This window comes from Gigantopelta aegis, chromosome 10 (assembly GCF_016097555.1).
Source record: "Gigantopelta aegis isolate Gae_Host chromosome 10, Gae_host_genome, whole genome shotgun sequence".
Lineage (NCBI taxonomy): Eukaryota > Metazoa > Mollusca > Gastropoda > Neomphalida > Peltospiridae > Gigantopelta > Gigantopelta aegis.
The window spans coordinates 46,771,313-47,059,670 of NC_054708.1; the positions used below are offsets into that span (position 1 = coordinate 46,771,313).

Consider the following 288,358-nt stretch of genomic DNA (forward strand, 5'->3'; position numbering starts at 1 on the left):
CCTCACCAGAAAGTTCTGTCCATGACAGGAAAATTGCATACCGAATCGCGGCGCGATACTGAACAAAATGTTCCCATCTCAGCGGATCTGAACTGTTTAGAATATTTTAAATGTTTAGTCTAATATAATTATAACTTTCGTGACCAACTGAATGTGAAATATTCAGTGCACATGTGTAGCACATTTACAGACATAACAAATGTTTAATCTATATCCTAACTTTCGTGACCAACTGAATGTGAAATATTCAGTGCCCATGTGTAGTACATTTACAGAGATAACAAACATTCCATCTTTACTATATGTCGGAATTGTCAAATGTTTGACATCCAATAGCCGATGATTAATTAATCATTGTTCTCTAGTGGTGTTGTTAAACAAAACAAACTTTTTAAAAATGGGACAGCACATACCACAGCCTTTGATATACCAAGTACTGATTGAGATGGTGAAAAAGAAATGCAAACAATTTGAAAATGTGTGAACCGTGGAGGTTTGATCCAACTACTGAACACCTCGGATGAATGATTTACTGACCGAGAAAATTACTGAATTATACTCTTACATTATGCCATTCTATTAATACAAAATTAAAGTAAAGTAAAAGTAATGTTTGTTCTATTTAATGACGCCACTAGAGCATATTGATTTTTTATTTTATTGGCTATTGGATGTCAAACCCGCTGAGGAAACCCGCTATCGCCACATAGGCTACTCTTTTACAACAGGCAGCAAGGGATCTTTTATTTGCCCTTCCCACAGGCAGGATAGCACAAACCTTGGCCTTTGTTGAACCAGTTATGGATCACTGGTCGGTGCAAGTGGTTTACACCTACCCACTGAGCCTTGCGGAGCACTCACTCAGGGTTTGGAGTCGGTATCTGGATTAAAAATCCCATGCATCGACTGGGATCCAAACCCAGTACCTACCAGCCTGTAGATCGATGGCCTAACCACAATGTCGGTTACATATTTTAAATGTTCTAATGTTATATACTGGCAGCTAATATACACGACGCCACTGAGGCCGGTCTAATACCAAATTAAATGCAGTCAGTTACATTTGCTTTCATCACTAAAGATAATATTATATGTTGGGAAATCAGCATGGCCAGAAATATAATTTCAGGATAAAAAATGCATAGATATCTGCAGTATTCAAAATCATTTATTTTATAATCACAAATATTTTCAATATTCACAATTATTTATAGACACATGAATTTCAAATATTCATACCAATTTTTGTTTTTAATTTTTTGTCACAATAAGTTAAAACATTAAACAAGAATAACCTTCACAAATTAACAAAGTCTCATTCTGTCTTGCTGTGACATCCTGTTCACTATATGACTTATTTCTTTTCCGGTTTCTCTGCTGTTGGGAGAAAAAAAAGAATGTTAAACATTATATTTACAATGAAAGAGAACTACATGTATTATATATGATATAACTTTACTTTCAATGCCTTTATTACATATTATTTTCATACTCTCAAAGACATTTATACTAAGTGAATGGACAGAAGGCACCCTCCCTAATTCAGAAGATGATGCATTGTCCCCTTTCCTCAGTTGAAAGGTGAATTAAAATAACTAGCCCCTCCAGTTGCTGCCATCTTCTCAAGTCTATAAGTGTTTTCCCTAGCTTGTTCATGGTTCATACAGAAATTTCAAGCCTAAATTTTGGGGCTTTTTAGGGTCAATGTAAGTAAAATTTAGGACAAAAACTTTGCTCTCCACCATTTGCAATGACCTTCGAACTCAACAAAATAATGGGAGTGTTCGAGCAGGCCGTCAGAATCGACAGATATTCTACACGTTTTCATGAACATAAATACATAGAATCCACATAGGCATAAATGTCCGATTCATGTCAGATAATTTTTGAATATTCTGTTTTATTTAGTTTGCACTGAGATTAAGACTTGATTAGTATTTTAGAAACGCGTTTCTTTTTAGAATGACCAATCAAGCACTCCTCGAAAGTTACAAACAATACCGAACATTGACGATGCTTTACGAATGAATCGTTGGTATCAATTTGGCATTGTTTACACACCAACGTGTGTGCGAGCACAGAGATCAACAAATGAAAGTATATATCGATGTATTTTTGGTAATTTGTTTAATTTTTCCAGAAGTAGAAAAATGTTGATTTCTGGGCTTATATGGCCCAATTTAGGGTCTTTTGTGAATGTGCCCGTAAACTATAGGGCTTTTTAGGGCTAGATCATCAAAATAGGGATGTTTTAGGGCAACCATTCAAATTTAGGGCCTTTTCAAGCATGTGCGAACCTTGTTGTTTTAGCATGGTGCGGTCCATATACCTCAATAGTCTAGTGCCATCTTACTTTAATCTGTGCCATATTGCCCTGAGATTACAGAAGTCTTTTTCAATAAATTAATTCCAAAATTTCCTTTATAAAACAATCAGAAAATGTATTATTAATTAATAAAATATTCCTGTTATATATTTTGCCATTCATTTATTAAAGCAAGCTCATTGATTACATTTATTTTTATTTTAATAAAAAAACTAATTATATTTAATGAAAAAAAAAAGGTAAAAATGTCCCAAAAGTTGTTTAGTGTACCAAACCTTGCCAAATTTCTAGGGAAAACACCACCAATGGACATTTAATGTTCATGAAGTATACTGCTCCAGTACTAAGTGTAACTAAAAAACTGATACACCCACAAGCACAATTTTAAAGTTGCTTCTATTTTGACAACTACAAAATCTGGGCTTTATCTGGTAAATGACATTTATTCGAATTTTGTTTTCTACAGAAAATGACAGTAGAGACACATTTGAATTGTTATCCTCGCATGTAATTATCATTTTGAAAGTAACAATCAATCAGTTCCAATTCTGAGAAAGGACTTACGTGGATCATTGATTTTCTGCATGATGGGTGCTACAATGATGTCCATGCTCTCTCTCTGTGAGATGAAGTCCTGTGTGGTGGCATCCGTCGTCACCTCCAGCCACTCATTCTTCTCTTTACAGCAGTTAACGGCAATATTCTGACAACACAGACATTAATACACTCAGCAATTTTTTCAGAATTAAACTTTAAAAAATAAATAAAACACACTTGTATTACCATTCTGTCAATCCAATCATTACGACAGTCAGGGATTTTCTCACAATCATAAATAATATTAATACAACACACTGGTATTACCATTCTGTCAATCCAATCATAAAAGATATTCAGGGATTTTCTCACAATCATAAATAATATTAATAAAATACACTGCTATTACCATTCTGTCAATCCAATCATTAAAGACATTCAGGGATTTTCTCACAATCATAAATAATATTAATAAAACACACTCATATTATTCTGTTAATCCAATCATTAAGACGTAACATTCAAGAATTGTCTTACAATAATTCTATATAGAAAAAGTAAATACCGTATTTTAATCTTTCAAAAGTATTTGTAGGACAATACATACAATGGTGATGGTAAGCTTTACTGTTCTCTTTTTTTCTACCATTTTTCAATAGTGATAATTATTGTGAAATGGTTCTGATGTAAAACCAATGCTAAGTAGATTAAGATGAGATAAATATATACGTAAATACAGTTTTTGAAAGGAGAGGAATTTTGCTGCTACCACAGAGGCGACTCCTAATGATAAACAGCAAGGGATCTTTTATATGCACTATCCACTAAGGTGTCCTTTGATGTACCAGTCACGGGGCACTGATTGGGATGGGACAAAACATCAGGTCCATAGAGAAGTCGATCCTGCAACACAATGCACGTCATGAGAGTGCTCTACAACATCCTGCCTCCAAAACAAAAAGAGAGCCACCTCTAACAAGAATCCATGTGATGCAAGGGGGACAGGACATACATGTAGCTCAGGGGTACAGCGCTGGCATGATGCGCGACTGATCTAGGATCGATTCCCGTCGGTGGGCCCATTGGGCTATTTCTCATTCCAGCCAGTGCTCCACAACTGGTGTAACAAAGACTAGTGTAACCGGCCTCGGTGGCGTCGTGGCAGGCCATCGGTCTACAGGCTGGTAGGTACTGGGTTCGGATCCCAGTCGAGGCATGGGATTTTTAATCCAGATACCGACTCCAAACCCTGAGTGAGTGCTCCGCAAGGCTCAATGGGTAGGTGTAAACCACTTGCACCGACCAGTGATCCATAACTGGTTCAACAAAAGCCATGGTTTGTGCTATCCTGCCTGTGGGAAGCGCAAATAAAAAATCCCTTGCTGCTAATCGGAAGAGTAGCCCATGTAGTGGCGACAGCGGGTTTCCTCTCAAAATCTGTGTGGTCCTTAACCATATGTCTGACGCCATATAACCGTAAATAAAATGTGTTGAGTGCGTCGTTAAATTAAAAAAACAACAAAAAAAAAGAAAAAAAGACTAGTGTATGTACTATCCTGTCTATGGGATGGTGCATATAAAATATCCCTTGCTGCTAATCGAAAAAGAGTAACCCATGAAGTGGCGACAGCGGGTTTCCTCTCTCATTATCTGTGTGGTACTTAACCATACATCCAACGCCATATAACCATAAATACAATGTGTTGAGTGCGTCATTAAATAAAATATTTCCTCCTTTAATGTTTATATGTTAATGTTTGCACCATTCAAAAGTATGTCCTACCTTGATCAAGAATCTTATGTGGGGAAACACATGGAATAATATAAATCCCAGACTTATTTTAATAAAAATATGAATCATGTCACCTTTTCTTCTTTGGTAATGACTCCCTGGGTCTTGGTTAGATCTGTTACACTCTCTTGCACTGTCTTGATAAGGTCAATAAGATGAATTTTTGCCTCTGGAAAAAGTAATTTAGTATAATTAAGTAAACAAAACCCTATAAAGTTTGTTTTGTTTGACAACACCACTAGAGCACATTAATTAATTATTCATCGACTATGGAATGTCAAACAACGGATCTTTTATATGCACTTTTCCACAGACCTAACAGCACATACCATGGCCATTGATAAACAAGTCATGGGGAACTGGTTGGAATGTGAAAAAAACTAAACAATCATAACAAGGAGGTTTGATCCTGCAACGAAAGCACCTCAGGCAAGCATGTACATGTAAGTAAGTCAGTCAGTCAGTAAGTAAGTCAGTCAGTCAGTAAGTCAGTCAGTAAATAAGTAAAGAAACAACAACAAAAAAACCTAGTGGTGTTCAGTTGTGTCTGGTAAAGAATGAACATAGGATCAGCTGAGCTACTGGGAATGTTTACATGGACCATTCAGCAATAGAAATATGCCGAATGTTTAATTTGTCCACCGAAACAAGTACATCAAGAAATCTACTTGCCTAGCGATATTTTCACTTGTCCCAATAAATGTTTTGTTTCATTCAAGTACAAGGACCGTATTTTTGATTTCTCAAAACTAAACTGCATTGAACATTTTTTACTTGTCCACTGGACAAACTTTGAGGTACATTTTTCTTGTTCAAGCAGATTTTCACTTGTCAGGACAAACGGACAAGTGCCTATTTCGAACACTACCATTACATTTGTCAGAATGACCTATTACAGCATACGATAAGATATTTAATACATCAACTTCAATTTGGTAAAATTTATACTGATTCACTTTAAACTAGAAGTAGACCTCAACACTTAAGAGGAGCCATCACTCTCCTGAGACTAGTTCAAGGAGAGTACGTGAATTTATGTTATCAATATGGTAATATTATACATGGCTTCCCATAATCTAAATTAGGGGATCGATTAATCACTTCCAACTATTTGTTCACGTCGAGGTCTGACAAATAAACAAAAAAGATACTAGCAACTCAAAGTATTCAAATAAATGTGGTTATTATACAAAATGGAGTATATTTTTGTCTTGGTATGATCTCACGCCACAAAGCTCTCATATATCATATGTCCAGAACCAGACTAAACTGCTTTCTGTCAAAAAACAAAAGGAAAAGGTTTCCTTTCTTTAATGACACCACTAGAGAACATTGATTTATTCATTATCAGCTACTGGATGTCAAACGTGGTAATTTTGACATATAGTATTAGGGAGGATCGAAACATGTTACATTTTTCCATTAGTAGCAAGGAATCTTTTATATGCATCATCCCACAGACATGATAGCACATACCATGGCCTTTGATATACCAGTTGAGGTACACTGGTTGGGACGAGAATTAGCCCAATCAATCTCAGACTGAACGTACCACTGGGCTATGTCCCACTCCACTTTCTGTAGAAAAATTCCTATTAACACACTAAGAGATACAACGTAACTGAAGTGGAAGTCTATGCCAAATTCTATATACATATATGTAGATTGTTTTAAGTGATTACAAAAATGTATAACCAAATATGGTAATTATATCAAATGCAAATATATGTACATTTCAGTCATGTTTTTAATTTCAATCTAATAAAATAATTACACATGGTTTTACTGTTTTAACACAGTTTTTAGACAAAACAATAGTAGAACGATGTGACAAGACTGATGTAGCAAATTAGGATTTGCTTTTAGGATGCATCATGATACATTTATATTTTAATTTTAAAAAATGACACGTTTTATGATTTGCACTGAAGTGAATATAAAATTTCATAATTTCAAAAACTACATTTTGTCCCTTTACCTGCCCAGTCGAGAAAGTCTACACATTCCGTCTTGCTGTATCTTAAAGCAGTCTCTCTCGCTCTTTCACCAAATGCATTTTTTTGTTGAAAGTTGGCACTGAAGTCAAACAAAACCTTTAGAACATCCACACTACCCCAGGCTGCTGCATAATGCCAAGCGCAGTAACCTAGTAAGAAAAAATATATACATGCATATATAATTATTTCACAAGGGACATAAATTTGATAATAAATGGTACCAAGTTTGTTATTCTATTTAGGCCTAAAAATTTTACATATATTTAGCAAAAAGTGATGACGTCATATACAGTACTGACAAAGTCCTGGGTATGCACTTGGGATTTTTTTTGAATGGCCAATCGGGCCACTCACAGCAACACTTTGACTCGCCCGTACAACTCTTGAATGGCCTGTGACCAAATTTCATAAAATAAAAAAAACTTACTTAAATTGCACTTTAAAAACATGTTATCATATCATACAAACAATAATAACAACACAAAAGAAGGAAACAGAACTTGTTTTAGTTTTATTACAAACTGTTGTAATTAAATTATAATTATTATGTTGTCACAGAACCCACACAAACATCTGGATTGTTTTACCAAGGCTCAGTCTTGGAATGAATAAGTTGCTTTAATGGCCGTATGACGAGGAATTGAAAAAATACTAAGCTGACAGCAATCTATACAACAATAATCACATCCACTAGAGAAATAAACACACAACACAAGTTAAAGGCATAATCATTATTTAACAACACTCGCACGTGCACAGGCAATGATAGCTGTTGTTGACATCTTTGCAGTGACGATTGGGTGTTTGGTATAGAAGACTCGGTATATTCCGTAATAAATGAAAACTTTCCAACACAATTAACTTCAGAAAACTTCAGGCTCCTAAACAAAATCTTTCTGTGAAACATAGCGTAGCAGAATGTGACGAGTTGTTCCGATTGTAACTAAACATGGCCGAGGTGTTCTGATTGGGTAAAGGCTAAAACAGAACCGTGCCAAAATGGAACCATTTTTGTTGGCTAAAACGGCACCATATATAAATATATATAACTTATAAAATTAAGAAATGCATACACAGCTCACATTTTGTTCCAACTTCCGGTGGTCTCTTTGTTTTGACTTATTTTATTGAGAAAAATAAAAGTTCACAAGAGCTCTCCTCAGCAAGATTGGCGTCTGGCTCTTGTCAGAGGCGGCTCCCAATGGGAGCGTGCTTGAACAGTTATCTGATGGAAGCACGTAAATAAATTTACCTGACCTGAAGATTGTTTGTGCAACTATCAGAAGTGACACAAAAACATTTATTTTTTCTTTTAATAAATAACTTTTCATTTGAGTTAAGTTGTTTTGTTGTTGTTTTTTGTCTTATTTACTATTCTTCAAATAAAATTCAATTATGGTGCCATTTTAGCCATCGTAGGTTCCGTTTTAGCCATAAATTTCGGTGCCGTTTTAGCCAACGCAGGTTACGTTTTGTCCAATTTGGTTCCGTTTTCGCTTGGTGCCGTTTTGGCACGGTGCCGTTTTGGCACAGTTCCGTTTTAGCTATAACCCTTCTGACTGAACCTATGAATGCATTTACGTGGCCGAGGTTTTCCCAGAGGATGTAATCAAAACCGGCCGAGGAATTCCGACTGTTCGATAATATGTCCTATATGGGTTTAGCTGCGCAAATGCCAATAGGAAACCAGTTGAAAACAATAAATAAAAAATAACTTTCCTATCTCTTACAGACATTAGTTATTTGCATTTTGATACACAATACAATATGCAGAAATTTTCAGTCGCCAGGCAGGCGACACGTGATAAGGTTTTGACTTGCCCGATGCTATTTTGATTATCATGGGCGATCAGGCGACTGTAAACTGCACACCCTGCAAAGTCATGGATTTATAAGCACTAAATCAAGTAATAATATTGTACTGACACCAATGCATAACTTTTCATGAGAAATTATGTGTATTCTCCAAATTATGAGTGCATGTTTGGGTAATAAATTATAATTAATAACCTTTTTCTGAAATATTATCAAGCAAAGCTCCTCTAGTTAACAGTTCTCTCGACAAATCACTTCTTCCTAAGATGGCTGCAATGTCCAAAGGCGATTTCCCATCATCATCACGCTCATTCATCAAATCTTGAACTGTTTCTTTGTACGGGTCTTCTTCATTTTCAAAACATTCAGTAAATCGTATCAAGTCGTTCTTGTAAATACAGTGAGTGACAATAGTCGTGTCTGGAAGTAAAACTTCCTTTGCTGTCTCCTCCTCTTCTACTACTTCACCATCCGGTGTCATAATGATTGTTTTAGCATTCAGAGGTGCATGATCAAAAGTCACAAAATGAAAGTGCACTGGTCTCCGTTGCTCCCAAACAAATGACGTCATGAACATTTTGTAAACGTTCTTTTTATTGGTTGATTTAGCCAATTTTTTTTATATATCGCAATTATTATTAATAATAACATATTGTGAGTATATATCATATCGGAGTCATAGATATATAGTATAAGCAATACAAGTTTAGTATGATATACTGAAATATTAATCAATATATTTTTGAAAAGATAATTTGTCGTAAAAACAAGTATTACAAAACTGGAAAAATCAATTAAACGAACATGGCTATATTTATTTTATAATTTCCACAAACTGATTTTAAGTTAAAAAGTAAAAAATATGAGTCTAATTAGTGAATATTTTTACTTAAATAATCATTTTGTATAGAGACAGGAAAGGAAGACCTATTGTTTGTTGAGACACACTGAGCAACTTTTACTAATGTCATTAAGTCACTTATTTTTGAAAATCAAAAACGTTAAACAGAATATGTTTTTAATGAAAAGTAGTTTAGTTTATCCTACTATACATTAAAAACTTTTATAAACACAAACACAAACACATGCACGCGCGCTAGCGCACACACACCTACCAGAAACAAAGAAACAAACAACCCAGTTCAATTAACAGGGTTAAACCTAAAATTACTTCTGTGACAGGACAACTAAACAAATACTGCACATGACTTCTACAGAGGATTGACCACTACTATTATACATGGATCAGTTTTTTATATACTTTGCGAATCTATTATATGGGCATTTCATGGGCGTAGGATTTTGAAAAGGGGGGTTCCAAAATAGATTGGAGAGATATTGGGCATATATTTCTATGTTGAGTAAATATAATAATGTCAGATATCAATGTCAGATAAATTATTTAAAAAAGCGATTTCGGGGGGGAGGGGTTCGATCGAACCCATCGACCCCCCCCCCCCCCCCCCCATGTACACCCATGCATTTAAATATCTACAAGCTACTGGATACCACTGATTTTTAAAAATTAAATTACATTTTTTGTTCATATGATTTCGTTTGCCTAATTTCGTTTAACAATAAACATTTTAACTTCCCAGGATATTACCTCAAATGAATCTTTCGCTTTGACAGGAAGTGTCCTTTTATGTAACTTTCAGGGAAAATAACGGATTGTTATTGTTTTTCTAAAATATTTGTAGCCAACTATGTAACCGATTTATTTTTTCACTTCGTCTTTGTAAGTCGTTTAATGTCAGCAGCGTAAAATCCATCGTACTGAGAACTTTCCTGTCTTTTCGGAGGGACTGACGGATCCCAATTTTGGTAATCCAATCAAATCGTCTTCATTCTATTTCATTCACAGGGTTTTAATTTTATTTTTCAAGGGGAGGTGGGGGGGGGGGGTGCATGGCAAGTGTTTCTTTCAGTTTAATAGTTTAATATCAAGGGAAGTTGGAGGGGCACCAAGACAAACTTTTCCTTCAAATGAGTGACACCAAGTCAATTTACTTTCTATCAAGTTCTCACACAAAAATGTTTAATCCTCATGCAGGCCCGGGCAAGTCGTCCTTATTTTTCCCCTAACAATTTTAAAGAAATATTTGTTAGAATTATTTTAAGGTTAGGGCTAGCGATAGTTATATACAGTACCTTTTAAAACAGTTTTTTCTATAAAACCAACATAATGTTTATATTTCGCAATCTAGTATCGCTATGTTTTGCCTTTGAAAAATTTGATATTTTGACTATTCTGTGTAAAATTTCCTCTACAAAGGTGCTTTTGATGGTACTTTTGGAAGAAATATAGCACAGAAGACAGAATGAGGCATTATTTTGGCCTAATGCTTCGTTTTATTCTGTAGACGTTCGGTTCATTCCGTCAAAATACACCCTATGAGATTTATAAATATTAAAATGCTGTTTCACTTGTTGATCCACTGCGTGGCCAAGTGGATACAGTACTCGGCTAGTCCCAATGGTCTGGAGTTTGAATTCAGGCCTAGTACTATGTCATTTGTAGTGTTTAATGGGTATCAGGTCGTTTTGCCCTTATTTCCGATCACCCCGTGTCGTTTCGCCCCCATACCGGGTCGTGTCACCCTCTTTACAAGGTCGTTTCGCCCTTATGCTTATGTAGGGAATACCTACATGTCGATTGTGAATGATGAATAAATTTGTTTAAGTGACTCTAGTTGCAAATTAGATATATGTTATCAATTTGTAACCCTTTATCAACCATAAACACCATTTATATGTATATGTTATTATGTGCAATATTTTAAAGAGCCCCTCCCCTTACACCATCTCAGTTTCTACGGGTCTAATGTATTTTATAGTAATAAGTACAAAGACTAGCCTACACAATGACATAGTTATAAAGTGATTGTTAGTATGTGGCAACATTATAATAGTTTCTAACATTTCTGTTTCTGTGCTCGACTGGGAGTTTCGGCAGACTGGTAACACATTTGCTTAATAATTAAAAATACACGATTTAACCAAACACATTAAAATTTGGAGGATAACTAGTTAAGGTAACAAAGAGCAATTTATTGTAGTTGTCAACATTTTGTTTCAGACTTCACGTTTAAGTCTACAACTTTGTTGCCTGTTAGGTGACTATTACGACAAAATTATGGGTAAAATTATTTTGTATATACCTAATTTTGCATACTAGTACCACCCCCAATACAATAGGGGCAAAACTACTCATTCTAAGGGCGAAATGACTCGGGGCGAACGGGAATAAGAGCGAAACGACTCTGGGTCGAATAGGAATAAGGGCGAAACGACCCGGATTTGTTTAATGCAATACCCAGTTGATATGGCTAATTCAATACCCCAATAGGGGGGAAAATATGGAAGTCTTTCCGTGGGTGCGTACATACGCACCCATTGCACCCCCTGTTTTTGGGCCTGTCATGGTTCATGTGCCTTGAGCTCTAGCCTATGTAATTTATTAGATATGGATGCCCTTTATTATATTAGTTACCAATGATAATTTTACTAAAAAAAATTACATATAATATATATACAAATGTTTGGGAAGGGCATTCTGTTGACAATGTCTGATTTTCAGGAAACAATGGCAAGTAAGGTGGGTAACCACAGAACTTGCTGTTATGACTGGTATAACTATACTTCGAACCCTGCATTCATTATATATATACTCATGGAAGGGAGTGGTTATACATTCATTTACTGAAAGTTTTATGACCAGATTTCAAGTAAATTATATTCTATATGCAATTATTTGGTGCACAGGAACTTTTTTAGAACTGCAAGTATATATATATATATATATATCATTGTATGCTGTATAGGTGATTGTTTTTGCATTATCAAATGCCAGTTTCAAAATCATTGAACTGTTCACTATTTAACAAGTACATAACATTTTTTTGCCAAATCAGCTTGTGCTTTAAAAACATTGTGCTCAACTACTATTTAACATTTTAGAATTCTGTTGTGATCTCTGAAATTTGTGTAGTGGATTGTCATGCGATACTGAACAAAGTGTCCCGCGACATTTACTTTCAGCATTACATGTAGTTCACCAAGATAAAATTAAAACCTTGATTGTAGAAATACTCCTCTTGAACTAGAGCATATTATTGGTAGTGGGGAAAGGGATAAAAATTATCATTAATGGGGCTGTTCCTTCAAAATCTTTTTATCAATAAGGATTTGATATAGCCCATGTGGCTATTTCTTGTACATGTATATGGTACATGTATATTAAAGGCTATGTGCTGTCCTGTCTGTGGGATGGTACTACACATATATATATATATATATATATATATATATATGTATATATATAAAGAAAATCCCTTGCTATTAATTACTGGAAAAATGTAGTGGGTTTCCTTTCTAAGACTGTGTCAGAATTACCTTTAATGTTTGACATCCAATAGCCAACGATTAATAAATCAATATGCTCTAGTCCCTAGTAGTGGTAAACAATTTTAACAAACATTATTTTTCTAATACCAATGAAGTAATGTTTGTTTTGTTTATACAGAGGAAATATACACAGTAATATATATTTTAGAGGGAGTGGGGGTGGGTGTTTCAGAACTGCAAAACAAGATCCCTTGATACTAATGACTGTCAAAATGACCATATGTTTGACATCCAATAGCCGATGATTAAAAAATCAATATGCTCTAGTGGTGTCGTTAAACAAAACAAACAAACTTTGTAGTTACAAAAAATAATTTTGCATATTAATGCTACAGTCAAGGTTTATCTTGATTCATAAACTAATTTTGCTCTGAGTCTGTTTGTATACAATAAGGACTTTTGTTGTTTTTTCAGAGGCAAAATGTTTACAATAAATAATCTTACTGATCTACATGAACTGCATTTATTATTATAATTTATAATATAATTTTGATTTTTTCTTGCTTTTTTTTTAGAATTACTTTCAAGATGTCTACTGACCTATTAAAGCAGGCAACACACCAAATTGCCATGAACCGTTTTGAGACTGCAATGGATCGACCTCCTTCTCCAGCTAGACTTGCATACACATCCGACAAACACCCACGACACACCCTGGAAGCCATCAACGTCCTGCGAAAACACCGGGAACTCTGTGACGTCGTTCTCATAGTGGGACAGAAGAAAATATTTGCACACCGCGTGATCCTCTCGGCTTGCAGTCCGTACTTCCACGCCATGTTCACGGGCGAGCTAGCCGAGAGCCGGCAGACTGAAGTGACAATTCGCGATATCGATGAGACGGCCATGGAACTTCTGATTGACTTTTGTTACACGTCCAACATCACGGTGGAGGAAGGCAACGTTCAGACACTGTTGCCAGCCGCGTGTCTCCTGCAGCTGGCGGAAATACAGGACGTGTGCTGCGAGTTTTTAAAGCGCCAGCTCGATCCATCCAATTGTTTAGGTATCCGTGCCTTCGCCGACACACATGCCTGCAGAGACCTGTTGAGAATTGCTGACAAATTTACGCAGCATAACTTTCAGGAGGTAAAGAGTTGGTTATTGATCATGCTAATTTCCATCTTTCCTCCAAATATAAGTTGGTATCTCGGAAAGAAATGTTTTATTTAACGATGCACTCAACACATTGTATTTACGGTTATATGGCGTCAGACATATGGTTAAGAACCACACAGATATTGAGAGAGGAAACCCGCTGTCGCCACTTCATGGGCTACTCTTTTCGATTAGCAGCAAGAGATCTTTTATATGTACCATCCCACAGACAGGGTAGTACATACCATGGCCTTCAATATACCAATCGTGGTGCACTGGAGAAATAGTTGGTATGTCGGATGACGAAATAAATATAAAGAGTACATTAGGCCAAACAAAATACATTTCTGGTCTCTGGTCAGCATGCATCTATTTTGACCCTCGTGCGTCAATGTTTTTTTTTTTTATATTATTATTCTATTTTTGCCAGGCTTTCTTGCTATGACGTAAAACCGCATTTGGAGCCAAAATGTCATCGCACATGAACTAGGACGTGCACTCTTAAATTTCAATTTAAATACGCCCCGTATTTTGGTATCAAATATACCCACCTTGTCTGTGCAATTCATGCTTTTAAAAAAAAGAAGGAAAAAATCACCGCATCAATTCTGGAACTTTCGTCTAACCAGAGACTGACTTTTTGGGGGGGGGGAGGGGGGGTGTCTTATACATGCATTTTTATTAAGTTAAAATATTGTGTCTCTTTCGTCATGCCTGTAGTCATGCCACGTTAAAATTGAAAGTAATATTGCTTCCATGAAATCCCACACTTTCCGACAAACTCCAATTTTTTAATAAAATTTTAAGTGTGTGCTTTGGCTTGATCAGTAATTAATTTTGTGGTGCCTGATTGAGCATGTGAATTTACAAACTATATATATCTTTACTTGTTATATGAAAGATTGCATATACCTGTATAGTTTCAGTAAAAGTATGCTGATAATATTTAATTATTAATAAATTTTTATGAAAACAAACAAGCTGTTTTGTTTATGAGGTTGATCACTGATCCTGCTAAATTATTTATATGTTTGTCATATTTCTCATCACAGCCAATTCACCACGACTGGTATATCAAAGACCGTGGTATGTGCTATCCTGTCTGTGGGATGGTGCATATAAAAGATCCCTTGCTACTAATAGAAAAATGTAGTGGGTTTCATCTCTAGGACTGTATGTCACAATTACCAAATATTTGACATCTAATAGTCAATAATTAATAAATCAATGTGCGCTAGTGGTGTCATTAAAGAAAACAAACTTAGTATGTTTGTCAAATGGGTGTCGGATAGTTTCTATAAATATCTTAAGATGAAAATAGACTTTAAGTTTAATAGCCAGAACTTTAGACACTTGCAGGTTTTTATTAGCCACTTTATTAACTGTATTTGTTTGCATTCTTCCTGTAGGTGATGGAAAGTGAAGAATTTATGTTACTCCCTGTAAACCAGTTGGTGGATATCATCTCGAGTGACGAACTGAACGTGCGCAGTGAGGAACAAGTGTACAGTGCCTGCATGGGATGGGTCAAGTACAACATCCAGGAACGTAGAAACCATCTTCCAACAGTGAGAGCATAATATTTTAATAAATGACTATCATTCCATTTTCAATTTTTGTTAACCTATAATCTTATAAATATAATAGCTCGCCAGTGGCATTAATAGAGATTATTATATGAGCTTGTGTGTCGTACTGGTTTTACGAAACGAGTGTCAGGATTTTTGTATTGCCCGAGCGAGAGCAGAATCCTGATACGAGTTTCATAAAATCAGTACGACTCACATGCGAGTGTAATAATTTCTTTATTATCCATATTATTATTATTGTTTTCTTTATGAATAACAAGATCCAACTCAAAATGTTTCAGCCACAACTAGAAGGAGATGGTGAAATGACGTCATATTTCAAATGCACCGTCTGAGCTAGGACTGGATAAGGAACGTCATGTTATGACATTGCTTCCCAAAATTACGTCATTGCACTTGTTATTACACGTGTGCTTCGTATGATTATTATTAACTCGGTTATGTTGAACCATATGGATAATAATATGGTACATGTCATAACAGGTCCATACACAGGATTTTTAAAGGGGGGGGGGGGGTGCGAATTCCTTGTGATGGTACTAAACTAACAACACTAAAAACAAAACAAAAACGTTTATGTTATCTAAATTTGATAGAAAAAATGTGGACCTTTGGTAATTTGTGTGTGTGTATGCGTACACACGTCTCACCCCCACCTGCGTATGGGCCAGCATAAATTTGAAAAACATTTATGTGTGATATGCCTCTTTAAGATTTTTGTGTGTGTATGTTTGGAAATTTGACTGTGTTGAAAATCATGATTTGTACTTGACATGTTATTCAGGTCATCCAACATGTCAGACTACCTCTGATGAGTCCGAAGTTTCTAGTCGGAACGGTTGGATCAGATCTGCTCATAAAAAGCGACGAAGCCTGCCGAGACCTTGTCGATGAAGCCAAGAATTACCTCCTCCTGCCTCAGGAACGACCCCTCATGCAAGGCCCGAGAACACGACCCAGAAAACCTATCAAATGTGGTGAAGTCTTATTTGCTGGTGTGTAGATCTTTCATTTCATTTTAACTTATCTTTTCTGCTTATATCCAATTACGGTACAAGCACGCTGTCCTGGGCACACACACCTTAGCTATCTGGGCTGTCTATCCAGGACAGTGGGTTAGTTGTTAGTGGTTAGTGAGAGAGAAGAGGGTGTAGTGGTCTCACACCTACCCATTGAGTCGTTAAAACTCGCTTTGGGTGGGAGCCGGTACCGGGCTGCGAACTCTGTACCTACCAGCCTTATATCCGATGGCTTAACCAAGATACCACCGAGGCCGTAGATGTAGGTGTAGATCTGATGTCCTTTCCAACGAAAAATTACGTAAAGATGACTCGGTAATGTCATGAGATTTTCTGACCTCGCCGTGAAAACAATTGAAGGTAGTGATTACTTGCTACCCTAACTTAAATTTGAGAAGTCCTATAAGATATTGCCATTATTGATATCATAGATATAAATTCAGATGGCTCTTCTTGAACTAGTCTCATGATTGATGGACACTGAGCCTAAGGGATTACATTTTGTACAGAACCAAAGCTTCTAACATTGTCTTTTTTGGCTTCTTTTTTTTTTTGCTGAATGAAGATTCTTTAAGATTTTAAAAATGAATAAGAAAAAGATGTGAAAATAGTCTTTACGGTCAGAAGTGTATTCGATGATATTTGTGTATGTATATTTTTCTCTCTCACATATATGTTGTAATTACAACCAGAATTTGTGTGTGTAGTATATGTGTTTAATAACATTGAATGTAAGATCAAATGAAAAAAAGAAAGAGTTTGATATACTGATGGAAAAAAATAAGGGATCACACCAATACTGACATCATGTGTGTCGTTTTGAGATGTTTTTACTGTTCATTGATGTAAAACTGTGCTATGTTTGTTTTGGCAGTTGGTGGTTGGTGTAGCGGTGATGCAATCTCGAGTGTTGAGAAGTATGACCCTCAGACTAACGAATGGCGGCTGGTGTCTCCAATGAGTAAACGACGATGTGGTGTTGGTGTAGCGGTGTTAAACGACCTTCTGTATGCAGTTGGCGGCCATGATGGACAGTCATATTTAAATAGTATTGAAAGGTGAGAGATTCTTCAATAAACATGTTACCCGCTGTCTTGCCATCACAGAGCTTCTCATTCTAGTCCATGCACCACAGCTGGTGTATCAAAGACCATGGTATGTACTACTCTGTTTGTGGGATGGTGCATATAAAAGATACCTTGCTGCTAATCGAAAAGAGTAGCCCATGAAGTGGCAACAGCTGGTTTCCTCTCTTAATGTCTATGTGGTCCTTAACCATATGTCTGATGCCACATAACCGTAAATAAAATGTGTTGAGTGGGACATTAAATAAAGCATTTCTTTCTTTCACAGAGCCAAAATGTGAGATATAGGTATTACTTTTGTTATAGTCAACTTGTACATTTAGATCTAATGTTTTTACATTTATCTAAAAAAAAATTGCAAGTCCAAGTTTAATGAAACTTTGTTAAAGAAATCTTTAATTTTAATTCTTTAGCGTTTCGATCAGTATTAATATTTCACATTTACACAAGCTACACTGATTACGTTTATTGGAGGTGAGAGGTTTAAAGTGAAGACATCAGTATTCCATAAATGCCTTTCTAGTTGAATCTTCAATGTATGTGTTAAAACAAAGATGAATTATCTGATTCTTAAGAATAATGTCGGTATTAAATCTTGTTGTTTCCATTCTTTTTTAAACTTTTACATTTAGATCTACTGTTAAGTGCCCATCTCCCGACCCGTTAAAAGCACAAGAAGGTGGAATTTTTAGTTTAAATTTGTTCTTCTTGTTTACCTAAAGAAGAATCTATATTGATCCTGGTTCTGTGATTTTGAGGAGCAGGAAGGTAAAGCGCCTGCCTGATGCGCGGCCTGTCTAGGATCGATCCTCATTGGTGGGCCCATTGGGTTATTGCTCCAGCCAGTGCATCCCGACCAGTATATCGTAGTATGTGCTATTCTGTCTATGCATATAAAAGATCCCTACTAATAAAAATATAGAGCAGGTTTCTTTTCTAAGACCATATGTTGAAATTACCAAACATTTGACATTCAACAGCTGATGATTAATAAATCAATATGCTCTAGTGGGTTGGTTAAACAAAACAAACTTTAACCTTTCACATGTGTTGATTTGGTTTCAGGTATGACCCTCACACGAACCAGTGGAGCAGTGACGTGGCTCCCACCAGTTCATGTCGGACCAGCGTTGGAGTAGCTGTGCTGGGAGACTACCTGTACGCCGTGGGGGGCCAGGATGGCGTGTCCTGTCTCAATTATGTCGAAAGGTTGGTCACGCGTTTATCGTACCATAATACATTAAATCATGGATGTGGCAGGTTTTTTCACTTGAATAGTTTTTAAAAATAAAATGCTATTGAACTTTTAAAAATGTGAAATATATGTTTCATAATTTTTTGTAACAAAAAAAAAAGAAGGTTTTTCACACTATATTCTACTTTTAGCAATGATATTTATTAATAATATGACCTTTTTATTAAGGGACTTTTCACAGTTATCTTTTTTTTCTTGATTGAACAAAATGTATGCTAGTGGGTGAATGATATGCATAAGGAGGTGGGGAATGGATAGCCAAAAAGCGTAATAATATGCTTTTTAACTCTCATGAAAATATTAATAATTGTGATGACCCTTAAAAGAAAATGGGTAATAGCTGTTACTGCTTTGCTATTAGGATAACTTCTGGTACCCAAATGTAGTTATCATTTGACTAATTGATTATGTTATCAAACAGATACGACCCTCAGACAAACAAGTGGACGAAGGTTGCATCGATGAGTACTCGGAGGCTCGGTGTTGGGGTGGCAGTATTAGGGGGCTTTTTGTATGCAGTCGGTGGCAGTGATGGGACGTGTCCTCTCAACAGTGGTGTGTAAAATAAATACAGAATCCAATACATAGTCAGGGCTCACCCTGCCCATAGCCAAATTAGCCAATTGCTCATTTTTTTACAAAGTGGCTAAAACATTTAGGTTTTATAGAATATTAAACAAGCTTCCATTTCGTATCATGTTTATGTCCCGAGTGAAATAATGTTCAGTTGTCATGAGCTTTTGAGAGTGACAGTGAAAATTATTTCACAAGGGACATAAACATGATATGAAATGGTAGCAAGTTTAATATCCTATTCATTACCCGTAATTGATCTTAATTTATATCACTAAACTCGTTTAGTTGATCTTCCTATGAGGCTGCAGTGCGCCAATCGATGATGTATCACTTTGATATGTACCAAGATAATTTTAACCATATGGGTCATAATTTGCTACATTACATTAGAGATTAAAATTTTGTTTTATAAGGCTTTTTTTTTTTTTGTTGTTGAAGAAAATAGAATGCTTCAAATATAAATTAAATTTGCTAAAACAAAATGTTATCCAGTGTGAGCCCTGCATAAGTATATGTATAAAATGAATACTAGATTGGTATGGCTTTTTGTTAATAGAGAAAAATAGTTGTTTTTATAGATTGAAAGTAATAGCAAACATGTAACTGCTTACTAGCCATTTATATTGTGTTATTGCCTATTATTTTTTAAATTCCATGTCAGATTAAAAAATCGATTGTCAATGTGAAACGGTACTTTTAGAAGAAATATATTTTGAAAAAGCTGAATAGTTTTTTGTTTTGTAAAATATTCTTGCAATTTTTATATAGTTCAAAACAACTTTATTAAAAGGAAATCTAGAACAATTTTCAAATTTTGTAACTTCCGGGCTGGCTGTATTTTGCAGTTTATATTAGAGATTAATTACATTGTTTTTAGTCATTGTACAATTGGTATGACTATTTTGACTGGTTAATCTCTTGTAGTTGAACGATACGACCCTAGAAGCAATCGCTGGGCTCCAGTAGCACCGATGGGAACGCGGCGGAAACACCTCGGTGTGGCCGTGTATAACAACATGATCTACGCTGTCGGTGGGAGGGATGATACAACAGAACTGAGCAGTGCTGAGCGATACAACCCACAGACCAATACATGGCAGCCGGTCGTTGCCATGACATCTCGTAGGAGTGGGGTGCGTGTTTTAGATGATATTTTGTAATTTTGTACAAGCTTGGTTACCAAGTAATGTAGCATCAAAGCAAGCATCCTTTTAAGAAAGAAGATGTTGCTCCTTAATTAGCACAGAAGCAGTAATACACTACATCAAAAAGAATCCCCAAAGATGAAAGTCCTCCAGATTGTCATGCTGCCCAGTGTGTTCCTGTCCTTTTTCTTTGAGGAACGAACACAAGGCATTTTAACAACTTCACTTGGCTTGTGTGTCCATTTTAATCTCTGAACAAACCATTTAAAAAACAAAAAATGGACAGTCGGTCAGTAATACAGAATGCTTTTGGTTCCATAAATCCAAATATTTTTAAAATATTCATCAAACTGGAAATTAGTAAGAAAGGGAATATTTGTTTACAACACCTCAGCACATTTTAAAAATACAGCTATGTCATGTGTAACATGGTTATTTCAACATTTAGTCGAGAGAAAGGTTGACTATTCCTACTGATAAAGCTGCCATGACCTTTGATGTACCAGTCGTGGGGCATTGTTTGGGATGTGGGGAGTAGGGGGGGATCGGTTTGCACTTGAATCTGCACCCCATCACATCTCATGTGAGTACTCCACCACTGAGCTAAATCCCACCCCCAGGAATTTAGAGTTGCATATTAATACATAAAGCGGGACGTAGCTCAGTGGTAAAGCACTTGATGCACGGTTGGTTTGGGATCAATCCCCGTCGGTGAACTCATTGGGCTATTTCTCATCACAGCCAGTGCGCCATGACTGGTATATCAAACGCTGTTGTATGTGATATCCTGTCTGTGGGATGGTGCATATAAAAGATCCCTTGCTACTAATGGAAAAATGTAGCGGGTCAAAAATGGCTATATGTTTGACATCCAATAGCCAATGATTAATAAATCAATGTGCTCTAGTGGTGTCGTTAAACAAAGCAAACTTTCTCTTTTTTTTATTAAGACATCAAAGGTAAACTTTCTAATAAAATTGCTACCTATGAGCTCTACGGTTTCCTTCTATTTTACTGTATATTTTGCATTCCTAATAAGTAAGTGTTATTCGTTCTTTTGCCCAAAAGCATCTTTCAAAATGCCTACATTAAACATTCCAAACTTTATTCGAAAATAAAGATGACATCGTTATTCATATGTGATGTCATACTTGATCATTTTTAGTGTATAGTCTACATAGCTGCAGCTGGGGGAAATTGAACAAATTATCTCACAATTCAAGGGAGTTAACTCAATGTTGTTTTTTCATTTTATCCCAAAATCAGTTTATAATGCAGATTTTTCAATAATTGTTATAAATTTGAAATAACCTTTATTGAAAATGAAAATCTACACAATATCACCTTCTGATATTTGGCTACAACTTGTCAAAAGTATTTTTGGTTTGGTTTTAACATTATTTTAATAATATAAAGTTAAGCATTAAGCGGAGGGAAGCGGATAATTTTGTCATGCTCATATACCATGAAGGTTTCGAGCATGTCCATCCTGGGTCCTGTCTCTGGATAGCCAGGGGCCTGATCCGGGAAGATCATTAAGCGAATAAATATGTTTCACTATATGTTATTATTTTTTGTTTGTATTTTCAGGTTGGCTTGACCGTAGTCAATGGTCAGCTGATGGCGATCGGAGGCTTTGATGGAACCACATATCTGAAGACAGTTGAGATATACGACCCGGAACAGAACTGCTGGAGAATAGTCGGGGGGATGAACTATCGTCGGCTCGGGGGTGGGGTCGGGGTGGTGAAGATGCCTCAAAATGATTCACATCTGTGGTGACAGAGACCGTCATGACAAGTGCTTCCTGCATTTATAAAAACCAATCAACCAAAACATCTTATTGGCCACATTGTGCAAAGTGAAACACGTCTTCTTTTGTTCTCAGACTGGGACATTTTTCGATAGCAAAGCAAGTTGTATTATATACTATTTTTATATAGCTATTGTTGTGGTGTTAACCTAGCCTTCGTTTAGAGATAGCAAGCAATGCTAATGTTTGAATGATTTTACTGGTACGAGATACAGTCAATGTTCAGTTTAACGTGAACAGTGAAAAAAAAACTGGCTAGAGTTTCCCTATTCTCTTTGTCTGAACTTGGCCCAGGTTTGAGCTTTAAAAGTCTTAGTATGAAAATGTACCATGCACATTCTTTCATCCTATATTTCAAACATGTTTTAATTGCAAAGTGAAGGACATTGTTTGGCTTCATTTATTAAGACAATCATTTTACCAGAAAATGCTTTTTTTGTTTTCAGCATGACAACTCGAATAACCTAACTTTTAACACCCCTTGTGGATTATATTCGTAAATAGAGATTTAGATCTGAAATTTCATTTAGGCTGAGTATCACAACTTTCACTACTGTATAGTAATTCATTTCAAGTTCAATTTCTGTTATTAAATAGCAGTATCTTGCAGATTACTGAAAGTTTACATTCAGCTTTAGGAATTACGTGCATTTAAATGAAAAACTTTAACACTGAAATGATGATTATGAAGTATTGAATTAGTAACATTCTGATTGAATGTTACACCACCTGTTATTAAATGAAATTGTCACCAATATCAAGACTGCTATAATTTTTACACGACAAAGAAGACCACCTGTAATACCCCCCAACCCCCCACATCTAATTTTACAGGTGGTCTTCTTTGTCGCGTAAAAATTATTTATTTATTTTAATTGTATCAGAAAGATATATTAATATTTATGGGTTTCGATATTTTGTAAAATATGTATTTAGACCAATCTTTAGATTTTTATTTTTGTAAATATTAAGATGGATGTTTGGAATATGTCTTCAATTCAAGGCAGAAATGTTGTATAAGCCTTTTAATCGCCATTAAAATAGAAAAACCATAATGAACAGATCTATAAAGATCTTTAACTATGTGTCATTCTTTGCAGCCTAGGCACTCTGCTTGTATGGACTGTTGAGGTAAATCTGTGACAAAGATAATCTTGCTAAATCCCTTGTTTATAAAGGAAATTATGGATGTTTAACCTTATGCCACTTATAAAGTCCCAATCAATATTTTTTAAGTTTCTTGAGTACCTTTTGACAATTTAAACTTAAAAGAATATTTTAGAAAATTGGATAAACTGAATTGTTGTTTTTGTAACTATTCTTATTGCATTTTTAATTTGGATGGGGTACTATAGAAATCTAACAAAGATGTGCTTTTAACAGTCGGAGAAAATGCAGTGAAACATATTCCCATTTGCTGCTCAAACTAGTACAGCATTGTTATAAGACTAGAAATTAGTTGTTATGGTGGCTGAATTTAGTAAACTAAGTAAGAAACAACTTCTGTAGCAATTCAAAGGTCAATAATAGAGAAGAATTGGGACTTACTCTAAATAGTTTTTAAAATATCTCTGAGTCAGTAACTCATAATTAGGGTATTAAATTTTTGGTGTGTGTATAAACTTTATTTATCACCGGTATACCAGTATCTAGTACTGTATCTTTGTAAATATTGTCAATACTATTTTATATTCATAGACCCCTTGGGATTTAATGAATCTCCATTAACACAATATGCAATTATTTAATTTGCCAAAACTGTATACTTTAGTAATTTTATCATACATATATGGACACTAATTTATTTATTACTTTTTTCATACCTTTTAACCAACCTAAATCTGATGACACAAGCTTTTCTTGATTTTTAATAACTAGAACTTGGAAAATATTAGCACAAACATTTCTTTTCAACATCACCTGTCCTCATAACTAGTGCATATTCCCTATGGTTAGCAGACTGGTCCGAACAGTTTACTAACCGTAGGGAATATGCACTAGTTGTGAGAACAGGTGATGTATCTATAAAAGAGAAAACACCAAGTTTTCTCCATTTTGGAGCATTTGATGCTGTTAGTTTTACATATAATAGACATTTTAATAATTTAAAAAAATAAAATATTGGATAAATAATATTTATAACACTATGATATTGTTTAATCTGCTGTTATTATTTGGATTGTGACACATTAAGAGTGAATGAGAATTTGTTTAATAACTAATTAAGCTATGCTTTCATTAGATGCAGAATTTTTGCATGCACCCCATAAATATGACTACATACACTGGTTCTTTATAGTAATATTGTAAACAATGTTAGAGTACTGGTAACAGTATATTGAAAAACCATAAAGACATATTTATGCCTTGCATCCGTTTGTAAGTAGCGTGGATAATGGTTGGTTTGGAAATAATTTTAAAACAAAGTATTTTGTGAAGACAACAAAGTTTACAAATGATCTTCGGTTGGTAATGTTGACATTCTGTTTAAAATATTTAATTTATTTGTGGCATACCAGACTAATTACTTAATGTATGGCAAACAAATTAGCTTGCATGTCTCTTTTTCTCGGTTTACATTTTTTCAAGTCTATTTTAGTGTACAGTTTGTAACGGTTTCTTACTTTGTTAATGACTGTGAATAATTATGTGAAGTGAGTAAAGTACAATGATTACCTATCTGTTGTGTTTCTTATCATTTATCCACTAGTCTCATAACTTAAAATTTCTATTATTTAAATTAATTTAATAATTTTAATGTTTCATAACTTGGAATTCCCATGATCATTGTAGTAGTGACATGCATAGCCAGTAAAATATTTTAGGGTCACCAGGTTTTGTGGAGAAAATGGACCGTCAATGACCATGATTAATTTTGTCCTTGAAACTTTTAAGTGGACATAATAAATTGTTTTGTTCCCAACAATTTGTCCCATTAGTAGTTACTGTGGCCTCACCAATTAAACATTAAGATGAGAACTTTTAATGTATTATTGTATATGCTAATCTTAAAAGTATTACAGTAAAAATTTAAATAAATTATTTTGTAATATTTGATTGGATTCAAACTGCAGTGTTGTTTTCAGATTGTGATATAATAATCTCAATTGACCTTGTCACAAGTTGTGGTATGGTAAGTTCATCATGACCTCACAACAATCATGGCCAATTCAAATGAGAGGTCAGTTACCTAACGGTTAATAAAAAAATAGTTGTATTATATAGTCTATATTTTACATTTTGAGAATTTCAAGTTTTTGTGTGGTCCTGTGGTACTGGATCAATCCCTGTTGATGGGTCACATTGGGCTATTTCTCGTTTTAGCCAGTGCTCCAAAATTGAAACAGGTTGTGATGTATACTGTCCTGTCTGTGGAATGGTGCTTATAAAAGATTTTAAATTTAAAAAAAAAAAGTTCATGGGGCCCAATGATAAAATGTTTACCTAATGCACTACTGGTATAGGATCGATCTCTGTTGGTAGGCCCCACTGGGCTATTTCTCATTCCAGCCAGTGCTCCACAACTAGTGTAACAGGTTGTGGTATGTACTGTCCTGTCTGTACGATTGTGCATATAAAAGATATTTAAAAAACTCCATGGCATGTTGGCAGCAGATTTTGTTCACTCATTGTGTATATCTGATGCAATATAACTAATTAAAATGTGTTAAGAACATCGTTAAATAAAACATTTCTTCCGTCCAAGTTCAGCACCTGTAGACTGTTCTTTTTAAGATGGTGATGAACTGGCAATGCCAGGTATTTCCAAACATCCTTACAACTGGCTGTGTTTACTGTACCTCAAGTTAGACAAAACAAGCCATATGATTTCGGTTCCATAAATCATTGCATTGCATTCTCATTCCAACCAATGCATCATGTATATCAAAGGGTGTGGTATGTGGGAGATTTCATCTCTTAGACTATATGTCAGAATTGCCAAAAGTTTGACATCCAATAGCCAATGATTATTAAATCAATGTTAAATATTTTGTGCACCCAAAGAATATGATTAATTGTTTTTTGCACCCAGTGTCACAATATGATTAAATATTTTCTTTCTACCCACAAAATGTATTTAATGTCATAACTAGCAACCATGGGGGAAAAAACCCCTGTCAAAGCATTCAACTGGTCCATCTATGAGACACAAATAAACCCCCAGACATCTATTTGTATTAGAGCTACCCTGGATGTAGAAAATGCACCATTTATGTATTGATGTGTGAATATCTATATATTGTATGTATGTCGAGGTTGCCTGTTACATACATAGATATTAACTCACTGGCGCAGGGTATAATTAAATCCTTTCTGGCCTCATAAATTGTCCCATGCCGTTGCTGGGACTCGAACCTATGGCACTGAATTGCAAGCAACTTTGCACACTTGCCACGATACCTTTTGAGCTATTGAACTATATGCATGGGGCCTACAAGTTACATTTTCGATACCGCTTATGTACATGAAAAAAGTGGGCAGACCAGACACTGGCTAGTATGTTTTAATTAGATTGTGAATATCTATATATTGTATGTATGTCGAGGTTGACTGTTACATACATAGACATTAACGCACTGGCGCTGGGAATAATTAAGTCCTTTCAGGCCTCACAAATTGTCCCATGCTATTGCTGGGACTCGAACCTATTGTACCGAATGTATGTATGATAATGTATATGTATCAATCTAATTAAAATTAGCTCCACTATTAGAACAGCAACCCGTTGTATCTCATGTCCAGTTGACCTTTAATTCGACCAATCAAAACCTTACTTGTAAAATCATGCCAGTAATTTGAAAAGAATTTGAAAACATTCAGGATTATGCCGAGGGTATATGAAATGATTTGGGTGAATTACGAAGTATGCCGGAAACTAATTGCAATATAAAATTTGTTTCAAGACGGAAAAAAAAACGTGATGGTATAGCCATAAAATCTGTTTATACTAGTATACAATCCAGAGTTTATTACTGCGCTTTTCCCCCTGTTTTTTCAATGTTGAAATAGACCAACAAGTTCGCCTATTGCATAAATAGTCTCGCCCAATATTTTTAGAATTTGTATGCTCCTGAATAACGCTCTAAAAGGCGAAGTGTAATTGGTCGATATTTAAATTGTTATTTATAGATGAAATGTCACCTGGACATGGGAGTCCATGCAATGCAGTTGGATCTACTGGTAGACCCAGTTCAGCTAATTTTAATCAGATTGTATAAATGTATGTACATGACACAAAATAAGTACAAGCATTTTGAGAGTACTGCTAAAGCAATACATGTCCCCTACCGGACCTGGCAATTTTTTCGTATCTCCTAAATTCAAATGCCATAACTAATCACCACAAAATTTCAACTTGTTCTGTGAAGCTATATGCAAATGATAAAGCTATATACCAAATTTTATCTTGATTAAAACAGGTAAATCGTCATGAAAGTTAAACTTGATCTGTAAAAGTATGTGATAAATCTATACACAAAATTTCAGCTCAAGATTTAAAGGTCTTATGTATGTATTGATGTGTGAATATCTATATATTGTATGTATGTCGAGGTTGCCTGTTACATACATAGATATTAACTCACTGGCGCAGGGTATAATTAAATCCTTTCTGGCCTCATAAATTGTCCCATGCCGTTGCTGGGACTCGAACCTATGGCACTGAATTGCAAGCAACTTTGCACACTTGCCACGATACCTTTTGAGCTATTGAACTATATGCATGGGGCCTACAAGTTACATTTTCGATACCGCTTATGTACATGAAAAAAGTGGGCAGACCAGACACTGGCTAGTATGTTTTAATTAGATTGTGAATATCTATATATTGTATGTATGTCGAGGTTGACTGTTACATACATAGACATTAACTCTCCTAAATTCAAATGCCATAACTCTAATCACCACAAAATTTCAACTTGTTCTGTGAAGCTATATGCAAATGATAAAGCTATATACCAAATTTTATCTTGATTAAAACAGGTAAATCGTCATGAAAGTTAAACTTGATCTGTAAAAGTATGTGATAAATCTATACACAAAATTTCAGCTCAAGATTTAAAGGTCTTATGAAAAAGTCTGGAAAACAAATTTTCACATCTCCTTAATTCAAGGGCCATAACTGGGTAAATCACCATGAAAATTAAACTTGATCTGTAACTGTACATGATGAAACTATACATTTCAGCTCAGTATCTCAAACTCGAAGCCTTCTGCAAAAAAACCCCCCAAAAATAAACAAAATCCGGAAAACATATGACGGACAGACGGACGGACGGAGATGAAACCTAAAATTAGTATGGTAAATTCAGACTACATTTTAGAACAAATATAATACTTTTAATTTCATTTCTTCTGTATATATTTCTGGTAGATGTGGGTACATCTGTGAATATATGTACATGTATAATATATATGTGTATGCATTTATGTATGTGGATATCTCTGAATATACTGTCATATATGCGCAATTATGCACGAAGTAACTGTTCCTTTTTTCGTTTCTTATTTCTTTTCTTTTTTCTCTATCTTTCTTTTCAATTTAGGTCAGTGCCCTAGAGGAGTTTAGAGAATATTTCTTCATACTCGATATGTCTATGTAATTACCTGTATATGTTACTATATATATATATATATATATATGCTATGTATTGTAGTAGTGATTTAGGGCCCCAGCCCTAACACTACGTATTCTTCTGGGACAACAAAAAATAAAATAAAAAATAAAATAAAAATTAGTATGTGTTTGTTTTGTCGATTATGTTCAATTTATTTATCACTGTAATACATGAGAAAATAACTTGTTTGCAACAATGACATTGCAATTTTACATGCACAGATGACCTTGGTCTGGTCAATTATTATCAGTTTAAAAAATCTACTAAATAATAAAATACAACAAGAAAATATGCTAATAACTTATATATTTAGTTGTCAGTATATTATTTACGGATAATAACTGTCCACGGTCAAATCTTTTTCAATATTTACAGCTTAATCGGTTTGTCAAGTTGAACCATTACCTAATAAATGTTTTACAAACCCTTGTAAAGGGACATAACTCTCAATTGTTTGGTTAAAATTGACATTTCCAAATTTGTTTTTGAGGAAATTGAGTCACTCTTTCATGATTGCCAGAACACGTAGAATCAGATTATTCACCAATTATGTATTTATCTCTTGTTTTAGGTTTTATATTAATAACTAACATTTACGAAGTGTCCTGTCAAAATGGGCAGGATGAGCAAAGTATGTATTGGAGTCTTTTGCAGAACATCAAAAATTTGGCAAACACTGACACAGAAAGAGAACTGGCGATTTCAAACATCGAGGAACTAAAAGATCGTTCATTACAGTTAATGGATATCGCCAACTGGCACAAGTTTTACAACGCAAGGTCGTTTGCAAGTTCACTTGCGTCAAGAAATGTTTCCCAGAAATGTGCAAACCAGACGGGCGAGTTTCTCGTGGAAATACCATTAAATTTCAAGGCTAAATGGGTCCAACAGAGTAAGATTTAGTTGTTATTCCAGTAGATTAATGTGTTTTATTTCGTTCTAAACCCTGTGAATTTTAGTGCCAGATCCAAGAGTGGGGAGGTCGGAGGTTTAACTAGTCCATGCTTTGGCAGTCCTTGACAACCAAATGGTCACAAGCTACTCAGCCTACTGTGTTTAAAATACACCTTTTTTCCTAAATCTGATGCCACAGAGCTTCAGTTTGATTATTCTCGAGTCTAGTCATGACATTAAACTTACATGTTGTTAATCAGTACCAATGCTACATGAAGAAATCTGACACCCCTCTGCGAATTGAAGCCAAAATTTATTTTCTTGTGGTGACGTAGAAGAAAGTGTGCGAACATGTCACTCGATCAACAGGGGTCGTATCATACAAAATTCTTGTATGTGTATGATATGTTTTTTGCACTATGATGTCATGTTAAAGAGTATTAAAAATAGACACCTATTGAAATAAGTAACCATAGATAACTGTCATCAGTGTTAAACATGACTGTATGGCATGTTTATAGAGTGCAAACAAGTCATGTTTTTACAGACAATACTTTTTGAGAGGGCTATTCATCATTGTCTGCCATACAGATGGTTTAATTGTTTGCTTTGATCTATACGTCATTTCAACAAAGATTTTTACTGGGGGGGGGGGGGGGGGGGGGATGGTGAGTAATTCCAGTTTGGCTTGACATAAAAAGAAAATGAAAGTTATTTTGGAAATAACTAAAATATTTTCTATTTGGAATTCTGTATATATGTAGACACACACATAATTACACACATCTTTACCATATTTAGAAATGGTACTAATACAACAATATATGATATTGTAAACTGATGGCGAGTGTTTTCTGTATTGTGATTGGTTAATTACATTCTTTTTCCGGGATCAAATACAAATAACACCCCAAATGCTAATGGCATCATTAGAAAGTGATGTCATTAGCAATTGGAACAGACCAAGTTGACAGTTCAAGGGTCTACAGTTAGATTGTAGCCAGGTATTTTTTTCAAGAAATACCCAATATACAGTTAATTTCGTAGAAAAATTATTCAGTTTACAATGGACATAACCATATGGAGTTTTTAGATTTGAGGGTGTTATTGTCTATTCGATGCCCACAAATGTTTAATTTTTAACCTCAGGCTAATGCCTTCAGTCAAAAATTACATTTGTGGGATTAAATACTGAATAGACAATAACACCTGCAAATTTAAGAACTCCATATGGTTATCTCTTAATTGTATCAAAACATTTTTAATGCCATGTTTAAGAATGTTCAATATCTGCATTTTCAGTGGTGGATGCTGCTGGAAAGCCTGGAAGTGGCTTGTTACTAGGCAACATGATCTGGCCTGGTGCATTTAAAGAGTGTCTAGGGGTGCGAGCTGAAATCTACTACAACAGAAGTCACAGTGCTAGCACCAAACCAGATGACACTTTTAGTGGAAGACACTGTCTTGCCAAGATTCCTCTTAAAAAACCTAATCCGGTAAGTAAAAGTAAACTTTAGGCTTTAATCTAAATGTTTTTGACTGATGATTGGATGAACATATTTTATGAATACACTCATTATTTGAAGTAAAAAAAAAAAAATGAATATTTTAACAGGATTTATCATCCATTTTGCTAGACAGTTGCATAGGTTATTTGTCATTGTACATCGGAAGACTTACTTAGTACTGTTGGGAATCCATTTGAATTTGATTGTCGATCATCAGTTATAATCAGTGTGCACCAACCCAATCAGCTTTCAATGATACAATTGGTTACAATATTTATCCATTAAACTTAAAGGCTTTTTTAGGAGATATCACTGGCACTATAATTTGCAATATCTCCTGCGATATTCTTTGCAGGAAACATCGCTTCTTATAATCTTGATTGGTCAAATTTTAATCACAAGACAATGTTTTGTTACATCACTATGTTTGTTTCAGCGCTAAACCTATCATTACTGACGCCATGCCACTGCAGTTCCGCTAGTTAATGAGTCTACCGCTGCCAAATATAGTGACATTCAACTCACATTACTGACATTGTTTACAACTGTCGCAAATGAAAAGAATGATAATAGATGATAAAAGAATACCCCCCTCGTGTCTTGTGATAAATTATGATATCACAAGACACTCGGAGAGTATCCTCTATATATGAACTTAAATTTGAATTGTTAGGACATCAGGTAATACACCTGTCATTGTGTTCATCTTCAAAATACCTGGGTCTATTGAATATTTGGGTTTTTTTTATTATTAAGTATGTTTGAAAATAACAACAGTTTTTGTATATATTTGCATTTAGATTGTAGAAATGTTGAAAGTTAAAGTATTTTGTTTTAAAACACCACTGGAGCACAGTGATTTATTAATCGTCTGCTGTGGGATGTCAAACATTTGATAATTTTGACATTATTATAGTCTTAATAAAAACCTGCTACATTTTTCCATTAGCTGCAAGAAATATTTTATATATGCAGTCTACCACAAACAGGACTTCACATACCACAGCCTTTGATATAGCAGTCATGCGACACTAGTTGGGATTGGGGAAAACCCCAGGATGGGATCACCAAGGATCACAAGTTTGAGAAAAATGTAAACACAATTTTCAAAGTAACCATTTTATTGTTTACGGACTCATGATTCTTATTTTCCAGGGCATGCAGTTCATGTTCATTGGAATACAATGGGGAGCGTGCTTCCCAGATTCCTGTTCTGCAGATGACGTCACTCAGATTCTAAACAACGGTAAGAATAAGGCCTAGCTGTGCTTATAAAATTTTCAGAAACACTATGTTACTGGCGTAGGAAGGGGGGGGGGGGGGGGGGGGGGGGGGGGGGGGGGGGGGGGGGGGGGGGGGGGGGGGGGGGGGGGGGGGGACATCTGCCCCCCACTTTTTAGATATATTGCTTTATATTTGCTTTATAATAGTGTAAAAGTGTGTTAATATAAAAGTGCGCCCCCCCCCCCCCCCCCCCCCCCCCCCACTTTTTTGCACCTTCCTACGCCAATGTATGTGATACTTTTCATATCACATCCTTTTTGAATTTGATAACTTTGCAAACTAGTTGTAAATTAATGAGGACATGAAACTGCTTTCATTGACTGGTCACATAGATTTGTAGCACCAGAGGAAGTAAGGAAATGTTTTATTTAACGACACACTCAACACATTTTATTTATGGTTATATGGCATCGGACATGTGGTTAAGGACAACACACAAATATTGAGAGAGAAAAACCCACTGTTGCCACTTCATGGGTTACTGTTTTCGATTAGGTCAGGTCAGGTCATAGGGTTTTATTTGCACATTCAGAGCAAGCTGTTTTAGCGCACACCTGCCATGGGCCAAAGTGCCGGCCTCCAGGACAGGAAAAGGGTGGGGTGAGGTGGGTGGGAGAGGGGACATCCTGCGCTGGCAGGTGCAAGAGAGCACCAGCAGCCTGACCTGTGTCGGTAATGGGCAGAGGGTGGGTTTGGTGCTTTGGAATTTTGAATGTCCCATTGGATTAATGCCAAAGAGAAAATGTGTGCAGTTTTAATGAAGGAAGTTAGGCACATTTTTGAACGGTCAGCCAAAAGATAAACGAGGGAGCTACATATGTTTTCGATTAGCAGTTAGGGATCTTTTATATGCACCATCTCACAGACAGGATAGTACATACTACAGCCTTTCTTACACCAATTGTGGAGCACTGGCTGGAACGAGAAATAGCCAAATGGGCACACCGACGGGGATCGATCCTAGTAGCTCCAGAGTGTCACCTCAAAGATTCAGATACTTGACACTTAATTTTCTTTTTATATGTGATAATAAATATTTTAATCTCCAGTTTAGTTTAATTTTGTCAATCAAAACCTGTTTATAAATCACTTATTTTGCCCTAAAATAAGGCTCTCAAATGATCTCAGATAGTGAGTACTGTTTTCATGATACATTGCTAAATGGTTAGATATAAGCTTTTGATATTGTATATTCATTAACAGACAAATGTTATGGTTTTTAATCTGCTATTAGAAATAATTGATTAGAAATATTTAATTTTATAAAACTTAAATGGCTGTTAAATGTAATTATATTTATACTGCCTATATAACAACGAAATGCATTATCAGCAAGGTGGAATTGATATGTTTCACATAAAGATGATGGGAATAAAAGAACATTTTACTATTCAGAATTTTTTTTTTCTTCTAAATGTAATGTTGAACTCATCTTTATTATATTATATTAGTCCAACCGGATGGGACTATGGGTTTTATCTCTGCACTTCTGTCTTGTCTGTCTGTCCATCCCACATATAGTTTTCTGGATGTTGTTTTGACAATGCCTTAAGATATTGAGCTGAAATTTGGTGTATAGTTTTATCAACATACTTAGTACTTATTATTACAGGTCAAGTTTGACTTTCTTTGCAATTTACCTCTTTTTAGACAGAGTTACTACCTTTGAAGTTATAAGTAATACAAATTTGTTTTCTGGACATTTTTGCAATATCTCAAGATATTGATCTGAAAGTTTGTACGTGTACTGTAACAGATCAAGTTTGATTTTCAGGGCAATTTACCCATATTTATATGGCCATATTATATTATATAGGTCGTATTATGGTATGGCATTTTCTGTCCGTCTGTTAACTTTTTCTTGTCCGGACCATATCTTGCATACAGATGCATACAGGACCAAAACCTCACATGTAGGAACAACTTGGGATGGCAGTTTGTCACGTACTATTACTAGGTCACTGTGACCTACTTTTCACGGTCTACTGCACATAACAGTAAATCCTTGTCTGGACCATATCTTACATACAGATGCATCAAACCTCACATGTAGGAACAACTTGGGATGGCAGTTTGTCACGTACTATTACTAGGTCACTGTGACCTACTTTTCACGGTCTACTGCACATAACAGTAAATCCTTGTCTGGACCATATCTTACATACAGATGCATACAGAACCATCAAACCTCACATGTAGGAACAACCTGGGATGGCAGTTTGTCACATACTATTACTAGATCACTGTGACCTACTTTTCACGGTCTACTGCACATAACAGTAAATCCTTGTCTGGACCATATCTTACATACAGATGCATACAGAACCATCAAACCTCACATGTAGGAACAACTTGGGATGGCAGTTTGTCACCTACTATTACTAGGTCACTGTGACCTACTTTTCACGGTCTACTGCACATAACAGTAAATCCTTGTCTGGACCATATCTTACATACAGATGCATATAGAACCATCAAACCTCACATGTAGGAACAACTTGGGATGGCAGTTTGTCACATACTATTACTAGATCACTGTGACCTACTTTTCACGGTCTACTGCACATAACAGTAAATCCTTGTCCGGACCATATCTTGCATATAGATGCATACAGGACCATCAAACTGCTCATGAAGGAACAACTTGGGATGGTGGTGTGTCGCATACTATTACTATGTCACTGTGACCTACTTTTTACATTCTACTGCACATAAGGGTAAATCCTTGTCCGGACCATAATATTATCTTGCATACAGATGCATACGGGTCCATCCAAACTCACATGTAAGAACAACTTGGGATGGTGGTGTGTCGTGTACTATTACTAGGTAACTGTGACCTACTTTTCAGAGTCTACTGCACATAACAGTAAATCCTTGTCCAGATCATATCTTGCATACAGATCTATACATACAGGACCATTAAACTACATGTACATGTAGGAACAACTTGGGATGGTGGTTGGTCCAAAACAAACTGTTCATCCATCCCATTGCAAAAATTTAATATAATTAGATTTAAATCATACCCATAACATATTCCTTAATATAAATATGATTTTCCATCAAACTCCTGATGGGCGTATCATGTACCTCACTGGTTTACAGAGTTATGGCCCTTGAACTTAGGATATACACAAATTTGTTGTGCCCTGTAGGGGACATGTATTGCTTTAGCAGTAATCTTGGATTGCTTGTTTATATGTTTACCAAGTGGGTGGCAGACAAGATTACATAACAGTTTCCTTATTGTTTCTTGTTATATTATTTACTATTTAAAATTTTGTTTTAGTACTTGATGATATTGGAACCAACATCACTAAAGGTCTCCAAGTTTGGCATACTGAATGCAATCTTGATGATCGTCGGTTAGACACAAAGGCAACAGTAGTTCTGTGAGTAATAAAAACATATATAATAATTAACAAAAACAAAACCAATTGAATTCCAAGTTTAATTTTAACTTACATTCAATGGGTCATCATTATTTAGCTTCATATTCAATCAGTTTTAGATATTTTATTGTAATTGCACTTCATATCCCTTTTTTATAGGTACAATTGTTCAGTTGATTTTTATTGGTAATCATCAAAGTTAATTAAACATAAAGAAGTGACATTGGCCTCAGTAACTAAAACAGAATAATTTACAAGGGAGATGATTTAATCAAGAACCTGTTCAAAAAAGTAAATATGATTTCTATATTTTCACTGTATAGTAACTAAAATACAGTGAAAATATTACTTTTCACCAAAGATTACTTTTATGGTTTTTGTGGATCTATATATTTCATTGCTATGTATATAATACACTGTTTTATTTTTCACTTGTATTTTTCCAAAGTGAATTTGAAACATTAGTGTATGGTTTTATAATGCAAGCATTTTTATCACTGATAATTATTATTACTATTACTATCTGTGTTCTGTTCAGGGTTATAGCGATGCTGTTTGTGGCTGTGATGCTAATTGGCACATTCCTAGATGTGGTGTTTGTCCAGATGCCAATGAGGGCTCGACTGTCTGTGGAGACGGAGGGGTTGACTAGTCACCTGGTTAAAGATGGAGATATTATCTCACATATCAATGCAAGCAAAGGAGTCAGTGAAAATGAAAGCTCCCCACTTCTTGGAGAAAAGAAACAACATGCCGGCCCCTGTATGTATATTTGTAAAACGTAAAGGATTTATGTAAAGATGGAATTTTTTCCCCAAATCAAATTGTATGGATAAACATTGAAAAAACCCCACCCCAAAAAACTCAACAAAACAAACAATATGGACTCCTATTTAATTTAAACTTTTGTAATTCGTCTATTAGAAAGCTGTTATTATGTTTATTTAATTTAATACTGTTTTTGATTTATATACAATTTATTTGCTGTTGCATACTGTTGTTTTTGTTTTGTAGCTGTGTGTGTGAAAGTATTCCTGGCATTTTCTGTTTACACCAATGCCAAGAAGCTGTTGAACACGAGCCAACCGAAGGGAACCCTGACAGCCATTCACGGGATTCGCTTCATCAGCATGACGTGGGTCATCCTCGGCCACTGTATGGTTTTTGGCCTGGGAGTTGTGGGTCAGTGAATTAATTCTCTCTGATTTCTGTCTTAGTGAAGGTGTAGAGATGTGGCCCATAAGACTCAAGTGAACACTCTACTTCTGACAAAAATTTGTTATTTGTATTAAAATTCATATTTATTACATACTTATTCAATCTTACTATAGTGATAAAGACATTTTGAAACCAGAACTTTTAAATGGGGAATTCCCTTTTAATGTTTACTGCAGTTAGCGCCTTTTATTTACTGACATCATATATGATTTACAAATTACGCCGAGTATGATTCTTAACATTAAGAAAATTCATGAAAGGAGTTTTGATTATAGATTTAACAAAGTGTTGTTATGACATTATAAAAAAAGGTATGTAATAAATACAGAACTTCACATACGTTGTCTTTGCTTCCTATTTATTGCACTCGTTTATTTTGCGAAAGAACATACCACTCGACCCCTACGTGGTCTCTTGGTATATATTCTTGAGCAAAATAAACTCATACAATAAAAAGGAAGCAAAAACAACGTATGTGAAGTTCTGTATATTTATTCCATAACTACACTGGCTATACACTGAGTATTTACTAATTACTTTTGGTAGATTATTTATAAAGTAGACTCACAATTATCAATGTAAGGACATTTTTTTCAATATATTATATAGTGATTTCCTTAGAAATTTGGCAAGGCATGGTAGACCAAACACTTTTGGGGCATTTTCACAATTTTCAGGGCACTTTTTTTTCATTAAAAATACACAAAAATTAATTGAAATAAACATTAATGTAATTTATGTGCTTGCTTTAATAAATGAATGGCAAAAGATATAAAAGGCATATTTTATTAATTAATAATACCTTTTTGGGTGTTTTATAAAGGCAGTTTTAGAATTAATTAGTGAAAAAGCCTTGTTTAATCTCAGGGCAGCATGGTGCTGATTAAGGCAAGATGGTGCTAGACTACTGAGGCATGGTGCTGCACCATGCTAAAACAAACTAGGGAAAACACTATTATAGAGTCAAGTCAATGAATCATTATAATAGTGTTTACCTAATACGCCCTGGTAATTTTATAGTCTGCTCCTTTAATGTGTACCCACTTCCTCATGTGATGTGACCCTGTTTTACAAATAGTCTTCCTTTGTACAAACCCGTGACATGGCCCTTTAATGTGTACCCACTTCCTCATGTGATGTGACCCTGTTTTACAAATAGTCTTCCTTTGTACAAACCCGTGACATGGCCCTTTAATGTGTACCCACTTCCTCATGTGATGTGACCCTGTTTTACAAATAGTCTTCCTTTGTACAAACCTGTGACATGGCCCTTTAATGTGTACCCACTTCCTCATGTGATGTGACCCTATTTTACAAATAGTCTTCCTTTGTACAAACCCGTGACATGGCCCTTTAATGTGTACCCACTTCCTCATGTGATGTGACCCTGTTTTACAAATAGTCTTCCTTTGTACAAACCCGTGACATGGCCCTTTAATGTGTACCCACTTCCTCATGTGATGTGACCCTGTTTTACAAATAGTCTTCCTTTGTACAAACCCGTGACATGGCCCTTTAATGTGTACCCACTTCCTCATGTGATGTGACCCTGTTTTACAAATAGTCTTCCTTTGTACAAACCCGTGACATGGCCCTTTAATGTGTACCCACTTCCTCATGTGATGAGACCCTGTTTTACAAATAGTCTTCCTTTGTACAAACCCGTGACATGGCCCTTTAATGTGTACCCACTTCCTCATGTGATGTGACCCTGTTTTACAAATAGTCTTCCTTTGTACAAACCCGTGACATGGCCCTTTAATGTGTACCCACTTCCTCATGTGATGTGACCCTATTTTACAAATAGTCTTCCTTTGTACAAACCCGTGACATGGCCCTTTAATGTGTACCCACTTCCTCATGTGATGTGACCCTATTTTACAAATAGTCTTCCTTTGTACAAACCCGTGACATGGCCCTTTAATGTGTACCCACTTCCTCATGTGATGTGACCCTATTTTACAAATAGTCTTCCTTTGTACAAACCCGTGACATGGCCCTTTAATGTGTACCCACTTCCTCATGTGATGTGACCCTGTTTTACAAATAGTCTTCCTTTGTACAAACCTATGACATGGCCCTTTAATGTGTACCCACTTCCTCATGTGATGTGACCCTATTTTACAAATAGTCTTCCTTTGTACAAACCCGTGACATGGCCCTTTAATGTGTACCCACTTCCTCATGTGATGTGACCCTGTTTTACAAATAGTCTTCCTTTGTACAAACCTATGACATGGCCCTTTAATGTGTACCCACTTCCTCATGTGATGTGACCCTGTTTTACAAATAGTCTTCCTTTGTACAAACCTATGACATGGCCCTTTAATGTGTACCCACTTCCTCATGTGATGTGACCCTGTTTTACAAATAGTCTTCCTTTGTACAAACCCGTGACATGGCCCTTTAATGTGTACCCACTTCCTCATGTGATGTGACCCTATTTTACAAATAGTCTTCCTTTGTACAAACCCATGTCATGGCCAATATTATTTATTAAAACCTTTACACAGTTCCACTTCGTGATCAATGTTGTACTATTGAGCTAAATGTTGTAACAGTCTATTTTAGATGTTTATTATGATTTCGTTTATTTTTTTTGTAGGTACAGGGTTTGATTTAAATAGATATTAAACGCATACTGTCACGGATTTAAGGACCTTATTTCTCTGAAAATAAAATAATAAATAAAAATTACATTAATTGTTGGAAACCAAATCTAGCTATCGCATCACCTTAAAGCCGCACACCCTAGTTCCATCCAGCGAAAATAAATTATAATTTGGTTAATCTACAAACCTGTAACACACTTAGATCACGTTTTTATCAAATGGAGTGAAAAAGCAGGTTTTATATCGATAAATACCATGGGAATCCCCATGTCCCAATTGCTTGAAATAATTTTGAAAGTTAGTATTCTGATGTCACCGGTAGAAGCACAACAATGCCTACGTCACGACAAATTTCACAGACTTGGGGTGCGTTCATTTCACCTCTCCTGGACATGTTCCAACTGTTCTGTCCTGGTTGTATCCCCTCTCCAGATATCGTAAGACTTAGCAAAATTATTGGTTTTAAGGGTTTGTAACGTTTTGTATTGAGACACTTACTTGTCTGAACTTTATTGTTACTGAAAATGTTCACGAACTGTGAAGAAAAATCTCACAAATGAACAACAACAAATCGGATGTTGATTGCGCGAACCGTGCACGAGAAAACAAACCGAACCAAAATGATAACGGTCACGTGATATACCAACGTCTGTGACATTAAAAATAGATTGGACCTCGCTTGCTTAACGTTTTTTTCTCGACAACACGTTTTGTGAAAAAATGCAAAAAATACATTTCGTGGTTTTACAAACATCAGGATTACCAAAAAGCACTTCAGGTGAATGGAAATGTGTATTCTAAACAATAAAATGTAAGTAAAGTGCAATTTTATTTGTGAAAAATGGGGTTTAATAGCGAAAAACAACGCCGTAATGGTTAACAAATAAACGTAACTAGGGTGTGTCCCTTTAACTGAACCATGATGGAGTGAAATCCATGTCATCCCTCTCGGCAATTTTAGTTTTTGAATTATGGACCATTGCCATAATTCAGTTATTTTTACAAAATGTCATTAATAAATGGAGTATGGTGGTTATGAAGATGGTTGAATAAAGTACATTTAGGTACAAATCAAATTATTGTTGTTCAGGTAATACTTTGTTAGACCATTAAATAGGTCGGTGGTCTGTGACAGTATGCCTTTAAATGATTAAATGTACAGGCTAATTACTGTACTGTACTGTTTTGTTTCCATTCTACAGATAACATATTAGAGTTTGGTCAAGAATTGAAACGCTTCACTTTCCAGTGTATTATTAATGGAACTGTGTCAGTTGATACATTCTTCACTCTGAGGTAACCATTCCCATATTAAACTGTGGATTTAAAACCAGTTTCCAATTGTTTATTATTAATCTCAAATGAATCTCAATTCTTATATTAAAATGGATTTGGAATCAGTTTCCAATACTTTAATAGTACAGTAAAGTACTCGTATTATAACGAACGTGAAGGGACCATGATAGTTAGTTCATAAAAGCAGTAGTTTGCTGTACACATTTGTGTAAGTTGGTTATTAATGTATACGGAAATAAAACGGGACTTTACAATCAGTTCGTTCTGTGCAGTTGTTCGTTCTAAGCATGTTTGTTGTAAGTATATTTTACTGTACTTTCAAATGAGTTTTAATTCCTATGTGAAACTCTGATGAATTTGACACCAGTTTCCAAATGGTTACTAATAATCTTAAATGAGTTTTAATTCCTATTAAACTGAATTTGGAATCAATTTTCAATAGTGTAATATTCATTTCAAAGGAGTTTCTAATTCAAGTGTTAAACTGTGGATTTGAAATTAGTTTTCAATTAATATTAATCTGAAATTAATTTCAATTCTAAGGTTAAACTATATATGGACTTTCCCATAGACCAGGCAGTACATATCATGGTCTTTGAGGTATCAGTGGTGGGCGACTGGTTGAGATGGGGGAAATCCTGAGTGATTATCCTGCAACCCATAAGACTCAAATGAGCACTCTACCACTGAGCTACATCTGCGCCCCCCCCCCCCCCCCCCCCCCCCCCCCCCCCCCCACAGCAGTCAGTTTATGGCTAAATTATTTCTGTTAGTACAGTAGCTAATATTTTCCATTACAAGCAAGAGGTTTTTTTTATATACAGATGAACATTTTCCAGGTTTATCCAGAATTCTGTATTTTAAATCATGCTGTTAGTCCAAAATGTCCTATATTCTTCATACAAATCTCACCATATGGTTTCGGCTGATTCTTTGTATACATTCTGAATGGAGGCTGCCATTTTAAATATGATTATTCAACCCTAACCATACTGCAAGTGTTAGCACTCTACCACCAGTATTTAAATTTCTGGAGGTTTTTTTTTCTCATAACCCACTTTTATCTCTATGCATATAAAAATTAAAATCAACTATTGGTGAATCAGTGTTTCCATACTAGAACTATTAATTTTTTTGTATTAAAATAGTGGGTTTTTTTGTTGTTGTATTTATTGATGTAGTTTTGGTCAGATACATGTACCTGTTTTTAATAGGTACAGATGTTCTTATTACTGTTTGCAACAATGTAATAATTAACTGTTGGGACCAGTGGTATTTTTGGGAGGTAATAATCTTTTTTTGAGGGCCAGTACCTTTCTGCCAACTGGATAAAAAGATGTATGTCGACTCCTGAGTTGGGGTAACAGTATCATATTTCTAAAAACAATTTCAGTACCAGTTTTATGTTAAACCGTTTTTTTTCTTCAGTGGCCTTCTGGTGGCATATTTGACCTTCAAGGAGATGAAAAGAGTTAAAAAGGGTTTGAAGCTGAACTGGCTCATGTTCTATTTCCACAGGTTTTGGAGGTAAATAATAAAATTACATATTGTTTGTCAGCTCGATATTAGTTTCATAAATTATAAAATTCACATTCTGTATTCAATATCTGAAGTAAATTAAGTACGGTATATATTTGTGTTGAGATGTTTCCATGATGGATGGATGTGTGTGGATGGATGAATGCATGCATACATGCATGTTTACCTGTATGGATAGATCGATGCATGCATGTATGAGCACAGCCTTGCACACACTTAAGAAATTTGCCTGGCTAAACCACTATAAATTATAATAGTACTGTAAATCATGTAATTAATACGTCATGATATTATTGCGTCCGTACATGAGTGAACAAAAATGCGTATTTTTATTAATGCGTCAGGCAAAAGTCCACCACATAAAAACCACAGTTGTGTTGTTATTATATTGTTTGGGCTTCATCGTTCATGTTAAAAGAAGTCAGTAGTTGTTTTCACAGCTACTACATAACCTGAAGCTAATCGCATGGTGGGTCGACCAGGAAGCCCTAATTACTTAAAGTAGTGTAATTAGTATAACTACACCTTATTGTTAAGGGTATGCCTCGCACTTTTGTGTGGTGAATGCTTCTAATTAATTCACCAGTAGGAATAAAAGGTAAACGGGTCGCTATTACAGGGCACAATATTTCACGCGAACGCAGACTTGTTATTCTAGCAAATGTTTTAGACTGATTTTATACACTTGATGCGCAGCACAGGAATAGACGTTAACAAATGCGATATATTGCAACAGTGACAACTTGCGACCAGTCTAAATTAAATGCCATGTATAGAGTAGAGCGAAATGGTTTGAAGAAATACGCACGGATTGTTGGTTACGGTTATATAATTTTCTACTGTTTAATTTTTAAAGGAATATATTTAGTAATAAAATTTGTTGATTATAATTTTACAAATGTTCAAAATAGTTTAAATGTATACAGTAATCCAGAAGTGTAAGAAAATTTGAAAAATACTCAAATCGCAAAATGAGCTTTTTAAAAATAAAACATTTGGAACATCACTATTATATAACCGCTATGATATTCCAGGAAAGTGAAAATAGAATGGCAACATCGAAACGAAAGAAAGATTCTTGAAGTATTCACAAAAAGACGTTTAACAAAAATAGTTTTTGTATTGTGTTTCATCTTTATATTATAAAAGTTTTGTTTTATTTAGAAGTATTATAGTAAAATCCTGCACATTTTTTGTATTGGGAATGAGACTAAACAAAATGCGTCAAGTTATTATTGTGTCGATGTGTTCGCCGCATTTTTCGCATTAATTACTTGCTCACATTAATTTCATGATTTACAGTATTTTAACTCTTGCTAACTCTACCAGTTTAGCTGTCCTTTTCTCTTAGGTGATCTGATTTTCATACAGGCCCTAATCTAGCCTGCGAAATGGCACTTTTCTTTTTACAAAAAAGTTTGTTGAAGCTGCTGAGTTAACTGCATGTATACTACCGGTAGTAGTAGTGAGAAGTTGAAATTGCTGTAATATTTTTGGACCTAATCTGATTTCAAAAACAAAATGACACAACAAATGTCAAGACACTAACTTGTTTTGTGTCATAACTCACTCAACAGTTTGTTGTTTTACTTAGGCGCGAGACTGTACGTACATCAGTGCATGTCATGCCATTTGATGTTGATCAGTCAAACATTGATTGGTTCTCAGTAATGCCAGAAAATGCTAAATATACCGATAATGTTCACTTAGCCCTAAACTTCTCCCCTTTCTCCTGTGAAGGGAGAAGTCGTCACCCATTTTTTTTATCAAACTTCTCCTCTTTCTCCTGAGAAGAAAGAAGTGAATTTCCTCTACTTTTCAGTTCTAGATTAGGACCTGTTGTGACATGACTGACTACTTGTTACTGATTTCAGACTGACTCCACCATACATGCTTCTCATGATGGTGTACGTTCCCCTGATGCCCTACATATCATCAGGACCCATGTGGCCCCAGGCAGGCTTTGAGCTAAACCAGTGCGAGGGGACCTGGTGGACCAACCTCTTGTACATCAATAACATCGTTAAGAAGAATCAAATGGTAACATCTGTGTAGTTTAATATAGTGTAGTGTAGCACAAGGTACTGTACTGAACTGTAGTGTAGTGTAGTGTACTGTATTGCATTATGGTGTAGTGTGGCGAGCTATACTGTTCTGTCATATCCTGTAATGCAGTGTATTATAGTGTAGTGTAGCGTAAGGTACTGTACTGAAGTGTAGTGTATTGCATTGTGATGTAGTGTTGTGTTCTGTACTGTTCTGTCATATCCTGTAGTGCAGTGTGGTGTATTATAGGGTGTAGTGTCATGTACTGTATTGTAGTGTGATGTATTATAGGGTGTAGTGTCGTGTACTGTACTGCAGTGTAGTGTATTATAGGGTGTAGTGTCGTGTACTGTGGTGTGGTGTATTATAGGGTGTTGTGTACTGTGGTGTGGTGTATTATAGGGTGTAGTGTTGTGTACTGCACTGTGGTGTGGTATATTATAGGGTGTAGTGCTGTGTACTGTGGTGTGGTGTATTATAGGGTGTAGTGTTGTGCACTGTACTGTGGTGTGGTGTATTATAGGGTGTAGTGTCGTGCACTGTACTGCAGTGTGGTGTATTATAGGGTGTAGTGTCGTGCAGTGTGGTGTATTATAGGGTGTAGTGTCGTGCACTGTACTGTAGTGTGGCGTATTATAGGGTGTAGTGTCGTGCACTGTACTGCAGTGTGGTGTATTATAGGGTGTAGTGTCATGTACTGTACTGTAGTGTGGTGAGTTGTACTGTTCTGTCATATCCTGTACTGTAGTGTGGTATATTATAGGGTGTAGTGTTGTGTACTGTAGTTTGGTGTATTATAGGGTGTAGTGTCCTGTACTTTACTGTAGTGTGGTGTATTATAGGGTGTAGTGTTGTGTACTGTAGTGTGATGTATTATAGGGTGTACTGTAGTGTGTTCTGTACTGTTCTGTCATATCCTGTAGTGCAGTGTGGTGTATTATAGGGTGTAGTGTCGTGTACTGTACTGTAGTGTGGTGAGTTGTACTGTTCTGTCATATCCTGTACTGTAGTGTGGTGTATAATAGGATGTAGTGTTGTGTACTGTATTGTAGTGTGATGTATTATAGGGTGTAGTGCCGTGTACTGCACTGTAGTGTGGTGTATTGTAGGGTGTAGTGTCGTGTACTGTACTGTAGTGTGTATTATAGGGTGTAGTGTCGTGTACTGTACTGTAGTGGTGTATTATAGGGTGTAGTGTCGTGTACTGTACTGTAGTGTGGTGTATTATAGGGTATAGTGTCGTGCACTGTAGTGTGGTGTATTATAGGGTGTACTGTAGTGTGGTGTATTATAGGGTGTAGTATCGTGTACTGTACTGTAGTGTGGTGTATTATAGGGTGTAGTGCCGTGTACTGTACTGTAGTGTGGTGTATTGTAGGGTGTAGTGTCGTGTACTGTACTGTAATGTGGTGTAATATAGGGTGTAGTGCTGTGTACTGTACTGTAGTGTGGTGTAATATAGGGTGTAGTGCCGTGTACTGTACTGTAGTGTGGTGTAATATAGGGTGTAGTGCCGTGTACTGTACTGTAGTGTGGTGTATTATAGGGTGTAGTGTCGTGTACTGTACTGTAGTGTGGTATAATATAGGGTGTAGTGTCGTGTACTGTACTGTAGTGTGGTGTATTATAGGGTGTAGTGTCATGTACTGTACTGTAGTGTGGTGTAATATAGGGTGTAGTGCCGTGTACTGTATTGTAGTGCTGGATTTAGCTCATTCGGTTGAGTGCTCGTTTGAGGTGCTGGCATCACCGGATCAAGCAACATTGGTGGATCCATTCAACTGTGTGTTTTCTTGTTCCAACCAGTGCACCACAACTGGTCAAAAGCCATGGTATATGCTTTCCTGTCTGTGGGAAAGTGAATATAAGATATTCCTTACTGCATTAGGAAAAATGTAGCGGGTTTTCTCTGATGACTATGTGTCAGAATTACCAAATGTTTGACATTCAATAGCCGATGATTAATTAATCAAAGTTCTCCAGTGGTGTCATTAAACAAAACAACTTTAAACTTTTGTAGTTTACTGTCATGTGTAGTTGTAGTTGTCGTTTGTAGTTGTTGTGTGTAGTTGTCGTTGTAGTGTAGTGTAGTTGTAGTTGTCATGTGTAATTGTTGTGTGTAGTTGTAGTTGTCATGTGTAGTTGTAGTTGTCGTCGTCGTCGTTGTAGTGTAGTGTAGTGTAGTGTATAATCAAGTACACATATTGTGAAATGTGTGTGGTGTAGGGAAGTATATACAATATAATCAGGCATATGCATTGTTATGTTCCATGTCTTCAGTTACTGTAGCAGGCGGGACGTAGCCCAGTGGTAAAGCATTCGCCTGTTAACTACTGTTAATGTTTTAAAATTGTGTAGCGACCTCTGAAACTTGCATAGCCAGTCGCAATGCGATACTGAACAAAATGTTCTCTGGTATATCACTGATCAAAGTTCATGCTGTCTGCTACCCTATCTGCAGGAAAGTGCCTATAAAACAGCTGCTGCTTTTTGGTAGGAAACGCCTGTGTGATGGCAGTAGCATGTTTCCTGTTACTATCTAGACCACATATAATATTCATACATTAGACAGCAAAATGGCCACAGTATAAAAATGAACAAAGGTATTGACAATTTGCTAATGATTCCTTTCCTTTAATTTCAGCTTTCCAGGTGTTGAAATATGGCACTTTGTGTGCACTGCATTCAGTTTATTAGTCAGTTTAAAATATTTGTCAGATTTGTTTATTTCTTAATGACATACACTATGTTTTATGGAAAATATTATGTACATGTATATCCTATGTTATGAATATTATTATATTTTTGACAGTGCATGGGATGGAGTTGGTATCTGGCAAATGATATGCAGTTTTATGTTCTCAGTCCACTTATACTTATTCCATTCTACTAGTGAGTATACATATTTAAGAGTGTAATATTTTAAAAAGTTGCTTTGTAATATAAGTCGGTCTACGATCGACCCCCGTTGGTGGACCCATTGGGCTATTTCTCATTCCAGCCAGTGCTCCATTCCACACCTGGTGTAACAAAGGCCATGGTATGTACTATCCTGTCTGTGAGATGGTGCATGTAAAAGATCCCTTGCTTCTAATTGAAAAGAGTAGCCCATGAAGTGGCGACAGCGGATTTCCTCTCCTCAATATCTGTGTGGTCCTTAACCATATGTCTGACACCATATAACCATAAATAAAATGTGTTGAGTGTGTCGTTAAATAAAACCTTTCTTTCATTTTGTAATATAAAAAAACATTCCAATTTCACCTGTGCTTTCAGTCTCTTCTGAACTGGTTCTGTATTTTGTCTCTGTCTGTCTGTGTCTGTTTGTCTGTCTGTCCCACATGGTTTTTTTTTCACAATGTTTAATATGTTCAATCCACTTATTATGTGAGATGTCAGGTCTCCGAGATTTGAAACATTTCACTTATGGGTTATGCCAAAACTAATTCACATAACCAATTTCGTTTTTTGCATAACCCATCTTGGCCATGTAATTCATACCCTATATGTAATCACGGACAGAAAATAGGTTAGGCAAATCTAGACATGCGCAAGCGACATGCAAACTGTTGTTCTCACAGTTAAACAATGACAGCACACTTTGAATGCTTGTGAAAATGTTGCTAGTTATGAACAACCACTTAACAGGACGTTTTTTTTTCAGCTCCAAATTCCTTGGGATCATGATGTCCATGCTGTTCCTCCTGACCAGTCTGATAACCACGGGAATCATCTCTAGGGTGGATCATATCGGGGTTGGTCTTGGAGTGGATGTAAACAATCTTCAGAATTCAACTAATAATCCGTAAGTTTTAAAACTGTTCACAGTGTAGATCATTGAAGAATAATGTTCCAAATAGGTGTTTGTTTTTTGTTTTCTTTTGTTTTTTTGTTTTTTTAAAATTGTTTATTGCCCCAAAATACATTGGTAGTGTTAGGATTGTGGACTCCTAATTCACCACCTTACAAAATAAGTGATCAAAAGCTATATTTATACATTTAACTAATAAAGACATGTTGAAAACAATATTTTGCACAACAATTTGGAAACAATAATTGTTAGTATAAAAACACACATTCATGTACAATTATGTCATTAAATGTTAAGCTTAACTTTTGTAAATATATTGTGAGATTTATATTGGGAGCAAATAAAACTGTAGGATTTATAATATACCATTGGAATTCCAGAAAACAAAAACAAGAACAAAAAGAAGAAGAGTAGAAAAGACAAAATTATTTTCAACAGAATAAATAAATAAATATAGGTCAAATAAAATAAATAGTATATAAATAGATACTTGCATAAGAATTAGACGAGAGAGAGGAGAGAGAGAGAGAGAGAGAGAGAGAGAGAGAGAGAGAGAGAGAGAGAGAGAGAGAGAGAGAGAGAGATATTTGTAAATAATGAAAGCATTTCCTCTGTATTAATGCAAGTTGATTCTTGTATGATATATTAAAAAATATGAACCCAGTCTCATCTTTTTAACCCAAAGCACGAACTATTTAATGAAATGTTTGTAGATCGACCACCGTTGATCAAATTTGGTCCAGTCACAATTGCGAAATGCAAGAAACTTTTCAGTATTGTAATTAAAAGTGATTATTTTTTTAAACGATTGTACATTTGGTACTACCCCAATATACTTCATCCTGTATATATACTGCTTTGCAAGTAATATAATTAAATTTAATATATCATCTGCCCTATGATTATCATGTATTTGAAATATTATATCTGTAACAGTAAAATGGAGATGTGTAATATGAGTACATTCTGTTTTTTAACAATCCCTGTAGGTTTTACCAAAATGTTTGTATTAATGGACAGAACCAAAATAAATGAATAAGAGTTTCTGGAACAGATTTACAGAATGAACATTTGTCATCTTGTTGAATTTTTATTTAAGTACAAAGTAATGGTTTTTTAAAGGTTTTTATGAGTTTCAAAGAGAGTATCATCAAATGCTGTACTTGGGGAAATAGGTTGAGATCATTTGTGTGTGAAATACTTTAGCCGTTGTATAAAATATTGGTGTGAAATGTTATATATGGATTCATCCAGATATCCCAAAGCTTGTTATGATATGTTGAAATGTCATGATGAAACTGGTAAAATTAATTGGGTATCACATGTAAGAACATTGTTGTTTCAAACAGGGTTTTCTTATGTTTGGATTGTTCAAGAATGTGGCAATATCAAGTTATTTATGTCCAGCTTTGTACAGAGATGTAAAGACATTCATTTGTAACACTGGCATGATAAAATTAACTCTTCTCATTTTTTAAAGACATATTCTTCTTATAAATCTCTTTTACAAACAGAAAAGTATATATTATATTTGTCACAATACAAAAGATCTCTTGAGAATTGTTTCTAAATTTAGGTGTTTGTCACATAAATTAAAAGTACAGAAAAGCAGATATAATCCAGTAATAGAAAGAAATGAAACTATCTGTTTAAAGTGTAATCTTAATCAAGTGGAAGATGAATATTATTTTCTTTTAGTATGTCCATATTATGCTTTGAGCAGGAAATATTTCATATCAGAATACTTTATAGTAAATCCTTCAAGAGAAAATTTAATCTATTGATATCTACCCAAAATATAAAGTATTAGAGGAATAGCCTTGTTTTTAAAAAGAAATCTGCCAGTTTAAATTGATTATACCTGTATTGTAAATTTGTACACGCGTAGCACACAATTAATTTGTTTTTAAAAGTAGTTATCTTGGTCATGTGGCCTCAATAACTGAATAAATGTCTTGTCTTGTCTTGTCCTTCCAGGTTATTCTTTTGTTGTTCAGTAAATTTTGGTACATGTGAAAAGTTCAATATTTCTTCTAAATTAACATCATTAATAGGTCTGGATTCATAAAGTTTTTCATAAAATAGCTTTACTTCCTTCGTAATTTCAGTTTCAGTTTTAGTTAATAGACCATTTGATTTGAATACATTTGGCATAGTTTTGCTTATATAGTTACGATTTTCCATATTACAAAAATAGTTAGTTGGTTTTTCTTCTTCATCTATCCGGGGGCGGAGGGGGCACTGTTGCTCCCTGCTTCAGCCAAAGGTTTCTTCCAGGTAGGGCTCTGTTCCACCTGGGGATTTGCTTTTGCCTCCGTCGGTGGAGGCGGCGCCAGTTACGGTTGTAACGGGGGCGTCAGTCGGAGGGAGTGCAGTCGTGGCAGGAACAGCTGTGTCTCTCAGTTCCGACTCCCATCTTGCTGATGGGGGGGCAGGGTTATCGGTCCTTCTGTGGAGGGGTTGATTAGCTCTAGAATGAAGTCAGCTTTGCGGCGCCGTTTTTCTCACCAGATTTCTGGTGCAGGGTTGGTCGTGGCGTCTGAGGGCGCCGTTTCGGCCAACACGTCTTTCGGCGCTACTTCAGTGATCGAGCCACTTGGCGAAATCGCACAACATTGTCTCGGTCACGGAGCCGGGTAGCGTTGTTTCGGGTGCGACGCCAGTGGGCGTCCCTTCTGTTGTTGGGGCGCCTGTACAGTGTCATCAGCTTTTAGATCGTTCGCATGTGGCTATGTCAACTGGTTTGGCTAATCCACACGTGATACGTTGGGTTCAGAATTCGGCGCAGGATTCGTATGTATACGAATTTCCTGACGGTCCGGTTCAACCGACACCACCAGTCCCGTTGTCTGCTTCAGCAGGGATCAGGGAAACTGCAGCTTTCTTGGGTGCACCTGTTGTCTACACCGATGGTCAATCCGGAACTGTCAGATCGGGGTAGAGGTTCCAGGCGTTATCCCTCGACTGCGTGGGCGGAACCTTTCGTTCAGGGTTCGATGGTTTCGGGTCGCCCTCGGGGGGACTATGTTTCTCTTTTTGAGAATTTCATGGCCTGGCTAGGGGAATCGCCTCCACCAGTCCCTCCACCGCCGGGGTTTCCAGCGAGACCGGGGTTGGACCAGTTTGCAGATTCGGCCGTTCCGCATCGTCCTGCCCATGCAGTTTCGTTTCTGTTACGGTCAGCGCATGGCGCATCGTCTGAGAAAATTTCTTCTTCGGAAGAGGATTTTCCCTCTGAATCAGTGTGTGGTTCGGGGGAAGGGTCGGCACCAGGTTCGGTGCTTGATGAGATTCCCAATTTGGCCGATGGTATGCCAGACGGTGATTATGATTACCAGGTGGTTCTTGGTTTTGTATGGGAACAGGTCCGACTGGTGTGCGCGGATGCAATTCTGTCGGAGGAGGCTGTTCAGTCTTACAAGGGTGTTTCGTTTGGAAACCGGCCTGTAGCGATGGACGCTCCATGACAAGATTTCGGCTTGCCGTTAGCGCACGAGGCGCATGAATCTCTTGCGGAGATTGATGCTTTGATTGCGGGTAGCGATCGTATTTTGGGGGTGGTGGTGGAAGAGTTTCGGCAGCGTTAGCTGCGGCGAAGGTTTTGTCCACGTCTTTGTATAAGACATTGGGAGCTTCCTTCCTTTCACATCCAGCGGTCGTTTCCGCTAGGGTGAAGGCAGACTGCCTCCCATCTCCTAATGTCAGTGTGCCACTCACGGATTTAGAGACTTTGGAGAGGATATCTAAACTTCTTTTTCAAGTCAATAACCATTTAGGTTACGTTCCTATTTGGGTTAGATAAAGCAGTCACGGGTCTTCCGCTGATGGCTAAGGGTTGTTTGTTGGCAGCTTCTAAAGCCTCTCATCACGTCACTCAGCTTGCTGGGCATGTTTTTGCCAACAGTCTACTTCTGCGTCGGGATCACTACCTGGTGGGACTGAGAGCAACTGGTGTGGTTAAAACCTACTTTTGTAGTCGCTCAGTATGGGAAACCTTACTTTTTGGGACCAATTTTAACTTGGTCATGGACCAAGAAACGTCGAAATTCGTCCCTGCTGCTCAGTCCCGAACTGCTCGTAAGCGCCAGGCAGTGTCTACTTTTAAGCCTCCACCTGTTATCAGATCCCTGTGGTGTCTGATTCGGGCATGCAGTCGGGTAATGCTCGTGGTTCATCGAAACAGGGATGTTTTCGGGGGAAGCCGGCACGTTTTCGTGGTTCACGTCAGGGCAAGGCGCTTAGGGGTGGGAAGCAGCCGGGATGAGGGTGCATGGACAATCGACATCTGCTTACGGAGGTTCCGTTAGCAGATCTTCCTGTGGGGGGGCAGATTGCGCCATTTTGTTCAAAGTTGGTGCGAACTACCAGATCTGGACCCATGGGTTTTGTCGGTTGTCCGCAATGGATACAGAATTTCCGTTTTCATCACCCCCACACTGACGTCCTTCCCCCGGTTACCTGCAGTACCGTCTGTCGACAAACGAGTACTGGTGGAGAAGATGGTTGTCGAGTTTCTCGACAAGAAAGCCATCCAGGAGGTAGATTTGGGCACTCTGGGATTTTAATCCCATCTGTTCTTCGCCCAGAAGAAGAATGGCGAGTGTGACCAATTCTAAACCTGAAGCCGCTGAATTCTTACATCATTATTCCATCTATGAAGATGGAGACGGTTCAGTCTGTTCGCACTTTGCTTTTAAGTCTCCACCTGTTAAGAAATTGACTTTTCTTGACAGTTATCAGATCACTGTGGTGTCTGATTTGGGCATGCAGTCGGGTAATGCCCATGGTTCATCGAAACAGGGACGTTTTCGGGGAAAGCCGGCACATTTTCGTGGTTCCGCTCGGGGAAAGGCGCCCAGGGGTGGGAAGCAGCCGGGATGAGGGTGCATGGACAAGCGACATCTGCTTACGGAGGTTCCATTAATAGATCTTCCTGTGGGGGGCAGATTGCGCCATTTTGTTCAAAGTTGGTGCGAACTGCCAGATCTGGACCCATGGGTTTTGTCGGTTGTCCGCAATGGATACAGAATTCCATTTTCATCACCCCCTCCACTGACGTCCTTCGCCCTGTTACCTGCAGTACCATCTGTCGAGTACTGGTGGAGAAGATGGTTGTCGAGTTTCTTGACAAGAAAGCCATCCAGGAGGTAGATTTGGGCACTCTGGGATTTTATTCCCATCTGTTCTTCGCCCAGAAGAAGAATGGCGAGTGGCGACCAATTCTAAACCTGAAGCCGCTGAATTCTTAAGTCGTTATTCCGTCTATGAAGATGGAGACAGTTCAGTCTGTTCGCGCTTTGCTTCAGGTGGGAGAATGGGCGGCGTCCATCGATTTGAAGGACGCTTACCTGCATATTCCAATCCATCAGGATTTTTGGAAGTACTTGCGGTTCCTCTACGACGGCAGAGCTTACGAGTTTCAAGTTCTGCCGTTCGGATTGGCCACAAGCCCTCACGTCTTTACTCGGGTAGTAAAGGCAGTGGTGGGGCGTGTACATCTGTTGGGTATACGGATACACAATTACCTGGACGATTGGTTAATTCCGGCGGCGTCACAGACGGCATGTCTCGTGGGCGTGGAGTTTGTGATCGACATGATTCTCTGATTGGGGTTTATTCCCAATTGGGTCAAGTTGGAATTAGTGCCAACGCAGGTTTTCACTTATCTCGGGGTGGTTTTCAACCTTGTGGAGGCGTTCGTTCTTCTGATAAATTCGCGACTTCACAATTTCATGACGTTGGCACAACGTCTTCTGGTGGAGCAAAGTGCGTCGGTGCGCATGCTCCATGTGTTGATGATAGGCCATCTCAAATTGCTGGCGGTGCTGAATGTGCGGTTCAAACGGTTCAAGAGACCGCTTCAATGGCATTTGTCCAGAGTGTGGGATGGTCTCAGCTGGGATTTGGTGATACCATTGGGGCCAAGGTTCATTCTTCCGATCCAAGAGTGTCTCGTGGACAAGTGTATGTCCCAGGCCATTCCTTTACACCCACTTTCTCCAGAGTTGGTCCTGTTTACCGATGCTTCCCTCGAGGGGTTCGGTGCACACCTTTTGGATCAACATCTGTCAGGGGTGTGGACTCCTTTGGAGAGGAGTCATCACATCAACCTGTTGGAGATGGAAGCAGTGCGTCACGCTTGTCTCCATTTCAGGACTGTTATTCGACATCGTCGAATTTTGTTGAGGTCGGACAACACGTCGGTTGTTGCGTACCTCAATGGGTGGGGAGGCACCAAATCCCTGTCATTGAGTCTTGCGGCTTTGGAGATTCTGGAATGGTGTGACGACTGGGGAGTAGTGTTATCGGCCAAACACATTCCTTTGTCCGTGAATGTCTTGGCAGACGCTTTGAGTCGTCATTCCCCTGTTCAGGCGGAGTGGATGTTGCACCGGACGGTGGGTTATCGAGTTCTTCAGTTGTGGGGGAGTCCTCAACTCGATATGTTTGCCACTCGCCTGAACAGTCAGTTGCCAGTGTTTGTATCCCCACTGGCACTGGAGTATGATGCGTTGAGCATGGACTGGACGGGACTGGATTTTTACGCCTTCCCCCCTCTGGTTCTGCTTGGCACGGTTCTGGCAAAGATCAGACAGCAACCTTGTCGTGTCACGATCGTAGCCCCGAGTTGGGCAGCTCAAGCCTGGTTTCCTCTGCTCCTGTCAGTTTTAGTGCAGGAGCTGGTGCGATTGCCGTTGATACCCGATCTGCTCAGTCAGAGACTGTGTCGGACAGAGTGGCATCCGAAGCCGGAGGTTTTCCGACTTCACGCATGGCGGTTGTCAGGGTTTCCCTCCGAAACCGTGGCTTTTCTAAATGGGTTGCTGAGCTCGTCTCCTCTTCGAAGTGCCAGTCTACGGAGAGGGTCTACCAGTGTCACTGGTGCGCTTGGGTTCGTTGGGCGACTGAGAGGGACGTGGATCCCTTGTCGCCTACTGTTAATGACTTAGCTGAGTATTTTCTGGCTCTTGTCCAGGAAAGACAGCTGAAGGTTCAAACAGTGAGAAGTCACCGGTCGTCCATTTTTACTACTCTGAGGTAGTGTGGATGTCAAGATTTCTCAACGAATCTCGTGTTGCATGACTTGCTTAAGTTGTTGCAAAACACGGTTGAGAAGCCTTCCATTTTGCCTAAATGGAATGTTTTTCTGGTTTTGCATGCACTCAAAGGCAAGCCCTACGAGCCTTTGAAATTCGCCAGTCTTCGTCATTTGACGTGGAAAACTTTGTTCTTGGTCTCACTAACGGCTTGCCATCATATTGGTGAGATTCATGCTTTTTTGCATGATTTGGTGGATTACAATACGGACGTGTTAGTTACGTTACGTACTGATCCTGTTTTCGTGGCTAAGAACCAGGTGCCAGGGGAAGAGTTTCCTCCGGCCATCATTCAGTGTTTATCTCGTACGCTTTCTGCGGATAATTCTGATAGACTTCTTTGTCCGGTGCGGGCTTTGAAATTCTATTTGGAGCGTACTAGAAATCTCCGGCAAAACACTAAGAGACTGTTTATCTCTTTCACACGCCAACCAGGAGACATTACGAAGAATTCTTTGTCGAGATGGATTGCTGCAACCATCAAACTGGCATATGAGAAGGCGGGTGATCATGTTCTGCGGAATTTCTCCGTTCGACCTCATGAGATTTGGGCGATTTCTGCTTCCCTTAATTTCCATGATTCTTTGGACATTTTCACGGTCATGAGTGCGGGGTTTTGGAAAGGTCGATACACGTTTAACCGGTTTTATTTCCATGATATGGCTGTTGGTCTGGACGGAACTCGGCGGATTCAATCAGTCATTGCAGGGCAGCAAGTCGTTTCGGTGCGCAGGGCCACGAGTAGGGGGCGACCCTTATTTCGTCCGGTCGCTAGCGGCTGTCTTTCTGGGAGATACATGTAGGTGGATAGTTCTCCACCTCCTGTTTGGAGAGTGGGGGGTGGATGGTTGACTATCTGGGGCAGTCGAGTGTCTTTTACCATTAGTTGGTGTGCGGGTTTCCTCACCTTGTTAACTTGGTTTACTTTTAATTGGGGTTGTAGTTCTTCCATTTAAAAGTCACTTTGACATTTTATACCTCGTATGATGTGGGTTGCTTTTTCACTGTATCATTACTTGAGACGAACACTACTGGTTGAATGGGTAAGTCCTCCTTGTTTTCTTACCTCCTCCCTTTAATGTTAAATTCTCGTGCTTTAACGGTGTTATATCACGTCTGTTATAGCATTGTTGTTGTGCTAGTACGGTAAGTTGAATAAGACTATTAGAATTTTTTTCTTCTAATTTTCATTATTATTCATACTTACCTAGTACTAGCACAACAACCGTTACCTCCCACCCGCCCTGAGGGAGGTCTTTTTTTATTCAGTCATTCCGGACTTTGAATCGATAACGAGGATATACGGTCTACCCATGCGCGTGTGTAGGTTATACATCCGGCAAGGGGAGATAATTCTGCAGTGGAGGTTATAACTCAGGGTCGTATAGCATTGTTGTTGTGCTAGTACTAGGTAAGTATGAATAATAATGAAAATATTTCGAAATATATTAAAAACACAATACTAGAAAAATTAATCAATTAGTTTCCTAACCAGTCAATTAATTAAATAATCGATTAGCCATTCCTTCAATCAACCAGCCGATTAACTAGTGGGTCGGCAGTCAGTCAATGAAATAAACAAACAAATAAATAAGTAACCGGAGGGGGGGGGGGGGGGGGGGGGGCTTCGGGATTGGAAGCAAGTTGTTTTTCTTAAGAAGAAGATAAAGTAAAGATGTCACCTTTAATTTACAGCCTGTGAGTGTATAATGCATTTACAATGTATCAATACAGACACTGACAGCAATTCACTGAGTAACACACACACTTCCAGGTCTCTATCAGCGCTTGGGTTGTGAATACGGTGTTCAGTATTTCAGCGTTCTGTAATTTTGCACTTGTAACTGTGCTTCTAATCGAGGAGATAAAAAAATAGGAAAAAAATGTGCGAGTAATAAAAATCAAATCAAATTAAAAAATAAAAAATAAATACATAAATAAATAAATCAAATAAATAAATATAAATTAATTAATTAAATAAATAAATAGGGAGGGAGGTGGGTGGGTAGGTAGGTAGGTACATTTACATTATATCATAGTGTAAACAAACAGTACAATATAACATGACGTATGTCTGGTAGTAAACATATTTACAAATATAAATAACTGACATATCCGTGTCTAGATAGTACACATGATTTTATGCTTTAGGAGTACTTATAGGGTGTATACTACCAAATCAAATCCCATAGACAACAATAGTAACATATGTGGCTAAAACTCCTACCTGCAACGTATCAACCGACATAAACGCCACGGATATAAATACTACCACCCCTTACACTTAAAGTGAATCAGAAAAAAATGGGGGTCAAGCTGCTCGTTTCTGAGATAACGGGTAGCGTCTATGACTACCCTAGTTTCGCACAAAATTCTAGTACTTTTTTTTACAGGTACCCCATACATGTTTCTAGCACAAGGCTACTTGACACATTGGTACTAGATGAAATAAAATTGCACTTTTTTTTTTACCCAGATGAAACTATTATTTTTTACAACCAACACACTCACATTTATAACCAATCACAGGACTTGTGGTGTTCACTTCTCTATCAAAAGTTGGGTGCACCTCAAACTTTGACCCAGCCAGAAGTTATTTGGTTTAGTACTACCTGTAGTAAGTCCTCTGTTAATATCGGTTGGAAGAGTTTGATTAATGTTTGTTTTGTTGAGCTGATTTTGATGCTCAGAGTTTGCAAGTTTGGTATTAGCTGTAACTTTGATAATTTGTCCACTGTGTAATTTTGCAAACAGTTTTCCACCTGACGACCAAGCTGTTTCTACAGAAGGATTTTCTTTAGTTGTCCTAAGAATTTGGTGGTTTACAATTGTGAGGTCCTCAGCAATAGATATACCAGTACCTTTGAGTTTTTTGCGGTGTTTCATTACTTCGATCTTATCTTTTCGGTAGTTGAACTTGACTATAATGCCCCTGTCACTGTTTGGTGTAAATCTTCCGACTCTATGAGCACAATATCAATTGTACCTTTTACTTCAATCGCCAGTTTATTTCTGATCATGTCTACCACCTTTGTTTCACTTGTAATGTGTGTCTCATTTCTGTCTGTATCTTTTAGGCCAAAAACTCTCACACTGGAATTACGGGTCCATTGCTCAAGATCGTTCACTTTATCATTTGTGAGAGTAAGAGCATACAAGTTCTGTTCCAGTTTATTATCAAAATCATCTTGTCTTTGTTTAAGCGTTTCTACCTCTTCTTTCAGCTGTTTATTTTCATTTTCCATTTCAAACATCCGCCCTTCAAGTTCATTTATTTTTGATGTCAGTGACTGGACAATATCTGATTTTAAATTTGTTATTTCCAAATTGAACATTACTTTTGTCACCAGCATTTCTGTCAATGCGTTGATTTTTTTTATGTTATGCTTGAATCTGAGAATCAGTAGTAAACATTTTCATGGTAGTCTGGTCTGTTGACTTTTGTTTCTCCGTATGATCAGAACTGCCCGCGGCAGTTTTTGAATCCTCTTCCATATATTTTTTACTCATTGTAATGTTCTGTGTTGAATATAGTTCAAAACTCTCACCTTGACTTGAATCAGTTGAGTCCGTCACTTTCTTACGCTTATGCTGGTTCTTTTTTCGACCCATCACCTTTTAACATTGCAGGCAGGCAAACTTCATCACGATCGAGGTGTGTTGTCAATTGCTCACTGGCTTATGTCACACTGGGCTTCGCTTCAGTGATCACATACTATTGTAGCCATTTATGTACAGAGTTTATAAAATACAGTGAAATTACAAACACGGGGAAGCTCAACAATATCTTACATCAAATAAACAGCAAACCTTGGAAATAGCCAGCGTTGTAATTGGTATAAACTCAAGGCTACCGGGAGCGTAGTAAATGCACGTCAATACACGGCAGCCATCTTGGGCAATTAGGTTTCTTTGTATTGCAGTCCAGTTGATGTCAAATGTCTGTCAAACATTGGACAATATTAAGGAGGAATACATTGGATTGGTATGGAATTAACAGGTCAAATGTTTAATTATACAGAGAGCAATCAACAGAACACTGTTATACATATTTAAACAATATATAATAATTTAAAATATGGCATGGAGATTGTGCTCCCTGGAGTTTATTCTTTCTTTTTCTTTCTTTTTTTCAAAGGAATACTGCCTTTGATGCTATATACATGGTACCTTGGTGTAGAATGGGGCCATACATAATTGGTATCTGGACTGGTTATATCCTGTACAGAACAGACTGCAGAATCCGAATGAGCAGAGTAAGTAAGCAAAATGTTGAAGGCTGTCTGAACCAGACTGCTGTAGAACCTAGCAGGTTTGCTGGTAAAGACTTGAGTGCCAGATGTGTTTCTTCTTTTAAAAAAATCATACACTAGAACTAAATAAATGCTTTGGTTTTTCTAGTCCTGTACCAGTACAACTGGAGGGGACTATAGGTATTATCTCCGTCCTTAAGTCTGTCTGTCTGTCTGTCTGTCTGTCTGTCCATCCATATGTCCCACTTACAGTTTTCCGGATGTTTTTTCCCCAAAACCTTGAGATATTGAGCTGACATTTTGTATAAAGCTTTATCATGTACTGTTACAGATCAAGTTTGAATTTCATGGCGATTTACCCATTTTTGAGAGTTATGGCCCTTGAACTTAGGAGATACAAATTTAGTTTTTGCAGACTTGTTTTTGCAATGCCTTGAGATATTGAGCTGAAATTTTGTATATAGCTTTACTGTTACAGATCAAGTGTGACTTTCATAGTGATTTAACTGTATTTGATAGAGTTATGGCCTTTGAACTTAGGAAATAAGAAATGGGTTTTTTCCAGATTTTTACGGGGGCAGTGCCTCAACATGTTGAACTGAAATTTTGTGTAGATTTATCATGTTCTGTTACAGATTAAGTATAATGTCATGGCGATGTACCCAGTTTTCACAGAGTGATGACTGTTACATTTAGGAGATACAAGAATTAGTTGGGTCTTGTAGGGTACATGTATTGCTGTAGCAGTACTCTCAGAATGCTTTTAAACTTCATTTTTAAATAATTATAATGTAAATCACAGATCTGTTGTGTTCTTTTAGCATTATTCAATTCTACCAAGACTTTTTAATTTAGGGAAATATTTTTCTTTTTTTTTAATCTATTGGTTGGATCATAAATATTTTCAACTTTTACATGTATGTTCTTGTCAAAAGAACTCTTAAGAATTTCTCACTCACTTAAGATTATCATTAGAATAAATTTCATATATTGTTACCTGTTACCTGATCAATCATTTAATACATGTATGTAGTGAATTGTTCTGGGGGAGTTTTTGGTTGTTTTTTAATTGCTATGATTTTTTTTCTGTTTTGTTTTCTGTTTTAATATATCACATTAAGCAAAATCAGAGAAATATTATTGAATTTTTTTTTTTATTGGACACGTCATATAGTTGGTATAAAATACATGTACATGTAGTTGGCCAAGTTACAGCAAAGATTAAATTTTTAAATGTTTACCTTGGGTTTAGTTTTTTTATCAGTTAATTAATTATTTTTTAAATAGGTAACAGTTATATTTGGCTGGGCCATAGCTACAGCCTCTGCACTGGCTGTTGTGTATGGTCTGTACGATGTCAACAATGGACACCCACTAGCGGTAGACACAGCAGCTTTCTACAATTCTGTCAACAGAACAGTATGGGGAGCTTGTGTTTGCTGGGTCGTGTTGGCCTGTGCTACAGGATATGGAGGTAAATGTCATATTTTTACTGATAATAGAGCAGTTTCGCAAACACACCTTTATTGTTATAGATATTGATAGGTAATCATAGAGGTAACAGTTTGTTACGAATCGTTCAGCTAGTTATTATATGTTATTTTCCCCATAATGAGTGATTGCTGGGGTAATAACAATCATTTCAAGGCTTTCTCACGGTACATAATATATATATATATATATATACAGTGAAACCTCTCAAAATGAGACCCTCTGTAAACCAGAATTCCCTCAAAAGCAGACGTTTTTCATGGTCCCTTTTTAAATATTTGTGCAAAAGGGAACCTCTCTAAACTGGATACCTCTTAAACTGGACATTTTACTTGGTTCTGAGGGTGCCCGGTTTAGAGGAGTTTTACTGTGTGTGTGTGTGTGTATATATTATATGAGAAAAGGAAGAAAAGAAAAAGAAAAAGAGAAAAAAAATATATATATATATATCGGTAGTACATTTTCTTTTTTTCACCTTATTTATGTCCATCCCTATTTATTTTGAATCATGAGGCGTAACCATTTATAAGCTCACCAAATAGTATTTATCTTTTAAACACAAAATATTTTTACTGACAATACCGAACTTGAACCATGATCAACGAATGTGTTCCAGGTATTTCTAACAAATGAAAGTCACTCACCCTGGTTCTGTTTCTCATAAATACACTGTGAGATTCTATAAACTCTTGGCTGACCAGAAACACATGGGATTTGCCAGAACTTGTAAGTTAAATCAGGGCTTGAACTAGGAATTTGTTATCTGTGGAAAGTTTTTAATGCTCACATGAGCCCTTTAATTGACAGCAATATTGTTTATCCAGCAGCAACAAACATGTTATTGATAAAGCCTGTGACCTATGGCAATTCACGTGGCATCTATGACAGTTGCCATTGGTTTCATCATTAAATTTGAGTCCTGGTTTAAACAAGAACTTTTGAGTAGTTTTTAATTACCTATAAAACAAGCCATAATAGCTGCAGATATTTTATAAATTCTGACTAATAACTGTAGGGTCAGTGCCTTTAATAAGATTTAGATCATTTAATTACAGTGAACACTATACACTATACATAAAGTAGGCAGAACAACAAAAAATCACATACAGTGTGATGCTGTCTTATTTTAGGTTACGTGAACACACTTCTGTTATTTCAGGTTACATGAACACGCTTCTGTTATTTCAGGTTACGTGAACACGCTTCTGTTATTTCAGGTTACGTGAACACACTTCTGTTATTTCAGGTTATGTGAGCACACTTCTGTTATTTCAGGTTACGTGAGCACGCTTCTGTTATTTCAGGTTACGTGAACACGCTTCTGTTATTTCAGGTTATGTGAACAGTCTTCTGTTATTTCAGGTTACGTGAGCACACTTCTGTTATTTCAGGTTACGTGAGCACGCTTCTGTTATTTCAGGTTACGTGAGCACACTTCTGTTATTTCAGGTTACGTGAACACACTTCTGTTATTTCAGGTTACGTGAACACGCTTCTGTTATTTCAGGTTACGTGAACACACTTCTGTTATTTCAGGTTACGTGAACACACTTCTGTTATTTCAGGTTACGTGAGCACACTTCTGTTATTTCAGGTTACGTGAGCACGCTTCTGTTATTTCAGGTTATGTGAACACACTTCTGTTATTTCAGGTTACGTGAACACACTTCTGTTATTTCAGGTTACGTGAACACGCTTCTGTTATTTCAGGTTATGTGAACACACTTCTGTTATTTCAGGTTACGTGAACACACTTCTGTTATTTCAGGTTACGTGAGCACACTTCTGTTATTTCAGGTTACGTGAACACGCTTCTGAGGTTACGTGAACACGCTTCTGTTATTTCAGGTTATGTGAACACACTTCTGTTATTTCAGGTTACGTGAACACACTTCTGTTGTTTCAGGTTACGTGAACACGCTTTTGTTATTTCAGGTTACGTGAGCACGCTTCTGTTATTTCAGGTTACGTGAACACACTTCTGTTGTTTCAGGTTACGTGAACACGCTTTTGTTATTTCAGGTTACGTGAGCACGCTTCTGTTATTTCAGGTTACGTGAACACACTTCTGTTATTTCAGGTTACGTGAGCACACTTCTGTTATTTCAGGTTACGTGAACAGTCTTCTGTTGTTTCAGGTTACATGAACACGCTTCTGTTATTTCAGGTTACATGAACACGCTTCTGAGGTTACGTGAACACACTTCTGTTGTTTCAGGTTACGTGAGCACGCTTCTGTTATTTCAGGTTACGTGAACACACTTCTGTTATTTCAGGTTATGTGAACACACTTCTGTTATTTCAGGTTACGTGAACACGCTTCTGTTATTTCAGGTTACGTGAGCACGCTTCTGTTATTTCAGGTTACGTGAACACACTTCTGTTATTTCAGGTTATGTGAACACACTTCTGTTATTTCAGGTTACGTGAACACGCTTCTGTTATTTCAGGTTACATGAACACACTTCTGTTATTTCAGGTTACGTGAGCACGCTTCTGTTATTTCAGGTTACGTGAACACACTTCTGTTATTTCAGGTTACGTGAACACACTTCTGTTATTTCAGGTTACGTGAACACGCTTCTGTTATTTCAGGTTACGTGAACACACTTCTGTTATTTCAGGTTACGTGAGCACACTTCTGTTATTTCAGGTTACGTGAACACGCTTCTGTTATTTCAGGTTACGTGAACACACTTCTGTTATTTCAGGTTATGTGAACACACTTCTGTTATTTCAGGTTACGTGAGCACGCTTCTGTTATTTCAGGTTACGTGAGCACGCTTCTGTTATTTCAGGTTACGTGAACACACTTCTGTTATTTCAGGTTACGTGAGCACACTTCTGTTATTTCAGGTTACGTGAACAGGTTATTTCAGGTTACATGAACACGCTTCTGTTATTTCAGGTTACATGAACACGCTTCTGTTATTTCAGGTTACATGAACACGCTTCTGTTATTTCAGGTTATATGAACACGCTTCTGTTATTTCAGGTTACATGAACACGCTTCTGAGGTTACGTGAACACACTTCTGTTGTTTCAGGTTACGTGAGCACGCTTCTGTTATTTCAGGTTACGTGAACACACTTCTGTTATTTCAGGTTATGTGAACACACTTCTGTTATTTCAGGTTACGTGAACACGCTTCTGTTATTTCAGGTTACATGAACACACTTCTGTTATTTCAGGTTACGTGAGCACGCTTCTGTTATTTCAGGTTACGTGAGCACGCTTCTGTTATTTCAGGTTACGTGAACACACTTCTGTTATTTCAGGTTATGTGAACACACTTCTGTTATTTCAGGTTACGTGAACACGCTTCTGTTATTTCAGGTTACGTGAACACGCTTCTGTTATTTCAGGTTACGTGAACACGCTTCTGTTATTTCAGGTTACGTGAACACACTTCTGTTATTTCAGGTTATGTGAACACACTTCTGTTATTTCAGGTTACGTGAACACGCTTCTGTTATTTCAGGTTACGTGAACACACTTCTGTTATTTCAGGTTACGTGAGCACGCTTCTGTTATTTCAGGTTACGTGAACACGCTTCTGTTATTTCAGGTTATGTGAACACACTTCTGTTATTTCAGGTTATGTGAACACACTTCTGTTATTTCAGGTTACGTGAGCACGCTTCTGTTATTTCAGGTTACGTGAGCACGCTTCTGTTATTTCAGGTTACGTGAACACACTTCTGTTATTTCAGGTTACGTGAGCACACTTCTGTTATTTCAGGTTACGTGAACAGTCTTCTGTTATTTCAGGTTACATGAACACGCTTCTGTTATTTCAGGTTACATGAACACGCTTCTGTTATTTCAGGTTACATGAACACGCTTCTGTTATTTCAGGTTACATGAACACGCTTCTGTTATTTCAGGTTACATGAACACGCTTCTGTTATTTCAGGTTACATGAACACGCTTCTGAGGTTACGTGAACACACTTCTGTTGTTTCAGGTTACGTGAGCACGCTTCTGTTATTTCAGGTTACGTGAACACACTTCTGTTATTTCAGGTTATGTGAACACACTTCTGTTATTTCAGGTTACGTGAACACGCTTCTGTTATTTCAGGTTACATGAACACACTTCTGTTATTTCAGGTTACGTGAGCACGCTTCTGTTATTTCAGGTTACGTGAACACACTTCTGTTATTTCAGGTTATGTGAACACACTTCTGTTATTTCAGGTTACGTGAACACGCTTCTGTTATTTCAGGTTACGTGAACACACTTCTGTTATTTCAGGTTACGTGAGCACGCTTCTGTTATTTCAGGTTACGTGAACACGCTTCTGTTATTTCAGGTTATGTGAACACACTTCTGTTATTTCAGGTTACGTGAGCACGCTTCTGTTATTTCAGGTTATGTGAACACGCTTCTGTTGTTTCAGGTTATGTGAACACGCTTCTGTTATTTCAGGTTACATGAACACACTTCTGTTATTTCAGGTTATGTGAACACACTTCTGTTATTTCAGGTTACGTGAACACGCTTCTGTTATTTCAGGTTACGTGAACACACTTCTGTTATTTCAGGTTACGTGAGCACGCTTCTGTTATTTCAGGTTACGTGAACACACTTCTGTTATTTCAGGTTATGTGAACACACTTCTGTTATTTCAGGTTACGTGAACACGCTTCTGTTATTTCAGGTTACGTGAGCACGCTTCTGTTATTTCAGGTTACGTGAGCACGCTTCTGTTATTTCAGGTTACGTGAACACGCTTCTGTTATTTCAGGTTACGTGAACACACTTCTGTTATTTCAGGTTACGTGAACACACTTCTGTCGTGGAAAGGGATCATCCCACTGAGCCGACTGACATACTGTGCGTATTTGTTACACCCGATCATCATGTTCTACTACTACTACAGTAGGGAGACAACGTTCCACCTCTCAGATATAAATCTGGTAAGTGAAATCTTTAATACAGCATCACACTCGATAATACTTATCCTTAATTAGGAAAATATTTAAATAACCACATAAATTGCTTGTCTATTATACTGTGCTAAGATACATCACAGTGATTAACCCAAAATATATTAAATTCTCTTATATGGAAGGAAGGAAGGAAGGAAAGGTTTTATTTAACGATACACTCGAACACATTATATGTACGGTTATATGGTATTGGACATATGGTTATGGACCACACACATATTGAGAGAGGAAACCCGCTGTCGCCACTTCATGGGCTACTCTTTTTAATTAGCAGCAAGGGATCTTTTATATGCACCATCCCACAGACAGGATAGCACATACCACGGCCTTTGTTATACCAGTCGTGGTGCACTGGCTGAAACCAGAAACAGCCCAATGGGCCCACCGACGGGAATCGATCCTAGACCGACTGCGCATCAGTCGAGTGCTGTACCACTGGGCTATGCCCCGCCCTAATTAGGAAAACGACAGATGTTTAATGAGTCCTGTTTAATGGGAATTCTAGATTGTGGTAGCCCCACTCCCATGGCTAGTGATATTCAATGTTGGGCTAGTAAATAACTACTATTGCCATGCCCGATGGCTAGTGAAAATATTTTGTCATATGTTGCAGTTATAAGTCTATTTTGTAAATATGACTATCCTGCCCCTGCCCCCACCCTGCAATGTTGGTGCTTTTAAGCTCTATCTCCCTCTTTAGGTGACATGTCCGATTATTACTATTATAATTGCTGAATGAAAAGGTTGAATACAATTATCATGAACGTTTATTGTCGTCTTCAGGATTCGAACCCATGTCACCATAGATCTAATTACCTAACAAATTCAGACCAGTTCATAGAGATAAATAAAACTTCATTACAATTAGTTTCAGTTGCTTTTGATGAGTTAGAATAACTTAAGCTGACCATCAAACAATATTTTTGTTTTTCCCTGCCAAAATGGCAGCCATCTTGGATTTGATCATGATAACATCATCACATCAAGTCCTTCCATAGACAACAGTAAAGCATAATTATTTTTGTAACTTTTTGACAATTTTCATTGACATAAAAAGACAAGTGACTGAAACCGTGAGTTTGTTATCCCTACCCCTTATCTCAGTGACTCATTGATACTCGGTAGGTTTTTGAAGCCCCAATTTTAAAGTGCTGTAAAAGACATTCCCCAAGCCCCAGATGTGGGGATTTTTTTTCTGGAACACTATGGGGTGTAGTGAATTATATATACAGTCAGACTACTGTTATTTACTAAAATTGTATCAACTTAAAGTAAAGTGAATTTTTAATCATGGCTGGTAAATTTTAAAAATCATGGCTAGAGGATTTTATAAAAATTCTAGAAGCCCTGTTTTTAATGATATCATTTAGTCATTAACTATGAGTTTTCTATTGTGACAGTTTAACTTGTTCCCGAGAAAACCAACACAATTTTATGAAGATCCTCAGCCTCTTGAATAATACCATTGACACATCAAACACCCAATGCACCTCAGTGTGAATCGATGTGCACCGAGTACAGTTACTTCCAGTGCTTGCTACACTAACTTCGGTTATGATGCACATCGATGTGCTGGCAACCCATTCCACATGGATATGTGGAAGATGGAATTCACTTCCAGTTCTGTTTGGTTATATTTTTTGGTGTGTCAAAGATGAATGACAGAATGTGGATTGATTCATTTACAGTTAAGATGTCACGTTGTCAAAAGCAGTCATACAGTTCCAGACGTGATGTTTTATCAACCCCCCCTGCGTGTGCTGTAACCTCACCGTGGTGCAGGGGTGTAACATTCTCTTTGAGAATGGCCAATACAGCACAAATTGAAGTTTAGAGTAATATTCGGTGTCCGTAAAATTCTGTGATATTTGTATTTGTATGTTTGCACAGTTCTTTACACTGTTTTTGTTTAAACCTTGAATTTTTATGTTGATGTTGATCATCACTTTATTTATTTGCATTACCATAGTTTGACACCCAATAGCCGATGTATTTTTCGTGCTGGGGTGTCGTTAAACATTCATTCATTCATTCATTCATTTTATCAACCCTCATATTGTATCATACCATATTTGGTGTACACGTGTCAGTTCACGTCCAAGCGTTTCGATACACTTTTGCACTGGGTGTGTCAGCGCTATATCAGGGCTAGCTCTGGGTGAGCAAAATGTTTCACAAAATTGTCTATTAAACTTCAAAAATTGCAAAAATTGACAGTGACTTTCTAAAAAATGTCAATTTTTACATGAAATTATTTCGCCAAACTACTTTAAAAATTCGCAATTGGCGAATTTGGCAAGTGCCAGAGCTAGCCCTGAATATGGAATCCACTTCCAGTTCAAAGCACATCAGTGTGCATTCAGGAAAATGAATTTGGTACGTCTCTGGCGTCTTTGTATTTTCATGAAAATGTGGTCTTAAAGACTGAAAGGCTTTTTATTAATTAAAGTTACTGTATTTATAAACATTACATATATGTTGAAGCATTAGGTTTTAGGGAATAACAAATAATTATACTTTAAAATAATTACTTTATTCAATACATTTTTCCTTTTTTATTTTCAGCTTTTCAGTTTCTTTTCTTTCTTGGTGGCAAGCTATGGGGTGTCGTTCATTGTCTCCCTTGCCTTTGAAGCTCCGATGATGGGTCTCGAGAAAGTGTTTTTCAAACGAGAGAAAAACAGTTAGATCTGAGGCACAAGCAAGTGGCCACATTGTGATGTGCTTTCCTTAACGAGCATCTTCATTTTTGTTTATAATGATAAGAAATAGTTCTAATGAAATCTACTTAATAAGTGATATTTTTATAGATGTTACTACCAATATATGATGATTTGATTTTATATTTATTCAGAAAACAAAAGACAATTTTTATTGAAATTTTTAAAATATTGATTTCCCCATTTTAAAATTAATGAATGCATTTATTACCTGGGGGATAACTTTGATATATTTTCCATTTTACTTTTATTTAGAAAACAAAATGACAATTTTTAATGAAATCTTTTAAGTATTGTTTGATTTCCATTTTAAAATTAATGAATGAGTTTATTGCTTGGGGGATAAGTGATATATTACACCATTTTATATTTATTCAGAAAACAAAATGAAATCTGTTGATTATTGTTTGATTTCCCATTTTAAAATTAATGAATGAGTTTATAACTTGGGGGATAACTTTGATATATTAGACCATTTTATATTTATACAGAAAACAAAATAATTTTTAAAATATTGTTTGATTTGCCATTTTAAAATAAATGAATGAGTTTATTACTTGGGGATGCTAATGCTGGTTTTACTGTTGCCAATTGATTTTTACCAGCGATGCCAAGTGGAGACAGTAAAAGAGATATTTACTACTGTATTGTAGCCACAGGTATTTGTTAGTAGGGGGAAAAAAATAAAATGTCTGCCGTATATGTAACAAATGTGGTTTGAAATATTGTATTTTCATTTTATTGTTTTATATCAAGAGAGAGTTCCAGATAGATATGTTCCTTGGCTTTTGTGATGTAACTTTCACATTTTTGTGACGTTAAGTGAATGTGCATATTTTGTTATATTACTTCCAGATGGACATATTTATGGGCATGCATTTTTATTTGGCAGTATGCAGTTACAGTTATGATGTGATGTGGTACTAAAGTAGTCGTACAGTCCCAGATGTGATGATATATCAACCCTGCTGTTGTATCATACCATATTTGGTGTACGCATGCCAGTTCACGGCAAAGCGCCTCTATGACGGTTCTTGGTGAACTGAACATGGCTCTTGCCAACATTAGTATGAAGTGACAGTGCAACCAAGATGAAATAATATATGATTTCAGTATTGGTCCCTATTTTAAAATCACAGATCAGGTCATTGTAGTGGTGGACATCCTTGGGATATTGCGGTTCATCCGACACAACACTGGGTGGATCTGACTCTACCTGAAGTAGTGTTTGGTGTATTACAAAACGCACTGGAAACACTTGTATTTTTTAGTTCACTTGAATTATTCATAATCATTTGAAACTAATAAAGACCGTGAACTCCATTGAAAAATATATTCGAGTATTCCTATCTATTCGTTAATCCACTGTTTGCGATGTGGGTCCAGGTACAGTTATTCATGACATCACAAAAATGTGAAACTCATGAAAGCCACGTAATTACGGTTATCTGGTACTCTCTAATGTAAACATAAAGATAATTATTTTTCATTGTTCAAGATCTTGTATACATAAATTGTAGAACTTTTACAGTTCAAAAATGACTATATTTAGTGTTTCTTTGACATCCAGTAGCCGATGATTAATAAATCAATGTGCTCTAGTGGTGTTGTTAAACAAAACAAACTTTATATTTAGTGTTTCTTTGACATCCAGTAGCTGATGATTAATAAATCAATGTGCTCTAGTGGTGTTGTTAAACAAAACAAACTTTATATTTAGTGTTTCTTTGACATCCAGTAGCTGATGATTAATAAATCAATGTGCTCTAGTGGTGTCATTAAACAAAACAAACTTTATATTTAGTGTTTTCTCCCAACAAATTACAATTTTCTGTGGCATTGTTGACCCCATGAATATTTGTTAAATTTTACCAGGGACTATAAACTACAGCTCAAGGTCACAGGCCGTTATAACAAGTATTGCTTTTTTTTACTATTTCTTTGAAAAAAAAAGAAGAAAAAAGTTTTCTACAACGTATTAATAGATAGTTTTCTAATTAGCCATGTTTTGATGCTCACAAATGTTTCTTATAAATTATATATAATCATATATTACTTTTGTACATGTATGTATGTAGTTTGTTAATTGTTATTTTGAGATACTTGTTGCCACTAATAATATATTTTCTTGTATATTAAGAGTATATAGTTATCTACATTGTATTTTTGTTTTATTAGTGTACCAATATATATTATAATATTAGAAATGTTATTGGATGTAGTACTTTTTTACTGGCAAAAGAATGGGATTCAGGATAGAAGGTGCTTTAAGTGAAAGAATTTTGAGAGTGTAGAATGGTTTTTCTTTACCTTTATCAAAACTGTTTGCGGTGTTTTGTTTTTTATTTTATGCGATAAATAGTGACTGTGTGATGTGGTAAAAGTTCTTCTTTGATGTAAATAACGAAGAACAAAGATTGTTCAAATGGTTTCTATGAAAACTACGTATTTTGTATTTGTAACATAGGACAGAATGAGGGACAGTATAGTTGTTTTACTTCTTTCATTTAGGCGCAGTATTTTAAAAAGTTTTTATTATTATTATTATTATTATTTCAGAAACCAGGAACTGGCCTTACTGCATGTAGTGCTTGATTACACATATTAAATAAAAAACACTTACTTAACACTTACTTAATGTTAAAGTTATAGTGCCAAATTTACAAAGCCTGTTTTAGACTTAAACGTGTAATTACTTACATTTACAATTCTTAAACACCTACTTTTAAGAAAAACAGGCTTCCTAAATTCGGCCCATAATTTTGTATGCTGTGTTACAGTTTTTACTTTCGACATTAAGTCATCAAACTCCAACGAATTTGCCATATTTTTATATGCAAAAAATTGCCTAATTTTTATATTCTGCAAATGAACCTTGAGCATTTCAGATACATTGTATTGGTTTTATACATACATTAGGGATCTATATTTTACATATTGTAAAACAGTTATAAGTTATTTACTTAAAATAATTTTATTCTTTTAATGTTCTTTTGCAGCAAAAACATTTTGTCTTGTACATGATGTTTAACTTTCTATGTGCACTTTTATTACGGTATTGTTAAATTTACAAAGCCTGTTTTTCTTATATGCAGAAGTTTAAGTATTCTAAATGTATGTACCGTTGTTACACGTGTCGAAGATATAAACAGGTTTTGTAAATTCGGCTCATTATCTTTTGACATGATATATTTACACATTACCTGCAAGTATTGAGCAATTTTGTTTGTGTTTTATTAATCAAATTTATTTTAGTTCATATGTTGTTTTTTTATAATGATACTAAAAAATATTACTTTACTTTGCTTTTATTCTAAAAATATATAAATACTTGAATTTCCTTTTTTATTAAACATTTAAAATTTTTATTTAACACTTAATTACATCAGAGTTAGATCTGTTTATTGTACAAAAAGATCTTTAAAATTTTATTCAACACTATATTACATCAGAGTTAGATCTGTTTATTGTACAAAAAGATCTGAACGTTGTAAATTCTTGGATATAGAGAACAGGTTAATGATGTAGAATATTAGCTTCCCAACAAGATAAAGCCAGTATTTATTATTAACCTGTTCTTCTTTATTCAGCAGTCAAACAAATTAAAAAAAGAGTGTGGGGTGTTTATTTATTTATTCCTAAAAAATTTCTACTATATGCTGTATTGAAATTGTTGATCTAAATGCAAGCAATTGAAAATTTAGTCCAAAGTAAACCAGACAAGTCTGGCTTTTGTCACATGACAAGCGATAATGTTCTAGTAACAGTCTATCACTTTACTTTAACAAGTCATCGTAGTCTGCCAATATAAACAATGGTTGAAGAGTTAAAAAGTAAAAAGTTCACTGGTCTACCTGAATGAGATATCGAAATCTGTCAGTTATGGCAGATATTTTATGTAGTAGAAATTGTACCATCAGACTGTCTTGCCTTCAACATGTTTAGAATGGACAGATTGGTGAGACATATTTTGATAGTTTTACAGTTACATTGATTGACAAGATGATGCATGAACCTCAATGGGATAAAAACATGAAAATAAGTTGAAAAATAAGTTGAAAAATAAGTTGAAATGATAAGATGGTGTCCAACACATGGTTATTTTCACATTTGCTTTTAATAGTGAGAGAGAAAACTCAGATGGAATAGCAGCAAGGAATCTTTTATATATATTTCCCCTTTAACAGGACTGTACATACCATGTCCTTTGGTATACCAGAAAAAGAAGACAGGCAGACTCAGGGTAATTGATCCTACAAACCATTACACCTCGGGTATTATGCCCATAAAATATATAGAACAGTGGTATGATTTGTTATAAAATACACAATCATATGTCAATGTTGGTAGCTGAACATACATTGCTAATTGAAGATTTATTTTTGTATATTGCAGTTTAGTTTGTCATTTTATAACATGTCACTGTAATCTCTCTGTCTTATTTTTCAGTTTTCTGTTGTTTAGTTTGATCTTGTCAATAAAATATTTTGTGTAGACACACCAAGTCTTTATTTTGATTGACATTTTCAGTTCTTGGAAGCAAATTTCATAATAGGATTAACAAGCTGTTGAAATAGTTAAAGGTTTATTTGTAATAATTTTTGTACTGGGGTGTCATTAAACAGTCATTCATTATTTGTAATAAAGGTAAAGTTGTAGTCAATTTCAGTTTTCTGAAAATTAATTGAAAATTCAGCATTAAAATTGCTTTTTTAGCTAAAAGGAAAAAGGATAATGTATTTCATGAACAGTAACATAATTTGTGTTTTCAAATAGTTTGGAATGTATTTTATTTGACACTTTGCGGCACTAAAATGAAAACAAAATCAGGAATAACACTGTTTACTTGTTAATAGTATACAAAGTATACAGTAAAATAGATTTAAACCATATAGCTGATAGTTAGCTATTTTACTGTAAGTTAATCTTTAAACAATAAAGACTATTAAAGTACCATCCGTTACAATAATTGTTTCTTTTTATATTCATTTGGTGGTTACAGATACAAATGGAAGAACAGCTTCAGAACAGAAAAAAGTAATCTCAACAGTTGTCTTGAGGAACATTTTGAAATGAAATCCACTAGATCTACATCTAGGAGAAAGAAAGAAATCTTTTATTTAACGACGCACTCAACACATTTTATTTACGGTTATATGGCGTCAGACATGGTTATGGACCACACAGAGTTTGAGAGGAAACCCACTGTCGCCACTACATGGGCTATTCTTTTTCCGATTAGCAGCAAGGGTTCTTTTATTTGTGCTTCCCACAAACCATGGCCTTTGTTGAACCAGTTATGGATCACTGGTTGGTGCATGTGGTTTACACCTACCCATTGAGCCTTGCGGAGCACTCTCAGGGTTTGGAGTCGGTATCTGGATTAAAAATCCCATGCCTTGACTGGAAACATCTAGGATAAATGAAAGCACTTCAAAGACCGATAAATCTCAGTGGCAGTTGCCAAACTTAATACAACACTGAAGATGGTGGCATGATCACTTCACATGTATCGGTTAGTCACCATGCATCAATAACAAAAAACAAAAAAAGTCATTAACACAGTTTTACAACTGTTTTTGTAAACAAAATTTGACATTGTCGAAGTGTACTTTTAAGCCGCTAATAAATGAATGTAGAGCACACTGATTTAATCATTGGCTATTGGATGTCAAACGTGGTAATTTTGACATATAGTCTTACAGAGGCAACCTGCTAAATGTTTCGGTTAGTAGCTAGGGATCTTTTATATGCACCATCCCACAGAAAGGATAGCACGGCCTTTGATATACCAGTCGTGGTGCACTGGCTGGAGCGAGAAATATGCCCACTGATGGGGATCGATCCTAGACCGACCACGCATCAAGAAGTGCTTTACCACTGAGCTATGTTATATACTATGAAAATGTTTTTCATAATTTTATATCTATTCCAAAGGTTATAGACCTATTCGTTGGTGTATTTCCAAACAAATTTTAGTATTTCTTAGTATAAATTAAGGTAATTAAATTCGACAACTGGTGAATGATTTTCATGTAATAGATCTACATTAAGGATTTGCAGTGAATATCCATACAATAACTGCATTTTTTCGCCAAATGCCACATCCAAATGCATATTTATGAGAGTTAAAAGAACATGCAAGCACTAACCAATAAGCTAAAAATTAAATAAAAAAACATTGGCTTCTTCACTCACACTTTATTTACATTTGCGATTGTTATACTGAAGGTAATTGTATATACATCATATATAAACATAAACCTGCCAAACAGAATTAAAATAGTGATAAATGTGAACATGAGCATACAACATTAAGTACCCAGTAGTTTCAAACAGTCTCTTAAAGACTACACAAAACACAAATATTGCAAAGATCTTATACTGCTTGTAATTTCAGTTATTAACCAACCTTTGTCCAATAATGTACATGTAAACTTTAAAAACAAATTTACAAGCTAAATAAAATACTCATCTTAGCATGCAAAATGATCACATGATTAATTTGAAGGATTCAGGTTTTGTTTTTGTTTTTCAAAATCACTCGCTGAAAAAACATCACAGTAAAGATGTCTATTAAACAGACCAAAATATTTTTAATATCATCCATATTAAAGTGAATGAATGAAAAATAACAACCATAATATATTTTCTCTGATGCATACTAGTAATATATTTTCGCTAAAGTGTGAATTTATTAAAGCTAGTAGAAACTCCGTAATTACAATCAGTTGTTTTTTGTGAAGAACCCACACTATAAAGGTCAGGGTTAAATATAGTACTGTGGTTAAATTATTAAAAGAAAGAAAAGCTCAAGTTGTTTTACACAATTGAAATCTTCATCAGAAGTCGTTTTAAACAGAAAACAATGGGTATCATACCACAGCTTCCAATGAGTAGTGCAGGTTAACCAGAAAACCAAACATAACACATTTTTTACTTGAACTTTTAAAAGAACTTGCTAGAAAAATGTGAAGAGTATCTACTTTTTTTCTAAAATGCAATTCTGGAATGTTTATTAGTACAATTTTGAGCAAATTTTAGAAAAAATGCAAAGCCAAAGGCAAGATTGCTCGATAAATATATATTTTTTAACACACACAATAGGGACGGAATACAAACAGCATAATTTTCCTGGCTATTATATGTAAACCATATCACATTAAGCTACATTGTATGGTACATGTTGGCAATATTGTATACAAAACATGAACATAAGATTCATGTTAAATCACAGCATCAGTAAAGAAATTGTTCCATACGTAATGATTTTATTTAAAAATTCCATTAATATATATATTTTTTTGTTTTCAGAATTGAATCAAGGTTCTAACCCTAAACAATAATTAAAAAAGACAAAAATTTCAGATTTGCCATGATTGATTGAATTTTTTTTTTTAAAAGCATCGTGCAAAACTTTTATTTTATTATTTTTTATTATCAAAACAATCTTTAGCAAATGTGTGTAATGGGATTTAAAAAATTTAATACTTTTTATTAATGTACTAATTTCTAAAAAGGCAATATATTTTGTTATTTTTAAAAATTATTATTATTTTTAAATATATCACGTCGTATAGAATAGTCATTCAACAGAATATACTTCTCTCTCATTGGGTAGGAAGAGAATAAATGTTAACTGCAGCCTCATCACATTTCAGAAACATCACAGACATGCAACAATTAAACAATTGCAAATAAATAAATGTCATTCTTGTAAGAGTGGACGGATTCTAACATCACAGGCTACTGAACTAGATGTCATCATTTGCTGAAGAAGACATTTGGTTTACATGGATGTATAAGATATTCTAGATGGACCTACAAAGATTGTCAGTTAAAGGTTAACTTTATAATAAAGGAAAGTTAAAACCAGACAAAAACATTTTATTGTCTGGTTGCATTCAAATATCTGAAGATGACATTATGTATGTTTTCATTTCCAATAAAGGCCATTTCAATTTTATAAGAACAAAATTGAAAATCAACTTATTTTCGTGATTATATCCAATTAAGGTTCAAGCACGTGGTCATGAGCACACACCTCAGCTATCTAGGCTGTCTATCCAGAACAGTGGGTTAGTTTTTAATTGTTAGTGAGAGAAAAGAATGTGTATTTGCCGTATACCTACCCACTGAGTCGTTAAAACTCACTCTGGGTGGGAGCCGGTACCGTGCTGCGAACCCTGTACCTACCAGCCTTATGTCCTATGGCTTAACCATGACGCCACCTAGGCCGGTTTACATTAAATTGCTTTTGGTCTCAAAACAAAAGTACAATTGAATTAACTCCCTTAAATTTGTGTAATTTTCACCAAATGCAGCTATATAGTGACATACTTAAAATGATCAATAATAATGTCACATATGAATCAAAATGTTGTTCTTATTTTCAAATTAAGTTTGGAATGTTTAGCATAGATATTTTGCAAAAGTAGGAATTACACATTTTACTCGTTATTAGGAATACAAATGGAGTAAAATAGATTTAAACTGTAAAGCTCATAATTAATAATTTTATTTTAAAGTTAACCTTTACATTTTGTTTATATTAACATTTTAATATTAAAAACAATATTCATAAAATATTATTAAAATATCTGTTTTATTTGGTTACATAGTAACCACCCATCTTTTGTCTTAATGACCAGAAAAGACACAAGCAACATTTATATTAAAACAATTGGTCTTCTTTCTTGTTTCAACATTACAGGATTTTCTTTATACAATTCAGTAGTCTTTTAAATCCTATTACAATAAATCATGAAATGTTAGAGATCATGAAATTTTAGCAAAATTAGCGAGGCAATACAAAACACTAAGATTTCATAATGTTAAATTTAAACAGACATATAACACTGTTCCAAAACCCGTGCGTGTAATTTTGTCAGTGTTTACTAAACCCACAATAATGGTTACAATGTTATTCAGGACTCCTGAGAATTAAACATTTGCGTAACCCAAATATGGATTACACCAAAACAATTTCAGGTCACCCATTTCATTTTGTGTAACCCGTTACAAATATCTCATTATGTGAACAGTGACAAAATTAATGATGGCGTAAAACATTTTTATGTCTTTATTTGTTTTTGGCAGGGATGAAAAATGGGTTATACATGAACGACGCACGAGCAAAATGATTGTTTGCACAAATTTCAGAGACCTGCTACTGTTTAAACCACAAGGATAGCAAACAATAATAGTTATAGTTAGCATGCACACTACTGAAAGTTCTACAAAATTTAGTAAAAACGTGCAGTAGTGTGCATGCTAACTGTAACTATTGTTTGTAAGCTACATAACATTAAAATTTATCAAACATATTATTTCAGCTGATCCTACAAAATAAGCTCATTTATTTTTGAGTGTTTGATATGACAACCTCGCTAAAGTTGTATATTACTAATATGTCACTTATTTGGATTTCGCTAACTTTTTAAATCGCTAATATTTTATGATTTACAGTACTTATAATACATGAACCAAGTAAATACACCAACCGTACCAATAAATATTACTTAAGTTGATAACAAATGTAAAGAAAAGGTCTATGAACCTTCATATTTGATATTTTATCTATATACATAATTAAAACAAACCTGTAACAATATCTATCATGATTACACTAACAAATATAGAGGTTTTTACTTGAGCTATGCACCATCTAGTTCATGCATGACATAATTGGCAAATACTTCAAATAAAAATTCATGGCCAACATCCATACTTAATGTGAGCATCTGCACTGTCTAAAATCTAGTACAAATTATTAACAATTCAATAAAAAAAAAAAATATATCGGGTTGTGTGTTCATGTGCTTTCTTAATTTAAATGTATCGGGATGTGTGTTCATGTGCTTTCTTAATTTAAATATATCGGGATGTGTGTTCATGTGCTTTCTTAAATGCTCTTGGTAGTATGGCAAATTCTGCTTTAATGCTGAAAACACATTTTAAACCTACCGATTGGTATTTGTGAAGCATTCGATAAAACAATAAAAACACTTTTAGTGCTTTTAACATTGATATAGATATCCTAGTTTTATTTATTATGATCAACTCTTTGGATCTTTACTTTAGTCCTTTGATAGGCATCGTCACTTATTAAATAATTTACAATAATAGTTCAGCAGATTAAAAAAAAAAATTGGTCACCCACAAACTATCATAACCCTTTGGTAGTTTTCATTGTAGACGTCTAAATGTGCACACACAAAATATCAATTAATTTACATATAAATCTTACATGAAGTATGTGCCAAATAATCAGCTTACCTCCATTAACACAACAATTTATTATTTACATAACAACGGTACAGGGGTACAACAAAATATCCAACAGTATCTTACAAGTCACTCGTAACTTTGCTATGGGTATACAATTCTATATATAACAGATACCTGTACATTTGTTTGCATAACAGCAGTGGCCAATAGGTTTTAACATAACTAAGAAAAATGTATTAGTTACAAGTATATGTATACTGTTTAACTGTTCGAAGAAACTTTCCAAACCAGCAGGTCAAATAATGTTTTCAGCAAATCCATTAACCACAATACCTATTACTCTTAAGGTTTATTCAGTAAAAAGTAACTAGGTACAAATTTCGTTCATCCCAATAAATTTCTTTTCTGAACTTATAGTGCTGGTCAATATAAAAAGTGATATATATATATATATATATATATTTTGTTTTACCCATCTGGAAGATATAACATCAAACACTGCCTAACAAGAAGAGTAACAATGGGAAAAACCCGAAAAAATATACCTGTCCAAGCAGATATTTGAACATTAATGGAGTTCAGTAAAACTGATATATTAATAATAATAATTAACCTTTCATTTTAAAAAAATATATATTATTTAAAAAAAAAAAAGATCCCAGAAACTAATATAAACAAATAAGCAAATATTTCAAAAAGAAAGAAAGACAAAAAGATGTATTTGCAAAGCAAATTTCACATAAATGAATTAAATAATTTAAAAAATTTCAGACAGCTGGGGAAATGTAACTTGTCAATACATTACGAACCACTGATTCCAGAAGTGGAACAGTTTTAATACATCATCAGTTGACATAATACTTGATATAATACCAACTAACTTGTTTCTGCACCCTAATCTTAACACTCAGCATTTTTAACAGTTAACAATATAATACTTTAAATGTATTTATTAGTATTCATCATTATTCTACACAACCTGTAGTTCAAATAATTTTTAATATTTTCTGGATAATCGTTTTCAAAATATTTTATTCAAAATTAAGATAATTAACTATACCATAATTAGTATATGTACAACTATATCTTTGTTTGTCATCTGGATTTCTAATTATGCAAGTTCAAAATAATTATGTAAAATAAGTTGTATGTTGTTTTACAAGTAAAAATAAGTATATTAATGTTTAAAACAAACAAATAATCTTTTGTTCTGCATTACAAGATGGAGTGTATGTGAATGAGATCTTTCAGAAAAACTGATGGGTTTTTTTTTTAAAACAGTACACATAACTACACATCCTATCAATAGTCAGTATGTTACTTACACCCATCCATGCATATAATATTGGCATATTAAAATAATTAAAGTACATTAAAAACCTAATACTGTAGATCCTGAAATTAATGCATCCCTAAATTAATGTGACGGTGGGCAGACTAAAATGTGACATGAAATTAATGCGAGAGGCCTCCCTTTTAAATATTACTTTACTCATGTCTGTGCATGTTTTGGTTAAATTTGAGTTACAGGCGTTTTCAATGAGATCAAGTCACTAACATATCTGTGTACACATAATTAATCTGTTTAGTCCCGAATGTTTTTGGTGAGAACAACTTAAAAGTATTTTTTTTCCAGCAATCATTAACGTAACGTGTATCGTTACCTAAATCTGGTTAAACACTAGCATACATGTACCATTACAACTGTATCTTCCTTATCTATGAATGGCGATTTCAAAGTCAACATGAAAGAACAATTCACCCAGTGGATGCCAACAAAGTTGCAGCGAATTTAAACAGTAAAAACAAAGAAACAGTCGACCTCAGGTCAAAGACCCTGCAATCGTCACACATGGCTGGCATATTGCTGGACTATAGGACAATTTGTATGTCTCACCTACAATGCATTGTTTTCCAATTGTGTTTTATGAATATATTAGAATTTTAATCTTTGTTTTGTTTTAACAACGTGGGACACAGACAAAACCTAGAAATAAATGCATCATATTATTAATGCGAATAACACAAGTTTGCATTTTTTGCATTAATATTATGATAGCATTAGTTTCAGGATCTACAGTTTACGTTTTAAAAATATACAATTGAAAATGTAGTAAGTTTGCTCTGAAGACAACATGTCAGAATTAGCAAATGTTTAACATCCTCTAGCCAATGCTTAATTAATCAATGTGTTTTAGTGGTGTTCTTAATCAAAACAAACTTACACATTGACTTAAAACGATTTTTAATTTTTTTTAGAAATTATTCCTACAATCTTGCTATCAAACAAAAGAAAGAAAAAAGGCCAACCCTATTCTTATCAGACACACACATACATAAAAATATTACAATCACTATTTTGTCATAAAGCAAAAAGTATAGCTCAGAAACAATATTATCTAAAAGTATAAGATGGACGGATTACAAAAATATTGGCACAATAAAGTAACAAAGTAAGTCGAAAACTAATTCAAACAAAATTGTAAAGAAAACCACTTGATTAACAACAATCTAAGACTAGGTATGTTATTAAAAAAAGTATAACATTCTATAAATATTAATACTATACAAAAGCCAGGCATTGAATTCGGGAATTTGTTGTTAGGATTCCGCCAGAATCATCGACATGATTTAATATAGAAATTTTGGGATTCCACCTAATAATTTTACTCTTGCAAAGAATCATGCAAAATCCACAGCCTGAAAGCAATCCATGACCTCTATACAATCAAATACATATACAGTCAAACCTGTCCTAGCAGCCACCTGTAATCAGCGGTCACCTGCCTTAAGTGGCCACTTTTTTTCCTCCCAAATGATTTATAATGTAAATGCACCTGTAATAAGTGGCCACCTGTCAAACGCGGCCACCTAAATCAAATCCCAAATCACTAAAATTACTGTATTAAGCGGCCACAATAAATGTTTTCTGTTATATATAAGGGATATTTTGACAACAGCGTTAAGGTGCAGCAAATAACCAATATTAACACTTTCAGGAATACTAGCACCCATTCAGTCCCAACATCTCACCTGTGTATCAATTAAGAAAGTATGACTGGGAATGCATCTAATTGCCTCTGGGCAGGCTATGCTTGACATATGTAAATTCACTTACTTTGACAATACACCACATAAAGTAGGAATTAAATAATGAAATGGACAAAGAAAACTAATTGTTGAGAACAGTTAATTTAATACATTCCAGTTGCATTTTTTCTGAAGGGGACGACATGTCAAAAGTTGATTTATAGTCAGTTATGAAGCACACATGTGTTAATTAGAAGTACCACACGGTAAAACAAGAAACAACAACAAACTCTATATGTGGCAACCTGTAATCAGCAGACACCTGTCTTAAACAGCCAATTTTGTCTACTCCCTTGTGTGACTACTTAAGACAGGTTTGACTGCACTATTGCTCCGATGTTTAAGGTTATATAAAATAAAGTCTTAAAAGTAAACACAACTATTACTTAACACAAATATACTTCTCATAACCATATTTTCATTCTAATCATTATCACACAAGAACACCAATCACGAATCCTTATTTGAGGTCTCATAATTTGACAAAACATCTGATCCTGCAGATAATTTGTCAAAAAACAATAACACTCAAATGTCATGTCTTACACACATCATCTTTTGGCTGTAATAAATGAAAAGTTATATCTAAATCAACTACCTCCAAAGTTTTTCTTAATATACTAACTGACATGTCCACTGCAAAATATATTTAAGGTTATGGATAATTATTGTATTAATAGTATTCAAACCATACTTGTTTGTTGTCAATATGTCAGTTCATATTAAAAAACTACCAGTGTTGATCACAAATGGTCTGCTGCATACAATTTTGATTCTGACACTATGACATAATGTGACTTATCATGAAACTAAGATAATGCGAGCATCGTAGAATAAACATCCATCCTTCAGCGGTAATCAAAAGACGTGTTTATTACTAGTGAACCAGTAAAACTGATTCCGAACTAAATGTGATCACAAATATTTGCTGTAATAAATAACTAGTCTAATATTCACATCAATTAACAGTTGTGTCAGGAATACCACATTTGCTGGTTGGTACCAAGTTAGTCTGTTCTATCCGGAGATTGTAGTCAATAGGCTATTAAAAACTTTATAAAATGAAAGGAGAGTCAAATTTCTTAATTCTCGGATCATTCATAACAATGTATCTAATTATACCTGTATAGAACATTATGCAGCAGCTGAATTGTCTGGAATGGAATGCAGAAGTTGAATTTTTGTGAATGCCACATTTTCACTCTCTTAGTTTGTGTGACAATATACAAGTTATTGCTCTTTTAATAAATTAACAGTTTTGTTTTCATGTCTGATTCAACTAGCAGTAGAAAACTTTATTATTAGTTTCAAACTTAACTAATGATTCTCAGTTATATCAGTCTGTAGTCACCTAGTCACACAAAAACAATAGATCTAAAGATCTTTGCTATATGTACTAATTTTAAACATTAAATGACATTCTGCCTAAATACCGACTATGCCTGCTAGCATCAAAACAACACTGCCTAGTTTTAGTTTGACAGACACTAACAGCCAGTGATATTTGTTTTAAGTACTAGAACCTGTGAAATGATACATTTCAGATCAACTGAAGAGGAATGTGGATTTCACGGTACAATGTTTTTATTGAGTACTAGGAGCGGCTATGGCCTGGAATGCCTTTGTCTGTTGGACAACAGTCGGAAGTGGATGCTGCTGTTGATGCTGCTGCTGTAGCTGTTGAACTGGCTGCACCTGTTGGCTCCAGCTGTACATCTGTTGAGCAACACTATACACATACTCAATCGTTGGCCTTCGTTCGGGGTCAGGGTTAATACACATGCCCACTAGCTCCCGTAGCTGTAAAACAGAACAGTATTTAATACTTATTATTGAGAAAAATACAATTCATATCCACAAACATTTATATATTTGTTTTGATGTAATATGTTTATGAATTTTAATTTGAAAAGTGAAAAACCAAAAACCAATTATGTCTCCCACTTAGAAGCAATCTGAGACATGTATATAGAAAAAAACATCATAATATGACCCTACACCATGCAGTGACCTACATTAAATTTACATCAAACTGCATAAGAAAAGAAACACAGAAATGAAATTTTTTGAAAACAATGCATGACACAAATCCTTTTAGAAAAGCAATCAAAACAAAAAGAACAGTCATTTGTCAAAAGACATGACATTGCAAATCTCTTTCGAATAGTGATCCAAAGGAAAATGAGCAAAGGACAAAACAAACCTCTTTAGAATAATGGTCTGATGGTAGAGGTGGGTAGTCACAGGACTCTATCTTCTTACACAGGGAGTACAGATTCATCTTATCTCCATAGAATGGGGACTGAAGTGCTGCCATCTGGAATATTACCAGTTACAACAATGAGTACTTGCTGAACAAAGATGACATCAATACTGAGGTGGCCTTTGTTGAAAACTTATGCTGCATTCCGATTTCACCTAATCAAACATCTAGGAATTTATATGTATACAAAACCAACTTGCTCACAAAGATCTGAATACATGCATGTCATAAAAAGATGAATATAAGTTCATTATACCTTAATTACGTATCATTTAATTACCATATCCTATTCTAATTAATGAAGTCGAGTGCAGGAAGTTTCTGCAAGTGACACATTATTCAGTAAAAATATCGGTATAATTTTACAATCTAATAAAATGTTCACACATATACAACTTTTGGTTGTGCTTATGGTTCAAAAATCATCTGAAATTATGTAGGAGAGCAAATTTAAAGTAATTCTAAGTAAATAAATTAGTGATATCAGCATGTGATGAGGCAACCAAGAGCTCATGCTCATGTCAAAACATAAGGCCTGTAATAAATTTTTTTATCTGAGTGTGTAGACGGGCTCTTCATTCTGTATTTGAATTTTGTTACTAACCTCATACAGAAGACAACCTAGAGACCAGATGTCAGACTTGAAGTTGTATCCAGTTTCATGTATTCTTTCTGGTGACATGTAGTATGGCGTTCCCACTACAAAAAAACCCAAAACATTTTTAATGGCATACAAAATCAAACTGCTGGTGAACTACTACTATACATTTATACAGTACTATATAATCAGTAATTTTCAGTTAGTTTGTCATATTATTAACTCAGTGTTTCTGCCAGAAAGAAATTTTTGGGTATGGCACTATGGAATTGAATGCAACCAACGGTTGTGTAAATTAAAACATGCACTGTAGTTGACCTAGCACCTACAGTTTTTGTGTGTGTATGTAATTTGATTATATATCACTTATATTTTTTGCAAAAACCAAGTTTCATTTAAACTTAGACATAATGCAGACTTACACACAGAAGTTGACAAAAATTACTCTTCTATTAAAAAAAGAAAATAATAATAATAATAATAACTCAGCACCTATTAAAAACATCATATGATCCACATTTTGGTTTGGAAACTAATGAAAACAACAGTTATAATATTGACACAAATTAAAGCCGCACACCCTAGTTCCATCCAGCGAAAATAAATTATAATTTGGTTAATCTACAAACCTGTAACACACTTAGATCACGTTTTTATCAAATGGAGTGAAAAAGCAGGTTTTATATCGATAAATACCATGGGAATCCCCATGTCCCAATTGCTTGAAATAATTTTGAAAGTTAGTATTCTGATGTCACCGGTAGATGTCACTCAAGCACAACAATGCCTACGTCACGACAAATTTCACAGACTTGGGGTGCGTTCTTTTCACCTCTCCTGGACATGTTCCAACTGTTCTGTCCTGGTTGTATCCCCTCTCCAGATATCGTAGGACTTAGCAAAATTATTGGTTTTAAGGGTTTGTAACGTTTTGTATTGAGATACTTACTTGTCTGAACTTTATTGTTACTGAAAATGTTCACGAACTGTGAAGAAAAATCTCACAAATGAACAACAACAAATCGGATGTTGATTGCGCGAACCGTGCACGAGAAAACAAACCGAACCAAAATGATAACGGTCACGTGGTATACCAACGTCTGTGAAATTGAAATGGAAATATCCCGTCTAAAAATAGATTAGACCTTGTCTGCTCAAAGTTTTTTTCTCAAACGTGCGTCCGTTTTTCAGAAATACGAAAAATGCATTTTGTGGTATTACAAACACCAGGATTACCAGGATTACCAAAAAACACTTCAGGTGAATGGAAATGTATATTCTAAATAATAAACGGTAAGTAAAGTAAATTTTATTTGTGAAAAAATGGGTTTAATAGCGAAAAACAACGCCATAATGGTTAACAACTAGCCGTAACTAGGGTGTGTCCCTTTAATCTTCTATTTAAAAAAATTAAAAATTAAAAATAAAATAATAATAATAATAATAACTCAGCACCTATTGTTATTTTCTTAAGTCATATATCTGAGCCCTATTTCCTTTTAAAAACATCATGTGATGCACATTTTGTTTTGAAAAGTCATGAAAACAACAGTTATAATATATGCAAAGGATAGTGAAGTGACAAAATAAGTCCTACCTAAGGAATGTGCTGCAGTAGTTTTAGAACTAAAGAATCGACCTAGACCAAGATCTCCCAGCTTGACCACGCCCTCAGCAGTAATAAACACATTGGCTGGTTTAATGTCTGAAAACAAATGAAGGGGTGAGGGTTTCAAACTTTTATAATACATCTGGACAATGTTAGCTGAAAGCTGTAATAAATGATTAATCACTTGACATTATACAATATTTGATATGCGGACTACAATTTGTTTCCGACTGTATTTTCTGCTATTTGATTAATGAATACATTTGTTTTTCAAATCTACCACATAAACAGAATAACTGTTTAAGCCAAAAATGCATGCCATAAAACAAAGAAAAAAAGATAAAGCATAAACTCTTCAAGTCTGATTCTAATTAAAATGTGTATTAGTATTAATAAAAATGTAAAGAAAAAGTCCATCCACAATACTTGGTTTCGAAGATACTTTGTATTATTTTTTAACATTGTAAATACCTCTATGCATAATTCTTCTGGAATGCATGTGATTAAGTGCACTGCAGATCTGTACAAAATACTTCCATATTGTTTTCTCAGGAATCAACCGATTCTGTTTTTTGAAATGCTGAAAAAAAGGAAGAAAAAGCTGACGGAAAATCACAAAAATATTGAAAACACAGCCACAGACACTGTTATCTTTTTTTTCTTACCACAGTAAACAAAATAATAACATACAATTTCTGGCATTCTATTTAGGCAAACAATAAATTAAAAAAATATTTCACGCTGACCAACACATGGAAGATATTAGTCACAGACCTTGAAACAAACAATCTGGGGATTTAAGTCAGAGCCCTTGAAACAAATAATCTGGATTAATAGTGAGCAACTGTATAGATAAACAAATATATAAATATTTCCATGCTTCCCACAAATAAACAAAACCATCATACTTTTATCATTCTGGACAAATCACCAGCATCTGCTAATTCCAGCACAATGTTCAGCTCATTATTTCCAATGAAGTTTGCCAGATACTTTATCACATTTGGGTGATTCAGTTGCTGTGGGAAAAAATAAAAAATCATACATCAAATAAAAAGAAATGTATGGAATACTTGTTTAATGTCATATTAACCCTTATCCTGCCGCATTCTTTTTGCTAAATTTAAAGAATTTTCACCTGTTCTACATTTCTAGTAATTTTATTAAAATCCATGGGCATTTTAACATGAAATTACACCCATATATACCATAATGATCCACCTACGTAATGATAGCATTTTGTAGATGGTTATTTTATTTGTTACCATGGCAACAGCTGCAAATTTCAATATACAATTTTTTCATTAATAATTAAGAAAACATGAATAAAACACTACTATTTTTCTTTTAATTTAAGTGTATGCTGTGATTTATTAAGCATAGTAATTGATTTAAAGAAAAAATTAAGCAGACTGCCATTTTTTTCAGAATAATAGGGTGCAATGCACATTACTGTCATCAACGCTTTTTTGTAAATTATGAAGATAATGTCCAACATTAACTATTATACATTTTTAGTAATATTATTAAAATCAGTTGACATTTCAGCATGAAATTACACACATATACTAAGAATATCCATCTACGTAACTAACGCTAACATTTTATAGTCAGTTATGTTATCATGGCAACAGCTGCAAATTTCAATATACCATATTTTCATTAATAATTATGAAAACTTTAATTAAAAACTAATATTTTTCTTTTAATTTAAGTCTATGCTGTGATTTATTAACCATACTGTTTGATGTAAAGAAAAAATTAAGTTGACAACCGCGTTTTTTCTGAAAAATAGGGTCAGATGCGCATTCGGCTATCAACACATTTTTGTAAATTATGAACATAATTTCCAACATTAACTATTATACATTTCTGGTAATATTATTAAAATCAGTTGACATTTCAGCATGAAATTACACACATATATACTAAGAATATCCACCCACGTAACGATAACATTTTATAGTCAGTAATATTATTTATGTTACCATGGCAACAGCTGCAACTTTCAATATACCATTTTTATTAATAATTATGAAAACTTTAATTTAAAATTAATATTTTGTTTTTAATTTAAGTCTATGGTGTGATCTATTAACCATACTACTCGATTTAGAAAAAGAATTAAGTAGACAGCCAATTTTGTTTTTGAATAATAGGGTCAAATGCACATACTACCATCAATGCATTTTTGTAACTTGTGGACATTGTGTCCAACATTATATAGACACTAAAAATATGTATACTATCTCTATTACTTTATATAGCTTTGTCAAATGACACAAGATTTTAAATAAGGTATATGTCCTTTCACTTCCTGTCATTTTCAAATGAACATTATTAATTCTGTTACCATGGTAACCAATGCAAAAAGAGGAACCGTTTCCCATATGAAATGTTTTAAATGAATTTAATTGAATACAAATCACTGTATAATGATGTAATAATAAGCTCCCAGCTGTTTACAAGAGAAGGTAACCAATGCATAACAGAAAACAAATTTCTAAAAAAAAATCATTTTCAAGGACTGAGAAAAAACAACAATGTATAGTGATATAATTGTACTATGCCTGTAGAAAAGATATATGAAGCTTATTAATTGTTACCATGGTAACCAGTTCAAAACTATATGTTACCATGGTACCCAGATCGAAACTGTTACCATGGTAACTTATGCAAACTATTGTTACCATGGTAAGGTATGTAAAACTGGAAACTATTTGCTGTGTGCATACAACTTTTGGGTCATAAGGTCAAAAGTAAAGGACACCAGTAATCAATAATTTGAGGGTACTTGAAAACTCCACATCATAACTGCCGCTACTAGGTGGCTATGGGGTTTGGAATCTTTTTAAATTGGACACTGCATTTCATGTACAAACTTTAAGCAGCAGCTATCTTACTATAATCGTTCTAAAAATTATTAAAACGTATCCATTAATTCCCAAGATTTTAGGGTACATAATTTTACCCTTCATACCCTCTGGCAGAAACCCTGAACACTAATATTAGAATAATAGAAATAGTAAAAAGTATTTTATGCCTTTCAGTAATTTATTGTGACACAAGATACTTGCAATAGTGCTTCACACGGTCACAATTGTAAAAAAAAAAAAAAAGTAAAATGTCCATTCACCTAAAACATGTTTTAAACCCAAAGAAACAAACATCAACATGTGAGCCCTAATTAAATATGTACCGTATACATAATGTGTATCAAGTGTTGAACACTTATGCATGATACAAAATAGATCTAAATGGCCACCTGAGTAAATTGCTGACCACAACTACCATACACATGGAGTGTGGGGCACCCATTTTCCTTGGGGGATTAAAATGACCAAATTTATGGTTTTGGGTTTTCCAAATAAATTTGGTTGGAAATGGTCTAATATTTCTGAAGACATAATAGTTTAAATGCATTTGTCTATATGATAGATGGTTTAATGAATTTGTCTCCTACCTGAGGGGATGGGGGACAAGGGACACCACATTAACGAAATTCGCAAAATTTATATTTTTATGGTATTCCTGGACACGACAATTGGCTTAATTTTCCCCTATCTGTGCCCCACCCTTAGGAGAGGGGTAGAATGACCAAATTCACAAGGAAATGGGTCACGGATATGCAATTTCTATACAACTATTGTGAACTCCATCCCCACCTAGGGGACATTCACAAGTTATATACACTGGTCATCTATTTGCCTTTATATATTATTTGAATACTATCCAGGTATAGCATTTCGGGCAAATGAGCTGGCCTAAAACCTTTTCACGATGTATTTTCATCATTTTACTCTGACACAATATTAGTTGTAATCCATGTAAAAATATGTAGTGATTCATTTGCAACCCTACATGTATATAGCTGTTCAGGGCTGTAACTAGGATTTAACCAATGAGCATGGAAGGTGCAAGACACCATTTTGCGGTCATTTCTGGGAGGTCACATACTTAAAACATCAGTATCAATAAACTATTTTTCTATTATAACAACCCCTGCCCCCCCCCCCCCCCCCCCATGCATTCCTCCCACACCAGGGGCGAGACGCAGCCCAGTGGTAAAGCAGTTGGTTTGGGATTGATTCCCATCGGCGGGCTCACTGGGCTATTTCTCGTTCCAGCCAGTGCTCCATGACTGGTATATCAAAGGCCATGGTATGTACTATCCTGTCTTTGGGATGGTGTATATAAAAGATGCCTTGCTACTAATGGAAAAATGTAGGGGGTTTTCTCTCTAAGACTACTAGTATGTCAAAATTACCAAATGTTTGACATCCAATAGCCGATGATTAATAAATCAGTGTGCTCTAGTGGATAGGGAGGTTAGAATGTGTCTATGTGTGGCACAAAATGTAGTTGGAACTGATTAAGAACTTTTTGAGAAGTCAAAAACATGAAACGTTTATGCGTGACGCACGGTAGTCTGAGCGGACGTAGAAAATGTGCTCCCTACCGCAATAGGTCACTTGAGATGTCACACAAGTAAATCTTGAAAACATTATTATCGGAATCATGAATTTATATTTGTGCAACTTCTTCTGACATGTTTATTGAGGGAGTGAAAGAAGAAGAAATCACTGGCAGTTGGTCCCGCGAAGTATTGTATCTGGGTCAAGCGTCGATAATATAGGTCAACTAAACTCTGATGTTTTTGCGGAAAAAAAAAGATATTTTTATCAATAATATAGGATCGTTTTATGATTTGTGATTATTACATCCTGAATACAACATTTTATTTGCATTAAATAATTTGTTTAACGATTTTTGAGACAAAAACAATGTTTCGGGTCGTTGCCTACACAACAGTGTCCGCCCTGCTAAGTACGTGGAATTGTTTTCTTTTTAATTGTTATTTAAACAAACAAAAAATATATATCACCATATTTTAAAAATAAAAAACGTGATTACTTACTCTGAATCTATTGCAAACCATTATCCTACTGTAATTTTCACATTTTATATAGGTCCATATAGTTACCGCACAATTTTTTTTTGGGTGTTGCGTAACACGAAAAAAGGACCATGTCGATGTTCTAAAAAACGGTCGATAACTGTTGCATGGGAAAAAAAATTGGACCTCGCGTTGAGGGTGTGTATACCCCTGACGTATCCACACCAATTGGTACCGTGCAGGCCTGATGTACTAATCACAAGCGTACAAGATCCCGTTTTGTTTTGTAGGGGTGGGAGAGGGAGAAGGGCTGGCTAATTTGTGCCCGAATTAAACGAAAATACCACCAACTAAAAAACAACATTTATTAGTTTTAGCGTTACTGCCAACCAGCTATATATAATATAGGGTTTCAAACGAAGCACTACACACTAGTATTGTGAGAGAAATTTTGGAACTACTAGTACATGATGAAAAGGTTTCAGGCCAGCTCAATTTGCCCGAATGTCTCTGTCGTATTCGCCCCAAAATTTAGATTTTGGTACTAATAAATTTATCAAAATAAAATAGATCCAACACAACTACAGTTTACCTCATGATGATTAATTTATCTTTATAACATTTGCAGATGTGTGTGCAGGGAATGGGTCGCCTGCCCCCACCCCCACCCCCACCCATCCCCTTTCCGGTCCCTGCTCAAACAGATTAAAAAACCAAAACCAAATTCAATACATATCCCCTATAAACTTCGCTCTTCAGACGCCCCTACCTAAAATCCCAGCACACATGCCTGATTTTTAAAAAATTGTCATCCACCATACAAACATAATTACAAAACATTCACTGCTTATATACGCTAACTTATTCATAAAAAGCCATGCACGCCCCCCCCCCCCCCCCCCCCCCCCACACACACACAATCCTTGGATCCGCGACTGGTACAGTATAGTACATGCTTTAATCTATTTCAATAATAAAACAAAAAACCGGTGGCGCCACATAATTGTGTGACACGCAACGAGAATGTTTTGTGATTGGTTATTGAAAATAATGTAGGTCAAGGTATTCCCCAGACTAGTTCAGAAGATATTCTTAACCTATCGTTTGTAATTCATTTTTAAAAAATGAAAACAAATATATATCCACTCAATAGTGATTAATACCAATGTGAATGTAATATGTCATGTTGAAAAGGAAAAAGGAAAAACTGGCAGAAAAACAACACACAACAAAACAACGACGAACACCGAGCACATGTACGTATTCGATCATATAGTCGACGTAACTGTTCAAGCAAACATACATGTAGCTAGTTAGAATATCGTCTGCTGTAGTATAAGTAACCACGTTGTAATTATTAATGAAAACAGTTAGCAGCATATGCAAGCAATGTATACTACTGCTGTCAAATTGTATGGCGGGAAATGTGCTGTCACATGACCTGTTGTTTATAAATAGAAATAGGGAAATGGTGCTTTTCGATGACTGTTTATGCCGTCGGATTACAACTATTTGATTGTGTTTGTACCTTTTTTTAGGCATTAAAAGTGATACTTGTTCTATTTTAATGCAACTGTCATAATGTAGTTCATATATATAATAGTATATTATGACAACTTTGTAGAGATAAAAGAAATCGCTACCACAAAACAAGAAACCATAACAAACAATAGCACGCGCCATTTGACGGGTATTTTTTGTTTTAAAAAAACATACGATGTACAACAACAATTTAGTAAATATTTGGATATGTCATTCTAAGACTATTTATTGACATTTTCTTACTTTGTTTTTGACAAAAATGTCAACAATTAATTTAAAAACAATTTTTAAATGAAAACAATGCAAAGTGATGTCATTGTGATGACGCTTGACGTGTATACACGTCAACGGCAGGAAACGGGTTAACACATTTTAAACTGTGTAGTTATTTCGTGTTTATTGATCTATATGGTCAGACATCACAAACTACTACCAAGGTCGACGACAGTCACTTTTCACACTACCGGCCTTGGTGGCGTCATGGTTGGCCATCGGTCTACAGGCTGGTAGGTACTGGGTTCGGATCCCAGTCGAGGCATGGGATTTTTAATCCAGATACCGACTCCAAACCCTGAGTGAGCTCCAAACCCTGAGTGAGTGCTCAGCAAGGCTCAATGGGTAGGTGTAAACCACTTGCACCGACCAGTGATCCATAACTGGTTCAACAAAGGCCATGGTTTGTGCTATCCTGCCTGTGGGAAGCACAAATAAAAGATCCCTTGCTGCTAATTGGAAGTAGTGGTGACAGCGGGTTTCCTCTCAAAATCTGTGTGGTCCGTAACCATATGTCTGACGCCATATACCGTAAATAAAATGTGTTGAGTGCGTCGTTAAATAAAACATTTCTTTCTTTTCGCACTTTTGTTTTGGCTTCATACACAATAAATATAGCATATCTTACCGTAATTTCACTTGATATCCATATTTCGTAAAAGGTACATTTTTTTAATTGCAAGATTTTCCTCAAACATATTCAGGTGCATTAGTAACGTTCAAAAAAAAAGAAAATTTAATAGCAATTTTGCATTGGAATTTTCCAGCGTTCTGAAAACGGAATAGTCATGTATCCAGTTTAGTGCTAAATAATTGTAAGGAGATATAAAGTGACGTCATTGGAATACTGATGTCATTAAAATTCAAAATTAGTTGTATTATTACAATGCATTCAAATAAAAACTGGTCTACTAACCTTGACCGATGTCAAAATTCTATAACCAGCAGACGACGCTGTTTACAGGTCGGTATGTTTTTATTTTTCATAATTCTGGACAAAATATTAAGTTTAAATTTTAAAAGATGAATGAAATAAAAAGTACCTTTTGTCAAATATATCATATCAAAAAATTACCATTGGATGTGTTATATTAATTTTAATTAATGTTGTGTATGAAGCCAAAACATGGGTACGAAACGTGACTGTCATCGACCTTAATAAATAAGAGCAAAGTATTTTAAATGTTCACCTTCCCATAGACCCACAGAAAAAAACCCAATGGGTCCACCTATGGCAATTGATCTTATGACCTACCACTCCTCAGATCTGTGTTCTTTTCACTGCATGACATAACATTGCTAAAACAACTAAGTAATGTAATTGTCAAGAGAACATATAACTGAATGGTTATTCTAGGTGATTGTAAAAATACAGAAACTGTTACAATGATGTTTTCTCATAAACCATCCGTATGGTAATAAGAAAAATGTCTAGCTATATAGCTTAAAATGGTTAATGCTTCCATTATTTCATGCCATTGTGTACATACATGTACTCCATAAACCCTTCAACCTGAATGATTCAATAAATAATTCATAATTAATTACATCTTGGTAGCTGTCATGTACAGAAATCAATAAAACTAACAGTCAAGCAATACGACCTACTACAAATTATGTACTTCAGTACACTCGGAGAATTAGTCCACACATCACAAGAATTCCGTAGAATTAAATGTTTCGCCTACCATAAACGTATTAGGTGTCACTGATAGTTGCATCTATAAGATGGTGGGGCGGGACATAGTCCAGTGGTAAAGCACTTGCTTGATGCGCAGTTGATTTGGGATCAATCCCCGTCTGTGGGTACACCACAACTGGTACATCAATGGCCGTAGTATATGCTATCCTGTCTATGAGATGGTGCATATAAAATATCCCTTACTGCTAATCGAAACGAGTAGCTCATGAAGTGGTGACAGCAGGTTTCCTCTCTCAATATCTGTCTGATCCGTAACCATATATCCGATGCCATATAACAGTAAATAAAATGTGTTGAGTATGTTGTTAAATAAAACATTTCCTTCCTATAAGATGGTAATCTTAAAACAAAATTATATTAAACTAGAACTATATTTCAATGTGATCTAGATTATAAATCAGATCTAAGTGAAATTGCAGAAAAACACACCATACAAAGAACAAAACAAGTGATAAACTATTGTACATGTATATGTTTAAATAGACGATAATAAATGTGCTACTAGTTATTATCAAATTTATGTCCCGGGTGAAATAATTTTTAATTGTCATGAGGTTTAATAGTGAGTGACAGTTCAAAATTATTTCACAAGGGACATAAATTTGATAACTAATGTAAATGCAAAAACAATTAACAATTATATAGACTTTTAACACAAAAGTTGACGCTGGTGCCGTCAGAAAAGTAATACCTATATCTCACCTTTTTACTTGGTAAAGGTCAGACAACAAAACTATCAAAGCAAATTTACATAAACTGCATGAAATTAAATCCGATAACAAAAAGTTTTAAAAAAAACATACCTTCAGTAAATCAATTTCTTTTATACAATCTTGCCGGGCTTTCGCATCCATCATTTCGAAAATCTTTAAAACAACCCAAAAACAAACCATCACTTTTTTTTAAAATCCAAATCAGTCCTCTACATTAACATTTTCATCTAAAAGCCAGATGGCGCCTACTTCTATTTTTATATGTATGGTATGAAATATTTTAGTCACTAAATGAAAAAAAATGGTCGCATATGTGACCAAATTGGTCGTAATGTAGAGGGCTGCAACTACATATACATACATGCATTTAACTGACAAATAACCCTAAGTTAATTCACACTGTAATAACTTAAATACTGCCAAAAACAACACATGTACTGTACATTAAAAATGTAACTATTATCCTGTTCAATTATTTAGACCCAAAGTTTTTTGCAAATGTTACGTTTATTTCCTATTCGATATTTGTTTTCTTTGCATTTACATGAAAACAAACCCAAACCCCGACAGGTTTTATATACAAATCATCATATAAAATGCACGAAGTTGACTTAATTCCACTTTTTAAAAATCTCTGTGTCTTTTGAATGCACGTTATTTCGCCTATAAATAACTAAGGTCATTTGCATATCAAAACATTGGGATCTGAGGCTACGTGAAGGCCATTATAGCTTGTTTCACTAAATCAAGGTTATCATTGTTTTGCAGTGTGTAACAGCATTGTCTAATCTTTCCGTTAAACATAGATGTAAACAAACAGAACATGTAACCCTTTCTTGTAGGTGCATTATATTTAATAAATTTAGCTAATGTATTATGTATTTTTATTTTATTATATCAATTATATATTAGCATACCATACCTAACCTAACACAACTGAGGTGTAGCACAGTAATAAACACAAATCACCTCACACACCGCAGGAATGTGCTTTCCAAATTTATAAATAAATTTAATGCAGGGCCGGACCCAGAAGACCGGGGGGGGGGGGGGGGGGGGAGAGAGAGAGAGAGAGAGAGAGAGAGAGAGAGAGAGATATAAAATGTCAAAGGCCACCAACATCAAATAATAATAAAAATGTGATTTAATTTGCCTCTAAATTGGGAACTCATACGTATATATATATATATATATATATATATATATATATATAGTATTTAGGGTGGTGCTAGGGGCTGAGGTTTGGGAGTGGGGTGTTACATTTGTAATGCGAAAAACCAAAGGGCTATTGTTCGGACTCGTATGGGTTCAACCACTTTTTCATCCCGCAGACACAGCCCTGAATGTTCAAAATATGATAGCATTGCTTGGTCAATAACATCATTATTTCGATCTATGACTGCACGTGCTATTGTAGCAATATGTAAACCACGTAAAATACAAGTTAGGTAGGGTATATAAATTCATTGAAAATGTATTAGTCGACATTCTTGTTATTGTTATTTGAGGAAAAATATGGGTAAATCGAAAAACACTTCAGTTGATGTAAATCGTGTATTAAGAACGTTTTCGATTATTTTGAAGATGAATATCAGCGCGGTAGACCTAGGTATGCTTCTTATCGATTTGTCGATCGAGTTTCCGCTGCACTTAAAGTTTCGGTTTCAACTGTAAAAAGAACGGTGAAAAATCTAAGCTCTACAAATCCAAGCACAGAAATCACTGTTAAAAAACGCGACCGAAAACTCGTCAATTTATTTGATAAAGATGTTCTTAGACAACGAGTATACAGATTTTATAGAGAGGGCGAGTTACCTACATTACATAAGATTAACGTGGCTTTAAGGGAGGAATGTGGAATCAACATATCCATATCAACTTTATGAAGAACACTCCATGACCTCGATTTTAAATACCAACATATGTCTACAACCGGAAAAGTGATTCTTGAGGACGCCAATATATCAGACAGGAGACTGTCCTATCTCCATGAAATATCCAGTTTACGAGAACAGGGGTATTTAATAGTGTATCAAGATGAGACCTGGGTGAATATCAACCACACAACATCCCACCACTGGACAGATATCCACCCGGGCACAAGTACCGCCAATCACCTGCCGAAATCAGACGCTGCTGATCGAGTTCCTAAACTCTGTTCGGTGACTGGGAAGGGAAAAAGACTTATTATTTGTCATGCTGGCTGTGATAAATATGGATTGATAGATGGCTGTGAATTGATCTTTGAGGCTAAAAAAACAGACGGAGACTATCATGGTGAGATGAATCATGACAATTTCATCAAATGGTTTGAAGAACAACGTATGCCTTCTCTACCAGAACCTTCTGTTATCGTCATGGATAACGCAAGCTACCACAACAAATTAACTGAGATTACACGATGTCCTGCACTAAACGCTAAAAAGGAAGAAATTCAGTCGTGGCTACGAAACAAAAATATACCTTTTGAGAGTAACATGACAAAGCCAGTTCTTTATGAACTTATGAAAAGTAACAAATGTGCAAAGCAATTTGTTACTGATGATATTGCTGAACGCCATGGGCACTTGTGTCTAAGACTGCCGCCAAGACATTCTGAACTCAATCCGATAGAACTGATCTGGAGTCAAGTCAAAGGGCACATAGCTCGTCATAATGATGGTAAAATGACCACGGTGCGGAGAGAACTTGCACATGCATTGAACTCTGTCACACCTACACACTTCTCTGACGCAGTTAAACATGTAATAAAGATCGAAGAAGATTTTAGAAAACAAAATAGTTTTATAAGAAATAAAATACCCCCTGTGATAGTCCCCCTTAACGAAGATAGTGATGAAGAAATGAGTTCGTCAGCTGATTAAGTTATTTCTCCATACCCATCAGGAGTATTACTTTAATGTATGCATGAACTCTTTAACACCAAAAACAATTTATTTCCATATCATTCACTATTTAAACAACCTAACAACCTATAAACTAATCGACTAGAAATGCATATAGACTACACATACATACGAGAGAAATGTTTATTTAATGACACACTCAACGCATTTGATATAAGTTTATGTGGCGTCAGACAAAACGGTTAAGGAGCATTATGACAGTGAGAAAGAAACTCGCTACCGCCACATGGGCCACTGTTTCCGATAAGCAATTTTGATAAGCAATAAGGGACGTTTTATATGCACCATCCCATAGACAGGATAGCACATACCACAGCCTTTGTACATCAGTTGTGGTGCACAGGCTGGAACTAGACACAACCCAATGGGTCCACCATGTGGGATCGATCAGTCGACCTACCATGAACGAACGCTTTACCTCTGAGCTACGTCCCGCTCCATATACAAAAGAAGCTTTAAGTGGGGTTGGGGTTGTGCAGAGGGTTACACCTCCACCAATCGCATGCATACCATATTCTTCTCTCTCTCTCCCTATAACCATAGATTAAAATATGTTGAGTGCGTCGTTACATAAATGACGTGTCTCTCTCTCTCTCTCTCTCTCTCTGTGTCTGTCTGTCTCTCCCTTCAGCACGCGCGATTGTGTATTCCACAATATAATTATAATATTTGATACATATTTTTTTTTCAAACTGAGGTTTTGTCACTTGAACTCCCCACCTGAATCCGCGCCTGCTTCATGTATACAGATATTTTCTTAAATATAGGTCATACTACGATTTGTGCGGATAGGACGATAGAACCGAACATTAGTTTGAAACGCACTATAGAATGATGCTTTTGATATGCAAATGACCTTAGTTATTTATAGGCGAAATAACGTGCATTCAAAAGACACAGAGATTTTTAAAAAGTGGAATTAAGTCAACTTCGTGCATTTTATATGATGATTTGTATATAAAATCTGTCGGGGTTTGGGTTTGTTTTCATGTAAATGCAAAGAAAATAAATATCGAATAGGAAATAAACGTAACATTTGCAAAAAACTTTGGGTCTAAATAATTGAACAGGATAATAGTAAACGTATCACAGTTTTATCAATAAGCAAACTGCCCATTTCAGTGGTGTATTGGTTAAGTCATCAGAAAAGGTTGGTACATGTGTAGGTACTGAGTTCGCATCCTGGTACCGCCACCCACCCAGAGCGACTACAACATGTCAATGGGTAGGTGTAAGGCAACTACACCGACTTCTCTCACCAACCACTAACCACAGTCCTTGAGAAACAGCCCTGTTAGCTGAGGTATGTGCCCAGGATAGTGTACTTGAAACATAATTGGATATAAGCACAAAAATAAGTATATAAATGGAATAAATGGAATGTCAAACTGATTGTGAAAGTACGTACATATATATATATATTTATATATATGTATGCAAACTGAACTAACATAAGGTCTGTTCTTAACTATGAAGGAGGGAAGGAACCAGCAAACATTACCTGCACTTTCTTCAATGCAACAGTGCTGCCATTTATCTTATTTTTGGCTCTATACACTTCTGAAAACTGGCCTTTACCAATCTTCTTGCCTATTTCAAAGTTGCTGAGGTTCATATAAATGTTTTCCGAATCAGACTGAGTCGTTGGTTGTGGAGGGTCTGCTTGAAAGTCCATGGGTTGCTCCATCGGATCTGCCGTAGCTGCAGATCTAAAAATTTCAGAACATTAACACTAGTTGCTAATCAATTTTCAATTGACTAGAAATATCAAACAAGCATTCTGAGAGCATAATAGGCTCCATCATATGTGGTCATGTGGGATAGAAAAAGTACACCTGAGGTGGTGGAAATTTCGACCTGGGACGAGGCTTGCTAAATTCCAAGGTCAAAATTTCCACCACCGAAGGTGTACTTTTTCTATCCCACATCACTGCATATGATGGAGTCTTTTTCTCCCATCCATTTTACACAAACAAAAATGGCTGAAAACGTAACTTCTTTATTTGACCGGTTTATCATAAATAAACTACACTATCATATTTGCTGTGTGTTTCATGTATTAAGTATAATTTAACACTACAAATTAACAAGATAGCTTTTATAATGAAGTTTTAATAAGAAAATATTGATCTAAAACTAACCAACTCACATTGATATGATGTCGTATATTACCAATGCCATAATACTCCCCATGTTAAATTCAGTGACGTCATAGCCCGTGCAAGACAGATTTATTCCGCATGGGCTGACGTCATGGAATGGGTCTGTCTTGCATGGCTAGGGATGGGAGAAATAATAAAGTTATATTAAAAATTTAATCTTAATATCTTCTGGCATTGCAAAACAAAAAATCTGAAAAACAAATTTTCATGTATATCCTAAATTCAAGGGCCATAATTCTGTGAAAAATGGGTAAAACCAAATCAAAGTTCAACTTGATCTGCATAGTGGTTATTTCCACTTCCCCCAATTTTGGACTTTTGCAAAAACACCCCATCTCAGCTAGGGTTTCTGTCTTTTTGTGAGATCAACTCAAAGCATAGTTTCGCAGAAATCACGTGTATAGTTACCTAAATCTGGCTAAACATTAATTAGCATGCATGTACCATTACAACTGAATCTTCCCTATCTGTGAACGGCAATTTCAAAGTCATAATGAAAGAACAATTCATCCAGTGATATGCCGATAATTTTGCAGCGAACTCGAACAGTAAAAACAAAGAAACAGTTGACCTCAGGATTATCGTGTTAAAACCCATTCACGCGTAATGGATCATGTTGGCTTTTGTCAAGGTGGCCAAAGACCCTGCAATCATCACATGTGGCTGGCATATTGCTGGACTATAGGACAATTAGTCTGTCTCGTCTATGATGAATTGTTTTCCAGTTGTGTTTTATAAATATGTGGCAATTTTAATCTTTGTTTGTTTTTGTTTCAATAATGTGGGACACATAGAAAACCTAGAAATAAATGCAACATATTATTAATGCGAATAACACAAACTCACATTTTTCACTTCAATATTATGATCGCATTAATTACAGGACCTACAGTATATTGAAATCTTTATTAAAATAATATTGAAACTTTGATTGGTTCAGCAAAACACATTTTTGTGAATGTCAGATCTACAACATCTCCGGTTCAATCAACTGTACATAAAAGATGAGTCAGCTTGTATTTCGTACCAACTTTTTTGTACCAAATACTCAAGGGCAAAATAAGGAGTATATGTCTTTCCACAAAGTCGATCAACACACAAAGATATGTGGTAACCAAGCTTAATGTTGGGTTTTGTTTTGCTTTTTGAGTTGGTGGGGTTTTCTGTGTTTTGTTTTTGAAGGATGTGGTGTCACTCGGCCACCCTCCTTTAATTTTCACCAAGCGTATTCTCAGTGTGTGTGTGTGTATATATATATATGTATATGTATATGTGTGTATATATATATATATATATATATATATATATATATATATATACTGTTCGGTACAGTATCATTTCAGTAACGATACACTATACCCAGCAAATCTCTAAATAACAAAAATTTTGTATTAAAAAATGTTTTCTGCCAATGTATCTGACATCACCGGAAATGATTTATTATCAGAAAACAGAACTTCCTGTGACTTTAGATTTAGTATTTTTTTCAATGGAAAATACTTTGGAATGTTGAAAAAGTGGTTTTTGGCAAGTATTTTCGCTTGAGAACAATGGCGGAATGTTGTGGTTATTTTCAGGGATCGATAGCTGATTGTGACAGCTAATTTGGTAATAAATTTGATCATTTTACCTACAACGAAAATCACCAAATATTGGGATATGAATCATAATTGGGTTTTAAAAAAAAAATTCTGGTAAATAAACCAGTTACTGAGAATAATGGACATAAATAATGAACAGCTGGCCAAAAATTCCCATAAGTAAACGTGACTTTTAAAAAAAAAATTGCCTAATTTTAATCAACATTAAATGATCTAAAATATCATAAAAATCATAAAAATACACGAAAATAATACTTTCCGATTCAGATATGGACTTTATTTTATGTATTTATAAAAAATTTAAGTGAATGTATGTGAGTGAAAATTATAAACACATTCAACGTTGTTTTTGTCAAAAATTAATCCAGTAGTCTAATTTCTCTAAAGGTTACAGTGCTATCTGGTGTATCAGCGCACCTAAGCATTCAAAAACCATTTTCTATTTGAACACTGTGAAATACTTAATAAAATGTCTCTCTCACCAATGAAGCAGTGCATAATCTGAGATACACTACAAATTGTTTTATGTCTGTAGTAAATAAACATTTTAAAATTGTCCATAAATGTAGACACCCCCTTGTATCCAAAACAATTTGCATGTTCGGTGATTCGGTGCAGTAGATGTGGATTGGTGACCCCGCTATTTATATACTGCCCATGACCTCACTTTGTACCCCATAAATGCTACACTATTGTCCAAGGACTATTTTAGTATTTTGTCTTGTTAAAAATATTACTATGAAAATGAATGATCACACATGACCCATCTCGTGATCAGTTTCGGAATTGTTTTCTTAAGTGGCACAGTACTGCATATCTATGCATACATGTTCACTGTCATGCATGGCTAAGATGCCTACATGGTTTTTGTTTCTCTTGGTAGATTGTGCACACATGTGGATCTTATTTTGCTTTTATAATTTTTTTGTTTGTTTGTAACAATGTGACAATTGTGAACTGGAATGAGTCAATTAAGGTGTAAAACTTTTGTTTTGTTTGCATTTGTCTGTGTTTTCCTTTATTTCAGTTTAAATAAAAATAACCGAAAAAAATAATTATACTGTTTAGTACAATTTTAAAAATGCGGGAAAGCTGTTTTTAGACTGGTTTTAACATTCTTAATATCAATAAGGCTGACCTACTTCGTGTTTAAATATACGAAAGAAGGTGAATTATTTATTTTGAAATTATGATATAATTATTGATAATTCTAAAAAAACCCATCACAACTTCCTAAGCATACAGCAAAATACCAAGTGTGCTGAATCACTGGACGCATCGATAAACCGGACACGACAGTAAGTGTTATTTAAAATTGTCAATGGATCATTTGTTTACAAGCCAACAACACCTTCAGGAGCATTAAGTTTTGATAAAATTTAATTAAAAGTGTGTGTGATATTTTCCATATTATTAATAACTGGGTTTTTTTTTTTTAACCCCCCCCCCCCAAACACTGTTAACATTCCTCTATGCAATAAAATAACTTTTATTTTTAGAAGCATTTGTTGGGGAAGGGGGGGGGGGTGTATAATGACGGCTTGTCGGCACATTTGTTTGAACGAATGGATAAAAGTATTTTGTTCAATGATCATTTTTAATACACTGACAGATGACAGCTGGGCAGCCATTTTCATGGTGCTTGGTCTGTGAAAAATCGGCCGACACTGCCAGGCGCCAAGATCTACCCACTGAAATTACGTAAATCATCGTTAATATAATGAAAACAGATCTCCTACAATGCTTAAATCCAACCGAAAAATCATTACTAAGCTAAAAACATACCAATCCAACAGACGATGTAAAAGTCAACACTTTGAAACTAATGACACCAATCAATGCAAATACACCGGAAACGCGCACCGCGCATGTTAAGTCGATTGAAATATTTGGAAATGGAATGCGTTCTGTAGGAAATCGTCACGTCAGTGCGAGCAGTTAGCATAACTGTCAACTGTCATGTATTTGGCGTGAGTCTCACACATTTGTAAGAAAATCACGCTCTCACGCAACGATACTACAATCTCACGCTTTTTAAAAATAAAACTATTCTATTTGTATTTTGGAGCTGAATGCAGTCTCTATATTAAATTACATACCAGTTGTAATACAACATATGATATATGAAGCTTGTCCTCTGTTCTGTACCAACAAATTAACAATCGCTACCGATGACCGACTTATATGGTTTAACGTTAAGCGTAATAATTACTAAAAGTTTTAAGATATCTCCATTTTGGGCTTCAACAAACTAGCAAAACCCCTGTTTTATCCAGGGTGTTTAGCCCCATGGATCCCTTGATACGGGCTTGGGTCCTGGACCTGACCAAGAGCCTGCAGTCCCTGGTAAACAACTAGTAGGCTGCCAGGATTGGACTGAACTGCGGTTGGACACGGTGGGGGATGGGAGTGATGGGATGCCGGGAGTTGGGGCATTCTTTGGGGCTATATATGCGTAGGCGGTTCGGCCTTAGGTTTTGTGTAGGGCCGGCCTCCCCTCCCTCCCGACCCTCACCTGGTCAAACCAATGTTTAAAATATTATTGGCAGCCCCTTTCCTCTTAACCTCCCATGGGCTTAATGAATATTGGTTAATAATTATTATTAATTTTAGACCAGCCCATCTAAATTTGCGCCGAAAATATATTATATTAATAATTTATATAGGTTAGGAATGTTGATATTTTTCTTTAAGGGCGCAGGCAAAACTTTTAAACTCCAACTCTCCCCTTTTTATACTTTTGGCTTTAATATTCAAAATTTCCCCCATTTGTTAGGTTATCCCTGTCCCGAGTCAGACAGTCCCTGGCCCCTGACTTCTAATTTTCTCACGCCTAAGAATTGCTCTGAGTTAGTGAATTGAGCAAGCTATTGTTTTATACAACAAACATAATGATAAATATATGGCAAAATAATAAATAATAAAAAATACAAATGTTTTGTCACCAGGCGCGTGTTTATTTTTGTTTAACGACGCCGCTAGAGCTGATTTATTTATTAATCATCGGCTATTGAATAACACACATCTTTATGCCATATAGTCTTAGAGAGGAAACCCGCTACATTTTCCATTAGTAGCAAAGTGTCTTTTATAAGCACCATCCCGCAGACAGCCAGGATAGCACATACCACGGCCTTTGACGTACCAGTCGTGGTACAATGGCTGGAACGAGAAATAGCCAAATGGGGATCAATCCTAGAGCGCTTTACCACTGGGCTATGTCTCGCTGACATTAGCAGGAAATTGTCTAGTTAGGGCGCGCCTATGCATGAGAGGTTCTGTAGCCTATAGCTACTTCGGAAAATATAATTATAAAAAAAAATGAGCACATGACTCAAAAATATTAAATTTGTTAAAATAAACACTCGATGGAAGAAAATAAGTGATTTTATGGAGGTGACCGATATCGAGAGCACGAAGCGCTGTAACTTCTAAGGCAGTTCGGGGGGTGGGGGTGGTGGAGGTGCTGGAGGGTATGCTCCCTCAATCTTTTAATATATATATATATATATATATATATATACATGTATATATATTAATATAAAAACGATTTACAATGCAATTTCCGGTATTTTGCTTTTTTCTTTCTTTCTTTTTTTTTTGGGGGGGGGGGGGGGGGGAAGAAGGTCATCCTGGCTCCTTCTCTTAAACCCTCCCCTGATTTTGTGTTTAAATGATCTTTCAGTGCATGTGAACAACATTCCAAATGCAATTAAGTTATGCGAGATTTGTTTATGCTAGCACATGTTTTAATAGATTGAATAAAAGGTCACCGTCGGATTTGTTCAGATCTGATTACAAACAGACCAGAATGTGACCACATTGCAAGAAATGCCCCCCCAGCCCCCCCCCCAAAAAAAAACCCAAAACAAAACAAACAACAAAACAACAACAACAAACCCCCTCACCTAAAAAAAAACCCCAAAAACAACCAACAAACAAACAAAACAAAAAAATCCTCTCAAAACACCACACACAGAGAGACAGAAAGAGAGAGAGAGAGAGAGAGAGAGAGAGAGAGAGAGAGAGAGAGAGAGAGAGAGAGAGAGAGAGAGAGAGAGAGAGAGAGACAGACAGACAGACAGACAGACAGACATACCACTTGGATTAGTACCTTTTTAGCCATCCATTTTTTTTTTTTGGTGCCTTTTTAGCCACATGCTCTATATATAATATATATATATATATATATATATATATATATATATATATATATATATATATATATATATATATATATATATATATATATATATATATATATATATATATATATATTTGGTGCCATTTCAGCTAAACGCTAGGTTCTGTTTTGTTCAATTTGGTTCCGTTTTCGCTTGGGGCCGTTTTGGCACGTTTTCGTTGTAAATGATGGTGTATAATAAAAAAAAACATTAATTGAATCCCTCGAATGATATGTTACCCGCCTATTTTCTTGAAGATAGATTAAACGCGAAGTGCCACACTTTTTATTAGTCTACTGCATCGGCCCTGGTTGTGTTGATACTCAGTAAACGTTAACATTATCGACAAATGGAATTGATTTGGTACATAGAAACCTTGAAACAAGTACCTAGGAAGGAGTAATCATTATTTGCACAAGTTTAATTTTGATTTAAAACTATAATAGAATAGAATACAGCACAATAAAAATAAAAAAAATAAAAATATTATATGGTTATTAATTATAATGAATTATTTTAACTACAATATGTGTCTGATATTTTAAACAATAAAATAAAATATATTGATAATTAATCATCTTATTTCCCCAAGAAGGAACAAGTTTCACTTTTTGTTTGCTTTTTGTAGTTTATGGAAATTAGTAATCGTCTACTAAAACATTGTTGCAGTTACCATAGATAATGGCAACAGAAAACAGCACACCAGAAAGAGATGTAAAGGTAAACATAGCAAATAGCTATTCAAAGTAAGATCTAAATAATCGGATAATTCAGTTCAGTTTGATCTATATTCGCGTTGTACCTATTTTCGGTAATAAGTGTCGTGGTGATTATAATGATTTTAAATGTTTATGATAATTGGACTGTCATTTGAATAAGTATTAGGATAACTGCAAATTGATCACCTTTCAACAAAAAATTGTAATACACAGGGTTCGCACAGGACGTCATGATGGTGCTGTTCAAAAGTACTTAGTTTAACAGTGTGACAAAACTGTAATTAGATATGTGATAAAGCTACAATGTGAAAGTGGAAAACTGTGTGGAACTTTATTCTTTATTTGTGGTAATATTTGTGTACATTTGTTATATTTACTCTGATTTATTTGTCTATATCAACTGATAAATAGTTTCCTGATCCAACGGAAAATGTTTAATAATGGCGGATCCATAACGAATTATTAAAATGACGCTCTGAACACTCGAAACAAAACTTTATAATATTGTGAAATATAAATAATTATTTTTAAATATGTAAGTATTAATGAAATGAACAAGAGCCCAGACCGGATGTTATGAAATAACTATTTGATAAAAATAAACACTCTTCAAAATGAATGATACACCACAAACGTCCAAGCAACACACAGTATGTACAGTATCAAGCTTGAGTTGTCTCAGTCCATATATACTACCAGTTCGTGAAATTGAAAACAAAAGCTATATACTTAACAAAACTAAAGCACTCCAAAGAAAATTGAAACTATGGAATGTAAATGTACAAGACATACAAGTAAAAAAACCCGGTAAAACTGTTGTAATACAACTGGACACAAAGCGATTTGAGAATGTGAAAGGGGAAATACAGCGCCGTTATTGGGATACTGTAGACGAACAAGATACTCGTTTAGAAATAAAATGGATAGAGTCAAAAGATGAACAGGGTGCTATCGTGGAAGATAAAATTAAAGTCCTTGATCACACAGGCGAACAACTTGTAATGATTCATTTGTTTCGCACGACGATGAAAGTTATGGTTCAGGGTAGACAGTTGATGGTTGCGTGGTGGCTTGAAAATGAACTGCCAGCCATATTTGAACAAGCTGCTAACATGGCAGGTGATACTCTTGTTGACATTTCACAGCCGTCGTTAATCAAATCAGTTGAAAAAGCCGTACAATATTGCATTAATGAACAATCACAAACCTCAACATCTACATCAAATCCAAATAATAGTCCAAAGAAACAAAGACAAGATAGCCCGATAACACAAATGAGAGAATTTTCTTTTATGGAGAACTCAACACCAGACGAAGATCAAACCTATATCAAAACTGTCCATTCTACATCTCCTAAATGTAAATTCACACCCAAGAGAAAATCTACAGTTTCACGTAAACAAATATTATCGATGCATAACAAATCATTAAAGGAATTGAATGCACACAAATTACTCATCGACAGAATCTCATCCCTGGAAGATACGGTTAGCCAATTACAAGAGTCACACAGCGACATCAAGGATCACATAGATACAACAATTGCTGATCTCAGAGTAGCTGTCACCAACCAAATGAAAACTGAAGCGAAACACCTATCTACGGATGTAACACACATAGAAATGATTAATTCACAAACAAATGCAATCGTAGAAAAACTTACAAAACGGGTAGCTCATCTAGAAAATGAGAATGGAAATCTTCGAAAAAAGTTGCAAGAGTACAGATCTAAAACTGAGCAATTGATGATACAAAGTACAATGATATCCACAGACAACAATAATAATCATTTGTTAAAAGATTCTCATAACCAAGTCCCATGTGTAGCTCCACAAAGCTACAGTAATGTAGTGAAAAGAAACCTGGCGTCTGGATCAGTTAACATTGTCGGCAATGCAATAAACAAAGAAACATCAAATACAAATGCATTAATTACTGACTCAAGAAAAAAGCCAATTGCTACGAAGAATGAACAAGTCCTGGTCACAAGAAATATACCATTACAAAATAAATATGAAATACTAGAAGACAAACCTGAGTATGAAGAAATAGAAGTAGAACTCTACAACGCCACGTATGACCCCAAATGATGCGTCGACGTCATCAACATTGATGTTTACGGTACCAAACAGTACAGAGAACATTAAACACGATACTACTAATTTAATCATCGGAGACTCGGTCATTAAAGGACTACATGCAACTAAGATGGCAACACGCGAAAATGACACATGTCAAATAATATGTAAGCCTGGTCTTAAATATCATCAGCTGATAGACTGGCTTAACCAACAACATGTTAATCACAGAGTTAAAAGAATTACATTCCACTTGGGTATCAACCAATGCAAAACCATGCAACCTGTTCAAAGAAAACATTTGGACGCTCTGATCGCAGCAACAAGACCAACAGTACCAAATGCACATATATATTTCTCCTCCGTCATCCCAACTAAAGGAAACAAAGACATCAACGGTGTGGTTTTAAAATCAAATGACACGGTGTCAGCATTTTGCAATGAAAAAGAATGTCATTTCATTGATCATACAAAATATTTCACCACTCGCTATGGTGCACCTCAACAGAAAAATTACAGAGACTTGTTGCATCCAAGTGTCGTGGGTACCAGTCTCATCGCGAAAAATATAAAGTGGCCGCAGCGAACACAATCAAAAGGTCGTCGTGCCTCACTACAAAGACACTCAGCCTGATATTAACAAAAGCTCTATGGATAAGTTTGAAATGATGAAACATCACTTCAAGCAGTTCAACATTCTTCTTGAACAATGGAGTGGAAAGTTTTCTTAAAGTGATTCCCGAACTAGAAAATATACACAAGTGCATGTATAAGAATGTCACATTTAGTCATATTATAGTCTGGTCGATGCTCATTCATTAATTAGTTAGACTATAATTATTATAAGTTAGTCTTTCACATAGCAAATACGAGTATTTATTTACTAGTTTTTCAACGTTATACATTGATATGAGGTTTAAATATTCCTGTTGGAACATTTCTGGAGTTTTGAAAAAATTGAACGATTTTGACTTTTTGCGTTGTGTTAAGCATTTACATTTTGTTACGCTAGTTGAATCTTGGCACTCTGAGGAGTCCAAAAATAGTTTAGACATTGACTCGTTTGAATATTTTGAAAAACATAGAATATCTGTAAAATCTAAAGGTGGTATTATATTCTATTTCAAGAAACATCTGAAGCAGTATGTTCATCTTATCAAAACAAAGTGTCCGTATGTTCTTTGGGTGAAAATATCAGGAAATCTGCTTCAACTGCAAAAAGATGTCTTGCTGGGATCGGTATATATACCACCAAGCAATTCTAGCTACAGTTTGACATGTACCACAGACCCTTTCTTACAAATAGAAAATGATATCAATAGTTTAACAAGTACTGACTGTCACATTATTTTAGGTGGAGATTTCAATGCTCGCACTGCAGATTTATCGGACTATATACCCCAAGATGATGACCAGTATGTTCCGGTTCCAGAAGATTACTTATTAGACTCATGTTGTAATCGAAATAACAAAGATACAATAATTAATTCCAATGGCACTAAACTTACCAATCTTTGTATGTCGACTAAACTTAGAATACTTAATGGTCGGACATACGGTGACACATTAGGCGCATACACATGTTATAAATACAATGGCGTTAGTATGATCGATTACATGATTGCTTCAGAAGGTTTTGTTGAAAATATACTGTATATGTGTGTTAAACCATTATCATTACTAACAGACCATTGTCAGGTAGTTGTCCATCTAGTATCTAAAAAACATGTACAAAACAAATGTAGATATAAATATGAGAAATTACCAGGTAGATTTAAGTGGACTGAAGAAAGTCCAGCAAAGGCTATATGTTCCATTCAATGTCCAGATGTCGATTCTCTTCTAAAATCCTTTATAATGAATAACTATAGCAATGACAAGGAAGGTGTTAATAAAGCAGAAGCTGATATGAAGGTAGTTCTTTCCACCATAAGCCTAAAGTCCATGACTTTTGTTAAATCTTCAAATAAACCTAAACGTAAGTGGAAATGGTTTGATCAGGCATGCAAAGAATACAAATTTTTTGCACTTACTGCTTGTAAAAACATGCAAGAATATCCGAATAACAGAATATTTCTTGAAAGGTTTTACTCCGCAAAAAAAGCATATAAACGCCTATGTAAATATAAAGCTCGTCAATATAAACAAAATATAATATCACAAATTGAAAATCATATAAATGGTGATCAACAAAAATGTTGGTATCTAATAAAACAACTGCAATTATCAGATAATAATAATACAGACATTCTACCTGATCCAGATAGTTGTTACGAACATTTTAAGAAACTCACTTCAGATTATTCAAATGAAGGCCACATTAAAATGCCGCCTAAATGGAACATTCCTAACCCGTCTCTAAACATGCCTATATCAGCTACAGAGATTATGGCGAGCACTAAATTATTAAAGAATGGCAAGTCCAGTGGAAAAGATTGTATTGCCAATGAATTACTAAAATCAATTATGTGGCCTATGATAGACTACTTTGTTAAATTATTTAACTTGGTATTACAAAATTCGTCATTCCCAGAAAAGTGGAATGAATCGATCTTAAAAATGCTACATAAAAAGGGAACCAAAACAGACCCTAACAATTACAGAGGAATTGCAATTAGTTCATGTGTTGGAAAACTATTTACAAAAAATTTGGCAAAAAGACTCAAAAATTATTTGGAACAAAACAATATACTTAGTATGAATCAAAGTGGTTTTCGTGAGAACCACAGAACTACTGACAATTTGTTCATTCTGCAATCCATAGTACAAAAATATATCTCTGTTAACCAACCTGTATATGCATGTTTCATAGACTTTAAAAAAGCTTTTGATATGATTAATAGAGAAAAACTCTTAATGAAATTAGTGAAAAGTGGCATCACTGGTAACTTTGTAAAATTAATTCACTCTATGTATATAGGTGACTCATATCAAATTAAAACGTCAGCAGGTACATCACCCATGTTCCATCCCAGCCGTGGTGTACGACAGGGTTGTAATTTATCCCCTTTGCTTTTTAATATCTTTATAGATGATATTGTTAAGTATTTTGATGCACAATGTGAACCTATTGATGTGAATAATTTGAAAATCAACCATCTCTTATTCGCAGATGATTTGGTGCTTCTGTCCCCTTCAGCATCAGGGCTCCAAAATACGCTGAATGCTGTCAATCAATATGCTATATGTAATGATCTTCCCATTAATGTTGAAAAATCTAACATTATTGTCTTCAATAAGCGTAAAATGAACACAGATCATCTTAACTTTACCATAGGGTCCTCCAAAATTAACATATCTAATGACTACACATATTTGGGTATCACTATAGACAGCCATGGTAAATTCAACATTGGTGTAAAGTGTTTAAAAAACAAAGGACTTAAATCTTTAAATCACTTATTAAAATCAATTCTCAAACACAATCCACCTATCAATATTTGCATTAAACTATTCAATACATTAATTAAACCAGTGTTGTTATATGGGAGTGAAATTTGGGGACCACAAGTTTGTAACACAAATTATTTTACTCTTGATGTAGAAAAAGTACACATAAAATTCTGTAAATGGGTTTTGGGGGTCAATAAATATACCAGTAATGCTGCAGCATTAGCAGAATTAGGAAGATTGCCACTGACGTATGATATAATTATTAATGCCTTTAAATATGTATTACATATCCAGACTTCAAACAACCCACTGTTAACTGCTGCGTTTATTGATAGCTCAAAGTCAGCTCAGAATAACAAACCGTCGTGGGTAGCTAAACTTATTAATGCTGCAAAGCTAATTGGAATTCCTACGCATCTATCTTCAACTCCAGAATTACCGACTGCATGCACTTTAGGTGAAATCGTAATTAAATGCGAGCAGTACTTTTTGCAGTATATTACAACACAGCTAACATCAAACAAAAATTCTAACAAATATGGTAATAAAATGTGCACATATATGTCATTCAAACAAATTTCGAGTTCAGTTGAGTCCTATTTATTACATACCAAAGACTATGAAAGCAGAAAAGCTTTTAGTAGGCTTCGTTTAAGTTCACATTCACTTATGATTGAAAAGGGAAGATACAAGAAACCACCTGTCCCTGCGAATGAGAGATATTGTCCCAACTGTCCCCTAGAAGTTGAAGACGAATATCATTTCATTATGACGTGCCCTATATATAATGCTTTTAGAAATGATTTACATCATAAAATAATAAAACAAGAATCACATTTTTCTTTTTTGACTAATTCTTATTTCTTACACGCAACAATATTCCGGAATTATGCCCTATCATTTGCAATTTTGTAAAGAGATGCTTTAAGTTGCATGAAAGCATATGAATTGGAAGTGATTTCAGATTGTTTGCATTTCACGTCTGTATAGGCTGATGGAGAATGTGCGGGGGTGTGTGGATTCGTGAAAAATGATTCACGAACGCCATAGTTGATGGGTTTTTTTTATGGCTCTGCACTTCTGACAATATTTGCTTTTACCTAAATATTAATTAAGGCTTAAATTACATATGTATTTGTTGATTCAGATGTTTGTTCATGTAATTAATGTATATTTATGTTACTGTTACTGCAGATAAATGTATATTATATTGTTATTTTTGCTCTGCCCATATTCGGGTGTTATGCAAATAAATTATTCTTATTCTTATTCTTATTCCTGGAAAGTCATGTAATTTTCTAGTTCATCAAGATTAACTTTGGCTACAAGTGCAAACACTACCAAAGGTTAATCCTGGGGACAAACAACGCCATTAGCGCCCTTGCTCGGAACGGAATTCAATCCGAATTGCGGTCAAACTAAAAGAAAAACGACTGTCATCACGTGTTTCCACCCAAATCGTGTACTGTGATCTATTTGGAGCATATGGACACTAAGAAATACTTACTTTGAAACAATCTTCACTTTAAATTAAAGGAAAAACGACCGACTGTATGACTTGTTTTTAAAACGCGCGGTGCATTATGGGAGGAAAATGAAACTCGGAACAATCTTGTATGTGGAAAAGGATCAGTGAAGTCATTTCTCGTTTCATAATGAATAAGACAAAAACAATAAAACTAAAAATTAATTAAAGTTAATAAAATAACTTAAAAGTAAAAATAAACTAAAGTTAATAAATTAAAATGAAATTAAAGTTAATAAAAAACCACAAAAAACATTAATTAATAGAAATGAAATAAAAATTATGATTTACACACACACACACACACACACACACACAAACCCGGACGATTTTAGAAGAAAACTCAGAAAAAAGACAGGTAACTAAGTTTAAAACTTAGTACTTATGTTTTAGTTATTTTTAGAGACATTAATGAACTGTTTTTTTCTTTAAAATTATATAATGTGTGTGTGTGTGTGTAAATCATAATTTTTATTTTATTTCTATTAAAGCCGCACACCCTAGTTCCATGCAGCGAAAATAAATTATAATTTGGTTAATCTACAAACCTGTAACACACTTGGATCACGTTTTTATCAAATGGAGTGAAAAAGCAGGTTTTATATCGATAAATACCATGGGAATCCCCATGTCCCAATTGCTTGAAATAATTTTGAAAGTTAGTATTCTGATGTCACCGGTAGAAGCACAACAATGCCTACGTCACGACAAATTTCACAGACTTGGGGTGCGTTCTTTTCACCTCTCCTGGACATGTTCCAACTGTTCTGTCCTGGTTGTATCCCCTCTCCAGATATCGTAAGACTTAGCACAATTATTGGTTTTAAGGGTTTGTAACATTTTGTATTGAGACACTTACTTGTCTGAACTTTATTGTTACTGAAAATGTTCACGAACTGTGAAGAAAAATCTCACAAATGAACAACAACAAATCGAATGTTGATTGTGCGAACTGTGCACGAGAAAACAAACCGAACCAAAATGATAACGGTCACGTGATATACCAACGTCTGTGACATTAAAAATAGATTGGACCTCGCTTGCTTAACGTTTTTTTCTCGACAACACGTTTTGTGAAAAAATGCAAAAAATGCATTTCGTGGTTTTACAAACATCAGGATTACCAAAAAGCACTTCAGGTGAATGGAAATGTGTATTCTAAATAATAAAATGTAAGTAAAGTGCAATTTTATTTGTGAAAAATGGGGTTTAATAGCGAAAAACAACGCCGTAATGGTTAACAAATAAACGTAACTAGGGTGTGTCCCTTTAATGTTTTTTGTGTTTTTTTATTAACTTTAATTTCATTTATTTTATTTTAATTTATTAACTTTAATTTATTTTTACTTTTAAGTTATTTTATTAACTTTAATTAATTTTTAGTTTTATGGTTTTTGTTTTATTCATTATGAAATGAGAAATGACTTCACCGATCCTTTTCCACATACAAGATTGTTCCGAGTTTCATTTTCCTCCCATAATGCACCGCGCGTTTTAAAAACAAGTCATACAGTCGGTCATTTTTCCTTTAATTTAAAGTGAAGATCATTTCAAAGTAAGTTTTTCTTAGTGTCCATATGCTCCAAATAGATCACAGTACACGATTTGGGTGGAAACACGTGATGACAGTCGTTTTTCTTTTAGTTTGACCACAATTCGGATTGAATTCCGTTCCGAGCATAATTGCTCGGAAGGGCGCTAATGGCGTTGTTCGTCCCCAGGATTAACCTTTGGTAGTGCCTGCACTTGTAGCCAAAGTTAATCTTGATGCACTAGTAATTTTCCAGGCCTGGAAAGTCAAGGAATTTTGATATTGGTCATGGAAAGTCATGGAAAATGAAAATCTATCTAAATAAACTTTTTACTACATATATTTTAAACAATCATAAGTTTTAAATTTAAGTAGCAAACAAAAGTATAAGTATTTAGATAAATGTTAATTTTTCCATGAAAAACAATCTATACGATATTAGGTGACTAATGGAAATACCTCAAGCTTTAATCATTTTCGCAGTACAAAAGATCAGCATAACTTTTTATATGCTTCGCATCATAAAGTAGCAACATTATTTACTTTACTGAAGGCACTTGATGCATGTGAAACACAAATGTATATTTTAATAATAGCCTGCTAGCAAAAACTTGCAAGTTAATTATTAACCTTGACCTTAAAATTAATAGGATCTGCATTTAAATTAAAGTGCCAAGAACAATTTCCTTCTTTATTTTTATTATTATTATTTTATTTTATTATTATTATTTTTTGTTTTTTGTTGTTATTATTATTATTTTTATTTTTTGGTGAGAAAACAGAATGTGTATAATAATTATTATTAATAAAAAAAATTATAATTAATATCTAAATATCAAATGGTATAAATAGTACAAAAAAGGTTCTATTTATAACTGAGTTAAAATTAATTCTATACATTTTTTAATTATGAACTTAGTTGAGATATCTCACCTGCAGTACTCAGAACGTTCATATTACTATTTTTACTGAATAAAAATGGATACATTTGATGTCAGAATGAATGCATGAAACAGTTACACAAACATATATTGTTTAAATAATGCACATGTGTATCAATAAATAATTAATAAGTTTTGTAATTTTAAGGTTTTTTATTCCCTCCTCTGTGGTTTTGAGAGAATGTTGTCAATAAATCCCAGTAAAAACAATCTGAAAGTCATTTTTATTTTTATTTCCTCCATTCTGCCATTTTGAAAAAGATTGCCTGTAAACCAACAAATCAAATTAGAGTGGCCTAATACAGTAAAATACGTATAGATTCAGTCGAGGATTGTAAAAAAAAATATTTCAAAAGGTCATGGAAAATGTCTTTAAACAGTCATGGAAAGTCATGAAAAGTCATGGAATTTGGTTACTGATAAAGTGTATGAACCCTGAATACATTTTATTTGAAACTTCGTGTGATTGCTCACCTGGCACCATTTCAGGAGAGTGATCCTTAGCTCACCTTGGTTTTGCTTATCTTATGTCTAAAGTCAGAACCAAAATCATGAAAATGTTAACAACTATGATAAATGGCTCTCCTACCACTATTTTTCGTTAGATTTTACCCACATTTTGTCCAGACCGAAATCTTCAAAAAACCAGTACAATGACACAGATTCCACATGCTAGAAGATAACCATGTCACCTATATTGACTTTGTTGAGATCACATAGGATGATAGGGCAAAAAGCATGTAATTTTGTGCCGGCTGCCATTTTGAGTTATTTTATGGAATATTCTCCAAAAGGGTTGAAAGGATATGACTTAATCTAACAACGTTATAACATGTTATGATATAAAAGCAAATGTGATGACGTCATATTATTTTATTATCATTATTTTTTGTTTGTTTAAAGATACCACTAGAGAATTGATTTTATATAATTATGTCACATACTTTGGAGGCTTTTACCCCTCATGAAGAGTATTCCGTAAAAAAAGCAAAATGGCAGACGCAGAGTTCGACAAATCCGCTAGCCTGATGCCCGTGGCTAGTGGTTTTTAAGTTCAGGCTAGTGAGAAATGCTAGTGGTTCCCCCCTCCCCTTATCGCTCGATCGTGTTTTGTTTTTTTTCTCTTGGCTGAAATTTCGTTTAATAAATTTGATCGTGACGTTTGATAATATCAACAACGCAATCAGTATATAATAATAACCCACTTGAACTAGCTCTGCAAACTGCAGTATCATGCTATCTCTACATCGTCACAGTTACAGCATGCATTGTTTACTTTTCCCTTTCAAGTTTCTTGCACAGGAAATAAGTCTAATGACATTGACATGCGTGTTTTGATTGTGTTTTGCTTGGTTGGACACGTCATGTGGTAATTAATCTCGCACATATGTTTTAAACTAAGAACTTGGAAATCACCAATCGCAACGACATGTTAATCTCAATCAAGTAAACCCGTCCGTCATGCTTTGAATTTCAGTGTTTGTTTTATTTACCTATTGTTTTCTAATTTAACACTTCGCTGACATGTGGTTATCGGCAATCAGGAAAACAATTTACTTTAATGGTAACCGCACATGCAATGACTCGGCTTGGCCTATTATGTGTGGCGGTCTGGAATCTGGATAATGCATCACAGCTGCCGATACAAGATGATACCTTTTTTGTTCATCAATTAACAATGGGTTAGATATGTCACCGTTATATTCTTTTGATATCGATCTGACACGGTATGATGCCCTGTATTGGCATCATTGGTGTATTTTATGCTCTTGCTTGTATGTTTTAAACTGAAAGTTACAACTTTATTTTAGTGTTTGTTTTATTTTACTGTTAGACTAAACTGTTAGACTAATCTGTAAATGTGTAATGTTACAAAAATTATATAAAAATCCAGTTATTGATCAGGAATTTGGGCTAGTGCTTTATCTTGGTGGGCAAGTGGTTTTTACAAACCCGCTAGCCCTGTGGCTAGTGACTTTTCAAAATATTTGTCATACTCTGAGACGGCAGAACACTGCATGTATTTTTCCCTATGCTATCTCTGCGATGTCGATACTGGCGACATCGTTACAGTCGCATATGCGGAATCTGTGTCACTATAGGCCTAATGTTTCTTTCATAACTTGTATCTGGACAAAATTTTGGGAAAATGTAACAGTAATTAAAGGTAGGAGAATAATTTATCGTAGTTCTTAACTATTTGGTTCGGACTTTAGACTGTTAAATCTTCTTGATACATGTAACAAATTGGGAGGACTTTCCTTTGGCACTGTCACTAACCCTAACCCTAATCCTAACTATTTATGATAAGTATTTATAATGTTCTTTACACGTGACAGTGCCAAAGGAAAGTCCTACTGCCCGCGGGCATGAGTTCGACCCATACCCCTCTTTCAATGGTTAGTGTAGTTTTAGGGATAGGGTTAGTCTTTAGAGCAGCTAGTGCTACATGTGATCAGAAAATTTGGCCAAATCATCTATTTAAACTTTAAAAATTGCAAAAACCCCAGGTATTTTCAAATAAAATAACAATTACTACAAGAAATTTATTTGCCAAATTAAAATAAATTTCGCCAATTGTTTTTAAAATTTGTAATTGGCAAACTTAGTGAGTGCCAGAGCTAGCCCTGTTAGAGCCTTTGATAAAGAGGGGTACGGGTCGAACTCTTTCCCAACCCGAATATTCTGATGGTAAGAATGGTATAGTCTATCCCACAGGGATCTTATTTTCTTCTTACGTCAAACCAAACTGAAATTATTTACAAAAAACATTTTAATAGAATGATAATATGGACTATAGATGGACATGCTCATTATCGTCAGAGATCAATCTATATAAATTCTGCACAAACTCAGCATATCAAACTGTAGTCAAAGATTATCACGCTAATACAACAACAATCCTATATACCTTTAAAAATTATATTGATTATTTTTGAGTTCCTTGATAACAAATATTTTATATATACTCTTCAAAAAATAAGAAGAAAGTTGACATTGGTAAAAATAATGCTATCAGATTAGTTTTACAGTTCTAATCAAAGACTTTGTAAAGACAATCAAGTAAGTGAGCGAATGGTGATGCAAAAACACTATAAATTACATTTGATTCTCATAAACGTAGCCATAGTCAACGTTTGTATTGAAACGCAAAAGCGCAATCCTCAGAGAAGAATGTGCATCATGAAGTTCTGTAACTTTGCATGCCGAAAAGATCATCCAGACAGATCATCTCTGCTTTATGGGCATGGTACAACACCACTCAAAGTGTTAATGACAGGCCAAGGTCAGGTCGTCCCAGAGTAACCACCGCTCCTCAAGATCAATACATCTGGGTGTGTCATCTTCGAAATCGAACCACAACAGCAACAAACCACAGCGACACAAATCCCTGGACTACGCAGAATTTCGGACCAGACAGTTCGTAATCGGCTGAGGGAGGCAGGAATTTTCCCTAGAATCATCCCGTCATTCCGCACATGAACATCAACGGTGGAATGTTTCAGCATGACAATGCCAGACCACATGTTGCACGTGTTAGTCACCCTGACACTTCCACAACTTCTTATGGCACGTACTGCAGCATGAGTGGCAGAACATTCTACAACATGTTGTGCAACGTTTGATTGCTTCCATGTGTCGCCGTTGTCAAGCTGTCATCAGGGTTCATGGTGGTCATAACCGATACTGATATTTTTCCCCCACTCTATGTCACACATATGCCCGTGTACATGTTTCAGGTGGATTACCAGAGATACTGTTTTGGACATGTACAGAGTAATCCCCTTCCCATGGCGTCTTCATCTTTGGTTGCTTGTATCAATGATGTCTACGATTTTTTAAAATTAAACTTTGAAAATCAGTGTCAAGTTTCTTTTTTAGAAGAGTATATTAATCACTAATACACACACTACAGGAAGAAACCCGACAGCACCCCCTTTCAGTAATGTTCCGGTTAAATACAATTTATTAAATCATCAACTGCCACCTTTCAATGACAACCCATGTTTTGAGTCAACCAAGTGTTAAGTTGATGTTTACTTAGCCCCAGATCACAACATTTTCACTGAATGTTTTTCTGGCTGTTATATTTGAAAGCAATTACCAATCAGGTTTTCTTTCTTTCTGTTTGGAAATTTATGATTAGTCATCTAAATGAAAAGTTTGTAAAAAGGTGACACTTATTCACTTAAAATACAACAAAAATGGATCGATAGTCAAGTATTTAAAACATTCAGTACAAATGTCTTGATTAGAGTATACATATATACATGTACATGTAGCTTACTAACAACTCCAATTAGTTGGCATGTTAAATATTGTGTCAATGAGATGTGAATAACTTGATTGCAGAAACTCCCTTTTCTAAACACAGAAGAAAATCCTGAATTTGACAGCGGATATATCGGACTAGGATTAATATTATTTACTACAAAAAGAAAAAGACCTGACTGAAACATGTTGACTTTGATAGTTGATGCCTTACATGTATTAATTATATGCAATAACTATGTGCATTTGATTTGAGGAACTATATATATATATATATATATATATATATATATATATATATATATATATATTTGAGATGCATCATAGTAACAATGTGATATATTTGAAGTGATTACTAAATAGTCAGTCTCTAATGATACAGTGAAACTCCTCTAAACGAGACACCATTGGGACCAAATAAAATGTCCGGTTTCAAGAGGTAAGTTCTGTACTGATTTGTTCAACAAGGACCATGAAAAATGTCCGGTTTTGGGGGAATTCTGGTTTACAGAGGGTCTGGTTTTCAGCGGGTTCAATGTACACATGCATTTGTAAGTATATAAACATTGAAACCATGATGTACATTGTATTATTTTCCTGGAAATATAAAATGTGTTGGAAGTAATGTTTAATTTTATATTATTTTAGGACTTTAAGTTCCAGCAACTATGCAAGATCAGAATATCGCCATCATCTGGCGAAATTAAAACCGATCGTTTGCAATGGCTGGCTACCTCTAGCCGATTTGGTTTCACCTTTATTGGTGAGAAGTCAGGTACTGTATTCATTATCAAACTATTTATCAAACTTTATTATTTACTTTAACTTGAATATTTGTATCTTCTTTTTTACTAAACTTTAAAAAATCACTTTAAAAAAATCTATGTTAAAATTATTAAAATAGTATTTGTACTTTGTTAGATTCACCAAAATAAATGCCCACAATTCACTCAAATGATCATTTGATCAAGATTATCTAACCGTTAAGTCAACTTATGCAACATACCAACCTTTTTGTACCAATACTAATGGGCAAACTGAGGAATCTACTTACCCACAGAGTTGGCTAATGCACTGCAATATACAACTGACATATTGGTAGTCACATTCCTGGTTTGGGGTGGGGGTTGGGGTGGGATAGATAACAGAAAAATGATGCAGTTTTCTCTCACATGGGTGGATTTATAATGCAAAATGTTTGTGGTCAACCTATGTTAATTTTTCGCATGGAAGTTAAAAATAAATGAATGGGCTTCCTAAAAATAGCAGTTACGTAGCTCTTTCGACATTGTTTATTTTTCACAGAATATATTCTGAAATACAAATTGTATTGAAATGCATGCAAAAGTGAATGGTTCTGTGCAACCATTAAAACTAATATCTAATTATATGTAAATGAAGACCACTAAAAGCAGTGGTCTCTAAATTGTACTATGAGTGTTAGGACTAGGTACCGTACACTAGTATATATTCCTAAATACAAACAGTATTTGATCTATTTTCCCAACTTAACATTTTGCTTTTTATCTTTTGTCTTGCCTCAAGGAAATGTGAGATGTAGGTGTTAAATGTATGTTGGTAGCAACAATGACATAAATTTATGCATTTAGCTACACCTGTACATAAAGTTTTTATGCTTTATTCCACTTCACAAACTATTAATCCTACATCAATGAAACTTGGCATGATAAAAAAATAAAATTGTTTTTAATTATATTTGTTTTATTTTTATTCTTTTCAATTCTTGTTCTTCAAAGGTTTCCGAGTGATCAAGACTAACACTATATTGCTTTTGGATCAAGAACATGCTAAAGATCGAAGTAGCCATATAATTGAAGACTTTCCAGTGTGGTGCACAGTCGAATTATCTGCCCATGTCAGCCATCTTGCTTTGAGTTGTGATGAACTTACATTGATTGTTGCTGTAAAGGAATGTGCAAACTTGATTCTGTTGGCTTATGATTTACGAGGTTTTGCAAATCAAGTAAGTTCTGTTGTTCTTTTATTTATTCACATTTGATGCAAGTTGTGACTAAAAAAAAATAATGGGGCCAAATTTTAAAAACTTGTTTTGTACTTGCAAGTGTGGAAATACATGTATGATTTTCAGACTAATTTGAAAGAAAACTTAATTTAAAAAACTATTTTTGTCTTTTCTCAGCTGTACTGCTATCTAATTATTGTCACATGATTGTCATGGTGTCTGCTGGCAAAACTCTCTTTACAGATAGGCTACCTACCAAAAATATATGGTCCTTGTATGTTTTAACATAAAAATCTTTCTTGATGTCTGTTTATATAATTATTAAAACTCAGAAGGCAACTTATATTTTTTAACCAAACAATTTTACCATTATAACCATTCATTTGCTCAGCTTATAACATAATTGCAAGACATCAGAATTGTTATATCATTTTCCAAAAATGATGTCTGTTAACACTGGTTTTCAAGGACTCTATTTTAAAATATTTGAAATAATTTTTATAAATTATTATAAGTACATGTTTTGTTGAACAATATACATATTTTGATGAGACACTGAAAAAGTTTCTGTTGGAAAGTTTTGGCTGAAAGCTATACAGCTAAACATTTCACTCACCGAAACAGGTAACATAATTAACAATATTTACTGCTGATGCATGCTACAGTTTTTAATAAACGGGTAGTAAGCTGAGCTACATAGTGGCCAGTTTAGTGCTCATTTGAAGTGTAGAAATACTAATAAAAATGTAGCTATTTGGATAACAACTGTCTGTTTATAAATATTGATATGCCGTAGAACCGAATGCTTATATGCTCACCAAAACTGGTCTCCCTATAATACCTTACAATGGTGGCAAACTCAGGACATATCCTTAAATAAATTATTATGTTAATTTTTAAACATAATTTTTAAAAATAAAATGATAAAATGATATTCATATCATGAAATATATTTAGATTATGTCGTGTTCATATATCATAATTAAAAAAAAAATTACTTTTAAGAAAATCGACTTTTCCACGACTTCTCACTAGATTTCCTCACTTCTCCCTAAATTATTTGGAGAGAGAAGTAACGTATTACTATTTTGTCGGTCTAGTTTGAACCCTACTCTTCTTTTTTTCTTTTTTCGACCGAGTGTTCAAACAGCCATATGTTACAGACATACACAGATAGTTTAAAACTGAGGTGTCATTGAAAAAACAAATTCCTTTAATTTCAGAATGCCAAACCATTACCGTTCCAAAAGGTTAAGCTGAATGCGTCGCCAGGATCCACGTTACTCGACCTGGCATGGAACCCTGGAAATCCCCTGATGCTGGCCACATGCGTGTCTGACGGCAGCGTGGAGCTGTTTGAAATCAAAGAAAATCTCAACATCGTGGCCTCTCTTCCTGTGTCCACATGTGCCACCTGTTGTATGTTTAATTGTACTTTGTCATAAACTCTTTATTTCATACGGTCGAGTGCTTGCGGACCCATTGGGTTTGTCCTCTCCCAACCAGTGCCCATTACTGGTATATCAAAGGCCATGGTATGTACTGTTATCTCTGTGGGAAAGTGCATATAGTATATCCTTAGGCTTCTAATGAAAAAATGTAGTAGGTTTTCTCTTAAGACTACGTGTCAAAATTATCAAATGTTTGACATCAAATGGCCGGTGATAATTAATTGGTGTGCTCTAGTGATTTCGTTAAATAAAAAAAAACTTATTTCATTATGCACAATAATGATAAGTATGATGGAACACTATTTTTGTTTACAATATTTATTTTTATATAACAGATTGATTTGAGCGGAAAAGACTGTATTAAGATATTAAATTATTTGCACTAAATATTCCATATATATATTTATATACTGTTTTAACCTTTGCACATCTGTGTTTTTGGTGACTGGGTAATGTGTACTTGTATATTTACTAATTATTTTGCTTGCTGTCAGAAGTTAATGAATTTTTAGGCTGCTAATGCTAGTTTACAGTGTGACACATACAGTAATTAATTCATCTAGAATAAAACTGAAGACGCCAGTAATTAAAAGCATTTTAATTAAAATGTGGGTATAATAATTTTTCATAACTTTTTACTGTTTTACTGATTTGAATGTTTGTAAAAAAAGTGTGTTACTTTTACATATAACTGTTTGAATTTGTACTCTTAAGGTTGGTTTGCTTCTTTTTTACAATTTTAAATTAAAGTATTGTTCATCAAAACAAACATTTTAGAATGTTTAACTTTTATGTTAGTTTCACATGTTTATTTTTATATACAGTGTGTTGGAGTCCAAAAGGCAAGCAAATTGTTATTGGACTAAAAGATGGCTCACTTATTCAGTTTGACCAAGAACTGAAAGCTAAAAAGAAATGGGGATGCCCAACTGTACTAGAAGGACCACAACAGGGTAAATTAAGTGTTAAAGTTTGCACTGACAACTGTAGACCTTCAGCATTGTACTGGATTATAACACTTTATCATCAGACTTAAATATTTACTTAAAATTATTTAAATGCACATAACACAATACATCTTCAATTGTATTTGGATTTAATTAGTGATTTTAATCATGTGGATCATGCTTGATAACTAAATAAAATATTAGATGGTCATTATACTGTTTCTAGCCAACTCAGTGGATAAATCGACCCCTTGGTACAAAAAGATTGATATGATATGTAAGCCAATTCGTGTTTTATGTAGATGAAACCGACACAAATATAGATATTCCTAATTGTGATATATCATGTTACCAGCATTGCTGCAAGTTTATGAAGTGTGGTCAGGTTTACCAAGTTTGAAAGCAACATGGTTTTATTTTATGCATTCGTTTGTTTCTGTTTTCAGTGGTCGATGTGGCCTGGCTGTCAACCTATATGTTTTTAGCAGCGTACGTGCCTGCAAATCCTCAGGATTCAGACCAGCCAGTTGTTGTTCTCACCATATGCTCGGTTAGTTTGCTGGTGTTTTAACTTTCTGGATGTTTGTATTGTTTGGTTACCTGTTAGGGAAAACCTGTTATGAAAGCCACCCAGGGGTGCTTTTTCAGCAAACAAACTTTAGGGGTGCAATGATTAATCATGCGTTTAGGCCCTCAGTTCAGTGCATAATTTTTTAGTTTGTGTACCATGGTTTATTTTGACTTTCTACTGGGAATCTTAATGACACGGTTAAGCATTTTGGCCAAACACAGCACTCTATTCCACTACATTTGAAATGATTGCATGGGCTATCCTATACCCTATATGCTGTCATGGTGTGGTAAAAAGAATGTACTTTTGTTTTCAAGTAACCATTAAAAATAAAGTTTATTGCTTTTAAAATACTTGTATTAAAATGTATGTGTGATAGCTGCCATACTTATAGAAAATGTCATGAATAAATTGAACCATGGACCAAAATTTGAACTGAATATTAAAAAATTGAATGGTCCCATCCCTAGCAGACTGTGGTATAAATAGAGGCATTTACTCTGATGAATATATTTTAAATGTATTTCTTGACAGATAGTGTTTATAAATAGGTTCCAGATGGTAGTTATAAATAGTCTCCTTTGTGGCAGGTTTGACTTACTGAATGTAAAAAAATATATATTTCAATATTCACAGTTATTTAAACCCTCATTTATTGAAAATATCTGTAATTAATACAGTTTGTTAAGAGTTACTATGGAATTGGTAAAAATCAGTTTTTTGTAAGTAAATTAAAAAAGAAAATGTTTGTCTCGCCTTTAAGAAATAAAAATGTGACATATAGGTATGGCTATGATATACGAGACATTTAATTCATCACAATTCTTGTATTTACGTGTGTTCAAAAATACATTGCAAAATGAATTACAAAGTAATTAGTAATCACAGAAGATTTGATTGATACCGTAATCCATTTTCTTACCGATGTTTTCTCCTCTGTCTTAAGAGACATTTGTGTTAGCTTTTCAACTTATATATCCAGTGTTATTTCATTTTATTGCTATTTTGAGTATTTTCTGGTTTATCATTTCAGAAAGAGGGAAACACACAATACTTGAACTATGAAGATGTTTGCTATGGATCTGGTGAAAACAGAAAGCATAAATATTACATCAGCTTTGTCCATCAATGGTAACGTGTATAAAAGCCATGTCATTTATATCTTAAATTCATCACATGACCAAAAGTATGAACTACAAACAGTAATTTTGTTAAACCATGTAGGTGGGAGCGCTTACCTGGCATGTGCGTGGGTCGTAAGATCGAATCTTGTTGGTGAACACATTTTCTGATTTCCCCCTTTCCCAACCAGTGCCCCATGACTGATATATCAAAGGCTGTGGTATGTGCTGTTCTGTCTGTAGGGACATAATTTCTGAAAGATCTCTTGCTGCTAATGTAGTGGGTTTCCTCAAAGCTTATGTCAGAGTTACCAAATGTTTGACATTCAGTTGTTGATGATTAACAGATCAATTTTCTCTAGTTGTGTCATTTAACAAAACAAACTGAATGTTTTGTTAGATCAATAATATGGGTGATATTTTCAAATATATCTTTCAGGGAACTGGCTGTTATAGCATCCAGCAATGCTACTGAAACTAGTGTTGTCGGCAAAAATCTGGATCAAAAGGTATGTACAGTGCCTCTTATGACATCATAAGCAGAGTTCGACAAATCCGCTAGCCCGACGCCCGTGGCTAGTGGTTTTTAAGTTCGGGCTAGTGAGAAAAGCAAAACCACTAGCCCCTGCGGGCTAGTGGTTTCCCCCCTCCTCTCGTCATCGCTCGATCGTGGGTTTTTTCTTCTTTTTTTTCTTTCTTTTTCTCTCGGCTGAAATTTCGTTTAATAAATTTGATTGTGACGTTTGTCATCGAATAATATCAACAACGCAATGAGTATATAATAATAATCCACTTGAGCTAGGTCTGCAAACTGCAGTAACATGCCATCTCTACATCGTCACAGTTACAGCATGCATTGTTTACCTTTCCCTTTCAAGTTTCTGGCACAGGAAATAAAGTCTAATGACATGCGTGTTTTGATTGGTTAGACACGTCACGTGGTCGTTAATCTCGCACATGTTTTAGGCTAAGAACTTGGAAATCACCAATCGCGACGACAGGTTAATCTCAATCAAGTAAACCCCAGCCATGCTTTGAATTTCAGTGTTTGTTTTATTTACCTATTGTTTTCTAATTTAACACTTCGCTAACATGTGGTTATCGGCAATCAGGAAAACAATTTACTTTAATGGTAACCGCATATGCAATGACTCGGCTTGGCCTATTACGTGTATCGGTTTGGATAATACGTCACAGCTGCCGATACAAGATAATACCTTTTTTGTTTATCAATTAACAACGGATTAGATGTCGCCGTTATATTCTTTTGATATCGGTCTGACACGGAATAATGCCCTGTATTTGGCATCACCGTTCCTGGCGACATAAATAGTAGGCCCTAAATATATAACCAACTACCAAATACACTGAACCATCTATTACCGTGTGTCACACTGTCGTACCCTCATTTAAATTTAATTATTTTAATAGTGTTTTTAGATACCAACCAAGAGTTTGCTCAATTATTTTTCCCCTGGGGGAGGGCAAAAACAAAAACGGGACAATGATGATGGATCACACTTGACAAAAGACAAAACGTACGACACGACAAAAAACTTAAAGTTACAACATGATTTAAGTGTTTGTTTTATTTTACTGTTATACTTGTAAATGTGTAATGTTACAAAAATTATATAAAAATCCAGTTATAATTGATCAGGAATTTGGGCTAGTGCTTTATCTTGGTGGGCTAGTGGTTTTCACAAACCCACTAGCCCTGTGGCTAGTGACTTTTCAAAATATTTGTCATACTCTGTCATAAGTACATTAATTTTGTACAGTCTGTTTGTAACGTTGCATAACGTTATAGTATTGGTGGGTAATGGGATTTAGGTCAATCGGCAGAGCATTTGTCTGAGGTGCTGGCAGTATAGGATCAAACCTCTGTGGACCCATTCTCCGACTGGATTTACTCCCATCCCAAACAGTGCCCCACGACTGGTATATTAGAAGTTGTTGTATGTGCTGTCCTGTCAGGAAAAGTGCATATGAAATATCCCTTGCTACTAATGGGAAAATGTAACAGGATTTCTCTAAGACAATGTGAGAAATTACTAAATGTTTGACATTCTTTAGCCAATGATTAAGAAATCAATGTGTTCTAGTGGTGTCGTTTAACTTTTCCAGCGTTGGCCTGAGGACAGAAATTTTAAAATTGTGATTGGTATTATATCATTTAACACAAGTTACAGAGAAAAATTGTTTCAAAACATGATAAATCATATTACTGATTAAGCTTTTGGTAATGGATTATCTGGTATTGTGTGTTCCATAATGAGATTACTTTGCTACATCAAATGACCGGCCTCGGTGGCGTAGTGGTTAGGCCATTGGTCAACAGGCTGGTAGGTACTGGGTTCGGATCCCAGTCGAGGCATGGGATTTTTAATCCAGATACCGACTCCAAACCATGAGTGAGTGCTCCGCAAGGCTCAGTGGGTAGGTGTAAACCACTTGCACCGACCAGTGATCCATAACTGGTTCAACAAAGGTCTCATTACACAGATGTCATCTGCCATTGAAACCCATGTTAAACTGCCCAACTTCAAGCGAAGATTGCCCATAGAACGGGTTCTCGTTGGCACTAACAACATACACCATTGCAAACATACATTATATAAGCATTTATTTTCACTCCAAAATTGAGAACATTTCCGTCTCAGTTTTTTGCTATATGACCGCATCTGGCTGTAGTACCGGTCCGAATAGGTGGTTCATTAACCGATTCACTCCGGCTGTCACTTGCGCTATATACCCATGTCCCAAAAGGTCGATGCACAGTATTACAAAATAACATGGGCAAAATACAGCCAGAAGGCTTACCATTAAACATACATATTGTTTTAATTCTTCACCATTTGCTAGAAGTGAATATGTGACCCATAACATGTGTCCCAATTAGGAACTATAGTGGACCGTCATCAATGAACTGTCACCCGGAAGTGATCTGTGTAGTGAGACCTTAAAGTCTAGTGACTGATTTTGTCAAACTTGGTTTGAAGTCAGTTTGATAATTTGGGTCATTTACACCATGAAAAGCTATACTAGAGCCATGTAACTTATGAACTCTAACCAATACACCAAAAGATAGATGCACCATACCATCCAATAAAACTTCATATCACATTGTTACTCCTTGGTCATCCACACAATAGATGGTCATCAAACAAGCAGCCACTATATGGTAATGTATGACCTTGTTGGTAGTCCTGATATGGGGAACATACAAAGAAGCTAATTATCTAGTTAGTTCATTAAAAATATTAGTTTCCATCAATTGTTGCTATGGGCAACAATTGTTTCATAATGAAGTGTTGAAATCCTGTTTTTTTCTGCATATTTCAGCATGAAGATCCACATATTATTAATGGCAGATACAAATTCTACTTTCATAGTAGAATACTATGTTATATATTCACAATACCATCAAAACTGTGTGTCATTATGACTGTACATTAGAAAAAATGCATTATGCACAAAATCACAGAAATTAGGGTGAATTTGGATATTGACCTTGTGACCTTGAATTTTGACCTTTTACAATGAGAAACTCAGTGTTAGACACTCAGATCAATTTATTTATTACATGTAAGTATACTAGAATATACATTTTGATACACACACCCCTAAAAAATAAAAATAAAAGAAAAATAAAAAGAATAAAAATAAATAAAATTTACATGTTTGCAATATTTACCCAAATAGGGCCCCCATACACTTGGCTGAAATCCACATCGATGTAATTACCTTTTATAAGGATGCTACACTAGTACATTTTCATTTTGGCTTGCTAAACTTATATATTTTGGGATAGACAGTAATTTCATGTTTTACATTATGGTCTCATTACACAGATGCCATCTGCCATTGAAACCCATGTTAAACTGCCCAACTTCAAGCGAAGATTGCCCATAGAACGGGTTCTCGTTGGCACTAACAACATACACCATTGCAAACATACATTATATAAGCATTTATTTTCACTCCAAAATTGAGAACATTTCCGTCTCAGTTTTTTGCTATATGACCGCATCTGGCTGTAGTACCGGTCCGAATAGGTGGTTCATTAACCGATTCACTCCGGCTGTCACTTGCGCTATATACCCATGTCCCAAAAGGTCGATGCACAGTATTACAAAATAACATGGGCAAAATACAGCCAGAAGGCTTACCATTAAACATACATATTGTTTTAATTCTTCACCATTTGCTAGAAGTGAATATGTGACCCATAACATGTGTCCCAATTAGGAACTATAGTGGACCGTCATCAATGAACTGTCACCCGGAAGTGATCTGTGTAGTGAGACCAAAGGCCATGGTTTGTGCTATCCTGGCTGTGGGAAGCGCAAATAAAAGATCCCTTGCTGCTAATCGGAAAGAGTAGTCCATGAAGTGGCGACAGCGGGTTTCCTCTCAAAATCTGTGTCGTCCTTAACCATATGTCTGTCACCATATAACCGTAAATTAAAAAAATGTGTTGAGTGCGTCGTTAAATAAAACATTTCTTTCTTTTCTTTCTTTGCTATATCAAGAGCCAGGTTATTATATGATACCTGCTACAACTGATTAGCCTGGAAGTTAAAGAAAAACTTGATGTCTGCTATATAATTATTTGGCTCCCGTTGCGATTTGCTACACAGGTTTCAGAGATTGCTACACAATTTTTGGTTGCTAATCAATTTTCAATTTTGAATGATGTAGACTAACTGGGAGCACTGGACTCTAGAGGATTCTGGCCGTGCTGAACTTCCACTAGCAGACAGTGACTGTGATTCATTCCCTGTAGCCATGGCAATTGACTTCTCATCTCAGATGCAGATTTCTTTGGGTTGGTATATATATCTATATAAAAAAAATCCATTCTCACTCTTAAATTTATTGTGATAATTTGAATGTTTGTGTAGTTAGTATTTTAGATATTTTTTCACCCAGGCTTTTTCAGTCTAAATTAATTAATTTTACAAAATGTAATGTGTTTCTCAAATCTTTGCTCGGTGTCATGTTAAAGGGACATACCCTAGTTTTTAAACACTAAGGCATATTTTTCACCAAGACCCTAGTTTCAACCCGTGAAAACGGACACTAAGTTTGATTAATTTACAAACCTGTAACAAATTTGGATACAACAGAGTGAAACAAGAGTCTGTGACGTTGAAATACCATTAAAAATGACTAAAGTGTGACTCCATAATCATTACTTCTCAGACGCATGTGCATTTTTAAAAATATGAAAAATGCATATATTTTTTTATATTAGAAACACCAAGATGACCAGAAACACTTCAGTTGTACGGAAATGGATAATCTAAACAATAAAATATAAGTAATGTTTGATTTCAGTGATCATAAATGGCTGTAATAATGAGAAATATGCTTAGTGTTTAAAAACTTGGGTATGTCCCTTTAATTATACTGTCATTTCAAGCAAACCATTATGTTTAAAACATGGCTTAGATGTTTACAGATATATACTTGAAGTTCTATCGTGAAAAATATACAATACTGATTTCTGAGTAATATTGTTAGTAATTCATTATGCAGAGAACAGTCTGCATTGGTTTTAGGTTGGGTTAAAAAAAAAAGTTTTTCTTCCTTGTTTTATTCCAGGAGATAACAAGACTCACCCACCATGTCCCATTGTCCTCCTCCTGTCAACAGACGGACTTCTGGTTCCGTTTCACATGATGTATATGAGACCTGACATTGCGAACTTGACCCAGCCACCTGAACCATTGCCTTCCTCGGGAGACAGAACACCTCAAGGTTTTTGTCAATTATGCTTTTATCTCAGCATGTGTGTATGTTTTTGTAACTAGTAGTCTCAATTATATACGTTAGAAAAATTATGTCAATAAAGAAAAACAGAATATTGACATACATAAATAAATTTACTAAGATTAAAAGGTTGTAAGACATGATAGTTAAACAGGAAAGATGTAATGTAAGAAAAACGTATCACTCCCATTATTCATCCATTTGTCATTATTTTTGTCTTATTATTGTTTTCATATTTCACAGTGCATTTTCTACAGTGCACTGCTGAGGTATTTGGTTTTAACTAGAAATTTACATTGAAAAGTGTAAATATATTTGGAAACGTGGTTTCGTATATGAAGAAACAACTTACTTCCCTTACTTTTCTTCATTTGGATTGGATTTTCTTTTTCCAGGACCACCGGCACAAGCTATAACAACCGCATCAACAACAGTTAAAACAGGTTTACCGTTACCTTTCGGACAGAAGCCATTTGGGTCTGCAGCAGCAACTGCTACCACAACATCAGGCTTGTCTTTGCCTTTTGGACAAAAGACTCCAGCACTGCCAGCTGCAGCTGCAGCAACATCAACAGCAGAATCATCTTTGGCCTCTGGACAGAAGTTGCCACTGCCACTGCCAAAAGCAGCTCCAATTGGCCAGACGTCAAGACAACAGCAGTCGGGGCAGGTGACCTTGAATAGTGATTCTGGTGCTAGTAGCACACCAAGTAGACCTGGTACATCAACTGCTGCAACAGCATTTGGACAGGGCCAAACGGCAGCAGCAGGGACAACAGCGAGCAAGTTTGGTCTTCCCACAACAGGCAACTCGTTCCAGTTTGTGACGAAACCTGCACAGCAGACGAATCAGACTCCAAACTCTACAGTTGGAACCTCGCAAGAATTTTCCCTGAAAAGTGGACAGTTGGTGACAGCCAAGTCGAGCGATCAAGCCAGCAAGCCAGCGGCCTCCACTGGGCTGAGTTCAGGAACAACGGGGTTTACCTTTTCTACACAGCCCTCCGGTAAGCCTGTCACAGGGAATAGTTTTTTATTTAAGGATTATATGTTATTTTTTTTATGTTCATCGGGGTATGAACAAACAAAAAACATCTGCAAACTGTTTGAATCGGCAAAGCCGTTCTCACGTAAGTCTGCGGATTTTTTTTTTTTTCATACCCAGATGAATGTAAAAGAAATAAAAGACAATACTTATAATTAAATTTGAATCATACAGGCTAATAATAACACTGAAACTTCATACTTTATATGGAATTATTTTTGATCCACAAACAACACTCAATAAGACAACTTGCCATATAAAATGACGTCATCAGATATGACGCTACCTGACGACATAATTTTTACGTTCATCGAGAAAGGAACAAACTCCCGTTGCTACATCTGGACCAATGGGACGACGTTATGTTGTAATTAATGTAACAGAAATTTAATTATTAACAAGTTTGATACATTCTTTTATTTACCTCACCGGCTACATTTATATTGGTTAGTTTTGTTTATCTTATTTATGATCTGTTCAAAAACTTAGTAGTTCAGACAAAACTATCATCAATGTAGGGTAGTGATTATGTTTAATTCCTGATGTGTGGATTTCTTTCATATTCAGTGTAAATGTTCATTGTACAATTGTCTTGTACATATTCTATTTGATTTCTTTTCAATAAATTGGAGTAATATAATTGATTCAGCTTTCTACACCCATGTTTTTTTTTTTATATATGATTTGGAGCTAATATTAAATGAAGTTAAGTCGATGAAAACAAATTGCTAATAGAATCTTCAGTGATTTTTTTTTAATAACTTACCTTGTATATTTTAAGAATAATATACATGATGTCAGCTTTTCCTTTTGTTGATAAAATGTCATTTTAAAACCAGTAAGCTCATTAAAGTTAAAGTTTGGTTTGTTTAACAACACCACTTAGAGCACATTGATTTATTAATCATCGGCTATTGGATGTCAAACATTTAGTAATTTTGACATATAGTCTTAGAGAGAAAACCAGCTGCATTTTTTAATTAGTAGCAAGGGATCTTTTATATACACCATCCCACAGACAGGATAGCACATATCACAGCCTTTGATATACCAGTTGTGGTGCACTGGCTGGAATGAGAAATAGCCCAATGGGCCCACCGACGGGGATCAATCCCAGACCACTGGGCTTCATCCCGCTCCTTTCAGTACCTTAAATGAACTAATGGCGAGGACAACAAATGTCTGGTCCGAATTGTCCGAATGATTGTGTATACAACATATTCTGTGTAAAATGTCACATCTCTAATCCAGTCATTTTGTTTAATCATCTTTTGAAAATGTTGGCCCTGATCCATTAAAAACAAATTTGTCTATTCTGGCACTATCAAACCAGTAAGTTTGTTTATGGATCCAGTCCTTTTATGATTAACAGAAAAGGGTGGGCGTTGGATGTAGTTCAGTGGCAGAGTGCTTGCTTGATCAATCACCCTTGATGGACTTGGTTTTTACTCCATCCCATTCAGTGCCCTACAACTGGTACATTAAAAGCCATGATATGTACTGATCTGTCTTCCATTACAGCCACTAAAGCTGGCCAGGCAATGTCAGGTAGTGGGCCATTGTTTCAACAAACGAAGCCACAGAACAGTCAGACAGGATCGTCTTCAGTGGGACAAAGTTTCAAGTTCACATCTCAGGCACAAAGTGAAGCCAGTGCTGGTAAGCTGTAATTTTCAAGGGGTGAAAGCAAATTAGACCATAACAGTCATTATATGCCCCCCCCCCCCCCCCCCCCCCCAAAAAAAGAAGAAAAAAAAAGAAAAGAAAGTCAATTGGCTTTTTCCTAATGTTGATTTTATGCATAGGTTGGTTCGTTGGTTCGTTCTTTGCTAGAAATATTAATTGATATTTGACTACAAACTAGTCTAAACATTCCAAACTTGTGGTTTCATATGAAAAAAAAAACATGGCTTTGTTTAAAAGCAAATAACATTCATTTAACTATTTCTTTCACATTTACTCTGACCTTGATTCAGTTTTTGTAATCTGCTTTAAAATTTAAAAAAACACATCATAGAGAAATATGATGTGTATTATGCACATATAATTCATGAAGTATTAATGACTGAAGATCACAGTTTTTAGTGTTTGTGTTTAGCTGTAACCAGTACACAACCATCGGGTCCTCCAGCATCCTCTAGGGTCGTCGTGCCACCAGCTGTGTCGACTATCCCAGAACCAGACACTGTCAGCGAACCCGTCTCTACAACAACACCAGGTATGTTTGATCGAGCTCTTACAGTAGACAAAGGTGTCGAAGGTGTTTGTATAATTTTATTTATTTACAGAAGATAAATCAGTCATGAAACTATTGTTCTTTGAGGCTTAAACAAATAGGATAAGACGGATTACGTATATAACATATGACAATAAAAATGGATAATAGCTTTAATATGAAGCAGTATATATTTAGTTTCTGATAACAGAGCTATTTAATAGACCAGAACAATTTTAACAAATTTCTTCATATTTGTTTTAGACAAATTTATCTCAAACTTTTACATAAATGGTCTAGTTTCAAACGTAAAATAGCATGTTTTGGATTTGATACAGATCTATGTTCAATCCATCTGTCTCTAACCAGTGCACCACGGCTGGTACATCAAAGCCCGTTGTATGTGCTATCCTATCTATGGGATGGTGCATATAAAAAATCCCTTGCTGCTAATCGAAAAGAGTAGTCCATGAAGTGACGACAGTAGGTTTTCTCTCTCAATATCTATGTGGTCCTTAACCATATGTCTGATGCCATATAATCGTAAATAAAATGTGTTGAGTGCATCATTAAATAAAATAATTTCCTTCGTTCCATCTATTATGCTTATCAGGGCAACTTGATTGGTTTAGTTTTTTTGTTTTTTTCCCTGAGTAAAGTGATGTTCTTTACAGCTTCTACTGAAGAAGATGGTGAGGATGCTGAAACCCTGAGACAAAGAACGCAATCTGCCAATGAAGCCATTGAGAATACATTCTCTAAGAGCATAATTGAAGAGGTATTTCAGTTTGAATTATGTCTGTGGGTAGTTTTGTAATTGTGACCTAATCTACTGTTAAAAGCACTTTAAATTGAAATGTTTTAGAATTATTGATCCATTGCATGAAACAGATACAAAAAGCTGATGACAGTGTTGTTGGAATAAACGTTAAACGGAAATAGTAAATAGTTAGTATGTTCATAAAATTAGGACATCAGATAACACCTTTTATTTTACAGATTGATTGTCTTGCTATTACATAGTTGAAACATAATACATGTATACTTTCAACAGCAAAACACATATGCTGTCCTTTAGTTTTGTCTTTTTGTTGAGGACTTTGGAGATTGTAGTAGGGGTTAAAGGGATGAATGACTGGAGATGAAGGTCTAACTTTTGAAATGATGCATAATAATTAATGATAGCACTCTAGCAACTATATTTTTACCTCTTTTCTTTACAACGTTCTTGCATATTGATTTCTTTCTTTTTTTGTAGATGACTGACTTCATGAAAGAACTGAAAGCCCACAAGCAGAGTGTAAAAACTGGCATAGGCCATGTGGGTACACAGGAAGAAATGCAGAAACTGAGGCGGGCGACAGATGAAATGTCCCACTTCTGTAATGGTATTAAGGACACCACAAAGGCAAGTAGCATGTCTCCTCTAGACACTGTATGTCACGTTTACCAGCTGGTTGATGTCCCAAAATAGCCGGTCGTAGCGGTGTGACATGGATTGATCCCCATTGGTGGGTCCATTGGGCGATTTCTGGTTTCATCCAGTGCACCACAAACTGATATATCAAAGGCCGTGGTATGTGCTACCCTGTCTGTTGGATGGTGCATATAAAAGATTAATGTAAAAATGTACTGAGTTTTCTCTCTAAGTTTATATGTCAGAATTACCAAATGTTTGACATCCAATAGCCGATGATTAATAAATCAGTGTGCTCTAGTGGTGTTGTTAAACAAAACAAACTAACAAACAGTGTGCTCTAGTCATGTATTAAACAAAACAAGCTTTTAGCTTTCACATTTGTTTGGAAAATCAATGCAACAAGTGATGAGGCATTTGCCTATTTAAAGACTTGAAGATTAACTTTATCATGACACACACATGTTCTATTTTTTGTATTGTTGTCAGCAAATTGTTAGTCTGTGTTTAAAAATACTCAAATACAGTTGTTGTGTTTTAAGGTCCTTAGATTTTATCAGTACACATAATGATTGCAAGATAGGAATTTCTGATAAGTCGCAGGGCTATCTCTGGGTGAGCAAAACAATTCGCCAAATTGTGTATTAAACTTTAAAAATTACAGAAATTGTCTGTTATTTTCTAAAAAATGTCAATTATTACATGAAATTATTTCGCTAAACTAAACTAAAATTCGCCAACTGCTTTCAAAATTCGCAATTGGCGAATTTGGCGAGTGCCAGAGCTAGCCCTGAGTCGCCGTAACATTGTTATGAAATCCTTTTGTTGAACCTGTGGGCGGGATCCAGCTTAGTCAGTAAAGAGCTCACCTCTTGCTTCAGTGCTTGCTTCATAGGATCGAACCACGTCGGTGAACCCTTTCTCTTATTGTTTTTATTTCCATCCCGACCATTGCCCCACGACTGGTATATCAAAGCCCATGGTATATGCTTACCTGTCTGTAGGAAAGTGCATATAAAAGATCTCTTGCTTCTACTGGAAATATGGTTTTTTTTTTTTTGGGGGGGGGGGGGGGGTTGGGTTTTTCTCTTGCTTCTACTGGAAATATGGTTGGGGTTTTTGGGGGGGGGTTTTGGTTTTTTTATTTTTTTTATTATTAGCCCAGAAATGTCGATAGTGTCAGGGATGGAGCCCTGAATCACTATGTTACAGATAATGTTGAACATAAATAACATTAAATATATATATAATACATAATGAGTATTGTTAGACTAAATATGTTCAGATTGATTGTACATTTTTCCATAGAAAGAGGGAGGGAGGGGGAGAAAGAGAGAGAGAGAGAGAGAGAGAGAGAGAGAGAGAGAGAGAGAGAGAGAGAGAGAGAGAGAGAGAGAGAGAGAGACAGAGAGACAGACAGACAGACAGACAGAGAGAAATACAGACAGACAGACAGACAGACAGACAGACAGACAGACAGACAGACAGACAGACAGACAGACATATATATATATATAAAGTAAAACAGGACAGCAAAACAGTTTTAACATTAAAAAAGCATACATACACCAGCACGCAACATAGCTTGATAACAAATGTATACATGTGATTAGTTTCCTATCAGTTGTATTATAGTTTGTTAATGTTCTGTGATACTGCGGGAAGTAGATGTTTTATTAAATTACTATATATTACATCTGTTGCTGGAGATGAGAGGATTTAATAATAATAATAATAATAGTACAAAAATTATTATATTAAATATTTTCAACTAATGAATGATACAGTGACCACTTGGTAAAAAAATTGTTAAGACTATTCTTACTAAAATATAAATGTTTTTCTATAGAGTATCTTTGTTTAATTTCTTTTTTAAAATGAATGATATTTAACTTAACTTTTGCACTTTACATTTATATATGAAATACTTGGCTAGAAGTAGCAAGAGATCAAAAATATTATCTGTGTTAATGTTGTCTTTAAATCCAAATATGACTAGTTCGAGAGACAGTTTTATGTTACATAAATGATTACAGTACTTCGATAACCAGTTTAAAAACGAATTCCAAAACGTTTGAACAAAGTTACATTCCCAAAAAAGATGTTCTATTGTTTCTTTATTTACATTACAAAAGGTACATGTTTCAGTATCAATAAGTTTTAGCTTGAAGGCAAAAATATTTGTCGTTAGTATTCTGTGTAATATCCTATATTGGAACCATCTTAATTTTACTTCTTGTGTGGTGAGAAATGGTTTCAAATAAATAATGAGCCAGATAAGGTCAGTACTAAAACGATTTTGCCATAGCGGTATTTGGTACGTCTGAATATGTTAATGTGTAATAGTATAATTTTGATCCTTTTTTAATGGAACAAAGTTTTCTTTGGACAGGCTAATCGTCTAAAGGAATATGTGTGTCTATCTTACTAATTTTAGGTTTTTTAAGGTATACCTGAGTGAATTAATGACTCACTGATATTCTAAAAAAGACACATGTAAGTCATAAATATAATTAAATTCAGTTAATGTAAAGAATTCTCCACGATCATTAACTAGGTCGCATATTTGAGAGATGCCTTTTTCGAGCCATTTTTGTTTTAGAAACGTTTTCCTATCGATTTTTATATACAATTATAGAAGATTGGTTCTGATAAAAAATCTTTAAAGTCTGTTACCTTAATAGTTGTAGAGAAATCACAAAAAGCCCCAATACAGTCCTTCCAAAACAAGTTGTTAATATTTTTATAACATCTTTGAGGGAAATCATTACCAAATACAGGAATATTACGTAGTTGGGGAAAACATACCAATAAAAGAGGTTTCCATTTTGAATCATTACTTTCCAGTTTTCGTAACCAAGTAATTTTCAAAGCTTTAACATATTTAAATATATCTATCATGCCTAGGCCTTCCTCTTTAATAGATTTACACATGGTATTTCTTTTAATCCTATCCGGCTTTTGGTTCCATACAAACTTAAATAATATTTTATTTAATTCACGCATAAAATATTCAGAGGGATTAGGTAGTGTTAAAAGTAAGTAGCTGAGTTTAGATATTAATAAGGATTTTATTATAGCTATTCTACCAAGTGGTGTGATAATTCTTCGTATCCAATTATTTATTACTTGTTTAATTTCAAACTACTGGAAATATGTTAACAGGTTTCCTCTCTACTGATGATCATTAAATCAGTTTGATCCATTGTTTTTGTTTAAGCTGATTCAGCTGTCTTATCATTAATGAAGTGTCATTTTGCTTTAGGATCAAAGCCGTGAAGTTCATGATCTCAAGATAATGTGTATGGACCTGATTACCATGGCGGAGGAGTGCCGAGTGCGACAGCAGCGTAACACCGACACCAAGTATCACCAGCTGCTGAGGTCATGTGCCCTCGATCCCGCTAGCGCTGAGAAGCTGCGTGACCTCCAGCAGCAGTATCAGCTGCTACAGCAGAGTCTGCAGGAAGTGGATCTAGTGCTTGATGCTCAGTGGGACGAGTACAAGAGGAAGAAGGCTAGTAAAGGGAGGTAAGCTGCATTCGTTGACTTGTTCTTGATGCACTGGGTCGAGTACAAGAGCAAGAAGGCTAGCATTCTTTGACTTGTTCTTGATGACGACTACAAGAGCAAGAAGGCTGCATTCGTTGACTTGTTCTTGATGCACTGGGTCGAGTACAAGAGCAAGAAGGCTAGTAAAGGGAGGTAAGCTGCATTCTTTGACATGTTCTTGATGCTCAGTGGGTTGAGTATAAGAGCAAGAAGGCTAGTAAAGGGAGGTAAGCTGCATTCTTTGACTTGTTCTTGATGCTCAGTGGGTGGAGTACAAGAGAAAGAAGGCTTTTAAAGGGAGGTAAGCTGCATTCTTTGACTTGTTATTGATGCTCAGTGGGTTGAGTATAAGAGCAAGAAGGCTAGTAAAGGGAGGTAAGCTGCATTCTTGACTTGTTCTTGATCTCAGTGATGCTCAGTGGGGAGGTAAGCTGCATTCGTTGACTCTCCCTTGATGCTCTGGGGTAGTAGAGCAAGAAGGCTAGTAAAGGGAGGTAAGCTGCATTCTTTGACTTGTTCTTGATGCTCAGTGGGTGGAGTACAAGAGAAAGAAGGCTTTTAAAGGGAGGTAAGCTGCATTCTTTGACTTGTTATTGATGCTCAGTGGGTTGAGTATAAGAGCAAGAAGGCTAGTAAAGGGAGGTAAGCTGCATTCTTTGACTTGTTCTTGATGCTCAGTGGGACGACTACAAGAGCAAGAAGGCTAGTAAAGGGAGGTAAGCTGCATTCGTTGACTTGTTCTTGATGCTCTGGGTAAAGAAAGGTTACTTGATTCTATGACTTCTTCTTGATACTCAATAGTTCAAATACAAAAGGATGCGGGCTAGTAAAGGGAAGTGATGTGGATTCCTTGACTTGTTTTTGATCCTCCATGGTACAAAGAATAGTAAAGGAAGGCAAGCGGATTCTTTAGTTTGTCATAGAATGAATGAATGAATGAATGAATGTTTAATGGATACAACTTCCCAGGTGTACAGTTCTCACTCCAGCCAGTGCACCATGACTGGTACATCAAAGGCCGTGGTATGTGATATCCTCTCTATGGGATGGTGCATGTAAAAGATCCCTTGCTGTTACTCGAAAAGAGTAGCCTATGAAGTGGCGACAGCGGTTTCCTCCCTCAATATCTGTATGGTCCTTAACCATATGTCCGACACCATATAACCGTAAATAAAATGCGTTGAGTGCATCGTTAAATAAACCATTTCCTTCCCAGGTATACTGGCTTTTGTGTGAATGGGTCATGCTTTGGATTTTATTTGGCATTTCTTTATTTTTAGAATTCAAACTCCAACTAGAGACTCAATTTATCGAGTTGTGAAAAGCAACTGCAATCTGATTGAGGGACAGAAGAACTTGGTCGACAACTTGCAGGAACAGCTGAAATGTCTGAAGCTGTACAATCGGTCTGCCAGCTGGCAAAACACAAACAACTCTTTCAGCTCATCAAACTCTGGGTAACAATTACAATGCATATGTTTTGTATATATAATGAAAGTGCATTTTTATATTAAATAAAAACAAGAGGGCTTGAAATAGAGGACTGTGAAACGCTCAAAGTGGACCACATTTTAGAAAAAGCAGGTGAAATATATAAATTCATCTGCTACCAACTCCTCAAAATTGCAGGTCATTGTTTTCAAGAGATAAATGCATATATACTGATGGAAAGAAATAAAGGATCACACAGATAGCAACAAGAAATAATGACTGCATCAAAAATCAATTCACATTGTCAGAAATTGACCTAGAACATATAGGCAGCACATTCAACACTACAGACATTCAATCCTACTTTACAACTTGATATGAAATACAGACATACTACGCTAGTAGTGAATTAAATTTGGTCTACAATTTTCTGTGGTTCCTTATTTCTTTCCATCAGTATATGATTATTTTACCTGCTATTTAGATTGTGATCCTGTAAGATACACTTCGGAGATTAGTTTCTTATTGAACAAATTAAGGTTGTCTATCTTGAAATTATGTGTAATGGCTAATATTTAAAATATATTTAGGTTGCATGGCTGGCTTGGCTGTCTGATATTTTTAAAAAGCGTTTGAAAAGGATTGACAAAAAGAGGGAATAGTACTGTTCTTCATAATTATAATTTTTCTTTTAGTCCTGATCTGACGTTACTTGTTGAATCACTCGATGAGCAGAAACCCAGGAGCAGCTCATCACTTAATCTGAGTCAGTCTGTCAGTATATCTCCAGAGAAACAAGCAAAGCTCCGGGAATACCTTTCAAGGAGGGCCGTACCCAAAGTTAAATCCACTGTACCAGGTATTTTTTAATCGTATGTTAATTTCAGTGCTCCAGGACACCAGCATGATGAGCAATTGATCTCAAATCGATCCCCATCGGTGGGCCCATTGTGCTATTCCTGGTTCATGGATGGTCATCGCAGTGCATTGTGAAAAACATGGTAGATTTATGTTCATCACAATGAATGTGAAAAACATGATAGATTTATTTAAAAAGTTTACTTAAAATACTTTTGCATTTATTTCAAGGTTAATTTTTTTTGCCTTTAATTCAGTTTCTACGTCATTGACACTTGCTTTACAGTTGCAGCTATCAATGTTAATGCTGATGCAAACAAATCAGATATTTATTAAATATTACAATTTTTATAATAATAAAAAACTTTTTTATTTGAATTTTTTTTTGTAATACATCAAGATGAATATCTATGTATGCAACTAGGGGCAGGATGTAGCTCAGTGGTAAAGTGCTCACTTGACGCACTGTCAGCGGTTGCAAAGAGAAGTACTAGTAGGCGTTGGAACTGTCGGAGTAGAAGTTGGGGGTTTACCGAGAGCTACACTCAGTGATGAGGAGGAGGGGTGGGGTGGGGGGGGCTATGGGCCGGAGCCTATTACCCCAGAAGTGTGCAATGTAGTCCACTTGTAATGCATATAGTTGGTGAAATTGTTGGCCCAAGAATAGAACAAGTATGACTTACAATTCTATCCTTGAATGTGATTGGTCAGTGCAGGAATGAGCGATATCCATCCGTTACAAGCGTTCCATGTACCAGGGGTTCTAGATTTTTTAAAAATCCACTGGCCATCGGGCCAGTGGATTTGAAAATTCACTGGTCATGGTGAAAAATTCACTTGCCCAATTAACGTTTTATATAAGAAAAAAAAAAAAACCCAGTAAGTTAAAATAATTAACTTTTTAATGTACATTTTGCATACTAAGATCATGTTAAATCAGTTTGTCAATTTACACAACATGCTCATTGGGCATATTTTATGGTATGTTTAGAAAAACATGCAAACAATTTCCATCAGTTTAGAATACAGTTACTTATTAATATTTAAAAATAATTGTTTTCCCTAATACCACCTAAGTTATAAAAACAATCCATGTTACCTATTACAACAATTAACAACATTGAAAACAAATTACTATTTTTTATCACTTATAAATGTGTATATATATTTATTTACTTATAAATGGAATTCCTCTCCCACCGTCACCCTCTTCCCCCCCCCCCCCCAAAAAAAAGAAGAAGGAAAAAGAAACAAGAACCTTTATTAGCATGAATTGTACATGTATTATAAGTTAAGGCATACAATTCCACCTCACCCACCACACACCAAATTAGTAATTTTTTAATGTAGATACTTTGTTAAAGGAGACCGGACACCAAAGCATATATATGGCGTAATGAATTGTTTGCCATCATAAACCACAACACGCAACTACCGTGCTCCCCTTATTGAGTAAGTTAAGCATGCCAGTCTTGGTTGTTGTTTTTTTTTCGCCGATGTTTGCCGGAAACTGTCGACAGTTGATGAGCTAGACCAGTGACGTCATCGATGAGAGGAAAACTGAAGAAACTACCAAGCAGCATGGACGAACATAGCGATTCGAGTGACGAAGAATTGTGTCCAGCTTGTGCTAATGGCATCAAACCGTGTCAGTTTGAACCACTTATCAGACACTTTGTCCCTAATCCTGGAAATGTTGTCTTAGACGAAAATTCGGATGAATCGGCTGCCGACGAGGACGAGGAAGCAACACGGTCATAGACTAGCATACAAGCATTTTTTTAAACATAATTTTTTAATGACATTTTTAATGTAAACTGAAGCAAATGGACCTAATTAGAAGAAAAGCACACAAAATGTAATAATATTTATCCATAAATCTTGTTCAGCATAGATGTAAATATGGCTCGTCAGTGGATATTCCAAAGGCTGATTTCGCAAATTTGCAAAAAGTGCCCCCTCCTCACCAAAGCAAGATATAATAATTTAACAAAAAACTTTGTTCTCTTAACTAGTTGCCCTCCAAGTTTTAATGTGCTTGGTTAAACAATATATTTTTAATTATTAAGAAAATGTGTTACCAGTCTGCCGAAACTGTCCACAGCCGGGTACAGAAACACAGAAATGTTGGAAAATATACTGTTGCCACATATTGACAATCACTTTACAACTAATGTCTTATCGACAATATTATTATGTAGTCTTTGCATTTATTAATATAAAATACAACAGGCCCATAGGAACAGGGGCGGGCCTAGGGACTTGTTCTCCATCACACACTCTAGGATAAAAATATATGTTTTAAATTTTCACTACTCTGCATAAGTAAAGATGATATAAAGATAAAAATCTAGTTTGTATCCCTCACTAAAGACCGTATCCCCCCTCCCACTTCAAATATCGTTCCTACAGGTCTGTACAAATGTTGATAATATGTAGAGGGTGAGGTTAGCAGCCAGTTCCTTTTATCTTTAGGATTTTGTAATCATCATTTCAAACCAACTGTTTCAGGTAGTTTGCTCCACATACTGACATAAAACACATTTGTTATATATTGGAATAAAATAAAAATAATTACAATATATCCAGTGTTATTTTCTTTAATCATTCATGGAGGAAGAAGGAAGTCCTGATGAAAATATATTACAGGTAAAATATATAACAGGTAAAACAAAATAATATATGATGCTTATTCCATGTGGTAACTATTGTTAATTTTGCTTTAAATTGCTAGATGCCAAAAGTGATTAATTATATTATTTTATGGTAACAGTCGAAAATTAGACGACCAATTGTGTCAACCTCTGCCAAAGGTACCAGGTTTTCTGCCAGAAAATAATTTGAGGGTACGTAATAAAACAGGCCCGTAGGGACTGGGGGGGGGGGGGGGGGAATGGGGGGGGATGCCCCCCACTTTTTTACCATTGTAACCAAAATCTGATGTAGTGTTTTATACCCGGTCCGTCCGTCAGTGCCAAGCCCCCCCCCCCCCCCCCCCCCCCCCCCCCCCCCCCGTCGTTCCTACGGGCCTGTAAAAACTAAATATATTCAAAGGAGTATATTGGGTGGTTATAGGTTTGAAATGGGTATTTTTATATTGAACATTTTATTTCATGCACTTTTATAAATTTTAAACAGCAATTATGTTACTATAGTCTATCGAAAAAATAAAACATTTTATATATATATATATATATATATATATATATATATATATATATATATATATATATATATATATATATATATATATATATATACATGTATATATATATACACACACATTAATATCTGAGATTTTTTAGCACATACATATAAGTTTACCCTCCGCACCCTCTGGCAGAAACCCAGGGTAGGTATTAAAATAATTATTTGGTGTAGAGTATTTTTAATATGACATACAGAAAGCATTGAAAAGTACAATTTTATTATGCTTTAATAATCGACATTAGCTTTAAAATTATTTAACCATCATTCCTTCTGGCCAGAGTACATATGTTGTTCCTAACAAGTGTTAGCATTTTAATTTTAATGGCAATATACTGAACTGACGATAAACATTATTAACTAACGTAATAATTTACGTTTTGAAGGTGTTTTGTTATGAGGTTAACAAACCAACTAGATCAAGAGACGTTAGTATGGAGTCGTTATGGGCTGTCGGTGAAAATTAATTTGGTAATTATAGGTAAATAAATGTGAAGTTTAAATATTCGTATATGAACAAATTGCAATACCTTTTTTTAATGTATATCTTAAGTACACACTTGTTTTAATTTTCACATTGTAAATGTACCATAACCTGCTGTATTTAGTTGGTGTAAAGCCCGTTCGATGACAATAATGCGTCCATGTTTTAAAACAACTTTCGTGTTTTTTTAGAAATCGAAACCATGATGTTTCTTGGGATGCATTGCTGTTACTGTTGCAGTTAAACACTGCGCAGTTAACCATCATATAATTACGTCGACAGTATATAATAACACTAATTATCTTGTAAATTAAATTTCCGATCAACCTGGAGACAAAAAAAAAAAAGAAGATGACTAAAAGGCAAAACCAAAGAATCAACACGCGTACCGGTATTGCTTGGTAACTCTCACCGATGATGTATTGCTTCGCTTTCGTTCAGATCTATGCATAATCCCGCCCACTTCTGTTTTTACCCCAAACCTAAGACGCGCAGCTGACCGGTGCCTCGCAGCGAGCCGGGCGTTAGAGTAATGCGGTCTTTGACGCTAACTTAATCCATTACACACTACATGTCTTTTGGTGTCCGGTCTCCTTTAAATTTATTCCATGATATTGTGTATTTAATTTTTTTTTTTTTTTTTTTTTTTTTTTTTTGCAATTTATTTGATATTTTATAAATTAAATTATTAATTTACACTTTTAAAGTTTTGCAAACGTAAATGGTGGCTTGCAACTTTTAAACTAATAAAACACTGGTTACCATTTGGAACTGTCCTAATATTAATAATTATTAGAGGAACAAATATTTGGATTCCAGTGCAAAAGAAAAAAAAATGGTGGCGATGAACTTTAGTTTTTTCAATGTTTACATTTTATAACTTGAATAAAGTTAACATCGGTAGGTATATTGATGTCGTGGATGGGTCAAAGATTACTGGTGATCAACTATTTGTTAGTGAAATATTGCATGTGACAGCAAATAAAAAAAGAGTTACTTTTAGATGTTTCTTTTGTTTTCGTAAGATCGTAGGCATTCATGAAAATATGAACTAGAGTCTGAACAACTGTGGCGAAAATAGACGTCGGAAATGAGGGTAGTAAACGTCGCATGCGACGTGCAACGCCTTGTTTTGCAACCGCTGACTGTCGGTCTAGGATCGATCCCCCTCAGTGGGCTCATTGGGCTATTTCTCGTACCAGCCAGTGCACCACCACTGGTATATCAAAGGCTATGGTATGTGCTATTCTGTCTGTGGGATGGTGCATATAAAAGATCACATGCTACTAATAGAAAAATGTAGCGGGTTTCCTCTAAGACTGTCAGAGTTACCAAATGTTTGACATCCAATAGCCGATGATTAATAAATCAATGTGTTCAAAGTGTCACAGCGATAGAATTTTTCATTTGTCCACCGGACAAGTACATCGAGAAATCTATTTGTCCAGTAATATTTTCACTTGTCCAAATAAACGTTTTGTTTTATTCAAGTACAAAGACCGTATTTTTTAATGTTCAAAATTAAACTACATTGAACATTTTTAACTGTCCACTGGACAACCATTTAGGTACATTTTGCTTGTCTGAACAGATGTTCTCTTGTCGGGACAAATGGACAAGTGCTTATTTCGAACACTGTGTCATTAAACAGAACAAACTTGAACTATCAGCAACATTGATTACATTTATTGTCGGTGAGATTTATTTCTGTGGAATTCATGTTTGTTTGTTTGTCACATTAAAATAATTGAATCATACTTGGGTATATGTGCATGAAAATATTGTACACTGAAATAAATACAGTTTGTGATATTTTACTTTTGACATAAGGATTTGGAAGTTGTATAATTTTTTTTTTATCTTACTAAAGTTTAGCAAGTGTAATGTGTTGCTGGAGGGAAACACAAATAAATAACCTTTTTTATATTTATTAATTAGATAAAACCACTGATTATAGATCAATGGATTTTGTTAATTATTATTACAGCAAATTTATCGATGTCCAAGATTGTAGCAGCACGAGGCCTTCGAGAAGCTTTGGCAGCGGCAGAAGATGCAAAATCTAATAAAAGTAAGTTTTAAACCTCGTTTCCCAGTATCTTCCATAATTTTGTTTTACTTGAGATGAAATCTTTCTGGCAGGCATTTTTTTCTGAGTACTCCATACATTAAAATAAAATTAATTTTTCATTATTTAAATTATTTCTAGCACTACCATCAGTACCAAATATTTATTTTGGAAGATGATACATTTTTAAAACAATATAATTACAATGGAGAAGTTATTTATTTATGTTGTCTTTTTTTTCTCTCTCTCTCTCTATGTGAGTTATATTATTGTCAATATTTTATTTTTATTTATTTTTTAACTTTGTTTTGTTTTTTGTAGTTACTCTTCCTGCACCAACACCATCACCGAGTCGGCCTACTTCTCGAGTTGTGCCACCAACGTCACCGACTCCGCCACAGGTGACACAGCCACCAAAATCACAAGCACCAGCACGGCAGGCTCCACAGGCCCAGCCACAATATACAACGCCCACCCTACCCAAGAGTACAGGTTTATCATTGTTCGGTCCAACAGCTTTCACTGGTCAAGCATTCTTTAAGAAGCTACAACCTTCTACGACATCTACAGCAACACTGACACCATCTTCAGTGACTACAACAGTGGCAGCATCTGCATCCTCGATAATGTCACAACAGCCCAGTACAGCTGGATTTAGCACTGTTGATGTAAGATATATACAAAATTAATCAATCCTTGAAAAAACCTGATACATCTTTAGTTATCAGTGTAGATTTTAACTAGCATTGTCCCATAAGTTATTGACTTGTTCATGTGTCAACATAGAATTGATTGTTGATTAAGGGGGCAGGATTTAGCTCAGTCGGTTGAATGCTCGCCTGAGGTGCTTGCGTCGCAGGATCGAACTACATCGGTGGATCCATTCAACTGATTGGTTTTTTTTCTCATTCCAACCAATGCACCACAACTGGTCAAAGGTATGGTATGTACTTTACTGTCTCTGGAAAAGTGCATGTAAAAGATCCCTTGCTACATTAGGAAAAATGTAGCAGGTCAGAATCACCAAAAAATGTTAGACATCCAATAGCCGATGATTAATTAAACAATGTGCTAATTGTTTTTTTTATTGTTGATTAAAGAGCAGGTAACTCATGTGAATGTTGACAGCTATGTGTATGAAGACTGGTCACGTCTTGGCTACAGTTGAGAAGGGATCGAAAAGCCATAATACATTTTTAAAATTATAGTTCATGAAGTAAAATTCATAATTTATTTCCATTAAAAATTATAATATTAATTTATTTACAAATATTAAACATCTACTGCCTTAGTTTGGAGTCATACTAAATTTTAAAAATAAAATTTGTAATGTAAAATTCATGATTAATCTCTTTCTATTTTTAAAACTTACAAAATAAATTTTTCTACAGAGGTTAAACTTTAAATTTTGAATGGTTCAAGATGCATATATTTACATGTAGGCAGAATTAATTTTCTTTGGTATTAAACTTGCAGTGATTTCTTTTTTAATTCAACAGAAGGCCCCATTGCCATATAAAACACCAGTACCATCAGTTGTTCCACCTCCGATGCTGCAAGTTATTACTGACCAAACCACACAGAATGGTGCGCAGTACGAAGACGTTTCTCCGGCAAATACCCCAGATTTGGAGAGTGAGGACCAGGAGGGCTTCACTGGAGAAGATGTTAGTGTTTACGTGTCTCACTGTGGGACACAGTATTTCACGCAAATTGTTGTTCTGTTCGCATTCTATACACAACTTAAAAGTCTCGCGAACTGACAATTGGTTATGTGGCAAACCATTAAATTGCTGATATTAAAAGTTGCAAACTTAAGACGATAACAAATTTAAAGTCTGTGGCAGTTGATTGGGTTACGCAAATTACAATGCATGTAACTTAACAATTGGTTACCTATAGTTTGTCCCAAATGGTTACCTATAGTGTAAAGTAGCTGTACTTGGTCTAAAGTAGCTGTAATTGGTCTAAAGTAGCTGTACTTAGTACTTGGTCTAAAGTAGCTGTACTTAGTACTTGGTCTGAAGTAGCTGCACTTGGTCTGAAGTAGCTGCACTTGATCTGAAGTAGCTGCACTTGGTCTGAAGTAGCTGCACTTGGTCTATAGTATCTGCACTTGGTCTAAAGTAGCCTGTACTTGGTGTAAAGTAGCTGTACTTGGTCTAAAGTAACTGTACTTAGTTTGAAGTAGCTGTACTTAGTCTGAAGTAAGTGCAGTGCCAGGACTGAAAAGAATCCAGGCCTTGTAATACAGTATCTTCTCCAGCTAAACTTAGCTGTACTTAGTCTGAAGTAGCTGTACTTAGTCTGAAGTAAGTGCAGTGCCAGGACTGAAAAGAATCCAGGCCTTGTAATACAGTATCTTCTCCGGCTAAACTTAGCTGTACTTAGTCTGAAGTAGCTGTACTTAGTCTGAAGTAAGTGCAGTGCCAGGACTGAAAAGAATCCAGGCCTTGTAATACAGTATCTTCTCCGGCTAAACTTAGCTGTACTTAGTCTGAAGTAGCTGTACTTAGTCTGAAGTAAGTGCAGTGCCAGGACTGAAAAGAATCCAGGCCTAGTAATACAGTATCTTCTCCAGCTAAACAAAAAGGCACCTCTAAACTAAAACGACAGGTTTTTTAGTTGTATTTTGGGGGTTGGCACCTTCTCCACTGCCATTTCCCACCCTCACCTTTTAGACCAATTTGGACAACTAACATCTAACGATTTCACATAGATTGTTCGTATGATATCCAAGTTGACAATATTTTGAAAGAGTTTTAAAAAATCAACATTTCTAGGTGTAAAGTGGAATACCATAATGTTTTTCACAGTTTGCTGTGTGACGATGTATGTATTAAAGGGACATTCCTGAGTTTGCTGCATTTTTTAACATGTTATCGACTAACAGAGACTTTATACAAAATGTAATTACATATCAAATATATTTTTCTGCATAAAATATTAGTGGCTGTATAGTAAACGTGTTTCTGGTTGTTGTAATATTTGTACTAGGTGAAATTTCATCTTATTTCCTAAAATGTTTTTCCGTACGTACGAAATTATTTGAAGACAAAACCCAGTTTGGGCTTCTTACAAATATTAAGACGACCAGAAACACATTGAATATACAGACACTGATATTCTAAACAAGAAAATATATTTAATATGTAAGTTTAATCGTAGAAATATTTTATTAGTCGGAAACATCTTACAATGCAGCAGACTAACTAATGTCCCTTTAAAATTATGGTAGATTGAAAAAAAAAGAAAAATGTTTCTAGGCATCTATTCATATGATACCCAAGTTAATAATGCTTTGGAAGGTTTGGGTTTTAAAAATTATAAATTCTATGTATTAGGTGGAACAGTTTAATTTTAATTTTACAAATCTAGGCTTTAGTTATAACAGCATAAATAATGTGCATGTATCGAATATACTGAACATGGTATGATAAAAACAAAAAAGTCATTGTGTGAGAAAATATTTTGTTTTGTAAATCTGAAGAATGACGTGGTTGTGTTTAGGAGTATGAAGATGAAGAAGAAGAATATGACGAGGATGATGAAGACGATGATGATGACGATGAAGATGAAGTTGGATTTGGACCAGGGTATGAACTGGGTAGTGACTCTGTGAGGACCACACAGTCGGATGACGCGAGGAGAAGCCGACCTGATGAGGGTAAGAAGAATTTAATAAAGAATATTGAAATTTTTTTTTTTAGTACTTTCATCTGTATTACTGTCACTGTCATCCAGTAGAGATCATAGATGTGTGTATGTGTGGGGGGGGGGGGGGGGGGGGGGGGGGGGGGGTCAGCTTTTTATTGGATTTCGGCTTCTACAGGATAAAATAATTTGCACAAAATGTGTTGAATTTGATCAAAAGAAAGTATACCAAAACATTTTTATGTGTAATTATACATTTTACTTCTAATGCTGTTTGAGATGTTCATGTTTGATGGTAATACCAATGTTCATTATCTTGCTAATACTTCTGAAATACAAAACTTGTATTTAACTTGTGTTTTGTGTTGACCATTGGAATAAACGTTTTCAGTTCTAATGATATATTTCAATTTATACATAGATGGGGTTTTTTCCTGGTTTTTTTGGTTGTCTTTTACAGATTGTGGGTGCAATGTAGCCCAGTAATAAAGCACTTGCCTGATAAGGGATTGATGTAGGATTGATTCCCATCAATGGACCCATTCTCATTCCAGCCAATGCTACACACTTGGTGTGGTATGCACTATCCTGTCTTTGGGATGGTGCATATAACAGATCCCTTATTGCCCTTGACCATATGTCCAATGCCATATATTAAAATTTGTTCAGTTGTCAAATAAAGCATTTCTTTTTTTCTTTTCTTTTTTTCTACAGATTCCAGTCTTCTAATATCCCAGAATCCACCTGCTGCATCTGAACAAGTCTCCAACAATCCTGTTGCCAGTAAAAACCTTTTTGTTGGAGGAGACACTTCAGGCTCTGGTTCTCTCGGTCCAACAAAGACACAAACGTTTACATTTGGTGGTAGCCCTGGTTCTGGGATGGAAAGTAAGCCGTTGTTTGGTTCGTTGTCGAGTAACAAGGACACCACAACAACAGAAGCGGAGAAGTCTGCTGACAAATCTGTGTCTGGAGCATCAGCTGGGAAGGATGCGAAGTCGTCTGCATCAGGTTTCTCCTTTCTGAATGTGTCTGTTCCATCCACCCAGTCCTCTAGTGGAGGCTTTTCATTCAAGACTGCAAACACCAGTACCAGTGGATTCAGTTTTGGCGGTGATGTTGGAATCTTTTCTTCCACAGCTTCGGGGAAGTCTGAGCCATCCAAATCTTCTTCATCTGTAGTGTCTGCATTTGGAGGTGGTTTGTTTGGAGGGTCGTCGCCGACTACAGCATCTCCTGCAGATACAAATGTCGATTCGACCACTGCGTCATCGGCACCAGGCTCATCCTTTTTGACTCCTGATTCGAACAAAGGAGTGTACCAGCCAACCGATACAAGCAAGTCTGTCCTGACTATTACTGGATCATCTGCCGAGAACGACGACAGAAGTAGTGCTTCAGGTCTTGTTTCCAGTACTACAACAACGGTGGAAACATCAGCAGGAGCAACAACCGTGACAAGTGTAACACCTGCCCAGCCAGACTCCCAAACTACCACCACTTCCAGCAGTGCACAGCCGTCGATCCTAGAGCGTTTGCTCGGACGGCCACATGCCACAACCACCGGCGGATTTGGACAACTACCGACACTGGGCGGTTTGCTTGACAAAACATCGACTACTACAACAGCACAGACAACTCCAGCTCCAGTGTTTGGTGGAGGCGATACAGCGCTGGGATCGTCCAGTCCCTCATCATTTGCTGCTCTCTCGTCTAGTACCACATCGTCTTCTTCGTCTGCATTGACAGCCACTTCAGCATCACCAACGTCGTTGTTTGGATCGGTGTCAACAACCGCATCAATGTCTATTTTTGGCGGGTCAGCAGCAGTCACTACTGCAGCCTCTGGTTTTGGTGCTGGAACATCATCTGTCTTTGGAGAAACCAGTGCATCAGCTAATTCTATTTTTGGAGGAAATACAACAACAACAACAACAACGTCATCGATGTTTGGAGGCACTACAGCAACTGCAACTGTGTTTGGTAGTAATGCTACTTCGTCGTCCCTGTTTGGAGGAAACAGTGTCAGCACTCCATCTATGTTTGGTAGTACTCCATCAACCACGTCATCTGTGTTTGGTGCCCAGCCAGCATTCGGCAGCTTTGCTGTATCATCTCCAGGGTATGTTACTTTTATCTGTCTGTCTGTCTATATGTCAGAGTATGTCATATTTATGTTACCTAATCTACCTATTTACCAATGCCTGGTACTCAAGGAATAAAAGCCATATGTTTCTTTCATTTTATTATTAGATCATATGATTGATTTAGAACAAGAAAGAAAGAAATGTTTTATTTAACGACCCACTCAACACATTTTATTTACGGTTATATGGTGTCAGACATATGGATAGGACCACACAGATATAGAGAGGAAACCCGCTGTTGCCACTTCATGGGCTACTCTTTTCGATTAGCAGCAAGGGATCTTTTATATGCACCATCCCAGACAGGATAACACATACCACGGCCTTTGATATACCAGTCGTGGTGCACTGGCTGGAGCGAGAAATAACCCAATGGGCCCACCGAAGGGGATCGATCCCAGACCGACTGCGCATCAAGCGAACGCTTTACCACTGGGCTATGTCCCGTCCTGATTTAGAACAAGAAATCTATGTTAAGGACACTGTAAATTATTTTTTTTAAACTGGACCACTACACACTATCAACAGTGTATAATGACACAATTGAGTAATATTTTTCTTTATAATAATGGTTTGTACGATTTATGGCAGTGTATGCTTTTAACAATTTCCCAGTCTGCACTGAAAATAATGTTCGGTAAGTCGGAACTTTATCTTGTGTTGCTCACCTGATATCTAAAATTAAACACATTCACTGCATCATATTCACCGTTATTCAAGTTGTATGACAATTAAATCAACTGGTTCCTTGTTATTTATGTGTAGTGAAACTGGTGTCATTTTGGCAATTATGAAGACCATCTTGGCAGTCTATCAAAATAACAATCTTTTAGAACACCTTATGTGTTCTGAAATATTTTTCCTACAACTTCAGGATTTAAGCTTTTAAGCTGTTTGCCAAATCACCAAATGCAGTTTGAAGTTGTAAGTAAGGGTTGTAAATAATTTTTAGTAGAAAGAGATGTTAAACTTTGCTTAAAACCTGGTATTTGAGGATATGTAAGAAATAGAATAATACATTTGTGTCCGTTAGATACCATTTATCTTACAACTCGTTGTTTAAAAATGTATCAAACTCACTTTTGCTTGTTAGATACGTTTTAAAACAACTCATTGTAAGATAAATGGTATCTAATGGCCACTCATGTATTATTCTCTATATCATGCTAATAGGTCAGAGTGTTGTTGTATCTGATCTTTTTGCTTGTTTTTTCAGTCAAGGGTTTGGTACCTCAGTTTCAGCTGTCACTGAAGGAAGTGTATTTGGTGGTGGTGGTGGTGGTTTGTTTGGGGGACTGGGAGGAAAGCCGAGTGCCGAGAAAGCCAATACTAATGTGTTCGGAGGGAACCAGACATTTGGAGCAGCTGGTGAATCACAGTCATGTATGTCTTCTGTCTTGTAGTGATGAAATGACGATGATGTGATCTATGATCATCGTTACGTCCAGTTAATTGTAATGTTCTTGATGCTTAATTCATTATTTATTTTAGAATATACATAATTATCATCCAAATAATTAAATATCAAAAACTCAGTGTCAAAAATCATTAACGGTATAATTCCTAATTAAATATCAAAAACACAGTCTCAAAAGTTAAAAGTATAATTCCTAGTTATCAGGCCTGTGGAAACTGAAGGGGGTCAGGCCTGTGCCCTATAACTGAGGATGAAATTTGTTTTGCCCTACTCTATATAAATAAAGATAAAATGCTGTGTACAATGTCTTGCATAAATTGTAAAATTTAAAAAATACAATGTACTTGGGCCCATGCTTAGTCCAGACTTAATCTCTAATGATGTCACACACATACAATTTGTATCGCGTTGTCATGACATTAGGGTCTCAGACTCTAAAAGTTTTATAAGTACCAGGCCTGGTCACCCTGGTGTTTGTAATAGATTCAAATGCATTTGATTTGAACTAAGAACATAAATTTTTTATTAACCAAACTTATTTTCAAAGCCTTTTTAATTTTCACTATATTTTTCTGAAGGACAATTAGAACTATTTTTAGAGTGCTATTTGTTGTGAAAAAGGGACCATGGAAAATGTTCGGTTTTGGGTGAATTCTGGTTTACAGTGAAGCCCCTCAAAACCAGAACCTCTGTTAACCAGAATTCCCTGAAAACCAGACATTCTTCTTGGTCCCTTTTTAAATATCAGTATGGAACAGACAGTTTCTAAACCAGATACACCTTAAAACCAGACTTTTTATTTAGCTCTGTGAGTGTCCGGTCTAGAATGGTTTTACCATAATATAGTTACTTCAATCATCTGTTTTTATAAACTAGTAATTGCATCTGTTAATGATGTCAGTTATTGAGATGACATTTGAAAAGCCTAAATTCTTTGGTTAATTTCAGCTCTGTTTGGCAAGAACACACAAACATTTGGTTCACAGAATGCGTCGTCTACGGTGTTTGGATCTGGCAGTTTTACGTCAGGCGGAGGCTCTGTAGCGTCAAGTGGATTTGGGGTGACCCAATCTCAGCCACCGTCAGGTAACATAATCCATTACTTATACTGATGCGCAATCGATCTAGGATCGATTCCTGTCGGTGGGTCCATTGGGCTATTTCTCATTCCAGCCAGTGCTCCACAACTGGTGTAACAAAGGCCATCCGGGCTGTGGGATGGTGCATATAAAAGATCCCTTGCTGCTAATCGAAAATGAAAAGAGTAGCCCATGAAGTGGTTACAGTGGGTTTCCTCTCTCAATATCTGTGTTGTCCTTAACCATATGTTCAACATTTATATGACCGTAAATAAAATGTGTTGAGTGCGTCGTCAAATAAAACATTTCCTTCCTTCTATTACTTGTATATTTTATTTCTTCAGTAACATTAGTTTGATTCGTTGTATCCAGGGCTGTCACTGGAAATCATTTTTATTTAGCCAAGTTTCACACATACAAAGTATATCCTTGAAAGGTATTTAAAAGTGGTTAATTTAAAGAAAGTTTTATGAGCCAAATACTGAATGTTGTAGCCTCTTTGTATGGGGTGAATGATAGTAGGTTGGAAAGTTAGTACATTATTTCAGTTAAATCTAAATATATTTTTAAAATGTTGAATAAGAATACATGCCACAAGCCCACAAAAGTGGTATGTTCTAGTCTTGCACACAATAAATGCCTGATAAATGAGACGGCAAACAATCAATTTTTGGATTTATTGTATACCGGGGCGGGTGATTTAATTCAGTTGGTTGAGTGCTTACTTGAGGGCTTACGTCGCAAGATCGAACCACCTTGGTGGATTCATTCAACTGATTGGGGTTTTTCTCATTCGAACCAGTGCACCACAACTGGACAAAAGCTGTGGTATGTGCTTTCCTGGCTGTTGGAAAGTGCATATAAAAGATCCTTTGCTGCATTGGGAAAAATGTGTCAGAATTACCAAATGTTTGACATCCAATAGCTGATGATTATTAATCAATGTGCTCTAGTTGTGTCATTAAACAAAACAAAACAAATTATTGCATACCTTTCTTATATTCCTTTTAACTCTATTATGTAGACGTAAACTCAAAATTACGTAAAATTGTTTTCAAGTTACTTGTTGATAGCGTATTAATTTCCCTAATATTTTGAATTATTACCCATATGGGCTCAAATATATGGGGTAATATTATTTCGATCTCTGCACACTATGCAGATTGCTTTTACAGCCACTGATTGGCTGGTTTAAAAATCACGTTTGGTTGGTTGCTTGCCATGGCCTGAACTTCACTTTCATTTATATAATGTTTCCATTCATGAGTCGGATTACACTTACGTTATACGATCTACAAAGATTTACAGAACAAAATTGACTCATTTGTTTCGTAAACATGAAATGGTATTTTCATAAGCAGTGTCTTTAGAAGTATATAAAAATTATTATTTTCTAATGCAACTGCAGTCGTATTAGAATACTTTGTACTGTAACATGGCTGTAAAAAGAACGCCAGTATGCCATGACGTCACTTATATTACGTCAGGTAATGCGCGTAACATTATATGATGTAATGGCTGATGGCTTTGTTGTAGACTGCAGAGGAATTTTTACATTAAAAATCAATTAAAGTTTACAATGGGTAATAAAGAGAATAACCAACTCGCTACAAGGAGTTACGAATTATCTGTCCCTCGTGAATGAATGTAAAACCCTCGCCAAAGGCTCGGGCTTACAACATTCATTCACTCGGGACAGATAATTCATAATTCCTCGTAACTCGTTAGTTATTCTCTAAATATTTTACTATTTCAGTCATAATAAACTAAAATATTATGGCTGTAAAATTAACATAGTATTGTAGTACATAGCTTGAATTTAATACTTGTTTCTGTTTTTTTATTTTAAAGTAGGTTTTGGTGACTCTTCAACTTTTGGTGGCAGTCCAGCTTTTGGGGCTACAGCAGCATTTGGCAGCAAAACGGCTTTTGGCAGTAGTCCTACATTTGGTGCATTTGCATCACCATCCTTCTCAAATCCAGTAGGATCAGTATTCGGAGCATCATCCACGGTTTCGGCACAAGGAAGCAATTTTGCAAGGTAACATTGGCATAATTCTGGTACACTTAGGCATGACTGTAACCAAAGTTACATTATTAACTAGCCAAAACATTGGTTTCATTTTGACCAAAGTCATTTAGATCAAAGTACAAATTGTTCATTCTGCCACAGCAGTAGCTGTACCTTAAAATTAGTTAATTAAGAGAAATATATATTGTCCTCAGTCCATTGTAATGTTAGGGTTCGAAAGCATCAAATCACTGCATTATCTAGTGATTAAAAACAAATTGTGTACATACATTATATAGAGGGAATTAAATAACATAATTCTATAAAACAAACACTATACAGTAATTTTGATGGTAACTGGAATAGATATAAATAACTAAAATTGCTGAGTTCCGTTAAAAGTATCGTGCTACATTGTGGAAGTGTGTGTGTCTTCTGTAATTACTGATTGTAATCATACCCTATCTAGGTTAAAAACAACAGCACCATTTGGAGAAAATATTTAACAATAAGTTTGTAACTTCAGTTTTGCTGAAAGCTCCAGCCCAACGTTTGGTGCTTTGGCCCAGTCATCGGATGTTCCTTTGTTTGGAGACATGGCTCAGAACAATACAGCTTTTGGAGGAGGCACTGGCTTCGGTTCGACATCTCCAGCACCACCAGCATTTGGAGGTTAGAATATAAGTTTTAATTAATCTTGTGGTTTCATTTTAGTATGTCAGTGTATAGTAATAGACTCCATCGTATGTGGTCATGTGGGATAGAAAAAGTATACCGGAGGAGGTGGAAATTTCTACCGCACATGACTGCATATTATTTTCCATGAACAGGCAAGAAAAGTAACTCATATTTACTGCATCTGTTTCATGTGTCATTACAGATTAACAAGATGGCTTTTATAATGAAGGTTTTAATAACAAAATGTTGATCTAAAACTGTTGTTTGATGACCTCAGATCACCAACTTGCATTAATATGTTATCAATGATGACATAATACTCCCCATGTTAAATGTGACATCATAGGCTATACAAGATATATTTATTCCACAGGCGTTGACGTCATGGAATGGGTCTGTCTTGCATAGCTAGGGATGGGAGAAAAATATTGTCTATGATGATAAATATGACCTGGGCAATGTTACTGGTTAATTGCAATAAAAGGTGCCAATACGGTACAATACATATCTTTTATATGTACTTTCTCACAGACAAGATAGCAAATACTTTAGCTTCTAATGTGCTAATGCTTGGGAATATGCTAATTAAAAGCACCTTTACAATATCAGGATGTCTGATATCTCTATAGTCCATCACATCATTCTATTCAAATATTTCTTGGAAATAATTTCAGTTTGGTTTGACATAAGAAGAAAAGTAAAAGTGTTTTGGAAATATCAAAGAAATACAATTTTTGTGTGTGCAATTTACAAATCAGTCGGCTCGGAAATAAATAACTTGTAGTGAATTACATAGTATGATAAAAAATACGATCCCTGTGGGACGGACTATAAGTGCTTTCATTGTGACTAAAAATAATGTTGATTTGATTTCATTTGTTTTTCAGCTCCTGCTTCTCCCCAAAACACGAACTTGAGTCCACAGTTCACCAGCTATAGAGGATAACTCTACATTGGACCGACTGATGATGGAAGTTTATGAAACATTTCAGCTACACCCCTAACATATATCTCTCATCGAACTATTATTGCTATAATAATTGCATTGAATTTTATACCACTGTTATTAGAACATTATTTAGTCAAAATATGTTCCCAAATTTGGTGTACTGTTAAAGGAAAGGGTTTTTTTTTTATTATTCTGTAAGTCGAAAAAATAATGCAAGCGATATGACTTACGTACATGTATTGGCACATTTTGGTATGATGTATTAATTTTTACTGATAAGTGATAATGCCACAAAGTTTAAAGATAAAAGAATAGATTTGTGTGCATATAAAACAAGCATTGTTTTATGTTAGAGAGTAAATGTGTTATGTATTAGAGAAATTAAAGTAAACAAATGAACAATAAGTGTGTGATGTTGAAGTTCCTCACCATTTTAGCTGCACAACTCACAATGCACTTGATGTGAATCAAGGTGCATTGAATATGGTTTCTTCTAGTTGATGCTACATCAACTTTGGTTACAAATGCTTCGATGCATTTCCAACACATTCCTCATCTGTATGTGGAAATTGTAATTCACTTTCAGTTCTGATCAGTTGTATATTTTGGTGTGTCAAATTGTTAGTTGTGAATGTCAGAATATGGTTCAGTTTGGTTTGAGTTATGACCTCATGTCATACGAAAGCAATAATGCAGCACCAGTCATCATGTTATTTGAAAGCAGTAGGTCCTTCCTATTAAATCGTAACCATATTTGATGTATGCATGCCAATTAGCTTCGATGTTATTTCACAGCTAGTTTTTCAACAGGTAGTGTCATAAAATCCACTTGATTTTTAGTGTGTAAGTGGCATAGTTTAATTTATATTAAAGTAACCTTAATAAAAACAACTCTATCTTTTGTGTTTGATGTGTGAACTTTTTAAAATTGCCAGATGTATCAATGAAAATATGCATTTTTTGTGTGTATGAGTTCTATTTTTTCATGATTTACATTATTACGAAAATGTTGGCAAAATGAACTTTAGAGAAATAGTTTGTGAAAATTTGTCAGTAAAAAGTATAATTGCAAGATTACCGGCCACTGTGGTGTCGTGGTTAAGCCATCGGACATAAGGCTGGTACCGGTAGGTACTGGGTTCACAGTTTGGTACCGGCTTCCATGCAGAGCAAATTTTAACGATTCAATTGGTAGGTATAAGACCACTACACCCTCTTTTCTCTCACTAACCACTAACCCACTTTCCTGGACAGCCAGCTAAGGTAGCTGAGGTGTGTGCACAGGACAATGTGCTTGAACATTAATTGGATATAAGCACGAAAAATAAGTTGACATAAAAAATATTGCAAGATTGAATGGATTATTTCAAATAGATGTAAAGTAAAGTTTGTTTTATTTAACGACGCCGCTAGAGCACATTGATTTTTAATCTTATCATCGGCTATTGGACGTCAAACATATGGTCATTCTGACACTGTTTTTAGAGGAAACCCGCTGTCGCCACATAGGCTACTCTTTTTTACGACAGGCAGCAAGGGATCTTTTATTTGCGCTTCCCACAGGCAGGATAGCACAAACCATGGCCTTTGTTGAACCAGTTATGGATCACTGGTCGGTGCAAGTGGTTTACACCTACCCATTGAGCCTTGCGGAGCACTCACTCAGGGTTTGGAGTCGGTATCTCGATTAAAAATCCCATGCCTCGACTGGGATCCGAACCCAGTACCTACCAGCCTGTAGACCGATGGCCTGCCACGACGCCACCGAGGCCGGTAAATAGATGTAAGACTTGTTGCTGATTGGTGCACTGAGCATAAACAAGTGTAAATGCATTTTAGTACTAACACTGTTGTATCACTGATTTGGAGATATTATTAAAGTCTAGAACAGATTTTTATTGTTTCCCATTTTTATGTGTACAGGGCCATAACTAGTGGTGTGGCAGTTGCCCTCGCTTCACAACCCCCCCCCCAAAAAAAAAGAAAAAAAAAAGACAAAGTATATGTAGAGAAAGGTGTAGATGGAGATGGTGATTATAATAATTTAAAAATTTTGTATTGAGCTTCACTGATGTGATAATTGATTATAAAAATCCATAATCAGTTGTCACAAAAGATGTCAACTTGTAATTTTTCCTGTAGTTCAGATGATGGGATTAATATAAATATGCTGGGGTTTTTGCTTGTTTTCATATGTATATAAAGAAAACAGATATTATTTAGACATAAAAGGGAAATTTGGTGATTTGCACGGTCTATGGTACTGTTTTTGACACCATGCACTTTAACAATTGAATACACAATTAATTAGACAGTAATTTTGTCCCATTTTTACCCTAAAATATTTCCTGCATACATGTCAAACAGGATTTTTTTTTATTTCGTTGGGTAGACCAAAGAAAAAAGAAATTGTCAACATTTTCAAAATAATTAGCAATATGATATCAGAAATCGCCATTGTTTTAATGTTATTTACCATTAAATATAAGGACAAAATTTCCTAAAACACTAATGTAAATAAAGAATATATAAGAAAATGGATGTTTTATCTTCATTTTGTGATGTATCTTTCCGGGTTTAACTGAATCTGCAGTCCAAGTAAGGGTCCGTTGTGGAACCAGTCGTGTCCACTCAAGTTAAATATGAAACCACAGGCACGGTGAAAGCAAGTAGATATTGGGGTGGGTGGGTGGTGCTAACGGATCGAGGGCACAAAGCAAAGTTTCTAAGAGGTTCGAGAGTATGCTCCCCCGGAAAATTTTGAAAACTAGATTTCCTTAAATGCCATTTCCTGCATTCTACAAGTAAAATTCATCTCGGCCTTAAGATTTACTACCAATTATATTTTTTATTCAGAATTAATGGGCTATCCCCCCCCAGTTCCCCCCTCCGCCGTGCCTCAACCAGTTTTAACATGATCAGATTGGTTGAAGCGCCATAACGTGCATATTAATATGCATTCTGGTCGAAATACTCGTCATAAAAATAAAAAATTTAAAAATACTCTTCCTGTAAAGTTCGTGTCCTTCAGTTAGCTTTGTTACGTCGAGGGTCTATTTTGCAATTCACGCCTACCAATGTTTATTTTACATCAATGTAACATCACAAATTCCGACCTTGTACTAAAGACGTGACCGGCTGATCTGAATTACGCTGAATAACAACCATATCATTGTAGTGCATTCACTCTTGACACCCAATAGCCGGTGTGTATTTCCTTCAATTCATCTTTATTTTCGTGCTTATATCCGATGAAGGTTCAAGCACGCTGTCTTGAGCACATACCGGGCTGCGAGCCCGGTACCTGCCAGCCTTATGTCCGATGGCTTAACCAAACCATTGCAGTGCATTCAACTTCTGGTCTAGTACATATTGCACCCTTAAAGGCACCATTTTAAAGGGACATACCCTAGTTTTTAAACTCATAAGACATAACTGAAATCATACTTTACTTAGATTTTATTGTTTATATTATCCATTTCCGTACATTCGAAGTGTTTTTGGTGATCCTGGTGTTTTTAATATCACAAAATGCATTTCTCATAGTTTTCAAAATGCGCGTGCGTCTCAGAAGTAACAGTTATGGAGTCGAGTTTTAGTCTATTTTTAGAGGGTATTTCACCATTTCAAAGTCACAAACTCATGTTTCACTCAGTTGTAACTTTATCCAAATGTGTTACAGGTTTGTAGATTAACTAAACTTAGTGTGCATTTTCATGGGCTGAAACTAGGGTCTGTCCCTTTAAAAGAAGGACTCGATTATCGTTTTGACATTAGCGTGATGTAAGCAATGAACTTGACAGTGATTTGGAGAACGTTTTTATTTTAAAAATTTCTCATTTACCTACTCTGTGCACCTAAGCCATACTTAATCATGTACCTTAAAGGTAAAAAGGTAACAGTTTGACTGAGGTTGAAATATGTCGTTGCTGATTTGTATGGGACTTGACTTGGCAGCAACAGAATTAACTACTCTATACAACATTTAATGAACGAATACAACTGTAAATAGATTGCCCAGAGTTGATTCCATTTAAACTGATAGAGCCCTTTTAATGACTACAGTAGCATAATAAATACATTTTGTTGTTAATAATGTCCGTTTCTGGTCATCCTTACGTTTGTAGCAACCCGAACATCATTTTACTTCCTATTATATATACAGTATGTATTTCCGTATGTAGGGAAAAAAAGAAGTTTTTGCAACATTAGGACGACTATATATATATATATACTCTTCAAAAGAAGAAACGCAAAACCACATTGTCGTAACATTTGGAGAATTGATTTAATTATTTAATGGTGAGTCCGATAATTACCAAATGTTGCAGGATTGTTCACAATTCACTCTAGTCCATTGTGAGTAAGTGATAGGACACACCACCAAGGTCAAGGTCATCTGGAGTCAATACCGGGTGTGGCCTCAGCGTGTGTTGACAACTGCCTGGCACCGCCTGCCCATTGAAGCAACCAGAGTACGGATGACGTCCCGGGGGATGGTGGCCCACTCGGCCTGCAAGGCTGCTGCCAGCTCGGGCAGGGTCTGGGGCTGTGGTTGTCGCTGTCGGAGGCGTCGGTCCAACTCGTCCCATAGATGCTCAATTGGGTTCAAATCCGGTGATATCGATGGCCAAGGAAGGACATTAATGTTGTTGTTCTGTAGGAAAGCCGTTGTGAGACGTGCTGTGTGAGGCCTGGCGTTGTCATGTTGGAACACTGCGTTGGCGTTGGCCATAACTGGAACGATGTGTGGCCGGAGGATCTGGTCAATGTAGCCCTGTGCATTCAGGTTGCCCTGCACGTGGACCAGGTCAGTTCTGCCAGTGTATGAGATGGCTGCCCACACCATGACACTACCCCCGCCGAATCTGTCCACTTCCTGCACGCAGTTTGCCGCATAACGTTCACCACGACGCCTATACACGCGACATCTTCCATCATGACGTCGGAGCAGAAATCGGGACTCGTCACTGAACCACACCTGTCTCCATCGCAGTTGAGGCCATTGTCGATGAATCTGGCACCACTGCAGTCGGAGTCGACGGTGTTGTGGTGTTAAGATGACACCTCAAACTGGACGTCTGGCACGAATTCCTACCTCACGTAGGCGGTTCCGTACGGTCTGGTCGGATATCCTGCGCAAACCTGGTATTGCTGCGGCTGTGGAGGTGGCAGTAGTCAATCGTTCCCGAAGGTGGCGTACCCGGATGTAGCGGTCCTGCCCGGGGGTAGTGACCCGTGGTCGACCGGATCTAGGGAGGTCACGTGTTGATCCATGTTGCTGGTAACGGTCCCAAAGTCTGGAGATGGTGCTTGGGGACACATGGAATGCCCTGGCAACGGCCATTCTGGATTCGCCTGCGTCTAGTCGGCCGATGGCATTGTTTCTCTGCGGTTCACTGAGACGTGGCATGTCCTGGATTGTCAACTGTCGGCCAGATACAGAGGCCAGGCAAGCGAACACCCTGCACTTTTATACTGTCGGTGTTCATGTTGCACGTGCAGACAACGCACGTGCAGTGGTGACATGGTTTGCACGTGGCTGCGTTTTTGCGAATATTCACATTTTGAAACTTTATTTTACAGTAGCTGCGTTTTATCGAATGTAACCGTGGGAATGTGTTTGGGACATGCAATGACCTTATATTCACAAAGCATGAACCGGTAGGAAACATAAAATCGGAGTTATAACCCATTTGTACCCTTTTGCGTTTCTTTTTTTGAAGAGTATATATATATATATATATATATATATATATATATATATATATATATATATATATATATACTGACATTCTAAACAAGAATATGTATTCAATATGTAATTATGGTTGTCAAAAAGTGCTACCCCCTCGAATTTATTATTACTATTATTTTTTTTTTAAATTATTATTATTTTTGCATAGAATTCGTGTTCAATGTTTTAATTTTTTTTTTAAATTTTTTTTTTTTTTTTTTAAAGTCCAATCAAATATCTTCTCATAGGCGTACGGGCTCCCATTTTTGTAGGGGTGCAGGATGGCCCGAATTAAACGAAAATACCCGAATCTACATAACAACATTTATTCATATTAGAATTGTCCGACACCATATAACCGTCAATAAAATGTGTTGAGTGCGTCGTTAAATAAAACATTTCTTTCTTTTCATATTAGAATTGCTACCAAACAGCTATATATAGGGTTGCAAATGAATCTCTACGCATTGTTACCTGGATTACAACTAATTTTGAGAGTAGATAATGAAAATACATGGTAAAAAGGTCTCAGGTTAGCGCATTTTCCCCGAATATCTGTATAATGTTTGCTCGAATTTGAAGGTTTGCTCCAGCACTAGTGGGGGGGGGGGGGGGGGGGGGGGGGGGGGAGTTAGTGCCCCCCTCCTTCCGCCTCCAGTCGTACGCTTATGTGTCTTCTTGAGTAATAATCAACTACATGTATCTTACTCAGAAATATATACCTGAAAAAGAATACACTTAAGTAAAAACTGGTTAGCAGTTTAATATTAATAAACGAGTCTAATTAGTTAGAATTACAAAAATAAATAATCATTTAAAAAAAAAGTAACAAAAAACTGAAAGTTCCACGGCAAACCAAATGCTGCAGAAAAATGAAAATACCGAAGCAATCACTACAGCATTTCCGATTGCCGTGATTAATTTTCAGAATTCTATGTTATCGAACTTTACTCTGCTTGACAAGACACTACTAAAAGATGAAGTCTTTCCTAAAGTTTTCTTTTCCTCTGTTGGTGATACTATTTTTAGCTTCGAAATAAAAAAAACTCTACACAATGTTTGTAATATTCATGATTTATTTCATTTTATATGAAAGCAATAATAAAAAGTAACAAACAAGTTGCAACAAAATGTACAAAAATAGAAGTAATCGGTATGTCCTGCATATATCACAAATTCATCAATATATATCTAAACATTAAGATACCACACATTAAAAATAAATAGCTGTACATAATGTAGATATGTGCATTTATATGAAATAAAAGTGTAGTATGCACCAAACGATAAATAGTAGAAGCATTAAATTACAGTTACTAAGTTATAATGTACGACACTAAGATATGGCACTAAAATATATTTTTTAATATCCACTGTCCAGAATACAATACTTGATTAACAATGCTTAATACCTTACAATATACAGGATATAACCTTACAATATGCAGGATATAACATGGTATCCATTGTAGTCAAAACTGAAACCTAAAAAGAAAGAAAAAAATAACATATCCCTAAAATTCTTAATAAAATATACATATAAATCCTTTATAAACCACTCCACTTTACTGTTCTACCCCTAGAAAGAAAATTATTATGAGTGTCATTTATTACACAATGGTACTTTTGAATACCTGATTATATTGGTCTAGATACAAAATATATAAAATATGTATATGTAACATCTTTCAAAAGAAAAGAAAAGAAAAACGAAAAAAAAAAAGAAGGAAAAAAAAGAAGATTTTGGTACAAAACTTAAAAGCTTTGTTAATATAATTGGCAGCTTATATTTGTATCATTCTTATTCACAGCAAGATATGCAACACCCCATAAACAGTACACTTATAAATTGTTCCTGGCACCCTGGCACTCACAGAACTGACTACACGCAGAACTAAAATTGCATGATTCACCTTTTTTTTTGGAATAGCACAAGCAAGTGAAAGCTGCGTGGCAATCGTGCATCAACGGTTTCGGTAAATCACCCATATCCTCGCATCCATATCGCTGCCATTTTTATCATCAATAGTTTGAAAGACATGCTTATATGTATATATATCACAGTTTGCTTTCAATTCTCGTTTCGCGTTCTTCCGCATTCCAAACCGGTGGAATGATGCACACACATTTGCCTTTGTTCGGGTGCCACACGAGCATCTGTGCACTGTTGGCGTTCGGCGGAACAAGAGCACAGTGGGGTATTGGAACGTTCTTTTCCAGCAGCACTGGCTGAATTGGCTTTGGATCGCTGATCAACCGAGCCCGCTTGCCAAGCTCTGCCTTAGGGTTCACCTCGATTTCCAGCTTCATTGTCCACCTTATCGTCTGCAGAATGTAGGACTTCATGGTGGTCATGTTCCACACAACTAGCCAGACGTAGAAGCTCTGGTCGCGAACGATGTGAGAGAGGTTGGGCTCCACTTGGTTTCGGTTGGCAGGATTGCGCCATGTGACGTGGGGGTGGAAGTTGTCATTCATGGTCACCGTGGCCCGCTGGTACGAACTACATGGCGTTTCAAAGATGACCGTTTCGTTCCGAGACCCATACCACGGATAATGTCGCCCATCACAGTCGCTGATCATTGACTGCTTCCCACTTATGAGCTCAGGAAATTCCCAGCTTGTGCTGTAAAATTGAAGAAGAAAAAATAGGTTATATACAAAATTATATACATAGTCAAACTTGTGTCAAGCAGTCACCAAATGGAGCATAAGAAGATAAGATATTTTACGACAGGTGGCTACTTAATACACATCAGTTTGTACTACATTACGGCCTACATGTGTTTGGAAGAATAAAAAGTTGGCTTGCGGTATGATAACAAGTATAGGTGTGGCCATTTCAGAATGTTTGACTGTAATTTTGACTTTGTATATATCCATAGCTCGACGCTGGAATATCGTTAACGGGCGCGTAGGCTGGTAGGTGTGTGTGTGTGGTGGTGATGGTGGTGGGTGGGTGGGGGGGGGGGAGGGGGGGTTCGGACGACACTTCACCCCCGCTGAGGCTAAACAACAAACTTTTTTTTAACAATGCATATTAGACTATTCATGCGTTTCCAAGAAAAATGCAGACCGGACGAAACATTGTAATCGCGATTGGGTATACTTATTGCTGAATTGTATGTGCACAACTGTATAGGACACCTAATAGTCACGTAGCCCAGTGGTAAAGCGCTCAGTTTGATGCGCGGTCGGTATAGGGTCGATCCCCGTCGGTGGGCCCATTGGGCTATTTCTCGTTCCAGCCAGTTCACTATTACTGGTATATCGACGGCCATAATATGTGCTATGCTGACTGAGATGGTGCATATAAAAGATCCCTTGTAGCGGGTTTCTTGTCTAAGACTATATATAAAAATTAGCTAATGTTTGACATCCAATAGCCGATGATTAATAAATCAATGTGCTCTAGTGGTGTCGTTAAACAAAACAAATTTTAACCTAGTAGTCAAGGTTTAACACGGGGTATTGGTTAGCATGTCAGTAAGTCGTTTACATAAGACACTAACTAGCCCTCATCCTTGTACTGGTTATGGAACAGCATATCTGTACAAGCTTGGATCCAGCCCACTTTCCACGTTTCCGTTTCATCGCTTGGGGACATTTCAATCGTTGCTGTGGCCCTGAAAACAGCAGCAATGTTATTGAACAAATTATTTTACTATACATATAAGTACTCAACAAAAATAATATTTCCAAATTTTTTTTCTCTCTCTACAATTAGCTATAATCAGAGCTCCATCAACCCACCCCCCACCCCCACCCCCACACCAAGAAACAAACACCCCCATCCCCCCAAAAAAAATCTTGATGGTCTGAAAATGACTTGAAACGAAGCCGGCTACGTTTTAATAAATGATAGGTTTAGTGGCTTTTGCTCTTTTTTTTTTAAAGCACATCGACCACACCCCTATTTTAAAAATGCCACATTTTGTTACTCTCCTTTTGCCAAATGTCTATTCTTGATTTGTTTTTGGTCACGTTTGAGGCAACAATAACTTGTATATTGCTTTAAATTATTAGAATATGTGGTAACTGTTGGCCCCGCAGAAGGTCAACCCAGCTCATTTTGTTCAGTGGGTCTAAGTGATCAAGAAAACACTTTCAAACTTAGCCCCCCCCTCCAAAAAAAAAACAAAACAAAAAAAAACAACCCCAACAACAACAAAAACAAACAAACAATTGCCACTGATCCTCCATGATTGACTCTACTCAATGACAGGCCTAGATTACTCCAAAATGTATTTTGTCAAATGCATTTGATTCAATGCTAAATTATTTCATTTTGTTCTGATGTAGCTCGAAATATTACGATTCATTCAGCGACTGCTTTTGGGTGTATGAATTGCTCTCTCCTTGTAACATACATTTGAGATCTGTTCTCATTAGACTCCTTGCTACATTTTACAGAGCAGCAGACCAATGCAACATCCAAGTAGCTCTCTTCTAAGTTACAAAGCAGCACGTTTGGCGTGGTAGTCTACCTGATGTGCTATGTAGAAAAGAAAAGGATGAGCTGGTCAAACAAAAGTCGGATTGTATTGCCAGGAACTGATGGTAGAACTTGCTTGTGACAGCTACCAATGTAATATTAAGTCTTTTCACCAAACATTAGATAGTTATATGGTTCCTTGATTTGTATACATGCCTCTCATATTTTTGGATACCCAGTATATGCTATTAGAAAAAGAAAAAGAATTTTTATTTTATTTTATTATTAATGTAGCCTATTTGTGTTTAGTCATTTCAAAGGACAACGTTTTCATCGTTTAGGGTACCAGACCCTATTATCCAAAATTAGTTTAAGTTATCACCTCTATGTAGGTTACATTCGAATTTATGTAGGCCTAATAGCCTATTGATATTATGTTGCTGAACCAAGTGGATATTTTATTATTTTATATAATATACACATACTTGTTTTATAAAATATATAATGTGAACGTCAGAAAAAGAGCATTCTGAAGGATTATAATTATGCAATAATCAAATTAATAAAATATGGTTTTGTAGCTGTTTGTAATTTTCACTGTGCTGAAATGTAGCCCACTGGTCTAGGATCGATCCCTGCCGGTGGGCCCATTAGGCTATTTCTCGTTCCAGTCAGTTCACCACGACTGGTATATCACAGACCGTGGTATGAGCTATCCTGTCTGTGGGATGGTGTATATAAAATATCCCTTGTTACTAAGGGAAAAATGTAGCGGGTTTTCTCTCTCAGACTGTGTCGATGTTACTAGGTGTTTGACATCCAATAGCCGATGATTGGTGGATCAATGTGCTCTGGTGGTGGTGTTATACAAAACAAACTTTAATAAATTTAACCATGTTGAAAACATTTGAGCAACGTTAACAACAGTAGTATGACGTCACAAAGCAGTTAAAAAGAAAAATTAAATAAAAGGATGTTTGTGGTGCTACTCCACATCAATGGGGCCCACAACATTCAATATTTAAAGTTTTGTGCCATTAATTACAACACAAGTTTGATGTTATTAGTTAAGAACGTGTATAGATGGGGTCTCAAATTGTAGGCCATCCCACACATTTCTTATTTATTGCGTTTTAGTTTTTTCTCGTTCCAACCAGTGCACCACAAATGGTCACAAAGGCCGTGGTATGTGCTTTCCTGTCTGTGGGAAAGTGCATAAAAACATCCCTTGCTGCGTTAGAAAAATGTAGCGCTTTTTTTTCTTCTAAAAAATACGTGTCAGAATTACCAAATGTTTGACATCCAACAGCCAATTATTAATTAATCCATGTTCTCTAGTGGTGTCATTACACAAAACAAACTATCTTTATCGCGTTTTAATGCAAAGCGTCTTCTTTTTGTTTACAATATTCTCCCTTCTTCTTGTAGCCTATTTTTTTTTTTTTTTTGTGTTTTGTTTTGCAAACATATTTTTGAAATATATAATATTCTTTCCCGAATCCCAACAATCGGCAGGTACTTAACAGTTGCCATCCTTACATTGACCGTGACCATTTAAACCTTAAAAACTTTAAAAGTGTTGAATATATCAGCATCTGTAATGTTAAATTTTACTTATAGAATACAGGAAAAAGCATTTAAGAACATTACTTTTCAACATTTTCCTGGAGAGCATGCGACGACCACCCCCCCCCCCCCCCCCCCCCGTGTCGTACACTTATGCTTTTAAAGGCGCAGACCCTAGTTTCAGCCGGTAAAAATAGACACCAAGTTTAATCTCAAAAACGTGCAACACACTTTTGGATATGATTATAACCGAAAGATGCTAAAGTCCGTGATGTTTAAACGGGGAAATACCGTCAAAAATAACTTGAGCTTGTCTCATTAACCATTACTTCTTAGATGAACGTGCGTTTTATAAAACTAGGGTATGTCGCTTCAAACCAAGTTCATAATTGCTAAAGCGTTTTGTGTCCAGCTTAAACAATGAAAGTCAAAGATCCTAGATTTTTTATTTTGTTTTGTTTTGAATTTTATAGCCGTATTAATTATTAAACAGTGTTCTGTAGGTAGTATGTAGGATATTGTTTCCCAAATGGCAAGTATAAACTAATAAAATAATTGGTACAAAATAATTGGTTAATCAAACCTAAAATTTGGCGTTCTGTACTTCAGCACTGCTGGTGATGATTCGTCTATTTGCGTTGGCTCATTATCAATTCTGCCGTCAATGTATGCAGCTCGTATTTTTTGCAGCACTTGTTTGGACGGAGATATTGATATTTGCGGGAGAGTGGGGATTTTTCTTGTGGAACTTGAAGCAAGACCCATGTCCTCAGTGACATCCATTAGCATCCACCACACGGTCGCAAACGGCTCAAGCAGACGAATTGTCTTATTTTTCAGATGGGGCAAATGCATTGACGCCTAGGGCACATCTGTTTCATAGCCAAGTCAGCCATTATTAAGATTCATTTAAAAAATAAAATGGCCTTCTTAAGATACTTATTGTAGTTTAAACTTAATCTTATCCATATCAACAAATTTGAATCATACGTCGTCTGCTAGCGGTTGCCATGTGCTATTGTTGTGATGACGTCATTTATCATAACCTCAAAATAAATCAAATGCTAAAATATTAGCTAAAAGCTCTTTCATAAAAGTTTTTTTTAATGGAACCAAGGAAAAATATAATAACGGAATTAACACAAATGTTAAAAACGTTATAAATAGAAGAATACATGTTCTGGGTTTGCTGTTGAAGATATTTGGAGCGAGAATAAAATTAAAATAAACTCTAAACAACTTATATGCATTTTTTTTTTTTTTAAATATAATTATTATTAACATGTTTTATCTGGGTTGTTATTGCGCTTTGTGGTGTTGTTCATATGTTGGTGTTTTTCTGGGGTTTTTTTTACTGGTTTTTATCCTATTATTATTATTTATTTTTTTTGTCGAATATGTTCATTCTATTTATATGAATAAACTTATTAAGGAGAAGAAAAAAAAAAAACCCGGATAAAATAATAAGCAAAGAACTGTATAAAATAAAGTGTAAATTGTGTGTGTGCACTGTATAATGATTCCACTGCAAAGTGTGTGGATCCAGATTCGTTTTAAAGCTAGAATTAAGAATAACTAGTAGTACATTATGGGGCAAGTTCAACCAGCAAATATTTCGCTAACGTTCGTGAACTATTTGATTGGTCCCCGACGTGGCCATTTGGTTTAACGTGAAGCGCATAAACCAGTTTAGCGGGCGTTTTACTGCATGGTGCCGCTGAACTCAACCGAGGAAGCTTCCGTTTTCCCCAAACTGGCAACAGCAGCAGCTCGCTGATAAAACGTTATTATTTGAACAAACAAATTAACACATTTACCCAAGAACAAATGAGTGTATCTGTGTAAAACACAAGGGAATATTGTTGTTATGAAGTCCACACGAATGCGTAAAACCCAAAGAAAACTTGTATCAAATAAGAAAAAATCAGGAATGAATGCATTTGACATGAAGTTAAACTCCTTTTTGACTCGTCTGTTCAAATTAGACGAACGTTTGTCGCAGGATTTTAGTCTTTGTGCTACCCCAGACAGCCGTTTGGGTTACTTGAGACCTTTAATGAAATTGTTAGAGATCAGCTGCCATGGAATCCCGTGGCTGTTGGGCACAGTGATAATATTTGTCTGTGTCCATAAACCTGAAGATGTTGAAATCCTTGTTAATTTATTTTTTGGTAAGTTTTGTAGACCATTATCTTGTGTACTCTGCTTTTAGAGAGCTGTAGTCTGTACCATCCTACAAAAATGTTTTATGTTTTTTAAATAATTTCCCTTTAGTTTGATGTAAACAAAAAGTGTTTTGAAAATAAAAACAAATTAATTTGTTTGTGTGCATTAAAAAATCCCAATTGGCTCAGAAATGGATAACGAACTGAAAATGGTAAAAATGCTCCAAAAATGTTTACTATTTTAGTCTGCCATGCCAAATGCCAAGGGAAACAATGATTGGTCAGTAATATGTGAAATATTTGTTATATTAACAAACTCAAAAATTATTAGTGTAAATATATTTAATGTCAAATATAGGATTATTGTTGAATTAGAGCAGGAATCTTTTGCCTACTTGGTGGTAGGCAAAACTCCTGTGTTTTCGTTACAGAGTTGTCTCAGCCAGCAGAGAGTGATTATAACCGTCCAAATGACCACCTATCTCTCAAATGGCAGACTACTCTGGCTGATAGATCACCAGTGTTCGAAATTAAACATTTGGGGCAGTATCCCATTTGGATACTAACATTTCAAAATCTGGTATCCCACCTGAGAATTTAGTATCCCACTTAAATGAAATTCATAAATAACATCCAACAAACTTGGACAACACTGTTCTCGTTCCCAGTCAATTGCAACGCCGCTATTGTTCCAGTGTAGCATTAGACTGGATATAAGTTGGGGGATATCTTGTTATGGCATAGCATTAGACTGGGTACGAGCTCGAAAATACTGTTGCTTAACTTCACCAGTAAATGACGACTTTCATTGTTTAGCGAAAAATAAAAACGCAGGATTAAAAAAACAAAAACATTATATGGTATCTCGATGGGATACTGGGTTCTTGAAGTCTGGTATCCAAAATTAAATTCTGGTATCCCCGGGATATTGGGATACTTTTAATCTCAAACACTGATCACATGTTATTTTAAGATACCAGGAATCTTTAAATGCACAGTTAAACAAAAGAGCTAAAAGTTGGCCCCATTTATTTTAACTCCACGGTAATGCCATTCGCTAATACCAACTGTGCAAAACGATAATCAGTGATTTAATTCTGGTTGCTATTTTTTATAGTTCATTTTTAGAGTCCATCTTTCATTAAAATATTGTGTTGAGAGAATGATAATTTTGGCCTGCTTTCCATTAATTTGATTTCGAATGCAATTCTACATGTGAATTTATCAATATACACACACTACCTTTTTCATATATATGTTGCTGCATATGGGTATTCAGCACATGGAATTTTTTTTGTTCCATACAGTGATGTCATAATGTGAAATATTTACTTAAAAGTACACTTCGGCAATGACAAATTTTATATAATAATCTGCTTAAAAATACAGGTATGGAAATGTAAATTTTTACGATGAATTGTGTTACTGGAAAGTAGGCCTTGTGCTTGTAAATAGTGCCTGTAATTAAGAAGTGATACACTTTTTTTTTTACCACTTTCTTTTTCTTTTTCCAGTTCTCATCTTTGATCTTATTTGTGTTGGGCTGGTGAAGATATTGGTACGACGCGAAAGACCTGCTATCAACAAAATGGACATGTTTGCTACCGTTTCCATTGATTTATTTTCCTTCCCTTCTGGCCACACAACTAGAGCAGCAATGCTAGCTTGGTTTTTCACCGACAAAATCTTTACTTCCTACATATCCAGTTATGCAGTGGTTGTGTGGGCTATAGCTGTTGCATGTTCTAGAGTGTTACTGGGACGACATCATGTGTCTGATGTAGCTGCAGGATTTCTGATGGGACTTCTGGAATATTATGTGTATTTGAAGATGTGGGTGCCACGTGAAATGTGTTTGGAATGGTTAGAACCATACTTTGGACATGTACATTTGTAGCTGATCTTATGACTGAATTATCTTTCAAAATATGAAATTTTTTCAATTTTGAATTTTAAATTTTAGATTGTATTCAATTACTTAAATTATAAATGGAACTTGTCCCAATTTTAATTTTTTGTATGCAACACACAATGCAATTGTACAGATTTACTTCTTGCAGCAGTTCAATTTGGCAGCAATCTCAACTTACTAATGCAAAACACAAAACACTACACTGTACAGTTTTAATAAACATGTTTTTGCTTTCAGCAATCTTTGATGAAGCTTGTATGTTTCTTCTAAAAAAAAGAAGAGTATTTTGTGTACTTGTAAAGTTCTAAACATTTAAGAAGTGGGACACTCATCTCTCTGATACATTTTTATTCAACCTACACTAAAGATTATACAGGGCATAATATTGTATGTGAATCGTCGTTATGTTTGCATGTCGGGTATGCAACTTATCATTCATGCGGTAATCCATTACACATTCTGAAAGTGACTTTACCGAAGATGAAGGAAACCGTTCTTTTATGATTTGCAGTAAAAATTTTAACTGTTGTTTTATTTTGCTTATAACGTATGTAAGCAATATGTCTGGTAACTCTTGTACAGATTACCACAAAATACAGACACACCGGTTAACGCACATTCATACTGCCATTCAGGGCTAGCTCTGTCATTCGCCAACTGCAAATTTGAGAAATAATTAGCAAATGTTTTTTTAATTTTGCAAAATAATTTCATTTATTACCCCAGCGGTCACTCATAACGGAAAACATTTTCCATATTTTTTCAGTAAGAAATATTCTGCATTGGTCTAACGGACAATACTATTGGATAATTTGACGCTTACAAACCAATGACGTTGTCGGTACTAAATATGACGTCATCACGATTTGGCAAACACACAAAATGACGTCATGTAGTTTAAAGAGTTTGCATTTATGGCTGTCTGTTTTTAGTTAAATTTATAAGAAAATGTCATTTTAAAGCAATTCCTTATAGATTTTGTAGTAGAATAAAAATAACTTTTGTTTTTGAAAATTATCTATGAACGTGATTAAATTACAAAGCTATAGCAATTTTCAGAACAGTGCGTAAAGGGGTTTGTATCGTTTCTATACAGGTTGGCCTTCGTGCATGTGCGTCAAAAATAAAGGCTTAAAGAGAAAAATAGCATGAGGTAATAAATAGAATAACAAACTCGCTATCAGTTATTATCAGATTTATGTCCCGAGTGAAATCATTTTCAGTTGTCAGTCACAAGCTTTAGCTCTTTTGAAATTTAAATAGATATTTTGTATACTCATCCAGAGTTATCTCTGCCATTTGTACTATGAAATCCCTTTACAGACAGACAAATACATGTATTTGTTATTCATACCACTGTTCTCACTGTACAGATACTGTATCTAGTACTATACATACACATTGTATATGTATCGAAATAACACTCAGTTCATCAACATTTAGGTGGTGTAGTTTTAGTGTAATACGATGTTATAGAGAACGAAGTACCGTTCAACTTTCTTTATTTGTGGTAATGTAATGACTGTTGTGTATTTAATTCGATGCCTGAAAAGGGAACTTTTGAATTGGCATATAACTACTAACAAAAACTCATTAAAAAATTAACTTATTAAGTTTTAAACCCATACCATTTACCAACTCTTATAACATACCAAGAAATTCTATTTTCACTTACAAATAAGAAAAAAAAAAAGTTTGTTAACAAATTAACATCAGATTATATAAATGAAACCACATTTTTAATACAGAGGTGAAGACGAAATGTTGGAAGAACCAACGTACAGTATGTAGTTTCGTCTCTATTGTTATTAGTAATCAATAATGCAGTACACATGTTAAAGGCACAGCCATGCATAGAATTGCTTTATCTTGGCTGTTCCATCGGTTGCCTTCATCCCTGTATCAAAATTGGAGATTGAACCTTTGTAATTTTATAATAATTTGTTAAAAACTTTATTTATGTACACTTGACATTTAAATTTTACAAAATCTGATTTGGTACATGTGTATGTATGTGTTTAAAACATGATTTTATGAATTTAAGAAACAGCTATTACTCATTACAGAGTTAACTGCCATTTCATTGGTTCTCTAAATGATGCAAACAGACACTAGTTTCTAGTCAAAAACACTACGGCAATAATTGGCAAGTTGTTAATGTGATACTGGTGGTTTCAGCTTCGTGCTGAAACATATGACACAGTTTCCTAAAATTTAATATTTTTTGTAAAGCAACATTTAATTTTTGCTTCTGATGTAGCTATTGGTGCTACCTATTTGGGGGGAATATCATTTTGATTTTTTATGTTAGTATTTTGTAATTTAGGATTGTTCAATATTACTAGTATTTTTGTGTGATTATTATTATGAATGTATTCAGTTTACAAATTGAGACATTCACTTGGTTACATAATCAGTAGTATTATGTAACTATGTATGCAGCATATTTTAAAATAATGAAACAAAGTAAACTTGTCTGTGTTATATGCAGAAATGAAATTAACACTGAAGTCATGACATTTTACAGCTTTGTGATAAGACAGTTATTTCTATTTTGATTCAGGTCCATATTGTTAACTCATGATTCATACAGGGAATATACATTGAGTATATAGTTACCATATGATAGCTCATGTTGAACATTTGAGATATATCCCCATACATTTTTAGGCTCATTTCAGTGTACATATCACGTTTGAAAGTCAATAGAATGATGATAAACCACACCCCAAGATTTTAATCAGGAGAATGGTAGTGAAGTGTTTTTCAAGGTTGCAAATATTATTGCCATATTTTTCACAGTTAAAATTGCAGATGAGTTTCATTTTCATGTCATCATGTTAGTGATTTTCCTAGAAATTTGGCTAGGCATGGTAGACCAAACACTTTTGGGGCATTTTTAGCATTTTCGGGGCACTTGTTTTTCATTAAAAATACACAAAAATTAATTGAAATAAACATTAATGTAATTTATGTGCTTGTTTTAATAAATGAATGGCAAAAGATATAAAAGGCATATTTTATTCATTAATAATACCTTTATGGCTGTTTTATAAAGGCAATTTTAGAATTAATTAGTGAAAAAGGCTTGTTTAATCTCAGGGCAGCATAGCACTGATTAAGGCAAGATGGTGCTAGTCTATTGAGGCATGGTGCACCATGCTAAAACAAGCTAGGGAAAACACTGCATGTTCAAGCTGCAGGCATAATGGGGTGCAGGGTCGATTGCTCTATTTAAATTTGATGGCCTACATTATTATTTTAATAATACTGGCAAGATGTGACTAGTGTTACTGTTGGATGGTGTTATATTTTATTAGATTTTAAATGTGATTGTCATGATCACCAAGGATTCAGAGATCTGTACACATCTGCCTCACTTATTATAATATAATAATAACGTGACTGTGATATCTGTTGTGATATACATTTTTTTTGGTCTCAGGTTTCCATAAAACCTCGTGATCTCCAATATTATGGCAGTTTTGAAATGTAATAAAATAGGTTGATTGTTTTTGGTGTGTGATTTTAAAAATAAATGTTTTTGTTTTAACAAAGGAAATTTGATGTATGAATTTCAGTATTATTACATTTAACTGTTAATATGTGTTGATTTTGTATCTGGATAAACAATACATTCCATAATATTGTATCTATTATTGTGCTTTATTCACTATGCATGTTCATGTATTTTAAAATTTGGTATCCACTTTCTCTGGACATTTTGCAGGTTACATTGTGACAAAAATGTAACATAGATCTACAATGTAGTTGGGTTTTTTTTTTTCTTCAAATTAATTTTGTCACACGATGCTTGTTCATTTTATTATCCAAATAGACTCGATATGATTGAATTATTTCAACTAAGCATTATGTTGTGGGGTTTGTTTTAGGTTTTTTTTTTTTTTTAAATTTGTTTTCCAGCTTGGAATATTAATGTTATTTGTCTTACGCATTTTGGGCACATTATTATTTATGTTTAAAATTCGACTTTTCTAAAAGCCTGTTTAGTTAGGAATGTATTTGGTATAATGTACAGCTACATAATGTGTATCTTAACCTTTGTTTATTGTGGTCTGAGAAATAGTCATCCCTATAGTCTGTCCCATCATCCTACAAAAAAAATTGGGTTTTTTTTGTAAATAATTTCAGTTTGGTTTGATGTAAGAAGAAAAGTAAGTGTTTTGGAAATGAATAAAAAAACAACTATGTTTGTGGTCAATTTAGAAAACAATTTGCTCAGAAATAAATAACTGATAGTAAATTCCATAGTATGAAAAAAAAAAAGAAGCATTCCCTGTGGAAAGGACTATAGCTTTAAATAAATTAAAATAACCAGGGGACAATAATTAACAATGAAACATGTTCTTCAGGTGGATAAAATGGTCACTTTCCCCTGTTTTAGAGGGTGGGGGTTAATAATTCCCTCAAAAAGTCTGTCCATGCAAAATATAATGTAGTCCTATTTATGGCTTCTTATTATTAATAAAATAGAAAAGAAAAGTTCAACATAGTGTATCTGAATGTGTTTAGCCAAGTAAGAATAAACAAGTTCAACTAGTGGATTTATTAATATTGAAAGTGTTTCATTTGTCATTACCACAAATATTTAATCACCAGTGGCCAGTTGTTCAAACGTTAGTTACATACATGCAGCTTACCCATTTACTGAATCAATACAAATATTAATTAAAAACATAATGTTTGAACTTGATTTAGAACAACTAAAGTTATTCATACACAACAAATATACAATTTATTTGTGTAATAATAATTATAAAGAAAATATTAATCTAATCCAGTGTTAATATCACATTGATTTGAACAACTGAGCCCAAAATGTGTTTGTAATGTTGATAAAAAATAGAATATTTACAATCTTAATATTTACAAATATATACAATTTTGTCAGTTATGTGTATTGTGTGGCTCTCTATACAAATGTATTTAGTATTTATGTGTATAGTGTATGATTGTGTGTCTTAGCAGAAGCCATTTCTGTCAGTCTTATACATGTATTTCGTACATTTTATCAACTACCTACGTCTTTCTTACATATGCAATAATAAACGTGTTCTGCCAACTTGTTTTCATTTTACAAATTTGTAATAATATTGCCATCCATTCAGTATCATGAATTTGCCAGTGCTAATCAAGTTATGGCGTACTCTATATTCGTTATAATACGTTTATAAGTTTACAACGGTGATGGTCCAAGTTAGATGTAATATTTACATTCATGTACTGGTATGTAATTAGTCAGGGCCGTTACGTAAATTGCAATTTTTTTTGCTACATTTTGTAAAATATATTTTGTAGCTTCTTTGCATATCTTACATGAATAAATCCATTGTTGGCATTTTTTCCCATCATAATATTGATGGCCATCTTGAATTCAAAATGGCGTCCATTGTAAGACCACCCTGGGGTCATATCTAAACTTCTGTGTGACTTAAATATTTCTCTACCTGGCCCTGTATGATATAAAACTGATTGTGTGAGCCTGTGAAGACCATGCATAGCAAAATAATATGTGTAGCCATGACTTTTATGGTGATAGGACGTTTAGGGGAGTCAAAATATGCAAATATAATGCAGTTTTGTTCAATTCTTTTTATCTATGAACAATATATTCATTTTTATTTGCAAACATATTTCACTTTTATCTGTTTAAATAGCTGTCCATATATCTCGAGATGTAAGAGATAACATCTATTGCCATATATTCTGCAATTTGGCCTCGACTGTCTTCATTGGCAGTCCATTTGATGCAGCTAATTTTCATGGGACAGAACTTAGTCGAAGGGCTAGTATCGTCTGTAGACTGAGATTGTTGTCTTCAGAGAGAACAAGCAGTTTTCCAAAGAGGTTGCACAAACAACCTTCATGTTTTAAGTCTTCAACTGATTGTTTTTATTAATGGAACCAAATGTCTTTAGTGGCTGTCTTGTGATGGGTGCACGAAACTTTGAACATTTGCGAACAAAGCTTTTCTGAATAAATATTTAGAGAGCTTTTTTTCCCAACTGCTTCAGCCTTCAAGACATAGTTTGCAATTTCAGCTCTGGCTTGAAATAAAAAACAACCTTATTTCATATCAACTTAAATGGATTAATAGAATTTTGAAAAGAACTTATCAGTCTCTGAAAATATGTCTCGACACGTCTCAGGTGACCGACTGTTCTTGTGTACCTCGTCTTCAGAACCCATAACAGCTATCATATCCAGTGTGATTTCTGCATATGTCTTTGCATGTCTTGTCAGGAACCATCGATAGTAAGCTGGATAGTTTCTGTTGAATCCAATGATCATCAGTGCTTCTCCTGGGTTTTGCATGATGATTGATTTTAAGTTCAATTGTCAAATCAACTGGATTTCTTCATGCCATCATATCTGATCTGTTTACACTGAATCCACAGTTTCTCAGTAAAGTGTCAGTTCCTAGATGAATACATGACAAAGTACACAGACAAGTATCGAGTGTAGTTGTGATTATCGATACTAAACAGCAAAGGGAACCAGTCTTGGGCAGGTACCAGGTGCCGATAAGCTGTTGTAGTGCGAAGAGATCTTGAGATCAACCATATTCTGTCTATGTAATGAATCCAAAACTGTGCTATTAGTCCTAGTTTACCACTTTTCACCTTATCATTGTACTCACAGTACATTGTGTGCAGACAATGACATTGGCAACTAACGGTGATCTCTTGCAACATTTCAGACAGAGATCTTCCCTTTAATGGGCCTAGTTCTGCACTGACCTTCATGATCAGATACAGCACTTCGCGTTCTTTTGAAAGTATTAAACAACAGTATTTCCAAGGTTTCCACAGTGAGTCTGTGCACACACAGCTCTGTTGTAGTGCTTGCCATTTACCACTCTTTCAACTGATCCACTGACACCAGACTCGATCACAGTGTCAGCGATAACACTGCCACACACTGTTTTACCAACAGCTCTCAAATGTTGGCAAATACAAGTAGACTGTGGAATAGGCCAAGCTCTACAGTAACATCCTTCAACTGGAGAGAGTGGTACCACAAAAACAAATACCCTTTCTAAGGCGCTACAAGGTCAAATGTTACTAATGTGTATTCTTGATCAACAGTATTTTGTGTGATAGGCCTCAGATTACAGTTATCTTCCCATTTGGTTGTCCAAAATCCGGAAGTTTGACCGCGCAAGTAGTCTGCTGTTTGACTGTGATTATTTCATGGCAGCCAGCTATGAAGTGGCAACTGTTTGACTGAAGTGACAGGGGATAGCATGTAGTTTGTAAACATGTGTAACTTGTTGACATTGAAGACTTGTTTGTGGTAATTCCGGCCCATGCAAAAGTAGTGCTTTTTGTGTAAAATGGGTGTACTCCGGCCTGGTTTAGAGGGTGTGTCTGTTTAAACCAATATGCTGGGAGAAAGAGCTGGACAACAGGGGTTGTCCTTTTCAGGGTATGTGTCCCCCATGCAGGCAAAGGCACATACAAAACTTCACGGGCCTGCTGATATTAATAAAAATGTTATAGCCACTAAGGCTATATAGAAACATATAGCGAAATTAATTGTGGTCTGAGGCCATATGGTTAGGATATGCTGAACTGGTGGGTTCTCTGTAATGGCTGAGTTGATAGGAGCCATGTAGTCCACTCTGGACACAGACTGTGTTATACTGGAACCCGTTGAAGATCTCCACCCAGCCCAGCCAGCAACTAACAGTTGCCCATCACGTAGTTCAGCACGACAGAACAACCACAAAAAGTCTGAAATACATAGTTGCTTAACAGCATCTGGCAAAACAACAGTCAAGTGTTGTTCAAGTGACAAAACATGGCTCCAACTCTTGGTTTTTGTAGTCAACATATTGGGGTTTTGTTTTTGTAACAGTGTGCTCTATGGAAAGAGAAGAACATCTATGGTGCTTTTCCTGGACTACAATGCCATGTTTTGAATTTGTGACTCCAGCCCCAGATGAGGTTTCCTCGTCAAATCAAAATTGTTCCAACATCGTGAGCTACATCAGTTGTCATAGGTAACAGGGTTTCACTTTCAACAATGGCATTACATATGGCAGTCGCCAGTTCCAGTAAAGTGGAATAGGACACAGTGGCCATAGTAATTTAGGATGCTGACAGTTTCAATGTCTGACAGTCATTCCAAGAATAAATGAAATACATTGGCTGTTGAGTGCAAACATCATTCCAAGATGTAGGTGCTTTGGCATTTTACATCGACCACAAGTCACAACGTGATATATATCCTGAGCTATTCATGTAACTAATCTCTCTGCCGTTAGATGAATCCCTAACATCACTGCCAGATAGCATGTGTATAAACAAAGGTCACTAGAATATATAGAGGTTTGTCGTTCTGAGATAGAAAAATAAATAAATGGAAGATGACAATGGCATTTCCTTTGAATCCCCATGTGCATTTATAATGCGACGTAAAATGATAGCTGCTTCCTCCAGTCGTCTCTACTGAATAGACGATTTCAAATGCTGTTTCCATGACCTGCCCAGTTGGCACTTCATCAGAAAATAGTCGCCAAAACTTGTTCTGACCAAAGTACTTCAATCTGTCTTTCAGCATACCTTCTTCTGATGATTGTACAAATCGGGGAAATGTGTTTGCATAAAAACCAATATCGTCCCTGTAGCATTGTCATCCGTTTAACCTAAACCGGCCTCGGTGGCGTCGTGGCAGGCCATCGGTCTACAGGCTGGTAGGTACTGGGTTCGGATCCCAGTCAAGGCATGGGATTTTTAATCCAGATACCGACTCCAAACCGTGAGTGAGTGCTCCGCAAGGCTCAGTGGGTAGGTGTAAACCACTTGCACCGACCAGTGATCCATAACTGGTTCAACAAAGGCCATGATTTGTGCTATCCTGTCTGTGGGAAGCGCAAATAAAATATCCCTTGCTGCTAATCGGAAGAGTAGCCCATGCAGTGGCGACAGCGGGTTTCCTCTCAAAATCTGTGTGGTCCTTAACCATATGTCTGACGCCATATAACCGTAAATAAAATGTGTTGAGTGCGTCGTTAAATAAAACATTTCTTTCTTTCTTTCTTTCCGTTTAACCTACGATCCTCTGATAATGTTGATTTGTTATTAATCACAAATATGCTCAAAGGCCGTTTTGTGTGCTCTGGTCTGCTTGCCTTTCATTAGCGTCATCTGCTTTATGGGTTCTATCATCTTTTCGGGTATATAATCATGCTGGGAAATGTTATGGTAATGTACCTCTCTAGTAAGTGGATCGATATATTTGATGCGCCAGAGTAAGTCTTCATCATTGTTTTTTACTACATTTTCCAAACATCCATCTGTTCTGTTGTCCACAAAATGCACACTCGTCTGACGGGAATAAGACTTGATAGTGTAGCAGATCTGCTCCTCTTGGGTGTAGATGGATGCTGATCACTTACATGTATGTCTTCAATAGCATGTTGTCTCTTTCTGATATATTTTATATGCGTGCAAGACTGATAATACCATCTATGGTACCCGTGATACCTATTATCTAGATGGGAAGGAATGTCCTTGTAGATATATCATCAAGTTGAGAGTTTGCATCATCGCATGCCTGCATCATACGAGAAACGTCTTCATTTATCAACAACCTGTAGTTAGGGGCTTAACCACAGTATCAGCTTTGGGTTTTTTTCTGTTATGGATTTATACAGGTTCTGTCTACATCTGTGCTGCAGAGGTGCGACTTTGTTGTCCGTGATTCTTTTAGTGCATTACCTCATTTGCTACAAATTGTCAAATATATGTTGACAACATGGGCTACAATGTATTCATACCCCCATCCTTAATTTCTGTCTTTGATCACAATACCAGTCTTCATGAACCATGCAAACAATAAGAAAACTGCAATTCCCATGTGGCAAACAACTGAATTTTATTTTTGTATGAATTTAACTTTAAAAAAAAAGTCACATAAATTACAGGGGGAAGGGGAGTGGGGAAGAGTCTCCGATCTGATTCACAGGCTATTGATAACTAGTACAAATAATAAACTTTAAATTTGTACATTCTTAGGAAAATTAAATAAGTTTAAAATAATGGCACTTGTGCAGGTATTTATACTGGGGTGGTGGTTTCGAGACTTCCTTTCTTTTGGCCGATCGTTGCAAATTGCGCCCAATTTCCCCAACCCAAATTGCGCACCTTTTCTCTTTGTAATAATACTTTGCTCCATTCCAAATTCAATAGCACCATCACCCCCCCCCCCCCCCCCCCCACCCCGCCTCCGCCTGCTACCGACAACGGTCGGGCTGCTGGTGTTCCCTTGCACCTGCCAGTGCAGGCGGTTCCTCCTCCACTCACCCCAACCCTTTCCTATCCTGGACGGAGGATCCGGCCGAGGCCGGCTCTTGTGCCCAGGACAGGCGTGCGCTACAACAGCTTGCTCTGAATGTGCACGTAAAGCCCTATGACCTGACCTGACCTGACCTGACCTTCGAGACTCCGACAGGAGAAACCATGCAGTGTGGATTCAGCGGACCCTGAAACCTCCCCAACATTTTAGCTTACGTAATGGGTTCTACCTCCTAAAACCCTTTCCTGCACATTGAATGAAATATATATAATTGCACACTACCAACATTTTGGTATACTGTATGCATAATTATGTAATATATACCTGCATAAACCAATAAAAGGCGATATCACATTCTTAATTGTTTTGCTAAAAATGAAGGTTAGAGGTGGCATTATGCATGCAACGTGTATGACAATCCAGTTTATATAACAACTGGTATTATTTCTTACTGCAGGAGAGGTATGAACAGATATTTGGATCCATACAAGTGACTTAATGTTGTACAGAAACTGGATGTCAAGTTTATTGATAGTAAATTTTGCAAATTATCAAGAAAATTCTTAAATTTTTTTTACGACAAAAGGCTTTATAAATATAATAACTTCTTTATAGCTGCTATTATGCAATATATGTTTTTGTTGGACACATACCTTTAATTGAACACCATACATTGATTAGGTAGAGGAATATATAACTTACAAACGAGTTTGGATATTGACCCATGTGGATTTAGCCTAGCCGCGACCTTGAATTAAAGATGGCCGCCAAAATTGTGATGGAAAAAAAATGCCAACAGTGGATTTATGATTCTTTGGGTTATAAATAATTTTAAAAATACAGTTATTCAAATATAGCAAAAAAAAAAAGCAAACCCCAAAATAATGACATGACAGTCTAGATTAAATTCCCATTGGGCTATTTCTCGTTCCATCCAGTGCACCACGAATGGTTACCATGATATATCAAAAACTGTGGTATGTGCTATCCTGTCTGTAGAATGGTACATATAAAATATCCCTTGCTACTATTGGAAAAATGTGGGTTTTCTCTCTAAGACTAATAATTAAATATTTCAAATTTACCAAATATTTGACATCCAATAGCCAATGATTAATACATCACTGTGCTCTAGTGGCATCCAATAGCTCTAGTGGTATCGTTAGACAAAACAAACACAATTTTTGTTTAGAATCAGTGGATGGCTAAATAGTATCTGAGCGGGTCAGAGTTCGAAGTGCCCCAACTTTTGATTCTACGGTTAACGCTACCAGTCCAGCCATTGGTGATAAGTGTAACAGGGTTTGTTGTTATACAGTGTTTCATCTGGCCGGTAAATTTCTTTAATTTAATACGAATTAGGGTCTGTGTACCAGCTACTAATGTGCTTGAAACATGCGGGGTCCCACTAACAGAATGCCAGTTTAAAAAAAAATTAAAAAAAAAAAATAAATTCTGAACTAGGGTAGTCTAAAACGAGCAGCGTAACCCCAATAAATTGTATCTTGCCTGGAGTGTTATTCAAAATTTATTTCAGGACATCTTTGGTTTTTTATGGACACCATAAAGGTGACACATACGTCAGTCAAAAAGAGCATGTTGTAAATTATACGTGAAGTCTCTTGGTACCACAAGGAATATAACTGAGTTTCACTCGCCTGTGTACACTAATCGTCATCTTAGGCAGGCCTATTGGACAATGTGTGTGACCAGATTTCAATATTTCATGCGTCGAGTTTGGCATACCAGGCACCCCGAAGCCTGCTTGTGTCCCAAGAAACCATACCAACGCTCCTACTGTTTTTGTTGTTGACTGTGCGTTCGTGTTGAATATGAAATAATATTTGATCAGTGACATCTATTTGATGTAGGTGACACCATATGCTGAATAATATAACTTTTATGGGATGTATCTATGCTTTTTTGTTTACTGGAAATCAGTGGTAGAACGGGAGAAAAACAAAATTCAACGATTAATTCAAAGTTAAAGTTTGTTTTGTTTAAGGACACCACTAGAACACATTGATTAATTAATCATCGGCTATTGGATGTCAAACATTTGGTAATTTTGACATATAGAGAGTAAACCCGCTACCTTTTTTTCCATTAGCAGCAAGGGATCTTTTATATGCAATTTCCCACATACAGGGAAACATATTCTACGACCTTTAACCAGTTGTGGTGCACTTGCTGGAACAAGAAAAAACCCCAATCAGCTGAATGGATCCGCTGAGGTGGTTCGATCCTACGACGACGCAAGCACCCCGGGCGAGCTTTCAACCAACTGAGCTAAATCCCGCCCCTGGGTGTTTCAAAGCGTTTGGAGCAAATAAACCGACGTCAGTGTCATTCAGGGTGAGATTGTAGTATAATGTATCCCAACTTAGTTAAAACATGTCAGCCCAGTTGCAAAACGCTCGCTTGATGCGCGGTAGGTCTAGGATCGATCCCCGTCGATGGGCCTATTGGGCTATTTCTCGCTCTAGCCAGTGCACCACGACTGGTATATAAAAGGCTGTGATGTGTGCTATCCTGTCTGTGGGATGGTGCATATAAAAGATCCCATGCTACTAATGGACAAATGTAGCGAGTTTCATCTCTGTTACTGTCGAAATGACCATGTGTTTGACATCCAATAGCCGATGATTAATAAATCAATAAGCTCTAGTGGTGTCGTTAAACAAAACAAACTTCTTTTTACGAATAGTTTATTATCCAGTCATTTGGAGAGAGAGAGAGAGTGAACAGGCCTACTAGTAATTCTTTTGCTACTTAAAATGTTCTTGACATATATATCCGAAGAGTTTTTATAACTTGTTGTTACTCTTTCCCAGGTTGTCCACTTCCACGACAGCTAGGGTTATTTGACTTTAAATTAAGCGACCCGCCTCCAGCTAAATCGGCTAAGATAACGGGCTATAAACTACGTGTCAAACTTGTTTACATCCATCTACGTTAAAGTTAAAGTCGATAAGCGCGTCATAGATGCCAGCAATAATACAAAGCTGAAAATATTCAGCGTTAGTCTAGAGTAGAACGACTAGTATTTTAATTCACTGGTATCCTGGATATATGAACTACTACTCGCACTGTCCGGTAAACAAATGCCCTTCACTGCTCTACTTTAGTCGACTTGACATCACCTAAACAGGTATGTTTACCCTGCGTGTCGTGTACGCTCGCATTTAACTATCAACACAACGCTGTGCACAGGACAGGGAAGTTAACATATTTAACTGTTTTATCAACACGGCTATGCAAAACAAAACTCAATAAGGTAGGGTGGTAATATATTTTGTTACATTATGATTACAAATTGTGCAGAAGTCAAGGAATCTATGCATTTAATGTGTATATGTGTTTTTAATTAACATGAAGAAGGTAACGCAGCAATATGTGTGATCGGTTTTTCATCACTGCTGTGCTAGAGGTAGGGAAGCAATATATTATTTATTTTATGAACCTCTAGTGGTGCAGAATATAGAAGATCAATATATTTTAACTTAACAACACAAGCTACAATATATCTAGCTGTTTCACAACACAAGGCTCTGCACAATATTATAATATAGGGAAGCGATATAATATATTTTAACTTGTAATACATGTATATTTTAAGGCTGTGCAGAATATAAGGAAGCAATATTTTAACTTTTAAAGAAAGGTTGTGCAAAATACTGGGAAGCAATATATTTTAACTTTTGAACAAAGTGTGCAAAATGTAGGTATGTATATATGAAGAGTTCGGGCGCAAAACGCGATATATCCAAAAAAAATTTCCAGTAAAAATGGGGTTTTTTAATTGGCGTATATCACGTTTTGATAAAAAAACACAAAAAACCCCCCCAACAACCAGGATTTACCCAATACAATTTCATAAGGATCAATCACGTTTTGCAGCAAATCAGCAGGCCTACGATAATGGCTTTAACTAAAAACTAGAAAGAAAATGGTTTATATCGCGTTTTGCGCCTGAACTCTTCATATTATATAACAATTTAACAACAGAAGGCTGATGCAAATATAAGGAAACAATGTGTTTTAACTTTTGAACAAAGGTTGTGCAAAATATTGGGAAGCAATATATTATAACTTTTTAACAAAATGTGCAAAAGGTAGGGAAGCAATATTATTATATAACAATTTAACAACACAAGATTGTGCAAAATATTGGGAATCAATATATTTTAACCTGTGAACAAAGCTGTGCAGAATGTAGGAACGCAATACATTTTAACTTTTAAACAAAGTGTGCAAAATGTAGGGAAGCAATATTATTATATAACAATTTAACAACACAATGCTGTGAAAAATATAGAGAAGCAATATATTTAACGTTAATCAAAGCTGTGCGGAATGTAGGAATGCAATAAATGTGTTTAAAAACAAGGCTACGCCAAAAGGCATGGAATCAGTATTATAGTATTGTTTAACACCACAAGACTGTGCGAACATACAGGGAAGCAATTAGTCACTATCAGTATTTTCATTGTAGTACGTGGACAATTATTGTTTTGCATTATTGTTTCTTGTATTTAGTTTCTTGTATTTAATTAAATGCGTGGCAAATATAAATATATAAACTGAGTGCGGAAATAAACCCTACTGAATCGACAAGGTCCCTACCCATCTCTTTAGAAAATATATCAATGTAAGGCCATTGTTACCTAGAATGAATGAATGAATGCATGAACGAATGAATGAATGAATGAATGTTTAACGACACCCCAGCACAAAAATATACATCGGCTAGTGGGTGTCACAACCCTAGAATCAACTGCATTAAATGTATGAACCCTATCGAGGGTCACAATCCAATCGTAAAAGATTTCTCCTGCCACATTCGCAAAGTTCAGTGTTTAGATACCTACCGAAAGAGCCTCTTGCTTTTGTTTATTGGGTTTAAAAAAATAGATTCTAGAGTTGGCCAATCCATTAACTTGACGTTTCCCTCGACCGTGTGGTTGATATTGTGAGCGCTTCATCCGACCTGTCAGCCCCAACATCTACAGTTATCACAGTTGATGTATCGGATCTTTCAAAAATAAATCTAACCTACAATATTCCACAGTGGGCATACAGGACACAAGTCAACCGACTCGAGGATGATAAAAACTAAAATGTACGTAGCAATTTGTCGGACACAGCTATTCTTTTGCAGCGTGACAGTCGTACATGTAAACCTCTATGCTACGAATGGGATACAAACCTATTAATTTTTCTCTTAGTAATTCGATTAAAAAAACTCCCAAAAGTATTTACAATTTATGTGAAGCGTCCAAAATTTAAATCCAAATTTGTTTATGTCAAAATAATTATTTTATTCAAAATCTAAATTTTCATGAAATATGTAGACCAGCAATTTTTTTTTTAATGTGTTCAATGACTATTGTGTATTGAAATTAGTTTTTTAAGTAAGTCAAAAACAGTAAAATATTTTGTCTTGGTGGTTTTAAATGTAATTTTTGTGTTTGCCAAAATTTAAAAAAAAGAGGGAAACAACAGAAAAACAAAAACAAAACCCAAACTCAACAACAAACAATCCACAATAAAATCCCCAACAAAACAAACAACTTAGTGCGCGTGCGACGTGCTCTTTACACAAGTTTATTATTTGTCCTAGCTTGTTATTACGTCAACTAGTACTTCGCATCAGTAATTACACTCCACTGGTCACACTCTTGACCATAGTTATTTTCCCCATTAAGTCGTGTTGCCTTTGTTACACAGATACCTAATCCGTGGTATACCAGTTACCGAGAACACTGTGCTTGTAATCCTAAACGCTTAAATCTCAGGGACACCGCCAAACCTTTTAGGTACACAGGTAGCAACAAGTGTGAATTGTTTTTAGAACGTTTACACCTTCATGGTAGGACATTCCAAGGTCACTAAAAGTTAAAGTTTTTTTTTAACGACACCACTAGAGGGCATTGATTTATTGATTTATCGTCGGCTATTGGATGTCAGACATTTGGTAATTTTGACAGTCATAGAGAGAAAACTCGCTACATTTTATTATTAGCAGCAAAGTATCTTTTATATATGCACCATCCCACAGACAGGATAGCACATACCACGGCCTTTGATATACCAGTCGTGGTGCACTGGCCGGAACGAGAAATAGCCCAATGGGTCCACCGACGGGAATCGATACCACACCGACCGCGCTTCAAGCGAACGCTTTACCACTGGGCTACGTCCCTCCCCTCTATGTCAACTTATTTTCAATTAAGGCATTTGTGGATTCAAAGGGTGGTCACAGGAGTCCCGTGGCCGCCCCCGTCCGTTTGAAGTGCCCTTTTAATTACTTATATATCAGGGCTCCGTTCCACGAAGCGATCTTAGCCCTAAGATCAACTTAAGTGCATAGAGTAGCTATGCGCTTAAGGTAATCTTAGGGCTAAGATTGTTTCGTGGAACAGGGCCCTGGGCCATAGCTATAGAAACTTAAAGAAAATTCTCTTCTTAACCGTTTAAGGAGTTTTAGACTATTAACTACTCAGTTGCCCCCCCCCCCCCCCCAAACAAAATCCTAGCTACGACCCTATATATGTATATATATATATATATATATATATATATATATATATATATATTATCATCCACAATATACAATACTAAATTACCATGAAAACACATCACTGAGCATCTTCATTTCACAATTTTCAAGGGAGCATGCCCCTGAACCCCTTACAGATCTCACTGCCTTCGGTAGCTCGAGTATCCTCTAGCGTTATTCTATCCTTTGTTTGATGCAAAACTGAATGGAAATAATGTCTTCATTAGAAATGTAATGTAAATTATTTTATTTTATGATTACCCCCCCCCCCCCCCCCCCCCCCCCCCCACCACTGTATCCGCCTCTGCGGTTTCTGTATAAAACAAGTTATGTTAATAACAAAAATAGCCCAATTTTTGACATCCACGCTGTCATCTCACCCCAGTTAAGCTGTCACACAATATTTCTTTTTACTGTGTACTTTTGTTAACTAGTTTGAAAGCGATGCATGTTCAAGCGTCACGTATGTCACTTGATGACAACGGAACGTGACACAGTGTGACATGCATGCCGGTACTTGGTAGTCTTAACACTTTGTTTTATTATTTCAGAGAAGTCTACAAGAAAGACAACTGCAACCCTCTCTCTGTGACCTCTTCTTTGACTCATGACATTGTTCATGAACGGCTGCTTATGTATCTCCAAGTCCAGAAGGACCCCGGAGGTACAGCTTACTGTCCTGATAAGAAAAGGGCAGTTAAAACAGATGAAGGAGGTGATTAGAAAAGGCGTGGATATAAACGTCAGAAATGCTTCCGGCCAGACCCCTCTGCATATTTCGGTTATATATTCTAGCATGGAATGCGTGGAATTCCTCTTGCAGTGCCAAGATATCGACAAAAACCCAGTCGACTGCTGCGGAGCTACTCCACTAATGAGAGCTTCCTGTTCTGGTAATGTGGATGCTGTCGAGATGCTTGTCAAATACGGGTGTTCTGTGGATTTTCACAGCAGATTCTGCTGCACGACTGCGATTGAATACACTCTTAGTTCATTCTGTTGTGTTATCCCAACCATTGGATCAATGGACGATTCCGTAACATGCCATTCTGTTATAGAAACTATGAAAACAATACAAAAACACTACATACACAGTGGAAAATACGAGTGTTTGCTTTTACTGCTTGCTGCAGGAGCCGATGTGAATATTCAAAACAAAAATGGAAAAACTCCCCTCCACCAGGCAATAGAAGAATTCAACTTGGAGGCAGTCCGAATACTCATAGCTTACAACTGTTGTTTAGACACTGAAGCCATATACAAAAAGCCTCTGTTGGGGTTGACGTCTGTGACTCCTGTTCTTTTGGCGATGTACCTAAAACAGCTTCCGGTTATCCATCTCCTCCTGAAATCAGGATGTGACGTCACCCACGTTTGGCATGCTTTGAATAGTTTCAATAGTGAACCAGTTGTTCATGCCTATGTGTGCCACGTTCTGCTTCAACCTAAAACTTTAAAACTGCTAAGTAGGAATAGGATTAGAACTTGTGTTGGAACACCAGTGAAAGAAAACGTGTACGCATTGCAACTACCAGTACCCGTGAAAAAATATATAATACAAAGCATTATGTGAAAAACGGACTATAACTAATCACCGAACTACCGCAAGTTACATAGTTATTATTAATTGAAGCACGAACCAGATATTGCGCAACACGTAATCTTGTTGCATTTTGTTATTCAATTATAAACACCTTATAATAACAGCATATGCTTGTAATATATGTTAAACATTACCACAAAATCAGCTGCCATATCTGTCACACATGAATATATTTATTAAAGGAATATACCCTAGTTTTTAAACACTAAGGCATATTTTTGACTATTAGAGCTATTTTTGGAGAACTGAAATCATACTTTACTTAGATTTTATTGTTTAGATTATTCATTTCCGTACATTCGAAGTGTTTTTGATCATCCTGGTGTTTTTAATATCACAAAATGCATTTCTCATATTTTTAAAAACGCACGTGCGTCTGAGAAGTAACAGTTATGGAGTCAAGTTTTGGTCTATTTTTAGAAGGTATTTCACCATTTCAAAGTCACAGACTCATGTTTCACCCAGTTGTAACTTTATCCAAATGTGTTATAGGTTTGTAGACTAACTAAACTTAGTGTTATTTTTCACGGGTCGAAACTAGGGTATGTCCCATTAAGTAGCATACGTTTATAAATTAGACGTGATCATTTTTGACGTTCATGGAAGTATGAACCACAGAATTGCTTTATCGCAAAGTCGTTCATACAGTGTGTAAAATGGTTCTTTCGTTCATAACCTACCTGCATGGACGTTAAAAATTATCATGTTAAATTTTTATAATTCCAAGTGGATAATAATTTAATTAACATACATTACTATGAAATAATTATCGAACTTTTTCATCAGGAAAATAATGCACGGAATAAGAGAAATCCACATTCTGTGGTTCGGCTTTTCCTGTCAATAGCCGAATGAGGGAAGTCTCACATTTTTAATATATACAAACAATTTTAAACAATAAATAACATTTACTAATTAACAACTAAGGTAATTAGTATTTTTTAAATTATTAATTTAAAATAAAGAAAATAGCTAAAACGATTTCTTTTGTTTATTAAGCATTGCCGAAAGTAGTGCAAAATTCATATTCATGCAGTTATGAACGTCTGTTTTTTTTAAGTCACATGATATTATTTGTACCAATCCAAGCATTTATAACAAAACAATATTTACAGATTGGAGTTATATATTAAATATAACAGAAATGAAGAGAAATAATATTGTTATGTTGACTGTATTTTAAACAGACGTCTCATGTGTAGCAGAACAGACACGGGCGTCCTAGGTTTGTTTCATCGTGATGAGAATTACACTTCGCTATCAGTTTTTGTCAGATTTTTATTAAGAAAAACGTTTAGGTAATTTCCTGAATATTCTTTTTGTCATAATCGCATTTGAGGTCATGAAGCGGTTGTCATTATACGAATCTATATTGGGCATCTGTGAACTAGAAACTACTATATGGGCTTATACTACACATATATGGAATGGGACTTACTGGTCAAGTGGGAAGGGCTGAAGACATTTGTAATGACATTTTGTTGAGTGCTCCGATTTCTGTAAACACTGCATTCAGAATACACTAACACACGTTAGATAACCATAAGCGTACGAGACGTGTGTATCTCTGTGTGTGTGTCTGTGTCTGTGTCTGTGTGTGTCTGTGTGTGTGTGTGTGTGTGTGTGTGTGTGTCTGTGTGTGTGTGTGTGGGTGTGTGTGTGTGTTCTGGAGCAAAACCTCAAATTCGGGCAAACATTATAGTGATATTCGTGCAAAATAAGCTAACCTGAGACCATTTCACCATGTATTTCCATCATCCTACCCTTAGTTGTAATTCATGTAAAAATGCGTAGGCATTCACTTGCAACCCTGTATAGCTGTTTGGTATAATGCTAATATGAATAAATATTGTTATCCAGATTCGAGCATTTTCGTTTAATTCGGGCAAAACCCAGCATGCCCCCCCCCCCCCCCACAGACACACACCCACCCCCCTACAAAAATGGTAACCCATATACCTTTGTAAATAACAAAATGAAGTGCATAGTAGCAAGCACCTAGATCACAGAAAACAGTACCCCTTCCCTTTGAATATAAGGAAGGAAATGTTTTATTTAACGACGCACTCAACACATTTTATTTACGGTTATATGGTGTTAGACATATGGTTAAGGACCACACAAGTATTGAAAGAGGAAACCCGCTGTCGCCACTTCATGGGCTACTCTTTTCGATTAGCAGCAAGGGATCTTTTATATGCACCATCCCACAGAAAGGATAGTACATACCACAGTCTTTGTTACACCAATTGTGGATCACTGGCTGGGACGAGAAATAGCCCAGTGGGTCTAAGCATCAAGCGAACGCTTTACCACTGGGCTACGTCCCGCCCCCTTTGAATATAATGTATGAAAAGAATCTGTCCTAAATAATCGGCCTTCACCCTGAAAAATACTCAATTACTGAGACGCGTGACAAGAGACAAGAACAGAATCCCCCCCTCCCCACCCTCCCCAACAAAAACCCCAACATGAGAAAAAACATCGAAATGTAGATCCGACGGAAACAACATTGCAGTGTTTGAAAGCTTTGGAATGAAGGAAATATGTTATTTAACGACGCACTCAACACATTTTATTTACGGTTATATGGAGTTAGACATATGGTTAAGGACCACACAAGTATTGAGAGAGGAAACCCGCTGTCGCCACTTCATGGGCTACTCTTTTCGATTATCAGCAAGGGATCTTTTATATGCACTATCCTACAGACAGGATAGCACATACCACGGCCTTTGTTACACCAGTTGTGGATCACTGGCTGGAACGAGAAATAGCCCAATGGGTCCACCGACGGGGATCGATCCTAGACCGACCGCACATCAAGCGAGCGCTTTACTACTGGGCTACGTCCCGCTCCTACACAGCTTTGGATGCTATCGAAAACTCCGATACCACATTGAGGCACCGGTTCTTAATATATGATGTAGAAGAGGAGAGGCAGAAAACAGACGACTACCACCACGGTTACCAAACATAGATATTGCTTCTGATCCGCTTTGAACTCATTTACTAACGGAATGAATGAATGAATGTTTAACGACACCCCAGCACGAAAAATACATCGGCTATTGGGTGTCAAACTATGGTAATGCAAATAAATAAAGTGATGATCAACATCAATATAAAAATTCAAGGTTTAAACAAAAACAGTGTAAAGAACTGTGCAAAAATACAAATACAAATATCACAGAATTTTACGGACACCGAATTTTACTCTAAACTTCAATTTGTGCTGTATTGTTGGCCATTCTCAAAGAGAATGTTACACCCCTGCACCACGGTGAGGTTACAGCACGCGCAGGGGATTTACTAACGGTGTGTTTTACAGCTGAAAATTATTTTAGTATAGGTAAAATAAGTCCGTAAAAGTTCTTGGAGCATGGTATAAACTGACATCAGCGTTTGAGATTAGAGAACAGAACAGTTTCATGGGTAGAATTTAATGAAATGTTTAGGGAAGATCCTTCTTGTAAGTTACATTGTTTGATTTTTTAACGCCTATTTTAGCTGACATTGGATATGTTAATCTCAAATTAAAAGCATCCATAACTGCTGTTCAGTGTGGATCTTGGGGAAACGTCTAGAACGAGTTAGAAAGAAAGTATGGGTTTTCAAGACAGAATGAAAAGATGTGGGTCTATTGCCAAAACGTAAAGGTTCCACACCAGTGATCATCATGAATCTGTAAGAAAATACAACACTATAAAGAGGGACATGTGACTACTAATTTTAGGGAGTGTTCTCAATGAACAAGCAAACGTAAAGGTTCCACACCAGTGATCATCATGAATTATTCCATACAGTTCATTACAATTTCTATGTCAGAATATATTCTGTAAGAAAATACAACACTATAATGAGGGACATGTGACTACTAATTTGTGGGAGTGCTCTCAATGGACAAGTACTGTGTAAAAACAAAAAATCAACTTATGTCGACAACGGCATTTTTCAGTGAGTCACCCTCATGTGAGAGTACCGCCCTGTGCTGCTGTTACACAAGTGGCAGTTGGTAGTTCGACCCTAGCATTAGATTCAGTGAAATTCAAGTGTGGTAAAATAGGTCAATAGAAACGACAGGACTAGGGCTGTGGCATGCTCACACTTGACAACTACAAAATCATCGTTTTTGTCCACTATAGTTGAAAATAGTCTTCCAAAATGTTGGGTCATTCAAAGATAAAAATGCCGCAAAGTGGCATGCCCCCGCACCTCTCTAACACTCACAAGCAATTAAAGACACAAACTAAATAACTAACAATTATGAATTTTATTAAGCAAAAGATTTACAGTATTATTATCATCCAAAGAAAGCATTTTCCATCCAGTAAAATATGAATACAAAAAGAAAGATTGCTGAAGTTTATGCACCATTACATGGTATATCACAGCGAGTTAAGAAAGAACAAAAATTTAATGTAAATAAAAAATAACATCAGCCGAAAGATAAATTGGATATTATCTCCAGCGTCATCAGAATGATGTTATAACATCAGCATGGTGTCCGAGGTCATCTCACTGGAAAGAGCTATACAGTAAGGGCAGACAACTCATCGCGGTTAGAAACAATGACACAGCAGTACCATCACTCTGAAAAGGTGAAAATTAAATTCTTTTACACAGGTATCCAAATTGTTAAAAAAATATATGGCGCTAATTTAAACTAATGTGTAACACATGAGGTTGATAAAAGTTATGTTTTTGGGTGTGTTTTTTGCAAAATCATGTACCATTTTTCATTTAAAACTATTATGTTTAGTAGCTTTCTAATGAAACTTTCAACCTTCAAGCCTAATATTTTACACAGAATACCGAATTCGCCATTATTTAGTATGAATTAAAACGTTTGCATGTAATTAATGAATTAATTATAGGTACTTTCGGAACTTTTTTCATGTCATAAATTGGATCTAATATTTGTTAAAAAGTAAATTATTTCTTTATTTTGTTTGGAAACATAAACGTGTAGAAAAGAAAAATGTGTAGTATAGCGTTTGTGACATATTTGCCAAGCTGTATAACAATTAATAATAAAAATACATATTAAAATCATGTCATGTGGCGGGACGTAACCCAATAGAAAAGCGTTCGCCTGATGAACAATTGGTCTAGGATCGATCCCCGTTAGTGGGCCCATTGGGCTAATTATCGCCACAGCCAGTGCACAACGACTGGTATATCAAAGGCCTTGGTATGTGCTATGTATGTGGGATGGTGCGTACATAGATCCCTAATGGAAAAAAGGTTTCCTCTCTAAGACTATATTATGTAAAAATTACCAAATGTTTGACATCCAATAGCCGAAATGTTTTAAACAAAGAATTTAGAAATATTAGTCTTAATGCTGAAATACACAATAATAATTATGCTGCTACCTAGGACTTTTAGTATACAGCCCCCCACCCCCACCTTACGAAATATTTCCAGAATACGTTTTTAAACAACGAGTTATAAGATAAATGGTATCCTACGGACACGAATGTAATATTCTACTTCTTACATACCCTGAAACACCTGGCCCATGCTTATAAAAATTTGTACTCCCACTCTCGGTTCTTACTATTAAAGCGAACATCCACTAATGCTCCACTATAACTATTTTATACTAGAAGTATTTACATTCGCTATAGTACTCATAGCGTCAACCTGAAATTAAACATCGACATTTAATCAGTATACGCTAGTGACATTAATGCATTAAGTAAACTGTCCAGAGACAAAGTAGATCTGCAACTCCATGAATGGAATATTTACGTAAACCATTTATGAGTTAATTCAAAAATATTACTATGCATGTAATATAATTAAAAACACCAAGTATCAACTGGCAGGATTCGAACCTACTGCACAGATTCGCATGACATTTGACAACCCGCGACGTTAACCCGCATGTGGAAGGCATGCCCCTACCCACCTTCAGCTCCTAAAAACAATTGGCAATTATAAAAGTGAACACCCCATAGTGCTTCACTACAAATATTTTACACTAAAAATACTTACCTTCGCTGTAGTGGTAACCTGAAAATAAATAATGCTTTTTAATCAGTATACACGGATGAAATGAATGAATTAAATAATCTGGATCTGGATCTAGCATATGTTTTAGTTGTAGAAAATCACAGTAGGGAAAATTCACTGATTAAAAATAAACAGTGATATAGCATATAATAACAGAATAGTGACAGTGTTTTTAATACTAAAACACAAAAAACAGACGTAAATAGGTATTAGGAGGTCTCATCTTATTACAGACCCCCCCCCCCCCCCCCCCCCCCCCATCCTGTCCCTGAATTAGTCACTGGCGTAGTCAGAGGTTAAGCCCTAGATGGGCGAGCCTGAATCTTCATTGGCTACGTATGGGCATGTAAAAATAGTTCCAGCATTCCATACCAACAACTAACCCACTGTCCTGGACAGACATGCCACAGCAGCCACATAACTAAGCTGTGTGCCCAGGACACCTTGATCTTTAATTGGATATAAGCACAGATACAGTTAGTAATTATTAGTTATATTACCACTTCAAATGTTTATTAAAGTCGCAGACACTAGTTTCAACCTGCGAAAATTGACACTAAGGTTAGTTAATGTACAAACCGGTAAGGCATTTGGATAAAATTACAAGAGTAAAACAAGTCTGTCAACTTGCAATAGGGAAACACCCTTAAAAAGCAGACTAGAGCTCATCTCCATATAACAGTATGTGCGGGTTTTTTTTTTAAATATGAAAAATGCCTTTCCTTGATATTAAAAACACCACAATGACCAGAAACGCTTCGGATGTACGAAACTTGTAAACAATAACATCTAAGCAATGTCTCATTTCAATTATCAAAAATGTCTCTAATAGTAAAAAATACGCTTTAGTGTTTGAAAACTAGGGTCTGTTACTTTAAACTCAATATTTCAACAACAAAAAAATGTAAAAAGAGTAGTAAAAAATGTCATTCAATGATTGATTTTACAGTAAAAGTACATAACTTCGGTATACTGCTGGTAGGCTACTGTAAAATAAAGATTGATATAGCATTTAATAAGTACACAAAAATAATATTAGTATTCAGACACACATGACACACCTCCAGTTATTGTTGTCGGGAGACTAAAAAAGTTTGTATAAGTTTATTGAAAACAAAATAATAAAATGAATCGGGTTGCGCACCTATGCATTTTGATTAATAGGCCGTCAAAGTCATGTGCGTGAAAATTATATATTTTTTTATAACAATAAAACTTTGCCTTTAACGAGTATTATTTTCATATCCACTGGGTAAAACTACGTTTATAATGCTAAAAAGTACTTTTATTACGCATTTGTAACGTGCATTCACCAGAATTATCCTGAACCAGTCACAAAACTGCCGTAATTAGCCTCTTTTCTTCTCGATATTTGCAATGTATGGACTGCCGTAGATACCACATACCGCATACCAGAAGAAAGCTGGTGACGTACATTTTCCAAATATGGTTAAATTATTCATGTATACAGGACTGTTAACCAATAAAGGCCTTAGTTACAGACCTGCATAACCGTCAACAAAGATCAGTCATTGCCGAATAGCTTTTTAAACGAGCTTCGTGATTGGCCGATTTCGGTTTCAAAACGAGGTTCGTAATGACAGACCCCATGATTTGGTAAACAACGTGTTTAGTACAGGCGGTAAATACAGCAATTAAAAGTCGAATTTAACGTTCAAAATGGCGTTAAGTAAGCAAAAGAGGGTGATCTCGATTGCTCGATGAACGTTAATGAATCTTATGATGATGGTTTGCGTCTGTTGGTGGTTTTATGCAGTTTCGGACAGATGCATGGACTGATACCTAGGACCCCCATTTCCTCTTCCATTCCATTCCATCTCAGAAAAAGAGACTGCCGGGTGATATTGACTGTAAAGTGTCATAATGTTAAATTCTTTTCATGTAGGATGATGTACTCAAAAGGTTAGAAGAGGATTATGTGATAAATATTCAAGAAATATCACCGTTGCTAAGGACATTTTGTTCACATATATACCTCTCTATCAATCTATATACTTTCAAGTCGGTTTTCTAAGAAAAGTGGTTTTCGTGCACGCCAGAATATTTGGATTTATTTTGGTAATAAGTTGGTCAATTTTCATCTTAGAAGAATAAATTTGGTATCATTTTAAAGCTTACACTCTTTATGAATATACTCAGTTTCCATGTTTGGGGCAACCTGACTCATTTTGTGGTGTTGGGTCTTTAATTAATATCACCACCACCACTTCAAATATTTAAACTTGATCTCTCAACAAATAAAAGAAAAAAATAAGATAGATAATGATCAAAGCGAGCAACAAATACTTTTCCGTCACTGTAAATGTTTTATAGTACATGCACTTACCACTGGTTTAGCTGTAGTTGTCTGGGGGAAAAAAGCCAGTGATATAGCGCTTAATTAGTATACAAACCTAAAAATTGTAAACACGGAATATCGACAGTGTTTTACTAACAACACACACAAGGCACCGCACCACCAATTGTCGTGTCATTACTTTTTTGTAGCAGCTTAATATAGTCAGGTTTAGGAAATAGTTCCTCATAAAACAAATACTACACAATTCTGATATGCCTTTTGAAATCTTTCTTTGATGATTACAGTTGGGCTGACCTCTGTAGTATTTAAATAACCCATTGGTTTGAAGGAAGGAAGGAAGGAAGGAAATGTTTTATTTAACGACGCACTCAACACATTTTATTTACGGTTATATGGCGTCAGACATATGATTAAGGACCACGCAGATATTGAAGGAGGAAACCCGCTGTCGCCACTTCATGGGCTACTCTTTTCGATTGGCAGCAAAGGATCTTTTATATGCACCATCCCACAGACAGGATAGCACATACCACGGCCTTTGATGTACCAGTCGTGGTGCACTGGCTGGAGCGAGACATAGCCCAATGGGCCCACTAACGGGGATCGATCCCAAACCGACCGCACATCAAGCGAGCGCTTTACCACTGAGCTACGTCTCGCCCCTCCATTGGTTTGAAGTTACTTATTATGTAGTACTAACTGATAACAGCTGTGCAAATGGTATAATGCCGCTTGTACAACAGCAACACGAGGCGATGCTCTGGCATGAGGGTGGCTAACTGAAAAGAATTCGTGGTCCACCTGTGCTGATTTTTTTTTACACGGGAGAGCACTCCCTAAAATTAATAGTCACACGACCCTCTCGATAGTGTTGTATTTTCACAGAATATATTCTGACATATAAATTATATTGAACATCCAATAGCCGATGATTAATTAAGCAATGTGTGAGCTAGTGGTGTCTTTAAACAAAACAAACTTTACTTTGTGTAATCGGAATAACATGTTTCGCCTTACACTACAAAAAAGGTAGATAATGATCAAAGTGAGTAACCAATACAGTCTGTTTGAAATCAACCCTCCTGGTAAATAGAGAATAATACATGAGTGGCCGTTAGATACAGTTTATCTCTCAACGAGTTGTTTTAAAATGTATCAACGAGAGAAAGCGAGTTTTATACGTTTTTAAACAACGCGTTGTGAGATAAATGGTATTTAACGAACACGAGTGTATTATTATATTTCTTACATATATATCCTCAAAAATCAGGTTTAAAGCAAATTTTAACATCTTTTTCGACTAAAAGTTATTTACAGCCGTTGCACTTATAGCTGACTTACGCGTCAGACACATTATTGTCCCGTTAACTATACGTCAAAATCTAATCGATTTCCGTCGCGCTGGTTTGTTTTATTGGAAGTATGGCATTGGTGACCTGGTCATCACCTAGGAGCAGCCAGTCGTATGTCTTGAAATTGTTAACACACGTACATGTGTTAACAAGTATGTGTAATCATAAATAACACATGGTGTTCTCACCAACGGATGTGTAAGAATAGTTATTAAGCAGTGGAGCTGATTTTAATCAGATTGGCAATCAATACTACCACGTCACTGCAAAGGTTTTATAGTAGATGTGCTTACCACCTTGGCTTTAGGTGTGGTTGTCTGAAAAATAAACAATGATATAGCGTTTAATCAGTATACAAACTGAAATATTGTAAACACGGAAAATCGACAGTGTTTTACTTATAACACACACAATACAGAATATTCTGGTATACCTGAAACACTGCTTGTTATTAGTGTATGATAGGCCACTGCCATACAGAAGTCTATGTACTGTTAGTTCATTATACATGCAACCATTATAAAACTGTCAAAACATGTGACAAATCCAAGATGGCTACCAGTATCAATATATTGTCAGATTATATTACTTTAAGGGTTTACTATCCATTTTGAATACTAGAAAATAAACAACGTCACAGGATTTATAACTCAAAAATTAAATATTCTGACAACAAGGTCAAAGAAAAGAGGTTTAATGTGCACACTCAGAACAAGCTGTTGTAACGCACGCTTGTCATGGGCGCATATGTTGACCTACGCCAACATTTCCATCCAGGGCCCCGTTTTACAAAGCTATCTTTGCGCTAAGATCACCGGCATCGCTGGCCTCGTAGTTAAGCCATCGGACGTAAGGCTGGTAGGTATTGGATACGCAATCTGATTAAAATTAGTTCTACTGAGTCTACCAGTAGATCTAATAGCATTGCATAGACTCCCATGTCCAGGTTTCATTTCATCTATAAATAACAATTTAAATATCGACCAATTACACTTCGCCTTTTATAGCGTTATTCGAGAGCATACAAATTCTAAAAATATCGGGCGAACTTGTTGGTCTATTTCAACATTGAAAAAAACAGGGAGAAAAGTACAGTAATAAACTCTGGATTGTATACTAGTATAAACAGAATATATGGCTATACCATCACGGTTTTTTTTCGTCTTGAAACTAATTTTATATAAAATTTTATATTGCAATTAGTTTCCGGCATACTTCGTAATTCACCCGAATCATTTCGTATACCCTCTGCATAATCCCGAATGTTTTCAAATTCGTTTCCCAGGACAGGCGTGCGCTACAACAGCTTGCTCTGAATGTGCACGTTAAACACTTTGGTCTTGGTCTATAACAAAACGCAATTTCATCAACTTAATTTTTACCTGTATCATTCTTTATTTTTAAGGCATAGGTGGGGACATTTATGATGCCAGGGACTGGCATGCATAAATCTCAGCTGAAGATTCGCAAACAACTGTGGTTCATCTTGTTGTAACCGGAAGTGGTTAGTGGTTATGGGACGTAACTCTGCCTTTTTTCAGGTCAGGTCATAGGGTTTTACGTGCACATTCAGAACAAGCTGTTGTAGCGCACGCCTGTCGTGGGCACAAGAGCCGGCTCCTCCGTCCATGACAGGAAAGGTGGGGGGAGGGGAGAGGAGGGACCGCCTGCACTGGCAAGTGCAAGGGAGCACCGGCAGCCCGATCGAATCGGTAGCAGGCGGATGGGGGTGGTGGTGGTGCTATGGAATTTTGAGTGGAGCCGTTAATGCCAAAGAGAAAAGGGGTGCGCAATTTTGATTGAGGAAATCTGGCGCAATTTTGAACGGTCGGTCGAAAGGAAAATGGCCGAGCTAATATAGGTTTTGATATTAGTGAATCGAGAGTAGCTCGTTAATTATAGACCTTTATGACGCTGGGCGTCTCCCTAGGTTGCCCGTAGGGCCCTTATAAGGACCTGACCGCTTCTGGTCGTGGCATGACAACCCAGGGGAGACTCGTGCAATTGTGTAGTCCTTTTTTTTTCTCTCTCGCGAATTTCTAATAGAGGCTATACCAGTCTACCGCTACACGGTCTCGTGCTATAATATTCTTGCGCACAACAAACTCGTGCAATAGACAACATGGCAAAACAACTGGTATGTGGTTCTGTCTTATATATCAGATGAAGTAGTAGTTATTAAATTGTATTTTAGTCGTAGATTTACGTTTGCGTACAAAACTACGTTTATGATGTTTTGTGCCCTGAATCATAATATATATAGTACGAGTTAAGTTTGGTATCTGCGATTTTGAACATAGATTCTAAACTTTTTAAAAATTAATTATTAATATTAACTGCTACCCACAGACGAATGTTGTTCCATGTGTAGCCTATATAGCGTGATGTGTCGAAGACGAAGGCTGGAAACTATTTCGAATTTGTACGGTAGATTTGTCTGTAACCGTATTTAATATCTAGTGTTAACGCAGGCTTCTTTTGAGGAAACCATTGTTTATGCCAAAATGGCAGACCTTTTTTTTTTTTAAAAAGAATTAATATTACAAAAACCTTGTGTAGGATCAATAAATGTTAATTATTTACCAGAAATGTAAAAATACAGAAATATGATATATGAATATGTTTTTTTTACTTACTTTGTCTGCTGATGTGTGTCTGATTGCCAAGAGCACTGAAAATATAAAATATTAAGCATTAAACTATAACTATTGTCTATGTAATTAAAACTATGTCGACAGATTAACTTCAAAACATTAATGTTTTTGCATTAAACTACATTTTAAAAACATCTTAATTATACTATAACCATAGGTATATGGTTATATAACTGGACCAAATACATTGGCTAGCTATTTAGGTTGTAAAAGTCATTTCAGTGGTAAGATGTTAAAGTCAGGCTTTGGTAGGGTTTTTTTGAAAGCCTAATTAAAAAACAAATTCGTTTTCATTTTCGAAAGTTATTTCAACAATATCTAAATTTCATTCGAGATAAAAGCAATACTATATATTTGTCAATGAATAACTGAGAATGTAAACAAATTACTTATTGAGAAAAGAAAATAGATAATTTGTATACGAAATGAAAGCAATTCCACTTATCCAAGTATGAATAAACGAGAGTCAAAATAAATAAATAAATAAGCAAACAAATTAGCTGAAGAGAAAGTACAACTAAGATCAAAGCCAAAGACCGCATCTTGAATAAGTCTGTAAAAGTAAAATCTCATAAATGTAATAATCAGCTTTTAAAAATACCCCGGCAAGTACAAATCACAAATATTGTACTGTATAGCACACTAAAATGTGTTTGACACGAAACCAGACCTTACGCGAGAGCTCAAAACCAGGAATAAAGCAAATGATTTCGTGCTATGATTTTATTTATATACTCACCTAACTGAAACGTGATAGAACTAGTCTATATATTTGTTAAATTGTAACACATGCACCACTTTGTTATTGTATGAGTCAGCTTATTATCCCAATACTGAAACAATAGTTGTATTCACAGATGTCATAACCAGTTTATACATCTATTGCAACAATTAAAAGTACTGGATGTTTTTCTTTTCTAGATGTTGCAGTATTTATAAAACCATATAGGCGTTTTCAACCATTGTGGGTCAATATGTTAATGACAAATGTCATCTCGTTGCATTTGTAATTAAAAACACATGGGATGCAACATTTTTTTTTTTATCACAGTCGACCAAAGCAAAAGCCACATTTAAAAGCATAACATACACACCTGATTAGTATTACAATATAATTTTGGGTTGGATTTTGTCAAGGCTATATGTTCCCTGAATTGCTGTGGGTAATACCGTGTGGTCTGCAGAAATTCCGTGTTTTCGCTATAGACTTTTCTCTGGCTGAGAGAGCGAGCATAACCGTCCAAATGTCCGTCTAGCTCTCGAACGGCACAGTACTTGGGTTAGATAAATTAAAAAAAACCCCAACAAAAACAAAACAAAAACAAATAATAATAACACTATACATTATTAATATTAAGATAATTACTAATTAATTAGGCCTGAGTAAAACAAAACTGTTTAAATATAAAGTTTTTTTTTTAAAATTGTACATTCCAAAATTTTGGAAATTTTAATTTAAGAAAGTAACTTTGAAGGAACTATCCTGAGTGTGTTGCCGTTGTTAAGATGTTGCCGACTAACAAAGACATTTCAATGACTAAATTCCACTTTAAAGTCATTTTCATTCATAAAATATCAGTGGCTGTACAGTAATGTGTTCTAGTGTTTGTACTAGGTCAATCTTAATGTTATTTCCTTATGTGTATGTGTGTCATATATATATATATATATACAGGCCCGTAGCCAGCATTTCGAGTGGGAGGGTTCGATTAGGTATTTGCTGGGGCATGTTCCCTGGAAATTGTGAAATCTCTGAAAGCCTAAAACGCGTTTTCCTGGTATCTAGAACTTAAAAAATTATATTTTGATATTTTAAAACAACCATTTTCGACTATTTTGTAGATTGTATTTTTGTTATTATTTCTTTTCTTTTTTCTCAAGATAATGAAATTCTACCACACAGTAGGAATTCGGGGTATTGACCTGATGTATATTTTAAATATTTTCGGCAATTGCTTATTATAACCTTAATAACAGAAAAGGTACGTACGTGTACCTCAGAACAATGATCAATTCCTTTAATAATGAACATATTTTAAATTGTATCATCACGAATCACCGCCAACACATGCAGCCCTTGTTAAGAGTACAGGTGTAGTCCTCAAACGTCTTCAGCAAAAGATATTGCATCCCATTTGATTTGTGTCACTGATGCGTCATATCACCAAAGTGACATCTACATGTTGGTCATAAAATATTTTGAAATACTTGGAAATAACCGGCATGATAAAGCAACTTCTACGCCAAAATGACAGATGAATATTGCTTGATATATATATATATATGGAAGCCTGTGTCGATTTGAATCTCTATATAAGGAGTTTTCGGTCAAAGTTATTTTTCGATCAACTAAGTAAAATCAACTAACCAGATTAGTTAGAAATTCTGAATACTGTACACTGCAGCTTTGGCAAGGAGAGTGCTAAACGACGAAGTCAAGCAAATATTGTTTTATGGGAGAGTTGCAACTTTTTAGATAAATTTCATGCGTTATGATTGGTCAATAGTCAATGCATACCACAAGTACACCGTCTCATTTGCTGGAAAATACAGTATTTGCAGGAAAATACAGAATTTGCCGGGGTGTACGAAATGTCGTGTGACTCTAATGGTTGTACGAAAATACAAACTGCAGATGAGACCGACGAAATTTTCTCCAACACGCCTCACTGATTAAATTTGTTAAAACACTTGAATTCATTATGAATGGGAATACCACAATTCGGTAAATTTTATTTTTACTGTTTATTTGAAGATTTTTTGAGCACGTTTGTCCAAAAAATTTGCTAGATTGTAGTTTTTCGCGTATTAAAATCTAATGCTAGAATATAGCATTGCGTAATCAGTTATTGAGGTAGAACTAAAGCTAATTATCACGAACATATTTTAAGTAATAACTCGACATGCTTTACAGGTTCTACAAGTTAGTACAACACGAAAATATTTTTGTTCGGCTGCTGGTGTTCAATTTTGTTTTGCCAATACAATTACAACATAATCGTAAAGTTTAAAACACGCAAGATAATAAGGCGCTAAGAGTTGTCTCCCTTTGCGAAACACAGGTCTCGAAATGGTTTCGGGGTAAAACCACACGGAATCCTTGTTGACACTCTTAATACCCAAACAGCTAACAAAAAAGCTGAAAATACCTTGCATAGTAACTAAGTTATTTGTTTACCAAAAAAATCCAATATATTTTGAGAAATTTGATGTTATGTTATGTTATTATTAAACTCAAACTCAAAATCTGTGTGTACTTTATTTAATAGTTTGACTGTTACTGTAATTTTAGTTTACTTATAAAAGAAAAGATCTAAATAGGAAATTAATTCGTTCCGCACGTTTTTGACAGGGCGTATGGTATTGTACGCCCCTCCAAAATCTGTATTTCCTTCGGATGTTGGAGGGGCGTACAATCCTGTACGCCCTGTCAAAAACATGCGTAACTAATATTATATATGGGCAATTCCATGACGAAGCGGACAAAGACTCAAAATTTAAATATCAATTATTTTAATGAGTGAATGAATGAATGTATTTTATGATCAACAATATGCTAGAGTTCATGGATAAAAAATGCAAATTGTCACTGAGGTTGTTGCCAAAAAGATATCACATGCTGAATAGATGGCTATTATTTTGACAAATAAATACAATAAAAGCATATTTTGTAAGACCATAATACATAAATTATGCTTTATACAATGAAATACAGGTTGCATATATGTAATATCATATCTACATGTTACACCCACTGCAGTTACGTAATATGATGTTATGTTTGTAATTCTTGGTCAAATAGACCACCTAGCACAATGTAACGCGAGTAACCGAAATAGCTATTTTTTCTTGTTTCTAACATACGACACTTGATATTATCCTACACTAATACATAATACAGGTAGTGAAATGACAAATTTTTCACAATAGAGACATGAAACATGACACGGATACATAAAAAATTGTAACGTGAGTAACCGAAAAATATGTAACACGAGTTATCAACATTTTATTTTAATAGAAGCATGCCAGTGTGTGAATAATTATGCCAACATACTTCTGACTAACATCAAGTTAGTTTTTGCTGCGACTTACTGGCTAGTAAGCCTAAATATATATGTGCAATTCCAGGGTTACTCTCGTTACATTTTTACCATACTAATTCTTTGATTTGCTCAAGATTAATAATTATACATTCAACACTTTATTTTTTTTAATTACATTTTATTAGTTAAATAATCAATGTATATTATAAAAAAAGAAAAAAGGAATATGATGATTAGTTTTCATGCTGTGAATGTGTCTCCTCATACTGTAACAGCTATGATAAAAGTGGATATATTGGTATATAGCTATGGTGTTTAGGTATCTTTATATCATAAGAGTTTTGAAATTGTACAATTAATAACTTTTTGGTTATCAAAATAGTCGGTTACTTGCGTTACAATTTGTCCGCTATTTGGTAATGGCTAAACAAATATACTCAAAGGCAAAAGTGACTATGACATGAATTGTTTGAAGTAATAAATTTGTGAATGGATTTATGGATGTAAACTCAAAGCTCAAAGAAATGCAACCAAGCAGTTGTTGCAGCGATTGAATGCTTTGTGCAAGAAACATGGAATATTCGGGAGAAATCCTGTCCAGTGTTCACCATAAAAGGCCAGACATTCAGTCGCAAATCATTGCCACTCTGATGGGGAGTCATAGGGATGCTTGAATCTGGGACCTCGAAGCGTGACGTCGCACGTCAATTCAACGTCCACAGAAGCACCATATGGCACTTATAGCAACAAAACAACCAGGTCAGGGACCGTCCCCATAGCGGCCGACCACCCGTAACAACCCCTCGCCAAGACACATGGATCCGAACCACGCATCTGTGAACCGGTTCCAGCCAGCAACCCCCACAGCCCATACCATCCCTGGCAACAGAGGTGTATCAGCGAGGACAGTCCGACGACGTGTACGCATCTACGGCATCCGCTCTGGACCCGCTCTAGTGATGTGGCTCATTTGCATATGGCAGGTGCGCCCTTTTCATGGACTATTGCTCGTTTCCATACCATCGGACTTTTCTCTTTCCATGTTATAACGTTTCATACACGGCAGTAAAAACTTATCATCAATTATCTTTGTCTTTTGTGTGTCACAATAACTTTTACCTTTTAGTATAGATTTAAGAAAACAACAGTTTTTAAATGTCAAACTTTTATTGAAAGAAACATCAGAAAGCCAAACAAATCAGCTGGGTAAATATTACCAACAAATTAAACAATTCATAAATTAACAATTTTCGGGAATTAACGTCAATTTTTTTAAAATTGAAAATTGAATTGCAACAACACTCTAAAAAGAAGTAGAAATTTGAGACATTTCTTCATGAAACTCAAACTCAAAATAATTTTCCTTTAGGTTTAATTGTAACATCTCAGTGATGTTTCTATCTGGTCTGCCTGGCTGGGTACTTATCAAATGCTCTCTTAACTAAATCAATACCCGTATTAATATCTATGTTGGTGTACATGGAGTCAATATCAAGGGTAACCAAAAATGAATCTTTGGAGATTTTGTGCTTTTGATAATTTTGATAGAAGATCTTTAGTATTCTTCACAAAACTTTCATGTCTATTTGCAACTGGTTTTAAGTCTATACATTCTGTAATATTGTACGATTCTGACCCACAGTCTGAAATGACTGGACGACAGGGTAGTAGTGTGTTAATATCGGTCCATGTATTGACTGACATGTAGATTTTTGGAAGTATATAAAAAGTCCGGGTTTGTGATTGTTGCGTTGTAATATCCCCATCTCCCGACTTACAATGGATGCGTTCAGATTAACAACTAATCGATCGTAGGAATATCGATATATATGACGAGAATAGAGTTGTAAAAATATTCAGACTAGCAACTGAACAGACGTAAAGTTGAGTGATAGGCGAGTTGGCCAACTCTGTCGTGACAGTTGGTAGTCTGAACTAGCATTAGATTCAGTGAATTCAAGCTGTGTAAAACAGGTCGGTAAGAACTGCGGAACTAGGTTAATGGATTCACCCCTTCACTTGATAACGACAAAATAATCGTTTTTATCCACTATAGCTTAAAATTGTCTTCCAAAATGTTGGGTCATTCAAAGATAAAAAAAATGTCTAAAAGTGGCATGCCCCCGCACCCCTCTAACACTCGCAAACAATTAAAGACACAAACTAAATAACTAACAATTATGAATTTTATTGAGCAAAAGGTTTACATTATTGTCATCATCCAAGGAAATAACAACAATTTAATGTAAATAAAAAATAACATCAGCCGAAAGATAAATTTGATATTATCTCCAGCTTCATCAGAATGATGTTCTAACATCAGCATGGCGTCTGAGGCCGTCTCACTGGAAAGAGCTATACAGTAAGGGCAGACAACTCATTGCGGTTAGAAACATGGACACAACAGGTGCACTACCATCACTGAAAAGTTGAAAATTAAATTGTTTTACACAGGTATCGAAATTGTTAAAAAAAGTATGGCGCTAATTTAAGCTAATATGTTAACTAACTAACAAATGTTTGTTTTACAAAATTAAGTACTAAAACGTTTGCATATAATTAATTAATTAAAGGTACTTTCATAACTTTTTTTTATGTCATAACAAATTTTATATAATATTTGTTGATAACAAAATTATTTCTTTATTTTGTATGGAAATATAAACGTGTACAAAAGAAAAATATACAAATCTAAGATGACCACTGTCGTACAAATTATAATTATTTACATGTTTAGTATGGCGTTTGTGACATATTTGCCAAACCGTCATAAAACAATGTCATGGGGCGGGACATAGCCCAGTGGAAAAGCGTTTACGTGATGCAGGATCGTTCTAGGATCGATCCCCGTTAGTGGGTCCATTGGGCTATTTCTCGCTCCAACCAGTGCACCACGACTGGTATATCAAAGGTGCATATTAGAGATCCCTTGCTACTAACTGAAACATGTAGCGGGTTTCCTCTCTAAGATTATTTCAGAATTACCAAATGTGTGACATCCCATAGCCAATGATTAATAAATAATTGTGCTCTAGTGGTGACGTTAAACAAAAGTTAAACTTTAACATTGTGCTCCAGTGGTGTCGTTAAACAAAACAGACTTTTTTTTAAACACTGTCTCCTTTGTTTGTGAATGGACAACCTGTATGGTTGCACTGCAGATACTTCACATCAGTGAAACAAATACCTGTGTTGTAGTAGACGTGCCCTGAAAGGGACATTCCTGAGTTTGCTGCAATGTTTAAGATGTTATCTAACAGAGACTTTTTGACGACTGTAATTACATATCAAATATATTTTTCTGCATAAAATATTAGTGGCTGTATATTAAACGTGTTTCTGATCGTCCCAATATTTGTAATAGGTTAAATTTCATTATATTTCCCAAACATATTTTTTTTTGTACGTACGAAATTATTTTAAGACAAACTCCGGTTTGGGCTTCTTACAAATATTAAGACGACCAAAAACACATTGAATATACAGACACTGATATTCTAAACAAGAAAATATATTTAATATGTATGTTTAATCGTAGAAATATTTTATTAGTCGAAAACATATTACAATGCAGCAAACTCGGGAATGTCCCTTGAAATGTTTTAAACAAAGAATTTAGTAATATTAGTCTTAATGCTGAAATACACAATAGTAATTATGCTTCCTAGTGAAATGTTTCCAGTTGGACAATATTTGAAATACGGTCCATCTTTTTCTACTGAATATAATATATTCATACATAATATTTTATTTGGTTGTAGATATATGAAGAAAATAGTACACGAGTGGCCATTAAATACAATTTATCTTACAACGAGTTGTTTTAAAAGGTATCAAACGAGCGAACGCGAGTTGAATACTCTTTTAGACAACGAGTTGTAAGATAAACAGAGGATACTTTCCGAGTGTCTTGTGATATCATAATTTATCAGCACGAGTTGTTAAAAGTATGAAAACCGAGGCTTGTCGAGGAGTTTTATACTTTTATCAATGAGTGTTGATAAATTATTATATCACAAGACACGAGGGGGTATTCTTTTTATCATCCATTATCATTCTTTTCATTTGCGACAATTGTAAACAATGTCAGTAATGTGGGTTGAATGCCACTGTATTTGGCAGCTGTAGACTTGTTAACTAGCAGAACGACAGCGTCGTGACGTCACTAATGATAGGTTTAGCTCTGAAACAAACAAAGTGACGTAACAAAAAGAAGCGATATCTCCTAGGAGAATATGGCAGGAGATATCGCAAATTATAGTGCTAGCGATATCTCCTACAGAAGCACTTAATGGATGATAAGACTTGTTAACTTGGACTTGGTGATATCTGACCTCTTAAGAAATGAATATTTGTGTAAACCATTAAATTGATTACGCCAAAAATATATGTAACTCATTTCATTTTTGCGTAACCACGTAACCAAGTACCAATTCCCAGTGATCCTTATGATCCTACGTGGGAGGTATACCCCGACACTCGGTTCTCAATATTAAAGCAAACATCCACTAGTGCTCCACTACACATGTTTTATACCAGGAGTACATACCTTCGTTGTAGTTGAATTAACCTGAAAATAAACAATGACATTTAATCAGTATGAACATTTGCATAAACTATTTATGGGTAATACTAAAAATATTAGACCTACATGTAATATTTAAAAACACCTAGTATCAATTGGCAGGATTCGAACCTACTGCACAGATTCGCATGACATTTGACAACCCGCGACGTTAACCTGCATGTGGAAAAGAAAGACATGTTTTATTTAACGCCACACTCAACACATTTTATTTACGGTTATATGGCGTCGGACATATGGTTAAGGACCACACAAATATTGAGAAAGGAAAACCGCTGTTGCCACTTCATGGGCTACTCTTTTCGATTAACAGCAAGGGATCTTTTATATGCACCATCCCACAGACAGGATAACACATACCACGGCCTTTGATATACCAGTCGTGGTGCACTGGCTGGAGCGAGAAATAGCCTAATGGGCCCACTGACGGGGATCGATCCCAGACCGACCGTGTATGAAGCGAACGCTGTACCACTGGGCTACGTCCCGCCCCCCCCCCCCCCCTTCCGCATATGGAAGGCATGCCCCCACCCTCGGTTCCTAAAAAACAATTGGCAATTTGTCACGGGGATCCTATAATACTGAATGAAACACGATTATCCAAATATCTCTCCTAACTGTATATCTATTAGATCTCTCTGTATCGGGCAGTATATACCCGCGTGGTATGAACAGAGATAAGATCTTATATAAAGTATATATAATATAGCACGTTTAGTTCACTAGAAAACACAACAAAAACACAATACACTTTGGAATCTGTATTAATCTACGCTGACAAATGTACTGCCGCAGTAGTTAATTAACAACAACAAATAATAACAACCCAGAACTGATCACTTAATTAGTTAATCTCTAGGTGTCTAGTTTACACAATATTCTAATCACTTCACCGTGACACAACACCCACAGGGTGATAATTGAGAAACGCTTCCAGGAGAACTTAATTAATAAAGGAATTACAACTCTATTCCTAACTGGTTAATTTTTAATTAACCCTTAACTAATCATTCAGTAACCTTGTAATACAGAATTAATACTGGTATCTATCACAATAAAGACAATAACCTACAGTTTACCTAGGTCCTCTAGGATGACTGGTTAAGCTTTATATATATTAGAACAGTGAGCCTACAGTTTATTGCGTCAGATTACCGGCAGCACCGTCTAAATAATATTGGTATAATACAGTATTAAAATATTTAAAGTGACATCAATCACATCAAGGTTATACAACAGAGCAGAAATAATATTTACCAGTCCGGACGGACAACATTCCCCCTGGAAGCCTTCCTATGTTTCTCCCTGATATCTCTAAAACCCTAGCTATTTATTATAAAAACCGAATATCGCCTGGGGGTACAACGCGGTCCTCCCCCTATCAAGTGATATTTCCACAACGACCAAGCCGGCATATTTTTCTTAGATGGCCAGACTTCCTGACGCCTAGTCGCCAAAATCACGGTCGTAAAAACCGCACTCGCGGAGGTATTACGTAACTACTGGCCACATGGCCTCCGCATCTTGTCTGGGTGTGTATTGGAAAGAGCACGACCACCGTCGCGCAGAGGTATTACGTAACAAAGTGCCCACCTGATCTTAAGTGCATATTGAAACTGCACACGGCCCTCTAAAACAATTAATATCGCCACAGGCGAAAACAAAATTAAGAGCATGTTCCGTCACACAATTATAAAAGTGAACACCCCATAGTGCTCCATTCGATTCTTGCATTTCCAATAATTCTCAACGATGAAGACGGACGTTAGTCCTTGTTCTCTCGATCTGCCCCCCCCCCCCCCACCTGGGGGAACTGATGAAGACGTATGGAATGCTGTTGGAGTATCGAGTCTCGTACACCGGGTCACGGGCAACCGTGACCTTGGTGTACGGAGACCGGATTCAAAAGAAAGGAAGATGGAGGAAGAGGAGACGTGTGCCAGCGGCGGCGCAGGGGGGGGGGGGGGGGTCAAAACCGGTGGCTAAACCGCCGGCGGCGACTCCTTCTGTTCGACCGCCGAACACCGCTCACCCGAGCAAGAAGACAAGAGCAGAAGAGGTTCCGGCCCCGGATGTTCAAGCTTCTTTGCCAACGGAAGAGCCGGAGACGGAGTTCGACACGGAAATCTGCGTCACACCGTACAACCGGCCACCTGCACCAATTCCTTCGCAAGCGCTTTCGGACTTGTCGCCGATTATACTGGCGACCCCCGTTGAGGCGCAGGCCCGGAAGGTGGCCGTTGTCAAGAGGAAGGCGACCACTCCCCCGAGTGCCATACCAGCCAAGCCGAGCCGCCCCTCTCAACCGCCGGAGACACACAAACAACCAGTGGAGCAGTGGTCACTGCAGGCCAGCCGTCTCCCCCAGCGTTACCAACAACTGGTTAAGAATAACATCCGGGATGAACGCCAACTCATCAGCAGACCCAAGGCCCTTGCTTACAATCCATTGCCAGACAATCCAGACGAGGGGGAGTTCGCTGTACATCGACTCAAGATGCGGGAGGGACACAACGCAGTTTGCGTCACCATCTGCCGGAGCGGAATATTCAGCCAAGGACTGCTACTCTTGGAGATGGACAACCCGACACTACATCGCGTTCTGAAAACCGTCGCGGGGACTCACTACCGTTCCATCACCAAGGCGTTAGCAGACTCCGACTACCGGCAGTTCCTCCTGCAGCTTGAGATCACCGGATACATCGGATCCCCCTAGACGCCAACCTCCTTTGCCTTCGTGAGTAACCTCTTTTTTTGGGCTAGTTAGACTTTAAACGTTTTCGAAGCAGTTCAAAATTCTTATGTTTATTTTTTTATAAGTAGTCTAACGCATGTTATTTCGGCGCCCGTTCAATTGCTCAAAATCACCTTAAAACTTTTCGGCCGAGCAGTCTTAATTATTTTTGGCTAAAAATTTAGAGTCCAGACATGTTTCGGTATGCAGTACTCTTTGTAGACTTAGGTAAAAAACAGGCTTCACCGAGGAATCGAAATTCAGCCAATCAGAACACGGCTCCCACTCGGTGTTACTTCAAGTTTATGAAGTGTCTGCTATTTGGTCCGCGCTCACTAAATGGCTTTTTTCCAAATTCCGCCCACCTCAAACTTACCCCCCCCCCCCCCCCCCCCCCCTCCGGAGTCAGTCACTGGCGAAGTCAGAGGCTAATCCCGTAGTGGGCGTGCCTGAACCCTTGTGGATAGGGGCACGTAAATATAGTTGCCCGCCCGCAAATAGTTTACAATAAAAGTACTTACGTTCACTGTTGTAGCAGAAGTGGCAGTCTGAAAATAAACAATGACAGTCAATCAGTTTACGCGGATGAAATGAATGCATTAAATAAACTGGATCTGGATAAAGCATTTGTTTTTTCAGTTGATGAAAATCATAGTAGTGACAATTCACCGACGGTGATTGTTAGCTATATTAGAACTTCACATGATTAAAATAAATTTTCCAACACTTTGACAGAAGCAAGAGACATAGTACAAAATATGTTTTGTAGGGAATAGTAAAAGCAAGCAACCACTGTAAAGGTTTTACAATACCTATCGTTGGTATACCACTTACAGGTTACAAATAAACAGTAAAAAAACCATAGTCTTGGTGATGTAGAGGTTAATCCATTAGACTTAAGACTGGTAGGTACTGGGTTCGCATCCAGGTACCGTCTCCCATCCAGACCCCGTTTTAATGACCGGGTGCACGTGTGCAAATCCAGTACAATGACTTCTCTCTCACTAACCACCACCAACTAACCCACTGTCCTGGACAGCTGTGCTGTGTGTCCTGGATAGCTGTGCTGTGTGCCCAGGACACCTTGATCGTTATTTGGATATAAGCACAAAAAATAAGTTGAAAAAACCCACAAATTTTTTAATAATTATATATGTATAGGGACACATTACTCAGTTAGTGATTTATAGGATATTAAACGAGCTTCCATTTCGTATCATGTTTATGTCCCGAGTGAAATAATTTGCAGTTGTCACGAGCTTTAGTGTATGACAATGATAATTATTTCACGAGGAACATAAACATGATATGAAACGACAGCGAGTTTAATATCCTATTTATTACCCATAATCGATCTTAAAGTTACATTCTCTGGTTACCATATTATAACATCATGTACAAATGTGAAATACAAGCTCAAATGCACTTTGAAAAAAGTCGTGTGTGTTCGCTATGAACGGATATCGTCAACGTATACGCTCGGCAAAGCACAAACGAAAGCCTGTTGTCAGTTTCAGTCAACACGTGCGTTTGCCGATTTCAAATTGTAGGGTTCGTCTGAAAAAATTAAAAGAGAACTCTTTCGCTGTACGAAGAACGTTCGGTTGAGGATACGGTACTAGAGTCTTTAGTTAAAACCGGTTTGATGTTGACAACGTATTATCGACAGTCGTACCTTCCTATTTCAGAACTGATATTTTATAAAGTGTTAGTAGAACTTTCAAAGTTTAGTTTGTATACTAGCAACACATTAATCATGTATATATTTTAAGAATAAAATATACTAAAGTAGACGATGAACGTTTTCACTTCTTAATTTTACGTGTTAAAATCGACAAATTCAAATAAATATTATTTCGTTTGGAAAGGGTAAAGTTGGGGGGGGGGGGGGGGGGAGGGAGGGTTGTATAACGACATCAAAGAAAGCATATTGATTTAATAATTATCCGACCCCATACAACCATAAACAAAATGTGTTGAGTCGGTCGTTAAATAAAACATATCCTATCCTTCCTTCCATCTGCTGTTAGATGTCTAACATTTGGTAATTTTGACATATAATCTTAGAGAGGAATCGGGTGCATGTGCAGGGGGAGAGTATTGGAGGTCGAAACCCTTACTTGCCCAAGCTTAAAAAAAACTGAAATATATTTTTGGGGGGAGCATGGCCCCATATAAACTTCGCTCAACACAGTCTATAACCCCAACCTCGCTGAAAGGGATCGTTTATATGTACCATCCCACAGACAGGATATCACATATCATGGCCTTTTATATACCCGCCGATGGGAATCGATCCTACACTGACCGCGCATTTCCAAAAAACACCTTTTTAGGTCTAAGTAATGAATAAAAATAACATAGTCTTTAAAAATGTTACGTAAATCGAACACAGTACCCTCTTCTTCTACCCCTAGAGCGTTACGTAATTAGTAACACCCCCTTACATGTAACGTGTATGCCAACAGCTGGCCACTGTCAAAATTTCAAGGAAAATCCCCCACCCACCGACCCCTGAAAAGGTATTGTACCATACCTCTATGGATATAAATATGTTTTGGAGATATGAGACGACCCTTCAATCAAGACAGTTAAATTTGTTCAAAAATTGCGAAATCTCACGTGATCTCTTGTTAGGGAATTCTATACTTGTGATAAGCCAATGAAAACCGAGATCGGTACGAGGCTGTCAAAAGTGTCCCACTTTCAAAATACTGGCTTTGTTTTTGACCTGGATAAGCCAGCGTAGTGAAACCACTGCGGAGTGCGGCGTCATATATGCACCAAACGTAGTTGGATTTTCTGTTCTATATGCTTAAATAATAAAAATATTCCGGATACTGCCGCTTTAATTTATATCATTCAACTCGTTTGGTTGACGTTCCTGTAAACATGGTATATACCAGATATTTTTTTTTAAATATTTTTATTCACGAACGTCAATATTGCACATATACATAAAATTTAAAAATAAAAATAATAAAAAGATTCACACATATATTCTCACATAGAACTACTCTCACATAGAACCACTCACACATTTATCACAAACACACACACACACGCACACAAACACAAACACATGCAAACATTAAAAGAAAATTGAGGAATATTGATGTTATAATGTGAAATTTTAAAAAGAAATACTAAATATAAATATCAGTTTTCAAGTGGGTATTTAAAAACTAATTCATCATTATTTAGATCAAGAAAAATATTATTTTTAATATATTTATTAATAAATACAGAAAATCTATTTTTAAAGCGATATTGATTTAAAAGTATTAGGAAGTACTGACGCATATAATGCTTAAAAAACTTAACAATATTAATATTTACCCCTCTTGATTCGGCTATTAAACGTCTCTTGAAAACTGATATTCTGTATATTGACAGCAAAGCATTGATGAATTTATTTGAGCATTTTTCTATTTTGAAATAACACCCAAAAAGCATTCTAAAGAAAAACCATTATCTTTAAACATATAAATACATATTTCATGAAAAATAGAAATTAAATCATAAAGTTCATCACAATACAAAAATAAATGACACATATCTTCTTCTTGTTTAAAACATACAGGACATTGGCTAGAAGCTACTTTACCGTATTTAAATAATTTAGAATATGTGAATATGTTATGTGCTATCTTAAAATCTAAGTCAACAAATTCAGAAGTCTTATCACAATGATGTATAATTTTCCAAACTGGCTTCCAGTCTATGACAAAACCCGAGTCATGCCATTTTTCTAAACAAGAAGGTGCATTAAAATGTTGGGAAATTAAGATAGAATATATTAATTTAACAGTAAATTTACTTACATTTATAGTTTCATTATTATTAATCAAAAACAAATCTTTAACTTGTACCAGATATATTGATATATATTTTTTTCCATTTAGTCCATGAATTATAATTAGTTTGCTTTATATCACATAACTACATCTATTTTAATCTTATGGCCAAATGTTACATCATATATTAATTTTAAAAATATTATATTAAATGTCGCTCAAAACCAGTCATTGCTCTCTTCTGTAATCGGAACAACACATGCTATTCTGTTTCGCCTTATACAACCAATTCAAATATTTAAACTTGATCTCTCAACAATTAAAACAAAAAAGGTAAGGTAGAGAATGATCAAAGCGAGCAACCAATACTTCTCAGGTCAGGTCAGGTCAGGTCAGGTCAGGTCAGGTCATAGGGTTTTACGTGCACATTCAGAGCAAGCTGTTGTAGCGCACGCCTGTCGTGGGCACAAGAGCCGGCCTTGGCTACTTCTCCGTCACTGCAAATGTTTTATAGTAGATGTACTTACCCCTGGTGTAGAAGAGGTGTTCTGAAAATAAATAATGATATAGCATTTAATCAGTAAATAAACTTAAATATTGTAAAAACGGTATATCGACAGTGTTTTACTTATAACACACACAAGGCATCACATCACCACTTGTCGTGTGACGCCATCATAAAAAATAGTGCTGTTTCCGAATAAATATTACAACACAGTCATTGAAAACGTGATACCATCGTACAAAAATAGTGCTGTTTCCGAGTAAATATTACAACACAGTCGTTGAAAACGTGATACCATCGTACAAAAATAGTGCTGTTTCCGAGTAAATATTAGAACAGTCGTTGAAAACATGTGCCACCATCGTACAAAAATAGTGCTGTTTCCGAGTAAATATTACAACACAGTCGTTAAAAACATGTGACACCATCGTACAAAAATAGTGCTGTTTCCGAGTAAATATTACAACACAGTCATTGAAAACGTGATACCATCGTACAAAAATAGTGCTGTTTCCAAGTAAATATTACAACACAGTCGTTGAAAACATGTGATACCATAATAGAAAAATAGTGCTGTTTCCCAGTAAATATTACAACACAGTCGTTGAAAACATATGACACCATCGTACAAAAATAGTGCTGTTTGCGAGTAAATATTACAACACAATCGTTGAAAACGTGATACCATCGGACGTGTTTGTTTTGTCATCCTACTATTTAAAGAAAACAACATTTTGCAGCTCAGAGCAAAAAAAAAAAAAAAAAAATAAATATTATATTAAATATAATTAAAGTAAAGAAAAACCTTGCTCTCTTGCTACATATATCTTAATATAAAATATTACTGTCTTTAAAAAAACCCCACATTTATGCAATGCCTACGTACCATAATTAATTTGTCTCAAACGAAACAAGAAAAAAAGAAGATTTGAGCCTACTTACCTAAATTTGTCTGGCTTACAGGGCCGTAGCTAGTATTTTTTGTTTGGGGGGGGGGGACAACTGAGTGGTTAATAGTCAAAAACATTTTCGGGGGTGGGGGGTGGGGGTGGGGGGGGCAACTGTCCCCCTTGCCCCCATGCTAGCTACGGCCACGGCTTATGTAGTCGAAACCACACATATTATTCTGTTTCATACCTAAATATTGTAAACACGGAATATCGACAGTGTTTTACTTATAACACACATAACAGAATATTCTGGTATACCTGAACCACTTAAGAATTGTCTGTTATTTCTTTTACGTTCATCGGGGTATGAACAAAACAAAAGCCGTTCTCACATAAGTTTGCGGATGATTTATTTTTGGTCATACCCAGATGAACGTAAAAGAAATAACAGACAATACTTATAATTAAATTTGAAACATACTTACTAATAATAACATTAGGCCTAAAAGTTCATATTATTTTGAATTATTTTTTTGTCTATAAACAACAACGCTCAATAAGAGAACTTGCCCATATAAATTGACGTTATCAGATATAAAGTTCTCCGAGGACGTATTTTTTACGTCCATCGAAAAATGAACAAGTTCCCGTTGCTACGTCTGGACCAATGGGATGACGTTATTTAAGGATTGTCTGTTATTTCTTTTACGTTCATCGGGGGATTTTTGTTTTTGTAATGAATGTGACGAAATTTTAATTATTTCTTGTTATTAGTGTAATAGGCCACTGTCCTACAGCAGTCCGTGTACTGTTTGTTCAGTATACATACAAACATTATAAAACTGTTTCGTTAAACAAAACAAACTGAACGGTTTAAGCAAATGTAACAAAGTAGCGTTTAATATCTTTATTTTACATGGCAGCCAAAACCGTTATTTTACTAGACATCTCTTGGCCCAAGCTGTCCCAAGGAGCTACAAACTGTCCAAAAATGTAACAAATCCAAAATGATTACCAGTTTCCAGACTGTTTTATAATATATGGTCAGAATATATTAAACGGTTTACTATCTATTTTGTATACTAGAAAATAAACAATGTCGTATAATTTACAGTTCAAAAATTTAATATTTTGACCACAGCATATGGACAGTATTTGTAATATTAAAGCACAGAATGGACCAATTGACTAAACATATAATGCTTCCACTTACTAAAATAACATTGGCCCTACTAAATGTCATAAAAAACGTTTGTCAAATGTTAGCTGGAAACCGATTATTATTTGTTCTGTATAACAATATATTAACGTGTCTAGAAAAAATGGCATGATTTTGTTTCTTCAAAATATGAAAAATGTAATAAATTTAATTTGACCACCATCGTACAGAAACAGCACATTTAGAGTTTTACAGTCATTAGCCAATTAAAAAAAACCATTGTAAATTTACGTTTGCGAGTAGCAGTTACACCTATCGTGCGTTTACATGTGTTTGGCATCTATTTTATAAAACATTTTATATCATTACACAAGATGGAACATTGTAAGGACGAGAGAAAATGAAACATGTATTCTTCAGCTATATTAGTTATTATCTGTTAGTAGTCATCAAATTGTGGTTGTAGATTTAAGTTTGCAAACAAAACTAGGTTTACGATGTTTTGGGAAATTGGTCCCTGAATCATAATATATTAAATAAATATTTATGAGTTAAGTTTGGTGTCTGCAGCATTTAAGGCAGATACAATTTTTTAAATTATTAATATATCTATTTTTCATAACATTAACTGCTATCTCCAAACGAACATTGTTCTATATGTAGCCTATGTAGCGTGATGTGTCGAAGACGAAGGCTCAAAACTACTTCGAATTTGTACGGTAGATTTGGTTTTAGCCAAAAAAATCTTTCGAAGAAAGCGTTGTTTATGCCAAAAACCTTTTGAAGAAAGCGTTGTTTATGCCAAAAAATCTTTTAAAGAAAGCGTTGTTTATGCCAAAATGGCAGCACTTTTTCTAAAGGAATTAATATTACAAAACCTTGTTAATTATTTATCAGAAATGTAAAATTACAGAAATATGATATATGAATATGACTCGAGAATGTATTACAACTTTTATTTACTTACATTTGTCTCTGCTGTTGTTTGTCTGATTGCCAAGAGCACTGAAAACATTAGAAAACATTAAGTATTAAACTATTACTATTGTCTATATTATTAAACACATGTCGACATATTAACTTCACTAATTTAGTATGCATAATATGGTTCTATAACTGGTCCAAATATATTAGCAAGCTATTTAGGTTGTAAAGCCATTGCAATGGATAGATGTTAAAATCAGGCTTTGTTAAAAAAATAAAATTAAAAGCCTATAAAAATAAAATTCGTTTCCATTTTTAAAAGGTATTTTAACAATATCTAAATTTCATTCGAGATTAAAGCAATACTATATATTTGTCAATGAATAACTGAGAATGTAAAAAAATTGCTTAGCGAGAAAAGAAAATAGATAATTTTCATACGAGACGAAAGAAATTCCATGTATCCTACTGTAAATGAACGAGAGTAAAAATAAATAAATAAGCAAACAACTTACCGTAAAGAGAAAGTACAACGAAGATCAAAGTCAAAGACCGCATCTTGAATAAATCTGAAAAAGTAAAATCTCGTAAATATAATAATTAAAATTTAAAAATGCCCCCAGCAAGTACAAATCACAAATATTGTAATGCATAGCGCACTAGAATGTGTTTGACACGAACACTTACTTGAGAGCTCAAAACCAAGAATAAAGCAAATGATATCATTACCTTTATAAATATTCATGTTTATTATTGCTGGTCCTACATATCAGACAAGTCCATTTTTAATGAGGTAGATTTATATACTGTAACATTAGTTTCGTCATTACACAGCACTGACATTTTTCATCTTTTAATAGTTTAGGACATACGTTTTTACGCAAATATTAATATAAATAATTTTAATAAGAAAACTTTACACTGATTTTAATAATGGACGGATCCAGCAAAACATCATCTACAGACAAAGAAACAGGAAGAAACTTATTTTAATCCGATTTTACCATGCAGTCAATAAAATAAAGCGTGAACCAATGAATCTATCGGCCCCATATGTTCGTTATCAGTGAAAACTTCAAATTCGAGAGACCGATCTCAAAAACAAAAAAGGTTATACATATCATAGAGGTTATCTTGTTTGCCTAGCAGTGCATTTCTAAAGTGGATTTAATTTATGATTCAAAAGCTTCTGTTGTGTGCTGTTCTATTAGTAATGACACGAGTCACACACTACCTATGTAATAATTCAAACAATTATCGCATAGGAGGACATTTGAAAACTATTCCACAATATCCTCACCCATAGACTCAAATTAAATACATTTATTTCATTCTTATTCATCAATCCGACGAAGAATTAAACCAGATGTGTACCCCCACAGTACCTCACCCTTCTCTTCCATGTGAGTATATTGGCAATGTGGACTGGACTCGGTAACATAGTGTTTGACACTCAATAGCCAATGTATTTTCGTGTTGAGGTGTCGTTAATCATTCATTCATTATTTCATTCATGCCCAAATATATGGTATACCCATCACGAGTTGCAAAAGTAATGAAATTAACAATGTTTCTTCAGATTTTAGCCAGGAATAATATATTGAAATTATAGAAAAATAGAGGAACAGATAGTTATTTGGTTTTAAAGTTAGTGTAGTCTTAGCACTGACGTCATCAATGTTAGATGGTCCATATTTTCTTTCTATAAAACGTACTTTACAGAGCATGTTATGCCTAAAGTGACAACTCAATTGATCGTACATTAATTTGAAGGTGCAGACCCTAGTTTCAGCCCGTGAAATGGACACTAAGTTTAGTTAATCTACAAATCCGCTACACATACACGGTTATAACAGTGAGAAGCTAAAGTACATAATGTTTAAACAGGGAAATACCGTTTGAAAAATAACTAGACCTTGTCTCGATAACCATTACGTCTCATATGAACGTGCGTTTTTAGAATTATGCAACATGCATTTTGGGGTATTGCAAAACCTGGTTGACCAGAACCGCTTCAGGTGTACTAAAATTAATATTCTAAATAATAAAATGTTAGTTACTTCTAATTTAAAATATAAAAAACGGCTTTAATAGTGAAAAAATTAAAAACTACAGTCTGTCACTTTAAGGAAGCTGATTTCCAAAAAATATGTTACCAGCAAATATTTCTATTATTTATCCTTGAAAATTCAAGATGGCCACAACATTATATACTAAAACATGAAATGTAATGTCTAGACGTATAACTGGGGTGCATTCATAATATTAATACGTAGTTACTCCTATGTTTTATATGTCTAAGAATTAATATATGTTACCATTGAAGTGCTTTAGTTAGTTATATGTCAAATAAAGCCAATATGTCTGTTAATATAACCAACAAACTGTAACGAAATTCTACAAAACATTATTATTTCAGCTTATAGCCACTGAGAAATACCACGTGACGTCGTAACAACCAATCAGAAATTACGTTACGCTAGGAAGAGATCTACCTTTACAAAATAAATATAATTTAATTTAATAATTATGTGTAAACAGGTTATCAACGTACAAGGAAATAGTTCCTAAAAACACCAAAATTACAGTAACCAGTTTTAGTTATTATCACACTAAATTGATTTGCTATAATGTCTAAACAATATTAGGATACGTTAAACTAAGAAAATAGTTAATCAATCGTACAAATATTTCGGAAAAATAAACTTTACTGAGGGGGAAGGTGACTAGCGGCAGCCATGTTAAAATAGTTGATCAAACGGTTGTTGTGACCCCAAACAATTGTGAAATAAATATATAGATATATTTCAGGAATACCTGATAACATCACTGTTTTGACAGTGATTCATGAGTGCATGTCATCACAATAGTTCTCATTCCAATGCTAGTTTTGATTTAGTAAACTAGTCTGGGAGTGGCAGTCCTCTTCATGCAAGCAGGATGAAATCTCCAGTAATGGCACTCCTATAGACGACGCACTAGACAGAGACTAATTGAATCAAGCACTATTTTGCCATATTTATATTACGGATGAAGATATTACATGAAGATATATATATATATATATATATATATATATATATATATATATATATATATATATAAGCAGTATTTTGCCATTTTTTTATATTACAGATATATATATATATATATATATATATATATATATATATATATATATATATATATATATATATATATATATATATATATCTATATATATATATCTATATATATATATCTATCTCTCTGTGTGTGTGTGTGTGTGTATGTATGTATGTATGTTTTTGCGAGTGACGGCTCATATATACATACACACATATATATATATATATATATATATATATATATATATATATATATATATATATATATATATATATATATATATATATATATATATATGAGCCGTCACACGCGAAAACCTACAAGTTAGCATGATATCAGAAACCGAGTAAACGTGACTCAAAGTTTGAAGTCACATGTCAACTTGACATGCTGTTTGCGTTGTTTGTTTTGAAGAATTTAGAAGATGACATCTTCTTCTTTACATGAAGATCAGTTTGAAGTACACATATATCTGTATGTACAATAGTGTTTGGTTACTATTTTGTATTTTGTACCTGAGAACATTGGTCGAGATCGTTAGCGATACCATCAGTACTTTGATACACATTTACAAGCATAGGGCGAAGTCCTATATATATATCGATATGGAGTGCAAATATCACACGTTTTTATAACGTACATGATTATACATAACATAAAGTTCAGCAACTTTTCCAGAAGTTATATACAATATTCATAAGTTAGACTAAACATCAAATTAGGATCGTATCGGGTTGCATGGGTCTACCCACTCGGTTAGGCCTACCTGTTATGTGGACTACAGTCAACACCACTATTTCTACTCCTATTTTTATTTATAATCTAAACACTGAAAACTAAATTATTTCCTAAACAATACTACATTTTTAGTTATTTATTTTACCATCGTTTGCAAACAAATTTACTGTCGTCTGCACACACACTGGAAGGAAGGAAACTCTATTAACGTGCCCCTATCCACAAGGGTTCAGGCACGCCCACCTCGGATTTAGCCTCTGACATCGCCAGTGACCAATTCCGGGGTACGGTAACAGAAACGTTTCATTTATATACCTTTATTATACGTCATGATGTCATTGCATAAGCTGGTTTAGAGATTAACATGCGAAGGTATAGTAGATCAATTCTTGAAAGGTTGTTTCTCCCTCAACCAATTTTATTATTATTATTATTGCTCTGTGTGTGTGTGTGTAAGTGCGTGTGTGCGTGTGTGTGATAATTATTAAATTATTATAATATCTGTTCACTTTACTCACTTCACATCATGTGTATAGAAGGAGTTGGTTTTCTTTCCGTATAGATGTATATTTAAATTTTACAAGAGTCTGAAGTAGACCTACTCTTTGAGGCACATTTTGGAATTCAAAATAGAAGACCAAGACTAAGAACAGTGGAAATGGAAGAAACAGTATGTGTATTAGATGATGAGCGCATGGGCGTACATAGGGAGTGGGGTTCGATGGGTTCGACCGAACCCCCCCCCCCCCCCCCCCCCCCGAAATCGCTTTTTTTTATAATTTAATATATCTGACATTGATATCTGACATTATTATATTTACTCAACATAGAAATATATGCCCAATATCTCTGCAATCTATTTTGGAACCCCCCTTTTTAAAATCCTATGTGTTGGAACCCCCCTTTTCAAAATCCTATGTACGCCCATGGAGCGGGACGTAGTCCAGTGATAAAGCGCCCGCCTGAATCGATCCCCGTCGGTGGAGCAATTGGACTATTTCTCGTTCACATCCCAAACGCCACCATCGGTAGAAACGTCGCTGGCAATAGTCAAGACACACCCTGCATACATTCCTGTACATCCGCCTGCATTTACTGCAACTGAAGATTTATCATTTAATTTTCCTTTATACTTATTTCATGTTTATATTCAGTTAAGGTTCAAGCACGCTTTTTGGGTACACACCTCAGCTATCTGGACTGTCTATCCAGGACAGTTGGTTAGTAGTTGGTTGTTAGTAGTTTCTGAGAGAGAAGTCGGTGTAGTGGTCTTACACCCAATCATTGGGTCAATAAGCTCGCTCTGATTAGAAGCCGGTACCGAGATACGAACTCAATACCTACCAGCTTTAAGTCCGATGGCTTAACCAGTAAACCACTGAGGTCATCCTCGCCAAGATTCGCGTTGGTGATTTATTGATTTGATAGATGTATTCCAGAAGGATAAGAATTCAGTTGTTTTATAAAGCTACTGCTGTAATTAGGTAATATGTTTGTAATTTATTTTCTGTCGTCTTCCCTTTCTCTTGTGAAAGGGGCCAAACATAGGCTTATAGTATAACTTCAATTTACAAAATTGCCTGTTAAGAAATTATTTCTCCTGTATTTTACTGTGTAAATATTGGGTGATACTTTACTAAAATATCTGTCTTTCTGTCTGGCTGTTTGTCTGTCCAACTCTAAATGGATAAGTCTTCATTTCAGACGGATGATGGTGAAGGGGGAAAATCAAGACTAACTGCCTGGCTCTATCCAGGAAATGACGTCACTGGGATGTATGCCAGTCATGGGATGGTAGATACAGTCAGTAAGGTGATACGCGATTTGTTACTCTGATAACTTGACCAGAACCTTTTTGTACTCCATAAAAAATAATAATACATGGAATCTTCAATGATTAGAGAGAGACCAAGAGCTTCAGGCACATATCCCCACTGACCCCAGGCTCGCAAAGTCATGTTTTATATCTTCAAGAGTTAAAATGTGTTTTGTTTAACAACACCACTAGGGCACAGTGATTAATTAATCATTGGCTATTGGATGTCAGACATTTGGTAATTCTGACACGTAGTCATCAGAGAAAACCCACTACATTTTTCCTAATGCAGCAAGGGATCTTTTATATGCACTTTTCTACAGACAAGAAATCACATACCACAGCTTTTGACCAGTTGTGGTGCACTGGATGGAACGAGAACAACCCAATCAGTTGATTGGATCCACCGAGGTGGTTCGATCCTGCGACGCAAGCAACCCAAGTGTTCAAGTATTCAACCGACTGAGCTAACTCCCGCCCCTAGATCTTAAAGAAATCAAATGAATATTGTTTGTCAATTGAATATCGTCTACAATTATTTGATGCAATTGTTGTTCCTATATTACTCTATGGTTGTGAAATCTGGGGATTTGAAAATATTAATATATTAGAAAATGTACATATCTTGTTTTTATAATATTTAGCAAATGCAAGAAAAAGCACACCTGTGTATATGTTGTATGGACAGTTTGGGGAAAACTACACTATTGTTTATAATATCCAAACGTATTGTGTGTTTTGGGGGTCGTCTTCTGACAGATAAATGTTCCAAGCTATCCATAAATCTACAAATTATTATAGAATGAGTATGTACAATGTGGAACAAACCATAAACGGATTACCAATGTTAGATATATATTTTATAAGCTTGGCCTAAATAATAGCTGGGACAAGCAAATGTTTAGCTCAATAACATGCTTAAAGACATTAGTCAAACAAAGACTCTCAGACCAGGTTTTACAGAATTGGCAATGTGACATTTTAAAATTCAATAAAGGTTTAACTTGCAGACTATTTAAAGAGAACTTAGTGTTTGAAACATATTTTAATAAACTTGATAAAACTATGTGTAATGTATTTCTTAGATTTCATATATCTAACCACTTTTTACCTATCATAAGAGGAAGATGGACCAATATTTTATATGAAAACAGAAAATGTACCGATTGTGCTATTGATGATTTTCGTGATGAATTTCACTACTTATTTATATGTAATTTTTTACAAATGATACATTTAAATATATTCACAAATATTATTTTACTAGACCAAATGTAAACAAATTTAAGCAGTTTTTTTAATTGTAAAAATATAGGCACCCTTAGAAAGTTGTGTAGATTTATCATTATTGTCAACAAATATTTTTGTTCCTCCTAAGCCTTCCATTATTTACAGTTTATGAATTGTTTTTCAAACCCTGTCATCTTGATGCTGTTATATTATTAGCCCGAGTACTCTGACTGTACGAGAGCTAGACGGACATTTGGACAGTTATACGCTCTCATTACAGTCAGAGACCAAGCTATGTAATTTTTTTCAATCGCTGGGTAGTCAAAGATTCCCGCTGTAATACCACAACAATCTTATGTTTGACGTCAAATACATCGATAATTTTCGAGTTCCTTGAGTTAAAAAAATCCAGATAGTAATCACTAATACAAACACTACAGAAAGAAACCCGACAGACTGGCCTCAGACCACAATTAATTTCGCTATATGTTTCTATATAGCCTTAGTTGCTATAACATTTTTATCAGCAGGCCCGTGAAATGTTGTATGTGCATTTGCCTGCCTGGGGGACACATACCCTGAAAAGGACAACCCTGTTGTCCAGCTCTTTCTCCCAGTATATTGGTTTAAACAAACACACCCTCTAAACCAGGCCGGAGTACACCCATTTTACACAAAAAACACTACTTTTGCATGGGCCGGAATTACCACAAACAAGTGTTCAATGTCAACAAGTTACACATGTTTACAAACTACATGCTCTCCCTTGTCACTTCAGTCAAACAGTTGCCACTTCATAGCTCTCTGCCATGAAATAATCACAGTCAAACAGTAGACTACTTGCGCGGTCAAATTTCCGGACAACCAAATGCGAAGATAACTTTCATCATCATCTGAAAATATCAAGAGATGAAACAATAAGTTATAAGAAAAAACTCAAAACCCCACGTTATATTTAATTTAATTTAATTTCAACTTATTTTCGTGCTTATATCCAAGTAAGGTTCAAGCACGGTGTCCTGGACATGCACACCTCAGCTATCTTGGCTGTCTGTCCAAGACAGTGGGTTAGTTGTTAGTGGCTTCGAACCCTGTACCTACTAACATTATCTCCTATGGCTTAACCACGACACCACCGAGGCCGGTGTTATATCTAAAACGTAATGTCACTGATATGCTATAACAACTGTATTTGTTAATCTCCAGATACTGAACAGTTTATTCTACCCACATCTGATCAGCGTAATAACACAGATACGCTATAACAACTGTTCTTGTTAATCTCCAAATACTGGTACAAGAACAGAACTTTATTGCACACATGCCCTTACACAACGGCATATGAGGGACATGATATATACTCTTCAAAAGAAGAAACGCAAAACCACATTGTCGTAACATTTGGAGAATTGATTTAATTATTGAATGGTGAGTCCGATAATTACCAAATGTTGCAGGATTGTTCACAATTCACTCTAGTCCATTGTGAGTAAGTGATAGGACACACCACCAAGGTCAAGGTCATCTGGAGTCAATACCGGGTGTGGCCTCCGCGTGTGTTGACAACTGCCTGGCACCGCCTGCCCATTGAAGCAACCAGAGTACGGATGACGTCCCGGGGGATGGTGGCCCACTCGGCCTGCAAGGCTGCTGCCAGCTCGGGCAGGGTCTGGGGCTGTGGTTGTCGCTGTCGGAGGCGTCGGTCCAACTCGTCCCATAGATGCTCAATTGGGTTCAAATCCGGTGATATCGATGGCCAAGGAAGGACATTAATGTTGTTGTTCTGTAGGAAAGCCGTTGTTAGACGTGCTGTGTGAGGCCTGGCGTTGTCATGTTGGAACACTGCGTTGGCGTTGGCCATAACTGGAACGATGTGTGGCCGGAGGATCTGGTCAATGTAGCCCTGTGCATTCAGGTTGCCCTGCACGTGGACCAGGTCAGTTCTGCCAGTGTATGAGATGGCTGCCCACACCATGACACTACCCCCGCCGAATCTGTCCACTTCCTGCACGCAGTTTGCCGCATAACGTTCACCACGACGCCTATACACGCGACATCTTCCATCATGACGTCGGAGCAGAAATCGGGACTCGTCACTGAACCACACCTGTCTCCATCGCAGTTGAGGCCATTGTCGATGAATCTGGCACCACTGCAGTCGGAGTCGACGGTGTTGTGGTGTTAAGATGACACCTCGAACTGGACGTCTGGCACGAATTCCTACCTCACGTAGGCGGTTCCGTACGGTCTGGTCGGATATCCTGCGCAAACCTGGTATTGCTGCGGCTGTGGAGGTGGCAGTAGTCAATCGTTCCCGAAGGTGGCGTACCCGGATGTAGCGGTCCTGCCCGGGGGTAGTGACCCATGGTCGACCGGATCTAGGGAGGTCACGTGTTGATCCATGTTGCTGGTAACGGTCCCACAGTCTGGAGATGGTGCTTGGGGACACATGGAATGCCCTGGCAACGGCCGTTCTGGATTCGCCTGCGTCTAGTCGGCCGATGGCATTGTTTCTCTGCGGTTCACTGAGACGTGGCATGTCCTGGATTGTCAACTGTCGGCCAGATACAGAGGCCAGGCAAGCGAACACCCTGCACTTTTATACTGTCGGTGTTCATGTTGCACGTGCAGACAACGCACGTGCAGTGGTGACATGGTTTGCACGTGGCTGCGTTTTTGCGAATATTCACATTTTGGAACTTTATTGTACAGTAGCTGCGTTTTATCGAATGTAACCGTGGGAATGTGTTTGGGACATGCAATGACCTTATATTCACAAAGCATGAACCGGTAGGAAACATAAAATCGGAGTTACAACCCATTTGTACCCTTTTGCGTTTCTTTTTTTGAAGAGTATATATATATATGTATGTATGTGTGTGTGTGTGTGTGCCAGTGTTCTTTTAGGATTTACTGGATTTATTAATAAAAAAAATTAATTTGCATAAGTTCTTGAGAACACTTATTTTGCTATTCGTCATTAGTTATTTAAATGTCAGCGTACTTGGTTCATTATAATAATATGGCTTAAGGAAATGTTTATGGGAGTTAGTGAAATAGTACATGTGAATAAATAGTGAAATTCGTCTCCAATGTCATTATTGTTACATAATGTGCTCGTTCGATCATCTACTGGGGTGTTGTTCCAGCGTCCTATTTCGATTGGTAAGTAGTCGTTAGATGTTCTAAATTTGAATAATATAGCCCAGGATGTTTGTGGTAATATCATAAGATATTTTTTCTAATCTAAGGTCTTCTTTAAATATAGTGTACGTTTTACCTCTTGATGATAAAGCTATGTTACTATTCCATTGTTGTAAATACTGGTCGTTTTATGTATAAAACGTTCTGTGACATCCAAACATTTGTCATGCCTAGCTGGTTAAATGTATCTTCGACCATTTTTATCCATTTATAACTATATCCATTAACAGAAGAGTCGTGTAACATTAATTCATGCAGTAAAAACTATGATTTTGTTTGCTTACCAGATACGATACGGGACCAAAAACACATAACTCGTTGTTGAATAATTAATTTAAGGGGTCGTCTTCCTAGTTCTCCATATAACATGGATAGTGGGGTGCCTTTTTTAACTGGTATGATGTCTTAAGAATTTTATATGAATAGTTTCAATGATATCGATATTTTCGTAACCCCATATTTCGCATCCGTATAAGAGAATCGGTACAATGGAGTCAAATAGCTTTCATTTGCATTCTATTGAAAAGTTATTGTCTTTAGATTTAGACAGAACTAAGTACATTACTTTTGTTACCTTTTGAGTCAGCTGGTTTTTGCTTGTATTAAATTTATTTAGTTTGGTAAAAGTAAAGATCTAGATATTTATAACAAGAGAACTCCAGATACTGGTACAAGAACAGCTTACTCTACCCACATCTGATGAGTGTAATGCCACTGATATGCTATAACACGTGTGCTTGTTAATCTCCAGATACTGGTACAAGAACAGTTTACTCTACCCACATCTGATGAGTGTAATGCCACTGATATGCTATAACACGTGTGCTTGTTAATCTTCAGATACTGGTACAAGAACAGTTTACTCTTCCCACATCTGATGAGCGTAATGACACTGATATGCTATAACAAGTGTGCTTGTTAATCTCAAGATACTGGTACAAGAACAGTTTACTCTACCCACATCTGATGAGCGTAATGACACTGATATGCTATAACAAGTGTGCTTGTTAATCTCAAGATACTGGTACAAGAACAGTTTACTCTACCCACATCTGATGAGTGTAATGACACTGATATGATATAACAAGTGTGCTTGTTAATCTCCAGATACTGGTACAAGAACAGTTTACTCTACCCACATCTGATGAGCGTAATGACACTGATATGCTATAACAAGTGTGCTTGTTAATCTCAAGATACTGGTACAAGAACAGTTTACTCTACCCACATCTGATGAGCGTAATGACACTGATATGATATAACAAGTGTGCTTGTTAATCTCCAGATACTGGTACAAGAACAGTTTACTCTACCCACATCTGATGAGCGTAATGACACTGATATGCTATAACAAGTGTGCTTGTTAATCTCAAGATACTGGTACAAGAACAGTTTACTCTACCCACATCTGATGAGTGTAATGACACTGATATGATATAACAAGTGTGCTTGTTAATCTCCAGATACTGGTACAAGAACAGTTTACTCTACCCACATCTGATGAGCGTAATGACACTGATATGATATAACAAGTGTGCTTGTTAATCTCAAGATACTGGTACAAGAACAGTTTACTCTACCCACATCTGATGAGTGTAATGACACTGATATGCTATAACAAGTGTGCTTGTTAATCTCAAGATACTGGTACAAGAACAGTTTACTCTACCCACATCTGATGAGCGTAATGACACTGATATGCTATAACAAGTGTGCTTGTTAATCTCAAGATACTGGTACAAGAACAGTTTACTCTACCCACATCTGATGAGCGTAATGACACTGATATGCTATAACAAGTGTGCTTGTTAATCTCAAGATACTGGTACAAGAACAGTTTACTCTACCCACATCTGATGAGCGTAATGACACTGATATGCTATAACAAGTGTGCTTGTTAATCTCAAGATACTGGTACAAGAACAGTTTACTCTACCCACATCTGATGAGCGTAATGACACTGATATGCTATAACAAGTGTGCTTGTTAATCTCAAGATACTGGTACAAGAACAGTTTACTCTACCCACATCTGATGAGTGTAATGACACTGATATGATATAACAAGTGTGCTTGTTAATCTCCAGATACTGGTACAAGAACAGTTTACTCTACCCACATCTGATGAGCGTAATGACACTGATATGCTATAACAAGTGTGCTTGTTAATCTCAAGATACTGGTACAAGAACAGTTTACTCTACCCACATCTGATGAGCGTAATGACACTGATATGATATAACAAGTGTGCTTGTTAATCTCCAGATACTGGTACAAGAACAGTTTACTCTACCCACATCTGATGAGCGTAATGACACTGTTATGCTATAACAAGTGTGCTTGTTAATCTCCAGATACTGGTACAAGAACAGCTTACTCTACCCACATCTGATGAGTGTAATGACGGCTATAGATAAATCTTCGAAAAAAATGGCTGCCTGGAGGTAAACATTTTATGTGATAGCCAAACACATGATTGTGTATCAACCGTGATTGGTCCCATCGTTTAACACAAACACTAAACACATACGTGTACCTTTATCAGTCACTATACAAAATGTTCCATCGAGAACTAGTATTCAAACACTATAGATTCAGAATTTTACTCGAAGGTTAAATTAACTTACATGTAGTATATATTTATATTTTTGCAAAGCTCTTTACACTGTCTTTTAATTTAACGTTTGAATGTTTAGATTGGTTTGGTCATCACTTCATTCGTGTATTTAACATCCCAAAATCCGATGTATTCATTGTGCTGAGGGTTTGCTAGACATCCATTAATTAACTGTATATAAAATATCTTTAATGTCAGGACACCCAGCAGAGACCAAGGGCAAAATGCCACATAGACTAGCTACTGACGTTTGCAAAGGGCATCCAGATCAAAGTTTGGCATTCGTAGCTGGGATAATTATAATTCTTTTGTTTTCTTAAATCACATGACTCATTAGGGAGGGACAGTCTCTTGATATCCCCTGTATCCTCCTTAGTGTTGTTGTTTTATTGTTACGTATTTTCATTTCAGATTTTGGAAGTGTCTCACAAATGCGGCCGCATAGATCACGGGTTTGTTGGAGGTCAGACAGGAGCAAACATCGACCGTGTGGAGTTGATTCGTCAAGTTTGTCCACACAAGTACGTGGAGTTAGACCCAGGTAAGTGGATTCGTGAGCTCATTATTCTTAAGTCACACCAACATGCTTAATAAAACCAGTCCAGTACAGTGCATGTTTCACAAATTAAAGTTAGGAAATTGAAATCGCTATATATATCTTCATGTATATATAGCACTAGTTTATATCAATTAAATAAGGGGACTTAATCCTTTTTCTTTGATTTAACTATGTGTATGGTCTCCCAGTTGTCGACTTAACAAGTTTTGTTAGCTCGAAGGGTCATTTTTGAGTCTTGAGTCTTGGATCAAACTGAATGTTACCCCCTAAAATACCTTTTATTAGCTCCTACACCATCACTGGTTTCAGCTACTACAAATCTGAATCCGTGATCAAGACTATATCTGCACAATGCAGAGTCAAATGGAAATTGGCAAAATTATAGTGGTTGATTCCATGAATCTCTATCTAGTGTTTCGTCTATAGGAGGATAGGCACTCCCAAGTCGATCCTTTACTGGACAATGTATCCTTTTGATCGCCACAAAGAGGACTGCCACTCTCATACTAATGTACTTTATCAAAACTAGCACAGGATAGAGCTTATATATATATATATATATATATATATATATATATATAGCTTTGATGACAACCAGAAAATTTGTATTGGATAAATATACTAGTAATTTTTTATTTTGATATTTTAAAAATAAAATGTAATTAATACATTTATACCATATATTTGACATCCAATAGCCGATGATTAATAAATGTGCTCTAGTGGTGTCTTTAAACAAAAACAAACTTTTGAAAATACATTTATTTGTAAAATACACTATTATATATTAGCTGAAAATAATGTTAAATTGGCTACAAAGTTAGACACTTTATTTAGAAAAAAAAAAACATTTTCAAAAGTACATTTTTAATCAATGCAATTAACTTTAAGAACCCAGGCTTAAAATAATTTGGTCCTCAAAATATATAATGTTGTACTTCTGATCGAAATTTATAGTTCTTTAGAATATTAATTTATACGCCCATTTGAATCTTGAATTGGTTGTCATAATCAATGTCTACAGATGCTCAAGATGGTCTTGATGACGTCTGAGTTTGGCACGTGCCACTTTTGAAAATACTAGGCTTTTATAAATACCTTGTTGAAATGCGGCCTGTTGAATATTTGTTAGGATGGGTTTTTTTTATAATTCAGAACATTTACTCGACTCCATATAATCTGAAATGTTTTAATTATATAGTAGGTGATTATGTACATACATGTATATATAATTAAAGTAAAGAAATTGCCATTCCGTGCATAAACTAAGTAGTCAGCTAAAGTTGATGTGAAACGTCAGATGTGTGGCACGAATAGCCACAAGAGACAAACACCCGTTACGGATGGGAAGACAGTGTCTGGGATATTGAGGTGGACACTCTGACAGCAATAGAAGATGAAAGATAGGAGCAGCTACCAGATCTTGAATAAGTAAGACGGACCTCAAAGCAGAGAAAAACACGTTTTAACCAAAATTACTATATCATGTTCTAAGCAGACAAAGACCCTTTAAAGTGAAAGGCCCGGTTGAAATCAAACATTACTTACATTTCGCTTGTTTTTGGATTATCCATTTCTGGTGTTTCTAGTTACTAGTATCCTGATGTTTGTATTTTTTCATTATTCTAAAACCGTACTTACCTATGAGAAGAAACGGTTATGGTAACGATCTGTAGCCTATTCTTAGAGGGTATTTCGCCGTTTCAACGTCACAGACTCTCGTTTCACCTTTTTTGTATCTTTAACCAGATGTTACAGGTTTGAAGATTAACCACTCTTAGTGACCATTTTCACGGGTTCAAACTAATGTCTGCAACTTTAAGATGTTTTGTTTGCAGCTCATGCTGTTTTCTTCCACTGCAACCTCCTGCAACCAAGCCAGACGAACACGAGCCCTCACCGACGGTGGGTCTACATCTGCTGCTACAACCTCAAGTCGAACAACTCTATCCACGAACACCACTGGGCCAGCTACAGGAAGATTGACGTTGTAAGATTTACAAACAAACATGGCCATAGTTCAGTCGCATCTTGTATTTAGTAACATCCAAGTTTCGGCCTTCTGTTTAGTGTCTTCTAAGTTTCGGCCTACGGGTTTGCTGTCCTCGTGGAATCTCCGTTCTATATAGTATCTTCTAAGGTTTGGCCTTGGAGTTTGCTTTCCTTTTTGAGTCATCATTCTATATATTATTTTCTAAGTTTTGGCCTTCGAGTTTGCCTTCCTTGTTGGGTCCTCATTCTAGAATTATCCATGGGAAGGGTTTTTCCAACTGTTATATCCGTTAATCTGTGGTCTATAGATTTAATAGCTTGAAAAGGAGAGGATATATATATATATATATATATATATATATATATATATATATATATATATATATATATATATATATATATATATATAAAATATTGTAGACATTAGCATTAAATAGACTAATGTTACATGTGAGCTGCGGCATGATAGTGTGGTAGATATCCCCATTTTTACCAACAGGAACTTGGATTGCAACAGCTAAATATTTTCACCAGTGTACAATTTCATAAAAAGACAGAAAACGTAATTACGAGAATTCGTCTGGGGGTTTTATACGTGCTTACGTCCATTTAATGTTTAAACATGGCTCTATTGGGTACAGTCTCTGATCTCCATTAAGATCTCTGTCCCTGATGAACTGAATCTCTTTGTTACCCACAACCGCCATAGTTTAGACTTGTAGCTCACTAGCTACGATCCCTAATTTCATCATTATTAATTCAAGGTGAATATCACCTTTTATGTACGAAAATTAAATGTCCATTATGTTCTACATTTACTGTTGGGGGATAAGTTGGGGGATATTTGAATTGAATATGAATAAGGATGGAATAAAACGTTCATGCAGCAGAACAAAATGTCAACATACTATTATGGCTAACCCTGAGCAAAGACAATGGAACTCATGGTCTTGCGATGTCTTCGTCAACACAAACTGCGCTACGTGATGATCATGAGGAATTGCCTAGGTTCTTAAAAGTTTCGATACCTTGTTCTTGCTTTTTGGTTTTCAGGGTTTTTTCTCTCTTTTTTTTGTGTTGTTGGGATGTTCGGATTTAAAAAAAATTAAATATTTTTTTTGTTTTTTTTTTATTTTTTTTTTATTATTATTATTATTATTATTTTTTTTTTTTTTTTGGGGGGGGGGGGGTCGCGTTATTAATGCTTTAATTTCTATTTTACAAGTTTTAACCTTGTTGCCTATCTGAATTTGATTTGGATGTACCTCTATATTTTGGCATATAAAATTGTGTGGCAATTTATCTGCACCTTCACCCCAGACAACGTTCCTCCGGGCCTGGTTATCTTTGTTACGTTTAAATATCCTATACTAATTTTGATTAGAACTTGGGGAAGGCAGTTTAAAACCAGAATCAGGGAATTGTAATGTGCAGAGTCTGCGGAGTGTATTTGAAAGTGTGTGTATGGGGGGTGGGGGGTGGGGGTGGGGGTATTGCAATGGTCTCGGGGTGGAAATCTGAAGACCCGAACTTGTTAAAAGTTTGAATTTTAACTGTCAAAATGCTATATTTCCAACTTTCTGTGCAGAATAACAGGGAAAAGTGGAAGCATGCCCCCATAACCCCCTCCTCCATCCTCTATTCTGCGACCCCTAATGTAGGAACCCCTCCAGCCAGACAAAGAGGAGGGCACAACTTAGCTAAAACAAAACAACATTTTGTTTTTTGATTTTCGGTCAAGACCATTTAATTTGTTTCTGTTTTTCATAATGTTAAATATATGTCTGGATAACACTGCATATATCTGTTTCAGGTGCCCGATAGCGCCATCATGGAATGTACGAACGAGACTGACATGTCAGGGAAACAGTTCGCCGATCCCAGGGAAAAGAAAACAGTCATTGTCACCAGCTATTAAACTGCGTATTTGCGTTTATGAAGAAACATCCAACTTTATTACCATAAAGCCAATAGGATACATTCTACATCCTTATGTTCATAGTGACATTGAACTGTTGCCGTGGCAGAGCTACATAAAACAGTACTTAACCTATATATATGCTTAATATCAACAAGTATAATCGTATAGTTAATTAATAAAACGGTTAAATGTGACGGCTATTATATATCACTGGTGCAGCCATTTTGTACCATCCCAGTGAATACGCCCTCTGGCGAGCTGGTGGTTACGTAATACCTAACGTGTCACGTCAGGAATTAGTCTTCGAACTGAAGAAACAAAACATACCTGATTTTTGCGGATGCATCGCACTGTTCTGTAATAATAGCCATCCCAGTAAGCCAGCAATAAGTATATATTATTTTTCAGTACAAAATAAACCACCATGTCCAAGTGTTGAAATAACTGTATTATCTTTTGTACATAAATTAACCCATGTACTGAAATAATAATCCATGTACTGAAATAATAATCGGAGTGTGTTCTTGGTTAATTGATCTTTTCTTTCCGTGGCCTGTACCTGTGCTTCCTGATTGGCAGGTGTATATTTAGACGGTCCCAAGACACTGTATCTAGACACACTAAAAAGACGTGCCACGTATATTAAGATCACAGGGTATAACCGCACGGATATCCCTCAAATCGTAACGGACTTATCAGCCTTCCTGCTTTATTACTGTAAGTAATTATGTAAAACCCTTGATGAAGTAGACTTTCCCATCTAGAATCACAAAAACTGACCAATTACGTCGTCCCAAAGAAAAGAAAAGTATCACTTGGGTATCGTGAGTGGTCATTTTTGCTCGAACGTACCCTACCAATAGGACTAATAATATACTTTTTTTTCTTTGGTTTAAAAAAAAAATAAAAAAATTGCAAATTGAAATATATTTAGTTAAATAGTTTATTATACAATCAAGTCATTTATGTTGGTTTACAAGTCAGATTGATGAAAGCGAAGCACCTTGTCGTAAATTAAAGCGTTTGTTTACACTGTGCATAGAGGAGATGGACGGAGCTGACGTCACTTCGCCCCAAGCTATAGGTTGCACTATACCAATTAATTTCCGGCTGGGTCGAAGTTCGAGGTGTACCGAACTTTTGATAGAGAAGTTAACACCACAAGTCCTGTGATTGGTTATAAATGTGAGTGTGTTGGTTGTAAAAAAAATTAGTTTCATCTGGGCTAAAATTGTATGCAATTTTATTTGATGTAGTACCACCGTGTCAAGTAGCCTTGTGCTTGGAACATGTATGGGGTACCTGTAAAAAAAAGTACTAAAATTTTGTGCGAAACTAGGGGTGTTGCAGAAACATCTGGTTATACCGAAAATGAGCCATGAAAGGTACCATTTTCTGCAGTTAATACTTTGAGGTAGGGGTTGTAGTACTGATATTTATGGGTCACAGTTTGGTTGATATATTGCATATAGTGTTTTTAAACACAAACGTTAACATGGTCGCCTATGGGATTTGAATTGGTATAGTCCAACCTATACCACCGGACGTCACAAAAACGAAACAAAATGGCTGCCCCCAGTTAGCAGGAATAATCATGTTTTTTTATTAACTCTAAAATTACGCGTTTTTCATTTGTTAAAGTGTCAGTATGTGTTGGTGGTCCGGGTATGTATCTTTCCAACACATAAGGCTCTTGTTTGAGTTGACCCTACCTTTAAGGCCGTTGAGGTGTACAACTTGTAGGGACGAGATGGTTTGCATCCCGTCAAGAAAATCCCTAGATTGACAGTCATTAGATGTGGAAGGTGTAGTGCTTTGCTGAAATACAGATCTTGAGAAGCCAGACCCGTCTGAACAAAAACGTATTAGTCCAGTCGCCATGGTTGGTATAGTGGTGCGGACGGGTCCGGCTCCGGAGGATACGAGATGGTATCAATATGAAACACAGTAAAGTCGTGGCGTTCTGCAGAATGGCCGTCGTACGAGTCATGGACAAATGTCGACAAAAGTGAGCCGGAAAAATAACGTGGAGGCAAGGAATCTTGCTAAAAAAGAATCCAATCTGCTGGTGGTGCAGACTGTCGAAACGAGAAGCATCCCAGCATTCAATCAGTCACGATGGCCGCACACATCCCAGTAGAAAACTTCATTTCGTTGACAAAAAGAAGACAAAATGGAGGATTCCCAAGTGGAGCACACGAAAGCACGTGCAGTGTGCACAAGCGAAACAAGCACGTCTTACCGCGGCGAGCTCCAGACTGGGAATGATTGATTTATTAATCATCAGCTATTGGATGTCGAACACTTGGTAAATTTGACACAGAGTCAAAGAGTGGAAACCCGCTACATTTTTTAAATTAGTAGCAAGGGTTCTTTTACCATCCCACAGACAGGATAGCACATACCACGGTCTTTGATATACCAGTCGTGGTGCACTGGCTGGAACGAGAAATAGCCCAAATGGGCCCATCGACGGGGATCGATGCCAAACCGACCGCGCATCGAGCGAGCGCTTTACCACTGGGCTACGTTCCGCACCCTCTCTACTTAATTATTAAATGTTTGACATTCAGTAGCCGATGATTAATAAATCAATGTGCTCTAGTGGTGTCGGTGCCTGAGTGATACTTAAAGTCTACTATCCAGTTGATGCACTAAACCTAGAAAGACAATCGTGCATTATTGCGACCAAATTGGTTCTAATAAACCAAATCAATTCCTATTTCCGATAATGTTAACGTTTACTAATAAAACTAATATAAGCAGCGTATCAACTCACTCAGGACGTACAGCAATAAAAAGTGTGGCACCTCACATCTATATATCTGTTGTATTAAAGGCCGCGGTATGTGATATCCTGTCTGTAACATGGTGCATATATAAGATATTGTAGCGGGTTTCCTGTTATTCATACCAACCTCGGTGGCGTCGTGGTAGGCCATCGGTCTACAGGCTGGTAGGTACTGGGTTCAGATCCCAGTCGAGGCATTGGAGTTTTAATCCAGATACCGACTCCAAACCCTGAGTGAGTGCTCCGCAAGGCTCAATGGGTAGGTGTAAACCACTTGCACCGACCAGTGATCCATAACTGGTTCAACAAAGACCATGGTTTATGCTATCCTGCCTGTGGGAAGCTCAAATAAAAGATCCCTTGCTGCTAATCGGAAAGAGTAGCCCATGTAGTGGCGACAGCAGGTTTCCTCTCAAAATCTGTGTGGTCCTTAACCATATGTCTGACGCCATATAACCGTAAATAAAATGTGTTGAATGCGTCGTTAAATAAAACATTTCTTTCTTTCCTGTTATTCAAAATTACCGAATGTTTAACATCGGAACAGCTGATCCAAACACCCAAATAGCTGATTAACAAATCAATGTGATCTAATGGTGTCGTTAAACCCAGCTCCAAGAAGAACAACGTGTGTTGAGGCCCATTTTGTAATAAACGACCAATTTTGTAATATGTACCCATTTTGTAATAAAAAACGACCCATTTTGTAATAAGTACCCATTTTGTAATAAAAAACGACCCATTCTGTAATAAACGTAGGTACCCATTTTGTAATAAAATCGGACCCATTTTGTAATAAAAAATAAGTACCCATTTTGTAATTAAAAAAATGCCCATTCTGTAATAAAGGCTTAAAACGTCAGAATACGACATAGATGTTAAATATATACAAATTGAAATAATTTTAAACTTTGTGTTTAGATTTTTTTCAGTGGTTGGGAGTTCGTCAGGGGTACGATTATGTCTTAAGGTTGATTCTGTAAGTGAACCTGTTCAGTTTTTCCGTTCATCCATTACTCCAGACCGCTCGCTTGAGGTGCTTGTGTCGCAGGATCGAACTTCTGTGGACACGCAAATTGAGTTTTTTGTCTGTTCCAACCAATACCCTAAAACTGGTATACTAAAAGCCCTGGTATGTACTATCCTGACTATGGAAAAGTGCATATAAAATATTCTTGCTGTTTTTCGTAACCCATCGTGTGGTATTATCTATCATGATCGGGGCGGCATCTAGCTTAATCGGTTGAACGTTCGCCTGGGGGACTTGGGTAACAGGATAGAACCTCCTCGGTGAACACATCAATTGGGCTTTTTGCCGTTCCAACCAGTTCCTTCTCCCCCCCTCCCCCCCCCCCCATTACGCCACGACTGTTACATTATAATCTAAGTGTAGATATGTGTAAGAGAAAGTAACCTACATGAATGTGTTGTAAAAGCCGTAGGAGCTGATTAAAAACAGTGGGTTTAATCAACAACTACTTAAGCTGAAATACACTTAAACTAGTATCCGTCAAAAGTGATTTCCCACTGACACTCCCCCCCCCACACCCACACTTGCCTTTCTTATTCTTATTCTTCTTTTGTTATGGTTACCGGCAATATTAGGTATATATATATATATATATATTTATTCTTTCTAAAACTTCTATGTACATTTGCTGATAATCCCATAAATATGAACATTTTAAATATATACAGTGTAATAATATTACAGAATTTTGAATAAGATTTGATGTATTTGAATAAATTGCTGCACAACTAATTGAACGATCCCATAGATTAAAAATATACCATGTGAGACACTAGAAGTGTCAGGAAATGTTAAATCGTAGTAACTGAACATGAACTATCCCTTATGCATGACAATAGGAACTATTTAAGTTAATTCATAAATGTGCTAATAATATTTCGATAAGGAACATTGTGTATCAAAACCGGCTTATTTTTTACATAAATTATAAGCATGTACAGGTACTTCCTCCTGAAGTCAACACAAAATATCATTATAAATGTATGAATTCACTGAAAAATAAACGTATGCTTTGAAAAGAACTGAAAGTCTCCTTGAATAATGAACCTTTTCAAGGAAAAAAACCCCTTGTTTTCAAAACTATATATTCACAGAGACACACACAGATAAATACAAAGATGGACACACAGACACATAGAGAAAGAGAGAGAGAGAGAGAGAGAGAGAGAGAGAGAGAGAGAGAGAGAGAGAGAGAGAGAGAGAGAGAGAGAGAGAGAGAGACAGACAGACAGACAGACAGACAGACAGACAGACAGAGAGAGAGAAAAACAGACAGATAAGCAGAGAGAACAGAGACAGAGATACAGATATAATAAGACATACAGAGAAACAGTGAGGGAGAGAGAGAAACAGACAGACAGACCTGTATTGCAAAAAGAACTGAAAGTTGTTAGCCAAACTGTTATCGTTTCTAACAAAGGAAAGTTCTCCTTGAATAATGAAAATTTTCATGGGAAAAAACAACCTGTTTTCAAAAATATATATTCACAGAGACACACACGGATAGACAAAACAACAGACACACAAACACAGAGAGAGAGAGGAGGAGGAGGAGGGAGGGAGAGAGAGAGAGAGAGAGAGAGAGAGAGAGAGACAGAGAGACAGAGAGACAGAGACAGCGAGAGACAGAGACAGAGACAGAAACAGAGACAGAGAGAGAGAGAGAGCGTCCGTTTGGTTGCGTAAAATTTATAATTTTCTTTTCCCAATACAACTTATTCTAACATTATTATTATGCAAAAGCAGGATGTCGTTAGAGGATTGCCGAGACAGAATAATGATTAGTGATCGTAACCACCAGTATATTGAATTTTAAAATGTAAGAAATTCGATCATTTCCAAAATATATCGTTTATGATAAATTTCCCAAAATATAACGCGGAAACAACCAACCAGGCACTGTACCATCTGCTTCTGTCATCTGAACTACACCCAGTCTTGAAAAACAAAACGCGTTTGATGTCAACCGCTACCCCTCCCTCCCCTACCCCTCCCCCCCCCCGCAGGGCCGTACCCTGACCAAAATCCATGGGGGGGCACTAAATTTTATAAATAATTTTTAACATACTATAAAGATTAAACATTTCTATGCTATTACTGGAGATATATAAAAACAAAAAAAAGGACAAGATTCTCAGGGGGGGGGGGGGCTGCTGCCCCCCCCCCTGCCCCCCCGGAGGGTACGGCCCAGCCCCCCCCCCCAACCCCCGACTCCAACCAAGTTAACATGTTTAAATCCTAATCCTAAAACAAATGAAAAGAAATAATCAAGTACAAAGAAAGTAGGTTTCAATATTTTTTGTCTTTCATCCTGGTGTGCTCGCGTTTTCAAAAGAAACCGTCCTTCAATCAACATGTTCAGAAAGGAACATCAAAATATTATGTTTTCAACTTGCCGCTTTAACGGCTACTTTATCAAAGGATCTGAAAAAAGAAAATTGATGTGTAATCTATAGTACGAATAAACAACATTTAGTTAAAAGTAAACTGATGCAAATTTAGGAGAATTCAAGGGCTGGGGTAGAAAAATGTGCAGCTTACATATGCATTCATTGGATTGTGTATATGTATTCATTCACGTTTGTATTATTTTAGCTAGGATCCAAATTTTCATCCATACGGAGAGTATAATCAATGCACGACAAAATAATCATCTCCTGTTTTAAATGTATATGTGTTTCAATTCAATTATTTTATTGCTTTAAGCTGTAAGCTTATCAGCACAGCATATATACACAGTATGTATAAACGCACAAGAGAATTCAATTATTATATTCATCAATTACACGCTTTTGGTTTTCATGTTAGGTAATAATACAATGAAATATATAAACTAAATGTTACCTACATGCATAAATGTATTACATTCACAAACAGTATAAAAGAAAAGTGACAACTAGTATGCTTTTAGACAAGAGAGTGCCTTAACTTATAATTTTTATGCCAAACTAATATACTTATCAATATTAATTAAATCTTTAATGTATGCTTCTTTAACATCACAAAGTATTTTAATCAGCTGTTGCTGTTCCGATAATTATGATACAGACTACCCACACAAGCTACTATTTTTGATACACAGCTGTAGAACATACTTGGTTCTTCATACCCCAACCGAATAGCACTGGTTGGAACAAGAAAACAATGTATATTTAGGGGGTTAGCGTTAGCAATTTCGTATCCCAGGCGAACCATCGACCATCGAAATAAATCTAAACACAAAGTTTAATATTATTTCACTTTGTATATATTAAACAAAGGCCTATACCTATGTTGTAATCTGACGTTTTAAGCCTTTATTACAGAATGGGCATTTTTTTTATTACAAAATGGGCACCTATTTATTATTACAAAATGGGTCCGATTTTATTACAAAATGGGTACCTACGTTTATTACAGAATGGGTCGTTTTTTATTACAAAATGGGTACATATTACAAAATGGGTCGTTTATTACAAAATGGGCCTCAACAAACGTGTATTACTTCCAAAAGTAAAGTTTACATTAGAAGAGATGTGTGAAGTCTCTTAACGTTATGATCCTACTTTCCGTGTGCTGCTCTTGGGGGAAAATAATACTGAGATAGCGGCCTCGGTGGCGCAATGATTAAGCCATTAAACTACAGGCTGGTAGGTATAGTGTTCGCAGCCCGGTATCGGCTTCAACCAAGAGCGAGTTCTTAAGGTCATTACACCCTCTTTTCTCTCACTAACCACTAACCACCTAACAACTAACCCACTGTCCTGGATAGACAGCCCAGATAGTTGAGGTATGTGCTCAGGACAGCGTGTTTGAACCTTAATTGGATATAAGCATGAAAATAAGTTGAAAGAAAGAAAGAAACTGAGGCATGCCCCGAACTAGCCCGAGTACTCTAACGATCGGAGAGCTAGACGGACAGTTGGACAGTTATCAACACTCTGTTGAGTAAGACCGCACATCTCTTGAGAGTGTTGATAACTGTCCAAATGTCCGTCTAGCTCTCTAATCCCAGGGCTTCTAGAATTTTTATAAAATCCACTAGCCATGATTAAAAATTCACTAGCCTACTTTAGTTTAAAGTTAATACAATTTTAGTAAATAATAGATATAATAAGATATGTGACGTAAACATGGAGATATAGCTTATAAACATTAACATTGGGGGGTGGGGTTGGGTTAGGATATTCATATTTACAAAATAGACTTAACTGGAACATTAAATTTTGACCAAAAAAATTCACTAGCCGTCGGGCATGGTAATAGTAGTTATTTACTAGCCCAACACTGAATATCACTAGGCATGGGGGTGGGGCTATCATAATCTAGAAGCCCTGCTAATCCTCAGAGTACTCGGGTTAGCCCGGAACATGCAGTAGTTTCCAGTAAATTCTAATTGTACACTATAGTATCTAACGTGTGTGGTAAAGGTCTAAGGGGAATGCCTTGTTTCTTCTTGAAGCTAAACTATCACTGTCCTCTCTCACCTCTTCCTTGGCATACACGAAACCCATTTTCCACCAAATGTAGTTGGAAATGGTCTAGTAGTCATGAAGAATTTACACTTTAAATGCAGTTCTCTATAAAAGTAGTAAAAACGATACCACTAGAGCACATTGATTTATTAATCATCGGCTACTGGATGTCAAACATTTGGTAATTAGAATGACTAAAAACGTTAAGAAATTCGTTTAACGACACCACTAGAGCACATTGATTTTATTACCCATTGGCTATTTGATGTCAAACATTTGGTAAAAACCCGCTACATTTTTCCATTTGTATTAAGAGATCTTTTATATATGTACCATCCTACTGACAGGGTAACACATACCACGACCTTTGATATACCAGTCGTGGTGCATTGGCTGGAACGAAAAAATAGCCCAATGAGCCCACTGACGGGGATCGATCTTACACGGAACGCTTATCAGGCGAGCGCTTTACCACAGGGCCACGTCCCCTCTTCCCCAGCCCCCTCTCCCGAATTTAGAAATCTATTTCTCCATACATGTGCCAAGGCTTGGTATTTATGGAAGAAAAGAAGACTTTTAGTAAATGGCTTGCTTTTCTTCCCCTTTGGCCCCTGGGTCATCAGAAGGACCCAATTCATAATGCTATTTCTCCATAAGCCAAGGCAGCTTCCCACCAAATATAGTTGGAAATAGTCTAGTAGAACTGAAGAAATTACAGTTTAAAAGCATTTCTCTCTCTATATAATAACTATAGTAAACTTTATCCCCTCCCTGGAAACAAATGGTGGACCCAAAATTAATGACATTTACAAATTAGATTGACCTTTACATACATGAAAGACTATTATTTGGCAATCTAATTAAAATTAGCTCCACTATTACATGTGGATCTAACACCAGCCAGTTGGAGCTCATGTCCACCAATCAAAACCTTACTTGCAGAATCCTGCCAGTGATTTAAAAATAATTTGAAAACATTCCGAATTATCCTGAGGGTATACGACATGTTTCATGTGAATTACGAATGCCTTAAAACATGTTTTATTTTATAAAATAAATAATTTGTAATGTAAAACTGAAGACTGATTTAGTTTGGGTTTTTTTTATAAATAAATAATTTTTAATGTAAAATTGAAGACTGATAACCCATCCCGTACGTATTGGTATGGTTCGCTGTACTGCGGCCACTAAAATAAGGCTCGCCCTATATTTTTAGAATTTGTATGCTCCCAAATAACGTTATAAAAGGCGAAGTGTGATTGGTCAATATTTAAATTATTATTTACAGACGAAATGTTACCTGGACATTGGGGACTACGCAATGTTGTTAGCAATCCGATTAAAATTAGTTCTACTGGTCTAAATAAGGCATTCGTAATTTACCCTTTTGGGCCCAGCCCCTCAGGCCCCAGAGGGGTCAGGATGACCACATTTACTACTTTGTTACAAGGAAGCTTTCCACACAATTGTATTGGAATTGTTTATGTCGTCTTGGGGAAGAAGTTGAAAATGTGAACATTTTACACACGGCGGACGACACACGACGGAACGACAAAAACGGATAGGTCACTCAGGTGTGATAGTTTGTTAAATTTATCAGTCATATAATCTAATGGGAAGTTGAACGCAAGCCAAGACACAAGAGAAAATAAGTCACTTAGCTTCCTTGTAATTCAAATGAAGAGGTCACTGGAAAACAACTAAATGCCACTAACATGATATATTGAGACTATTGAGGTTTACAACACTATAGTAACAACTTTAACAACCGTTATTGCCCTACTATAAATATAAATTTTCATTTGATTACAACTTGGTGACGTTGACATAATAAACTTCTATAACACTGATAATTTTGGACATTACTCATGGATCTGTCAAATGTATCAATGCTACACCGGTAACGACAATGTTAACCATTGTTACCAAATTTTTAGTGCAGAAACATTTCGTATTACAAATAAAACCTCTCTATCCAACCAGTGCACCACTATGGGTCAAAAACCGTGGTATGTGCTTTCCTGTCTGTGGGAAAGTGCATATAAATGATCTCTTGCCGCATTAGGAAAAATGTAATGGGTTTCCTCTGATGACTACTAGTCAGAATTATCAAATGTTTGACATCCAATAGCCGATGATTACTTCATCAATGTGCTACAGTGGTGTCGTTAAACAAAAACAAACTTTAACAAATAAAACATTTTAGAGTTTGTTTTGTTTTGTTTAACGACACCTCTATGGCATATTAATCAATTAATACTCGGCTATTGAATGTTAAAAATTTGATAATTCTGATACGTAGTCTTGAAAAGAAACCTGTCACATGTTTCCCATCAACAACAAAGGGTCTTTTATATGCACTTTCCCACAGAGAGGACGGCACATACCACGGCCTTTAATATACCAGTCGTGGGGCATTGGTAAAACCATTTAAAGGCACGTGAACATTTTGAAAGTGTGTATGCGTGCCCAATCGAGTGAGATTTTCGCTCGGTTGTAATCCGTTCGTTTGAAATGGACTACTGTGAAGGATCTTCAGAGTGTATGTAGGCTTGGGCAAATCGAGGTCGAATTTTTATGCCTATCATTTTCTATGGCCACTTGAGTCTCTGAACATGAATCAGGTAGAATTTTGGTCTACAGCCACGTTTTATATCCGGAACTGTAATTTATTAAAAATGGCGGCCAAATTCCGTCATTTGCGATGACTTTAAACGTTTTTTTAGAGCAAATAATGCGTGTAATATATCAATATATAAGTTTTGGGGGTTGCAAAACATTAATATGGCACTTATAAGTAGCTTAGAATTCATACAGAGGCTCTTTGTGCATTTATGCACTAAAAGACGATATTTTACTAGACTGGTTTCAGTAGTTTGAGCGCACACTTAGTAATTGGTTCATGTGCTCACCACATTTAATACAAGATGTTAAAAAAGGATGACATATTCCTATGAACCATGTTGTTTTATCTGCACTGTGTAGAGAGAACATCAAACATAATTTATCTGCTGACCCTGAGGACAATCCACAGGTTTACAAATACATGTGTATGAACCAAAAATGAAAACTGATGGCAGCAGCATGTTTTCTGTATGCAATGGACCAGAAAAAGGCTTCACGCAATTAGAAAGGGCAGTGTAAGTGAAATTGTATGTAAGGTAGCTTGTATTTGATTGGACAATAAAAACAATTTACCACAAGACAGAAAGAGTAGTGTTTAAACAAATATTGGTTGAGTATGAAACATTTCAGAAAAATTAAGAATTATGAGCATAGTTCAAAGCCAAAATCAACCAAAATATTTTAAAATGTCTATGACTGATTAATAATGCGTACACTATTTTAACCAAAAAACAGTTACCAGAAATAAAGTTAAAATCTGAAAATGGAGTACATGTAGGTATGATTTAACATGAAGTTTAAAAATGTGATTTCAAAGGAAATGTACAAATGGCAAGAATTGGACAAGGACAAGAGGTAAATGAATTCTACCAAGGAGCATGCAGATTTACTAAACCTTATCAGTTGAGTTTATAACTGAATCTACTGTAGGCCTGCAGTTTGAACGACCATCTTCCATCCTGACTTTGGCACCAGCCACACCTCCAACACTGACATAATGTATATTCAAACAGTACAAAAGACTCCTTCATAAACTCACTGACTGGGTTCTTAGTTAATCTCGGAAATGAACCTCCTTTGACATTTTCTTGCTGTTGCTTCTATCAGACTACGTTCCTTCTCTGTTGAACATATTTTCTTCGTATGCCAGTTAAAGGAACGTAATGTTCAAGAATGGAAGGTGTGCTGTTGCATTGTATTGTCCATACCCGTTATTCAAGTAAACGTCTTCGTTATTTTCAGTCATAGTTACTTCACCAACTGTCTTTGTTGATATATGGAATAAATTAGTGGTCGATCATTGAATTTGTACTCCCACCCCTAATTTTCTGCGATATTCTGAAATGTCTCAGTCAACCAGAATTTGTCTCTTTTCTTTTACTGCTATTTCTGTCTTGGTGGTAAACCTGTATATTTAACCATGCAGTGCAATCATTTTACCTACAATTTAATTTGCACTGTCTGTTTAATTACTTGAAGCCTTTTGTTCTGGTATATAATATATAGAAAGCGTGCTACTTATAAATTAGGCACCCGTGAAACAGTTTTCGTTTTGGTTGGTATTCGTGAGTCTGTTGATAGGACTCGACGAATACGTTTCCCGTTCTGTCCACGCTGTGTGTGCAGACATGACAGGATGGTTCGAAACATTTACGCCATCCCTTTTAAAGATATAGACCCATGTTTTGGTATTAAATATGGCCCAGACATGACCCACTTACAAATTGTTCACTCAAGCTGCTAATAAATTAATGAAATCCCATGATATCGTATAGAAAAGGTTATATTTATGGCGTAGGAAAGACTTATATATGAAGTCTATGCTATTTGAAAGTGTCATTTTCGTGTTCTGTTACCCAGAAAACCCATATATAGATATATTACATCGGGTGTAGGATGTAAAGGAAAGAAGGAAGGAACTGGTTTATTTAACGACGCACTCAACATATTTACGGTTATATGGCGTCAGACATATGGTTAAGAACCACACAGGTATTGAAAAAGGAAACCTGCTGTCGCCACTTCATGGCCTACTCTTTTCGATTAGTAGCAAGGGATCTTTTATATGCACCATCCCACAGACAGGATAGTACATACCACGGCCTTTGTTACAGCAGCTGTGGAGCATTGGCTGGAACGAATAGACCAATGGGTCAACCGACGGGGATCGATCCTAGACCGACCGCGCATCAAGCGAACGCTTTACCACTGGGCTACGTTCCGCCCCTTAGGATGTAAAAAGCTGCAAAATACACAAAACGAGATGAAATTGTGCCGCCATAAAAAGTGGTCGTAGATATAAAAAGGTATTCAGTGAACAAATTGGCCATATAAATGACCAGGCATATGTATCTAATGTAGAAAAAGTATTTATTTGCCCAAGCCTAGTGTGTGTGTGTGTGTATGTGCGCGCGCGTGCGCGTGTGTGTATCTGTGTATGCGCGTGTAGCTATGTATACTATGTATGCATGTACGTATGGATGTAGGCATGTAGGTAGGTGTGTATGTAGGTACGTGGGTGAATTGGTACGTACATACGTACACATTGATTGATTTATTAATCATCGGCTATTGGATGCCAAACATTTGCTAAATTTTACATAGAATTTTAGAGAGGAAACCCGCGACATTTGTCCATTACCGATGGGGATCGATCCTAGACCGACCGTGCATCAGGCGAGTTCTTTCCCACTGGGCTACGTCCTGCCTCGGATGGATGGATGGAATAATGGATGAATGGAAGCATGCATGCGTGCGTACGCGCGTATGTACGTGCGTGCTTGTGTATTAGTGCGTGCCTGTATTGTATCTGCTCATGTATATATGTTTGCGTGTGCATATTTAATTTATCGCCAAAACTGGGACAAATATGTCCTAGCGGCAACCTGTATTCAGCGGTCACCTGCCTTTAATGGCGACGTTTTTCCCTCCCAAAAGATTTATAACGTAAATGCACCTGTGATAAGCGGTCACCTGTCTAACGCGGCCAGCGGCCACCCAAATGGGATCCCAAATCGCTAAAATACCTTTATTAAGCGGCCACAGTAAATGTTTACTATTATATAAAAGGGATGTTTAACAACAGCGATAAAAGGCAGCAAATAACAGATTTTCACACCTTCAGGAATACTAGTACCCATTCAGTCCCGACATATCTACTGTGTATCAATTAAGAAAGTATGACTATGGAAAGCATCTAATTGCCTCTGGGCAAGCTACGCTTGACATTTGTAGATTCACTTACTATGACAATACACCGCATGAAGTAGAAATTAAATAATTAAATGGAAAGAGAAAAAAAAGTAAAGTTGTAGACCGATGGCCTAACCACGACCCCACCGAGGCCGGTTGGAAAGAGAAAACAAACTTGTTGAGAACTGTTAATTTAATATATTCCAGCTGCAGTTTTTCCTGAAGGAGGCGACATGTCGAAAGTTTATTTATAGTAAACTGTGAAGCACACATCCATTAATTAGCAGTAAAGACGCTAAAAAAAGAAACAACAACATATGTTTTAAAGACTATATGTCGCAACCTGTAATCAGCGGCCACCTGTCTTAAGCGGTCACTTTTATCTACTCCCTCGTATCCTTGTGTGACCGCTTAAGACAGGCTAATTATTACTTAACCCAGTTGAATCCAGTTCTACGTGCAGGGACAAGTTCAGCCTGCCCTTTGTGCGTGTGTGCACGTACGTTAATCTTGCATTTTTATTACCAAAACTCCTCCAGATAAAACACCGCCCCTCCACCCCAAAAAGGTAGTAGTAGGCTAATAATAATAATAATAGTAGTAGTAGTAGTAGTAGTAGTAGTAGTAGTAGTAGTAGTAGTAGTAGTAGTAGTAGTAGTAGTAGTAGTAGTAGTAGTAGTAGTAGTAGTAGTAGTAGTAGTAGTAGTAGTAGTAGTAGTAGTAGTAGGAATAATAATTGTGTATTATTATTATTATTATTATTATTACATGTATTATGATGTTGGTAAAATCACGTCGCGGTGGGTGGGTGGGGGTGGTTGTTACAAAAACATTACATACATTTAGAGGGGGACCCGGGAGTGGTCTCAGCTTTACTAAAAAAAGAAGAAAAAAAAGTACTAATCAAAATTATACCCACGTGATTTTCCAGTCTTACATATTAGTTATAAAAATACCTGGAATAAAAACCATAAAAATGTGTTAGTATTATCATGACTTGTTATGGTATTCAAGCAACCGATACCAAAAATGACCAATTATAGATAGAAATATGAGATGTATTTACAATTTTACTGCAAAACATATGTAATTTGAAACAGACTATAATACCCAGTTTTATATTGAACACACCTGACACCATCCCTCTGCTTAGCTTAGTACGTGTGATTTCACCTGTCAGCTTTAATCTCATATTTCTATCTATAACAGGTCATTTATTGTAATTTTTTCTACCGGTTGTTTGAATACCATAACAGGTCATGATAATACTGACACATTTTTATGGTTTTTATTCCAGGGATTTTCATAACTAATATATAAGACTGGAAAATCACCTGGGTTTAATTTTGATAAGTACTTCAGTAACCTATATATATATATATATATATATATATATATATATATATATATATATATATATATATATATAAAAATGTATTTAGAGTGTTATTGCCCCTTGCAATTTTGAGCATTTGAAATCTGACTAAATACAGCAAAATAACCTTTTAATCATATTTATTTACGGTAAAATTAACTCTTGTTTTTTAAAAATTTTTTACGTAAGCAGCCTCAAAATTGCAATCAGTGAAAAATTATTAAGTTCAAGTCGTGTTGTTAGTTTGTGTACTGTCCGTAGTTAGTTTCTCTTTCAGTCAATCTACCTCAATCTAATTAAAATTAGCTCCACAATTACATGTGGATCTAACACCAGCCAGTTGGAGCTCATGTCCACCAATCAAAACCTTACTTGCAGAATCCTGCCAGTGATTTAAAACTAAAATAATCAAAATTAGCTCCACAATTACATGTGGATCCCACCAGCCCCAGGGAGCTCATGTCCACCATTTACTTGCAGAAAATGCAATGATTTAAAACTAACAACACTGCGTAGTCCCCAATGCCCACTTTTCGTCTGTAAATATAATTTAAATATTGACCAATCACACTTCGCCTTATATAACGTTATTTGGGAGCATACAAATTCTAAAAATATCGGGCGAGTCTATTTTAGTGGCCGCAGTACAGCGAACCATACCAATACGTACGGGGTCAGTCTTCAATTTTACATTAAAAATTATTTATTTATTTATTTATTTATAAAACCCCCCCCAACTAAATCAGTCTTCAGTTTTACATTACAAATTATTTATTTTATAAAATAAAACATGTTTTAAGGCATTCGTAATTCACACGAAACATGTTGTATACCCTCAGGATAATTCGGAATGTTTTCAAAGTATTTTTAAATCACTGGCAGGATTCTGCAAGTAAGGTTTTGATTGGTGGACATGAGCTCCAACTGGCTGGTGTTAGATCCACATGTAATTGTGGAGCTAATTGTAATTAGATTGTGATTTAAAAACTGGCTGGTGTTCAATTTTGTTTTGCCAATACAATTACAACATAATCGTAAAGTTTAAAACACGCAAGATAATAAGGCACTAAGAGTTGTCTCCCTTTGCGAACACAGGTCTCGAAATGGTTTCGGGGTAAAACCACACGGAATCCTTGTTGACACTCTTAATACCCAAACAGCTGACAAAAAAAAAAGCTGTAAATACCTTGCATAGTAACTAAGTTATTTGTTTATAAAAAAATCCAATATATTTTGAGAAATTTGATGTTATGTTATGTTATTATTAAACTCAAACTCAAAATCTGTGTGTACTTTATTTAATAGTTTGATTGTTACTGTAATTTTAGTTTACTTATAAAAGAAAAGATCTAAAAGGTAATAAATTTGTTCCGCAGGTTTTTGACAGGACGTATGATATTGTACGCCCCTCCAAAATCTGTATTTCCTTCGGATGTTGGAGGGACGTACAATCCTGGCGTACCAAAAACCCGCATAACTAATATTATTATTATAATTATTATTATTATTATTTTATATACTGAAATACAATGAAAACGCAAAAACAACTTTTCATTGCAAATAAAGACAAACTATTAATGAACTGATGGATAATGTAATATGACATTAATGACTGGTATTCATGAGATACATTCACATCAGTAATCGAGTTGCATTCGTAATCGAAAAGTTCAACCCCCCCCCCCCCCCCCCCCCATATCAAGGTCAGTATCTGGTGTGTCCACCATTGGCCCGTGAGCATGCGTGAAGACGACGGGGAAAGGATTGGCACAAACATTTCAAATAAGCCACAGGAATGTTCCTCCACTCCTCCTGCAACGCCTGTGCAAGGTCAGCGACGTTACGCGGTGGTGGCTGGCGGTGACGTACACGACGTCCTAACTCATCCCACGTGTTCAATTGGGTTCAAATCCGGTGAAACGGCGGGCCAGTTCATAACGGTGATACCGGCTTGTTACAGGAATGCCTGGCTAATTCTTGCAGTATGTGGACGGGCATTGTCTTGTTGAAACAGAAGGGGACCTCCTGGTCATCGGTGACGGCGCAAAAGTGGCTGGAGAACTGGTCTTAGAATAACGTCAACATAACGCTGGGCTGTAAGGGCATCGTGGACAATGATGAGATCACTCCTAAAATCACAGTTGATTGCCCCCCATACCATCAGACAACCGCCGCCAAACCGATCACGTTCCCTCACACATCCGTCAGCGTACCGTTCATGGAGTCTCCTGTACACACGTGCTCTTCCATCGGCAAAGGAGACAGAGAAACGGGACTCATCTGAGAAAACAATGCTCCGGTAAAAGGCTGGTGAATGATTACCATTCTGGAGAGCAAACTGTAGTCTCGCAGCACGATGTCGCGGTGTCATGATGTTACCGTTGTACGGGCGTGTGCATCTGAGTCCAGCCGTTCTGAGTCGACGGATGACCGTCATCGGATGGATAGGCCTTCCATGACGTCCTATCGTGTTGCTTGCTGTCATCGTCGCAGTTCTGAACCGGTCACGGAGGTGGTGTCGTCGAATCTGCCGATATTGGCGTGGGGTCGTAACGGGACGTTGACCAGGTCGAGGTCGATCACGGACACTCCCGGTCTGTTCATGACGTTCAAAAAGTCGTCCAATAGTTGATGGATGGACTCTGAAGGTCCTAGCAACTTGGCTTTGCGAAGTCCCCCTTGAACCATGCCCAACGCTCGCTCCCTTTGTTCTTCTCCGAGTCGTGGCATTCTTAATGTGACGAGGAATATGACACCGTTACGTGACTTTTATGTGTCCACATACCGGCATTTCACGTGCATTGCATGCAGCATGATTGAGCATGTAGTAAACGCATTTCACACCATTTTGTGTGTTTCTGCTATTGTATGTGTAACGAGAACAAAACCAGGAGTAAAACCCAGACAAAAGTACAAATCAATGGCTTCCTCTCATAAATTAGTTTAAGTCCAATAAATATATTTTTCATTAATCACAACAAAATATTGAAAAATATCTGTTTTGCGTTTTCATTGTGTGTCAGTATATATATATATATATATATATATATATATATATGGGCAATTCCATGACGAAGCGGACAAAGACTCAAAATTTAAATATTTAATGAGTGAATGAATGAACGCATTTTATAATATGCTAGAGTTCATGGATTAAAAACCCAAATTGTCATTGAGGTTGTTGCCAAAAAGATATCGCATGCTGAATAGACGCCTATTATTTTGACAAATAAATACAATAAAAGCATATTTTGTAAGGTCTATAATGCATAAATTTATACAATGAAATACAGGTTGCATATATGTAATAGCATATCTACATGTTACACCCACTGCAGTTACGTAATATGATGTTATGTTTGTAATTCTTGGTCAAATAGACCACCTAGCACAATGTAACGCGAGTAACCAAAATAGCTATTTTTTTCTCTCTCTATCATTTATTTCTTGTTTCTAACATACGACAGTTGATGTTTTCCTACACTAATACATACTACAGGTAGTGAAATGACAAATTTTGCACAACAGTGACATGAAACATGACACGGATACATCAAAAATTGTAACGAGAGTAACCGAAAAATATGTAACGCGAGTTACCAACATTTTATTTTAATAGAACCATGCCAGTGTGTGAATAATTATGCCAACATACTTCTGACTAACATCAAGTTAGTTTTTGCTGCGACTTACTGGCTAGTAAGCCTAAATATATATGTGCAATTCCAGGGTTACTCTCGTTACATTTTTACCATACTAATTCTTTGATTTGCTCAAGATTAATAATTATGCATTCAACACTTTATTTTTTTATTGCATTTTATTAGTTAAATAATGAATGTATATTATAAAAAAAGAAAAAGGGAATATGATGATTAGTTTTCATGCTGTGAACGTTTAAACATCGGTTACTCGCGTTATAGAAAAAAGGAGATGACAAAATATGAACACACTGAAAATCCTAAGTCGCCTCATATTATAACAGCTATGATAAAAATGGATATATTGGTATATAGCTATGGTGTTTAGGTATCTTTATATCATAAGAGTTTTGAAATTGTACAATTAATACATTTTTGGTTATCAAAATAGTCGGTTACTTGCGTTACGGTTACTTGCGTTAAGGTTGATTCATACTTCACTCGCCGACGTCCATACGGAACGGAAATTTAGGTCGCCGCAAGGTTGCCGACAACTAAAATCCGTCGAACAAACTCGCGCGGAAGGCGCACACAAGATGACGTAGCGAAGCGAGTGAAACTGACATTTTTTCAGTGTTCGCACGGGTGATCCGTTTCCAATCCGCCCGAGATGAATTTTATTTATCTTTTTGCGCATTGCGTTTCTGCTTTGTTGAGGTAAAAATAAACATGGCTGGCGTTAAAAAAGTTCCCCTTTCTTCAATAGAAGACGAACTTCTCATTAACGAAGTGTGTAAGAATCCAAACCTGTGTGATACTAGTTTACTAGAATACAGGGACCATGGACGGACATAACAATCGTAGATTGCTGTAGGCAATATTGTTGAAAATAAAGATCGTGGAGGGAAAGTATTTGCGGGATCAATACGACCTACTGAGTTTCCTATCCGACCATGTAAAACATAGAGAAACACATGGGGACCTATCCAGGTATATCAAATCTAAATTCTATTCAACAGTTTAGTTATGAATTATAACTTAAGTCCCTTTCGTATGAAACTACATTGTAGTTAGTGACAATTCTACTGTTGACGCCCCATTCACACCTTATTTCCCTGCATAAATAATTGTGTTTGTATAATATTATGTAATACTGCTTACTTAAAACCCTTTGAAATGACAAACGTTGCACATCTATGTCATTAAGCATACATGTTAAATTGTTTAGGTATGTAAAACTATATTAAAATGTCGGTAAGCATTCACATGTCTTACAAATATTACATAATAATTCAATTAAACACTATGGATAATATGTTTTTCACACAGCCATAGAAATTTGGTAGACCACTGTCAGTACCAAGTAGTTACATACATGATCTGCTGTCATAAGAGAAAAATAGAAACCGTGCAAATATGCATACATGTATATACACACTGTGTGTGTGTGTGTGTGTGTGTGTGTGTGTGTGTGTATATATATATATATATATGCATACATGTATATACACACTGTGTGTGTATATATATATATATATATATATATATATATATGTATGCATGTATGTATATATATGTATGCATGTATGTATATATATATATATATATATATTACCCATATAGGCTGTGAGATGCGGGTGAATATATTTTCTATCTTTCCCTAGGGAAAGACAGAAGCTATAGTTCCCCGCTGATGCCATGACGTTAGTTTGGTGACGTCATCGGTTTCCTGACTGTCGTCTCTCGTTGATGAGATTTTACAAAGCATTTAGCTCCACCAGTGTTCAGTTTTTGTTGAAATGGTTTAAGCAATTTGTTCTTGTTAACAATTAAACATGCTCTAAACTAATTTCATTCACTTCCCACTAGAAACATCAGTTCATTAGGAATGTGACCTCTCTTGCTTACATTTGATTTGTGTACCTTTTGAAGTCATTGCTTTTCATTCATGACGTCATCAGTTTCCTCAGACTTTCTCGTCTTGTGTATTATATAGTTTGTGTCATGTAAGAAGTTTAAAGTTTATGTTTCTAAACTCTTTACACTATGGGTAATAAATACAATAACCCACACGATACTCGAATTAGGATTATCTGTCACTCGTGATATTAATGTTGTGACAGATAATCCGTAATTCCACGCAACTCGTACGTTATTGTCTATATATATATATATATATATATATCTGATGATGAATCCATTTATAACGCGGATCACGACAACATGCAAACTATGAATTGTCAGCCGTAAAAAAACGCACGTGAAAATTCCGAAATGCACTCGTTTGTTGAACGGCGAGGTTTAGGAAAGCGGACTGAGTATGAACACAGTCACGACGGAGTGTGACGAGTACCCGCCGACCAGTGTCGGCAGAGAAGTATGAACCTAGCTTCCACTATTTGGTAATGGCTAAACAAATATACTCAAAGGCAAAAGTGACTGTGACATGAATTGTTTGGAGTAATAAATTTGTGAATAGATTTATGGATGTAAACCAGAGAAAATGTGCATGAAACAGCTCAAAGAAATTCAACCAAGCAGTTGTTGCAGCGATTGCATGCTGTGTGCAAGAAACATGGAATATTCGAGAGAAATGCTGTCCAGTGTTCACCATAAAAGGCCAGACATTCAGTCGCAAATCATTGCCACTCTGTGCAGCCTTCAGCCTGTTTGATGCAATTTCGTCATGCCACCCCTCAGTGAAAATAACAGATGGAGAGTCATAGGGATGCTTGAATCTGGGACCTCGCAGCGTGACGTCGCAGGTCAATTCAACGTCCACAGAAACACCATATGGCACTTATAGCAACGATATCAACAAAACAACCATGTCAGGGACCGTCCCCGTAGCGGCCGACCACCCGTGACAACCCCTCGCCAAGACACATGGATCCGAACCAAGCATCTGTGAAACCGGTTCCAGCCAGCAACCCTCACAGCCCGTACCATCCCTGGCAACAGAGGTGTATCAACGAGGACAGTCCGACGACGTCTACGCATCTACGGCATCCGCTCTGGACCCCCTCTAGTGATGTTGCTCATTTGCATATGGCAGGTACGCCCTTTTCGTGGACTATTGCTCATTTCCGTACCTTCGGACATTTCTCTTTCCATGTTATAACGTTTCATACACGGCAGTAAAAACTTATCATCAATTATCTTTGTCTTTTGTGTGTCACAATAACTTTTGCCTTTTAGTATAGATTTAAAAAAAAAATTGTTTTCAAATGTCAAACTTTTATTGAAAGAAACATCAGAAAGCCAAACAAATCAGCTGGGTAAATATTACCAACAAATTAAACGTACAACAAGTTAAACAATTAATAAATTAACCATTTTCGGGAATTAACGTCACTTTTTTGAAAATTGAAAATTAAATTAAAACAACACTCTAAAAAGAAGTAGAAATTTGAGACATTTCTACATCAAACTCAAAATCATTTTCCTTTAGGTTTAATTGTAACATCTCAGTGATGTTTCTATCTGGTCTGCCTGGCTGGGTACTTATCAAATGCTCTCTTAACTAAATCAATACCCGCATTAATACCTATGTTGGTGTACATGGAGTCAATATCAAGGGTAACCAAAAATGAATCTTTGGAGATTTTGTGCTTTTAATAATTTTGATAGAAGATCTTTAGTATTCTTCACAAAACTTTCATGTCTATTTGCAACTGGTTTTAAGTGAGAGTCTATACATTCTGTAATATTGTACGATTCTGACCCACAGTCTGAAATGACTGGACGACAGGGTAGTAGTGTGTTAATATCGGTCCATGTATTGACTGACATGTAGATTTTTGGAAGTATATAAAATGTCCGGGTTTGTGATTGTTGCGTTGTAATATCCCCATCTCCCGACTTACAATGGATGCGTTCAGATTAACAACTAATCGATCGTAGGAATATCGATATATTCGACGAGAATAGAGTTGTAAAAATATTCAGACTAGCAACTGAAAAGACGTAAAGTTGAGTGATAGGCGAGTTGGCCAACTCTGTCGTGACAGTTGGTAGTCTGAACTAGCATTAGATTCAGTGAATTCAAGCTGGGTAAAATGTCTAAAAGTGGCATGCCCCGCACCCCTCTACCACTCACAAACAATTAAAGACACAAACTAAATAACTAACAATCATGAATTTTATTAAGCAAAAGGTTTAAATTATTATCATCCAAAGAAAGCGTTTTCCATTCAGTTAAATATGAATACAAAATATAAATACAAAAAGAAAGATTGTTGAAGTTTATGTACCATTACATGGTATATCACAGCGACTTAGGAAAGAACACAAATTTAATGTAAAGAAAAAATATCATCCGCCGAAAGATAAATTTGGTATTATCTCCAGCTTCATCAGAATGATGTTCTAACATCAGCATGGCGTCCGAGGCCGTCTCACTGGAAAGAGCTATACAGTAAGGGCAGACAACTCATCGCGGTTAGAAACATGGACACAACAGGTGCAGTACCATCACTCTGAAAAGGTGAAAATTAAATTGTTTTACACAGGTATCGAAATTGTTAAAAAAAAGTATGGCGCTAATTTAAACTAATATGTTAACTAACTAACAAATGTTTGTTTTACAAAATTAAGTACTAAAACGTTTGCATATAATTAATTAATTAAAGGTACTTTCAGAACTTTTTTTTATGTCATAACAAATTTTATATAATATTTGTTGATAACAAAATTATTTCTTTATTTTGTATGGAAATATAAACGTGTACAAAAGAAGAAAAAAATACAAATCTAAGATGACCACTGTCGTACAAATTATAATTATTTAAATTTTTAGTTCGGCGTTTGTGACATATTTACATGTTTAGTTTGGCGTTTGTGACATATTTACACGTTTAGTTTGGCGTTTGTGACATATTTGCCAAACCGTCATAAAACAATGTCTAGGGGCGGGACATAGCCCAGTGGAAAAGCGTTTGCGTGATGCAGGATCGTTCAAGGATCGATCCCCGTTAGTGGGTCCATTGGGCTACTTCTCGCTCCAACCAGTGCACCACGACTGGTATATCAAAGGTGCATATTAGAGATCCCTTGCTACTAACTGAAACATGTAGCGGGTTTCCTCTCTAAGACTATTTCAGAATTATCAAATGTGTGATATCCCATAGCCAATGATTAATAAATAATTGTGCTCTAGTGGTGACGTTAAACAAACAAAAGTTAAACTTTAACATTGTGCTCCAGTGGTGTCGTTAAACAAAACAAACTTTCTTTAAGCACTGTCTCCTTTGTTTGTGAATGGACAACCTGTATGGTTGCACCGCAGATATTTCACATCAGTGATACATACCTGTGTTGTAGTAGACGTGCCCTGAAATGTTTTAAACAAAGAATTTAGCAATATTAGTCTTAATGCTGAAATCACAATAATAATTATGCTGATACTGAGGAATTTTAGTATACAGCCCCACCCCCTTCCTAGTGAAATGTTTCCAGTTATACAATATTTGAAATACGGTCTATCTTTTTTTTACTGAATAATCATGAATATAATATATTTAAACATATTTTATTTGGTTGTATATAAAAAGAATAGTAGGCCTACACGAGTGGCCATTAAATACAATTTATCTTACGAGTTGTTTTAAAAGGTATCAAACGAGCGAACGCGAGTTGAATACTCTTTTAGACAACGAGTTGTAAGATAAATAGAGGATACTTCCCGAGTGTCTTGTGATATCATAATTTATTAGCACGAGTTGGTAAAAGTATGAAATCCGAGGCTTCCTAAAAACGAGTGCTGATAAATTATTATATCACAAGACACGATGGGGGTATTCTTTTTTTTATGATCCATTATCATTCTTTTCATTTGTGACAATTGTAAACAATGTCAGTAATGTGGGTTGAATGTCACTATATTTGGCAGCGGTAGACTCGTTAACTAGCAGAACGACAGTGTCGTGACGTCACTAATGATAGGTTTAGCGCTGAAACAAACACAGTGACGTAACAAAAAGAAGAGATATCTCCTAGGAGAGTATGACAGGAGATATCGCAAATTATAGTGCTAGCGATATCTCCTACAAAAGCCTTTAATGGATGATACGACTTGTTAACTTGGACTTAGTGATATCTGACCTCTTAAGAAATGAATGTACGGTTCTCAGTATTAAAGGGACATTCCTGAGTTTGCTGCATTGTAAGATGTTTCAGACTAATAAAATATTTTCTACGATTAAACTTGCATATTAAAGCCGCACACCCTAGTTCCATCCAGCGAAAATAAATTATAATTTGGTTAATCTACAAACCTGTAACACACTTAGATCACGTTTTTATCAAATGGAGTGAAAAAGCAGGTTTTATATCGATAAATACCATGGGAATCCCCATGTCCCAATTGATTGAAATAATTTTGAAAGTTAGTATTCTGATGTCACCGGTAGATGTCGCTCGAAGCACAACAATGCCTACGTCACGACAAATTTCACAGAGTGCGCACAGACTTGGGGTGCGTTCTTTTCACCTCTCCTGGACATGTTCCAACTGTTCTGTCCTGGTTGTATCCCCTCTCCAGATATCGTAAGACTTAGCAAAATTATTGGTTTTAAGGGTTTGTAACGTTTTGTATTGAGACACTTACTTGTCTGAACTTTATTGTTACTGAAAATGTTCACGAACTGTGAAGAAAAATCTCACAAATGAACAACAACAAATCGGATGGTGATTGCGCGAACCGTGCACGAGAAAACAAACCGAACCAAAATGATAACGGTCACGTGGTATACCAACGTCTGTGACATTGAAATGGAAATATCCCGTCTAAAAATAGATTAGACCTTGTCTGCTCAACGTTTTTTTCTCAAACATGCGTGCGTTTTTAAGAAATAAGAAAAATGCATTTTGTGGTATTACAAAAACCAGGATTACCAGGATTACCAAAAAACACTTCAGGTGAATGGAAATGTATATTCTAAATAATAAACGGTAAGTAAAGTGCAATTTTATTTGTGAAAAAATGGGTTTAATAGCGAAAAACAACGCCGTAATGGTTAACAACTAGCCGTAACTAGGGTGTGTCCCTTTAAATATATTGTCTTGTTTAGAATATCAGTGTCTGTATATTCAATGTGTTTCTGGTCGTCTTAATATTTGTAAGAAGCCCAAACTAGATTTTGTCTTCAAATAATTTCGTACGTACGAAAAAATTATATTTTAGGAAATAAAATGTAATTTAACCTAGTACAAATATTAGAACGATCAGAAACACGTTTAATAAACAGACACTAATATTTTATGCAGAAAAATATATTTGATATGTAATTACAATCGTTAAAAAGTCTCTGTTAGCCGATAACATCTTAAAATTGCAGCAAACTCAGGAATGTCCCTTTAAAGCAAGCATTCACTAGTGCTCCACTACACATGTTTTATACTAGGAGTACATACCTTCGTTGTAGTAGTGTCAACCTGAAAATAAACAATGACATTTAGTCAGTATGAACATTGGCATAAACTATTTATGGGTTACGCTAAAAATATTACATGTAATATTTAAAAACACCAAGTATCAATTGACAGGATTCGAACCTACTGCATAGATTCGCGTGACATTTGACAACATGCAACGTTAAGCCACATGTTGAAGGAAATGTTTTATTTAACGACGTACTCAACACATTTTATTTACGATTATATGGCATCGGACGTATGGTTAAGGGCCACACAGATATTGAGAAAGAAAACCCGCTGTTGCCACTTCATGGGCTACTCTTTTCGATTAGCAGCAAGGGATCTTTTATATGCACCATCCCACAGACAGGATAACACATACCACGGCCTTTGATATACCAGTCGTGGTGCACTGGCTGGAGCGAGAAATAGCCTAATGGGCCCACCGACGGGGATCAATCCCAGACCGACCGTGTATGAAGCGAACGCTGTACCACTGGGCTACGTCCCCCCCCCCCCCCCCCGCATATGGAAGGCATGCCCCCACCCTCGGTTCCTAAAAACAATTGGCAATTATAAAAGTGAACACCCCATAGTGCTCCACTGCAAATAGTTTACAATAAAAGTACTTACGTTTACTGTAGTAACAGAAGTGGCACCCTGAAAATAAACAATGACAGTCAATCAGTTTACGCGGATGAAATGAATGCATTAAATACTGTGGATCAGGATAAAGCATTTTTCTTCAGTTGTTGAAAATCACAGTAGGGACAATTCACCGACGGTGATTGTAAGCTATATTAGCACTTCAAATGATTAAAATAAATTGTCCAACACTTTGGCAGAAGCAACAGACATGGCACAAACTATGTTTTGTAGCGAATGGTAAAAGCAAGCAACCACTGTACAGGTTTTATAATACCACTTCCAGGTTACAAATAAACAGTGATATAGCATATGATCTTGTCCTGGACGGAGGAGCCGGCCTCGGCCGGCTCTTGTGCCCAGGACTGGCGTGCGCTACAACAGCTTGCTCTGAATGTGCACGTAAAACCCTATGACCTGACCTGCATATGATCAGTGTACAGTAACAAAGATTTTAACAGAATATCGACTAAAACACAAAACAGACGTAAATGGGTATAAGAAGGTCTCATTTTATTGCAGAAAAAACATAGTCTTGGTGATGTAGATATTAATCTATTAGCCTTAAAACTGGTAGGTACTGGGTTCGCATCCAGGTGCCGTCTCCCATCCAGACCGCGTTTTAATGACTGGGTGCACATGTGCAAATGCAGTACAATGACCTCTCTCTCACTAACCACCAACAACTAACTCACTGTCCTGGACAGCTGTGCTGTGTGTCCTGGACAGCTGTGCTATGTGCCCAGGACGCCTTAAAATAAGTTGAAAGAAAACTAAAAATGTAATAATTATACATGTATAGGGACACATTACTCAGTTAGTGATTTATGGGATATTAAACGAGCTTCGATTTCGTATCATGTTTGAGTCCCGAGTGAAATAATTTTCAGTTGTCACGAGCTTTAGCGTATGACAATGATAATTATTTCACGAGGGACATAAACATGATATGAAACGATAGCGAGTTTAATATCCTATTTATTACCCATAATCGATCTTTGGTTGACGTTCCTGTAAGGTTGTAGTGCGTCAGTCGATGACGTCACGAAGTGTTACGTCCCACTTGACGTTCTAGTGGGACGTATCACTTTGATATGTACCAAGATATGTTTAAGCATATGGGTAACAATATTAGTAATATTATCATTTCAAATGTTTAAAATAGCAGATCCTAGTTTCGACCTGTGAAAATGGACACTAAGTTTGGTTAATGTACAAACCTGTAACACATATGGATAAAATTACAAATTTTAGAGTGAGCCAAAGAGTCTGTAACCTTGCAATAGGGAAATACCCATATAATAAAGGTACGGGGGGATTGGGAAAGCTGCCCCCCCCCCCCCCCGTGCTGGAGCAAATCCTCAAATCCGGGTAAAAATGATAGAGATACTCGAGCAAAATAAGCTAGCTTGAAACAGTTTAACTATGTATTTCTATCATTTTACCCACAATATTAGTTGTAATCCAGGTTAAAATAAATGCGTAGTGAATCGTTTGTAACCCTATATAGCTGTTTGACGTAATGCTAATATGAATAAATGTTGTTATCACGATTCGGGCACTTTCGTTTAATTCGAGCAAAAATAAGCCTGCCCCCTCCCCCGTACACAAATGGGGGGCCCGTATGACTATGGAAATGCCCTTAAAAAGCAGAATAGAGCGCATCTCCATAACCGTTACCTCTTAGAAGTACTTGCGTTTTAAAAAACAAAATGCATTTCTTGGTATTAGAAACACCAGGATGACCAGAAACACTTCGGATGTACGAAAATGGACAATGTAAACAATAAAATCTAAGTAATGTCTCATTTCAAATATCAAAAACGTCTCTAATAGTAAAAAAATACGCCGTGGTGTTTGAAAACTAGGGTCTGTGCAAAAAGAGAAGTAAAAATGGTCATTTAGCGATTCATAAAAAAGAAAATAGTTTTGTTTAACGACACCACTGGAACACATTGATTAATTAATCATCGACTATTGGATGTGAGCAACCAATACTGCTCCACTGCAATGTTTTTAGAGAAAAAAATTGAATTTTTTTAATACTAAAATACAGCGTAGAATATTCAGTTACACCTCCAGTTATTATTGACGGCAAGTGATAAAAACGTTTGTATAATATGTTTATTGAAAACAAATTAATACCTTAAAGGGACATTCCTGAGTTTGCTGCACTTTTTAAGATGTTATCGACTAACAGAGACTTTTTAACGATTTTAATTACATATAAAATATATGTTTTCTGCATTAAATATTAGTGGCTGTATATTAAACGTGTTTCTGATAGTTCTAATATTTGTACTAGGTTAAATTTCATCTTATTTCCTAAAATATTTTGTTTTCTATGTACGAAATTATTTGAAGACAAAATCCAGTTTGGGCTTCTTACAAATATTAAAACGACCAGAAACACATTGAATATACAGACACTGTTATTCTAAACAAGAAAATATATTTAATATGCAACTTTAATCATAGAAATATTTTATTAGTCGGAAGCAAACTCAGGAATGTCCCTTTAATCAGTGTTAAAATATTACAAAAATAGCGCTGTTTCTGAATAAATATTACAACACAGTCGTTAAAAACATGTCACACCATCGTACAAAAATAGCACTGTTTCCGAGTAAATATAACAACACATCGTTGAAAACATGTGATACCATCGGCCGTGTTTGTCTTGTCATCCTGGTATTTAAATAAGGCAACATTTTGCAGAGGAAAAACCCCAAAACAATATTAGTTATACCACCACTTCAAATATTTAAACTTAATCTCTCAACAAATAAAACAAAAAGGTACGGTAGAGAATGATCAAAGTGAGCAACCAATACTTCTCCGTTACTGCAAATGTTTTATAGTAGATGTACTTACCCCTGGTGTAGATGTAGATGACTGAAAAAAACACACAATGGTATAGCGCTTAATTAGTATACAAACCTAAATATTGTAAACACGGAATATCGACAGTGTTTTACTAATAACACACACAAGGCACCACACCACCACTTGCAGTGCCGTTACTTTTTTGTAACAGCTTTAGGAAATAGTTCCTTATAAAACAAATACTACACAATTCTGATCCCCTTTTGAAGTCTTTCTTTGGTGATTACCATTGGGCTGACCTCTGTGGTATTTAAATAACCCATTGGTTTGAAGTTACTTATTATGTAGTACTAACTGATAACAGCTGTGCAAGTGGTATAATGCCGCTTGTACAGCAGCAACACGAGAGGATACTCTGGTATGAGGGTGACTAACTGAAAAGAATTCGTGGTCCACCTGTGTTGATTTTTTACACGGTACTTGTCAGTCGAGAGCACTCCCTAAAATTAGTAGTCACACGACCCTCTCGATAGTGTTGTATTTTCACAGAATATATTCCGACATATAAATTAGATTGAACATCTAATAGCCGATGATTAATTAATCAATGTGTGAGCTAGTGGTGTCGTTAAACAAAACAAACTTTGTGTAATCGGAACCACATATATTATTCTGTTTCGCCTTACACCACCACTTCAAATATTTAAACTTGATCTCTCAACAATTAAAACAAAAAGGTAAGGTAGAGAATGATCAAAGTGAGTAACCAATACAATCTGATTGAAATCAATCCTACTGGTAAATAGAGAATAATACATGAGTGGCCGTTAGATACAGTTTATCTTTCAACGAGTTGTTTTAAAATGTATCTAAAGAGCGAAAGCGAGTTTTATACGTTTTTAAACATATGATACCATCGTACAAAAATAGTGCTGTTTCTGTGTAAATATTACGACACACACGTTGAAAACATGTGACGCCATCGTACAATAATAGTGCTGTTTCCGAGTAAATATTACAACACAGACGTTGAAAACATGATATATACGAGATATATAGATATATAAAAAAATTTTTTTTACTTAGTCCATGGATTTTAATTAGTTTGCTTTATATCACATATATATACATCTATTTTAATCTTATGGCCAAATTTAACATCAAATATTAATTTTTTTAAATATTATATTAAATGTAATTAAAGTAAAGGAAAACCTTTCTCTCTTGCTACATATATCTTAATATACAATATTGCAGTCTTTAACAAACGTTTATACAAAACCTACCTATCCTAAATGTTGTCGAGAGAGAGAGAGAGAGAGAGAGAGAGAGAGAGAGAGAGAGAGAGAGAGAGAGAGAGAGAGAGAGAGAGAGAGAGAGAGAGAGAGAGAGATTTCAGCCTACCTACCTTAATATTTCTGGCTTATGTAGTCGAAACCACACGCTATTCTGTTTCGCCTTACACTACCACCTTAGATATTTAATCTTGATCTCAGAACAAATAAAACAAAAAGGTAAGGTACAGAATGATCAAAGCGAGCAACCAATACTTCTCTCTTACTGCAAATGTTTTATAGTAGATGTACTTACCCCTGGTGTAGATGTGAATGTCTGGAAATAAACAATGATATAGCGTTTAATTAGTATTCGAAATTAAATATTGTAAACACGGAATATCGACAGTGTTTTACTAATAAAACACACAATAGGATATTCGAGTATACCTGAAACACTTCTTATTCTTAGTGCACGATACTCGTTAGGCCACTGTCATACAAAAGTCCATGCACTGTTAGTTCTTTATACATTTATTTATTTAATTGTTAGGGTTGAAAATATCAGTGTCTGTATATTCATTGTGTTTCTGGTAGTCTTAATATTTGTAAGAAGCCCAAACTGGATTTTGTCTTCAAATAAAACAATAGGCAATTTAAAACCCCCCACCAAAACATTGTAAATGTATGTTAGCGACTAGCAGTTACACCTATCATGCGTTTGCATGTGATTGACATCTATTTCATAAAGAAAATTACATTATTGCGTAAGATGGAACATTGTAAGGACATTAAGAACATTATTCTGTATTTGATTATTAATATATCTATTTTTCATAGTATTAACCGCTACCCCCAGACGAACGTTGTTCTCTATGTATATAGCGTGATGCGTCGAAGACGAAGGCTCAAAACTACTTCGAATTTGTACGGTAGATTTGGGTTTAGCCAAGGACTCTTTTGAAGAAATCATTGTTTATGCCAAGATAACAACACATTTTTTTAAAAAGGAATTAATATTACAAAACCCTTGTTAATTATTTATCACAAATGTGAAAATACAGACATATGATATATGAATCTGTCTCGTGAATGTATTACAACTTTTATTTACTTACAGTTGTTGATGCTGTTGTGTGTCTGATTGCCAAGAGCACTGAAAACATTGTAGAATATTAAGTATTAGACTATTATTATTGTCTATGTAATTAAACACATGTCGACAGATTAACTTCACTAATTTAGTATGCATAATATGGTTGTATATCTGGTCCAAATATATTGGCTAGCTATTTAGGTTGTAAAGTCATTTCAGTGGAAAGATGTTAAAATCAGGCTTTGTTAAAAAAATAAAAATAAAAGCCTATAAAAATAAAATTTGTTTCCATTTTTAAAAGTTATTTTAACAATATCTAAATTTCATTGAGATTAAAGCAATACTATATATTTGTCAATGAATAACTGAGAATGTAAACAAACTGCTTAGCGAGAAAAGAAAATAGATAATTTTCATACGAGATGAAAGCAATTCCATATATCCTACTGTGAATAAACGAGAGTAAAAAATAAATAAATAAGCCAACAACTTACCGTGAAGTGAAAGTACAACGAAGATCAAAGCCAAAGACCGCATCTTGAATAAATCTGAAAAAGTAAAATCTCATAAATGTAATAATAAAAATTTAAAAATGCCCCAGCAACAACAAATCACAAATAGTGTAATGTATAGCGCACTAGATTGTGTTATTTCACTTACTTGAGAGCTCAAAACCAAGAATAAAGCAAATGATATCATTACCTTTATAAATATTCGTGTTTATTATTGCTGGTCCTACATATAAGACACGTCTATTTTTAATGAGGTAGATTTATATACTGTAACATTAGTTTCGTCATTACACAGCACTGATATTTATGTTTACATTATTCATTCGTTATGCAGGTTTGAAAATGTTTACATCTTTTAATAATTTAGGACATACGTTTTTATGCAATTATTAATATAAACAATTGTAATAAGAAAACTTTACACTGATTTGAATAATGGACGGGTCCAGCAAAACGTCATGTACAGACAAGGAAACAGGAAGAAATTTACTTTAACCCGATTTTACCATGCAGCCAATAAAATAAAGCGTGAACCAATGAATCTATCGGCCCCGTATGTTCGTTATCAGTGAAAACTTCAAATTCAAGACACCGATCTCAAAAACAAAAGAGGTTATAAATATGACAGAGGTTATCTTGTTTGCCCAGCAGTGCATTTCTAAAGTGGATTTAATTTATGATTCAAAAGCTTCTGTTGTATGCTGTTCTATTAGTAATGACACGAGTCACACAGTACCTATGTAATAATTCAAACAATTATCGCATAGGAGGACATTTGAAAACTATTCCACAATATCCTCACCCATAGACTCAAATTAAATAAATTTATTTCATTCTTATTCATCAATCCTACGAAGATTTAAACCCTTCTCGTTCATGTGAGTATATTGGCAATATATCTAAAGTAATTTGGACTGGACTCGGTAACAGTGTTTGATACTCAATAGCCAATGTATTTTTCGTATTGGGGTGTCGTTAACCATTCATTCTTTCTATCATCCATGCCCAAATATATGGCATACCCATCACAAGTTGCAAAAATAATGAAATTAACAGTGTTTCTTCAGAATTTAGCCAGGAATAATATATTGAAATTGTAGAAAAAGCGGAACAGATAGTTATTTGGTTTTGAAGTTAGTGTAGTCTTAGCACTGACGTCATCAATGTTAGATAGTCCATATTTTCTTTCTATAAAACGTACTTTACAGAGCATGTTATGCCTAAAGTGACAACTCAATTGATCGTACATTAATTTAAAGGCGCAGACCCTAGTTTCAGCCCGTGAAATGGACACTAAGTTTAGTTAATCTACAAATCCACAACACACATTTGGATAAGGTTATAACAGTGAGAAGCTAAAGTACATACATTTGGATACGGTTATAACAGTGAGAAGCTAAATGACATGATGTTTAAACAGGGAAATACTGTTTGAAAATAACTAGACCTTGTCTCGACAATCTAATTAAAATTAGCTCCACTATTACATGTGGATCTAACAGCAGCCAGTTGGAGATCATGTCCACCAATCTAATTAAAATTAGCTCCACTATTACATGTGGATCTAACAGCAGCCAGTTGGAGATCATGTCCACCAATCTAATTAAAATTAGCTCCACTATTACATGTGGATCTAACAGCAGCCAGTTGAAGATCATGTCCACCAATCTAATTAAAATTAGCTCCACTATTACATGTGGATTTAACAGCAGCCAGTTGGAGATCATGTCCACCAATCTAATTAAAATTAGCTCCACTATTACATGTGGATCTAACAGCAGCCAGTTGAAGATCATGTCCACCAATCTAATTAAAATTAGCTCCACTATTACATGTGGATTTAACAGCAGCCAGTTGGAGATCATGTCCACCAATCAAAACCTTACTTGCAGAATCATGCCAGTCATTTAAAAATAATTTGAAAACATTCCGAATTATCCTGAGGGTATACGACATGTTTCGTATGAATTACGAATGCCTTAAAACATGTTTTATTTTATAAAATAAATAATTTGTAATGCAAAACTGAAGACTGATTTAGGTTTTTGTTATATAAATAAATAAATAATTTTTAATGTAAAATTGAAGACTGATAACACATCCCGTACGTATTGGTATGGTTCGCTGTACTGCGGCCACTAAAATAAGGCTCGCCCTATTTTTTTAGAATTTGTATGCTCCCAAATAACGTTATAAAAGGCGAAGTGTGATTGGTCAATATTTAAATTATTATTTACAGACGAAATGTTACCTGGACATTGGAGACTACGCAGTGTTGTTAGCAATCTGATTAAAATTAGTTCTACTGGTGTGAATAAGGCATTCGTAATTCACATGAAACATATCGTATACCCTCAGGATAATTCGGAATGTTTTCAAATTATTTTCAAATCACTGGCATGATTCTGCAAGTGATTGCTGCTATTAGATCCACATGTAATAGTGGAGCTAATTTTAATTAGATTGGTGGACATGATCTGCAACTGGCTGCTGTTAGATCCACATGTAATAGTGGAGCTAATTTTAATAAGATTGGTAGACATGATCTCCAACTGGCTGCTGTTAGATCCACATGTAATAGTGGAGCAAATTTTAATTAGATTGGTGGACATGATCTCCAACTGGCTGCTGTTAGATCCACATGTAATAGTGGAGCTAATTTTAATTAAATTGGGTGGGCACGAGCTCCAACTGGCTGCTGTTAGATCCACATGTAATAGTGGAGCTAATTTTAATTAGATCGGTGGACATGATCTCCAACTGGCTGCTGTTAGATCCACATGTAATAGTGGAGCTAATTTTAATTAGATTGGGTGGGCATGAGCTCCAACTGGCTGCTGTTAGATCCACATGTAATAGTGGAGCTAATTTTAATTAGATCGGTGGACATGATCTCCAACTGGCTGCTGTTAGATCCACATGTAATAGTGGAGCTAATTTTAATTAGATTGGGTGGGCATGAGCTCCAACTGGCTGCTGTTAGATCCACATGTAATAGTGGAGCTAATTTTAATTAGATTGGTGGACATGATCTCCAACTGGCTGCTGTTAGATCCACATGTAATAGTGGAGCTAATTTTAATTAGATTGGTGGACATGAGCTCCAACTGGCTGCTGTTAGATCCACATGTAATAGTGGACTAATTTTAATAAGATTGGTGGACATGAGCTCCAACTGGCTGCTGTTAGATCCACATGTAATAGTGGACTAATTTTAATTAGATTGGTGGACATGATCTCCAACTGGCTGCTGTTAGATCCACATGTAATAGTGGAGCTAATTGTAATTAGATTGGTGGACATGATCTCCAACTGGCTGCTGTTAGATGCACATGTAATAGTGGAGCTAATTTTAATTAGATTGGGTGGGCACGAGCTCCAACTGGCTGCTGTTAGATCCACATGTAATAGTGGAGCTAATTTTAATTAGATTGGTGGACATGATCTCCAACTGGCTGCTGTTAGATCCACATGTAATAGTGGAGCTAATTGTAATTAGATTGGGTGGGCATGAGCTCCAACTGGCTGCTGTTAGATCCACATGTAATAGTGGAGCTAATTTTAATTAGATTGGTGGACATGATCTCCAACTGGCTGCTGTTAGATCCACATGTAATAGTGGAGCTAATTTTAATTAGATTGGTGGACATGATCTCCAACTGGCTGCTGTTAGATCCACATGTAATAGTGGACTAATTTTAATAAGATTGGTGGACATGATCTCCAACTGGCTGCTGTTAGATCCACATGTAATAGTGGAGCTAATTTTAATTAGATGGGAGGACATGATCTGCAACTGGCTGCTGTTAGATCCACATGTAATAGTGGAGCTAAATTTAATAAGATTGGTGGACATGATCTCCAACTGGCTGCTGTTAGATCCACATGTAATAGTGGAGCTAATTTTAATTAGATTGGTGGACATGAGCTCCAACTGGCTGCTGTTAGATCCACATGTAATAGTGGACTAATTTTAATTAGATTGGTGGACATGATCTCCAACTGGCTGCTGTTAGATCCACATGTAATAGTGGAGCTAATTGTAATTAGATTGGTGGACATGATCTCCAACTGGCTGCTGTTAGATGCACATGTAATAGTGGAGCTAATTTTAATTAGATTGGGTGGGCACGAGCTCCAACTGGCTGCTGTTAGATCCACATGTAATAGTGGAGCTAATTTTAATTAGATTGGTGGACATGATCTCCAACTGGCTGCTGTTAGATCCACATGTAATAGTGGAGCTAATTTTAATTAGATTGGGTGGGCATGAGCTCCAACTGGCTGCTGTTAGATCCACATGTAATAGTGGAGCTAATTTTAATTAGATTGGTGGACATGATCTCCAACTGGCTGCTGTTAGATCCACATGTAATAGTGGAGCTAATTTTAATTAGATTGGTGGACATGATCTCCAACTGGCTGCTGTTAGATCCATATGTAATAGTGGACTAATTTTAATAAGATTGGTGGACATGATCTCCAACTGGCTGCTGTTAGATCCACATGTAATAGTGGAGCTAATTTTAATTAGATGGGAGGACATGATCTGCAACTGGCTGCTGTTAGATCCACATGTAATAGTGGAGCTAAATTTAATAAGATTGGTGGACATGATCTCCAACTGGCTGCTGTTAGATCCACATGTAATAGTGGAGCTAATTTTAATTAGATTGGTGGACATGAGCTCCAACTGGCTGCTGTTAGATCCACATGTAATAGTGGAGCTAATTTTAATTAGATTGGGTGGGCATGAGCTCCAACTGGCTGCTGTTAGATCCACATGTAATAGTGGAGCTAATTTTAATTAGATTGGTGGACATGATCTCCAACTGGCTGCTGTTAGATCCACATGTAATAGTGGAGCTAATTTTAATTAGATTGGTGGACATGAGCTCCAACTGGCTGCTGTTAGATCCACATGTAATAGTGGAGCTAATTTTAATTAGATTGGTGGACATGAGCTCCAACTGGCTGCTGTTAGATCCACATGTAATAGTGGAGCTAATTTTAATTAGATTGGTGGACATGATCTCCAACTGGCTGCTGTTAGATCCACATGTAATAGTGGACTAATTTTAATAAGATTGGTGGACATGATCTCCAAATGGCTGCTGTTAGATCCACATGTAATAGTGGAGCTAATTTTAATTAGATTGGTGGACATGATCTCCAACTGGCTGCTGTTAGATCCACATGTAATAGTGGAGCTAATTTTAATTAGATTGGTGGACATGATCTCCAACTGGCTGCTGTTAGATCCATATGTAATAGTGGAGCTAATGTTAATTGGATTGGTGGATATGATCTCCAACTGGCTGCTGTTAGATCCACATGTAATAGTGGACTAATTTTAATAAGATTGGTGGACATGAGCTCCAACTGGCTGCTGTTAGATCCACATGTAATAGTGGAGCTAATTTTAATTAGATTGGTGGACATGATCTCCAACTGGCTGCTGTTAGATCCACATGTAATAGTGGAGCTAATTTTAATTAGATTGGGTGGGCATGAGCTCCAACTGGCTGCTGTTAGATCCACATGTAATAGTGGAGCTAATTTTAATTAGATTGGTGGACATGATCTCCAACTGGCTGCTGTTAGATCCACATGTAATAGTGGAGCTAATTTTAATTAGATTGGTGGACATGAGCTCCAACTGGCTGCTGTTAGATCCACATGTAATAGTGGACTAATTTTAATAAGATTGGTGGACATGATCTCCAACTGGCTGCTGTTAGATCCACATGTAATAGTGGAGCTAATTTTAATTAGATTGGTGGACATGATCTCCAACTGGCTGCTGTTAGATCCACATGTAATAGTGGAGCTAATTTTAATTAGATTGGGTGGGCATGAGCTCCAACTGGCTGCTGTTAGATCCACATGTAATAGTGGAGCTAATTTTAATTAGATTGGGTGGGCATGAGCTCCAACTGGCTGCTGTTAGATCCACATGTAATAGTGGAGCTAATTTTAATTAGATTGGTGGACATGATCTCCAACTGGCTGCTGTTAGATCCACATGTAATAGTGGAGCTAATTTTAATTAGATTGGTGGACATGATCTTCAACTGGCTGCTGTTAGATCCACATGTAATAGTGGAGCAAATTTATATTATATATATATAATTGTGGTGCACTGGTTGGAACGCGAGGTTTTATTTGTAACCCGAAATATTTCTGCACTCACAAATTTGGTAATAATGGTTCTAATTGTCGTTACCGGTGTAGCATTGATACATTTGACAGATCCATGAGTAATATCCAAAGTTATCAGTGTTATAAAAGTTTATTATGTCAACGTCAGCAAGTTGTAATCAGATGAAAATTTATATTTATAGTAGGGCAATAAGGCTTGTTAATGTTATTACTATAGTGTTGTAAACCTCAACTGTCTCAGTGTAAGTGACATATAGGTTTCTCCAGTGGCTCTTTATTTGGATTACATGAAAGCTAAATCTTTTCTCTAAGTGACGTATTTGTTCTTGTGTCTTCGCTTGCGTTCACCTTCCCATTAGATTATATCATATGACTGATAAATTTAACAAACTATCACATCTGCGTGACCTATCCCTTTTTGTCCACCCGTCGTGTGTCGTCCGCCGTGTGTAAAATGTTCACATTTTCAACTTCTTCTCCAAAACGACATAAACAATTCCAACACAATTGTTCTGAACGCTTCCTTGTAACAAAGTAGTAAATGTGGTCAACCTGACCCCTCTGGGGCCTGAGGGGCTGGGCCCAAAAGGGTAAAATTAACCCATTAAAAAAAAGCTTCTCAAAATACATAACCAATTCCAATGAAATTTTGTTGGAGCTTTCTTGATACACGGAGAAGCAAATATGTGAATTTCGTCATTCTGATTCATCATGGGCCTGAGGGGCGGGGCCAAAAGTGGAAAATTAAACCATTTAAAAAAAACCCCAAACTCTTCTTTACTTCCAGAAATGCTATAACCAAATAATAATCTTTCATATATGTAAAGTTCAATCTAATTTGTAAATGTCATTAATTTTGGGTCCACCTTTTGTTTCCAGAGTGGGGATAAAGTTTACTATAGTTCTTATATATAGAGAAAAGCTTTTAAACTGTAATTTCTTCAGTTCTACTAAACTATTTCCAACTATATTTGGTGGGAAGCTTTACTGACCCATGGCAAAATAACATTATGAATTTGGTCCTTCTGATGACCCAGGGGCCAAAGCGGGAGAAAAGTAAGCCAAGTATTAAACGTTTTTCTTTCTTCCATAAATACCAAACCTTGGCACATGTATCGTATGGAGAAAGAAAGAAATGTTTTAGTTATATGGCGTCAGACGTATGGTTAAGGACCACACAAATATTGAGAGAGGAAACCTGCTGTCGCCACTTCACGGGCTACTCTTTTCGATTAGCAGCAAGAGATCTTTTATATGCACCATCCCACCATCCCACAAACAGGATAGTACATACACGGCCTTTGATATACCAGTTGTGGTGCACTGGCTGGAACGAGAAATAGCGAGCGCTCTACCACTGGGCTACGTTCCGCCCCCGCCCCCGCCCCCGCCTCCCGTATGGAGAAATAAATTTGTGAATTCGGGGGAGGAGGCAGGGGAAGAGGGAACGTAGCCCTGTGGTAAAGCGCTCGCCTGATGCGCGTTCCGTGTAAAATCGATCCCCGTCGGTGGGCTCATTGGGCTATTTTTCGTTACAGCCAATGCACCACGACTTTTATATCAACGGTCGTGGTATGTGCTACCCTGTCTGTGGGATGGTGCATATATAAAAGATCTCTTAATACAAATGGGAAAATGTAGCAGGTTTTTACAAAATGTTTGACATCAAACAGCAAATGGTTAATAAAATCAATATGCTCTAGTGGTGTCGTTAAACGAAATTTTTAAAACGTTTTTAGTCATTCTGATACCCTAGGGAACTGAGGGGCTGCGCCGAAAATGGATAACTTAAGTCAATTATTTATATGGTTTATCAAAAAGTAAAGTAAAGTTTGTTTTATTTAACGACGCCACTAGAGCACACTGATTTTTTTTATCTTATCACCGGCTATTGGACGTCAAACATATGGTCATTCTGACACTGTTTTGTTTAGAGGAAACCCGCTGTCGCCACATAGGCTACTCTTTTACGATAGGCAGCAAGGGATCTTTCATTTGCGCTTCCCACAGGCAGGATAGCACAAACCATGGCCTTTGTTGAACCACTTATGGATCACTGGTCGGTGCAAGTGGTTTATACCTACCCATTGAGCATTGCGGAGCATTCACTCGGGGTTTGGAGTCGGTATCTGGATTAAAAATCCTATGCCTCGACTGGGATCCGAACTCAGTATCTACCAGCCTGTAGTCCGATGGCTTAACCACTGCGCCACCGAGGCCGGTCATGGTTGATCAAAGTTGTGAATTTCATTAATTTTACGTTCCCTGTTTGTGCCTCGGGAGGGGTGAAGTTTACTAGAGTTTTGGGGCGGGACGTAGTCCAGTGGTAAAGCGCTCGCTTGATGCGTTTGGGATCGAAAGAAAGAAAGAAATGTTTTATTTAACGACGCACTCAACACATTTTATTTACGGTTATATGGCGTCAGACATATGGTTAAGGACCACACAGATTTTGAGAGGAAACCCGCTGTCGCCACTACATGGGCTACTCTTTCCGATTAGCAGCAAGGGATCTTTTATTTGCGCTTCCCACAGGCACGATAGCACAAACCATGGCCTTTGTTGAACCACTTATGGATCACTGGTCAGTGCAAGTGGTTTATACCTACCCATTGAGCATTGCGGATCACTCACTCGGGGTTTGGAGTCGGTATCTGGATTAAAAATCCTATGCCTCGACTGGGATCCGAACCCAGTACCTACCAGCCTGTAGACCGATGGCCTAACCACTACGCCACCGAGGCCGGTCGTTTGAGATCGATTCCAGTTGGTGGGCCCATTGGGCTAATTTTCGTTCTAGCCAGTGCACCACGACTGGTATATCAAAGACCGTGGTGAGTGCTATCCTGTCTGTGGGATGGTGCATATAAAAGATCCCGTGCTACTAATGGAAACATGTAGCGGGTTTCCTCTCTAAGACTATAGGTCGGAATTACCAAATGTTTAACATCCAATAGTCGATGATTAATAAATCAATGTGCTCTAGTGGTGTCGTTTTTACTAGTTTTATAGAGAACTGCATTTAAAGTGTAATTTGTTCATGACAACTACATTTGGTGGAAAATGGGTTTCGTGTATTCCACGAGTCTGGTAGGTAATGTCGACAATTTACTCAGGTGGCCGTTTAAGCCCTTGTTCAATTACGTGGTAGTTCATTCCCATGCACCCAACCACTCAGCCACTCACCCCATTCTCGCATAATTTAATTTTAGAATTCCTCAGCGATAGCTATTTGGTCGTTTCATTATGAGTAAAGAAATAAATGTTTTAAACAAATAATCGGTCGTAAATATTATTAAACTAAATCAATTCAATTTGAGGTTTACAACACGGACATGTCAAAACCGCCAACGTAATTTTAATAAATAAGCGCATATTAAAACTTCAATATTTATGACGTGTACTATCTATTTACAACTGCTTCAGAATGTCGATATTGCCCCCTAGGCATGTTATTCGCAATATGAAATTTTACTGTAACAGTGGCGTAGGAAGGTGCCAAAACGTGTGTGTGTAGGGGGGGGGGGGGGAGCACACTTTTATATTTACACACTTTTACACTATTATAAAGCAAATATAAAGCAAAATATCTGAAAAGTATGTGTGTGTGTGGGGAGGGGGGGGGGGGGGGGGGGGGCACATGTCCCTTGCCAGTATGTAACAGTTAACGTTGTGGTGAAAATCCATTCTGGACGAGAGGCACTTCGGACACTTTGCATTGTATCGCAAGTTTTTGGACGATCACTGACAAATAGTATCATACTAAACATGTGCAACAGAATCATTTCATTTACTAAATAGCTGCAATGCAGACATGTGCGTACGGGCTCCCATTTTTTTTAAATAGGGAGGCAAGTGGTATTTGCCCGAATCAAACAAAAATGCCCTAATCTGGATAATAAAAAAAATTCATACTAGCGTTACTGCCAAGCAGCTATATAGGGTTGCAAACGAATCACTACGCATTTTTACATGGATTACAGCTAATTTTCCAAAAAGAATGATGGAAGTTCATGGTAAAAAGGCCTCAGATTAGCACATTTTGCCCAAATATCTCTATCTTTTTTGCCCGAATGTGAGGATTTACTCCAACTCGGGGGGGGGGGGGGGGGGGGAGGGGTAAAGGCAACTCCCCCTGCCCCACCCCCCTTCCTCGTACGCTTATGAATGCATGGCCGTAGTTAACCCGAAATAGCAACAGCACAGAACATAACAGAACAGGGACCCGTTACACGAAGCGATCTTAGCGCTAAGATCATCTTAAGTGCGTAAAGCTGGCCGCACACTGCCCTTGCGGGCTACGATTTGTTACTGTCGCCACGAATCACAGAACCACAAGCCTTGGTGTGCGGATAACACCGTAACCATGTCGTAGTGATTTCATGCCGGCTGTCCTTGGCGCAGCAATGACCGCAGAAATCAAAATAATTTGATATTTGCCGGCGTCGTTTGTAAATGACGCCGGCGAATAAGGCGCCGGTCAAAAACTGTAACGCGCAAGGGCATTGTGCGGCCAGCTTAACGTAGTCATGCACTTAAGGTAATCTTAGTGCCATGATAGCTTCGTCGGACGCGACCCTGATCTTTATTTCACTCAACAACCGGCAGCATCAGAAGACTGTATACATGTAACAAATATTTATATGTGTGTATATACGCATACGCAAATATTACAAGAGTCATATCTCTATAGTATATACAAACGTAAATAGAGGGTGGACGTTGAAGCTGATGACATGCGATGTATGTGGAGTGGGTGGACGGGGGAGTCTGTGCTGAAATAGTGAGTCTGTTACATACAACAGCACTTGATATTTGAGTCACTGAGATAGCGAGTGTCATCCTACCATCCCATTAGCTATGGGTGGGTGTCCGGAATATTTGTCACGCTTCCACCAGAGACCTGTTCAAGCACGCCTCTTACTGGCATAACCTTTGATTTCGCCAGAACGCTGTCCCAAACAAGGAAGAGGTAAGAAAGGACAGTGATAGTGTAGCTACTAGAAGAAACAGGGTATTCCCCTTGGACCTTTACCACACACGTTAGATACTATAGTGTACAATTAGAACTTACTGGAAACTATTGCATGTTCCGGGCTAACCCGAGTACTCTGAGGATTAGCAGGGTTTCTAGATTATGGTAGCCCCACTCCCATGCCTAGTGATATTTAATGTTGGGCTAGTAAATAACTACTATTACCATGCCCGACGGCTAGTGAATTTTTTTTTGTCAAATGTTCCAGTTAAGTCTATTTTGTAAATATGAATATCCTAACCCCACTCCACCCCCCAATGTTAGTGTTTATAAGCTCTATCTCCATGTTTAGGTCACATATCTTATTACTATTATTTAGTAAAAGTG

At 36.0% G+C, this 288,358-nt stretch overlaps 8 protein-coding genes and 1 pseudogene across 13 annotated transcripts; 6 read left to right on the forward strand and 3 right to left on the reverse strand.

The window, feature by feature from the left end:
• Nucleotides 1-1,152: 1,152 nt before the first annotated feature.
• LOC121384054 (ankyrin repeat domain-containing protein 45-like) lies at nt 1,153-9,020 on the reverse strand. Its single transcript, XM_041514251.1, has 5 exons — nt 8,663-9,020; nt 6,634-6,801; nt 4,730-4,824; nt 2,891-3,029; nt 1,153-1,377 (listed from the first exon to the last, which is right to left on the reverse strand). Exons 1-5 carry the CDS (start codon nt 8,946-8,948, stop codon nt 1,355-1,357), a joined length of 711 nt encoding a protein of 236 aa, XP_041370185.1. The 5' UTR covers nt 8,949-9,020; the 3' UTR covers nt 1,153-1,354.
• Nucleotides 9,021-10,092: 1,072 nt separating this feature from the next.
• LOC121383208 (kelch-like protein 20) lies at nt 10,093-25,133 on the forward strand. The gene is made up of 9 exons (XM_041513088.1): nt 10,093-10,291; nt 13,390-13,963; nt 15,382-15,540; nt 16,346-16,556; nt 17,455-17,638; nt 18,731-18,874; nt 19,342-19,475; nt 20,421-20,629; nt 22,232-25,133. Exons 2-9 carry the CDS (start codon nt 13,403-13,405, stop codon nt 22,421-22,423), a joined length of 1,794 nt encoding a protein of 597 aa, XP_041369022.1. The 5' UTR covers nt 10,093-10,291; nt 13,390-13,402; the 3' UTR covers nt 22,424-25,133.
• A 4,402-nt stretch (nt 25,134-29,535) lies between these two features.
• On the forward strand, nt 29,536-70,873 carry LOC121383002 (nose resistant to fluoxetine protein 6-like). Its single transcript, XM_041512725.1, has 15 exons — nt 29,536-29,963; nt 31,268-31,461; nt 32,629-32,719; nt 36,050-36,152; nt 36,691-36,914; nt 37,167-37,334; nt 41,185-41,278; nt 42,707-42,805; nt 44,692-44,857; nt 47,676-47,755; nt 48,528-48,668; nt 59,910-60,027; nt 61,312-61,498; nt 66,295-66,437; nt 69,036-70,873. Exons 1-15 carry the CDS (start codon nt 29,621-29,623, stop codon nt 69,156-69,158), a joined length of 2,274 nt encoding a protein of 757 aa, XP_041368659.1. The 5' UTR covers nt 29,536-29,620; the 3' UTR covers nt 69,159-70,873.
• A 6,423-nt stretch (nt 70,874-77,296) lies between these two features.
• LOC121383923 (serine/threonine-protein kinase Nek7-like) lies at nt 77,297-104,606 on the reverse strand. The gene is made up of 9 exons (XM_041514020.1): nt 104,562-104,606; nt 100,515-100,722; nt 96,198-96,260; nt 87,889-87,999; nt 87,452-87,560; nt 86,969-87,076; nt 85,378-85,472; nt 84,714-84,827; nt 77,297-84,310 (listed from the first exon to the last, which is right to left on the reverse strand). Exons 2-9 carry the CDS (start codon nt 100,698-100,700, stop codon nt 84,095-84,097), a joined length of 1,002 nt encoding a protein of 333 aa, XP_041369954.1. The 5' UTR covers nt 100,701-100,722; nt 104,562-104,606; the 3' UTR covers nt 77,297-84,094.
• Nucleotides 104,607-107,551: 2,945 nt separating this feature from the next.
• LOC121383170 (nuclear pore complex protein Nup214-like) lies at nt 107,552-162,442 on the forward strand. 2 transcript variants are annotated; one of them, XM_041513002.1, is made up of 28 exons: nt 107,552-107,680; nt 122,068-122,194; nt 123,177-123,403; nt 124,627-124,822; nt 125,679-125,807; nt 126,248-126,351; nt 127,406-127,503; nt 127,933-128,002; nt 132,198-132,324; nt 133,104-133,259; nt 133,667-134,278; nt 135,838-135,975; nt 136,415-136,534; nt 137,206-137,309; nt 137,790-137,939; nt 141,214-141,479; nt 142,781-142,957; nt 143,627-143,790; nt 149,468-149,551; nt 149,870-150,216; nt 151,048-151,215; nt 153,059-153,215; nt 153,917-155,324; nt 156,566-156,732; nt 157,715-157,852; nt 159,697-159,886; nt 160,383-160,528; nt 161,422-162,442. In XM_041513002.1, the coding sequence occupies exons 1-28, from the start codon at nt 107,642-107,644 to the stop codon at nt 161,478-161,480; spliced, it is 5,868 nt and encodes a 1,955-aa protein (XP_041368936.1). In that variant the 5' UTR covers nt 107,552-107,641; the 3' UTR covers nt 161,481-162,442. The 2 variants fall into 2 exon arrangements, with proteins under 2 accessions (XP_041368936.1, XP_041368937.1); XM_041513003.1 differs by having other exon boundaries at nt 159,700-159,886.
• Nucleotides 162,443-168,278: 5,836 nt separating this feature from the next.
• LOC121384130 (protein FAM78B-like) lies at nt 168,279-174,246 on the reverse strand. Of its 2 annotated transcripts, XR_005959342.1 has the most exons (4): nt 173,805-174,246; nt 170,733-170,846; nt 169,134-169,846; nt 168,279-168,705 (listed from the first exon to the last, which is right to left on the reverse strand). XR_005959342.1 is itself a non-coding variant. In XM_041514375.1 (3 exons), the coding sequence occupies exons 1-3, from the start codon at nt 174,074-174,076 to the stop codon at nt 169,279-169,281; spliced, it is 954 nt and encodes a 317-aa protein (XP_041370309.1). In that variant the 5' UTR covers nt 174,077-174,246; the 3' UTR covers nt 168,279-169,278. The 2 variants fall into 2 exon arrangements, 1 of the variants encoding a protein (XP_041370309.1); XM_041514375.1 differs by having other exon boundaries at nt 168,279-169,846.
• A 722-nt stretch (nt 174,247-174,968) lies between these two features.
• Nucleotides 174,969-177,545, forward strand: LOC121384330 (phospholipid phosphatase 6-like). Its single transcript, XM_041514677.1, has 2 exons — nt 174,969-175,392; nt 176,901-177,545. The coding sequence occupies exons 1-2, from the start codon at nt 175,089-175,091 to the stop codon at nt 177,281-177,283; spliced, it is 687 nt and encodes a 228-aa protein (XP_041370611.1). The 5' UTR covers nt 174,969-175,088; the 3' UTR covers nt 177,284-177,545.
• A 12,354-nt stretch (nt 177,546-189,899) lies between these two features.
• On the forward strand, nt 189,900-196,074 carry LOC121384328 (ankyrin repeat, PH and SEC7 domain containing protein secG-like). Of its 4 annotated transcripts, none has more exons than XM_041514676.1 (2): nt 189,900-189,976; nt 194,735-196,074. In XM_041514676.1, exon 2 carries the CDS (start codon nt 194,791-194,793, stop codon nt 195,754-195,756), a length of 966 nt encoding a protein of 321 aa, XP_041370610.1. In that variant the 5' UTR covers nt 189,900-189,976; nt 194,735-194,790; the 3' UTR covers nt 195,757-196,074. The 4 variants fall into 4 exon arrangements, with proteins under 4 accessions (XP_041370610.1, XP_041370607.1, XP_041370608.1 ...); XM_041514673.1 differs by lacking the exon at nt 189,900-189,976 and adding an exon at nt 190,560-190,772; XM_041514674.1 differs by lacking the exon at nt 189,900-189,976 and adding an exon at nt 190,773-190,898.
• Nucleotides 196,075-232,302: 36,228 nt separating this feature from the next.
• Nucleotides 232,303-244,215, forward strand: LOC121383656 (annotated as a pseudogene).
• Nucleotides 244,216-288,358: the final 44,143 nt, after the last annotated feature.

Excerpts from the sequence above, each read along its gene's own strand:
- LOC121383208 (XM_041513088.1), top strand. The coding sequence starts at position 13,403 with ATGTCTACTGACCTATTAAAGCAGGCAACACACCAAATTGCCATGAAC. Across the intron at positions 16,557-17,454 it reads TGGTGAAGTCTTATTTGCTG|TTGGTGGTTGGTGTAGCGGT; the intron begins GTGTGTAGATCT and ends TTGTTTTGGCAG. Across the intron at positions 18,875-19,341 it reads TGTCTCAATTATGTCGAAAG|ATACGACCCTCAGACAAACA; the intron begins GTTGGTCACGCG and ends GTTATCAAACAG.
- LOC121384328 (XM_041514676.1), top strand. The coding sequence starts at position 194,791 with ATGACATTGTTCATGAACGGCTGCTTATGTATCTCCAAGTCCAGAAGG.
- LOC121383923 (XM_041514020.1), bottom strand. The coding sequence starts at position 100,700 with ATGGAGCAACCCATGGACTTTCAAGCAGACCCTCCACAACCAACGACT. Across the intron at positions 87,561-87,888 it reads ATTTGTCCAGAATGATAAAA|CATTTCAAAAAACAGAATCG; the intron begins GTATGATGGTTT and ends CCTTTTTTTCAG. Across the intron at positions 84,311-84,713 it reads CAGACCATTATTCTAAAGAG|CTACGGGAGCTAGTGGGCAT; the intron begins GTTTGTTTTGTC and ends TCTGTTTTACAG.
- LOC121384330 (XM_041514677.1), top strand. The coding sequence starts at position 175,089 with ATGAAGTCCACACGAATGCGTAAAACCCAAAGAAAACTTGTATCAAAT. Across the intron at positions 175,393-176,900 it reads CCTTGTTAATTTATTTTTTG|TTCTCATCTTTGATCTTATT; the intron begins GTAAGTTTTGTA and ends TTCTTTTTCCAG.
- LOC121383170 (XM_041513002.1), top strand. The coding sequence starts at position 107,642 with ATGGCAACAGAAAACAGCACACCAGAAAGAGATGTAAAG. Across the intron at positions 149,552-149,869 it reads AGATGCAAAATCTAATAAAA|TTACTCTTCCTGCACCAACA; the intron begins GTAAGTTTTAAA and ends TGTTTTTTGTAG. Across the intron at positions 150,217-151,047 it reads CTGGATTTAGCACTGTTGAT|AAGGCCCCATTGCCATATAA; the intron begins GTAAGATATATA and ends TTAATTCAACAG.
- LOC121384130 (XM_041514375.1), bottom strand. The coding sequence starts at position 174,076 with ATGCATTTGCCCCATCTGAAAAATAAGACAATTCGTCTGCTTGAGCCG. Across the intron at positions 170,847-173,804 it reads TACAGAACGCCAAATTTTAG|GGCCACAGCAACGATTGAAA; the intron begins GTTTGATTAACC and ends TGCTGTTTTCAG. Across the intron at positions 169,847-170,732 it reads CAGTACAAGGATGAGGGCTA|CACAAGCTGGGAATTTCCTG; the intron begins GTTAGTGTCTTA and ends TCAATTTTACAG.
- LOC121384054 (XM_041514251.1), bottom strand. The coding sequence starts at position 8,948 with ATGACACCGGATGGTGAAGTAGTAGAAGAGGAGGAGACAGCAAAGGAA. Across the intron at positions 4,825-6,633 it reads AGACTTTCTCGACTGGGCAG|AGGCAAAAATTCATCTTATT; the intron begins GTAAAGGGACAA and ends TACTTTTTCCAG. Across the intron at positions 3,030-4,729 it reads TCATTACCAAAGAAGAAAAG|AATATTGCCGTTAACTGCTG; the intron begins GTGACATGATTC and ends CTGTGTTGTCAG.
- LOC121383002 (XM_041512725.1), top strand. The coding sequence starts at position 29,621 with ATGTATTTATCTCTTGTTTTAGGTTTTATATTAATAACTAACATTTAC. Across the intron at positions 29,964-31,267 it reads GGCTAAATGGGTCCAACAGA|TGGTGGATGCTGCTGGAAAG; the intron begins GTAAGATTTAGT and ends CTGCATTTTCAG. Across the intron at positions 44,858-47,675 it reads TCGTTAAGAAGAATCAAATG|TGCATGGGATGGAGTTGGTA; the intron begins GTAACATCTGTG and ends TATTTTTGACAG.